Source organism: Caretta caretta, chromosome 10, assembly GCF_965140235.1.
Source record: "Caretta caretta isolate rCarCar2 chromosome 10, rCarCar1.hap1, whole genome shotgun sequence".
In the NCBI taxonomy this organism is placed as follows: domain Eukaryota; kingdom Metazoa; phylum Chordata; order Testudines; family Cheloniidae; genus Caretta; species Caretta caretta.
Genome location: NC_134215.1, coordinates 234,454 through 478,246, shown reverse-complemented (window position 1 = coordinate 478,246; position 243,793 = coordinate 234,454). Strand labels below are relative to the sequence as shown.

Sequence of the window (243,793 nt, the reverse complement as noted above, 5' to 3'; positions counted from 1 at the left end):
GACTCTCTCCAATTTATCCACATCCTTCTTGAAGTGTGGGGCCCAAAACTGGACACAGTACTCCAGATGAGGCCTCACCAATGTCGAATAGAGGGGAACGATCACGTCCCTCGATCTGCTCGCTATGCCCCTACTTATACATCCCAAAATGCCATTGGCCTTCTTGGCAACAAGGGCACACTGCTGACTCATATCCAGCTTCTCGTCCACTGTCACCCCTAGGTCCTTTTCCACAGAACTGCTGCCTAGCCATTCGGTCCCTAGTCTGTAGCGGTGCATTTGATTCTTCCGTCCTAAGTGCAGGACTCTGCACTTATCCTTGTTGAACCTCAGATTTCTTTTGGCCCAATCCTCCAATTTGTCTAGGGCCCTCTGTATCCTATCCCTGCCCTCCAGCGTATCTACCACTCCTCCCAGTTTAGTATCATCCGCAAATTTGCTGAGAGTGCAATCCACACCATCCTCCAGATCATTTATGAAGATATTGAACAAAACCGGCCCCAGGACCGACCCTTGGGGTACTCCACTTGATACTGGCTGCCAACTAGATATGGAGCCATTGATCACTACCCGTTGAGCCTGACAATCTAGCCAGCTTTCTACCCACCTTGTAGTGCATTCATCCAGCCCATACTTCCTTAACTTGCTGACAAGAATACTGTGGGAGACCGTGTCAAAAGCTTTGCTAAAGTCAAGAAACAATACATCCACTGCTTTCCCTTCATCCACAGAACCAGTAATCTCATCATAAAAGGCGATTAGATTAGTCAGGCATGACCTTCCCTTGGTGAATCCATGCTGGCTGTTCCTGATCACTTTCCTCTCATGCAAGTGCTTCAGGATTGATTCTTTGAGGACCTGCTCCATGACTGGCCTGTCTCCCAAGAGCTGTGAGAGTGATGGGTCGTCCTTCAGGGTAGGTTGTAGATCCTTGATGATGTGTTGGAGAGGTTTTAGTTGGGGGCTGAAGGTGATGGCTAGTGGCATTCTGTTATTTTCTTTGTTGGGCCTGTCCTGTAGTAGGTGACTTCTTGTGAAATAGTTATGGGTAAGGCCACTACGGATGTAGAAGCCCTCTACACCAACATTCCACACAGAGATGGACTACAAGCTGTCAGGAACAGTATCCCCGATAATGTCACGTCAAACCTGGTGGCTGAACTTTCTGACTTTGTCCTCACCCATAACTATTTCACATTTGGGGACAATGTATACCTTCAAATCAGCGGTACTGCTATGGGTACCTGCATGGCCCCACAGTATGCCAAAAGAAAAGGAGTACTTGTGGCACCTTAGAGACTAACCAATTTATTTGAGCATAAGCTTTCATGAGCTACAGCTCACTTCATTGGATGCATACTGTGGAAAGTGTAGATCTTTTTATACACACAAAGCATGAAAAAATACTTCCCCCCCACCCGACTCTCCTGCTGGTAATAGCTTATCTAAAGTGACCCCTCTCCTTACAATGTGTATGATAATCAAGGTGGGCCATTTCCAGCACAAATCCAGGGTTTAACAAGAACTCGGGGAGCTTGGCTGTAGACGATGGATCGTGTGGTGTGGTCAGGGTGAAAGCTGGAGGCATGCAGGTAGGAATAGCGGTCAGTAGGTTTCCGGTATAGGGTGGTGTTTATGTGGCCATTGTTTATTAGCACTGTAGTGTCCAGGAAGTGGATCTCTTGTGTGGACTGGACCAGGCTGAGGTTGGTGGTGGGATGGAAATTGTTGAAATCATGGTGGAATTCCTCAAGGGCTTCTTTTCCATGGGTCCAGATGATGAAGATGTCATCAATATAGCGCAAGTAGAGTAGGGGCTTTAGGGGACGAGAGCTGAGGAAGCGTTGTTCTAAAGCAATGCCATTGTCCCCCGGCCATGGCAGGGGCTGCAAGCATGGTCCTGAAGAGACTGTGCAGGAGGCCTGGACCGGGCGATTCCCCAGCTCTGGGGCAGTTAGGAAGCAGCCGTGCCAGTTGCCTTTGTGGGCCGCCTCCTCACACGAGACACGAAGAGCCTGGAACCCGCCAGAGGCAAGGCCCGCAGAGCCGGTGGGCCGCCCGGGGGGCAGCCGGGCCCCGGTGCACGCTGGGCCCGCAGAGCCGGTGGGCCGCCCGGGGCGCGCGAGGGGCGGCCGGCCCCGGGGCACGCTGGGCCCGCAGAGCCGGTGGGCCGCCCGGGGCGCGCGAGGGGCGGCCGGCCCCGGGGCACGCTGGGCCCGCAGAGCCGGTGGGCCGCCCGGGGCGCGCGAGGGGCGGCCGGCCCCGGGGCACGCTGGGCCCGCAGAGCCGGTGGGCCGCCCGGGGCGCACGAGGGGCGGCCGGCCCCGGTGCACGCTGGGCCCGCAGAGCCGGTGGGCCGCCGGGCCCCGGGGCACGCTGGGCCCGCAGAGCCGGTGGGCCGCCGGGCCCCGGGGCACGCTGGGCCCGCAGAGCCGGTGGGCCGCCGGGCCCCGGGGCACGCTGGGCCCGCAGAGCCGGTGGGCCGCCGGGCCCCGGGGCACGCTGGGCCCGCAGAGCCGGTGGGCCGCGCGAGGGGCGGCCGGGCCCCGGGGCACGCTGGGCCCGCAGAGCCGGTGGGCCGCGCGAGGGGCGGCCGGGCCCCGGGGCACGCTGGGCCCGCAGAGCCGGTGGGCCGCGCGAGGGGCGGCCGGGCCCCGGGGCACGCTGGGCCCGCAGAGCCGGTGGGCCGCGCGAGGGGCGGCCGGGCCCCGGGGCACGCTGGGCCCGCAGAGCCGGTGGGCCGCGCGAGGGGCGGCCGGCCCCGGGGCACGCTGGGCCCGCAGAGCCGGTGGGCCGCGCGAGGGGCGGCCGGCCCCGGGGCACGCTGGGCCCGCAGAGCCGGTGGGCCGCCGGGCCCCGGGGCACGCTGGGCCCGCAGAGCCGGTGGGCCGCGCGAGGGGCGGCCGGGCCCCGGGGCACGCTGGGCCCGCAGAGCCGGTGGGCCGCGCGAGGGGCGGCCGGGCCCCGGGGCACGCTGGGCCCGCAGAGCCGGTGGGCCGCGCGAGGGGCGGCCGGGCCCCGGGGCACGCTGGGCCCGCAGAGCCGGTGGGCCGCGCGAGGGGCGGCCGGGCCCCGGGGCACGCTGGGCCCGCAGAGCCGGTGGGCCGCGCGAGGGGCGGCCGGGCCCCGGGGCACGCTGGGCCCGCAGAGCCGGTGGGCCGCGAGGGGCGGCCGGGCCCCGGTGCACGCTGGGCCCGCAGGGCCGGTGGGCCGCGAGGGGCGCGCGAGGGGCGGCCGGCCCCGGGGCACGCTGGGCCCCCAGGGCGAGGGCTGGCGCAGCGCCCCCGCCGGCGCAGCCCCGGTGCCTGCTGGGCCCAGCCGCGGGGACAAGGGTGGCACTGCCCCGGTGCATGCTGGGCAGCCAGGCTGGGCGTGGGGGAAGGTGGGCTGGGCGGGCGTTGTACGTGGAGACCAGGTGCATTGTGGGTGGAGCTGGCCACTGCGGGACAGGTGAAGGGCGGGTGGCGATCCGCAGGCGGGGCTGAGGAAATCGGACAGGTGCATCATGGGTATCCGCGCGGGGGAGTCTGGGCTGAGAAGCTAAGGGGGGTGAGACTACGCCGAGCTGCTTCCCATGATCCTCTGCTGGCTCGGAGCCAACGCGGAAGTGGGTGTGAGAGGGGACTGGAGCCCAGCGCTGCTCAGGGCAGGGTCGGAGCGGCTCCCGAGGGCAGTGGCGTCGCCGTGTTAATTGAGCATGCGCAGAGCGTGCGCTCCCGTTTATGCGCTGCACGGAGCGGAATCGGCAAGAAGTAGAGTCTGACACTACACCTGGGCCTGCCAGTGAGTAGCAGGCCGCTGAGCCAATGGGAGTGTGGAAGCGTGGAAGTCCCGCCCTCGCCAGAGGTGGGGGCATTGTTGTGGGTGACGTCACGGGCGGAGGATGCGGGTGCCCCATTGGCCCGGGTTCCTCCGCCGTGAGCTGGGCTCTTAAAGGGCGACTCGAGGGGAGGCCGGCCGGCCGGGCGGGCCCATGGCCAGCACCAGCAGCCACCTCGTGAGTACGCGGCGTGCCGGGCCCCTGCGCAGGGGCTGCGTCGGGCCCGGCCGCTCGTGCGGCCCGCGGGCGCCCTCTGGGAGGAGGGGCTAGGCCGCAGCGGCGGGGCCGGCTGGCCCCAGGCCGCGAGGTGCGGGCGCCCCAGCAAGGCGCTCGAGGCTCTTCCGCGGACTCGGTGCGGTTCGCCCCTCACAGCAGCCCCCACGCGGAGGGCGCGAGCGGCTCTGAGGGGGCGCGAGGGCTCTGGGTGCGGTGGGGCTGTGCGGGGCCTTCCCTCAACTCCCGGGCGGGGCCGGGCGGGGCGGGGGTCTCGGCGCGGGGCGGGGCCCCCTGTCAGGCCTCGCTGGGCGGGGAGCTCTGGGTGCGATGGGCTCTGCGTGAACCCCAGGACAGGGGTCTGGGCACGATGGGCTCCGCAGGAACTCTCCCGAGCGGGACCAGAGAGGAATTGAGTGCATTGGGCTCTGTGGGAACCCCGCTGGTCAGGAGCGGGGTGTGTCTGGGTGCGATGGGGTCTGCGGCAGTGCTGTGAAACAGTGGCTCTGAACCTTTCCAGACTACGAGACCCCTTTCGGGAGTCCGACTTGCCTGGTGTACCCCCAAGTTTCACTTCACTAAAAAACTACTTGCTTACAAAATCAGACATAAAAATACAAAAGTGTCACAGAACACTGTTATTGAAAAATGCTTACTTTCTCATTTTTACCATATAATTAGAAAATCACTCAACTGACATATAAATATTGTACTTACATTTCAGCGTATAGTATAGAGCGCAGTATAAGTAGTCCACTGTCTGTATGAAATTTTATTTTGTACTGACTTTGCTAGTGCATTTTATGTACTCTGTTGTAAAGCTAGGCAAATAACTAGACGAGTTGATGTACTCCCTAGAAGACTGCTGCATACCCCTGGTTGATAACTACTGGTATAAAATACTTGTAATTGCCCTTAACTACTGCACAGTTTTTGTACACGAAAGAGGTTTTTTGTCTTTCTTTGTACAGAGTGAACCTGATTAAGATGGTCATTAGGTTAGGAAACTAAAATTTCCACTTTTCATCCAGAGAAGATGAAAAGCCCATCTTCTATGAATCATCTGGCTCCTCGAGTGTACAACATGTGCCCCCAAACTGAGCTTGTCTCCATAATTTTAATTCTGACACTGAAAGGAAAACAGCTGCTTCTTTGGGCTTGTGTTTTGGAGGAGCAAAGATTGAACCATGCTGTTGAAAGTAGACTTCTAGTTTCATTATGCTTGGGTGTTAAGGTTGCTTTTAATGGAAATTTCCACTGAAAGGATATTAGAACTTTCTTGTTCTGGAAGGGACCACCTGTTACTCTGTAACCTGCTTTTTTTTCATTAGCACCAATTGTCTGAACTCAAATCATAGGCAGTGGTAGTGAGGGAGATAGTCGTCACAGGTGATTGAACTAAAATAAGCCTTTCAGATATAGCTGCTGACTTACATTCTGATTGTGAACGCTGATTGATAGAAGGGAAGTAGCTGACTGAAGTGGTTCTTATAGTTTGCATTTATGGGATATGTAGCAAAATTTATTATAGTGCAGTTTTTAAGAATTAATAACTATCAACTATTATTGCTCAGGGATGTGGAAAAACACGCTGGGAACCCTCAGGCTAGGGGTGATGGCCCAGCCCCATTCCACAACATATCCTCTGCTCCTGTCTCCCTGCTTCTGTGTGCTACATTCAGCTTTTAGATTTTATACATAGTGACTTTTATAAACTTAATCAGCCCAGTGGGAAGTGATAGGGGTTGAGAGAGGAAGTGGGGATTCAGCCAGGAAGGGTTTTGGGGGAAGCGTGAAGTGGAGGGGAGAGGAACTCAAGCTTCACTTTTCCCCATGCTGTCCCCGCATGGTGTATCTTCACCTCCACGTTTCCCTTCCACTCCAAAGTGGTCCCTCAGCACAACTTCTCTCTGGAACACAGATAGTTTGTCAATGTAGCTCCTCTTTGGGCCCCTCTCAGTTGAAGCCCACTTTCACTTACATCCCTGTTCCCAACCCATGCTAATTCCCCCATCTTCCCAGGACCCCCTTCACGGCACCCTCCTCCTGTGTTTCATCTGTCCCCCAAAGCCCACTCCAGCAGCCATGCTGACCATTCTCACTGAGGAATATGTGCAGAGCAAGGCTGACGCCAGTCAGTGCTCATTTTCACTGAAAATGACGTTTCTACCTCCCCCAAAGATGTCTGTCTGTTTTTGTTTGTTTATTTAGTAATTGTTAGGGAATCGGATTGACAGTAAGAGAAGACTGATGTCATGAATGAATCTGTGAATTTCTGTAGGCTAATCTTAATATAACTTTCAGGTTATGCCAAATAAGGAAAAATAACGGTTTAATTTTTAAGTTCTTTTGAACTTAAATTTGATAGCACGTGAGATGTTATCAAAGTTTGTGTGAGAGAAATGTGGCATTTGTGGAAAGGGTGGCTGTTCAGCTATAGGAACCTAAAGAAATGTGAGAAAACTGGATAATTTTTTTAGAGGTCTATTTTAAAGCATTTCCTCTACAATTAGAGATAATATGTTTGGGAAACAACCCCTTCCCCACCTCCAAAAAAATAAAAAAATTGTCCTCTGAAGAGTTATAGTGCTGATGTTGGAGAATGAATTTAATTATTAAAATGTGAAAGCTATTTTAGTCCTGCTTTATATACCAATCTCAATACAACCTTAACTACAGTTACTGATAAATAAATGGGATCTCTGTTGATAATAATTAATTAGTAGCTGAAGGTCTGTTCTGTTGCACAAGTGTGATTTGTAAAACCATGTTTATATAAAAAAAAAAGAAAAAATATGGGACAGTAACAGGCTGCAAAACCCCATTGATGACTGACCTTGGTAATATTCAGATCAAACAGCTCTCAACCATGCTTGTAGCTGTTTCTATTGCTTTGCACTGACTCAGACATTCTAGGGTTCAGGGTAGTGCTTCAGTTGTGTGTGTGGTTGTGTTGATTTGTGTCTGACAAGGTTATGCTGGGAGATTTGTGCACGTGGTGGGTGTCGCCATTAGGCCAAGTAACCCACCATCTGTGCAGTCTCCCTCAAACAACCCATGAAATTGGTCCATGCAGATTAGCTGTAGAGTAAGGGTGGTGATCAGTGGTCTAGTACTGGTGACATGGGATACGTGCATGGCTATACACCACACAGGTATAATTAGTAAAGTCAGAATGTCTGAGAACTTAAAAATTGGATATCAGACCATCAGTCCCATTGATGATTCAACGATATGATTCAGTGATATTCCGAACAGTGAGCCCTCAGCCATGCTTATAGCTGTTTCTATCGCTTCACATCGACTCTACAGATGTAACTGGCTTCTGAGTGACACACAAAATGATAATCCTGGAATTTTATTATATATGTAAACTGGGAAAAAAATGATTTCGGTTAATTTTGTGTTAACATAAAAGTGCTTTTGCTGCATAGTTTTTTATTTGGGTATAAGCTATACCAGCAAAAGCACTTTTATATAACCGGAGTGGCCAAACAGCTGCATGTGGCTCACAGAGCACATCTCCTCCCCCCCCACTAGTTTCCTCTTACCAGATGGGGAGAGGGGATGGCGGCTAGGGCCTTCTACCCTAAGGAAGGCTGGTGGGGCTAGCAGCTTCAGCCCTGCAGGAGGCACCTGCCAGGGTTTGAGACTTCAGCCCCGCTCTTGCTGAAGCCGCAAGCACCTTCCATGAGGCTAAAGTCCCGAACCCCATCACCCAGCCGCAAGGTAGAAGCTCTGAGCTCTGGAAGGTGTGCCCGGCTCTCAACTTCTGAAGAGTATCATATGTGGCTCAGAGGATCTGTAAGTTTGGCCCCCCCTGCTATAAAATCTGCATCTACAGTAGAAGTGTTTACTAGTATAGCTATCCTGGCAATTTGTTTCTAGTGTAGACTAAGCTCTTGTAATCTTAAATACTTGTAACTGTTTTACATATAAAACTTTTCAGAAAAAGTGAGATTTCTTTGTTTTTTGTTTTTGAGTTCATAGTGTCTGTTTAAAATCCCTCACACTTCATTTATCCGTAGACCGCTTTGTCTGTATCACTGACACATAGGCTGTCAACTTCTTGATTGGTAAAAGATTTAGAGAAAACTGATCCCAAACCAGGCTAGGGTTGAAAGAGGGAATAAACTCATGAACACTGTTTTCAACATTCTAGGTTTACAAGGTCAGATAAGTAGTTTAATATGGCTAGGTACATACCCATATGTGTTAGAAATAACTGGTCAGAGAGTAGTGATACAGACAGTTGTGTGTGGCGTAGCTTTCAAACTAAATGTGCATCCACAGCATGGTCGGTTTTTTTTTTTAAGCAAACCCTATTCTTGAGTGGACATGGAAATTACTTCCCATGTCTTACAAGAAATAACACATTTTCTCACAGTTTTTATAACTGTGACTGGATCACTGTACTTGTTCCTCCCTCAACTCTATCTGTATAACAGACATTGATAAAGTATCCAAAGGAAGTAACAAAAACAGAATCCATAGGTATTAGGGGAGAGATTGCAGGAACTAGATAGTTATGTACCGCTTGGAAGATGTTAGCTCTGTCTAAATACTTAAAAAAATGTAGCACCCTTTTTATTAAACCCACTTAAGGTAATCAAAGGTTTTAAATTTCTACTTTTTTCACCTTAATAACTCAAAACTTTCTTGGAAGGACTCTCTGAATGACTCTAGAACTCATAGGTTTATGACATCAAAAGAACCATGCAAGTGAGACCTGATTTAAATGTGTTGTGTTTGCGTTAAACAGTCTGTATAGAAAAACAAACACTAAGAAGAAAAGCCCTCTGTTAAGGAGCTTATTCACAGGTATCCTCCACAAAGAACTTCCCTGGTTCTACTTTGGTAAAGTTCTGGTACTTCTGATATTTTGAAAGTTTAAAAACAGAAAACACTTTTTGAGGTGGGAATTTTGTTATTTTAGACATAAAAAGCAAAAACAGCACAACCAATTTTGTTTACCTTCACGTTCTCCTCTACATATCTTTTAGGCAAGTTGAAATCTTTTCAAATTTAGGCATTTGAAAAAGCTGAGACCCAATAGTTGGGTATGTGCAAAAGAACTGGATAAAACAGCATAATGTAGAGAAATGTTGAAGTTTGTGCTAAAGCCCGTTTCAGCCTTACTGACCAATGATTGCTGTAAGCAATAAATGGCTTTGGTGGGGGAAAGACAGACTTGCAGCATGGTTAAAAGACTAATACACTTATTTAACAGTATTTTCATGTATTCTTTATTGTTAGGCATTGCAAGGATTAACTTGCTTATCACATTCTTTTCCCAAGATTTTATTAAATTTGGTATTAAGATTATAAACAGGAATATAATGTAACAGCAATAGTTTAGATCTATCACAGATATTTTGGTTCTTTTCTGGTTTGCGTTGGATTGGATCAGTTTATAAAAGATCCAGATGAACAAGAGCGGAAGAAATGTTAGTGACTTATTTACGTATCTAGTTAATTGGGTTAGAGGCTGAATACAGGTGCTTGGAGATTCCTGTGGCTTCCTGCTTCAGATCAGTTTGACGGTTATTAAATAATAAAACAGGCCCTTTAAACATTGGCTCTGGCCCCTGAAGGTTCTAGAAACTGAAGTTCTTTGCTTAGTAATGGAAGAGGTTAGAGGGTAAGTAGTTGGTATACGTGTTCCTACAAGTTCCCTCATTAGCAAAAATCTTTACCTGAACTTGAATGTGGAATCCTAGAAATTAACAGAAAATAGCATACCAAGTATCAGAGAGGTTGCCGTGTTAGTCTGTATCCACAAAAATAACAAGGAGTCTGGTGGCGCCTTAAAGACTAACAGATTTATTTGGACATAAGCTTTTGTGGGTAAAAAACCCACTTCTCCATGCATCTGAAGAAGTGGGTTTTTTACCCATGAAAGCTTATCCCCAAATAAATCTGTTAGTCTTTAAGATGTCATCAGACTCCTTGATGGTTTTTTTAGAAAACAGCATAGCTATCTGTAATGTGGTTCAGTTCAGAAATATGCAGTTGTACTGTATGGTTTGGGTTTCATGACTTAAATGTTGTTGTACTCTCTTGATAAAGAACTAAATTAATTTTGGTAGGAACAAAACATCAGTCTTTAAAAATCAGTTTCTTCTAATCTGGCACCACAAGTGCTAATATGCAGTAATCCTAATTGTATGGATATTGCATGACATCACGGAAAGCTTAACTTTAACTCTGAATTTCCTGTTGTTAATGCTTGTTTTTGGAATAATTATTATACTTTGTAATGTGTGTTATCCAATATTACTGATATGTATACTAGTTTTTATCTAGTGTTGGGCATACCATACAAAACATATTCCATAAGCTATCTGGATGCAGAAAGATTTAGAGATAGAAAAACTAAAACAAAATGAAGATCCAGACTTGTAAGTAAAGCAGTGATGTTCACATTTCTGTGATGGTGAATGGATTTCATTTAAGTGCTTTTTAATACAGTTGCTTTCCCCCATCTTCCTACAAAGCTCCCAATTAATTTAATAATAGCAGTATCTGTTGGAAGTGTCTGCTTCAGATTTCCTATTTTCATTAATATTTCTAATCTTCAGGGTTAAAGTGCAATAGCATCAGAGCCTAAGAAGAAGTTACTAAGGCAATGTGTACACTGCCACTTACGTTGATATAACTTATGTCACTCGGGGGTGTGAACAAGCCATAAGTTATACCGAGCTAAGTGCTGGTTTGGACAGTGCTATCGCCACTCATTGGAGGTGGATTAATTAAATTGACAGGAGAACTCTCTCCTGTCATCTTAGAGCAGCTACACTAGAGAGCTTACAGCAGGTGCAGCTGCATCAATACAACTGTGCCATTTTAAGCTCTGTAGTAGTGTAGCCATATCCTTAGTGGAACATGCTCTGATCACTCTAAGTGATGCTTACTTTATCCCTATATTTTTGATAGGGATTGTGTGGGCTTGTGGCAAAGTGATTTACCTCCTGGTATGCTGCCTTTTAGCTAAGTGCAGCATTGCAGGGTTTTTTCTTTGTAGTCCTATGACCAGGTCCACTGGTGATCCCTGTCGCTTTGTGACTTGGCCCTACAGCTGGGTCATCTTTGGTCTCACCCCTTTCGGAATGAATCAGGGTTTTCACCCAGTAGTCCCAGGACATCACACAGGCAAACAGCCCTGGTCCAAGGCTAAAGTAGTCCTTGTGGACTCTTGGATCTTCACACTAGTCTTCCTGGTGAGGTTATAGAGGAACCCAGCCCTTCCATCTACCCTCGGTTCCAGCTCAGAGACCCGTGGAAGAAGTTGATAAGGTGTCTCTCGTCAGATCTCTTGCTGCTGCTGCTTCAGGGTTCCTTCCTGTATTGGCCCACCTTCCCCTCACGGGGCTTGGATGACTGCTTTGTTCCTTTCTGGGCGCTAAAGATAAGAGGCCTGTCTGCTTCCCTAGCCTGAGCCTTTTGAGCTGAGCTTCTCCCATTTGAAGGCTACTTCTCCAAGATTGGTGTGCCAGGTGCAGCAGGGTGGGACTGCCTGAATCCATAGCTGCTCTTTAACACATCACAGGGCCCCAATCCAACAAACGCTTCAGTATGTGCTTAACTTTGGAGCATGTGTGTCGCTTCAGTGAAATCAATGGGCCTGTTCACATGGCTGCATAACCTGCAGTGCTTTGCTGGGCTGGTGCCTGTGAGAATCCATTTTTACCAGTTGCCTATTGTGGCATTCTGTACAAATAAAATTTTGAATTTTATTTAATTAAGGTACTCAGAGGATCTCTAGTTTGTTTAGAGATTGGCTGAAGGATGACCATTCCATTTTGTGACCGCTTCCGAGGCTTCAAAATTTTGTTTTCCTAATGCATTGGAACAAAACCAAAATCTTTGAGATAGATAGGTTTATGAAGTGGAATTGTGTTGAAACAGCAGTTTTTTAGATCAAAAAGCTCAAGTTTTTATTTTCTCTCCCATCAAAAGTGACCACAGAGCCTTGGATTTCAAAAACTTTCCCAATGAAAACAAACTAGACAAGCCATTTACAACACACACTTTGCTTCTCTACAAAATAAAAAGGACACTGAACTATCTAAACTACTACATGCCACAAGGACCACAGCAATGGTTCCCTTAACCCACCCAGCAATATTGTTAATCTATTCAATTATACTCTTAGCCCAGCAGAAGAATCTGTCCTATCTCGGGTCCTCTCCTTCTGCCCCTCCACCCCCACGAACATGATAACGTTCTGTGGTGACCTAGAATCCTATTTTCGACGTCTCCGACTCAAGGAATATTTCCAACACACCTCTGAACAACATAATAATCCACAGAGACCTTAGTACCAACACTACAAAAAGAAGGATTCTAGGTGGACTCCTCCTGAAGGTCAAAACAACAGACAGGACTTCTACATAGAATGCTTCTGCCAACGTGCACGGGCTGATATTGTGGAAAAGCAGCATCACTTGCCCCATAACCTCAGCTGTGCAGAACACAATGCAATCCACAGCCTCAGAAACAACTCTGACATCATATTCAAAAAGGCTGATAAAGGAGGTGCTGTCGTCATCATGAATAGGTCGGAATATGAACAAGAGGCTGCTAGGCAGCTCTCCAACACCACTTTCTACAAGCCATTACCCTCTGATCCCACTGAGGGTTACTAAAAGAAACTACACCATTTGCTCAAGAAACTCCCTGAAAAAGCACAAGAACAAATCCGCACAGACACACCCCTGGAATCCCGACCTGGGGTATTCTATCTGCTACCCAAGATCTATAAACCTGGAAATCCTGGACGCCCCATCATCTCAGGCATTGGCACCCAGACAGCAGGATTGTCTGGCTGTGTAGACTCCCTCGTCAGGCCCTATGCTGCCGGCACTCCCAGCTATCTTCGAGACACCACTGACTTCCTGAGGAAACTACAGTCCATCGGTGATCTTCCTGAAAACATCATCCTAGCCACTGTGGATGTAGAAGCCGTCTACACCAACATTCCACACAAAGATGGACTACAAGCCGTCAGGAACAGTATGTCACGGCAAACCTGGTGGCTGAACTTTGTGACTTTGTCCCCAGATGTGAAATAGTTATGGGTGAGGACAATGTATACTTTCAAATCAGTGGCACTGCTATGGGTACCCGCATGGCCCCACAGTATGCCAACATTTTTATGGCTGACTTAGAACAGCGCTTCCTCAGCTCTCGTCCCCTAATGCCCTTACTCTACTTGCGCTACATTGATGACATCTTCATCATCTGGACCCATGGAAAAGAAGCCCTTGAGGAATTCCACCATGATGTCAACAATTTCCATCCCACCATCAACCTCAGTCTGGACCAGTTCACACAAGAGATCCACTTCCTGGACACTACGGTGCTAATAAGTGATGGTCACAAACACCACCCTATACCGGAAACCTACTGACCGCTATGCCTACCTACATGCCTCCAGCTTTCATCCAGACCACACCACACGATCCATTGTCTTCAGCCAAGCTCTAAGATACAACCGCATTTGCTCCAACCCCTCAGACAGAGACAAACACCTACAAGATCTCTATCAAGCGTTCTTACAACTACAATACCCACCTGCTGAAGTGAAGTGACAGAGCCAGAAGAGTACCCAGAAGTCACCTACTACAGGACAGGCCCAACAAAGAAAATAACAAAATGCCACTAGCCGTCACCTTCAGCCCCCAACTAAAACCTCTCCCAACGCATCATCAAGGATCTACAACCTACCCTGAAGGACGACCCATCACTCTCACAGCTCTTGGGAGACAGGCCAGTCCTTGCTTACAGACAGCCCCCCCAACCTGAAGCAAATACTCACCAGCAACCACACACCACACAACAAAACCACTAACCCAGGAACCTATCCTTGCAACAAAGCCCATTGCCAACTGTGTCCACATATATATTAAGGGGACCATCACAGGGCCTAATAACATCAGCCACACTATCAGAGGCTCGTTCACCTGCACATCTACCAATGTGATAGATGCCATCATGTGCCAGCAATGCCCCTCTGCCATATACATTGGTCAAACTGGACAGTCTCTACGGAAAAGAATAAATGGACACAAATCACGTCAAGAATTATAACATTCATAAAGCAGTCAGAGAACACTTCAGTCTCTCTGATCACTCGATTACAGACCTAAAAGACACAATATTACAACAAAAAAACTTCAAAACCAGACTCCAATGAGAGACTGTTGAATTGGAATTAATTTGCAAACTGGATACAGTTAACTTTAGGCTTGAATAGAGACTAGGAGTGGATGGGTCATTACACAAAGTAAAACTGTTTCCCTATGTTTATTCTGGTATTAGCTCATCTTAAGTGATCACTCTCCTTACAGTGTGTATAAGACCCATTGTTTCATGTTCTCTATGTATATAAATCTCCCCCCTGTATTTTCCACTGAATGCCTCCGATGAAGTGAGCTGTAGCTCATGAAAGCTTGTGCTCAAATAAATTTGTTAGTCTCTAAGGTGCCACAAGTACTCCTTTTTCTTTTTGCGAATACAGACTAATACGGCTGCTACTCTGAAATTTGTTGAAACAGATATTTCTGCAGAACATTTTGGTTTCACCTAAATTAATGTTATAACCAGCTCTGTTGTTCACACTTCTGTTAGCTTCCATTGTGTTGGGAAGTAAGTTCTTCAGTGACTGCCATATGGAATTAAACTGTTGATGTACCATCAGCTGATGTGGGACTTGACAAGACCACTCAAACACAATTCTATCTTACATAAATACAAACATTCATATCGTTTTCTGTAACCAGAGGCCACTTGCATAAATACTGTTTTTATATGCTTGATACAGAGTTCATATCTCAAACATATCAGAATGGATTTTGAATATATTAACTAAGATTGAGGAACTCTATTAAATAACTGAACTTGAACTTGAACCTTCATTAAACTTATGTCTGAAAACTAGGGTCACTTAATTCATTAACATTTCTTCTATGTTGCTTATGAAATTGAATGATGAAGTTAAGGGCAAATAGTTACTTGTGTAGGCTAATAGTTTGGTAAGCCAGATTCCTTCGTTCTGTGAAATGCTTGTCAATTTTATATTGTCATCTTTCTATGTTAATCATTTGTCAGGATTTTCTGCCTTCAGGAAATTAAGAGGTGCCTTCATTTCTAAACTTGACTCCTTGTAATAAGATGGACTGACTGCTCGATTAGATCAAATTCACATCTTTCAGAGGAGTCTTTTTTTTCATGTTTCCTTCTACCTGGATCCCTGATAAATGTTTGATCCATCAATTTTTGAGCCCTTTACTACACATACAGACAGATGGCTACTGTAAAAATGTACCTTCCCTTTTAAGAAAAATCCTAGTTTGTCAAAATGCACTACTCAATATATCAGTTGTTCAGATATTATTTCCTCTCCTAAAGCTATAAATGCTGACAAGGCGTATTTCATTAGGGCCTTTTGCCTTTGGAATTTTTTCACCATTTGTCTGAAATAACCAGAGTTTGCTGAACTTTAGGGCATTTCCACCCACCCTGCTTTTAGAGATGGGGAGATTGTGAGGGGTCTGTGAGACTGGAATTTAGAGGCTTACATTATGTTTTAAAATTTTGCAGCTACCAGTGTGTTTTGAATCCATTCAAATGCATAATTGAATATTTTGACAGGTTTCAGAGGAACAGCTGTGTTAGTCTGTATTCGCAAAAAGAAAAGGAGTACTTGTGTAGTCTCTAAGGTGCCACAAGTACTCCTTTTCTTTTTGTGAATATTTTGAGTGTCAAGAGTGCCCAGGGCCTGGAACAGATGATTTTTAGGTAACAGTACGAACCTAAATAAAGCATTGCTGCAGTTTAGCATGATCACTCATGGTTCTGTGATATTTCTCAGATGTTTAGGTTTACTCATAATCCCAAGATTCCAGGTCTGCAGTTGTTAATGACATCAAATGGAATAGAAGAATAATAATAGAGAAATAGGCCTGCATCCGAGAGTGCTAAAGGAATTGGCAGCTGTGATTGCAGAGCCATTGGCCATTATCTTTGAAAACTCGTGGCGAACGGGGGAAGTCCTGGATGACTGGAAAAAGGCTAATGTAGTGCCCATCTTTAAAAAAGGGAAGGAGGATGATCCTGGGAACTACAGGCCAGTCACCCTCACCTCAGTCCCCAGAAAAATCATGGAGCAGGTCCTCAAGGAATCAATCCTGAAGCACTTACACGAGAGGAAAGTGATCAGGAACAGTCAGCATGGATTCACCAAGGGAGGGTCATGCCTGACTAATCTAATCGCCTTCTATGATGAGATTACTGGTTCTGTGGATGAAGGGAAAGCAGTGGATGTATTGTTTCTTGACTTTAGCAAAGCTTTTGACACGGTCTCCCACAGTATTCTCGTCAGCAAGTTAAAGAAGTATGGGCTGGATGAATGCACTATAAGGTGGGTAGAAAGTTGGCTAGATTGTCGGGCTCAACAGGTAGTGATCAATGGCTCCATGTCTAATTGGCAGCTGGTATCAAATGGAGGGCCCCAAGGGTTGGTCCTGGGGCCGGTTTTGTTCAACGTCTTCATAAATGATCTGGAGGATGGTGTGGATTGCACTCTCAGCAAATTTGCGGATGATACTAAACTAGGAGGAGTGGTAGATACGCTGGAGGGCAGGGATAGGATACAGAGAGACCTAGACAAATTGGAGGATTGGGCCAAAAGAAATCTGAGGTTCAACAAGGATAAGTGCAGAGTCCTGCACTTAGGACGGAAGAATCAAATGCACCGCTACAGACTAGGGACCGAATGGCTAGGCAGCAGTTCTGCGGAAAAGAAGCTAGGGGTGACAGTGGACGAGAAGCTGGATATGAGTCAACAGTGTGCCCTTGTTGCCAAGAAGGCCAATGGCATTTTGGGATGTATAAGTAGGGGCATAGCGAGCAAATCGAGGGACGTGATCGTTCCCCTCTATTCGATACTGGTGAGGCCTCATCTGGAGTACTGTGTCCAGTTTTGGGCCCCGCACCACAAGAAGGATGTGGATAAATTGGAGAGAGTCCAGCGAAGGGCAACAAAAATGATTAGGGGTCTGGAACACATATGAGGAGAGGCTGAGGGAACTGGGATTGTTTAGTCAGCGGAAGAGAAGAATGAGGGGGGATTTGATAGCTGCTTTCAACTACCTGAGAGGTGGTTCCAAAGAGGATGGTTCTAGACTATTCTCAGTGGTAGAAGATGACAGGACAAGGAGTAATGATCTCAAGTTGCAGTGGGGGAGGTTTAGGTTGGATATTAGGAAAAACTTTTTCACTAGGAGGGTGGTGAAACACTGGAATGCGTTACCTAGGGAGGTGGTAGAATCTCCTTCCTTAGAAGTTTTTAAGGTCAGGCTTGACAAAGCCCTGGTTGGGATGATTTAATTGGTGATCAGTCCTGCTTTGAGCAGGGGGTTGGACTAGATGACCTTCTGAGGTCCCTTCCAACCCTGATATTCTATGATTCTAAGAATGTTGATAAATTGAAAAGGGTTCAGAAAAGAGCTACAAGAATGATTCAGGATCTGGAAAACAAGCCTTAGAGTGAGACATTTAAACTTAAGTAGATATACCTTCTTATCGGAGAAGGGTAAGAGGTGCTTTGATCATGGTTAAGGCTGCGTGTCCGTCATAGAGGTCAGATTCTGTGTCTGTCTTCTGGCTCAGGGTGGGCCAGTAGCAGCAGTTTGGGTGTAGGAGGGGACTCAGGGCTGGGGCAGGGGGTTTGGAGTGTGGGGCAGCGCTTACCTCGGGGGCGGCCTTCTCCAGCTCCCATGGGCATATCCCTGCAGTTCCTAAGCAGAAGGGACATGGGGCTCTGCACGCTGCCCGCACCTGCAGGCACTGCCCCTGCAGCTTCCATTCTGTGGTTCCTGGGCAATGGGAGCTGCGGAGCTGGCGCTTGTGGCAGGAGCAGTGTGCAGAGCCCCCCTGGCTGCCCTTCCCCCTAGGACCTGTGCGGACATGCCGGTTGGAGATGGGTAGGGAGCCTGCCAGCCCCGTCAACCCTCTCCTCCCCCACCACCAGCAGGGGTCCTGGCTGTGTGCCACCACCCACACCCCCAGCACGGCTGCATGCCCCCACCACCAGCACTAGCGGGAGTCCCAGGCTGCATGCTGCCGCCTCCCCTCACACCAGTAGGGGTCCTGGGCCACCCCTTGCAGCACTTCTGGCGCCACTGGATCACCCCCCTCCCAGGAGCACCCCCGGCCCAAGTTTTAGTGAGGGATATATAGTAAAAGTCATGGATAGGTCTTAGGCCATGAATTTTTGTTTTCTGCCTGTGACCTGTCCATGACTTTTACTAAAAATACCCGTGACTAAAATGTTGCTTTAATCATGGTCCACAAGTACTTGCATGGAGAAGAGATATCTGATAGACAGCTCTCTGAGAAAAAGCCACAAAGAGAGTCAGAAGCTGAAGCTTCACAAATTCAAACTAGAAAAAGTCAGCGTAACTATTCACTGGAACAACTTATTTAGGGATGGATTCTCCATCACTTGCTGTCTGTACATAAAGACTAGGATTCTTTATAAAAGAGATGCTATAGCTCAAACAGAAATCATGGTCTCTTGATGCAAGAACCACTGGGTGAGGTTCTGTAGCTTGTATTGTGCAGGAGCTCAGACTAGATGATTGTAATGGTCCCCTTCTGGCCTTAATAATCTGTGAAACAATGCTTTTTGTAGAGAGAATGTGAAGTGGCAGTCTTTTTCTACTATTACTATTGGATTAGATTTCAGAGTAACAGCCGTGTTAGTCTGTATTCGCAAAAAGAAAAGGAGTACTTGTGGCACCTTAGAGACTAACCAATTTATTTGAGCATGAGCTTTCGTGAGCTACAGCTCACTTCATCGGATGCATCCGATGAAGTGAGCTGTAGCTCACGAAAGCTCATGCTCAAATAAATTGGTTAGTCTCTAAGGTGCCACAAGTACTCCTTTTCTTATTGGATTAGAAACTCCTCTATTGACTTACTATAGTCCTATTTTGTTTAAATGGGGAAGTCACTCCCTTGCTTTCACCTGGCTCAACTGCATTGATTATGCTGTAGAGTGTCCCTTAAAAATCTTAACCTTCTTCTAAAGGATGGGTTTCCAAGATCTGGACTGCTCAAGTTAATGCTTAATGAACTTGTAGTATAATAATAATAAATTCACCTTTATTCTTTTTGATTAGCTGTTCTCTAAAATGCCACCCAACTATTAAATTTCCTAGTTCTTTGAGCACTAAAGGGTGTTTGTGTTTAGTGGACAGGTTTAAAATATTGTTAGTAAACTAAACTATGTAAGCCATGAAAGATTTTGCCGAGGACCAAATCACCCTAGCCATCCTGTTTAGGTGTGTATGGTGCATTGTGGCTACACATGTTCAGTGTTGCAGGACTGTTAGTTGTTGCCCCATCCTACAAGGCCTGGCAGGGCTCTGTGCTCTGTGGTGTTCATTTGTATTTGTTCACAATCTTAGTTTGTTCCAGCGGATGCTTAGGCTAGTTTTGCTCCTTTGAGCATGTGCTTGGATCCTGATGCAAAACATAGGATTCCTCTTGCTTCACCTCACATTACGCTTAGGTCTCCACAGCATGCTAACTGAGGGGTAAATAATCACAGGATTATGCAAACCATGGTAGTCTAACCTGTAAGAGAATGACCACACATGCTGTACTGTGCTGTCAGTCCCTGCATCCTCACTGGTGCTTTATCTGGCTATGACAAGCAGTACAGCTGTCTGGGAGCATATCCTAAGATTAATAGTACCACAACTCACTGCATCATTCTTAGCTCATATTTGCAGCATCTTGTGGGACAACTTGTCTGCCCGCTATGGGGACTGTGGAAAGTTTAATGGAGAGAACACTTAGTAAATTGCTTTGTTTGGCAATAACTATATACCCATAAAAAGGAACTGAAATGCTCTGAAATACAGAATAAAATGAGCCAAAAGAAAACAGTTATAAAATAACTATTCTCTTAATGATCTGTATGGTAAGAAAAAGTGGAGAGAAGAAAGTTCTTTTACAGCATTGCACTTCTGTCTTTACCTAGCTTTAAAAGCTTGAATGAGTCAAGGCTTTGAGATTAGGCTAGTAAGGTGATAAAGGTTCTTACCAAAACCTCAACTTTTGCAAGTTGGACAATAAAAGGGGTGAGTGGTTGAAGGAGAAAGGGAAGTTTTGACATGGAGGATTTTAAATCCATGTAAGAGTTTCACTATATCAGGGGGTTAGTGGGCATTATTCTGCTATAGCAAACACTGAAGATGCTTGAAGCAGGAAAAACTGCAAGCAGGATGCTGAACAGAGACAGATTTATAGTTCACTTCTGCTCAGGTCAAAGGCTAGGTAGATGGTGAGATAGTACACAGGAATTGGTGCCAAGGGGGCTTATGGGAAAGGATTGGAGGACCATCGCATCTCAACTGTTCTGATTGTTCATGGCTGCATGTTTTCACTGCTGTTACCTCAGGATAACCGTACATGTTAATAGCTACCACAGGATTTGCCTTATAGCTCATGGTGTGCTGCCTGTCTCACCACGTGGCACTGATAGTCATGTGGATGTGTGAACATGGAATGTGTGAAGGGGAAAACCCACAGCTGAGCCAGAGTTAATTCTGCAGTGATGGCATCTGCACTAGCAGAGTTTGTCATGGGAGTCACCAGTGTCCCAGCCAATCGCTGTCAGGCTCTGGACCTGGATGCCTGGACTGATAAGCACCACCACCACTGAGTGGCTCTGCTCCAGGAAGTAAGGAGCATGGCTTGATTTAGTTATTTTTAGTTACTATTGCCATAAGTTTTTTTTTCTGTTTTGTATTTAAAGTAAGTTTCCTTTTCTTGAATTTTCCCTGTAAGTGTTAGATGGGTTTGGTCTGGGCCCATATACATGGGGAGGACATCCGTCTTGAGCCCTGGTGAATGGCTTAACAAGTCCTTTCTTCTTCTGGAACATATTGAGGTCCCCAATAGCTGTATTGCTCCACAGCGCAGGGTGTGGTGATGGGGAGGTATTGAATCGCCTTGGGGAGGTATGTGCATTTGCCTTGTGGTAATGGGGACCAAGATGGTAGCCTTGCTGTGCCTCTATTAATTGATCCCTTTCTGTGTTCTCTTTCAGATATAAGTAGTGTAGAAGATGATTCTGAGGAAGCTTTTGGATTTTTGTGGCAACTCCCAGTGAAGTCCATGTGCTTTGGGAAGGAGTTGTCTCTGTTTGTCTGTAACCTTAGATCTTTCACCTTTTGTATTTTGCAAGTGAATACCTGTGGGATGAAAAAGTTAGAATGTTTCACTTATAAATAATGATGATAAAGTTTTTTTTTTCCACTTCATTTGCATCCATTGGGTGTAGGGATTAGAGTGTGGGGGATGGAAGTGACCAGATAGAATGGAGAACAGCAAAAGTACCTCTCAGGCCTACCCTCACTAGGAGTTTGGGGGCTTTGGAGCATTTGATTTCTGTTGAATATTACTTTAGCTATTGCTAGACCTATAATCTGGTAGGTTAGTGTCTTAACACATGACAGAACCAATGATCTGATCTGTCACAGCTGCCACTGAAATAGCATTCAGGAGAATTGTGGGATTGTACTGGAAGGGACTGCATGGGTTTTTTTTTTTTTTTTCCAGTATAGGATTATTTTGGTATATTTTAGCTCACTCTAAATGCCTTTATCATGCATTAAACTCAGTTGCATAATAAAAAACAGATCGCTTTTCACCCCAAACCAGAAAATAACTAATCAACAAAAACAAATACCCCTCCTCATCCTGAAATGGTATCCTTATCAGACCTTTCCCTTCCCAAGTGCATGGATAAATAGATGGGGCCTTACATTGTGCCCTGACAGTCAACAGATTGGACAAAGAAGAGGAGAAAAGCTCCAAAGTTTGAGTACACCTTATGGGGAAAGATCTACCAGCAGCTTCTCTTTTTTGTATTGACAGGACTTCAGCTCAAATACGTGTGCTGATGTTGTGGTGGAAACATAGCAGAGGGAGAAGAGCAGTCTCAAGTAGGCAAATCCCAAAATGTTTAGGATTGAATAGGTCCAAAACAGTACCTTAAACTCCACCTGGAAATGAAAAGGCAGCCAATGCAGATGCCAAAGCACTGATGTTCTGGGCTCCAAGTGAGCCACACCGCTTGGTAAACGAGCTGCCATGTTCTATACAGCTTCAGTTTCTGGGTTCATTTAACAAATTCATATATTCTATAGCCAGAAAGGACAAATCATTTTTCATTCTGACCTGCATAACACAGGCAATAAAATTTCATCTGTAAATCGTGTAAGCACAGTGATTTGTGGTTTAACTAAAGCATAATCCTGTAGTACCTTTGTTATATTAGAGCCCTGTACTATCAAATATATTCTTGTAAAGGTACATAGGTTATGATTTATAACCTTCTATTTGATAAGTTCAATAGATTGATCTCAAGCCTTGTTGTAAGACACGTTTTCCAGTTCTGATGTCTGTCTTGTGGTTTTGCTCTAAACCTTCTGTAGTTTACCTCCTTTTAGCAGTCAGGGCCAGTATTCCAGGAGTGATGTCCACAGTGCTATATACAGGTTTCAGAGGAACAGCCGTGTTAGTCTGTATTCGCAAAAAGAAAAGGAGTACTTGTGGCACCTTAGAGACTAACCAATTTATTTGAGCATGAGCTTTCGTGAGCTACAGCTCACTTCATCAGATGTGATGATCTGATGAAGTGAGCTGTAGCTCACGAAAGCTCATGCTCAAATAAATTGGTTAGTCTCTAAGGTGCCACAAGTACTCCTTTTCTTAGTGCTATATACAGTGGCAATAAACTTGCCTACTCCTACTTGATGATCCTCTGATCATACATCCAGAGATCTCACTAATTCACTTAGTCAGCCATGTTTCCACCATGACCCCTAAATTCTTTTCAGAGGCATGGCTTTGCAGGATACATTCCCTACATGTTTTGTAATGTGACATACATTCTTTGTTCATAGATATAGGACTTTACTTTTGGCCATATTAAACCATGTATTTGCACCCAGTTTACCAACCAATCCAGATTGCTCTATATAAGTGACCTTCCCGTATCATTATTAGCCATTCCACCAGTCTTTGTCCACAATGATCTTTTCTGCCAGTCACTGATAAAAGTTTTATAGCTTTTGATTGAGAATGAATCCCTGTGGGAGTCTGCTAGTAACATCCCCGTTTGATGATTTCCCTTTGAGATTTTAGCCATCTTATCTATGTAGTATGTGCTATATTGATTGATGTTAACTCTAATTAGAATTTCGTGCAGTACTAAGTCAAATACCTTGTAGATGTAACTGTATTAACATAATGTAGACTTTTAATAACCACATTTGTAATATCAAAAAATGATATCCAGTTCAATTGACAGGACCTGTTTCTCATAAAACTTGTTGATCAGCATTACATTCCCATCCTGCAGTATATTTATTGAATTTCATGTTGGCTGTTATACCATTTTGCCTGGGATCAATGTCAGGCTAAGATATAGCCCCATGGGAAGCTTCACTGCACTAGTCTAATCCTGAGATGTTTGACACTGATAATGATAGCAAAGGCGACCTTTGAAGGAGACTCCTCCTCCTAGTCCGATGGGGAGGGAGTAGGGGGGAAAGCTTCATGTTCATTGTTGCTGTATAGTTGTTTAACAAGATCTGGAATCAGTAATAGCAACAGATTGTGAACCCTGTTAACAAATGGTAGGCACCCTTTCCTTACCTGCTGCCCACCATTGCAGCTGCTAGGCTATAGTTTGCTGTTGCCACTGGTCCTGTAAGCTGAGGAATGACTGGACACTTGTCCATGTTAGTATTTTTTCTAAAATTTCTCACTGTTGCAATTGCTGGTACAGCTTTGGTGGTAGTATTGGTTTGAATTCTAGTTCAGATAAGTTGCCAGTGGCCACCAACACTTGTTACCATGTCATTTAGACCTTATCTGAGCCAGGTTAGACAACAGTAGTAAAAACACTGGCAGCCCCAAAAGGTCTGTCTATAATATTGCTCCTGCTGTCGTTACCACTGATAGAGCTGCACCAGTGAAATTTGGTGGGAAATTTGGCACCGAGAAAGGCTAATGTAGACACAACCACAATAGTTGGACTTGCTTTGAACAAGGCTGCACTAATGTAATCACTTGTGTGTGAACATGTGTTGCATACCAGATGTGACTGAGGGTTTAAGAGGTATTGGCGTGGCCAGAATGCTCTAGTATAGACAAGAGTCCAAAAAAAGGAGATGCCTAATTAGCCAGTTTTGCTCTCCTAGGAATTGGCCTTTATCTTCCAGTTCCACTTTTATTTGAATTGTCAGATTCCAGAAGCTATGGTGTTAACCATTCATATAACCTATGGGTGTAAAAGGAATAACAGGACAATACCTAGTGAGTCTTTATTTTGCATCGAGATAAGTTGTTTTTTTCCTGTTTGAGGTACTATTTCTGTTATTTTCAGCAATTGTTAGGGGGTAGTGCATGGAAGATGAAACAGAACCATGTAAACGCACGTTCCATACTGGATTTAAAAGAAAAATTTAAGGAAGCTTGTTAATAGTAATTTATGAGAGTGACACTGTCGTATACATTTGACATGTTGCCCCCAACTTTCCTTGCCTCTCAAATAGTTCCATTATTTTGAACAAAAAGAAAAGGAGTACTTGTGGCACTTTAGAGACTAACCAATTTATTTGAGCATAAGCTTTCTTGAGCTACAGCTCACTTCATCGGATGCATAAACTTTTGAACTTCAGTAGCTTTCAAACATACAATATACTGTATTGATGAACAAACCATTTCTCCTGTAGGGCAGTAGTTCAAAAAACCCTACCTTTAAACATAGAAAAATGATTCAATAATAGTAGTGATCAGTATGTGATACTCTGTGAACAAGATCAAATTTTAAAAAGAAAATTTAGAATAACTGAAGTGTTGTCAAGCCTCTGACTTGGAGTACTGTGGCACTGGTTAGTTATATCAGCACTGTTGACTCTAGCTGTCTCGATCCTCACTTTACTGTTGCAGTACCATATAGCATATATGCATATTAGCATAACAGCATAATAGCATATATGGTATTAGCAGATCTGAGAGTCTCACAGGAGCCAGAATCACTTTCTACCACTGACTCAAGTAGTACTGGGCCTATCTCTCACCTGCTACTGAGTACCTCTTCTCCCTCTTCCCCCGCCCCCTTCCTTCAGCAATTCACTGCCCCACCAATTGACATAACGTTGTTTTTGATGACTTCTAATGATGGTTGTGGGGCACTTGTGCATTTATTCCTTAAGGATGTTTCCTCTGGTATCTTCTGCCTTAGACAAAGAATCCAGAGACTCTTCCAGGGGCGGATTTTATGGAGACCATTGCTTTGGGCACAGACCATGGTTCCTTACTCCAGGGCTTCTAGGCTCTTACCTAACTATGCCCACATGGCTTTATTGGGGTTCAGAAGCCTCTTTTGGATGGAAGTGCTCCTGACAGACCTTGGACCCATAAGGACTCTCACTCTACAACATCAATTACCCAGTCTGCACCTGGTGACTTACCCAAGAAAATGCCACCTCACTGGATTTATTTCCTTGTCCTCCTTTGAGGCTATTGTTGTACCTGTTACAACTACATAACTTTAAGGAGTATCAGGACCTGCTTTAAGAATCTTGGACTCTTAACAGATCCCCTTGGAAGAGATCCAGGAACCTACCCACAGGCTGGTTGACATCTTACAATCTCTCACTTCTGGCAAAATAGTGTTTTGTTAACTTTTGCTTGGATCTGTAATAGCCTTGTTATTTGGCAGACCACAGGCCCAGCAGCCTCTATCCCCCAGAAGGCAGACAAGAAATACCAGGCTCCGTCAAGGGAGGCTTAATTCTTTTATATGCATCCTGTACCACATTTGTTAGTAGTGACAGCAGCTAATGAGAAGTTGTCAGCAAAATAAGACCACACAAAAGGAACATGAGCCTAAATGATTGGATATATTTGGCTGTAAATCGTATTCATTAGCTAGTTTGGAGTTTAGATCAGGTTCAAGATCAGTGGTTGCAGTGGGGTGATGAGAAGCTCTCATAACTTCAGGGCTCTGACTTCCTCAAGAGGCTCAATCCATGGTAAAGGACTTGCCATTTAAAAGGTCAGTGTTATTTAGCTCTAAGATAAATTATGCTCTTTTTACATTGAAGGATTGTGGAGCTACGCTTGGTCCTCAGTTTTGGACCCTATTATGATGGAATATTCTGTCCAGTTCCATACTCTCCACCCTACTTCCCTATTCCTTTTCAGGGACCCGTCTCACAGTAACCTATTACACCAAGAAGTCCTGTCATTTCATTCACTTGAAGAGATGGAAAGGATAGTTCCTCAATACCAATGGAAAAGGTTCTACAGAAAATACTACTTGGTTGAAGGGGGGGAAGATTAAAGGATGGCAGACCTCCTTGTGCATAAGAAGGCACAACACATTCATATGCAAGTTGAAGTTCAGAGTGTGTCTAGATGGACATCGAATTGTGTGACAGCCTGTTATGAAGTGGCGGAAGTGGACCTCTAGTTTCTCTCAGAGCTCATTCCACAAGAAATGTTTCCATAGTAGACGCATGTAAAGTAGCCCCCTGGAGACCTATTCACACATATACAAAGTATTTTGGTGTCCAGGAAGCTTCCAGATCAGATTCTACATTCAGGGAAGGATATGCTGAAAATGACTCCAAGCTCCCACCTCCATTATATTGGTCCACTTCTTCGAAGTCACCATACATGGAATATGCAGGTGGACAGACTCTCAAATGAGGGAGGAAATTTACTTAACTGTACAGTAACTGGGCTCTCTGAGGCCATGTCTACGCTACCACTCCACTGAGCGACATAAGTTACGCTGTTATAAGTGGTAAGTGCACAGTGCTACATCCCACTGACATAGCTACTGCTCATTGGGGGTGGATTAATTGTGTCAACGGGAGAGCTCTCTCCTGTCGGCATAGAGTGGCATCAGTACAGCTGTGCTGCTGTAAACTCTCTAGTGTAGACATAGCCTGAGATGTGTTGTCCAGATGCACATTCTACAACCTGCCTTCCATCCCCCTCTACCTTGGCATCCTACCAGAACTTTGTGGTGGAGACAAAACTAAGTGGTGATTGGCGCACTCTTCCCTTTTATGCCCTTATCGTAGGGTGAGGACATTTATGGTGCATGAGCAGCCAAAGGGGACACTGGTGACCAAAAGACTCATCTGGGGTGCATGCACCCCATACATTAAACAAGCATATAGACAATACATCTTGAAGAAATCCAGTTACTGTACAGTTAAGTAACTTTCCTTTCCTTTTGTAGCTCTTGGTTCACATTTGGAAGGTGGCTTAGAACTATAATGAATAAGCCTACTTAGTAAAAACAGGTTGTATTCTGCAGAAGTTGATGGGCCTCACACAAATGCCACCTATTTGCCATGAATGAGTAGAGCTTTTTTCAAGCCCTCGGATATGGGTGAGGCACAGCCTGCACTTCCTGAAAAACAGACATGGTATAGTCTCAGATGTTTTCTAGACTACAATGTTTATCATTCCTTTCCATAGTGCTGCTGCTTTGGTGAACAGACAAAGAATGTCTCTTAACTTTAGTTATATTTTGTGTGCTGAATATTTATCTCAAAAAGTGAACTTGTTTAACTGGGTGGGAGGTGGGGATGGGGGGAGAATTCCTGTACTTTGTAGAATACCAATTGGTGAATAGTTGTTTTAAAATCTACATTTTGGAATGGAACCTTTTAAACCCAAACATGTGGGTGAGTGCAGGTTGGATTCCCTTCCAAAGAGCCTTCCTACTTAAATCCAGAACATTTTGAACCCTGTAGAAATGGGGCATTTTCAGTGTAATCACAGACTGAAACCTGTGAAATGCAAAATAATTTTTAAGCTTCAACAGGAAAGACTGTGATATCAAATTTGTGAGGGGGGTGTGTGTGTGTGGGTGTGTGCCTGACTTTTGCTTCACAGTAAGTTGGCAAAACAGTGCATAACTGTCTTTTGAGGAACTCTAAACCTCTGAGTTTAAAACAATGTTTAAACCTAGGGCAGTGTTTGATTTTAGAAAAATAATTTCCCAATACAGTGCAGTCAGGTTTTAATTTCAGAAAGATTTGGCAATACTTTCATATTGCCTGCATTGCATTCTCTGCTTGGTTGCACAGCCACAAGCATCTACAGCAAACATGTGACAAACTAATGGCAGTATGTCACTGACAGGAAAGCCAGCTTGAGAATAGTCTGTGTTCACAGTTATGATTTTGGGGAATTGGATATCCAAGTAGCTAAAATGATCTAGCAGTTTTCTCTGATTATTTTTCCTATGGAGATTACAAAAGTCAGGGTTCAGTAGGCTTTTCTTGTCACTGCTCCTTTGAGTGCTATATTTGGCTATTGCTTTGGTTTGGCATTAGGATATCTCTTTGTGACCATATTTGGAATTTAAATATTGAAACCTTCCTTCTGGTGGGAAGAGACTACAAGGCAGGGCATGGATTAAAAAACAAAAAACCTGTCAAACATGGATGGGAGTGTAGAACTCTGCTCCTGCTGGTCTCATCTTTTTGTGACCCCTGCAACTCGCCCCCCCCCAGCCAAGAAATACCACTGAAAAGTTGGGGGTTCCATGAATATCTTAAAATGATAAAATAGTCACTCCTTTGTCGTCAGCAAATGTAGAAATTTGTCCCATGTGTATGACCACGGTTTTTACACTTCATTTAATTTTTCCTTGTATGTTTCATTGTAGTTTAGAAAATTAATCCGTGTGATTTACAAGCTTCAATTTATGTTTAGTACCCAGCTGTACAAGGCTACTGTTTGTTGAAAGTATACAACACTTATTCATTCACAAGATGGACTGATTTCTCTAAGGCTCTAGTAGTTTGCAGTAAGCTTAAAGTTCAGGTTAATTCATAGCAGATACCACTTTGACATTTTGATCCACAGGTATTAGGCGATTCTTAAAGGAGAGCCCTGAAAAGACTGCATTCTTGAGATGAATGCCTTCTGGTTATGTGTCTGAGTCTGTGCTGTTGTAGATGTCATTGAGGCATATTTCAGTCAGGCTAATGATTCATTTGACAAGTTAAGAGCTGCTATCTCTGGAATGAGTTCTCAAGCATTGACAGGCCAAAGGATTTCCAGTTTTGGGGAAAATTCAGGCTTGATTTGGCAATTTGCAGCGTAAAGGAGGGATCTTTAGAGCTAAACTGGGTAAAATTACTGTTTTTGAAGAGTGTGACTACATTAATGGTCCTTAAACCAATTTCCCAGCTTTTGTTTCTTTTTAATTAAACAATCGCTCTTAGTTGTAGGCTAAGTCTACACTATGGACCTTACAGCAGTAAACTGTACTACTGCAGCTGTGTCGCGGTAAGGTCTCCTGTGTAGCCACTCTATGCTGACGGGAGAGCTCTCCTGCCGGCATAATTAAACCACCCCCAACAAGCGGTGGTAGCTTTTGATGGGAGAGTGTCTCCCTCTAACATAGCGCTATCCACACTGGTTCTTTTGTCGATGAAACTTTTGTCGGTCAGGGATGTGTGGTTTTTTTGTTTGTTTGTTTTTCCCCACACCCCGACCAACAAAAGTGCCAGTGTAGACATAGCCTCATGTGAATATTCCACCCCTCTAAGTGACATAGGTTACACCCATCATAAGCGCTAGTGTGCACAGTGCTATGTTGGTGAGAGAGCTGCAACTGCAGATCATTGAGGGTGGATTAATTATGTTGACAGGAGAGCACTCTCCCATTGTTATAGAGTGGCTATACGAGACATCTTACACCAGTGCAGTCGTAGAGTCTATTCCTATAGTGAAGACATAGCCTTGGAAGTTCAGCTATATATTTTTAAGGAGATGGGGATTGTAAATAAGATGTTTAGGGATAGGTAAATGAAGTGTGTGTGTGTGTGGGGGGGGGTGTCCCAATTATTTGATTTGCTGGCCATGTGGTGATCTATGGAGAACAGATATTGTGATGATGGTGCAGGGGCATGTAAGTACTTAGATGTGGGGGGACTCACAAATCACTTTTTCAGCCTGACTTTTATTACCTTGCATATGGTAATATCTGTGCACTTACTGGGGCAGATCCCATGGTTATGGTGCTGAAAAACATACTGTCCATAGTGGTGGAGCACATTACTTCTAGACATGTGCACACTGTGTTTTTTTTGTTTTTGTTTTGTTTTTTGCTTTTTGCTAGCCATGCGATTGTAAAACATCTAATTTCCTTCATTGATAGGGTAACTGGCTTAGTGGGTGAGGGGAAGCAATAGACTTCATTGATCTTAACTTTAGTATGGCTCTTGATACAGTCCTACATGATATTTTTATAAACAAACTAGAAAAATATGGTCTAGATGAAATTACTATAAAATGAGTGCACAACTGGTTGAAAAAAGTACTCCAAAAGTAGTTATCAACAGTTTGCTGCCAAACTGGGAAGGACGTATCAAGTGGTGTCCCAAAGGGTTTTTTTCTTTGTCCAATACTAGTCAATATTTTTATTAATGACTTGGAAAAGGGAGTAGTGTGCTTGCAAAATTTGCAGATGACTTCAAGCTGGGAAAGATTGCAAGCACTTTGGAAGACAAGATTAGAATTCAAAATGATCTTGATAAATTGGACAAATGGTCTGAAATCAGTAAGATGACAATCAATAAAGATATGTGCAAAATACTATGTTAAGAAAAAATCAACTGCACAAATCAAAATAACTGGCTAGGCAGCATTACTACAATAAAAGCTCTAGGTGTTATAGTGGATCCCAAATTGAAACTGAGTCAAAAGACAGCTTTCAGAGTAGCAGCCGTGTTAGTCTGTATCCACAAAAAGAAAAGGAGGACTTGTGGCAAATTAGAGACTAACAAATTTATTTGAGCATAAGCTTTTGTGAGCGATAGCTCACTTCATCGGATGCATGCAGTGGAAAATACAGTGGGGAGATTTATATACACAGAGAACATGAAACAATGAGTGTTACCATACACACTGTAATGAGAGTGATCACTTAAGGTGAGCTATTACCAGTAGGAGAGCAGAGGAGAGGGGGAACCTTTTGTAGTGATAATCAAGGTGGGCCATTTCCAGCAGTTGACAAGAACATCTGAGGAACAGGGGCAGGGGGAATAAACATGGGGAAATAGTTTTACTTTGTGTAATGACCCATCCACTCCCAGTCTTTATTCAAGCCTAAGTTAATTGTATCCAGTTTCCAAATTCATTCCAATTCAGCAGTCTCTCGTTGGAGTCTGTTTTTGAAGGTTTTTTGTTGAAGAATTGCCACTTTTAGGTCTGTAATCGAGTGACCAGAGAGATTGAAGTGTTCTCCCACTGGTTTTTGAATGTTATAATTCTGACGTCTGGTTTGTGTCCATTTATTCTTTTACGTAGAGACAGTCCAGTTTGGCCAATGTACATGGCAGAGGGGCATTATTGGGACATGATGGAATCTATCACATTGGTAGATGTGCAGGTGAATGAGCCTCTGATAGTGTGGCTGATGTGATTAGGTCCTATGATGGTGTCCCCTCGATAGATATGTGGACACAGTTGGCAACGGGCTTTGTTGCAAGGATAGGTTCCTGGATTAGTGGTTTTGTTGTGTGGTGTGTAGTTGCTGGTGAGTATTTGCTTCAGGTTGGGGGGCTGTCTGTAAGCAAGGACTGGCCTGTCTCCCAAGAGCTGTGAGAGTGATGGGTCGTCCTTCAGGGTAGGTTGTAGATCCTTGATGATGCGTTGGGAGAGGTTTTAGTTGGGGGCTGAAGGTGACGGCTAGTGGCATTTTGTTATTTTCTTTGTTGGGCCTGTCCTGTAGTAGGTGACTTCTGGGTACTCTTCTGGCTCTGTCACTTCACTTCAGCAGGCGGGTATTGTAGTTGTAAGAACGCTTGATAGAGATCTTGTAGGTGTTTGTCTCTGTCTGAGGGGTTGGAGCAAATGCGGTTGTATCTTAGAGCTTGGCTGAAGACAATGGATCGTGTGGTGTGGTCTGGATGAAAGCTGGAGGCATGTAGGTAGGCATAGCGGTCAGTAGGTTTCCGGTATAGGGTGATGTTTATGTGACCATCGCTTATTAGAACCGTAGTGTCCAGGAAGTGGATCTCTTGTGTGAACTGGTCCAGGCTGAGGTTGATGGTGGGATGGAAATTGTTGACATCATGGTGGAATTCCTCAAGGGCTTCTTTTCCATGGGTCCAGATGATGCTGATGTCATCAATGTAGCGCAATTAGAGTAAGGGCATTAGGGGACGAGAGCTGCGGAATCGTTGTTCTAAGTCAGCCATAAAAATGTTGGCATACTGTGGGGCCATGCTGTACTCATAGCAGTGCCACTGATTTGAAGGTATACATTGTCCCCAAATGTGAAATAGTTATGGGTGGTTATCGGGGATACTGTTCCTGACGGCTTGTAATCCATCTTTGTGTGGAATGTTGGTGTAGAGGGCTTCCACATCCATAGTGGCCAGGATGGTGTTTTCAGGAAGATCACTGATGGATTGTAGTTTCCTCAGAAAGTCAATGGTGTCTCGAAAATAGCTGAGAGTGCTGGTAGCGTAGGGCCTGGGGGGGAGTCTATATAGCCAGACAATCCTGCTGTTAGGGTGCCAATGCCTGAGATGAAGGGGCGTCCAGGATTTCCAGATTTATGGATCTTGGGTAGCAGATAGGATACCTCTGGTTGGGGTTCCAGGGGTGTGTCTGTGCAGATTTGTTAATGACACTATTGTGTGAAAAAGGCAAATGTAATTTTGGGATGTGTTAACGGCCATATCCTGTGTAAGACATGAGTGGTAGTTGCTCCACTCACTGGTGAGGGCTCAGCTGGAGTACAGTGTCCAGTTTTGGACACCACACTTAAAGATTTGGACAGACTCGAGAGAGTCCAGAAGAGAGCAACAAAAATAAGAGATTTAGCAAACATGACCTGTGAGGAAAGGTTGAAAGAGTTGGGCATGTTTAGTCTAGACAAAAGAAGTTGGGGGTGGGGGGTGGTACACAGCATAGTCTTCAAATATGCAAAAGGTTGTTATAAAGAGGATGGTGACAGGATGTCAGTTATCAATTGTTCTCCACACCCACCAAGGCTGGGACAAGAATTATTTGGCTTAATTTGCAGCAAGGGAGATTTAGGTTAGCTACAAGGAAAAAGTTCTCCCATAGTTACCCCTGTCATTGGAGATGTCTAATAGGTTAGATGGACATCTGTCAGGGTTGGTTTGCTTGACCTCTTGAGGTCCATTCCATCCCTACACTTTCATGATTCTGTGATTTAGCTGTTGCAGCATAAAGTTACATTCCTACAATAGTTAAATTGCAAACCAAGAGGTTATACAAAAGTTGGATCAAATACAATTTCTAAGACCACCTGTCTGACATCAAGGTGTTCAGAATACTGTACCTTCCCTAAACATGGCTGGAGAGAATTCCCAGAGTCAGAGGGAATTACAGCAAAGCATTATCACTATGCACAGGCTTCGATAAATTACATTTGTAAGTGATTTTTAATATTGTAAAATTTCATTTAAATGTGCATCTATAGGATACTGCTGTTCTGGAGACTGTGGGATTGGCTCTCAGTAGAGTGCCACCGACTGACCTTGTAGTTCTACTTGGGGACTTCAACACTTATGTGGGGAATGATGGAGATACCTGGAGGGGAGTGATTGGGAGGAATGGCCTCCCTGGTCTGTGCTAGTCATGGATTGTCCATAACTAATACCATGTTCAAACACAAGGTTGCTCATAAACGTACTTGGTACCAGAGCATCTTGGGTCGAAGATCAATGATCGACTTCATGGTTGTCTAAGGCTGTACGCTCTGGAAAGTCAGGTGAAGAGAGAGGCAGAGTTGGCAACCTGATTGCCGCTTTGTGGTGAGTTGGATCCAATAAATTGGACCCCAGCTGGATAGACAGGAGGCCCAAATGATCAGTGAGAGTCTCCTGGGAACATCAGGTAGAGGACCCTGTGCAGAAAGACTTCAATTCCCACCTCTGGAAGAACTTCTGCTGCATTCTGGGTGAGATCTTGGACGTTGAGTTTGCGTGGACCATGTTCAGGGCCTCAATTGTTGAGGCAGCTACAAAAAGCTGTGGCCTGAAGGCATTTGATTCCTGTCATGGTGGCAACCCTAGGATCTGCTGGTGGACTTCAGTGGTGAGGGAGGCTGTCAAGGCAGTGAAGGACTCCTGATACAGCTCAGAGCTGCCTGCTGGCTAAGAGGGCTGCGATTGTGGTGGTTGTTGAAGTGAAAGCACTGGCTTGGGAGGCGTTTGGAGAGACCATGGAGAATGAGTACCAGACAGCCTCAAAGGTGTTCTGGTGAACCATTTGTTGCCTTAGGAGGATCAGCGAGATGTTGCCCAAGCTGTACTCAGTAAGGGTGGTGAAACGCTGACCTCGACTGAGGAGATTGTCGAGAGCTGGAAGGAGCACTTTGAGGAACTCCTCAACCTCGTGGACATGCCCCGCTTCCAGGAGGCAGCACCGGAAACCTCCATGAGATCAGATCTGTTTCTGCTGCTGAGATCAATAGGGTAGTAAGTGCCTCCATAGTGGTAAGGCAGCAGGGGTGGACGAGATTTGCCCAGAGATGTTGAAAGCACTAGACGATGTTGGGGTGTGGTGGTTAACGAGCATCTTCAATGTTGCATGGAAGGCGGGTGCAGTATCTGTGGACTGGCAAACCAAGGTGGTGGTCCCAATCTTTAAGAAAGGAGACCAGAGGATGCGTTCCAATTATAGGGGGGGGATCACATTCCTCAGCCTCCCCAGCAAAGCCTGTGCCAAGGTGCTGGAGAGGAGGTTACCCCCCTTAGTCGAACCTCAGATTCGGGAGAGACAATGTGGATTCCATCCCAGCCATTGAACAATGGACCATTTGTTCTCTCATAGATACTTGAGGGGTCGTGGGAGTTTGCTAATCCAGTCTACCTTTTTTTTTTGGAGACCTAGAGAAGGCATATGATCACTTCTTATGGGAAGTGCTGTGGGAGCATGAGGTGCTGGTGCCACTTTTGCATACTATCTAGTCCCTCTATTCTCAGCGTGAGAGTTGTGTTTTGTATTCTTGGTATTAAGTTGAGTTTGTTCAAGGTGGGCATTGGACTCTGCCAACTGTGTATCTTGCTCCCACTCCTGTTCGTGATTTTCAAGGACAGGATATCAAGGCACAGCTGAGCTGTGGAGTGCATCAAGTATGGGGACTCTCTGCTGTTTGCAGATGATGATGTCCTCCTTGCTTCTTCAGACTTTGATTTCCGACATGCACTCTAATGTTTCGCTGCAGAGCGTGAAGCGGCTGGGATGAGAATGGTATTTGCTTGGAAGAAAGTGGACTATTCTCTCCAGGTGAGGAGGAAGCAGCTGTCCTTAGTGGACAAGTTCAAGTATCTAGGGGTCTTGTTCACGAGTGATGGCAAGCGGGAACATGAGATCAATTGACAGATTGGTGCGGTGGTGATAGCGATGTGGGTGCTGTACTGATCCATGGTGGTGAAGCAGGAGCTGAGTTCTCTGACGAAGCTCTCCGTTTACAGGTAACGCTACGTCCCCATCCTCACCTATGGTCATGAATTTAGATAACGACCGAAGGATGAGATTGTGGGTACACATGGTGCAAATGAGGTTACTCTGCAGAGTGGCTGGGATTACTATTTGAGATAGGGTGAGGAGCTTAGCTATATGGGAGGGCCTCAGAGTAGAGCTGCTACTCCTCCAGATCAAGAGGAGCCAGTTGAGGTGGTTTGGGCACCTGATAAGGATGCCCCCAGGAGGCTTCCATTAGAACTATACTCGGCATGTCCCACTGGGTGGAGGCCCCGAGGCCAACCCGTGGCACAATGGAGAGATTATATCTCTGGGCTGGCCTGGGAACACTGAGGGGAATCCCCCAGGAGGAGCTGGAACCTGTTGTGGAGGAAATGGAGGTCTGGTCCTCCCTACTCTCTATCCTGCCGCCACAGCCCTCACCAGGAAAAGCGACATAAAGTAAAAAAAAAACCACCAGTCAAGCTGGAAAGTAAGGTTTTATGTAACATACATTCCACAAAACTCCAATAGTTTTCTTAGATTTTGGTGAGAATCTACGCTCTCAGCCAGGTTCGAAGGAAATTTTGTTTAGTAGCTTTCACATTTGAAACATTTTGAAATCCCACCCTGAGTGGAGGGTCCCCTAAACACAGTGTTCTTATCAAGAAAAAGAAAGGTACAAACAGTTTTTAGGCAGGGTGTCTCTTTGCTGTGCCCTGAAGGTGCTTGAGCAAGTGGTTTTCACATCAGTGTGACTTGAAGAATTTCTGTCTGTTTGTCAAAAAGTGTGTTACTGTGTCAGAACTGAAAATCTTTTAGATGCTAGGCAACGCTGCATAATCCCACTGGTTTTTCATATCTTCATCTTGATAATCCAGTCCCCTCTTTCTCTCAAATTTTGGATTTGAAGCTACATTAACTATAGTACTTCCTATTCAGAGGGTAAATAAAAACCTCTTTTGATACTTTAACTTGTGATTAAAAATCCCATAACCACCATTAATACCATAGCTTCACAACAGTATCGTATAGATGCTCATTTAAAATATCTTTTACAAGAGGTTATCACTTACAAATACAGTTTGTATAAACCTGTGCATGGTGGTGATTTGCTGTAATTCCTCTGACTCTAGCAATTCTCTCCAGCCATGTTTGGGGAAGGTACAGTTTTCTGAACACCTTGGTGTTAGATGGGTTGTCTTAGAAATTTTACTTGATCTGAGCTTTGTATAACCTCTTGGTTTGCAATCTAATTATTGTAGGAACGTAACTTTATGCTCTTTACAGCTAAGAAATACCATACTAATTAACACTAATTACCTGTATGATATAGTTCATGTGCAGAAAATAGAGAAGCATATTGGCTTCATATGACTTTTGTTCTGCTCTACTGAAACAGGATTTAAAAGTGGAAAACACTCTACATTATTAATGTTTTTTGTAATTTGGAAGCTGGCAGCTGAGCATGTGCAGTAAATAGCTGGTAAGTATAACTTTCCTGTCTAATACAATCCCTTTTCCCCACCCATCACTAGGTTAACTGTCTCATATGCTTCTGTGCTGCCATAAAAAATTTGACAATTGAATATTTAATTCAGTTCATACTACAAACCTCTCCTGAGCTTTCACATTGTCTTCTGCTTGCACAGTTGTACTCTTTCAGTGACAGTGGGCAGTAAGCATTCTGCTCCCTTGGTTAGGACAGAATACTTGGAGTTGGAATTCTTGGTTCTGTTCCTAGCTTTCTTTGCTGAATTGCATTGCTCTTTTTACTCTGTTATAAATTTGGAGTAATTTTGTTGAAGACAGCAGAGTTACTTCAGACTACATCAGTATAACAGTAGAATTTGGCACTTTGTGTGCTTGGGAAAATCACTTAAGTAAACTGTGGTGCAGAATTTATCTCCTTAATTGAGGACAGTACCTCACAAAGCTGTTTTTGAAGCTTAATGTTTATAAAGCACTTGGAGATCCACCAACAGGTGCTGTTCATAATAGCAGAAGGTATAAAATGGAGGACTTGCCTGGATAGAGGTGTCAGGCCATCAGCCTGTGGGGAAAATAACAGTGTTGACTGTCAGTGACAATTCAGTAATTTTTCTCTTTAGACATTAAAAATAGATGGGCAGCCATCTTTGGGAATGTTTAGTGTTTGTGATTGCCATTGTACTGGGGTGAGTGGATGAAAATGTGTCTGAGATGAATGTAATGGATGGCACCTGTTAATAAATGTAAATTAAATTGTTGTTTGCCTCTTAATCCTGTTTTGGGATTCAAGCAGGGCTCTGTCATTGCTCCAACACTCTTCTCTGTTTACCTAGTCATGATCCTAATCCTTATCTGTGACCATCTTCCTGAAGGAATCGGGATTGAGTATCCTATGGATGGTCAACTCCTCAATCTCCAACATCTCCAAACAAAATCAAAGATCATGAGAATTGGCATCACTGACCTTCAGTATGCAGATGGCTGCGTCATTCTCGCACATATAGAGGCTGACCTCCGGAGTACCTTAAATCTTTTTGCAGATGCCTATCACAGCCTTGGTCTTTCTCTCATCATTAGGAAAACCAAGATACTATACCAACCCTCACCTGCACAAACTACTCTTTATACTCCGCAAATCGCCATCAGTGGAGACCCCCTGGAAAATGTGGACCATTTTCCATACCTTGGCAGCCACCTCTCCCAAACAGCCGGCATTGACACATAAATTGAATACAGGATCCGCTGTGCCAGCACATCCTTTGAAGACTCGTTTGAGTAGCCTTCCAAGGATAGGGATCTGCAAACAGGCACCAAGATCTTGGTTTACAAGGCAGTTGTCATCCCCATCCTTCTCTGTGGATGTGACACCTGGGTAATCTATAGATGACATCTCAGACGACTGTAGTGGTTCCAACAGTGCTGCCTCAGGAGGATTCTCAGGATCAGCTAGGAAGACTAATGCACTAACATCAGCGTTCTCTCTGCAGCCAACATCAAAAGTATAGAAGCACAGGTCATGAAACGCCAACTCCGCTGGGCTGGTTACTGTGTAGGTATGCCTGACACTCGCCTCCTGAAGCAAGTACTCGTCTCTCTGTTAAATTAGGGAAGAAGGGTTCTCGGAGGGCAGCAGAAGTGCTTCAAAGATATACTGAAAGTACACCTTTAAAAGGGAGGCATCAATCCAGGAAACTGGGAGGACTATGGCGCGGAACAGAACACCGTGGCACCACACCATGCACCAAGCCGCAGCTCACTTTGAGGAGAACAGACATGCTCATAAGTAGTGCTCCCTCTAATTTTCCCTACGCATGTGCAGAATGAATTTTATGTGCACCAATATGGAGGGGATGTGTGACACATCACCTCCATATTGGTGCACATAACAAAATTCATGTGGTGGGGGTGGGGCCGAGGGGTTTGGAGTGTATGTGTGGGGGCGCAGGGCTGAGGCAGAGGATTGGGATGCAGGGAGGCAGGTGAGGGCTCTGAAGTAGGGCTGGGGATAAGGGGCTCAGGGTTGGGGTGCAGGGGTCTGAGGGCTCTGGCTGGGGGTTAGGGATTTGGGGAGCAGGCTGCTTGGGACTTGGGGGTGATGGTGGGTAGAGATGAGTATCTCTCTCTCTCCCCCCTCCTTCCAACAGCAACTGGGCTTGGGGCAGGGAGGTGCCTCTTCTCTGGCTGCAGCACATCCGTGCTGGGGCCAGTGGGGAGAGGAGTTTCTCCCCACTGCAGTCCTGAGCCCCTGTGTGGGGCTTAATAGGTAGCTGCACAGATGCGCAGCTTAGAGGGAATGTAGCTCATGAGAGAGAGAAGCGACAAAGGAGGAAAGAAAGGGCACAACAGTTCAGCCAACAACTGTCTCCTCCAAGATTACACCAGTCACTTCTGTGGGAAAATCTGCAGGGCACAAATTGGGTTCCTCAGCCACTTAAAAACCCACCAGTGAACCCCCTTGGCAGACGACATCCGCACACCGAGGGATAGCTGAAGAAGAAGAGTTTTGGGAGTAATGGCTACTCTCTGCTAGGTTGGGGCACTGTGGCAACCAAGCTGTAAATCACGAGGAGGAGTAGATGTTTAAATGGCAAGTTCTGATTTGACAGAGAAACTTAAGAGATTTGTCTCTGCTTCTAGAAGAGTAGATAAATGTTTTGACAGAGAGGGGGGATTTCTGCTAGCAAAACACATCCCTGCCGTAGTTCTAAAGTTGCAAAATGGGTTCCAGTTATATTCCTAGACATGTACACAAAAAACCTGTTAAGATTGAGAGTATGTATCAGTTATTAAAGGATAAAAAGCATAGTAAAATTATTCCAAAACGAAGCATTACAAATTCACAGAAATTCAGAGTTGAAAGAAACTTACACTTAACAGAAATCCCCACGTGTTAATGTGTGTAAATGCAGTTAAGGCAACCAAAAATCCTTAATTCTGTCCTGTAGTGACACCAAGCAATAACTGGATAAAACACTTTATGTTCATAAGCATGTTTCTATCGTAGATAATTATGGTGGCAACGGTCCATCTCAGAAGACAATGGTGTAAGTGCCAAAGCAGTTCACTTACTCAGTGTCAGGCTGCAGCATTGCAAGTGTCCAATGCTCAAATTACACAGAGCTCTTCTTCAGGTCTGGGAAATGTGTTTAGCTGTGGCACTCTGGGTATAAGGTGGAACAGATTGTTCAGCATGAATACACATTTCAAGAGACAATTCAAGATGAAGTGGCCCATTAATACCCCTCTGGTCAAAGGGAGGAAAGGAGGGCGGGAGGGGGAGATAGTTGAGAGTGAGTGTTAGTAGGTTAAAGATTGTTTTAATAAGCCATAAATCCAGTGTCTCTATTCAGTCCATGATTTTTAGAATTTAGCAAAGTTATGAATTTAAGCTCCCAGGCTCGTCTTTTGAAAATGTTGTGCGGGTTTCCTTTGAGGATGAGGACTGATAGGTCAGATATAGAGTGATCACTTTGTGAAAAGTGTTCACCCCCAGGTGATAGTGTTCTTTGTCTTGTCTTTTTTTCCTGTGTGAGTTCATTTGAGAGCATAGTGATTGTCTGGTTTCACTTTTCAGCCAGCACAGAGCAGTGCTGATCCATATTGGCATTCAATTCCCAGCTCTCTACTCAAAACCAGCACCATGCTGGAACTTCAAACAAAGCAGACTGGGCCACTTTCACTGACTGTGGACAAAAAGAAAAGGAGTACTTGTGGCACCTTAGAGACTAACCAATTTATTTGAGCATGAGCTTTCGTGAGCTCTCCTGCATACCCCCACTGCCAAAGACATTTGACCATTTTACTGCACTATTAATCTCTGCCACAAAGAAGAACGTCCCTGAGGCCTCAGGCCATTCTACACTCCTTGCTGGACTGCAAAGACCCAAGAGTGCCTTCACAATTATGGGGAGCATAGAGACCCAGAAATTGGAGAAGTCCTCCTGGCGTCATTGGATGCAACAAGGCAGAAATGGTCGCTTGAATGTGTAGAAGGTCTAAACTTCACACGCTTTAGCAGATCCTCCTGGAACCTGCTGAAACTGAAAGACTTAGGGGCTGCAAATCCCACGCATGTCACTAAGCCACAAGTGAAGGGCAGTGCCATCACTGCCAAATTTTTGTGGACATCAAAACAGCCAGGGGACAAATGGTATCACAAACAAATCCAGCATCCGTTCTGTCAGGTGATGTCCACATGAGCTCCAATGGTCTGGACCATTCACAAGTAAGAAGATTGATTGCAGCTATTGCAGTCATGAAATTGGGAAAAGTAGTGGGTGGAGAGACGCCAGTGTCTAAAGCCTGGAAAACCTGCAGATCACCCTTCTTAGTTATAGGCCAATCTCCCTCTTGAGCACCATCTACAAAGTGATGAAGCATATGATTCTGAATCAGATCAGTTCCAGTATGGATGCCAACCTACACAAAGATCAGGCTGGTTTTCAACTGAATGGAAATTGTTGCAGCCAGGTCCTGGCCCTCACTACAGACATGGAGGCTGGATTCCAGTGAAACTCAAGCTCAGTAGTGCTGCTTTCATCAGTCTGTCAGCAGCATATGTCAGTCTGGTCTGCCACTGAACCTAGCCAGCAGCCTGAGAATCAGCACACAGAGGATCACTTTGAACACCATGCTTAGTGGCCAAAGGATGCTCATATACCTCGAAGGTCAAACTAGCAACCCGCGTGCTTTGAATAATGGGCTACTGCAAGGCTCTGTCCTTGTTCTAACGCTCTTCAGTTTGTACACAAGCAATGTGATTGAAACAGTAACGCAGAAGTTGGCATATGCTGATGATTTGGCGCTTGCAGTTCAGGCCCATAGCTTTAAAGAACTTGAAGTGACCCTTGTATCTGACCTTAAAGATCATGGAGGAGTACTTCCAAAAGTGGCAGCTGAGACCAGATCTGAGCAAATTGGTGGTCTCTACTTTCCAACTTTGACAATAGAATCACACAAAACACACTGTCGAGTTTTGTGGTGAAACTGTTGTGACCCAAAGCCAACATATCTCAGTCTCAAGAATGACGTTCTTGACTGCACACTGAACTTTCATGATCGCCTCAAGGAAGTAGCCTCTAAAATGAAGACTCGCATAAGTGTTATTCAGAAGTTATCAGGAACAACTGCCCTGGTGCTACGAACATCAGTCTTGGCCCTGGTGTACTTAGTTGCAGAGTGTACTGTGCGTCGGTGTAAACAAGAAGCTGCCATACCCCACTTTTGGCTAGGCAGCTGAACCCAAGCATGCAAATAATCAAGGAACTTTAAAATCAACATATCTACCGTGACTTTCTGTATTAACAAACATAGAACCCCCAGCTATCTGTTGAGATATAGCAACAGCATGAAAACTTAAACGCACCAAAGACTACCCAGAACTTCCCATCCAGCAGGTTATGGATAACATACCCCAGCAACACCTGAAATCGCAAAAACCCTTATGGACCACATTTGAACACCTCATGTCTCTGGATCCAGCCAGGGAATGGCCAAGTGTCTGGACTTCCTCTAAAATTCCAAACAAGCACACTATACTGACCCAACAAGCTTCTCTCCTGTTTCCAATGTGCCATGCAGATTTTGGACCACACTGAGCTGCATCTGAGCACACCATGGCAGATGCGGCTACTTGGTGGACAAGCAGAAAATCAAAGACTCCCTTACATGCGACTGCAGTGAGGACATCCAAGTCATTGAACATATAACACAGTGCCATAAATATGGATTCAGAGGTGAGTGAGTGATATCCACCACGTCACAGAAGAGACATTGAAATGGTTTATGGACCTACTACTGCATCTGTAGAATGTCGCTCTGCAGATGCACTGTGTGTGTGTGTGTGAGAGAGAGCGCGCGCGAGACGGCACCAGAAAAAAGCAGTTGAAGTGTACTGATGGGTCTGGCCTCTAATTGAGGATTGATTTACTAGCTTAGAGGATTGTTGAGGTCTGGTATGATGTGAAAAAAGGGGCAAGAGAGAGCTCATCTCCCCCCCCCCCCCCCCCGTGCCCTTGTCTTTACTTCAAGGGTTCCTCTTATGCTCCTGTCTCTTTCCCAAGCAGTGGTGCTTAAGTACTCAGTGGAGCCAAGGCAGCAATGCGCTGGGGGGTCTTTCAAGCACTGTCTCTCTCGTCTTCCTCAGACCACTGATTCGTTGCAACCAGTAGTTTTGTTCCATACTAATTAGCTATGAAGAATGTTTGTAATTGGTTGTTTCATAGAATCATAGAATATAAGGGTTGGAAGGGACCCCAGAAGGTCATCTAGTCCAACCCCCTGCTCGAAGCAGGACCAATTCCCAGTTAAATCATCCCAGCCAGGGCTTTGTCAAGCCTGACCTTAAAAACCTCTAAGGAAGGAGATTCTACCACCTCCCTAGGTAACGCATTCCAGTGTTTCACCACCCTCTTAGTGAAGAAGTTTTTCCTAATATCCAATCTAAACCTCCCCCACTGCAGCTTGAGACCATTACTCCTCGTTCTGTCATCTGCTACCATTGAGAACAGTCTAGAGCCATCCTCTTTGGAACCCCCTTTCAGGTAGTTGAAAGCAGCTATCAAATCCCCCCTCATTCTTCTCTTCTGCAGGCTAAACAATCCCAGCTCCCTCAGCCTCTCCTCATAAGTCATGTGTTCCAGACCCCTAATCATTTTTGTTGCCCTCCGCTGGACTCTCTCCAATTTATCCACATCCTTCTTGTAGTGTGGGGCCCAAAACTGGACACAGTACTCCAGATGAGGCCTCACCAATGTCGAATAGAGGGGAACGATCACGTCCCTCGATCTGCTCGCTATGCCCCTACTTATACATCCCAAAATGCCATTGGCCTTCTTGGCAACAAGGGCACACTGCTGACTCATATCCAGCTTCTCGTCCACTGTCACCCCTAGGTCCTTTTCCGCAGAACTGCTGCCTAGCCATTCGGTCCCTAGTCTGTAGCTGTGCATTGGGTTCTTCCGTCCTAAGTGCAGGACCCTGCACTTATCCTTATTGAACCTCATCAGATTTCTTTTGGCCCAATCCTCCAATTTGTCTAGGTCCTTCTGTATCCTATCCCTCCCCTCCGGTGTATCTACCACTCCTCCCAGTTTAGTATCATCCGCAAATTTGCTGAGAGTGCAATCCACACCATCCTCCAGATCATTTATGAAGATATTGAACAAAACCGGCCCCAGGACCGACCCTTGGGGCACTCCACTTGATACCGGCTGCCAACTAGACATGGAGCCATTGATAACTACCCGTTGAGCCCGACAATCTAGCCAGCTTTCTACCCACCTTGTAGTGCATTCATCCAGCCCATACTTCCTTAACTTGCTGACAAGAATACTGTGGGAGACCGTGTCAAAAGCTTTGCTAAAGTCAAGAAACAATACATCCACTGCTTTCCCTTCATCCATAGAACCAGTAATCTCATCATAAAAGGCGATTAGATTAGTCAGGCATGACCTTCCCTTGGTGAATCCATGCTGGCTGTTCCTGATCACTTTCCTCTCATACAAGTGCTTCAGGATTGATTCTTTGAGGACCTGCTCCATGATTTTTCCAGGGACTGAGGTGAGGGTGACTGCAGTAGTTCCCAGGATCCTCCTTCTTCCCTTTTTTAAAGATTGGCACTACATTAGCCTTTTTCCAGTCATCCGGGACTTCCCCGGTTCGCCACGAGTTTTCAAAGATAATGGCCAATGGCTCTGCAATCACAGTCGCCAATTCCTTCAGCACTCTTGGATGCAACTTGTCCGGCCCCATGGACTTGTGCACGTCCAGCTTTTCTAAATAGTCCCTAACCACCTCTATCTCCACAGAGGGCTGGCCATCTCTTCCCCAGTTTGCGATGCCCAGTGCAGCAGTCTGGGAGCTGACCTTGTTAGTGAAAACAGAGGCAAAAAAAGCATTGAGTACATTAGCTTTTTCCACATCCTCTGTCACTAGGTTGCCTCCCCCATTCAGTAAGGGGCCCACACTTTCCTTGGCTTTCTTCTTGTTGCCAACATACCTGAAGAAACCCTTCTTGTTACTCTTAACATCTCTGGCTAGCTGCAGCTCTAGGTGCGATTTGGCCCTCCTGATATCATTCCTACATGCCCGAGCAATATTTTTATACTCTTCCCTGGTCATATGTCCAACCTTCCACTTCTTGTAAGCCTCTTTTTTATGTTTAAGATCTGCTAGGATTTCACCATTAAGCCAAGCTGGTCGCCTGCCATATTTACTATTCTTTCGACTCATCGGGATGGTTTGTCCCTGTAACCTCAACAGGGATTCTTTGAAATACAGCCAGCTCTCCTGGACTCCTTTCCCCTTCAGGTTAGTCCCCCAGGGGATCCTGGCCATCCGTTCCCTGAGGGAGTCGAAGTCTGCTTTCCTGAAGTCTAGGGTTCGTATCCTGCTGCTTACCTTTCTTCCCTGCGTCAGGATCCTGAACTCAACCAACTCATGGTCACTGCCTCCCAGATTCCCATCCACTTTTGCTTCCCCCACTAATTCTACCCGGTTTGTGAGCAGCAGGTCAAGAAAAGCTCCCCCCCCTAGTTGGCTCCTCTAGCACTTGCGCCAGGAAATTGTCCCCTACGCTTTCCAAAAACTTCCTGGATTATCTATGCACCGCTGTATTGCTCTCCCAGCAGATATCAGGAAAATTAAAGTCACCCATGAGAATCAGGGCATGCGATCTAGTAGCTTCCGTGAGCTGCCGGAAGAAAGCCTCATCTACCTCATCCCCCTGGTCCGGTGGTCTATAGCAGACTCCCACCACTACATCACTCTTGTTGCACACACTTCTAAACTTAATCCAGAGACACTCAGGTTTTTCTGCAGTTTCGTACCGGAGCTCTGAGCAGTCATACTGCTCCCTTACATACAGTGCTACTCCCCCACCTTTTCTGCCCTGCCTGTCCTTCCTGAACAGTTTCCTCTCTCAGTGGCCTCACTCATAGATTGCAAGGCTAGAAGGGACCATCTGTGACAGTCTAGTCTGAGCTCCCATATAACACAGACTATAGAACTTCCCTAAAATAATTCCTAAAGCAGATCTTTTTAGGAAAAAATCCAGTCTTGATTTTAAAATTGGTAGTGATGGAGAATCCACCATAACCCTTGGTAAATAGTTTCAGTGGTTAATTACCCTCATTTAAAAAAAACTTATGCACAACTTCCAGTATGAGTTTTGTCTAGCATCAACTTCCAATCATTGGATCGTGTTATACCTTTGTCTGCTTGATTGAAGAGCCCATTATCAAATATTTGTTCCCTGTGTAGGTATTTATAATCTGTGATCAAGTCACCCGTTAACCTTCAGTTCGTTAGATTCAAAGAGCTCAATCTATTTAGTTTATCACTATAAGGCATAAATTTCTAATCCTGTAATCCTTCTTGTGGCTGTTCTCTGAACTCTGCAATTTATCAACTTCTTGAAGTATGGACCCCAGAACTAGACATAGTATACCAGTAGCAGTTACACCAGTGTCAAATACAGAGGTAAAATAGTCTCAAATCGGAGTAGAGAGGTTTTCCTCTTTATACATCCAGGGATCACATTAGCCCTTTTGACCACCGCATCACACTGCAAGCTCGTGTACAGCTGATTATGTTCCACAACCCACAAATATTTTTGAGAGTCACTGCTTCTCAGGATAGAGTCCCCCATTCTGTAAGTATACTCTATGTTCTTTGTTCCTAGATGTTTATATTTACATTAGCCCTATTAAAATGCATATTTACATCTGCCCATCTTACCAGGCGGTCCAGATCATTCTTTATCAATGACCAGTCCCTTTTTTAGCACTTCCCCAATCTTTGTGTCATCTACAGACTTTATTGGTGATGATTTTATGTTTTATTGCTGGTCATTGATAAAACTGTTAAATGGTATAGGGCCAAGAACCAATCCCTTCAGGACCCCAAAAGAAATATACCTGTTTGATGACAATTCCCCATTTAAAGTTACATTTTGAGACCTATCAGTTGGCCAGTTTTTAATCCATTTAATGTTTGCCATGTTAGTTTTGTATCTTTCTAGGTTTTTAATCAAAATGTTATGTGGTACCAAGTCAATTGCCTTACAGAAATCTAAGTATATTACCTCAACACTATTACCTTCAACCCAAGCTTGTGATCTCATTTAAAAAAAAAAAAAAATCCAGTTTTTTTTGCAGGATCTATTTGATATAATCCGATGTTGATTGGCATTAATTATATTACCCTCCTTTTAATTCTTTGAGTCCCGCATCTAATTTAATTCTTTGAGTCCATTATCTTGCCTGGGATCGATGTTAGGCTGGCAGGACTATAATTACACAGGTCATCCGGTTAATTGTCAATATAAAGAAAGGTAAAATTACCTGAGCTATTGACTTGACCCTGTTTGCAACCTATATAATCATAGCAGGTCAGATTCAAGGATTGATAATTTAGGCTATATTTGAAGAAATTAGATTGTAATAAAGCTATGCACAAGAGTTTATTGAATATTACCAATATAAAAAGTTTGTGGTGGGCAGTTGTTAAGGTCATTTATGATAAAGAAAAGACTGATAGATACTAATTTTTTTTTTAATTTTTTTTAAGGACTCTGTTTTTAATTAACTCCTAAACCGATGGATTTACTTGTAAATAATTCTCAAAATACATTCTAGGCTCAAAATGTGTTCGATTTGGAGAAGATGCATTGTATTCTCATTCATAAGAGGTTGAATCTCTGCTCTAAGTGCAAAGCAAAACTAAAATTTCAAATTGAAACCATGATTGATACTTCCATATAATTAATATAATCCCATTTTCACATCTGAGTGACCTCCTGTCCCACTGTAGTGTGTATTCAGTATCTTAGATACCTTCTACATTTAGCAAATAACCGTAAAGGACACGCATACTGAAAGCAGTATCTGTCTTTTGAAAACCAGCAGCTCTGGGACTTTTGTGTGTGTGAAAAAGAGAGTGTGTGTAAAAACACTACATTTCAGCAAAAATGGCTAAAGTTTACTCAGTTCTCAGATAACTGTCTTAATCTCTCTCTCCATTTCCACTGTTTCACTGTTCCCTTTGTGTCTTCAGGTTGTATTCTATGCTGCTTTGTGTACGTGGGCCAGCCTCCCAACCAACATAGGCAGATTTCCCTTAGTTCTGCACTAAAGGATTCTGCAAGCCTTTCCCCCCATCTCCCCCCCCCTTGTTTTCTGATGCACTCTGTCTACATTTGGCTCCCTCATCACTGTCTCAGTATAGTTCTGTTTCAGTTTCTGCTCTTAGACTGTAATCCTGTAGTAGCAGAGGACCAGTTTTGCTCTTCTGTTATAGAGCTGTATAATAATGAAACATTTTAAATTTGGCCTGAACTTCTCTAACAAGTTCAGGGACAATGTAAAAATAAAGCTGGTTGATGTCTTCCTTGTGAACATCTGAGGCTTAGCAGAGTTTAATGCAGAGCCTGCTCTGACATGCCAGTTCTCCCTGCCCACTCTGACACGTCCAGGGGCTGCTATTCTTAAGCAGCTGCTGTGAGAGTAGTTGGTGAGGTAAGCTGTAGAAGTCTCATTGGAACTTGGAAGTAGAAATACTCAAAACAAAATAAAACATGTCTTAGCCTCCTGGACAGAAGAAAACCATGGGTGTATAATATCACGGCTATGTGACTTTTAGTGTGTCTGCTGCTTGGTTAGCTTTTGGAATTTGCAGAAAGCACTAGCATTTTTGTCCTTTGAGAAGACAATTGCAGCAGCAGTAAAGATGAGATCTAGCCCCTTCCTCATATAATTTAACTCTATAGGGTATGAATTTCAGTGTTGGTGGTGGAGAGTGTCATTCAAGAGGGAATGCATGGCCACAGGTGTGGTGATGAAATAAAATGCTGATAACTAATAAACCAAAATATGTCATTTGGCAAGCATTAAATGGGACTCTAGTCATCAATCTCTCTCATCTCTTAGACAATTTAAAGTGACATGACATATATATTGGAGACAAGGTGGTGGGTGAGGTAGTATCTTTTATTGGACTAACTTCTGTTGAGGAGAGAGACAAGCTTACACAGAACTCTTCTTCAGGTCAAAATGTTTCTGTAATATCCTGGGACCAACATGGCTACAACAACACTGCATATGAAAGAAATAGAGCATTTAAACTAAGCAAAGGTTATTATAAAACAAAACTTGATGGTTTGAGTCTGTTGGCTAGAGCAAACTAGGAAATGTGTGAACTCTTGTAAGAAATGAAGAGAACTGTTTTGAATGGTGAGTAGCAGGCATACTAATTATTTGAGGAAAAATTGGACGAGTCCAATGGTGAGTTTAAAAGGTTATTATTTTATGCTTGAGCTGTCAGTTGCCTTTTTGGAAGTCTGAAGAGAAACTTTCACTGATGCTTCCCTCATCCAGAGTGGTGACATTGTTTTTTGTGTGTGCAAGTTTGTACTGTTGTCCTCTGGCAAAAAGACAAAAACACACATACAAGAGCACAAGTTTTTTAACTGCTTGAAAAGGTCCTTTTTTTTTTTTTTTTAAAGACGTCCCATTGACTTCAGTGCAGTGGATCAGTTGAGTAAAGTTACATAAGTGTTTTCAGGATCTGGCCCTAATTACAGAGTAGGACCAAAGGACTTAGAACAGAGAAGGAATGAAGAAGAAGTGAGGAAGAGGAGGAAGACGATAAGATTAAGTGTTTACATGGGAGGCTAACATTCATGTCTTGTTTCAGAGTAACAGCCGTGTTAGTCTGTATTCGCAAAAAGAAAAGGAGTACTTGTGGCACCTTAGAGACTAACCAATTTATTTGAGCATGAGCTTTCGTGAGCTACAGCTCACTTCATCGGATGGAAACCACAGTATGCATCCGATGAAGTGAGCTGTAGCTCACGAAAGCTCATGCTCAAATAAATTGGTTAGTCTCTAAGGTGCCACAAGTACTCCTTTTCTTTATTCATGTCTTGGTAACCAGAGCTTTTGGGGTTTAGTTACTCGTAAAGCCTGTACACCCAGCTCAATAACTACTAGGAGGTGATTGGAAAATACTTATTGAAGTATTTGTATCATAACTTCTGTGTGAAGAATGCAACAAAGTATATAACTAAATATAATTTGGTAGCTTTTAAATTGTTATATTTCAGTCCAATTTTTTTGGTTCTTTGGAATAAAAAGACAGTGGATTTTTTATCTTTATAGTTGCTTGTTAAGTAAATACCTGGATGTGCCAACCTTGCTTTCAAATTTAATTTCTGAAATGAATTGAAAAATATAGACTCTCCATTACTTTCAGATGAGTGTGGTTGTTGCATGATATCACTACAGGGCAGAGTTAAAGTTTCTGCTAAAGGACAAACTTTTAGCCACAAAGAACGATGAGTTGGGTCTAAAAGACAATTCATCCTTTACATTTTTATTTTTTAAGTCTTCACAAGATTTCAGTGAATCCTTAACTATATGGGAAATTTGAAGAGTCTGACAAGGAACAGTTAAGGTTGTTTTGGCAGGACTGCACAGATTGTTTTTGGCACTTTGGGCAAAATCAGAAACTGAGGCCCTCTGCCTTTCCAAAAAAGTTACCAGTGAGGTGAGGCCCAGCAGGAGGGGATTGGAGATTGAGCCCACACTTAACCTGGTGCTGTGGCTTCTGTTTTGTGGAGCTGCTCCTGGCTCCCCACTCTGGGCATTGCGACCTAGCATGTGAGGTTGTAGCGGCACTCAGGTTTAGCCTGACCTCCCCTCCATAATGATGGGGTGCCCGGGCCAAATCTGAGTCAGTGGTGCTGCGACCTTGTGCATCGCTCTGTTTGGGGGCCCTCTCAAACAGAACCAGAGGAAACCTGCCCCTTTTACCCCACCCCAGATGGCTCTGTTGGTTGCCCTTACTATGCATTGACAAACTTTAACATACTTGGATTTTTAAAATTTGTTTGAAAAATACCTCCTGTTCTGCATCATGCCCTACATGTGACCAGGTACAGATCTGGAGTGACCTTCCTTAAGCTCAAGAGTAAAGGGTCTTCTACTGAGACTGTCCCTGCCGCCAGTTCCCCATGAGTTCAGCATTGGGAACTGGAGTGCCACAGCACACCGAAGCTACCAAGGTGAGGCATAGAGGACATCTCTTTGCATGGAGAATAACCACTTGACTTGTATCCAAAAGCAAATGGACAGCCAATGCAGAACGCTGAGAACAGAACTTACATACTCTGTCTGAGACAAGCAGCAACATTCTGCACTAGCTACAGCTTCTGAATAGTCTCCCAGAGTAGGCCCCTAGAGTACACTGCAGTACTCCATCCTGTGATTTCAAGAAAGTATGATGACTTTAGCAATGTCTGCATCAGGGAGAAAAGGTCTGTCTCCTGGCCAGCTGAAGATAGAAAAACGAGCTTTGCGTCACACTTATTAACTGGGAATACAGAACAGTGATAAGTCCAATAAGATACTGAAACTGCAGACACCCCAAACAGAGGTTGCAGACATCGTGCGCCTGTCAACAGCTAGAGATGCTTCCCTTAGTAAGATAACCTCACCAGAGTTTGGTTTGTACTGAGCCTCAGCTAAGTCACTGTTGTACTAGAACCAGGCAGAGTAGGTCATGAAGCTCTAAAAAAAAGTTAAGATTGGTCTGGTAATATTAACTCACCTGCATTGCACATCCTGTGCATTTGATGGAATTCAGTAACATGCAAGTAAAGCAGTTTTATTTAGCTTGGGAAATTGAGAAATTACAAAGGTAGCCACAGTAATATTGTTGGAACAAATTTAACATTTGGCTTTAATTCTTTCAACTGTAGCTTTGCATTAACTCCAGTAATTATTTTAATTTCCTAGTTTTGAAAAGGAAAAAGTAGGAGGGGAGGAAAAGAGAGAAACTGAAGGAAATTTGCTTGCAAATACAAACTCTGCCCTGGTGTCACTGGCAGATCTTAAATTCTCTTAATCAACCAGTTCAATTAGCTCTGCATCTGAGTATTGGGAGGGGAGGTGAAGAATAATCTTCCCTTAAAGTATGATTTGTAAAAAATGAGTGAGTGCAGATATTCTATCTGCATCTTCATTCCTTTTGTATAAATCTTTGTATTAAAGTACCAATTCATTGTGCTACGCTTCCAGTAGCTCTGACCCAACCTATACCTATTCTCAGTCTCCTACACTACTCCCACTTCCTGTGCTCTACCCTAGTTTGTTTTGACTGCTTCCTTTGCTCATTCCTGGCTCCTGCTTCCTTCCATGCAGCCCTCTACACTTCAAATAGTCTCTCGATAAATATTTACACTCCTGAAGACCCACCAGTTCTGTGAAGCATTGCAGATCTGTTTTTGTTGTGTACAGTTGTGTATTGTACCTTGTAAGTTTATACTGTAGTTCTTCAGAGGAAGGACTCTGCTATATGGCATTCTTACACTTTGTACATTTTCATGCATTTATGTTGCTTAGCCCCTCCAGTTATACGTTTAGATAAATGAATATGTTCGACCCTCTCTTTTCAGTATGATGCTGTTCCAATCCAGTCGAGTGTGGTTATATGTTCCTGCCCATCCCCATCAATGGTGAGGAACCAGACAGATTCCAGCACTCCATCTGTCATTACCACCTGTGGCAGCAGACAAGGGTCTAACATGGAGGGAACTGCAGCTGAATCAAGGTCTAGTTCAAACTCCCTACAGCAACATTCAGGACAACAGCCTCCACAGCCTCGAAAAAAACGACGTGAGGATTTCAAATTTGGGAAAATTCTGGGTGAAGGATCTTTCTCAACAGTGAGTAATACAGCTATTTTTCAGCTCCTTGCTATATTGGTTCAACAAAAACATAACTACAGAGTCATAGAAAGGAAGTGGTGGTGGAAGGGACCTCAAGAGGTCATCTAGTCCACCCCCCCCCCAAGGCAGAACCAACTGTACCATCCCCAACAGGTGTTTGTCTAACCTCCTCTTAAAAACCTGATGAGTGAGATTCTACCACCTCATCTGGTAACATATTCCACTACTAAACAATCCTTATAGTTAGTTTAGATATTAGGAAATACTTTCTAACTATCTCTTGCTGCAGATGACACTGATTATTTCTTGTCCTACCATCATGGACATGGAGAACAGTTGATCACTGTCCTCTTCATAACAGCCCTTAACCTATTTAAAGACTGCTTTCAGGTCCCCCACAACTCTTCTTTTCTCAAAATTCAAATGTACACAGTTTTTGTTTGTTTTTGTTAAACCTTTCCACAAAGGTCAGGTTTTGTAAATCTCTTACCATTTTTGTTGCTGTCCTCGGCACGCTCTCCAGTTTGTCCACATCTTTCTTAATATGTGGAATCCAAAACTGGACAGATTCCTCTAGCCGAGGCCTCACCGTTCCTGTGTAGAATGAAAGTTACTTCCCATGTCTTACATATAAAACTCATGTTAATACACACCAGAATATTGGCCTTTTTCACAACTGCTTCACATTGTTGGCTTATGTTAATATGTGTTCTGCTATATACCCTCAGATCCTCTTCTGCAGTACTACTGGTTAGCCAGTTATTCCCCATTTTGTATTTATACATTTACTTTTTCCTTCTAAAGTGTTGTACTTTTTACTTGTCTTCACTGAATTTCATCTTGTGATTTCAGACCAATTCTTCAGTTTGTCAAGATCCTTTTGAATTCTAATCCTGTTCTTCAAAGTCCTTATTACCCCTTCCAGCTTGGTGTCATTCAGATTTTATTAACTTACTCTCCTCTCCATTATCCAAGTCATCAATAAAAATGTTTAATAGTACCAGACCCAGGACAGGCCCCTACAGTGTCCCACTAGATATGTCCTCCCAGTTAGACTGTGAACCATAGAAAACTACTCTGAGTACACTTTTTTGACCAGTTTTGCACCCATGTTACAGCAATTTTGACCACATTTCCCTGGTTTGCTTTTCAGACTATCATATGGGACTGTGGCAAAATCCCTACTAAAATCAAGGTATATCCCGTCTACTGCTTCCTCCCAGTGCACTAGGCCAGTAACCCTGTCAGAGGAAATTAGGTTGGTCTGGCATGATTTGTTCTTGACAAATCATTGTTGGCTACTTCTTTATCTTCCTGTTATCCTCTTTGTGCTTACAAACTGATTAATAATTTTTTTCAGTATCTTTCCAAATAATGAAGTTAAGCTGACTGGTCTATAATTCTCTGGTCCTCATCCCCTATTTAAAGATAGATACTATGTTTGCCCTTTTTCAGTCTTCTGGAACCTCATGTATTCTCAAAGATAATGGTTCTGAGATTGTTTGTTTGTTTGTTTCAGCTAGTTCCTTTTCGTACCCAAGAGTGAATTTTGTCAGATTCTGCCAACTTGAATACATTTAACTTAGCTAAATATTCTTTAACCTGTTCTTTTCCTAGTGGCTTGTTTTTTCTTCCCCCTTGTTGTCAATAGTAATTGTATTAAGCAGCGGGTCACAACTGACTTTTTTTAATGAAGACTAATGGATATTTTGTGTCAAACACCTAGTATGACTTCCTAGATCTGGACTCTCTTTCTACATTAGTAATGATAATGAGTAACATTTTGTTCTTTGATTTTTTTTTCCTTTTATATTTGAATAAAGATCACTTCTGACAGCATTTGAGTTACTGAGCAATTTGCTTAATTATTGCAGGAGCCTAGTACTGGCTGTTACAATGGAAATAGGCTGTCAAACTATCGACTTACATTCTTATACTGCACCCATCACTGCCTTCAGCACTCTGGTCAGGCCACGCGTGCAGACCAGTAGATATTCATATGCTCATAATTTCAGTTTTGTGAAACTGAAGCAACACTTTGTCCATTTTTGGTTTTTGTAAAGTTACTATCCTTTAGTTCCCACAGAAACTCCTTGGGTGAGTTTTGAAACTTCAAATTTGGCATGTGAATAAAGTCATTGAGAAATTTATCCTCAACCAAGTTTGGAAAAAACAATGGTTGAATAATTGTTGGGTGTTAACGAGTGCCAGTTTTCAGTGTGCAGTACAAAATGTCATTAAGTTTACACTTCAAGAGGTGATGTTTATGCCTGCTGCATCCACTTTTCAACTCCCATAAAAAGCACCCTTCTGCCTTTAAAAGACTTGAATTTTAAGTTTTCAGAAGACATTGTATCCCAATGTGTGTTTTTAGTGGCTTAAGCACTTATAGTGCCATAAGGTGGTGGAGTGTCTCATGCTCTTTAAAATATTCAAGATTTACTTTAATCTGGTCTGAAGGATTTGAACTGGGTTAGAGGTTCATGCCATTGTAAGAACTTAATGCACCTCAGAGCATGATGCCACTGTAAGGATTTCAGTTAAAGTTCTTGTTCTACCTTAATTTTATTTTTTAAAACCAAGTGCACCTACACAGGAAATGAATGGTTGCATAGATGCTCACTAAAATCTGGAAATCCTAATATAAGAGTTCAACAGTAAATTAACTTGGCAGGATTACACACAACAATTTGTTTCCTGATTTTAAATGCGTAGTTTAATATATTACTGACTGACTTCTAGTAAAATGTGTAGGAAGTGCAATGTGGCAGAATTACTGTTGCAGTTGGGACCTTAACTTTGTGACATGTTTTCCAGTGTTAAAGTTCCATTAAAGTGGCTTTTTCATTATATAGATCTAATATTACTATAAGTGAGTAAGTGTCAATTTGGCTACACAAAGCTAAAGTTTTTTAAATTGTTTTGATTTATGGCAATCTGTTGGCTTTTCTCAGTCATTGTAAACTTCTCATATTTTTGTTATCAAGGTGGAATTGGCTGCAATGTGGAGATTGAGAGTTCAATGTAAATCCCCAATTCTGCAAGCATTTATGCATGTGTGAGTAGTTCCAGTGATCTCAGTGGGACTATTCACATGTGTAAAGTTATTAAAGTGCATTTTTGCAAGATCGAGGCTTATGTTTTATATTGTTTCTTGACTATTAGCTAACTTGACTATTCTAATACAAATATAAATATTTGCACTCCCCAAAATGCAAAAAGCTAGCTCTATATATCTGGGCATGTTGATATTTAAGTATTAAGTAATAGATCTTGAAAAGAGCTGGTTTAGTAGATTTCAGAAATGTTGAAATTATGATAGAGCTGGGGTAGGGGAAGAAATTTTGCAAAAAAAAGAAACAAAACACCCCACTTTCTGACCAAATCTGTAGTCTGAGGGATACATGTTTTAAAGATTGATTGTTGTATGTTAATCCTATACACAGAAATAATCTCTTTGAATTTTTTTATTATAAATGCATAACTTTTAAACCTTGAGTGTTTCTAATCTGACTTCTCACTGATCTGCTTCTGTCAACTTCAGACCTCTTACACTCAGAAAATAAAAAAGTGAACAACCCTCCTACAGTTTTATTGAGAAGTAAACTTTCAACAAAATGCCCACTTCTGGAGCAGTGTAACTCTGTTTGCATAAACCTATTCAGGGGGTGTAAGATGGCTAGCCTTAAAAAAAAGTATAATACTTTTACTTAATAGCATGTATTTGAAATAAGTTAAGATGTTGGAGTATTCTACTCTAACTAAAAAAAATTTGGCATATGAACAAGCATGATATGATGGTAGAAAATTTGGTGTAGATTATGTAAGAACTAGATATAGATTATATTCCTCCTAATGCATTGTTAGAAACCTAATATGAAAACTAGTTACTGGAACATTCTAGGTATTCTGATGTAGCAGAGACGTTCTTGCTTGTATTCAGGCAAGGAGACACTGTGCATTCTAGCTGTTGTGTTTTGTGTGTGTATCTGATCAAAACTCTATTAGGATTCCATACAGACTGTAAATTCACTTGCATTTCACTAACACATTCCTCTGAAACTTTTTTCTTTTCAAAAATTTGGAACCATTGTCTTGAAGGCCTCTTCCCCCCCTCCCCACCCTTCACCTCTGCTGTTTGGAACTCTTCCACTCTTCATCAGTGAACTGTTTTATCTTGTCAAATTGTAGGCTACACTGAAAGCCTTTCTGTTGCTTTTAACTCTTAATCTTATGGATAAATTGATTAAAGTGCTCAAGGACACCATGCAGGACATGGAAACATACTATGGCAGTCTTTTTATATACTTAAAAATAAATAAATATAAATAACTTCAGGAAATATTTTTGCTAAATTTGCCTGAAACACACATCGGGGACGCATGTCTTCTTGTAGAAAGATCATCAATGATTTAGTGTAGCATATTATGTCGTAACCCATATGATTCCCTGAAAAGGAGAATAAAATCTAGTTTATTGATTACCCGATGGTGTTTGTCAGCCCCTGGTTCAGCAAAACACTTAAGTGTGTAATGAACTTTAAACACATTGACTTCAGTTAAGCATGTTCTTGAGTCCCATTGATTTGCTGATTTAGGGCCATGTTGTGGAGTGTATATGGAAAGGGGTGCATTAAACATCTATGGGCATAGGGATTGAGGTTAATACAAAAGTCAAACTGTGACTGGGAATGAAGAGCAAGCTGGCATCCTTGTATATCTTTTTAATGAACCAGTTACATTGTGGGTTTTTTTCCCCCTAAACCAGGTTGTCTTGGCTCGAGAATTGGCAACTTCCAGAGAATATGCCAGTAAGTAATGATTCCTTCAAGCTAAATGTTTTAGGCATAACTTTGAAATAGGTATCTTTAACTATATTCACTTTTTAAAATATTCTGTTACCTCCTTCCCCTCTAATGATGGGGGAGAGAGAGTGGGAGCAACTGTTAATCAGGGAAGTTTGGCATTTTTTAGAGCATCACTGTTATCTAACTAGTCAGTTTGCAAAACTGCTTCGTTTACAACATGCCTTGTTTGGGCTCGAGTCCTCTGAATTTTCATTGTTCTTCTTCGTCTTCAAGTTAAAATTCTAGAAAAACGTCATATCATAAAAGAAAATAAGGTCCCCTATGTGACCAGAGAGAGAGATGTAATGTCCCGTCTGGATCACCCTTTCTTTGTGAAACTCTACTTCACGTTTCAGGATGATGAAAAGCTGTGTATCCTTTTGAATTAAATATTTATTGCAAAGTGTTTGAAAGTAGCAAGTGAATTATTTCATTCAAACCTATAGAACTTTACTGGAATAAGAGAAACATGGAAAGAAACTGAGCAGCACTTTCTGCGGTGTGATAAACTCTTTAGCATCTAATCATTATCGAAATAGCTACTTGAATTCTTGAGTAAATATTAAACCACAAATATGCCAAGTATTTTCGAACAGGAGGTCTCATGCGTTTACGTAACACTATTTATACATGTCAGTTTAAATAGACCTAGTAATATAGTCTACACCCAAAATTTCATGTCCCTTTAAATTAACACCACATGGCAGAAACTGTATATTTTAAAGCCAGCAGCGTTTTTCCAAGAAACTATTTTTGTGGTCACTTTTTTATATAGGAGCTACCATATTGTGTTCTGCTGCAAAACTATCAAGAGGCAGAACAGAAATAACAAACGTAGGGTTGCCAACTTCCTATTGGCTGAAAACCGGACCCTGAGGCCCTGCTCTACCTCTTTCCTGCCTAAAGGTCCCGTCCCCTACTCTGCCTCTTCTCCCAAGGCCCTGCACCCTCTCTCTCCCGGCTGGATCATCTCCACCTCACTCCCCCCACCAGGTCCAGGACTAGGACAGGAGCTGCCGCAGTCTGATGCAAAGTCTGCCTGCGGGTGGGAGGCAGCCCTGGCTGTGCAGGGGCAGGCGTGAGTTGATGACACTCCTCCCCCACGTTAACGGGACTTTTGGAGACTGCCCAGTCTCCTTTTCAACCTGACTTTCTGGTCGAAAACCAGGCACCTGGCAACTCTATCCTGAACTCTACTAACATCATTAACGCTAGAATACAAATTAAAAAATTAAACTGACTATATCTGTACTTTAGAAGAGATGAACAGGGAAAACTCAGTATTAACCGTATTGGCAGTGTCAAAATTAGTGGGAGAAAATGTTTTTAAGTTGATCTGTTTAAAATTTGTTTTCTTACAATGTTTTACTTTCAATACAGCAGGTAAAACAAAAACTGAACTTTTAAAAAAAAGCTTGGCCATGTTCCTTTCTTATATTCAGTAATTTGTGTCCATTAAATCATCAGAGTTGTTAAGCTTCTCTCATCTAAAATGGCACGTAGAGTAATCTGAATAATGGGGCTAAGGCATTGAAAAGGTTCTGGTTGGGCCTTTTAATAGCAGTTCTTAGAATTACTGTACAAGAGACCTGGCTGGTCGTTGGTTACAGTATGAAGAGGAGACCCTCAGTGTCCCAACAGGAACGTGTAGTCTCCTCCATGGCATCTCTCTCCAACCATTCTTAAAAGTTTGTTTATTTCAAGTTCATTTTATATTGGTAAGTATTCTCTCTTCAGAGCTCTGGAGTCTGAGGTCGCCCTTTTTATTCATAGAACAGGTACAAGACCAAGCTATGGCAAACTTCCCTTTGAGCTTTCTGCTCTGTAGTGGTGCTTTCTAGGGGTGAAAGGATAGATTTAGTCTCCTTTCAGGGCTCATTTAATCATTCATGATATACTTGCTGAGGCTGCCAACGATAGGCAGGATGTAGTAGTCTCTTTTTGTAATGTAAACACCTGCTCACTACAAACTGGGCTGAGACCAGTGCATTTTGTATAACTCTCCAAACGGCAGTCAGACAGTTTCAGCCTGGCCATAACTGGGTCTCTATTTTTGCAGGAGCTAATAACTGTAGGTGAAGTTTTAATCAATTATTTAAGTGATTTATTCAGGTCATTAACTATGTCTCAAAACAGAGGATTTAAGCATCTAAATTACCTTAATTGTGTGCCATAAAAATGGAGAGCAGTGTCAGAAAATGTTGCCTTGGATTAGTACCAAAACAGTTTTGGAATTAGGCTCCACATTCTTCCATAGTTCTTATTCAATCTTATTTTTATTTTAGTCCTCAAAATAAGTTTGAGTTTGATGTTTTAAAATGTCCTAGTGATAATCCTTAACTTTATATTCAGATTTTGGACTTAGCTATGCCAAAAATGGAGAGCTTTTAAAATATATTCGCAAAATTGGCTCATTTGATGAGACCTGTACCAGGTTTTATGCTGCTGAAATTGTATCAGCATTAGAGTACTTGCATGGAAAGGGAATAATTCACAGGTAAGGTACTTAATTGGGATCAACATATTTGCAATGGTATTTAATAAAAGAATAATTTTTTAAAGGCTCACTTGTGATATAGTTTAAATATGACTAAATATGTAGCTTTTGTAAAAAACTAATATAAATGTTTTTTGTAAATATAAGTATTTGCTTGCTGTATTATGAATCAAAATCAAACTGGTGCTTGTGAATAGAGCCCTTCTGCGGGACTGGGATTCTGCGGGTCCTGCAATACCTGCTGCCATAATAGCAGGAGTGGATAAAATGTACTTTGGTATTTTTGCCCACTCAATCCTCCCTGCAACAGATTGTAGTAATTTGCAGGAAAACATTAAATCTGTTGTCAGTTTGTCATAAATAGAATTTCAGCAATGTAAAGCAAGTCTTTCTTTTTTTAAATAAAGGTTTTAATACTTAAATTTAAGCAAGGGATAGAAAGAAGTTTGATTTCCATAACAGGAGTTAAAGTATTTTTTACATGGTTTAAGCAAGATTAGTTTTATTCTTTTAGCAGTAAAAATTGTCTGAATTCCCTTTATATTGTATATACATAAATAAAAAAAATTAAAAAATGGAATTCAGTCTCTCTCATATTTATATAAATAAAATATAAGAGAGAGGCTGAATATATAGTTAACATGCAGGAATCTCTGTCTTGCGGGATTTGTGGGATCCAAGGTTTTTGTGGGTGGGATAAAAATGCAAAAAACAATGGGAATGGGAGTAGATATTGCAGGGCAGGAGCGGGATTTAAGGAACTGTCCTGAGCAGGGATCTGCTTGTGAAGTACAGTGTGCAGGAGACTATATAAACAAAAGTAAAACTGACTTAGTCCAGATTTTATATTTTGTGTTACTACTCAGCTTGGACAAAGAGCAGAAATGGTGAAAAGACAATTTAGGGTATGTCTACACAGCAACTGGACACCCACGACTGGCCTGTGCCAACCAACTCAGGTTTGCAGGGTTCGGGCTGCGGGGCTGTTTCATTGATGTGTAGACTTCTAGGCTTGGGCTGGAGCCCAAGCTTCGGGGGACACAGACAGAGAAAGAGACACCCCCAGAGGGCTCTAGAGCCCGGGGCTCCAGCTCAAGCCCAGAAGTCTACACAGCAACGAAGCAGCCTTGCAGCCCGAACCCTGTGAGCCCAAGTCATTTGATGCAGGCCAGCTGTTGGTTTTTCTTTGCTGTGTAGACATACCCTTAAAGTCTAGTTTAGATAATCTAAAGTGGTGATGAGAACACAGCTAAGGGTGCACTTAATATTTATCTTGAGTTCCTTTTTAAAACTAATTTTGGTTATTATAGGAAAATGTTGAAACTTTCTAAAAGCTTTTAATTGGGTCTCTAAGAGCCCCAAGAGAAGAATTACAATCTTGTTGTTTGGATGAGAATATTCTGTCATGTATATAAAATTGGTTTGCTAACTATAGATAGATTTTACCCCTATTTGACACAATAGCCAAATGGGTAGGGGTGGCTGGGAGTAGAGATTGTACCGTAGAATCTAAAGTTGAGAAGAGACCTATTAGGTCATGTATTCCAAAAGTTCCCGAAACACTTGCTCAGAGTCTTGGAGAGCTGTCTGATCATGTGCTGCTGGCTCTTCTTGTTTCCTGTTATGTTGAACGCTAAAAATACATTTTCTAATATTTTTGCATAGAAACAGTTGTGAATGGGAAGAGGGAGGAAATTGATCCATCCATTCTGACAGAGAGAAGGTGTCCATGAAACACTAGGATGGAATAAACACTATAAAAGAGTTCAGGGGTTCAGTTTCCCAGCCAGTAATATATGTTGTATGGGAGGGAGATTCCAGAAAGGTCAAAAAACAATGCTATTTAATATTTTAATTATGTATAGGGAAGAGGGGCACTGTTTCCTGTATTGTTTTCTTTGTCTTTTATGTAATCACAAGAGTTTTTAAAACGTGTATAAATTTACCTTTATTTATGTATTTCTTTTAGTAGGGCTTTATTAGAAATCTGGCATTATAGGAGAATTGCTTGTAGATATCTTAAGTTTAGAATGCTATGGAGGTAATTATGGACAGCTCAGTACTGGGTGGTGAGATCGAGTTTCTGCTGATGTCACAATCGTACAGTTGACTTTTTTACGAAACCATATTCTATTAAAATGCTTCGAACTCTCTTGGGGTTTTCTTGAACACTTAGAAATATGACCGCAGATAACCAGACATCTTAAAGTGGTTCTACTTTGAAAAATAACTCTGTAGAAATGGCACTTTCTGTTCTTTGAGCTTTTGTCCACATGGGTTCCACTGTAGGTGTCCACACCCCTTGCCTGAGAGTCTGGAATCTTTTAACCAGCAGTGACCATAAAAGTCTTCCCCACCCTGAGTGTGTAAAGGGCAGAACAGCCCCAAGTACCACTCAGTTTCCTTCTCCGTGCCTATGGCAGTGAATTAGAGCAGCACAGAGTCCTTCTGCTTCTCCACTACATCACAGGTACTTGTAGTTTGATAGGTAGTTAGGATTATTCTTAGTACCCTCTGTAGTTCTAAAAGTTCAAGTTGTTGGAGCCCATTGGCCAAAAGAACCCCCCCACCCCAAAACACACACAAAAATAACTTTTTTGTTTTTCCCTTGATACCGTGATTCACACACTGCTGAGTCTTGGTCCCTGGGTTTTAAAATCTGCCTAGCTTGTGACTCGCCCATGCCTGCAAGAGATACTCATGCAAAATGTTTATTCTGCTTGAGGGAGTCTCACATAACTGACAAATATGCACTTTGCACATCATTTTCAAAGCATACTCAAAGAGTTTATGATGCCTGTCTGAAAGTTTTCTTCGCAGAGAAATCTACAAGGAACATATCGGACTCTGAAGCTCCCTTTCTAGAGAATGCTATTCCATTAAAGCCATTGTCTAGCAGTTCTCTGGCTACCAGGGATACCATTCTAGGTGTTAACAGGTCTTCTGCATCCAAGGCTATGCCTTCACTGCATGCTAAGCATGGGGGTAAGCAATTACTGCGTAAGTTAACCAGTGATAGCTTAACCCAGAATAGCATGACCACATTTCCGTGTTGTCATCACTTGCATCCATACTGGTACTGTGTCTGGCTGCACCAAGCAATACAGCTGTCTGGTTACTTCTCCTAAGATTTATAGCACCACTATTTACTATGCCTCTGTTTGCATTCACAGATGTTGTAAGACAACTTGTCTGCCTGCTCTGGTGGTTATACATTGGTACAAGGGCTTGTTAATGGGCCTTGTTGTGTTGTATGAAACACAAGAGAAGTGTGAAGCTGGAGAAATTGTCAGCAGGCAAACTGCAAGATGAATGCTGAGCAGAGGCAGATTAATAGTCTACTTCCAGTTGGGGGTTTATGGGAAGGGATTGGAGGACCATTGTGTCCCAACTGTTGTGACCACTCATCTGCACTGCGGTTACCTCAAGATAAAGGAACACATTAAAACCTACCTCTTTGTCTCCTCTGTAGCTCAGGGAGTGGTGGCTATTATGCTGTGTAGCACTGATAGAAGTGTGTGGCTGTGTGCACTTGGAGAATGCTATGGGAAAAACTCACTGTTGAGCTCAAGTTAAGTCTTCAGTGAAGACAAGCCCCCAAAGACCTCATGCTGCTCTGAAACATTCTGGACTTATCCTTTTTTTCCTTCTCAGGCCAAAGGCAGAGAGACCTTGTATTGGTCAAAGTCTCCAGTACCAACAAAGAAAAAAAAATCCAAATTATATTACACGGAGGCTTTCAAGTTGATTTCCTTCAAATCAGACTGGCACAGTGTACCGCCAGACCCTTCAAGGGTTTGTTCCTCTACCTCACAATTACACTAGCAATCTTCTACTGTCCCTACCAGCTCATTGGTACTAATGGCTGTAGAACCATCTATCACTGATTCCTCGGAACTGTGCTTACAGCTGTGTCAGCCACTTCAGTACCAGCAAGCTTGGTGCTGATTACATTGGTACCAGTCCCTATTATTTTGCAGTGATCTTTTATAGCTCCAGTGGACTTAATGGTCACTCCAGATCTGGAGACTCCTCTAATGGACTTTCCTCTGTTTTCTATGGGTTCGAAGATAGTTTCTGTACTGGAACCAAAGGTTCTAGACATGAAGATATCCCTTGACCTTCACCACTGGTACCAATGGCTGTCTCTTAGGAGATACAGGGATTCTGTGGAGAAGTTCTACTATTCTGACTCCTCCTCTCTGTTTTATCCTCATTCTCCAAATATGATCCTAGAAAGGGAGGTGAGGAGGAAACTTTCTCATCGGAGGTACCATCTTCTGACAGGTCTCAAACTCCATTGTTTCCACTACTTTGGTATCCCAGGCCTTATTATGGGACACAGTTCTGGTCTTACTGGCCAGGATTGAACCCGCAGCAATTTCCAGGTCCTGACTCTTCTATGTTAAGGTGAAGGAATCAATCACTTCATAAGGAACCATCCTGTACATTCTGCAGGTCAACCTATCATGCAAGAGGTTGAACAGGGTCCTCATTTTGGAGAGGATGAAGGGGAGCCTTTGCAGGAATATGACTTTCAGCCCTTTCTGCTTGCAGTATCCTCTTAATCTCTGGATGACGCAGTTGTTCTGTCATCATCTGCTACAATAGATTTCAGTGCTTTTCAAGACTTGCTTAAGAGGAAGGCCAAGGCTTTTTAGAAATTCCTCTTGAGATGGTTCAAGAGGATTCTCAATCTCAGGGCCATTTGGCCATGCCATTCAATAAGGTAATACTCACTGCAGCTAAAGAACTGTGGCAAACCCCTGCCTCAATTGTTTCAACATCTAAGAAAGCAGATCATAAATGTCAAGTACTTCCAAAAAGGCTTGAATATTTCTTTGCACATCTAATCCCACGGTCGCTTATGGTTACAGGTACCCACAAATGTCCAAGCACTGTGGGCCCCCCCAAGTTGACTCCCAGGAAGAAAGAACCCAAGAAAATGGAGCTGCTTGTTAGGAAAGTATATTCTTCAGCTAGGCCTCGGATGCAGATAAGCAGTTATCAAGCTCTGTTGGCCAAATACAACTTTCTCCAGAAGAACAGGGTTATGCAGGTGAACAAAAAACTCCTACATGATATTAAGAAAGAGCTAAGTAATGTGGCCGTAGGAGGGTGCACTTTGTGGCAAAGACAGCTCTTCAAGCATCATTAGATGATTCTGATCCTAGTGCTATAGCTTCAGCGGTATTAACTATCCACAGATCACTGTTACAATTGCCTGGATTCCCAAAAGAAGTCCAAACTGTGATCAGGAACTTACCTTTTGAAGGTCCTGACCTTTTCAGTTTAAGGACAGATGAGATCTAATCGCCTTCTATGATGAGATTACTGGTTCTGTGGATGAAGGGAAAGCAGTGGATGTATTGTTTCTTGACTTTAGCAAAGCTTTTGACACGGTCTCCCACAGTATTCTTGTCAGCAAGTTAAGGAAGTATGGGCTGGATGAATGCACTACAAGGTGGGTAGAAAGCTGGCTAGATTGTCGGGCTCAACGGGTAGTGATCAATGGCTCCATGTCTAGTTGGCAGCCGGTATCAAGTGGTGTGCCCCAAGGGTCGGTCCTGCGGCCGGTTTTGTTCAATATCTTCATAAATGATCTGGAGGATGGTGTGGATTGCACTCTCAGCAAATTTGCGGATGATACTAAACTGGGAGGAGTGGTAGATACGCTGGAGGGGAGGGATAGGATACAGAGGGACCTAGACAAATTGGAGGATTGGGCCAAAAGAAATCTGATGAGGTTCAATAAGGATAAGTGCAGGACCCTGCACTTAGGACGGAAGAACCCAATGCACAGCTACAGACTAGGGACCGAATGGCTAGGCAGCAGTTCTGCGGAAAAGGACCTAGGGGTGACAGTGGACGAGAAGCTGGATATGAGTCAGCAGTGTGCCCTTGTTGCCAAGAAGGCCAATGGCATTTTGGGATGTATAAGTAGGGGCATAGCGAGCAGATCGAGGGACGTGATCGTTCCCCTCTATTCGACATTGGTGAGGCCTCATCTGGAGTACTGTGTCCAGTTTTGGGCCCCACACTTCAAGAAGGATGTGGATAAATTGGAGAGAGTCCAGCGAAGGGCAACAAAAATGATTAGGGGTCTGGAACATATGAGTTATGAGGAGAGGCTGAGGGAGCTGGGATTGTTTAGCCTGCAGAAGAGAAGAATGAGGGGGGATTTGATAGCTGTTTTCAACTACCTGAAAGGGGGTTCCAAAGAGGATGGCTCTAGACTGTTCTCAATGGTATCAGATGACAGAACGAGGAGTAATGGTCTCAAGCTGCAGTGGGGGAGGTTTAGATTGGATATTAGGAAAAACTTTTTCACTATGAGGGTGGTGAAACACTGGAATGCGTTACCTAGGGAGGTGGTAGAATCTCCTTCCTTAGAAGTTTTTAAGGTCAGGCTTGACAAAGCCCTGGCTGGGATGATTAAATTGGGGATTGATCCTGCTTTTGAGCAGGGGGTTGGACTAGATGACCTCCTGAGGTCCCTTCCAACCCTGATATTCTATGATTCTATGAGGCACTTCATACTTGAAGGACTCGAGAGGCCCTCCATTCTTTAGAGCTCTGTGCACTTACGAGAAGAGGAAGCAGAGTCTGAGCCACTATATTTTTCTAGACAAAGGCCTGAGATGCCCTCACTGTTATCAGAGACTTTTTGGATGCTTGTAAGAGCCTTGTTATCTGAAAAAGAGAGGCCCTACCCTAAGTTCCCTCTAAGCTGCATGGCCAGGCGGCCACCCAGCAAGCTATCAAGTGCTGTGCACTTCAGGTGTGCCTCTGCCCACTGTCGCACTGCTCCTGCCCTCTGCCTTGGAGCTGCTCCCGGGAGCCTCTCACTTGTTATGCAGAGCGGTGGGGAAGGAGGGTGCTGATGTCGGGGTGTCCCTCTCCTCCTGCCCCATACCCCATCTCTGCTGAGCCAGGGAGGGAGGAGCGACAGGGCTCAGGAGTGGGACTGAGGGAGCCTGCTGGTGTCTGCTGCTGCTGTGTCTGCTTTGAGTGCCTATCTACTTAAAAGGGAAACATACAACAGCAAATCATAGGGCTGAAAAGAAACAGTAGCACTCGGGATTTTAGTGAGGCTCCACCATTTGGGCTGCATTTTGCCATCATCTGAAATTCTGCACGTTAATTAAAACAATCCCTGAGTTTCTGTCTTTTTCCATTGTGAATATAGTCATAACACTGTAAATTGATGTGTAAACACTAAAGTGACAGTAACTTCCACAGAGGCGCTGCCTCTGGTGGAGAGAGATGGCTGGGTCCTCTGTAGAAAAAAATGGGGGAGGTCTTTCAATGAGGAATGTGGTCTGGGAGATAAACCCAGGGTTGTGAGCTCAATGCTTGAGAGGGCCATTTAGGGATCTGGGGCAAAAACTGGGGATTGGTCCTGGTTTGAGCAGCGGGTTGGACTAGATGACCTCCTGAGGTCCCTTCCAACCCTGAGATTCTATGACTATATCATCTTGGATCCATGTTGCCCAGGACTGGGGCAGTGGCCTGACTTCTCTATCGGTGCACAGCTCCATGTCAGAGCTGTCAGCCAGGACTCCACACTTCGGGTGTACAGATACTTTAAGTTTTTTAGTCCTCTGACTATAACTTAGCATGGGAGGAAGCCGCTCCACTTCTCCCAGAACTCAAGGGCATGCTGTTACACATACTTCTGTGCCAGTGTATACACACTGGGGCTTTAAGGAAAAGCACCATATAGCGTGAGAGTAAGCAATATTGATTACCTGAAGGATTCCCCAGAGCAGCTGCTGTCTTGGAGTCTTGCCAGGCTGTGAACGTGCACATATTCTCTGTAATTTTATTCTTTCAACGTGCTGTTTGAGTTTTTTGATTGGTCTATGCATTTCATAATTTTTATTTCTCTTATGCTTAAATTTAATTCTTTGAGTAGTGAGTTCTAAAATGCCTAACCTGTCCTGGCTGAAGTAATTATATTTTTAAAAGTTACCATAGGGATATTATATCTAGGTTTTTTGTTTCTACTGGTGGTGCACATCCACACCTTACCTCAATAATTGGTGCACATAACAAAATTCATTCTGGTCATGGATGGAAAAAATTAGAGGGAACATTGCAATTGACTAGTCAGTTTTAGAAATGATTCAACATAAGTACTTTGTCTAATTTTGGTCTATGCCAATTCCCTTTTCAGGGACCCCTGTCACAACAAACTACTGCTGGGTGAAATAGGTAGTCATCTTCACTGATGTGTGATTGAGTGTGTGTGTGTGCGCCAACGGGTTCTACTTCCATTTTTCTTAAAGAAAAAGGTGTGTGTGGGGGGGGGGGAAGGTTGGCATCCTTTTTGGATCTGACGTCTCTACAGGGTCATCCATTTATTGGTCAGACACACACTGGAACTGCCAGTGCAAGTCCCTGAAAATTCTGGAGTCTCTGAATTGGTGGATAAAGACCCCCTTCAAGTCTGTCAGAGTCCCCATTCTACCAAACCTTCCCACAAGACTATTGTAAGAGATGCATCTAAGCAGGGATTGGTGGTCCCAAGCGGAGTGGCATTTACATATAAATGCATTAGAGTAGACTGCCCATTCATCTAGTTTGCAAAATATTCCTGCCCATGCTTCAGAACTCCACCATCCAAATCGTGATGGACAATATGGTGGTGATGTATTGTATAAACAGGACTGTGGGGTGCAAGATGATCTGTCTATCAGGAAGCAATCCTCTTATAAAAATGATGCATTTGTCATCACATCCAGCTCTACGTCTTTCAGGCATTCAAAATGCTGATTTCCTCATCTGGAAAGGCTCCATCTCCAACAAATGGGAGGTAAAAGTCTTAGTTCTGAGTCTTCTATTTCAGGACTGCGGGAGTGGGGGGGTCTGTTGATATTTATAGCCAATAGGTTCACCAAGAAATTACCTATATTTTGCTCCTGGAGAGGAATGAGTCCAGGATCTCTAGCAGTGGGATCAATAACTGCTGCACGCTTTTCCATCTGTCCTCTTAATCCCCATAGTGCTCAGGAAAATGTCTGGACAAAGCTCAAAAATGCTAATAGCCCCTACTTGGGCTTGTCAGTTTTGGTTTCAGATGTTGTTCATCTTTCACTCCAGCTGACTCCTCAGCTCCTGATCATTCCTGACATCAGTTCTTAGACTGCAGTCCAGTCTTCCACCCAAACCCAGAGACTTTAAGCTTGCCAGCATAGACACTCGCTGGTTAACCTTGCTTGAGAAGAATTGTTCATTAGCTGTTCAAGAGGTCTTGTCGTAGTAGAAGAGTCTCTACTAGGCTCGGATGCTTAACTAAATGGAGACTTTTTCAATATGTTCTGACCAGAGACTTATCCAACCACAGGACTCTTCTGTCCCATTTATTCTGAGCTATCAGTTTTCTTTGAAGCACTCTGGACTGTCTGTCAATTCTGTCAAAGTACGTTTACAACTATATCTGCATTTCACCCTCAGATAAAGGGTTATATAAGCTTTTTTTGTCACCCGTTTCCAGATTTTTAAGGGGTCTGACTGTTTCCACCAGTTAGCGATCCCTTTCTGGTTTGGGATTTGTATGTAGTTTTGAGGTCATCAGTGGATCTTCCTTTTGAGCCTTGATAAACCTATTCTTTGTATCCTCTTTCCATAAAAACTTCATTTTTAGTGAAGTGTCACTTCAGTTCATAGTAAAAAGAAAAGGAGTACTTGTGGCACCTTAGAGACTAACCAATTTATTTGAGCATGAGCTTTCGTGAGCTACAGCTCACTTCATCAGATGTATACCGTGGAAACTGCAGCAGACTTTATATACACACAGAGAATATGAAACAATACCTCCTCCCACCCCACTGTCCTGCTGGTAATAGCTTATCTAAAGTGATCAACAGGTGGGCCATTTCCAGCACAAATCCAGGTTTTCTCACCCTCCACCCCCCCACACAAATTCACTCTCCTGCTGGTGCTAGCCCATCCAAAGTGACAACTCTTTACATAATCAAGTCGGGCTATTTCCTGCATAGATCCAGGTTTTCTCACATCCCCCTCACTCCCATACACACGCAAACTCGCTCTCCTGCTGGTAATAGCTCATCTAAACTGACCACTCTCCAAGTTTAAATCCAAGTTAAACCAGAACATCTGGGGGGGGGGGGGGGTAGGAAAAAACAAGAGGAAACAGGCTACCTTGCATAATGACTTAGCCACTCCCAGTCTCTATTTAAGCCTAAATTAATAGTATCCAATTTGCAAATGAATTCCAATTCAGCAGTTTCTCGCTGGAGTCTGGATTTGAAGTTTTTTTGTTTTAAGATAGCGACCTTCATGCCTGTGATTGCGTGACCAGAGAGATTGAAGTGTTCTCCGACTGGTTTATGAATGTTATAATTCTTGACATCTGATTTGTGTCCATTTATTCTTTTACGTAGAGACTGTCCAGTTTGACCAATGTACATGGCAGAGGGGCATTGCTGGCACATGATGGCATATATCACATTAGTGGATGTGCAGGTGAACGAGCCTCTGATAGTGTGGCTGATGTTATTAGGCCCTGTGATGGTGTCCCCTGAATAGATATGTGGGCACAATTGGCAACGGGCTTTGTTGCAAGGATAAGTTCCTGGGTTAGTGGTTCTGTTGTGTGGTATGTGGTTGTTGGTGAGTATTTGCTTCAGGTTGCGGGGCTGTCTGTAGGCAAGGACTGGCCTGTCTCCCAAGACTTGTGAGAGTGTTGGGTCATCCTTTAGGATAGGTTGTAGATCCTTAATAATGCGTTGGAGGGGTTTTAGTTGGGGGCTGAAGGTGACCGCTAGTGGCGTTCTGTTATTTTCTTTGTTAGGCCTGTCCTGTAGTAGGTAACTTCTGGGAACTCTTCTGGCTCTATCAATCTGTTTCTTTACTTCTGCAGGTGGGTATTGTAGTTGTAAGAAAGCTTGACAGAGATCTTGTAGGTGTTTGTCTCTGTCTGAGGGGTTGGAGCAAATGCAGTTGTATCGCAGAGCTTGGCTGTAGACGATGGATCGTGTGGTGTGGTCAGGGTGAAAGCTGGAGGCATGCAGGTAGGAATAGCGGTCAGTAGGTTTCCGGTATAGGGTGGTGTTTATGTGGCCATTGTTTATTAGCACTGTAGTGTCCAGGAAGTGGATCTCTTGTGTGGACTGGACCAGGCTGAGGTTGGTGGTGGGATGGAAATTGTTGAAATCATGGTGGAATTCCTCAAGGGCTTCTTTTCCATGGGTCCAGATGATGAAGATGTCATCAATATAGCGCAAGTAGAGTAGGGGCTTTAGGGGACGAGAGCTGAGGAAGCGTTGTTCTAAATCAGCCATAAAAATGTTGGCATACTGTGGGGCCATGCGGGTACCCATAGCAGTGCCGCTGATCTGAAGGTATACATTGTCCCCAAGTGTGAAATAGTTATGGGTAAGGACAAAGTCACAAAGTTCAGCCACCAGGTTAGCCGTGACATTATCGGGGATAGTGTTCTTGACGGCTTGTAGTCCATCTTTGTGTGGAATGTTGGTGTAGAGGGCTTCTACATCCATAGTAGCCAGGATGGTGTTATCAGGAAGATCACCGATGGATTGAAGTTTCCTCAGGAAGTCAGTGGTGTCTCGAAGGTAGCTGGGAGTGCTGGTAGCGTAGGGCCTGAGGAGGGAGTCTACATAGCCAGACAATCCTGCTGTCAGGGTGCCAATGCCTGAGATGATGGGGCGCCCAGGATTTCCAGGTTTATGGATCTTGGGTAGTAGATAGAATATCCCAGGTCGGGGTTCCAGGGGTGTGTCTGTGCGGATTTGATCTTGTGCTTTTTCAGGAAGTTTCTTGAGCAAATGCTGTAGTTGCTTTTGGTAACTCTCAGTGGGATCATAGGGTAATGGCTTGTAGAAACTCGTGTTGGAGAGCTGCCGAGCAGCCTCTTGTTCATTTTCCGACCTATTCATGATGACAACAGCCCCCAACTAAAACCCCTCCAACGCATTATTAAGGATCTACAACCTATCCTAAAGGATGACCCAACACTCTCACAAGTCTTGGGAGACAGGCCAGTCCTTGCCTACAGACAGCCCCGCAACCTGAAGCAAATACTCACCAACAACCACATACCACACAACAGAACCACTAACCCAGGAACTTATCCTTGCAACAAAGCCCGTTGCCAATTGTGCCCACATATCTATTCAGGAGACACCATCACAGGGCCTAATAACATCAGCCACACTATCAGAGGCTCGTTCACCTGCACATCCACCAATGTGATATATGCCATCATGTGCCAGCAATGCCCCTCTGCCATGTACATTGGTCAAACTGGGCAGTCTCTACGTAAAAGAATAAATGGACACAAATCAGATGTCAAGAATTATAACATTCATAAACCAGTCGGAGAACACTTCAATCTCTCTGGTCACGCAATCACAGGCATGAAGGTCGCTATCTTAAAACAAAAAAACTTCAAATCCAGACTCCAGCGAGAAACTGCTGAATTGGAATTCATTTGCAAATTGGATACTATTAATTTAGGCTTAAATAGAGACTGGGAGTGGCTAAGTCATTATGCAAGGTAGCCTGTTTCCTCTTGTTTTTTCCTACCCCCCCCCCAGATGTTCTGGTTTAACTTGGATTTAAACTTGGAGAGTGGTCAGTTTAGATGAGCTATTACCAGCAGGAGAGTGAGTTTGTGTGTGTATGGGAGTGAGGGGGATGTGAGAAAACCTGGATCTATGCAGGAAATAGCCCGACTTGATTATGTAAAGAGTTGTCACTTTGGATGGGCTAGCACCAGCAGGAGAGTGAATTTGTGTGGGGGGGTGGAGGGTGAGAAAACCTGGATTTGTGCTGGAAATGGCCCACCTGTTGATCACTTTAGATAAGCTATTACCAGCAGGACAGTGGGGTGGGAGGAGGTATTGTTTCATATTCTCTGTGTGTATATAAAGTCTGCTGCAGTTTCCACGGTATACATCTGATGAAGTGAGCTGTAGCTCACGAAAGCTCATGCTCAAATAAATTGGTTAGTCTCTAAGGTGCCACAAGTACTCCTTTTCTTTTTGCGAATACAGACTAACACGGCTGTTCCTCTGAAACCTGTCATTATTCAGTTCATAGTGAGTGTGTTGCGGACTTCAATGGCTGGACCCCCTTACACAATATTCCATAAGCATAAAGCTACACTCAGGCCAGGTCACACAGTTCTGCTGAAAGTGGTTTCGGATGATCATTTTAACTGTTTTATACGTTTACCTGTACTTCTTTTTTTCCCCTAAGCCTCATGGCACCCCAGCTGAAATTAAGCTCCATATTGTATATTAATTTAGAGCCATATCTTTTTATCTCTCTAGAATGAAGGCCTTTAGGACGTCTCTCAGACTTTTCATAGCTTTTGGCAGTAAATCTAAAGGACAGGCAGTTTCTATAGAGACTTGCAAAATGGATTCTTGATTGTGTTAAGATTTCTTGTACTATAAATAAGTTTCCCTTTCTGCATTCAGTTAGGGCACTTTCTACCAGGGCTCAGGCTCCTCAGTAGCATGTCTTAGGAGAGTTCATATCGGAAATTTGTAGGGCAACTACATGGTGTTCAGCTCATACATTTACTAAACACTTTTCTATTGTGGCAACTTTTAAGTCAAATACTCAATTTTGCAGAGCTACCTTGCAGACGTTATTTAGGTAGGACTCGTATTCTCTATGTCCTTGAGAGGTAACTGCTAGTCAGTCATCTACAGTGAGATCCATGTGGACAAATGCTGAAAAAAGAGAGGTTACTTACAGTAACTGGAGTTCTTTGAATAGTGGCCCTATGGGTGCTCCACTGTAGGTGTGCTTGCGTCCCTGTGCTGCTAATTGGAGAACTTGGGTATCGGTGTCCGTTAGGCCTTCACATGCACTGTCTCTCCTTGTGCTGTGCCACGAGGCTAGTCAGTGCAAGCAGGCTAACACCCCTCAGTTCCTTCTCTACTGCCCCTGGCTACAGACCGCGCTATTTGCAGTCTATTAGGACCATCATTTTAAGCTGCATTTCTATAGTTAATTAGCCTCATAGTTCGTAGTTGTAATTCTAGCTATTTCTCCTTCTTATACGCTTTTAAAAAAAGACTACTTCAGTTTCTTTCCTGCCTTTTTCCTCTTTGGGGACTCCTTCCCCAGCAGGGTATGCCAGGCTCACCGGGCTTCAAGAAATGCCTCTCTTGCAAAGAGGCAATCCTTCTAGCAGATAAGCACTTCAGATGCCTTTAGACCACTCTCTCTCCCCTGATTGACACAGCTGACCATCATTCCACAACCATTTGGCCACCGATCTGGCAACATTCCAAAGTGCCTGGGAATGCATAACAGATCAATGGGTCCTACAGATCCTTCAAACTGGGTACTTCGATCCATTTTACCTCCCTACACTCTCCACAACACCTTCCACATCCCTCTTCAGGGACCCGTCTCATGAGAGTTTACTACGACTAAACATAGATTGCCTCCTCCAGTTAGGAGCCATAGAACCAGTACCTTGACATCTACGAGGCAAAAAGTTCTACTCTCGTTATTTCCTAATACCCAAAAGGAAGGGAGGCTGGAAACCCATATTAATCCTCTGGGCTCTCAAAATTTTTTCAAGGCTCAAAAATTCAAGATGGTCACTCTATCAACAATCATTACAAGGTTGGAACAGGGAGACTGTTTGGTTGTTGGCACTCGACCGCCAGGACACCTATTTTAATATCTTAGTCCTACTGGCTCAGAGATGTTTTCTCCAGTTGACTCTGGGACATGACCATTACCAGTATAGAGTGCTAACCTTTGGGCTATAATCGACCCCAAAAGTATTTTAAATGTTCTCTCAGTGGTTGCTTGTTTACGTTCTCAAGGGATAATGATCTACTCTTAACTGGACAATTGCCTCCTCAGAGCCTGATGTCTCCAAGAGGCTCACCAAGTCAATGAAGCTACAGTACACTTGTTTACGGAACTGGGTCTACAGATCAACACCAAAAGTCAACAGTCACTCCACCTCAACACCTGAAATTCATAGGGGCTGACAGTAATTCGTTAAAGGCCAAAGCCCTCTTCCTTCAACACAGGTTCCTATCCTTAGTAACTCTCATAGACGCTGTTCAAACAGCCCACAAATACCAGCCAGGCTCTGCCTCCAACTCTTGGGGCATATGGCAGCATGCATGGCGGTAATACTACATGCCATGCTTCACATGTGATGCCTCCAAATGTGAGTCAGCTTGGTTTACAGATCAAACAAGGACAGGCTGGACAAATCCCTGTCACCACCCACCAGGGTCAAAAACTGCTTAGACTGGTGGAAGGACCCAGCCAACATTTGCAAAGGGGTTCCCTTCTACCAGACGTCACCATCATTGTTCCTCACTGTTGGTGCCTCATTCATAGGGTGGGGTGCACATCTAAAGAGCCTCACAACACAAGGCAAATGGTCGCTGGCGGAGATATCCCTTCATGTCAATCTCCTCGAGCTAAGAGCAGTCAGGAACGCCTGCGCCCATTTCCTCCTGCTGATCACAGGATCTCGCACAAAGATTCTAACAGGCAACATAGCCTATATGTACTACATCAATTGGTGAGGGAAACCAGTCACCCTCCCTATGCGCAGAAGTGATGGTGCATCTCCCACAATGTTACACTGTGTATGGCTTACCTCCCAGGTGCACAAAACTCAGTAGCGAACAATCTCAGTTGCAAATTCCCACACGACCATGAGAGGGAGATACATCTGACAATGCTTCACAGCCTATTCAGACGATGGGGGACGCCATCCACAGACCTTTTGCCACTTGCCTGAACAAGAAATGTCCACGCTACTGCTCCAGAACGGGGATGGGACAGCACTCCCTGGGTGATGCTCTCCTCCTCCCCTGGAACAAGGACCTTCTCTCTGCCTTTCCTCTATTTCCCCTGCCTTTGAAGGTCCTGCTGAAAATAAAAAAGGGATGGTGTCATTTTGATTACTCCTACTTGGCCGAGACAGACCTGGTACAGCTCATGGTGTTCCTGCTGATTCCTCTTATGGCCATCCCACACCTCCTCTTGCAGAATGGAGGATGTACCCAACATCCAAACTTGGGGATTCTCTGCATCAAGGCATGGCTTCTGCTTGGTTCCAACACCGAGAAAGCTTCTGTTCAAGGGAGGTACAAGAGGTACTGTTACACAATAGGAAGTCCTCGACATGACATACTTACCTGCAGAAATGGTCCAGGTTTCAGGTTTGGTGCAAGTACTAATAAATCTCCCCAACATTTACAACTCTTCCGCATATCCTAGACTATGCTTTGACCCTAAAATGGTCAGGACTATCTCTAAGCCCTCTTCGGGGTCACTTAGTGGCTATAACAACTTTCTACCAACCTGTAGAGGGCTACTCAGTGCTGTCAGACTTAACTACTAAAGGGTTTCTTAGAGGTATAGTAAATCTTGTCCCACAGCCTCCGCTTCCTATCCCTATGTGGGACCTAAACCTGGTGTTGAAAGAACTGACTAGGCCTCCTTTTGAACCCATGGCCATCTGTTTGTTGATGCACCTATCAATGAAAATGGCCTTCCTGGTAGCAATTATCTCAGTCAAGAGAATGGGAGAGAGAGCAGCTCTGACGGCTCAACCCCCCACACAGTGTTTGTTTTTTTTTCTGAACAAGGTTACACTCAGGCCACATCCAAAATTCATCCCAAAGGTAATATCTCTGTTTCACATAAATCAATTGATTCACCTTCCAGTCTTCTACTTCAAGGCTCACCAGGACAGGAGGGAGGCTATATTACATGCTCTAGATGTCAGGAGAGCCCTGGCCTTCTACTTGCATAGGATGAAGGCCTTCAAGACGTCCCCTAGGCTTTTCCTCTCCATCGTGAAAAGATCCACGGTCTCCGCAATATTAGCCCAAAGGCGCTCCAAGTGAGTCTTGAATTGCATCAGACAGTGTTACCAAGTTCGCATTGTGACCCCTCCAGACTATTCATGCACACTCCACCAAGTCTATCTCAGAGATATGTAGAGTGGCAACATGGGCGTCAGTCCACACTTTCGCAGAACACTATGCAATTACTGGGGACTCCACCTTCAGTGCCATCTTCAGCTAGACGTCGCTGTCACTGACAGTAGAGCACCCATAGGGACACTACTCGAAGCATAAGAGGAAGTTACTCACTTTGTGCAGTGTGGCAGGGTGCTGGGCAGGAACACCTGAGCCAGCCCTATGTCACGCCAGGTCCAGTTAAGGAAATTGGAGCTGACTAGAGAAACCTGAACCTGATTGACAAAAGGGAAGTGGCTGCCAGCCTAATTAGTCTGGGGCTCCATAAAAGCCTCAGAGGAAGGAAGCCGGGGGGCAGACAAAGGGGGAAGGCAGAGAGTAGAAGGAGAGTGGTAGCTCTTCTCTCCTGGCTGCAGAGGCTGGAAAGTCCTTCAGACTGAAACCCCCAAGCTGTATGTGTTGAGAAGGTGGTGGGAATTGCACCCTGTAAATAAACTGCACTGGTGATTGCTGAGCCAGAAGGTCTCTGAGTGGTTTTTGGAACAGAGCAGAGGCAGGAGCAAAGGGGGCCCTATTACATGCAGTAACGGTGGCTCTTTGAGATGCATGCCCCTATAGGTGCTCCACAACTCACCCTCCTACCCTCTACTTTAGAGTTCTTGCGGTAGAGAAGGAACAGACAGGGGTTAGCCCACGCATGCTGACAAGCCTCATGGCACAGCACAAGGAGAGAGAGTGCATATTCAGGTAGATATGCTGGAGGGTAGGGATAGGATACAGAGGGACCTAGACAAATTAGAGGATTGGGCCAATAGAAATCTGATGAGGTTCAACAAGGACAAGTGCAGAGTCCTGCACTTAAGACGGAAGAATCCCATGCACCGCTACAGACTAGGGACCGAATGGCTAGGCAGCAGTTCTGCAGAAATGGACCTAGGGGTTACAGTGGACGAGAAGCTGGATATGAGTCAACAGTGTGCCCTTGTTGCCAAGAAGGCCAATGGCATTTTGGGATGTATAAGTAGGGGCATTGCCAGCAGATCGAGGGACATGACCGTTCCCCTCTATTCGACATTGGTGAGGCCTCATCTGGAGTACTGTGTCCAGTTTTGGGCCCCACACTACAAGAAGGATGTGGGAAAAATCGGAAAACATCGAGCGGAGGGCAACAAAAATATTAGGGGACTGGAACACATGACTTATGAGGAGAGGCTGAGGGAACTGGGATTGTTTAGTCTGCGGAAGAGAAGAATGAGGGGGGATTTGATAGCTGCTTTCAACTACCTGAAAGGGGGTTTCCAAAGAGGATGGATCTAGACTGTTCTCAGTGGTAGCAGATGACGGAACAAGGAGTAATAGTCTCAAGTTGCAGTGGAGGAGGTTTAGGTTGGAAAAGGTTTAGGAAAAGCTTTTTTTTATTAGGAAAAATTAGGAGGGTGGTGAAACACTGGAATGCGTTACCTAGGGAGGTGGGGAATCTCCCTCCTTAAGTTTTTAAGGTCAGGCTTGACAAAGCCCTGGCTGGGATGATTTAGTTGGGGATTGGCCCTGCTTTGAGCAGGGGGTTGGACTAGATGAACTCCTGAGGTCCCTTCCAACCCTGATATTCTATGATTCTAATGGACACTGTTACTGAAGTTCTCCGATCAGCAGTGCAGGGATGCACACACACCTATGGTGGTGCCCCCATAGGGGGACACATCTTGAAGAACCATCATTATTGCACAAGGTGAGAAATTTCTTCAAGATGCTTTCGTCCATATGGATCCTATGACCTGCCATCCTTCCCTACTAACAGAGTTGTCCTCCTAGATATCAATATTACTGAAGGAACTGAGTGGTAGTTGGGACTGCTCCACCCTTTATGCACTTGTAAGTGGGGGAAAAGACGTACATGTGCCCTGCACACCCTAATGCCAATCTTCCAGTGGCCACTGCTAGCTAAAAGATTCTGGACTTGCATGTATGGAGAGGCCTACACAAACAGTGGGATTTGTATGGACAAAGACATCTCGAATAACTTGAGTTGCTGTAACATAAGTAACCTTACTTTTTCAGCAGATCTGTTTCCTGTGTGTATTCAATCAGTTTTCACTGCTGTCAGCTCTGCAGAGTTGAAATGGCTGTGCGGGAATGAACTGGCCTACCTTCTGGTTTATGCGTCATTAACAGAATTACGCAGTTGCATTGCCACCAAATTCTGCTCTTTGGTTGAAATCTGCCATTAAAAATCATTTTGTTGCACAGACCTAACTGGCACATGATCTGAGGAAAATCATATTGCACAAGGGTTACTGAAAGCAGCATTGAACTTGCAAAGTTTTTACTGATGAAGCACGAGCCAGAAAGACCCCAGCTTGACTTTCAGATCTCAGTCTTAGTTTTCAGGGCTAGCACTTAGAAGAACGCTTGCTTTTTAAAAAAAAACAAAAACTCTTGTAAACTGGGAAAATTTTGATACAACAATGACACAATAAGTGTGAAACCCTACAGTGCTGTTTTTCATGTTCACTCTTAAGTAGAACCACTTTAAGTTTTAACTACAGAATCCTGCAGCAGCTAGGTGTTGGTTGGTTGACATGGTCTTGTTTTTTATCACAACTGGAGGCCTGCAGAAGTCCATGTGTGAAGTTTGCACAATTATGGCCTTAGTATAGTTTTCATTTGTCCCATTCATTCAGTTTTGTGGGATGATCATTCTTGGGCCAATGATATTTCATACTTAGTGATGTTTTGTGTTCTAGTCAAGTAGTGTAAATTTCACATCTGTATTACCATATCAGTCTCATATGTTCTTTAAATGTAAGATTTACAATTGTCCTACTCTTTTTGGTAGATTTTTTTGAACAAGTGAGATGCATGTTGACCTCCATTTTGTGATTAACTCCTTTTAACTTTTAGAAGGATTGGAAAAATTCGTGGGCTTTATGAAATCTGCTATCCCCACTCTAAATGTTGATTCCCCCAGGTCAAATAAAAATTGCCACAATAGTATTTACACAATTCCTGTGGTTTCTTGATGGATTAATTTATATGTACAAAGCTTTGTATATATAGTGCTATGACCTGCAGAATTCATGTTAAGGATATTGTTAGCTTCAGAATTGAAATGTGATATCTGGTTTTCACATGTTTAATTTTAAATTTGAGACTCCACCTTTTTCAGGGACCTTAAGCCAGAGAACATTTTGCTAAATGAAGAGATGCACATTCAAATAACAGACTTTGGAACAGCAAAAGTATTATCTGCAGATAGTAGACAAGGTATGCAATTGTTCATATCTCTGATCCTGTATCCCAGTGAACTACTCAAGAAAAAGTAGTTCCCTAAAATGTAAATCTCTTGAATTTCAGTTAAACTATCCTTGACTTTGAACACTGCATGTGACTATACCATAGTCGAGATATAGTTTTGTTGTCCTAAAACAATTCTGACTTTAAACTTCTGCTTGGGTGGATCGGCTCATAAAGTGTGGATTTAGAACTGGTAGAGTTTGTTTTGAATAAAGCCAATTTTCTCTCCAGTTTAAAATATAGGAAAGGGAGCTTAATTATTTATTCTGTGTTTCTGAAGAAAAGAAACAGTATATCCTTCTGGCTGTCTGACAAGAAAAACCTCTTGTCTTTTCTGATTATATATGCTAGGATGTCTCCCATGGCAGTGACTTAAATTAAAATGTGAGAGAGAGGCAGATATTTTGGTGCAATTGATGGTAGATTATTACTGAAAACACAGGGTATTTAAACTTCCTGAGGTCTTGTTTTGGTATTTTTAAAACAATATAACTAGCATTAAGCTGGCTTTTGCTGATGACTACTGTGATACTGAGATAACATACTGGGAAACGTCCACCATTTGGGGATTTAATTTGTAATAGTTTTTCTTAAAAACAATCTTCTGTGTAATGGCAGGGCCTGTGAGATTGTACTGTAGTGTGTTTTTAAACATTTCAGACAAGGAAATGTTGACCAATTTATGGTGGCTGGCGTGTGTGTGTGTAGTGTAGTGTAGTGTATATATAGTTACCTATATAACTCTATACTTTTTATACCCTATCTGTTACAAGTACAAGGTACCATGTACATTGTTACAAACTACATTTAACCAATCAGCTTTCTGCCTTGTTTTTCTGGTAGTATGGTGTACCTCCTGTCTTGTTTGTCCTGATCCTGACAACTTTCCTATGATTTTTTTTTTTTTACCGAGCAGGTACAGAGTTACTCTCACAGGCCAGTATTGGAATGTCCCAAAGGAAGAGGATAAGATATAGGATTGTTGTATCCTAGTACAAACCTAGGAGGTGCTGTCACACTCTTGGTATTTCAAATGCCTGTGTTTAGAACAGAAAGATAAGAGGTACACCATACTACCAGAAAAATCAGGTAGAAAGCTGATTGGTTAAATTTAGTTTGTGATGTACATAATACCTTGTATTTGTAAATAAGTAGGGTATAAAAAGATGGTTTTAGGGGCGTAACTTTGGGAGCACACCTTCTGTTTAAGGTGAACGTAACAACGCTGTATGAGACTGCTTCCTGGAGACTGGTATCATATAAAACTTTTTACTATACTATATTTTTATTGTGTCACAGCAAAAAACCTGACTGACATTAATTATTTGGTCTCTTGAATATATTTCATAATAAACTAAAATGTGGTCAAGCAATTGACTATACAATTTATCAACAAAAAGAAAGACTTGGATAAGAGTTATTAATAAATAACCATCTTAAAGGTTGCCTTGAAACTGCTGTGCATTGTAACAACTTGCTGATTTGCCTTGCTCTTCAATAAACTGAAAAGTAAGAATAGCATGAGGTGAACACAAAGCCATCATGTGTCTTTTTATGCAATATACATCCTTAATTTAGGTAAAGGAACATAGAATATAGTCTCTAAGGTGCCACAAGTACTCCTTTTCTTTTTATAGAATATAGTACTGACTATAACAAGGCACTGTCCTGAGGAAGAATTTTGAGTAACTATTTGAACTTATGCTCATGGCTTGTTTAGTACTCCTCAGAGAGGAGGGGGCAGAAAGGAGTAATTCCCAAGTATTGTATGTTCAGGGCCAAGATTCTCCAAATTACTGTCAAGAGTTGCTAAATGTAAATGGAATGGGGTTCTTTGCTTCCTGTAGCACTTTCTCTTCCTCCCTCAATGCAAATCTTGGTGGCCTGATGCCACCACAATATATGCCCTCCAGTGACACCAGACAGTCTTGCCGTTCATCCAACAGGTTTGTTTTCTGGCGAGTGATGTATGTGCTACGAGTGAAGCAATGGATTAGGTGCAGCACAAGCTAGCAACATCAGAGGAGCCCAGCAGGTGTGCTGTATACTATGCTGGGTGCCAGGAGTGTAGCTTATAAAGTGCTAGGCACTGGGAAGAGGCAGGAAACACAAAGTAACAGAACACAAGCTGAATGAGCTCCTTTTTAAGAGATGTGATAACTCCAACATATTTGAACTGTAATATCCTGTAGCACAGTCTGGCAAAACTGTTAAAATCTGCTAGCCCAGTCAAAATGCCTATTTGCCTACCCTCTACCAAGAATAAAAGTGGAGGGAAAAATTTTTGTAATTGCCTATCCAAAAAAAAGTATTTACTGTAGACACAGAATTTGGGTGGGTTCTGTAGCCTTACATACTATTCAATAGATAAAATTTTGGTTTATCTAACTAAGGGTTTACTTATCTCTTTCCCTTTTCTCCCAGCACGAGCAAACTCATTTGTAGGGACAGCGCAATACGTTTCTCCGGAATTATTGACAGAAAAATCTGCCTGCAAAAGGTAAGTAGTCTTTGTGTTTGTAGAGAATTTTATGGACTTAGCTTACAATTTTTTCCTCTTTTAAAATATTTATTTAAAATATCTTCTACTTTTACAAAATGTTGCTTTAGCATCTCTTGGTTATTTTAAATCAAAATACATTTCCTTTTTGGCAAATGTTATTCCATGTGTGAGCACTGGCTTACTGGATTGCTCATGAGTTCTGGGTTCTACAGACATAGTGACTTATGACACAACCTCAGTACTGTAGTGAGAAGGAAGTTGATGGTGAAAAGGCTATACGTCCTGAAAATATAATAATAAACCAAAAAGTTTTAGACATGGTCTTGCATCCAAAGAGCCACCACCCTTTCTCAGTCCATTTTGAACATAAGTCAGCTCCAACATGAGCAACTTCTGTTGTAAATTCAACAAAATGTTTTGCCTTTTCTATAGGTAGGAGAGTCATGACTCCCCACCCCCCCCTTGCAGTTAAGTTATTTAGTCCACAGGTCTGGTCCTTCAGTCCACTTGTGTTTTCACTGAGCTCCACATGAGCTCTTGTATAGTCCAGGAGATAGCTTTGCGTCTCTCACAGCTTCACCCTTAAGATCTTTTTCACATAGGAATCCCATGCAGCTTGGTCTCTGTCCACCCTGCATAGTCAGTTTTAGCCTGTGATATGTGGCTATTCTCTCACCACAACAGAAAATTAGTGATTAGAAATAGGTATATATTACAGCTTTAAAATAATGCAGCTAAGTATTATACCTTCTGTATTTACTGCTTTAGAGAGTTTGGTTAGTGAAGGACTTTTTAGAAGGTTACCCATCTCCTTTTAGAAGTGACATTATCCAGCTTAGTTCACAAAAGCTTATGCTCAAATAAATTGGTTAGTCTCTAAGGTGCCACAAGTACTCCTTTTCATTATCCTCTCTGTCTTTACAAGGAGCTTGTATTTTCTGAGTTGGGGTAGGCTCTTTAGATAACTTTTCTTTTTCAGGATAGGGCTAATGCTAAGTCTTTCACCAAAGTAGGCGCAATGTATGTTGCGGTAAAGTGATTAATCAGCTTTTCAAGCCAGCATATCAAAAAGATCTTGCTACAGAGTGATTCTTCTAAAAAGTGCCTCAAATGCTGTTTAGTCTCATTAACCTTTTGGACATAAATGAAAGTCTTCAATGAAAGATTTGTTTTGTGATTGTAGGAGTTTTGTCTAAAGACATGGGGAAGCGGGAAGTAGTTCTTGAGGAGCACACACAGCTGTATCCAAATCAGTGCCTTAGATTGTAACAGTAGTTGCTTTCCTGTTCCTTTGGTTGATCTGTCAGGTATGCTGTCTGGCAGTGTTTTAGGAACAAGCAAGCTTAGATGTATACTTGGGTTATGTACTATGAAGTGGTTACTGTTTTCCTTTGTCATATATATTCCTTTGTCAGAGTATAGCTACAACTTTTCTTTATAGCCAGTTTTGTTAGCTGCTTTTCTTGCCAAATAATGTAGTAAGAAGAGTGTGTGGATCGTGCTGAATTCAAGTCTGTTCCATTGGCTGTATGTGTTACTGGTATCCTGACTGGTAGAAGTTGAGAATAAGAAATGCTGTCTAACTTAAATTATACAGGCTTACTGTACGAGGACAGTAACTAGTATGTGGTTTTTTGGTTTGTTTTTTTTTTCCTCTTTTTCCCCCTTCCTTTAAAGTTCTGACCTCTGGGCTCTTGGATGTATAATATACCAGCTTGTAGCCGGATTGCCACCATTTAGAGCTGGGTAAGAGACTTCAAATCATATCTTGTATGTAAACTACAGTTTTGTTTTTTGTTTCAGTTTTCACTAAATTGCAGTTTTCAAGGGAAATTAACTACAGTATTCCCTGAATGTTTTCATTAATGATTTCAACCATTGTTCAATATATCTACTACTTTAATGATTTTGGGCTAGATTGTGCTCTTGCTGCAGCCAGGAGTCCCCAGGAGCTAGTCAAAATTCTCCAGGGGCTCCCATGCAGTTCGCATCACCATGGTGGCTACCAAATCCATGAAGAAGATATAGCACACTCCCATCTCTATACTGAGTCAGTTGTGCTCACTTCTGCATTCCTGCCCCCATTCAGGCATCTAGTACCCAAATGGGTATAAAAAGTAGGGAATTATTCTCCCTTTATGAATTTTGTCTATCCCTTGCTCAGGGCTGTTAAGGTGAGAGAAAGCTTCTTGTGCTCTCCCTCTGGTCGTCTTTGAGCATCCTCACAGGGGCAGGCTGGAATCTGGCCCTAAACATTTAAAGAATAATGGATTTAAAAAAAAAAAAATCTTTATACTATTTGGCTTGTGTAATGCCAGGATAAAAGTATCCTAGGTAACATCTGATGACTAAATATTATACTTGTTTTCTTGCAGCAATGAATATCTTATATTTCAGAAGATAATTAAGTTGGAATATGACTTCCCAGAAAAATTCTTCCCCAAGGCAAAAGACCTTGTGGAAAAGCTTTTGGTAAATATTCATTATATTGTCAGATGAATAAATTACATAGGAACTGCATAACGTGCTGAATGTATGAAGTTTTCCTACATTTGTATCCAAACTAACTATAAACTCTCAAACCCCCTTTAAACTAACAAGAAACCTAAAGTTCTTGGCCATATAGGGAGAAAACTTGTCATATTGAAAGTAAGCATCGGTTACTAAACAGCATTTTAAATTTACTTTCTTCTGAATTGTGAAGAAAGTGTGTGTACGGGGAACACATCTATTAGTCAAGTTGAAACAAATTATTCTAGATAATCACACAAAACAATACATCAGACTTATAGCACAAATTTACAGACTTTTTATACTCTTAATGCATCATACAATTTGCCAAGAGAGAAACTATTTGTCTGAAAACATCTCTCTTTAGTTATTAGACAGAACTAGCTTCGTTATTGGTAAAATTAGAGTTAATTTGCATTGCATTTCAGAGTACTTAACCCATATCGCACACCATTGTAAGTATACCTGCTATAGAATTATGGTAAGATGTTTAAAGTGTGAGGATTAAAAAAGTGCAGTCTTATCAATGAGGATTAGAAGCAAGAGTGAAATGAACCTGCAGAAAATATTTACCATTTTAGTCGGTGCATATTTGTTAAAGCTGGCCAGACTAACAGTCACAGGGTTCAGCATGTTAATGTGCCTGTTAAAACACAGAAGGGATTGCCATTGTGCTGTTATAAAGTTAAAATTTGTTTTTAAACTACTTTCTATTATTTTAAAGAAGTACTAACTTCATTTTAACTTGTCCAGGTTCTGGATGCTACAAAGAGATTAGGCTGTGAAGAAATGGGAGGGTATGGACCTCTTAAGGCTCATCCATTCTTTGAATCCATTACATGGGAGAATCTGCATCATCAGATACCCCCAAAGCTCACAGCATATTTACCCGCTATGTCCGAAGACGATGAGGATTGTTATGGAAATGTAAGTGTCAGTTGTGCTATATTGCAACTTGAGACCTTTACATACAGCAGATTAATTCTTGCCAAGATAATATTTTTATTAAAACTATTCTGTCATGAGGCCATCCCCGTGAGTGACGGTCACTCACGGTGCATATACTGTCTCATGAGAGATACATCTCGCAAAAGTGTACTCACTGCTTCAAATTGAAGGCTCAGTCCAGAGGCTAAAACTTTTTTACTAATGGAGAGCTCTCTCTGGCCAACCTCAGACCCTGGCCCCGATGCCTCTCACGTGGCAATCGCCATCAGCATGATCATCAGCCAACCCTCATTCGCCACATACCACCAAGAGAAAGTCTATTCTTTTTCACCCAGATGAAAAGAAATGGGCCACTAGTTCACCCTCTAAGGAGCTGCCTCAGAGAAAGGCATCCCCTGCAAGGTCAGTAGACTCAACATCTTCAGGGGTGAGACTTCGCTCCAACATCCATCAGCGCACCTCCAGTATCGGTGCTAAGGGGAGGTCCAAGGACCACAGACAGAAACGCTGTCGTTTGGACCCAAGAAGGACAGTGCAAGAATTTTGAAATCGGTGCTGACCACCTCAACTAAAATAACTGAGTGCTTTGGCATCGACCAAGCCCTCAGCACTGATGAAGTCCTCTGCACCAACATGACCTTCGGCACCATCTGCTGGCCACTTAAGAGAATACACTTGGCAACGACAGTGCCCCCAGTTTCTACGCAGCCACTGATGCTGAGGATGCTCCTGCAGCTACCACAGGAGTTTTGATACCCACGGGACCTGTTTATCTCTCACACCTGAGTTGCCTCTTCTCCATAACAAGCTTCCTGCAGCTCATGCCTCTTCTCTGGAGACACAACACTACTCCCCTTCACCACTGAGGACTGCACCGCTCTTCTCTAGCGAGGAGGAAGAAGAGGAGTACTCCATTGCATTGCACACTCCACCGTCATATCAAGGGCATCCACACAGAGAATCATCTTCTCATCCTCGATACCTGGAATCATAGAATATCAGGGTTGGAAGGGACCTCAGGAGGTCATCTAGTCCAACCCCCTGCTCAAAGCAGGACGAATCCCCAACTAAATCATCCCAGCCAGGGCTTTGTCAAGCCTGACCTTAAAAATATCTAAGGAAGGAGAATCCACCACCTCCCTAGGTAACGCATTCCAGTGTTTCACCACCCTCCTAGTGAAAAAGTTTTTCCTAATATCCAATCTAAACCTCCCCCACTGCAACTTGAGACCATTACTCCTCGTTCTGTCATCTGCTACCACTGAGAACAGTCTAGATCCATCCTCTTTGGAACCCCCTTTCAGGTAGTTGAAAGCAGCTATCAAATCCCCCCCTCATTCTTCTCTTCCGCAGACTAAACAATCCCAGTTCCCTCAGCCTCTCCTCATAAGTCATGTGTTCCAGTCCCCTAATCATTTTTGTTGCCCTCCGCTGGACACTTTCCAATTTTTCCACATCCTTCCTGTAGTGTGGGGCCCAAAACTGGACACAGTACTCCAGATGAGGCCTCACCAATGTCGAATAGAGGGGAACGATCACGTCCCTCCATCTGCTGGCAATGCCCCTACGTATACATCCCAAAATGCCATTGGCCTTCTTGGCAACAAGGGTACACTGTTGACTCATATCCAGCTTCTCGTCCACTGTAACCCCTAGGTCCTATTCTGCAGAACTGCTGCCGAGCCATTCGGTCCCTAGTCTGCAGCGGTGCATGGGATTCTTCCATCCTAAGTGCAGGACTCTGCACTTGTCCTTGTTGAACCTCATCAGATTTCTTTTGGCCCAATCCTCCAATTTGTCTAGGTCCCTCTGTATTCTATCCCTACCCTCCAGCGTATCTACCTCTCCTTCCAGTTTAGTGTCATCTGCAAACTTGCTGAGGGTGCAATCCACACCATCCTCCAGATCATTTATTTTAAGATATTGAACAAAACCGGCCCGAGGACCGACCCTTGGGGCACTCCACTTGATACAGGCTGCCAGCTAGACATGGAGCCATTGATCACTACCCGTTGAGCCCGACAATCTAGCCAGCTTTCTATCCACCTTATTGTCCATTCATCCAACCCATACTTCTTTAACTTGTTAGCAAGAATACTATGGGAGACCATGTCAAAAGGAGTCTAGCAGCGAACCAGGTTTCTGGTATGAGCCTCCATGGATGAAACCCTATATGCCAGTTTCCTCACATTTGCCCTGTTGGGCCCTCTGGGCTGCATGTATGGTGCATTTTCCCAAATTGTCAACAGACCAGAGACAGAGACGACTACATTCTCCATCTTCATCAGTCTCTAGACTGCCTGACTCTGAACCAGAAGCAGTAGAGGTGCAGGAGTAAGAAACTGAGGAAGAGGTTACACCACCAATCCACTTCTCATTGTCCCCCAATGAAGGCATCATGCCACCACCTCCAGCATCGGTGGATGATTTTAAACTGTTCCAAGAACTGTTCCACAGGATTGTGGATTTTCTTCAGATCCCTCTGAAGAAGTTGTCAAGCAACTTGTGCTGTTGCTCTCAAAGATAGCACTCCCGATCAATGAGTCCCCATTGGACCCCGCCAAAACGATCTGGCAGACCCCAGTGTCAATATCCAACTACAAGCAAGTGGACAAGAAATACTGTGTCCTCACTAAGGACATGGAATTTTTTTCCCCCACCCTACTCCAAACTCCCTTGTTGTCAATTCGGTACGAAAGAAGGGGTGACGACATCACTCTAGAATAACCCCCTGTAACAGGGCCTGGAAGAGGTTAGGCCTCTTTTTGGTTGTAAAGCATATTCTTCAGATATACTCTAGTTCAGTATCACTAACTATGAGGCACTTCTAGCCGAATATAATCGCAAACTATTCCAAATTCCAGGAATTCTGTCCACACCTCCCAGACGACGAAAAGGAGCAGTTCCAGGCACTGGTGTGACAGGACAACTTCTGGCTTGTATGCACTGCAAACCTCTCTGGACTCTGCAGACACAGCTGCTCGCACTATTGCAACATCGGTTGTGATGAGATGAGAATCATGGCTTCATCTCTCCGGGCTCTCCAGAGAGGTGCAGACCACTGTCAAGGATCTACCCTTTGAAGGATATAAACTCTTCGCTGAGCTCACGGACGAGTCCCTACGTTTTGTAAAGGACTCCAGAGCTACACTCCATTCACTCCACATATATAAGCCAGCACCAAAGAGAAGACTGGGTAGATACCAGCCTACCCAAGGTTTTGCACTCCACACATTTCACTCCTCAGCGGCGGTTGTGACACAAAATGCAGGTGACAGAGGCATCCTCCTAAGAGCAGGCAGATACCAGCACAAGGGGCTACGCCTGACACATCCACCTCAAAACAACAATTTTTAAACTTTGGTTGAAGTCCCGAGGTGCCTCCCTTTGGTCCAGTTGGTGCAACCATCTTTAATAGCACATCAATTTGGCAACCACTTGGCCCCTTTCTACCCATCATGGCAACAAATCACCTCAGACAAGTGGGTCTTAAAAATCTTCAACAAAAAGTACTCTATTCCATTCCCTCTCTCTCCCATTCACCTAGCCCCCTCCCGTCCCTCTTCTTACAAACACCTTCTACAAGAAGAAACAAACCACCTTTTGTGACTGGGATCTGTAGAACTGGTCCCTTTCCAGCACAGAGAGAGAGGTTTTTATTCCCACTATTTTCTTATCCAAAAGAAATCCGGCAAGTGGAGATATATCCTAGACTTGAGGAACCTCAACAAGTTCGTCAAACTACAACACTTCGGGATGGTCATACTATGAACAATTATCCCAGCACTGGAACAGGATGGTTTCTTGGCCCTCGACCTCCAAGATGTGTGCTTCCATATCACCATAAACACTTCCCCCAGGTGATTCCTCAGATTCGTCCTGGGGTCCTACCATTGCCAATGCAAGGTTCTACCCTTTGGCCTTTCTACAGTGTCCAAACTATTTTCCAAAGTCCTTGAGGTGGTGACAGCACACGTGGGCAAACAAGGAATTGTAATATTCTCATACATGGATGGCTGCCTCCTCAAAGCTCTGACCAGAATTGACTCTGTTGAAGCCATAAGAAAAATTATGGACCTGTTCTCGAACCTAGACCACCAGATAAACATACAAAAATCAGTATTGACGCCAATACAGCATCTGAAATTTATTGGGGCCCAGCTGGATGCTAAACGAGCCCGAGCCTTCCTCCCAGCTCACAGATTTTCAGCCATAGTCTCATCTCCACCATGAAAACCAGCCTACAGATCTTTGCCAGAATGTGCTTACAACTGCTTGGCCATATGGCAGCAGCCATGTTTGTGGTAAAACACACCAGATTACACATGCACGGTCTCCAGGCATGCTACGGACAGCGTACATACCCCACAGACACAGCCTAAACAAACTCCTATCTATACCAGTCAAGATCAAGTCCTCATTAGACTGGTGTACACAACCCCAAAATGTGTGGATGGGCGGGGTACCCTTTCTCCAACCCACACCGTTCTTGATACTGCCAACCGATGCCTCCCTAATTGGTTGGGGAGCACATCTACAGACCCACATGGTGCAGAGCAGATGGTCCCCATCAGAATCCACATTGCACATCAACCTGCTAGAACTATGGGCAGTCTGCAACACGTGCCAACTCTTTCTATCATTGATCAGACGAAGGACCATGAGAGTAATGACGGACAACATCGCCTGCATGTTTCCCATCAACAGACACGGGGGAGTGAGGTCACAATGCCTATGCTCAAAAGCACTAAACTTGTGCTGGATTGTACACCAGTTATCCAACACAACGATGACATCTCAACCACATACCCACCTGGAGACCAGAACACCACGGCAGACTCATTGCACAGGAGATTCTCAGAAGACCACCGTGCTAGTTAGACAAGAGTCCTACAGCACACATTCAACCACTGGGGATTCCCAAACATAGATCACAAGAATAGTCATAATGGGTCAAAACAAAAGTCCATCTAGCCCAGTATCTTGTCTTCCAACAGTGGCCAATGCCGGGTGCCCCAGAAGGAATGAACAGAACAGATAATCACCAAGTGATCCATCCCCTGTTGCCCATTCCCAGCTTCTGGCAAAAAGTCTAGGAGCACCATCCCTGCACATCCTGGCTAATAGCCATTGATGGACCTATCCTCCATGAATTTATCTAGTTCTTTTTTGAACCCTGTTATAATCTTGGCCTTCACAACATCCTCTGGCAAAGAGTTCCACAGGTTGACTGTGCATTCTGTGAAGAAATGCTATTCAGGGGTAAAAAACTCAGCTACATGTGTAGCTTCAGAGGAATGAGTAGTACTTTTCCAAAAGGGCCAGGAGTGTGAGGAAAAAGTTAGAATGGAGTCAGCCTTATGCACAGGGCTCAGGCGAGAAAACTTGCTGTTGGCAGGAGTGACTGGCTGCCAGCCTAAGATCGCTGGACAGCTATAAATCAAACCATGGTAAGTTGGTGGATCGAACCAGGGAGTTGGATTTGCAGTGTGTTAGAGATAAGGCAAATTGGCACACAGCAACAGCGCTGAAGTATAAGAGGGCTACAGAAATGCCCGCTGCTAAGAACTCCTTGAGAGAGAGAGCAAATAAAGAGCTGCAGATGGTGACAAAGATTGTCAGAGATAGGAGACAGCATCGGTTCCCATCCCCATTGGTATGGTTGAACCATAGGAGATAGACCCACCTGCAGGGCCAATTACTAGAAGTAGGAGGAGAGAATTAGCTCGGGCTGACATAGTATCTTCAGGAGCAGAGTCAGAGACTGAGACTTTTAGGGCGAGTCAAAAGAGAAAGTTATCAGGAAAGTCGCTACAAGCAGTCTGCAAACAGAAGAGAGAGGTCCCAGAGTGGCAGAGCAGGAGGTTGAGTCAAGCGTGCTCTTAGAGGAGGTGACTGGGGGGAAGAGACCCTCTCCTCCATCAGAGTCCGCCTTAGATAGAGAAGAGGAAGTGCCTTTGGAGACTGTGATTGTACAAAAATAACGAGGAGTCCTTATGGCACCTTAGAGTAACACATTTATTTGGGCATAAGCTTTCATGGGCTAGAACCCACTTCAGATGCATTTTCCATTCCATGCATCTGATGATGAAGTGGGTTCTAGCCCATGAAAGCTTATGCCCAAATAAATGTGTTACTCTAATGTGCCACAAGGACTCCTTGTTGTTTTTGCTGATGTAGACTAACATGGCTATCCCTCTGAAACCTGTGATTGTACAGGGACTAGAAGATGTTGTGTCACAAATGATATAGGTAATCTCTAGACACAGAGAGAGAGAGAACAGCCCAGAGATGCCAGAAATACTCTAGTACAAATCTATATATCTTATAATAAAACAAACAGATCCATAAGAAAAGATATGTAAGCAAGCAAGCTAGCCCTATGGGCTACAGTACCCTTCATCTCCCCATTGATGCCTAAAAATGATTGTAAAAACAAGGACTTTGTAATACATTACTTTGGGATTGTAATTAATTATGTTATGTAACTGTGCATACTGTTTGTGCATGGATTCTAGTAATTTCTGACTAGATGCTGATGTCTTAACCAGTGCTGCATTACAACCCTTTTGGTATAATAAACAAAGCTAATGATCAATACCACTGAACTGCGTTTTTGACAATGATAGCAAATGGACTGGAAGCACTCCTTCCATTTATAGTAATCTGTAACATTAAACAAATTACTCGGGTGTCCTGTTCTGAGCTTAACCTGATATCGCATTACAGTCAGTTGAGGGCTAGAATTTAACTTGGTGAGGGCTGCATGTTTGTCATGCCGGTGTTAAAGTATAATTGGAAAAAATGTTGATATTTAAGTGTTCTCTGAAATATATGTCTACATGATTCTTCTAGGTTTGTCATGTTTGGTACTATTGTGTTTGTGGGAGGAAAGGGCTTTTGAATTATACCCAACTCGACCCATTTCCAATGACGTATTATCAACATTTCCACGAGATAGAGCAGAGGCGTGCGCAAGAGATGGGGGCAAGCCAGGCACGGCCCCCCCAATCAGTGCGGGTGCAGGGCTCCTCTGGGGGTGGGGAGAGTGAGCTCCTCCAGCCATTGAGGGCACAGAAAGTGCCTCTCCAAAGCAGCCAAATCTTTATTCCATGCCCCTGAGCCAGAAGACCTGGAGCTGAGAGGGCAGAGAGTCCCCCCCCGGCATGCTGCAGAGGGTGACATAATTGAAATCATGATTTTGTAGATATTTTACAAATCAGATGACATCTGTGTTCCCTCTAAGCTGTGCGGTCAGGTGGACTCCCAAGACAGCACTTGATCAGCAGAGCCACACAGCATGTGTTCAGGTGCCCCTCCCTCCTGCAGCTGCTCCCAGGACCCTCCTGCAAGCTGTGCAGAGTGGGGGTGCTGATGTCAGTGTCCCCCTCCCCCAGCCCCTGTACCTGATCTCCACAGAGCAGGTGAGAGAGGACAGGGCTCAGGACTCAAGCAGCTCTGAGGTCTGAACCAGCCTTCTGGTTAGTGAGAGCCTTAAAGAGACAGCGCATGGCGTCTCTCTCAAACTTCACAGACAGACAGACATACTTGTGGTGGTGGTACTTCTTGGTACTTCCTGCAAGGCACAAATATTCTCTGTGATTTTATTCTTTCAAAGTGCTGTTGTTTGAGGTTTTTGGACTGGTCTATGCATTTCATAATTTTTATTGCTCTCTTGCACTTAAATTTAATTCTTTGAGTAGTGAGTTCTACAATGCCTAACCTGTCCTGTCTGAAGTTATTATCCCTATTGGTAACTTTATTTAAAAAATATAAAAATAAAAAATAAAAAAGTTTTCTGTTCTACTGGTGGCGCACAGCCGCACATTACCTCAGAGCACATAACAAAATGTATTCTGTACATGGGTGGAAAAAATTAGAGGGAACATTGGATGATACCTCTTTTACTTTTCTATCATTAACTTGATTACGGAATTATATGTGCTCCCAGACTGTACCTGTTTTAGTTCCTTGCTTTGTATGCAAAGAAACCAAACTATTCTAGCAACATCATTATCTCAGCAATAAGTTAAGTCTTCCAATCTAAAACTAAACCAGGTGAGATAGTAACTCTTCAGGGTGCCTTGTTTAGAGGAAGTTCAATAAACAGTTCTATCAGGGGACAGAGTAATATCTATACCTACTTGCAAGATTTTACTAAGATAACAGTAGATTATCTACATATAACAATTTTTTTAGTCAAAAACACACCAAAATGTAAAATCAGTTCCCTTTCACTTGCTGTGAAGATATCCCTGATAACACCAGGGCAACTGACTTAATAAAGAAAAGACCCCAGAAACAAGAATAGGCTGAAGTTTGTCACACTGCAGAGAGACCACTTTTTGCAAGAGATAACAGGAAATCAGCATTAAAAAGATTCACTACCAATTAAGGGGTGTTCAGAGTTCACCAGGAAAAAAAATGGGATTTTTGCTTCTTTAAGAATGGTACCTGTTTACTTGAGAAACTGTATTCTAAGACAAGGAGAAAGGTCAGTAAGATTAACCCTTCTACTCCTAGGATTAATAGTTTCTCTAATTAGTGTAACCTCCAATTTTCACATGAACTCACCTATTTCTGTTAAACAAGTGCAAACCTTGCCTGCAATCATTAGGAGTTGAGGAACTAATGCAATTTCCATATATTGGTGACATTTGCTTATAAACAGCAATTCAAATGCATTCAGTTGAGTCCTCAGAAATGTGCAGGAGTTAGTAGCAATCAGTAAAAGCACATTAATCTTTCTTGAGGTTTTATGCTGTGTTGTTGTAGCCCTGTTGGCCCCAGGATAGTAGAGACAAGGCGGGTGAGGTAGTATCTTTTATTGGGCTCACTTCTGTTGGTGAGAGAGAGACCTGCTTTTGAGCTACACAGAGCCCAGACCTGAGGAGGAGCTCTCCCGTCCCTTGAAAGTTAAGCTTTTCTCTCTCACCAACAGAAGTTGGTCTAATAAAAGGTATTACCTCACCCAGCTTGTCTCTCTTGAGAAGTTTATGGCATTGAATGGGTGGGTCCCTTTATTTCTAAGATGTTATCATAGTTTCCTTGTTCCTTCTGAATCTCCAAACAGAAGTTATTGATTGATCCATTGTGTCATTGGAATTCCTTCCAAAGCTTTCTCATTGTGCTCCCCACTTGTGGAACTTTTGACCTTTTACTAGTAGACAGGGTGTGAGATGTTTACTGAAAGCAGATTGGATTGAAATTACAGGCTTAGACATGCCACTGTATGAGGAGTGGTGTGGACGCTGCGCAGCAGGCGCATCAAAAGACAGTGGGTGAAATCCACAAAGGGATTTAGGCATTACTATGATGAGCATCATGGTGCCTAATAATTGGGCTCTTAGAAAATCACAGAAACAACACTCTGATCCACACAGTAGAGTTAGGTGCCTAAATTCCCTATACAATGAACGGGGAGAGGGAGACACCTTGAAATGGAATCGACAAAAATCAGCGCACTAGGCAGCTCCTTGCCTGGTCTAGCCAGTGGGAGAGGCCGTTGTTCTAAGCGCCTTCCCTTTCTCAGAGACAGGCACTTGCATCCAGGCTTCAGGGAGACACCTAGATCTGCTAGAGATCTATGAACAGGAATCTGATTCCTGGTTTAGGCACCTGCCTCATTCCGTGCAACCACTGCCATCAGCCGTTTTGCAGGTGCTGGCGCAACTGCCTACCTTATAATGTTTAGCCCATTGGTTAGAGTACCTCCGTCTCTCCTGTTTAAGATGGTCCACAGTGGATAAAGAGCATTTGGGCCAGAGAGAGAGAGTGTAGGAAGGGTTTTGTAGTCCAGTGGTCAGAGCACTTGTTCAGGGGTCAGGAGACCCTGGTTCAAGTCTCCCTGCTCCAATCACTTTCTTTATCCACAGTGGCAAAGCTTCAACAAGAGAGACTGAGAGAGCCCCCACATTAGAATATCCCATAGTTTAAATCCTTTCCTGCTCTGGCAGAGAGCCAAATTGAAGCTGGGTCTCCCACATCCCAGGCAAGTGCTGTAATCACTGGGCTAAAAGTTACGAGGTGGGCCATGGCAGCAACAGCAGCCAACCGCCTCCTCAATCTTTTTTTTTTTTTTTTAGGGGACGTGATCCAGCAGGCACCCTCTGAGTGTGGCTATCAAATTGGGCATGTTAGGCATCTGAGGGCCTGTCTTCCCCTGGGGCTCAGGTGGGAGATGGGTGTCCAACGCCTAGAGTGAGGCAGCAGTGCATATGCCTAAAGACACAAACTTAGGCGCCAAGTGAGTTTAGGTACCAACAGAATTCAGTAGGAGTTTTGTGGATCACAGTGGGGAATCTAGGCACCTAAAAATGGGATTTAGGTACCTAAATCTGTGTAAGCACCTAAGTAGTGTTGTGGATTCTACTCTTTGAACCTCCAAGAGTTCCAGGGTATGCAAGAGAACATAACTGTTGTTACACATCTTATGGGGTGTTCTTAGCTCATCTCTTATGGTGCATGCTGCCTAACCAATAATAAGACCAAATAACTAGGAGTAGTGAGATGAAACTGGCAAATGAAAATTCCTAATAAGATGTGTTTGGATATGGATATAGTTTTAGAGATTATGGAAGAATCATTCCTGGAGACAAATCAAAATTGAAGTGGATGACCTCATATTTATTCTGCTTTGTAAAGTACTTTGAGATCTATGGATGAAAATCTATACAAGAGTTAAATATTATTATTTGTATTAGATTGTGACAAACAGAACACAACCATAAAAGCTAGTGGTGGGAAAAACAATGTATGACATCGAAATGTGACTGGCTTTCTGTCGTGTGTGTATGCAAGTAATAAATTACCTGATTTGTTTTACAGCTTTTGCTTAACATGCTGGTATCTCTAACTCAACTTTGTGACAGTGATGTGTTCGCTGTTACAAACCAAGTAATTTATTGGTTATATTTTTTTAGAGCATGTCATTGTAGCTAATCAGCAGTAAAACTTTAGAATTAAAAGCAGCTTTTCAGTGTTTTATATAAAAATGTTGAATATAGCTTTTTATTAAAAATAGTGACTAAAATTTGTTTTAATAATTTTTCCTTCTGTAGTACGACAATCTCCTGAGTCAGTTTGGTTGCATGCAAGTTTCTGGTTCGGCATCCTCCCATTCACTGTCTGCCCCAGAGACAAGTCACCCACAAATATCAGGGAACATAGAACAGTACATTCACGATCTTGACAATAATTCCTTTGAGTTGGACTTGCAGTTTTCTGAAGATGAGAAGAGGCTACTACTGGCAAAACAGGCTGGTGGAAATCCATGGTAAGATGTTTAAAGTGATTGATCTGTGATTTTTGTGCTGTAATAAGGAATCTACAAAACAGTAAACCATCCATTCTTGCCTTGGTTCATATTCATCTTTATCAGAATCCTAGTAGCTGAACAGTTAATGATTTCATTAGTAATTATGCTTTTCTTGACTAAAGATTTTTGCTAGTACCACTTTAAGAATAATGTGCAATGATAATCTGGAAAATGACGTGTGTGTCATACATACTGGCAGTGGGGTTGTGTTTTCTCTCGGACTCCGTATCAAATGAACTCAGGTAACCAATAAAGAGAGGCTTTTTTTATCTGCTTCTCCTGTAAAATCAATCTGGGGTCTGAAAAACAGTAGGATTCTTTGCTTCTCATATATAGGCACCAATAATAGAAGCTCTTCAAGCCAAATTAAGCTCAGTTACACCTCCATAACCCCACTGTCTTCAGATTATACCATCAATAACAGTTAGGTGCAATCCATCAATCTTGTCACAGCAGGAATTAAGTTGCAAATAAATTATAACCTACTGATATCTAGCAAATAGTTTTGGGGTAGGAAAGAAGAGGTTGAAATTCATCTAATAATTAAAGTTATAGCCATGGCTCATGGAACAGAGAGGGGAGACCTATAGAGAGAGATGGGAACTTTTTAAAGATTCCAAAGCAATGGATCTTTAGATATATCCCAGATAGATTTGAAAGAAAAAGAAGAAAACAACAAGGGTAGTTGTGGTTACTGGGGGAGGGGTGCTTCTGTAATGACAATTCTTTTTTTCTTTCTTTCTTGTTAGGCACCAGTTTGTAGAAAACAACTTAATACTAAAAATGGGTCCAGTAGATAAAAGAAAGGTAAGTCTCATTATCCTATCTAACACGATGTAAAATGTCTTTGTTCTTATAGTTGCACCTCTGAGAGCTGTATTGCTAAGGAATCTGTCTTTGGAGTTCCCTGATTTGTATAGATTTGTTAGTTCTGTCCCAAATCTATCGTTCCTTTTATAAAAGATGTCATAACATTTCCTAGCAAACAGCTTTGCACAAATTTAATATCCTTTCTTTTTTAAAACAAAAATTATGGTACAGTCTTGGTTGGACGAAAGTTGCAGTCAGATTAGCTGATGGTGCTTCCAATTTGTAATCAGCTGTGAATGGAGATGTCTTCTCTCCTCCTTTATCAATCTGATTAGTCCAGCATGACACTCGGTTTTCAGTTGTTCTTGATATGGATGTTTGCTGTGCGTGTTGTTGGGCTGCTAATGTCTGAAACTAGAATACAGGCCATTATTGTCCTAAATGTAGTATTTAATCCTTCTGAGGTAGAATGAAACAGTCTCTCATTCTAAGAGCAACTCCACTTTCCTTTCCTCTATCCTCCCAACTTAGGGCTACTCTGTAGAGGGTTCCCTTTACACTGTACTGCTGTGACCAGCCTGCACTTTCACCAGCACACATACAGGTAGGGACACACCCAGCTGCAGTTATATGCAGATGCTGTGATCAGCCCTGCATGGGAAGGCTCCAGCTAGGGAATTTCCTATCTACACAAAGCAGATTACTTAGCAAATAAACAAAACACACAAACTAAGCTTAATATACTACACAGATTGGATATGAATAGCAAATTCTCACCCTGGGTGATGATACAAGCAGGCTGCAGATTCTTAAGGGGCAAGCTACGCTTGGATTGCAGCTTGGAATCCCCAGGTGTTCCATTCACAAGCTAAAAATCCCTTTAGCCTGGATCCAGCACTTTCCTCAGTTCAGTCTTTGTTCCTCAGGTGTTTCCAGGAGTCTCTTTGGGTGGGGAGTCAGTGAAGAGCCAAGATGTCACTCCCCTGCCTTGTATAGCTTTTGCATATGGGGGGAACCCTTTGTTTCAATGCTTTGGTTCCCATGCCAGTCAGTGGAAAAAATACTGATATCCCAAGATGGAGTCCAGCACCAAGAGACCTGGTCACATGTCCCTGTAGTGTGTCAGCAGCCATGACTTGGAGGCTGTCTGCAGTATCCTCAGGAAGGCCCCCAGGTGGGAGATAAGCTTTTTTTTTTTTTTAAGGCCTATTGTTTTCTCTAATGCCCTTCCCCACCTAGCTTTTCAGAATGAAACCATCTCGTCTAGTGCGCGTTCCCCAGGTGCAAACACATTTGTAATACAGATACATAGTCAATATTCTTAACTTCAGATACAAAAATGGTACATGCACACAAATATGATGATCTTATTCAGTAAATCATAACCTTTCCAATGACACCTCACATGACTTATCTTGCATAATTATAATGTATTTTATGCCATAATCATATCCTAATAATATCACTGTGAAGAACACGGGATACAGTGTCACAAGGTTAACTATTTAAAATGCTGGTTATATTGACACTACAGCAGAAATGCACTGAGACGCATTCAAGAATATAGTCAAGAAGCAGAAATTGTTTATACAGTGCTATGTGAGCTTCACAGACAGACTCAGTCCCTGCCCAAATTACTTACAATGCAAATTACATATGATGTAGGCAAAGACAAAGTGGAGAGTGGAAAAGAAGGGGAACAGGTGAGGAAGGGGCAAACTTTTCATGTAAAGTTAGTGATGTTTTAGTCTAGTTATTTTTAACTTATTTTAAAACCTTTATATTCACTTGTACAGGACTTAGTCTCAGTCCCACAAAGAAACTTCTAAGTGTCTTGTCAGTATTACCTTCCAAATGTTAGTTTAAAAAGGGTGTGTGTGTAATATTTAAAAAAAAAAAAAAAAAAAAAAACCATACAAACCAAACAAGGGTAAGTAATGTAACGCTGAGTTTTTTTTATAAAAGGCTCCAAAGGCGAGCCTGGCAATTACAGGCCTAACTTCAGTATGAGGCAAATTAGTTGAAACTATAGTAAAAAAAAAATACATAATTATCTCACACACATGAACACAATATGTTGGGGAAGAGTCAACAGGGCTTTTGTAAAGGGAAATCATGCCTCACCAATCTGTTAGAATTCTTTGAGAGAGTCAGCAAGCACGTGGGCTAGGGTGATGATATAACACAACGACTAGGGGTCACCTGATAAAATTAATAGGCAGCAGGTTTAAAAGAAACATAAGAAAGTGCTTCTTCACACAACACACAGTCAACTTGTGGAACTCGTTGCCGGGGAGGTTGTGAAGCCCAAAAGTATAAATTGGTTCAAAAGAGAATTAGATAAATTTGTGGAGAACAGGTCCATCAACAGCTATTGGCCAAGATGGTCAGGGGTGCAGCCCCATGCTCCACATGTCCCTAAACTTTCAACTGCCCAAAGCAACTGGCACTGACCACGTCACAGACAGAATATTTGGCTAGATGGATCATTAGTCTGACCCTGTATGGCCATTCTTATGTTCTAACACTTTGAAACTGTAGTAAATTCAGAAACTTACTAGAAGGCCAACTGTGAAATTAGTCAATCTATATTAACTCTGTTTCCATAACAGTGCCCTGAGAGAATAAGCATCCCATATTACTTTATCCATCTATAGTACAAATATTAGTTTTATTAGCACAAATACTAGAATGTATACATTATATAGTGATTGTGCTGCCTGCCAGTACACGTACAAGGATTTGACAGCTTCCTGATAAGACAGATAAATACTGAAGGCAGTTGTTCGCTGCTCTTTATTAAGGCTGTGATTCAGGAAAGCATATAAGCAAGTGCTGGAGCCCACTGACATCACTGTGACTTAAGCACATGCTTTAAGAGGGTTTTCAGGCAGGGGGAAGTGAGAAAAAAAACACACAGCTCTGAGAGAATAGATCTAATAGTAATATTCAGTTCTTCCTTTGCCTTGATACACTTTGTTGCTGCTACTGTTCTCTTTGTCAGGGATTGTTTGCTCGTCGGCGCCAATTATTGCTCACTGAAGGGCCCCATCTCTATTATGTGGATCCTGTCAACAAAGTTCTGAAAGGAGAAATTCCATGGTCACTAGAGCTACGACCAGAAGCCAAGAATTTTAAGACCTTTTTTGTTCATACAGTAAGTGACTATCTTTAGGCTTTTTCCCAAAAGTCTTAATATAATTTTAATCAATTTTCTTTCAAATTAATTTCCAATAATTTGTTAAACTTTTTGTTGATAGAAATGTTTTCATTGCCTGGGTACTACAAAGATTTGAACAGTTATTCATGAATGCTAGTCTGCTGGTATTATTATATTTTTACAAAGAGGATTGAATTTTTTTTTAATACAAAGAAATATAAACTTTAAATGGATTGTGTGATATAGAAAGAAATGCTTCAAGAGTTTGATTTTCATCTTCGTCTCTTCAAAATAGAGTCAAAGCACTCTTGCATATTGCAGCTGACTAAAATTGTGCCAATGACTTACTGTATCAGTTAATCAGTCTACATATTTTAAATGGAAAAATGTCATTTACTAACTGTACAGTTATCCAGAAATAATGTACATTGCTCTGTTACTACAATTGATATTAATTAATAGGTTCCTGAACAGATTTTTAATCATTTAATTCTGAATTAGTTTTCTTGCTACCAGTAGAATATTTATTGGTCTTTTTTCTGATTCTTGTCTTTTATATGTTCTTGAAAGTGTCATTAAACTATTATTTACTTGTAGCCTAACAGGACATATTACCTGATGGACCCAAGTGGGAATGCTCACAAATGGTGCAAAAAGATACATGAAGTTTGGCGGCACAGATACCATCAGAATGCTGCTAAATAGTAAAGCTCATCCAAAATGTCCCAGTCTCCCTACTTGCTGCTAGAACTCCATGTGCAGCCAATCAGAGGAATCTTCCCAACCCACCTATTATCCATCTCAAGGGGAAGCATATGTCTGAAATATTTTGTTTTTTTTTAAAAAAACAACAAACATAAATGGAATTCAGGGTCGCTTTGCTTGCTCTTTGTGCTTCTGTTGAGGCTTCCACATGCATATCGTTGAAGTGAGGATCTTGCTTTTGTGCACTTCAGCTCTATTTCTGCTGCAAACTAATGGATAGACCTTGCATTACCAGCTTCACTTAAGATCAGTTAAAACTGATCTACACGCACACACCCCAGATCATGTACCGGTCCTGCACTTTATGGGGCTGGGATTATTTCTGTGACTCTCAGATTATCATTAAACTGTATTTCATCAGGGAGCTTTTAAATGCTTCTGCTGAGGTGTAACCAGCACCTCCTCTCTTTACTTTACTTCCCCCCCCCCCCCCTTTTTTTTTTCTAACTGGTATCTGGCATTTGCAGTCAGGCCAGTTGCACCCTTGCATAATTCCTAATATATAGTTCTGGTTGCAGGATTTCCATGGTACTTATTATAATTATGTGAGTAAATCAGATGTATGTGTCTGGCAGTCAGACGCTGATGTTACAGGTTGTAAGAAAGTAAAATGCTGAACGTGGCACTGAAAATTTTCTAAAATTGAAATTTTGGCTTTTGAAGTTCATAAAGTTTTAAACATGGAATTTTAATTTGATGCATTTACAAGTTTAATCAAGGGACAATAAATTACCAGCATGCTTTTAATTAATACTAACTAAATTTAAATTAACCAGTTAGTATAAAATGTTACTATTGAGGTAGTAATTAGACTCTTCAGCTTTTCAGGAGATGAGGACAAGTAGCTTTCTTTCCAGGGTATGCATGTATTGTGCATTTTAGCGGGGCCAACCTATTTACTTGGGTAGAGAAGGAAGAATGAAAACTTTGATGTACAATTGATGACTTGATTTGTCTTTGTATAATGAGATGTACAAATATTGTTGTCCTGGTCATTGGCCAAACAACTTGCAGACCTTTTAGCAATTCTGAAAATATTTTAAATGATTGAAATATAATAAGCTTATACACTAATCTGAATAGTTGAAAGTTCAAATGAAAATGTTTGATACAAAGGAGAAAATGTATGGTACTTTAGTCATATCTATAAATGTTTGTTTCATATCGGTCTGCTTCATCCTTTTCAAATTAAATTGTTAAATTTCCTGTGACACAGCAAAGACTTTGCTTTGTACATGTTAAAAGTAACTTCTCTAATAGTGTTTTCCATATATCTGTGCTTCTGGGTAACCAGATCCCCTGGAAAGAGCACGCCCGTGCCTGGACAAAGACATTCCTCCCTCATGTTTAAAGCAGTATAAATACCACACCTATTCACTCATTCATTTTCAGAAATATCTCATATTTGCCCCTTTGCCCTTGAATTGTTTCTGTACAAAGTACTTCTTCCCCCTGGAAGTAACCAAGCAGTGCTAGATTTTCCATATGCACCTAAAGAAGCCTGTTGTGTAACAGTTCAATATGTCAGTATTTTCAGATCCTTAAAAGAGAGTCTGATTAAGTTGCTACTCTCCTCCTAATTCATTTTGAAGAAGTACCAGTGTGCAGTTAGATTCTGTAGTAAAGAATCCACACCAAATCCACACTCTACAACAAAATCGCTGACGTGCATGGTCATATTTTGTGGGTGAGGATGCGGGGGTTCAGTGCCTAATAGGCTCCTGGCATAAAGGGAAAAGTAGAGGATATTCCTCCTGTTAAAATCAGATGCTCGTCTGAAAGTGACTTCACCCCTACTCCAAAGGCAAACCACTTGGCACTAAGTTCTTAGAGTAACACAGGACTCCTGCAGCTATATTAACTCCATAGCCAACATCACAGCCAAGATAACCTGCTGTTGTGTTTTGTTTTGTTTTTAGTTTGTGGCAATGGATACCTGTTAGTACCAAAGCTATCCACTTCACCTGTATGTCAACTCTATCTGAGGCAGTGCAGCAGGTTCTGGATTACAAGTCTGTACCACTCTGCTATAGGCAGGTACTATTCTTGCCTTCTGTAGAAGAGCCTGGTTGTAGTGGAGCTGTACAGCAGCTCAAACATATTTACTGCTGTTACTTTAAGTGCAGCATCTCCAAGCATAACACACAGTTTTGCAAAGTGGTGGCTTGTTATGGGGTCTAGCAATGACTTCACTAATTTGAACAGAGGCTAGAGTAGCATCAATAAACCTGTTCATTTCAGCAGATTACATGCTTTCTCTAAACACATTTTCTGTAACATCAAATAGTTTAGCAACCCCCTCTTGTCATTCAGAAATATCTTCTCCTTTCTGCCCACTGCTTTTTTTAAAAACTGTCCCTGTAACATGTGATCCTGCATACACACTACTTTCACCCAAAGATGGTCTCTTGAGAAAGAAAGCAAGAATGATTGCAGTCATTGCTGTGTAGATAGTAAATGTGAGGGCCTGAAAAGTTGGGTGTTTGCATTGTCGGGTACTTTGCAAAATGACAGTATTGCAATTAGAAACTTCTCCAGGTGGACTCCTGCACTAAGCTCCCTCTCCTCTGCATATTCATGTTCTTCGTTAAGCCATGCTCGGCAGGTAGGGTTATGGCCCATGAAAAAAGTTGAGTAGTTTTAGCTACCATTCTCTATCTAGAACAAGTTACAATATTGAGCACTACCGTCTATAGTAGGTGAAACTTCACAAATAACAATCAGCTTCCAAAAAATGTTTTTTTCATTCTACTTTTTTTCCCCTCAGATTACTTGGACTCAGTCCAAAATGTAATTCACAAACCTTCACTGAGGAATGGACTCTTTCTGCAGTGGAAGGGGGCAAAAGCTGAGCCAGAGGCTTGCCATCCTTCATCTCTGCTTTATTGGAGGAGGGCAAGTCAAGTGAAACTACTTCTCACCCCTATATTTCCCCTCCAGTGCAGAGGAGAATAGGCTAGAAAAGGCTGCTCCTTGCTGTTGCACTTACAGTAGCGGGCCAAAACTATTCTGGGAGAGGCTTCCCCGAGTCACTTCCTGTGGATGGGGGTATAGTAGTGGAAGATTCAGACTATGGGAGGATAAGGCAAAGGCTGTCACGTGGAATGGGTAGAGTCCACATGTTTGTAGCCTGCTTAGGGACATATCATGCTCTGTACTATGGTGGAGGGTTCCTGCATTGGATAGGAATATCTCAGTGTAGGGATGTCCTTATGGACAAAGCAGTTGAGTGCTTTGTGCAGGAGCATGCTCAGTCGTTCATGAGAATGCACGGAGAAAAGTACTAGAGAAGTGCTAAATGGCCTGCTCTAGGGCTGAGAGCAGGTCATTTAGAACTTTCCATACTGTAATCATACGATTTCCAGAGGGGAGAGTGTAGCTGGCCACAAGCAGCCTCTTTGTTCTTGAAGATATTTGGGAAAAGGAGTACAGAGCCTGATTCATTCACTTTCCTTTCCCAGCTACAATTACCAAGATTTCCAGAAAGACTGTGAATCAGTGTGGCTGTGATTCAGATTAGGAGACATTTAGTTTGAGATCAGACTCCCAAAAGGGTACTCAACTCTGGTGATGGGCCTGCTTTCTATTGAATGAAATCTTTTTGAAGAAAAGGCAGTGGGATTGGTGCTAGAAGGCATACTTAACCCACCTTCCTCTCCCCTGGGGACATTGACCCACTCTTGTCTATTGTACAGCTTAAAAAATATCAGGACATGTTCAAGATTCCTGGGCTAGGCTGAGAGTTTGCTGTATCACCATTTGCCTCAATGTTCTAAGCCCTCTTCTGAGCAGGGTTTATTTTAAGGACAGTTAAGTTGTAGCTCACATAAGCATTGTTTTTCAGCTTTAGACGATCTGTTGTATCTGTCACGAGCAGTGTAACACAACAGTCTTAAGAGGTGCTGTACTATCAAAGTTGGAGTCTCTAAGGCATCTTCAGAACTATGCAGCATTGCTCTTGTCCCATAATGCTGTTGAACTGTGTAGCAAATTCTGCTAGATCCAGCCCCAGAAAACTTCCTGGGGGATGGGTAAAAGTATCATATCCATGCTTCAGCTTTTGTGATGTGATATATGAGGGACGGTATGTTGGACACTGACGCCTTCCGTATTGGGCATTTTCAAAGGATCCTGTGGACTTAACCCTCATAAACTGAAGAGAAATCATTTTTTCTATGTGTTAGGTTGACTTTGGAAATCCAAGTTTAATAAATTTCCCCAATTTTAAAATAATATAGACAATAGATGTAAGTCTTCTGCAACTAGACAACAAACACTGAAAATGTGTGTGCATGTGTGTTTGTATGTATGTGTGAAGTAGGGGGATATTACATGACGCAAATGTTATGAACTGTGGCTGGATGGGCAATATTATACTCAACCACTTCCAACTTTTTACTATTCATGCTGGACTGAGGAGTGTCTTTGTGAAGGGCCATATAAATATTTTGGAGATCTAGGTACTGTTGGCTCAAAAACGTGTCCATAAAGAAGGCAGTGGCTTAAATAATGAAGTTCTTTCACCCCAGATCCTGACTGAGAGCTGAGTATTCCAGCTGGACCGTATAGCTGTAATTCTTCCTATCTATGATGAGATTCTTTGTTAGTCTGGGTAGTTTCCTGTGGGAATAAGACATTCATTAATAATGTCTTAGCTGGGGAAAGGAGGTACATGATTTACTAAAGCTGGGCTTTGTGGATGCTGCACACAACTCTCTCTTTCTCAACCTAGTGTTTTAAAAAGAACTGATGTGTGTACAAATGGGTGTGGTATTTATACTACTTGAAGCATTTGGTGAATACTTCAACCATGTTGTCTTTAGGCCACTATTTTACTAATTAAACTATGAATCACTTCTGCAATGCCTCATGGCCCAGAAAATGTCTGTCCATAGATACTTCCTTCAGTCATCTTGCAGGTAAGTAGTTCTCTTTGACCCAGAGCAGTGTATTTTCAGCTAAAATGAGAAATTTATAATCAAACTGGTAAACTGCATTTCCCCATAACGTGTTTGCACTGTCTTGGAAGAAACACAGCTATAAACAGTGAACAATTTAGAAATGGAAAACCATTTCTTAAACTGTCTGAAGCATGCAGTCCAGTCCATCTGAATGAGCGTGAATGGGGATAGTTGCTCTTTGAAAAGCTTATGTACTGAGTTTGATTGGTTATGGCAAAGTCTCCTATATTGTGGCAGAACTCACAACTGCTGTATCTAACAAAAAAACCAAACAAACTAGGAACTATAATCAATTTTGATAGATGTTAGCTGTCTTTCAGGTTGGTGGCAGTCACTTATGATGTGTGTAATATTCTCTACCTGGTTTGTAGCTGTAACTGTGATGTACAGGAAAAGCAAAAAATAAAGAAGCAAACAAAAACAGAAGCAAATAATGCAGTGATATTAGGATAAACATTTTTGTATTTTTATTCTTCTAAGGTTATTTGCTGGTGCGCATTGGCCTCTAGTTCAGTCTGTGTTATTTAAATTCTAATATATGAATTATTTGGATTGAATTCATGTTCGGGGCCATGGTGTTGTATGTATTGATGTACAGCCTTGAATGTGAATAATTATTGTAAACTATATTTTACACCTTTCTCTGGCTTTATTATATAAATTTTCTATTGGTCGATGATTTAATCATATCTCATAATTTAATGACTGTTTGTTCTCCGCCCGACAGCTCTCTGTGCTGTAGATGTAGCTAGTGACTGGATGATGACGTTTCACTTATGCTCGATAGTCTTGTAATAAAAGCATGTAGGGTCCTAGGCCCTAGGCTCCCGCCTCTTTTTCTGCGCCGCTCGGCAGCGGGCCTGCCGCAGCCTGAGGCGGCTAGCGCCCGCCGTCGCCTGAGGAGCCGCGCCGCGTGGAGGACAAACGTGCCCGCGGCGGGTACTTCCGGCGGATGTCACGTCAGCGTGCAAGACGGGGGGGAAAGAAATCCGAGCGGACACTTCCTGTCTCGAGGAGCCGTGGCGGGGGGGGGAGTATGTGACGTGGCTGCGTCGCCCGGCGGGGGTCGGTGCTCGCCGGGAGGGGGGCGTGGGAACGGTGAGTCTCCGGGTTGTGCACGTCCAGCTGCGGCGTTATGGGTCCTGCAAAGGCCGGGGCATGGGGATTGGTATCGGCCGGACCGCTTCCGGCAGGAAGGGCCTGGGGGATCGGTATTGCGAACGGACACTTCCGGTAGGAGGGTGCGCGCGGGAGGGCGTCGGGCGACCGATATCCGGGTTGGACCTTTCCGGCGCTGGCGTGAGGATGGCGGCGGAGAATCACTGCGAGTTCCCGGTTCCCTCCATGGGCGTCCTTGGGCTGGCGGGGACCGGCGGGCCCTGCCGCCGCTGCAGCTCGGGGGCCTCCCCCAGTGGGGTCCCAGGTAAATGGGTCCGGCTGAACGTGGGGGGCACCTGCTTCCTCACCACCCGGCAGACGCTCTGCAGGGACCCCAAGTCCTTCCTCTTCCGCCTCTGCCAAGCCGACCCCGACCTGGACTCGGACAAGGTGAGGCCGACGCAGGGACCCCCGCGATCTGGGCCAACCCGCGCGGGCCGTGGAGGTCCCTCTCTTCTCGCCGCACGGGCTCTGCTTCCAGCCGCATTCGGGTAGGGTTAGGCCAGGGCCCCTCCCTAGACGAGCCAAAGGGGGCTGGGACCTGCTTGTGCTGCGGGGAATCCGGCCTACATCTTCTTTTTACCACTACCGCCGCGTCCTGGGCCCAGGGCGAGAGCGGCACCTAAGATCCCAGCCTGCCCTGGAGTCCAGTCAGGGGAGAGAATGGTCCCCCCTTGTCTCCCTGTGCTAGCGCTCTGAGCCATCTCTGTTCTCTCTGTCTCACGACCCCAATTAAAATCCTCTAAGGAGAAACCGCAGACTTTGAACACGGGAAATCTGAGGTAAAGGTGTCTAGGGGGTGTGGGCCAGGAGGGGTAGGCAGGGCTGGGGATAACCCTGGCAACCTAGAAACATGCCAGGCTTTTTTAGTGGTATTTACTAGTTGTATTCAGAGAAGCTCTGTGTTAATTTTGCTTTGTAATTTACCAATCGAGCCTTTAGTATCCTAAGAGTAAATTAACAATGGGGGACAAAACTCCTTTTTTTTTTCTTTGCTGTATAATACTTTAAATTGAAGAGAATCCCATATAGGTTAGAAGGAAGTGTGAAGTTTCATTTCTTGGGAACAGATATACATTTATTTTCTTTTTTCCCCCCCCTTTTCTTTGTTAGTCTTAAAAATGGTAATAGAACATTCAGGGGTGTTTGCAGTACCATAATCCAAGGAGTCCTTTAAGATTATGTAATATGAATATACTGTTATGAAGCTGTTCAATTGATCAAGTTGATCGTGGGGGCTGGAACAGGCCAATTCCTACAGACTACCCATATAGTTAATTGGTGTTTGGTTCTTGTATCACACCCATGACCATTTGAAGTGCCCTACAAATCTCTTAAAAGGAGCACAAGGTCTGTGTGAATTTCTAGGTCACTTTTATTTATTGAGTAAGCTTTTATTTGTCATGGTGCATAGATGTTTTATTTAAATCCTGTCAGGTCAATTTTGCATTGTCGTGATCCCATAGTTTACAATTTGTGAATTCTGAAACTGAGCGACACCATTGCTATACAAAAGATTACATTAAATACAGAAGAAAAGAAAAGCATATTGGAGGCAAAATCCAAAAGGCTAAGGCACTGAATGAGTAAGGGGAAAAAAAGGCAAGAAGAGGTTGTATAAGTATATTAGGAGAAAAATAGGGAAAGAACAAGTTTAAAGAATATTTAGATAAGTTAAATGTATGTAAATTGACAGAGCCAGATGAAATTCACCTTTGAGTACTTAAGAAACTAGCCAAAGCAATCTCTGAACTTTTAGCAATTGTCTTTGGGAGCTAATGGAGGAAGGGTGAGGTACCAGAGGGCCGGAGAACGGCAAACATAGTAGATAACTTCAAAAAGGGGGGAAAACCAGAACTGGGCAATTATAGACACATCAGCTTAACTTTGATACCCAGAAAGATACTGGGACAATCAGTTTATTGTAACCTAAAGGGTAATAAGGAGATGAGTAGTAGTCAACATGGATTTATCAAGAACAAATAATGTCAAACGAAACTTATTTTCTTCTTTGATAAATTAACTGACCTAGTGCATGGAGAGGAAGCAATAAATAGGACATATACAGTCTTTAGTAAGGCATTTGACCCTGTCCCATATGACAGTCTCATAAACAAATTAGGGAAATTAAATTTAGATGGAAATATTATAAGATAGGTGCATAACTGGTTCAAAGGCTATTTCCAAGGAGTAGATATCAATGGCTTTCTGTCAAACTGGGGGATATACGTTTCTCTTGGGTCCACACTGTTCAGTATTTTCATTAACAATTTTGATAGAGTGGAGAGTATGCTTATGAATCTGTTGTGGTGATGTTTAAACCATTTCTTTGCCTGAAATGATGCAAATTAGTAATTGGTGTGTAGTTCATAACAAGATGACAGAGTGCTGCTAATCAAACTATTATGTAAGAGCACAGGCTATCAGACGTCGGTGTGTTAATCTCTAATAACAAACACGTGTTATCTCATTGCTGTATATGTTGGTACCACTCACCATTCCTGGGGGAATTCTGCACCACTGCGCACGTGCATAATTAATGAGCCAGACATTTTTAATTTTTTGCGTACAAAAAAAGCTTCTGCCAGAAAGTTGCTTCAGTCCTGTCTCTTGCCCACCAGAGAGTGCTAAGACGCTAGAACAGGGGGAAGGGATAGCTCAGTGGTTTGAGCATTGGCCTGCTAAACCCAGGGTTATGAGTTCAATCCTTGAAGGGGCCATAAAGGGATCTGGGGCAAAAATTGGGGATTGGTCCTGCTTTGAGCAGGGGGTTGAACTAGATGACCTCCTGAGGTCCCTTCCAACCCCGATATTCTATGGACAGAGCAGCCTCAGCAGAAAATAACTTGGGCTGGAAAGTTGCTGCAGTTCTGCCTTTTGTCCACCAGAGGGCACTATGGTGATAAAACAGAGCAGCAGCAGCTTTCGGGGAAGAGAAAGAGCCTGCCTTCTTCACAGCGATTGTTAGGCGCAGGCCGGGAGACAGACATTTTGTGGTGCTGCTGGGGGCTCAGATGGGGCTCGTAAGGGCTAGTGGGGGAGGACAGACTGGGGAAGGAGCTGAATGGGAGTGGAGGTGCAGGGTTACATGGGGATGCCTGACTGAATGAGAAAAGCTAAGAGTCAGCCAGGGTCTGCATGGGGGAAGCTTCCTAACAATTTCCCGTCCAAAAAACCCTGTTCCACACTTCTCCCATCCCATCCCACTTTTACCAACACCATCCAAGTTCACACTCAGGCTGCTTCCTAGCAATTACTTCCCTCTCCCTCAGCTCCTCTGTTACCCCTGACTCCCCCAAGTCTTTGCATTGCTTCTCAGGGATGTGGGAAATACAGTTATGTATTGTACTTTAAATGAATTATTAATATGCCTCGTAAGGAATCTATTTGTCAAAAAAACATTGCCTGAATCTTTTTTGTTTTCTGTATGGTTACAGATATACTTACTTACAGGTATTTTGAAATAAATGACCAAAAATAATTGAAACTGGTGTGATTTGTATTGTGTTATTTTGACAAATAAAATAGGCAGAATTTTGCAGAATTTGAAAATACTGTGTACAGAATTTATTTTTTGTTTTGCTTTTTGGCACAGAATTCTCCCAGGAGTAACTCACTAGTAGTGACTCAACTAGAAGGTTGAAGTCAGGCTGAAATTGAAGATGAGAATGTAGGTCTGGCAGGCCTTTTGCTGTGACTGGGCAGTTGGTAAAATGCACGTAAAATAGACATTAGTTATCTTGTAGTTAGCATTAAATTGTACACTCAAATATGACATTCTCAAAATCAGAAAAATTTAGAGTATTTTGTACATATGTAAGGGATGAACATTTTTAGTAAAGGACGGGAAATATGGGGAAAATTACAGTAGTGAAAATCCATCTTTGAAAAGATTCTGCTCTTAGGATATGCTTGTAGATAGCACCACAGCCCAGAAATCTATGGAAATTGATTATAAGTCTCTACAAATCTATAAGTATTTACATGGGGAACAAATATTTAGTAATGGGCTCTTCAATCTAGCAGACAAAAGGTATAGCATAATCCAGTAGCTGAAACTTGAAGCTAGACAAATTCAGATGGGAAATAAGGTGTAAATTTTTAATGATGAGAGTAATTACTGAAACAGTTTACCAAGGGTCACAGTGGATTCTCCATCACTGGCAATTTTAAAATCAGGATTGGATGTTTTTGTAAAAGATCTGGTCTGGGAATTATTTTGGGGAAATTCTATGGCCTGTGTCATACAGGAGATCAGACTAGATGGTCACAGTCATCCCTTCTTACCTTGGAATCTGTGACTGTGGGTGGGGGTGGATTTCATCTTACTTTGGAACAGTTTATATGTGTGTGTCAGAAGGATGGGCCCATGTACCTTCACAACAGTGAGGCAGCACATCTTCTGATTCATCTGCTTCCAGTTGGTCAGAAATGTCTTTTCAGTACTACCAATAGAGTGATTGAGAGCAAATAGTTTTTTATACAGTGATAGCTAAAGTTAGTATTTTACATATATACATTTTTATGCAGTGAAGAGTTGGTTACATGGGCTGATATTTAACCAGTTGATATGCAAGTAGTTAAAGGCAGCCATTATTACCATTTTATTAAACTTAGTTGTGTCTTTGGTCTCCTGCTGCATAAACAGTCCATATCCTTTCCAGACAAGGAGGCCATTAGTACAACTGGAGGACTCTATTTTGCTCTCTCCATTTCTGGATCCATCTCCAGGTTAGCCGAACCCAAGACCAATATGATCTCTCCCCCGCTTCCCCATGCTGAGGATCCCTGTAGTGAAGTGATGACTCACCGGTGCGGTGCCTCCTGCAGGTCATCTGGGAATTAGCTCTTTTCCAGCGTACGGAGCATCCTCTGCAGGCTGGTGTCTCACCTGCTACTAGTGCCCGTGTCCCTCCCAGACCCCGGTGCCTCTTTACCTCGGGGTTCTGCTACCAGCAGTAACCCCTTACTCTGGGTTTTCCCTCCCAGGGGAATCCCCAACCCTCTAAACCCACCTTGCCTCAGTGGCTACTGACAGGCATCATCTAGCCCCCTTTCACTGGGGTGGACTGCAGTCTATAATGGCCACTCATCATTGGCAAGGGAGTTGGACCAGCTGCCTCTGCCTATCCCCAGGCTGGACCTCTGTAGCCCCAGTACCTCTGTAGGCCTTCAACATGGCCTGCAGCCTGGGGTTTTACCATGCTGGAACTCCCCAGCACTGCTCCAGTTCAGGTACCTTCATCTCAGGCAGCTAGCCCTTCTCCCTCTAGGGCTAGAGTGAGACTCCTCCATCTCCTGGCCCCACAGCCCTCTTGTCAAGGCCAGATGGGCCCTAATTGAGCTGGCCACAGCCGTGGCTGCTTCCCCAATCAGCCTAGTTTGGCTGCTTTCAATCCCTGTTCTCCAGGAGTGGGGCAGCTGCCCCACTACAATCCCCCTGGAGCACAGAATTCCCCTCTGAATGCTACAGAGTTGTAGGCTCTGGAGGGTCCTCAGTTCACTACTCCTAAAACTATGCCTTCCTTTGTTCCCCTTCAACACAGATTACTTTCGTATAACCCTTTTTGTCAGGGTTTCAAGCTCCACCTTCTTTGTATTCTTAATGGGAACCATTGATATCCACTTTGTCCTTTCAGCACCTGTCCTCTATAGCCAACTAACCTTCCTGGGCAAGTTTCAGAGTGGTATCCATGTTGTTCTTCCTGGGCAACACAGCCCCGGGGTCTGCAATCTAAGAGGCAAGTTTTTAGTGTTTCCCCACCATATTGTACTAACCCCAGTGAGATCAGTTTCTAAGCCTACCAAAGCACATCTGCCCCTTAGAAGTTGATTCCAAATTCTCAGGTAATTAAGAGCATGTTCCTGAGGAAGAGGCTATAAGCTACAATCCAAACAACTCCTCTTTTTCCCCAGAGGATGTGGTAACACACATCATTGATGTCACCCTGGAAAAGCTAAATCCTTCCCAGACTTGCTCACTAGAGTTGTGAATGCACTCAGTTTGATGCTTCCAGATGTCAAGAAAAGACTTGTAGATTAGTTGGCATCTTGGAACTGAATTTATTAGTCAGAGTGGCTGAAGTCTGTGGCTGCAGTGCTAAACAACCAGTGGGGCCCCTGGATGATCGAGATACAAAAGGAGCACTTAAAGACGATAAAGTAATCGTGGAGAAACTAAATGAATTCTTTGCTTCCGTCTTCACGGCTGAGGATGTTAGGGAGATTCCCAAACCTGAGCCGTCTGTTGTAAGTGACAAATCTGAGGAATTGTCACCGATTGAAGTGACAGTAGAGGAGGTTTTGAAATTAATTGAGAAACTTAACAGGAACAAGTCACCGGGACCAGACAGCATTCACCCAAGAGTTCTGAAAGAACTCCAATGTGAAATTGCAGAACTATTAACTATGGTTTGTAACCTGTCCTTTAAATCAGCTACTGCACCCAATGACTGGAAGATAGCTAATGTAAGGCCAATATTTAAGAAGGGCTCTAGAGGTGATTCTGGCAATTACAGACCGGTAAGTCTAACGTCAGTACTGGGCAAATTAGTTGAAACAATAGTAAAGAATAAAATTGTCAGACACATAGAAGAGCATAAATTGTTGTGTGTCAACGTGGTTTCTGTAAAGGGAGATTATGTCTTACCAATCTATTAGAGTTCTTTGCGAGGGGTCAACAAATATGTGGACAAGGGGGATCCAGTGGACATAGTGTACTTAGATTTCCAGAAAGTCTTTGACAAGGCCCCTCATCACAGGCTCTTATATAAATTAAGTTGTTATGGGATAAGAGGGAAGATTTCATGGATTGAGAACTGGTTAAATGACAGGGAACAAAGGGTAGGAATAAATGGTAAATTTTCAGAATGGAGAGGGTTTATTAGTGGTGTTCCCCGAGGGTCAGTCCTAGGACCAATCCTATTAAACTTATTCATAAATGATCTGGAGAAAGGGGTAAACAGTGAGGTGGCAAAGTTTGCAGATGATACTAAACTGCTCAAGATAGTTAAGACCAAAGCAGACTGTGAAGAACTTCAAAAAGATCTCACAAAACTAAGTGATTGGGCAACAAAATGGCAAATGAAATTTCATGTGGATAAATGTAAAGTAATGCACGCTGGAAAAAATACCCCCAACTATACAAACAATATGATGGGGGCTAAGTTAGCTACAACTAATCAGGAGAAAGATCTTGGGGTCATCATGGATAGTTCTCTGAAGACGTCCATGCAGTGTGCAGCGGCAGTCAAAAAAGCAAACGGGATGTTAGGAATCATTAAAAAAGGGATAGAGAATAAGACAGAGAATATCTTATTGTCCTTATATAAATCCATGGTACGCCCACATCTTGAATACTGCATACAGATGTGGACCCCTTATTTCAAAAAAGATATACTGGCATTAGAAAAGGTTCAGAAAAGGGCAACTAAAATGATTAGGGGTTTGGAACGGGTCCCATATGAGGAGAGATTAAAGAGGCTAGGACTTTTCAGCTGGGAAAAGAGGAGACTAAGGGGGGATATGATAGAGGTCTATAAAATCATGAGTGGTGTGGAGAAAGTGAATAAGGAAAAGTTATTTACTTGTTCCCATAATATAAGAACTAGGGGCCACCAAATTAAATTAATGGGTAGCAGGTTTAAAACAAATAAAAGGAAGTTCTTCTTCACTCAGTGCATAGTCAACCTGTGGAACTCCTTGCCTGAGGAGGTGTGAAGGCTAGGACTATAACAGAGTTTAAAAGAGAACTGGATAAATTCATGGATGTTAAGTCCATTAATGCTATTATCCAGGATGGGTAAGGAATGGTGTCCCTAGCCTCTGTTTGTCAGAGGGTGGAGATGGATGGCAGAAGAGAGATCACTTGATCATTACCTGTTAAGTTCACTCCCTCTGGGGCACCTGGCATTGGCCACTGTCGGTATACAGGATGCTGGGATGGGTGGATCTTTGGTCTGACCCAGTATGGCCATTCTTATGTTCTTAGTCATTAGCGAAGGCTTTATGGACATTGGACAAGGATTTACAAGTAGCACTAGTCTCAATCACGACAGCTTGTTAGAAGGCAGATGGATTACACTAAATCTCTCCTGAAAGGCTTGCTTTTCTTTTCTGCAACAAATGAAAAACTGGCGGTTGGAAAATTGTATAAAACGACCCCAAGCAATAGATGAATCATAGTGAAAAACCACCCTGGGAAGATGGATCTTCTGCACCAGACATCAGATTCCTTTGTCACCTCTGCTGGCTCTATATGACTATAGTGAACCCCTATTTTACTAACCAGTTGGAGACAGAGGAGTTCATAAAATCAAAAAGTTCATGAAATTGAACATTTCAAAATTACAGGAGGTAGAATGCATAAGTTGCAGTATGGTGCCCTGCATCACTTTCTTCTTCTTCAAACTAGTGCAAATTTATTTCCAGTGCATTGAAGATATTGGATGAGAAATAAAGGTCAATTTTTTCTTCTTCACTTTTGTTATGTGATTTTCCCAAACCCCTGATGAAGGATATTTGTATAACTGATTGTTTGTAAGATTGGTGTCCATCATATCGAGGTTGGACTGTAATATTCTGAAGACAAGATCCCCTTTTATTGAATCATCTTCCTGAGGAGCTTAAGGAAGTGGGTGGAAGACTTGATGCCTGATTTATAAAAAGCAGAAGTATTCATTAAAATCTGCTTGTGATGCCTCAGGCACAGCCACTTGGGGACAGTAGTGACTGCAGACCAACAGATGAGCTGGCTGTCTAAAGTATTCTGGTTTGTCCATAAAAGGTGCAAGATAACCCATTTGAAGTGGCCTAGATCTCTTTAGTGTCTGCACAGATGAGACACAGGAGAAATTAAAGAATTCTAAGTCAATGTTGAGATCCCAGGCTCTTTATCAACAGCCCTTCAAAAGAAAAGCACCATTCAAATACCAGAAGTTATCTCAGCCTTCTTATTTCAGTAAGCAGACATTCAGATCCTGTAGGAAGAAGCACAGATCATCATCTATGACCTCATGGCCCTCTTTCTTTTCCAAACAGAATGTTTAAAGGTGAAGTTGATACCTGAACCAATTATTGGTTGGTTTTTTTCCTCAACTCCCACTTCCCTATTTGGAGACCACTGTTCGTCTTTGAGGTGACGTGGAGTTGATAGTTTCTCCAGTACGGTATCACTCCGTGCCTCCAAACCACCAACTTTCCTGTCCATCCCACAGGATCAGTAAAAGGTGTTTTCATCCTTTTGCAGTTTGGATCAATAGAATAGGTTTCTCAGTACGTTGGGATTCGATTTCCATTAATTTTTTATCCCAGAGATGACAAGGGTTTTACCACCTTTCTTGACTTGAGAGCACTCAACATATTTATCCATGAATTCATTTTCAGCTTGAGGATCTTAGCCCCAGTAACTGCATTTTTAAAGCCGTGGGGTTGGTTCGTATCTCTAAACCTCAGTTTTTACTCCCATATATCTATCAGGCCAGCCTGCAGGAAGAATCTTTGCTTCTCTGTCAAAGGATCAGCAGCAGCGCAAAGTTCTACTAATTGGCTTTTCTATTGCATACTATGCCCAGGGCATTTATCAAGTGCAGCTCACTTGAGAGAACAGGGAAAATGCAAGTGTCATCAAGGTGCAGTCCTCTCTGTAATCCAATCCTTATGTCTTAGGATAAACTCCATTTGCTTTCACTCCATTTGCGGTTTGGGGGGTGGTTATTTGTAATGTGGTAACCAGTGTGCTAAGTGCAATACAAACACACATGAGGACACGGTTCCTTTCCTGAGGAGCCATAAGATCCCAGTTATATAGGGCAGCTGTTGTACAACTTCAAAAATACTGAGTGCTAGCAATTCCCAGGGAGGTCATTGACTTCAAAAGGAACTGCTGGGTAACCAGGCCACTCATTTAGCCCCTGTAATAGAAAATCTTCATATGCAAAGCAACCTTATGAATATAGCTGTTATCTTAAACTCTTGCATTTCCTGAGTTTCATTTTACTCCACAACTTTGTTGCATTAAGCTTTTTATTATCATTAATAATTGATCTCTTTTGGCACTAGTACAGTACAGTCAAGATCAGAACCCCATTGTGCTGGGCAGTGTATAAACTCATAGGGAAGGTTAAGAGGTGATTTGATCATAATCTAAAAATATGTACGTGAGGAACAAAATTTAGAAATGAAATTCCTTCAATCTATCAGAGAACGGTATAACACGATCCAGTGGCTGAAAGCTGAAGCTAGGCAAATTCAGACTGGAAATAAGGCATACATTTTTGACAGCGAGGGTAATTAAGCATTAGAACAATTTATCAAGGGTTATGGTGGATTATCCATCACTGACAGTTTTTAAATCAACACTGTATATTTTCCTAAAAGATGTGCTCTAATTCAGACAGGAATAACTGGAGAGACTAGACATCACAATGATCCCTTTTGGCTTTTTAGTTCATGAAGAATGACTGTCATCAATTTTAATCATTATTTAAATCAGTAAGCAGAAAACCTTTATGTTAAATCACTGATTTTAAACATGTTCTGCATTTATACCTTTTAGTTATTTTCCTAACGAAAAGTTGAGCATCATAACCATTAAAACAAGCTGTTTTGAAATAAATATAGCTTTTACACTGATTTTGGTGCATCTTTTTGCAAACCAGGAAGATACAGTATATTTATACATATTTATTTAAGCACTTATATAGTTTAACTTAAATTTATTCAGATTCTTAGTTTTTATAGCTATACCTCTTAATTTTTTTTAGTTTAATTTAAAAGATTTTAATAGACTAAAGTGAGTTTAGGCCTTAAAATAAATTTCAAATTGACAATCTAATTTTAAATAGGTTTACTTTTAACAATAAACCTGTATTCAAATTAAATTCAACAAATTTAAAAAAAAAAATTTAAATCAATTTTTTGATCCACCCTGAGTGAGGATGACAACAATTGGAACAAACTTTGTAGATCAGAAACCTGAGGAATTATAGATGCTGTAAAAGTCATGGCTGATGTACAGTAGAAAGGCCTACAAACAGTAAATCTTGCTGTATTGTACTAGTTAACATGTAAAGTTCATTTTAATTCATTTTAATACCTTCATTTTTGCTATTAGTTTAACCACTCTCCTGACTATTCTTGCCAGCCTGTCCCCAAGGAGTTTGTCCCTCTTAGAATCATAGAATATCAGGGTTGGAAGGGACCTCAGGAGGTCATCTAGTCCAACCCCCTGCTCAAAGCAGGACCAATCCCCAACTAAATCATCCCAGCCAGGGCTTTGTCAAGCCTGACCTTAAAAACTTCTAAGGAAGGAGATTCCACCACCTCCCTAGGTAACACATTCCAGTGCTTCACCACCCTTCTAGTGAAAAAGTTTTTCCTAATATCCAACCTAAACCTCCCCCACTGCAACTTGAGACCATTCCTCCTCGTTCTGTCATCTGCTACCACTGAGAACAGTCTAGATCCATCCTCTTTGGAACCCCCTTTCAGGTTGTTGAAAGCAACTATCAAATCCCCCCTCATTCTTCTCTTCTGCAGACTAAACAATCCCAGTTCCCTCAGCCTCTCCTCATAAGTCATGTGTTCCAGTCCCCTAATCATTTTTGTTGCGCTCCGCTGGACTCTTTCCAATTTTTCCACATCCTTCTTGTAGTGTGGGGCCCAAAACTGGACACAGTACTCCAGATGAGGCCTCACCAGTGTTGAATAGAGGGGAACGATCACATCCCTCGATGTGCTGGCAATGCCCCTACATATACATCCCAAAATGCCATTGGCCTTCTTGGCAACAAGGGCACACTGTTGACTCATATCCAGCTTCTTGTCCACTGTAACCCCTAGGTCCTTTTCTGCAGAACTGCTGCCAAGCCATTCGGTCCCTAGTCTGTAGCAGTGCATGGGATTCTTCCGTCCTAAGTGCAGGACTCTGCACTTGTCCTTGTTGAACCTCATCAGATTTCTTTTGGCCCAATCCTCCAATTTGTCTAGGGCCCTCTGTACCCTATCCCTACCCTCCAGCATATCTACCTCTCCTCCCAGTTTAGTGTCATCTGCAAACTTGCTGAGGGTGAAATCCACACCATCCTCCAGATCATTTATGAAAATATTGAACAAAACCGGCCCAAGGACCGACCCTTGGGGCACTCCACTTGATACCGGCTGCCAACTAGACATGGAGCCATTGATCACTACCTGTTGAGCCCGACAATCTAGCCAGCTTTCTATCCACCTTATCGTCCATTCATCCAGCCCATACTTCTTTAACTTGCTGGCAAGAATACAGTGGGAGACCGTGTCAAAAGCTTTGCTAAAGTCAAGGAACAACACGTCCACTGCTTTCCCCTCATCCACAGAGCCAGTTATCTCGTCATAGAAGGCAATTAGATTAGTCAGGCATGACTTGCCCTTGGTGAATCCATGCTGACTGTCCCTGATCACTTTCGTCTCCTCTAAGTGCTTCAGAATTGATTCCTTGATGACCTGCTCCATGATTTTTCCAGGGACTGAGGTGAGGCTGACTGGCTTGTAGTTCCCAGGATCCTCCTCCTTCCCTTTTTTTAAAGATGGGCACTACATTAGCCTTTTTCCAGTCGTCCGGGACCTCCCCCGATCGCCATGAGTTTTCAAAGATAATGGCCAATTGCTCTGCAGTCACATCCGCCAACTCCTTTAGCACTCTCGCATGCAGATTTGGTGTGATTTGGCCATCCTGATTTCACTCCTGCATGCCCGAGCAATATTTTTATGCTCTTCCCTGGTCCTTTTTCCAATCTTCCACTTCTTGTAAGCTTCTTTTTTGTGTTTAAGATCAGCAAGGATTTCACTGTGAAGCCAAGCTGGTCTCCTGCCATATTTACTATTCTTTCTACACATCGGAATGGGTTGTCCCTGTAATCTCAATAAGGATTCTTTAAAATACAGCCAGCTCTCCTGGACTCCTTTTCCCCTCATGTTATTCTCCCAGGAGATCCTGCCCATCAGTTCCCTGAGGGAGTCAAAGTCTGCTTTTCTGAAGTCCAGGGTCCGTATTCTCCTGCTCTCCTTTCTTCCCTGTGTCAGGATCCTGAACTCGACCAGGATCAAGCAGAGCTCTGCCCCTAGTTGGTTCCTCCAGCACTTCCATCAGGAAATTGTCCCCAACGCTTTCCAAAAACTTCCTGGATTGTCTGTGCACCGCTGTATTGCTCTCCCAGCAGATATCAGGGTGATTGAAGTCTCCCATGAGAACCAGGGCCTGCGATCTCATAACTTCCGTGAGTTGCCGGAAGAAAGCACCTTCCACCTCATCCCCCTGGTCCGGTGGTCTATAGCAGACTTCTCCCACGACATCACCCTTGTTGCTCACACTTCTAAACTTAATCCAGAGACTCTCAGGTTTTTCTGCAGTTTCATACCAGAGCTCTGAGCAGTCATACTGCTCCCTTACATGCAATTCAACTCCCCCACCTTTTCTGCCCTGCCTGTCCTTCCTGAACAGTTTATATCCATCCATGACAGTACTCCAGTCATGTGAGTTATCCCACCAAGTCTCTGTTGTTCCAATCACATCATAATTCCTTGCCTGTGGCAGGACTTCCAGTTCTCCCTGCTTGTTTCCCAGGCTTCTCTTCTGCTGACGTGGAGGCCATCCAAGCTATACAGCACCCTAGTTAGTGATGTATTATGGCAATGAGTTCTAAAGACTGTGCATTGCGTGGGTTTTTTTTTTTAAAGTGCTCCCTCTTATCATTTTAAAACTTTCTCCCTGTTGGTTTCATGCCCCCCCTCCACCATCCCATATTGAATGAGAGTGAATGTTTACCTGCTCTGCCTTCTATATACCATCTATAATACATGCCATGATCATGTCCTCTTTTAGTCAATTTAATTTGTATTGGGCATGTTTATAGCTTGCTGTTACTCACTCATCAGATGTTTCTCTTGGATTTTATTAGTATGGATAAGTTTTATCTAAATGCATATATTTTATAAATGTGCTATTTTTGACATACCTATCCATAATATATCTTTAACTATATAGAATTTTTAACCCAAAAAAAAAAATCTTACTTATGAGCTTGGCTCATAGAGGTGAGTATGGCTAGAGCTTATCAAACATTGCCTGGTCTCTGCATGGCTTAACTACGGTTCATTGACAGCATAGTTATTTTCTGTAATGTAGTAATGGTCATATCCTGAGCAATTTTACAGTGTATGGTATTTTAAAAAAAAAAAAAAATCAGATATTTTGTACAAAATAGTTATCCCTTCACTTAATTCCTTTTTGAAGACCGAATACATTTTTTCCATCATGTATAATCATTTGTTCTCAGTTTCATTATGAGAGCTGTTGTCATTTTTTGTAGTCAAGGTTGTGTCTAGTTTTCCATTAAACCCAAAGTACACCTGCAGCTTCACCAGAACAAAATCAGTCTGCCTGAAAATTCACCTGCATAAACTTCTGCCTTGTGAGACTCCTTTTTTTAAAAAAGCTTAGGTGTAATTAGGGAAGGTGTTCATCATATGTTAGTTTGAATAATCAGAGCTTTACAAGCCTACAAGGAGTGTATGCTTGGATTCTTATGAGGGTTGCCTGCCCTTGACCCTAGTTGGAGGCTTCATCTTCCATATCGTGCTGGACTGTAAACAGTTTGGGGCAGTTACTGTTGTTTTATTGTGTGTGTGTGTGGAACACCTACTACAATAGGGTCCTTTCCCATATTGAGGCCCCCAGGCATTACAAATAATAAATAAAAATAGTCTATTTGGTGTCTTGATAGCTCCATCTTAGCCCTTCCTTTGTGCCTGCGTTCCCCTCCCTTAGTCTCTTGCTGGCTTCAAGAAGGAGAGGTCGGTATATGGTATTTTAGATCTTTGTCAGGGCCTGGGTGGTTATGGAGAAAGGTGTCTGCTAATCTATTCCGTCCTCCATCCTCTTCCCCCCCCCCCTTTTTTTTTGGCAAGGTCCTACCCTACAAATAGCTCTAGTGCCTATCTGTTCTGCAGTTTACAGCATTCCCGAGCAGAAGAATGAAATTCACTTGATTCTTGAATTTCTTGCAGCCTGCAAAGTACTGAATAGCATTAGTGAAACTGACCAGTTTTGTAAACTTTACCATGCTGCTTAAAACATTGGAGCTGTCTGCTGTCTTGGGAAAGCAACACTGCATTGATCACATGGATTCACATTTGAAATGCTATCTTTTAAAATGGAAACTTAAATTCTGGAAGTATTGATTCAGGTCTCCTTAGTCCTCTGACTGGGAGTAAGAACGACCATACTGGGTCAGATCAAAGGTCCATCTAGCCCAGTATCCTGTCTTCCAACAGTGGCCAACGCCAGGTACCCCAGAGGGAATGAACAGAACCGGTAATCATCAAGTGATCCATTCTCTGCTGCCCATTCCCAGCTTCTGGCAAACAGGCTAGAGACGCCATCCCTGCCCATCCTGGCTAATAGTCATTGATGGACCTGTCCTCCATGAATTTATTTAGTTCTTTTTTGAACCCTATTATAGTCAATGTTTCCTAATGTCTCTTCAAGTGAAATTCTCAAGCTTTGTTCGCTATCCCACAGAACACTACAGGCCATATTGTAAACATTTAATCCAAACATTAATACCTGATCCTCATGTGTCTACATGGATCATAGGCCACATCTTTCAGATTGCTCTCTGAATGTAGTTCACAAGCAACCTTTCCTCAGTCCACTACCATACTCCACCCCATGATGTCCCCTTGTACCTGAAACAGGCTGGAAGGAGGGGTTTTAGGTATATCAACCTACAACAAAAGATTAAACTACTGTATTGTAAATTATATATGCAGTTGAAGGCCTTGGGAGTGGGGGGTTGTTTCTTTTTGTTTTTCATTCCCACTGTACTCCTGGGGGAATTCTGCACCTAAAAATTATGTGCACAATATTTTAAAATTCTGCATTTTTATTTGTCAAAATAACACAATATAATCATGCCATTTTCAATTATTTTGGTAATTTATTACAAAATATTGTCAGCAAGTATGTCTGTGACAATACAGATGAAAAAAAGATTCAGGAAATGTTTCTTGACAAATAGAGTCCTTACTAGGCATATTAACACAGAACTCTGAGTAATAATTTATTTAAATTACAAAACAAAAATGTATTTCCGGCACCCCCTCAGAAGTAGTGCAAAGGCTTGTGGGAGAGTCAGGGGTAACAGAGGAGCTGAGAAACAGGGAAATAATTGCTGGGAAGGAGCCTGAGAATGAACCGGAGGGTTGTTGGGGGTGGATTGGAGAAGTATGGAAGAGTTCTTTGGGACGGTGGCGCGGGGGAAGTGTTAGGGAATTGGAGAGCCTCCCCCATGCAGACCCTGGCTGACCCTAAGCCTCTCCCTTTCAGTCAGGCGCATCTGTCCCTGTCCCCTTTTGTCCCTTCATCCTCCTCCCTTTCAACTCCTGGCCCAAAGTTGTCAGCTACTTTGCCCCTACCCTAGTCTGTCGTCCCCCTCCCCCACCCCCAGCACTAGTCCTGAACCCCAGACTCTAGTCGTGGGGCCACGTGATCCAGCCCCAGTGACTACTGGCCCCAACCTCACCTCCCTCTGTCCCCACACACACATTGCCCCAGCCCCACTGTGTCCTTCAGGCCCAGTCCCTGGCTTCACAACTGCAGGGCTCTGGTCTCCAGACTTACCCCCCCTCACCCTCCCCATCACCTCTGGCTCCCAGCTGCCTCCATACCCACCTCCCCATCCAGGGCTTAATTTGTCCCCCAGCTTGCAAGGGCTGAGTAAGTCTGTTGTGAAAAGTGATATATGTATGTTTGTTAATATCACTTTTTACTGCCTCCCTGCTAGCTAGCAACTCTGCTGCTGTGAAAAGTAATATTAACAAAATACAAATATTACCTTTCACAGAAATACACTTACTAACTAGCAAGTCTTTAAAAAAAAAAAAAAAAACAGAAAAAAAGCAAGAGACGACGACAAAAAGGGACAAGAACATGCAAAACACATTATTTGTTTCAATTCTGTTTAAGTCCAGTAGGGAACAGAGAAAACTGTACATTATTTTTATTATTAAGTCTGTGAAAAAACCCTACATATATAAATTACAATGATATGGACATGTGTATGTGCATATTTATTTGTTTTTCCTTAAGTAATTGAGTATTTTAGGAAAAATTGTCAGAGCAGCCAACAGCACTAGTTGGTGGCCACACTCTGAGGCCATGAAAACATTTCTTGTGAGAACCTGTGCCCTAATGTAATTTAACTGGTTAACTGTAGATTTTTAACTGTGTGTGTGTGTGTGTATATATATATATATATATATATATCTCTGTGTGTGTGTGTATAACTGAGCACACCAGTCTATTGGGCATTTAATCCACTGAGTTTTCTTGGCTGTTGTGGGTTTGTTTTTGTTTTGTTTTTTTAACAGGATGAAACAGGTGCCTATTTAATAGACAGAGACCCGACCTACTTTGGGCCAGTGCTGAACTATCTCAGACATGGAAAACTCGTTATTAACAAGGACCTAGCAGAGGAAGGTAGGACTTAAACCAAATCCCTTGTTTACTTTACTCTTTCGCAGTATTGTAATTGCTGTGAAAACCACAAAAGAGAAGTGGGCTTGCCTGTAGAAGGAAGGTCTTATTAAATCAATTTCCATTTTCATTTTTGAGTTACACTGCAGACAAATCTCTACAGCATTCTACCATGCCTCAGACAAAACTGAGTAGCATAAGACTGGTTAGTGCTGTCCATAGACCTGAGTTTGATTCTTGACCTTGCTCCATGAGCTGGAAACACTGTTAGGAGGCACGCATTCAGTCATGGTAATTAGGTGCCTTGTATCATTTAACGTTGACAGCCCTACCTCTTTCTTACAGTACTGATGGTCTTAAAAGAAAGACCCTTCCAGTATTCTTAAGGATAGCTGTGAAATGAGGTGTTGAAGATGTAAAGCAAGAAAAAGCAAGTGAGGGCTGGGATCTTCTGAGATGCAGACTACACCAATTAGGGGACACACTTTCTGAATCCACTCCTTCATGGGCCCCAATTCATATCCATGTGATGGGGTGCAACCTGGACTGTGGCACCGCTGAGCCCTCTGTCCCCCCAACTTGAGGTATTCCTCTCACACTGATGCTGTGTCAAACCACAAACCTCTGATTGGCCCTGCAATTACACAGACATCCACAGGCAGGGGCACTCCCAACTGTGTTACATCAATGATCTCCCCGCCACTAATGTACCATCAATACGGAGGCTCCAGTCAATTCTCCCCAGTCTTGCACACCAGAACTGTATGGTTTTGCACTTGTCAGAAATAGTCACAAAAGTTAGAAAATGTATATCTTCTGTCTATCCCCAAGAGGGGGCCACTGCAGAATTATTCTGTCTCCCTTCTAGGAATTTGTCCCAGTCTAATGTTAAGTATCCTAAGCAATGGGATTCCCATCACCTCCTTTGAAAGACTATTCTACTTTTTATCCCATTACTTTTAATTACCTGATGATAGTATTTGCACTTGTCAGAAATTACGTCCTTGACCAACAGGGGCAATTCTAGGCTTCCCTGTAAATTTTCTGATATCATCCAGATTAACCATTTGTTTGTGCATTGATTGAATCTTATGTTGTTGAAACTAAATTGAGAGGAGATAGAAGGACTGAGAGATGATACAAAAGGGAACTAGAGAGGTTAGAAACATGAGTAGGAAACCAAATTTAAATTTAAAATTGGGAAAATATTGTGAAACACACACGCTCAATATGAGGCAGAAAGCAGGGAATGCTGAAAGTGAGAATGGACAGCACTCTGTACATGAGACTGCAATGTGGTGTTGGCAGCCAAGAAAAAAGGCCTCTGTGAGCAACGTTGGGGCATAAGACAATCTCTAACTAATGGCGGTTAGGAAGAAGCTTTTCCTGTGGCCTGGTTATTCCATAGCTGCCTTCTGCAGAATGTTTTGGACCTTTCTCTGAAGCAACTGGGACTGTTCACAGACTGAATTTAGATGAACCCTGGTCTGATCTGGAATGACATTTATTGTGTTTCTGTGTTTAAGGGATACTCTATTAGAAAATCAATTTTTTTTATTGGGCCATTTCTAAAAGTATGTGTGTCCCTTTAAAAACACTTCATTAATTGTGTTTGTACTTCGAGCCTAGAATAAGTTTCCTGAAATGGCCTTGTAAAGTTTTTTCTGGGTTTGGTTCTAGGACAGTTCTTCAGAATGAACTAAACGATGAATTACATGTGAGTGAAGGAAGTCAGACCTATTCATCTTGTTCAAGCAGCTGCTCATGAGGCAAACTGTTTCCCATGTAATGAAAGAGATCCTCCAAGAAACTGGCTAGGAGTCCTTGGCTTGCACTCTTTGTTTACACTGTCTTTTCAAACATAATTGTTTCTTCTCATAGGTGTACTAGAAGAAGCTGAATTCTACAACATCACATCACTTATAAAATTGGTAAAGGACAAAATAAGAGAGAGAGACAGCAAAATCTCACAGGTGAGGCCATTTCCTAACGCACCTTCCTAATTCTGACATAAGAGTTCTCATTTGTCATACCCCTGCTGATGTTGAGTAGGTGCTTTTTTCACTCACCATTTCCCTAACAAGATTTGGGATTGTGGCTTCAGCTCTGCTGACTAAGGACAGAAAACTGAATGTAGAAAACTGTAGTGCCCTGCAGTACCCGGTGACCTGCATGATGCCAAAGGGCATGACCAAATGTTACCAAACTCTTGTTCATTAGAATGCTTTCAGATTTTGAGTAACTGAAAACATGACTGGATATTGGTGTGTGAGAAACCTGCTTGTCATGGTATTTAAACTCTGGAGGGATAGTTAGTGTAGAAGATACAGAGAGCTGTGACAGCAAATTCTCTCTGCTTTTGGATTTAAATCTTTTACATATGAGGTGATGGGAGACCCTCTCCCTATGGGATAATTACTGTTTAAATTCTTATCCTGGGTAGGACTGGATAAGCACAATGACCAGAGCATTCTCATCTAATCTAAAATAATCTGCTTTCTATTAAAGGAAGAAGCCTTTGTGATTGAACCATATCCTAGTGGCTTCCCAAGAGAAGCAAGTATATTTTAAAGTGTGAGGCCACATCTACACTGCACTTTTGTTGGTAAAACTTTTGTCAGCCACGGGTATGAAAAAACACACCCCATGATTGACAAACATTTTACTGACAAAAAGTGCCAGTGTGGACAGTGCTTTGTTAGCGGGAGATGCTCTCCCGTCGACAAAGCTACTGCCGCTTGTTAGGGGTGGTTTTATTTTGCCAGCAGAAGAGCTCTCTCCTGCCAGCAGAGAGCAGCTAGACAGAAGACCTTACAGTGTCCCAGCTGTAGCAGCACAGCTGTTCCACTGGAAGATATGCAGTATAGACATAGCCTTAGACTGTCATTGAGCCAGAAGCTGATTAAAGGTTGAAACATAATTGATAAGTTCCTGTGTGACTGGTTCAGTCCCTATTTTTTGTAAGGGTGATGCTGAATACATTGTCACAAACCAAAGCTTTACATCTCTAACAGTTTATTTCCTTAAGCCACTCCTGTTAGAGTATGAACAGTTTCCCTTCTAATCCTTCCTTGCAGCCTATTCATTGCATCCTCTAGCTCCTGTCATATACTTCTGTAGCCGGGTTACCTTCCGCATCTTCAGCGCTGTGAATATTCAGGAAAGGATTCTAGTTTTTCTCAGATCAATCTATGACTCTTTCTTCATAAAAATGAACATGCAGTAAATGTGGCAGAGAAACTCTATTAAGTGGGGAAAATATGTTCAAGATTTGTTGTTAGTGTGATATATCCCTGGAGCTGGTATTAGGATATGCTCTGATAGCTGGGTTTCCTTGCAGCTAGTCAAAGAGCGGCAGGGTTCTTCTGTTGATGCACTCTTAGCTGGAACCCTTCAGGGAAATGCTGATAGATTCCTGCTGATTTGTTGCAGTAGATAAGGCCTGCCCTGGATGTAAAGGTGGTAAGAGGGGCTCTCTGGGCAGAGAGGGTCTAGGATCTGGTTTGAACATTCCTTAGAGTGAAAGCCTAGGTGCAGATAGGCCTGGGGAGAAACCTTGGCCTCTATTATATTTTATTTATGTATTTAAAAACTAAACCTTGGGAAAAGGATGGGATATGATCCTGTACAGACAGTATGTATGTACTGTTTGGGGCAATGTGGAAAAGCCAGCTTCTCACAGCCTAGTATTAGGATTTTCCTAGGATTACAGCCAGATTTCCAGAGGGCTATGTCATACTCCTGGGGGAATTCTGTGCCAAAAAATTAAAAAGTCTGCGCACAATATTTTAAAATTCTGCAAATTTTATTTGTCAAAATAACACTACATAATCACACCAGTTTCAATTATTTTGGTAATTGATTTCAAAATACCTGTCAGCAAATATAGCTGTAACAGTACAAACACACACAAAAATTCCCCCAGGAGTACAGAGTTAAAGAAACCCCTATGACAACCCAGTTCCTGTTTCTCTACCCCCTCACCCTCCAGAGCCCAGCCTGGGGGCCAGACACTCACACCCTCTCCCACTCAGAGCCTAGCCATGGGCCCCACCCAGCCCAGGCACTCGCCCCCTCCCCTCCAGAGCCCAGCCACAGCCCCCCTCCCCCAGCTCAGGCACTCACATCCCTTCTCCCCCCCTGTCCCCCGTCCCCCCCGTCGGTCCCCCTCCTGCCAGTCCCCGGCCCAGACACTCTCACCCTTTACTCCCCAGAGGCCAGCTGCAGGGCTCCGCGCGGCTCAGACGCTCACACTCTCTGCCCTCCAGAGCCCAGGGATCCAAAGGGAGAAACAGCCTGATGCTGAGTCCTGGGCTTGCACGGAGATTTCTGCACGCCTCCACCTCCTTCCTTCAGGGTGTGCTGGGAACTCTCCAGTTCCTTCCCTCTTCTCCCCAGCCTTGTCTTCTACTTGTGAGCTGGGCTCTGCCGGGTCCAGCAACATCTCTGCAGCCCATTACTGGGGTGAGGGAGGAAATTCTGTACACACAAGATTAATTTCTGCAAAATTCTGCATTACACAGTGGTACAGTATTCCCCCAGGAGTAGTTACTTTCAAAGGGGTATCATTCTGTAGGATACCCACTGATTTGTGTAGTGTCAGGAGTTTTAATGCCTGAAATGTTTCAAGTCTTAAGATTATTCTGAAAGGGTAATGAATGGACAGAATCTGAACAAGCAAAAGAAAAACAAGAAAATGCATCACTTCCAAAAAGTGTTCCTGTACGTACGTTATGTTGGGCCATGTAACTGGAATGCTGTTGGCTGGAGACTCTGGTCCCAGTTAAGAACTGAGAGGAAGAGCATTCCAAACACTTCATTAGATGCCAAAAGTACCAAACCCAGTGACTTAGCTAGAGCCTCCCACTGATCCTCTGATGTTCAGAATGTCTTTGTTGTTTAATATCTTTTTAAAGGAATGAGGAAATCCCAGCAATAGTATACACTGTTGAATACTCCATGCTGTATTGAGTGTCTGATGTTTCTTCCTTAAGGTGCCAGTCAAACACGTGTACAGGGTGCTGCAGTGTCAGGAGGAGGAGCTCACTCAAATGGTCTCCACTATGTCCGATGGCTGGAAATTTGAACAGGTAACAAGATAAACAGAGGACTTCATTGATTGTCCTGATATAAACTGCCGAGTCACGTTCATGATGAGAAATTTTAAAGTTTTATGTATTAGAAACTATTTTCTGTATACAGGCCTTAAACAAATTTAATGATTATTGAGAAGTGAATGGCTCAAGAGATTGGGAATGGAATTCATATTGACATCTGTGTGCCAATTTGTAACTGAAAATTAATGTTCTAGTTCTACAGTCATCTCAATCCAATTCTTGTCTATGTAGATATCTTCATCACACAGCTCTTATGAGTTTATACTGTGGTACAAAGGCTTCTGGTGAAAGGGATTAGATGTTTCTTGTGCCCTACAGATGGCCCTTCCAGAACAGGGCTGAGACACACTTGAGGGAACAATATGGGGGAACCTTTTAATGCAGCTGCCTTGGCAGTGTTAACTTCTATGGATAAAATGACAGCTTTGGAGACCAGAGTTCTAATACTGCACTTTTCATAAGTATTAAAACAATCTACCTAGTTAATCTGCTAAAAATTATTAGTACTGTACATTGTAGGAACAGTTCTGGACATCAAAATACCAGATAAGGTATGAGTCTGTTACTTGCTTTGAAATCTGAACTGCTTCTATGTTTGTACTAAGCACACTGTTAGCACCTAATAAATCAAAACAGTTGTGCAAAGGAATGCAGGTGAACTCCATGAATGTTTTCTGTTCTTGTTCTGCTTCGGACAAATAAGCTTAATTTGCACAGCCTACAAATAACTTTCTGTAGTGCACTTTAGATTCAGTAACACATTTTAAAGGTTGCAGTGACCTTTCTCTGAGGAAACTTGGCAATTAAGAAATTACCTGAGGAACCGCCTCACCCTGCAAGACAATAACTGGTCACTACATCTACCAGCAGCAGAGTAATGTAACTCAACCCCAGAGAGAGACTTGTGTGCTTAAGAAACCGCTTTCTTGGTGACTGGTCTACAGTTCTGGGAATTCGCTTCTGGAAGAGATCCAGATGACGACAAAGCTTAGTGCCATTTAAGTAAATGTAAAACCTACTTTAACTCAGCCTTCCCTCAATAACAATCATATTTAAAAAACAAAATGAGCCCTAAAAACAGTAGGAAGATGAGAGGGGACATTTTGTGTTCACTCCTAGAAATTTGCAAGGTGTTCAGATCACCCAGTTTGGTGGCCATGGTGAAAGAAATCTAGGTGCACAGATGACTTCTCATTATTCAGTTCTCCAGTTCAAGTGATAAGGATCCTCTCTGCAGCCCAGATATTGACGATATCTGTTTTGGGCAGATTCCTGAGAATACCTGCTAGATTTCGCTTGATCCATGTGACAATTGAATGAGTTCCCTGGACGTTCTTCTTTGTAGGAAGTTGGTTTCTGGTTTCTTGCAGAAAGAGTTTTTCCTATTTGAAGGAGACGAGGATATTAGAGCTTCCACTTTACCTGCCCATTCTTTGGGACTAGTATGCTTGAACGCTGGGGAACTTTGCAGTTACGTAGTCAAAGAATTAATATTGCTTTCCGAATTAGGCGTTCTTTGGGAAATGCTGTTGGTTTTAAATTTTTTGCTTTTTTAATTCATTTTTTCTCTTCTCCACGATGCTCTGTTTTGGATGTATGGTTTAAGGTTGATTGACACAACAGGTGTGCAATCTGTCATCCAGTTTCCCACCAGCACATAGTTGGCCCCTGGCAGGATTCTCTGTTGTTTGCATTGCAGATTTTCTGTTAGCAGATACCCTCCAGTTGCAGTGTGATTCTAACATTCTCTGAGTCTCCCTTTGAGCTTTTTTTATCTCCAAGAGGGAATGCAGTGGTGACAGTGTGATCTTTTTCTGAGAAATCCCTTTGCCCCTTCAGTGCAATCTCTCTCTCCTCTGAGATGGTACCCAGCCCAATATGGAGTATGCCCTGTGGTGTATAGTAAAAACCATGCACAGTTAGTTATCTACTTCTCCAGGGCCATACTCTTCCTGTGGGTTGACATCCCAGCTAGCCCTGCACCTGGCTTAACATGGTTTAAAGGGCTGTACTTGATCAATAGGTCAAAGATGTTTCCTCTTCACTTAACATGCTTGAAAAGGTATCTTAAAATAACATCCTAATGGTGATAATCGAAGGGGGAGAGAGAATGATCAGACTTCTGGGCCTGTTGCAGGGTCTGGTGGATCTAAAGAAGCTCATCAGCTATTGAGCGAAAGCAGTGTTAGCAAACCACATTTCTACATTAGTTCACATTCCACAAACTACCTCTAGGAATTGTTTTCCAGTAAAGTACTTGGAAATATCTGTTGGTGCATTTCTTTGTGACCTGTCCTTTGATGGAGATTCATTCTCCATGCTGAAATTTTTATCCATCAGACAAGCTGTGAATTTGTCCCAGTCTGTTGGGTTTTAAAAGATCTCTCTGAATGTTGAGTTTTTCTTGTGACTTGTACTACTGAAGGATCAGTTTCTTTAAAAGTGAAATACACATATTAATTAACTTCCAACCCTTTCTCTCGCAAGGAAATAATGTGGTTTTGTACTGCTGAATTACCATACTGTTTCTTTAAACATACCAGTGGAGAGAATGATTTGGAGAGAATGATTTAATTACCACCTCTGGAAGAACACAGAAACCAAATATTTATCATCCAGTGCAAAATGAGAAACTTGATAAATAATTTTGCATTATCCATACCCTTTCTGTTTAAACTGTGTCCATCATACAAATTAGCAATGAATATAGTCTGAAATCTGGTCCAACAATGCCTTCTTAAGTAGAGTGATTATACAAAGTCAGTACTTAACTGTTGCCCTCAAAATTATTCACATAATATGAACTGTAAATTACATCCTCTATCATTGCTTTGGACCAGCACCTCTCATTGGTATTATCTTAAATGAGTATGTAATCTGAATAGTCAGCTGCTTGTCCCACAGTAGCTTGTATATCTAGCTCTTCAAATTTAATCTAAAGCCATAATCCTTGTCAGGTGCACTGGCATGCATATGCTTTCGCGTGGATTAGGTGTTGAACATAATTAGAACATTATGAAGACAATTCATCCAACGAGAACCTACAAAATTTAACTGAAAACATCCTGAACTTTAGCATTATTAAATTCTTGCTATGTATGGGCCTAGTATTTTGAGAGACTTAATGGAAGCAAGCTTGGCCCCACTGTGTAAGAGAGTTCCTTCTTGGTGCTTTGTAAAATTAACCTTTTAAAAATTGACTCATATTCTTATATATATATACTCTCTTTCCTTTTAACTTATTTTATATATTTCCTCGGGAATATATATTGGGTTACCAATGCTGTTCCCTTGTAATAAGAAGAATTTCTCCCATAACTTTTCCATCCCCTGATCCAGTAAGTATTTACTGACTTATTACAATCAGACTTTGATAAGAAATTGGCATTTGCCTTCAAATCGTAACTGGCTTTGTAACCATCTGCAAGAATTTTAAATATATTAGATAGGATTCTTTTCTGGGGAATACAAAAAACTGTAGCTTTCATTTTTACACAGTAGAAATAATTACACTCTGTTTGAGTAGCAAGTGAATACACAGGAGCCAATCTGTTGTTTGTACAGTTCAGATGATAGTTATATGCTCCAGCATTACAAAGGTTTTGTTTTGTTTTTTGCTCTGATTGATTGTTGCAGCTTGTCAGTATAGGTTCCCCGTATGGCTATGGCCGGGTCCAGCAGTCAGAGTTTCTGCTGATAGTGTCACGGGAAGTGAAAGGGGAGGAGAGACGCTTCCAGAAATGCTGCAGTGAGGTGTGTCATACCATTCCTTTCACCCTCACACCAATATGCATGGCCACCTTGCATTTCTGCTGCTTTCAGATCATTCTGCTTTCTTCCTGGGTGTGCAGCACTTGGTAGTTCTGTGTGTGTAGTTGTGGTGACTAGCTTTTATTGTATACTCATGACACTTCATTACACATTATAAATGTTCATCTTGTAAAAAGCTGTAAATACTGCTTAACTGTCCAGACTTCTGATTCAGAGAATTTTCTTGGCAAACATTTTAGGGACAGATATCACTTAGATTTTCTTCTCTTCCTCCAAGTTAACAGCCCCTCTCCTGTAATTGCATTTTTATATATTTAGGTCAAAGAATCATGTAAACTTTGAACACCATGAACTCTATCAGAACACAGTTTCATTAAAGTGTTCGCAGGGACACTTTTATGTTGATTTGTTCTTAGTCTTCCAGCTTGAATTTATCACCCATGAAATAACCAGCTGAGTTTTGACTCGAGAACCTCATATTGGTGGTTGATATACAAACCAGAAAAAATATTGCTTGTTTTTCAAGTGAGTAGATAAGCATTCAGTGCCAGGAGCTGGAAATGTCTTTTTTTATGTTGATGATTTTATATATGTGTGTATATGTATATATAGTCTACATAGAATATCAGGGTTGGAAGGGACCTCGGGAGGTCATCTAGTCCAACCCCCTGCTCAAATTAGGACCAATCCCCAATTTTTGCCCCAGATCCCTAAATGGCCCCCTCAGGGATTGAACTCACAACCCTGGGTTTAGCAGGCCAATGGTCAAACCACTGAGCTATCTGCCCCTCCTCGCTGCCCCCCGATGTATTAGATGGAGATAATACAGAATAATAATCAATAATTTCACTCTTCTAAATTCCCTCTGCTTTTCTTTATGCAAAACACATCCCCCCAGAATGTAGCTTCATTTTACAACATTTCCTCACAAGTAAGCAGTTGAGAAGGGTTTGGTTCTTTACCCTAGTACACAACCATTCATTGCTAATTATGCTACAATGTAACTGTTTTTAGGTAAAAATGACAAACTACTTCATTTGCTATGACCAGAACCTTGCATATCAGATTACATGGCTGCATAAATTGCCACACAATTTCAGGTAATTTTGAAATTGCCATATAACTGGGCTCTTAAGTCTAGGCCTTGAGTTTGTAAAGATAACCCTCAGAATTTGAAATGAATGTAAACTAATGCATTGGTGTCTGTCTGAAACAACTTTGAGAGGATCTGTGATTTATTATTTGCAATGATGGCCAAAGGTATGCTAGATGGAACTTACAAATCAGTATTTAACATGATATAATAATGGAGTAACGAGATAGTAAGAGAACAAGGGAAGGGGTAACATCCATAAGATTATGGAGAGGTGTGAATTTCCTGTTCTTCTTTACACTGACTTCTGACAGTTTAATTGTTATCATCAGAAACCTCAGACTAATGTGCTTACAATCCCACTGTTAATCAGAGGTTAAGCCCTGGTCTACACTAGGACTTTAGATCGAATTTAGCAGCGTTAAATCGATTTAAACCTGCACCCGTCCACACAATGAAGCCCTTTATTTCGACTTAAAGGGCTCTTAAAATCGATTTCCTTACTCCACCCCTGACAAGTGGATTAGCGCTTAAATCGACCTTGCCGGCTCGAATTTGGGGTACTGTGGACACAATTCGATGGTATTGGCCTCCGGGAGCTATCCCAGAGTGCTCCATTCTGACCGCTCTGGACAGCGCTCTCAACTCAGATGCACTGGCCAGGTAGACAGGAAAAGAACCGCGAACTTTTGAATCTCATTTCCTGTTTGGCCAGCGTGGCAAGCTGCAGGTGACCATGCAGAGCTCATCAGCAGAGGTGACCATGATGGAGTCCCAGAATCGCAAAAGAGCTCCAGCATGGACTGAACGGGAGGTACGGGATCTGATCGCTGTTTGGGGAGAGGAATCCGTGCTATCAGAACTCCGTTCCAGTTTTCGAAATGCCAAAACCTTTCTGAAAATCTCCCAGGGCATGAAGGACAGAGGCCATAACAGGGACCCGAAGCAGTGCCGCGTGAAACTGAAGGAGCTGAGGCAAGCCTACCAGAAAACCAGAGAGGCGAACGGCCGCTCTGGGTCAGAGCCCCAAACATGCCGCTTCTATGATGAGCTGCATGCCATTTTAGGGGGTTCAGCCACCACTACCCCAGCCGTGTTGTTTGACTCCTTCAATGGAGATGGAGGCAATACAGAAGTAGGTTTTGGGGACGAAGAAGATGATGAGGAGGAGGTTGTAGATAGCTCACAGCAAGCAAGCGGAGAAACCGGTTTTCCCGACAGCCAGGAACTGTTTCTCACCCTAGACCTGGAGCCAGTACCCCCCGAACCCACCCAAGGCTGCCTCCTGGACTCAGCAGGCGGAGAAGGGACCTCTGGTGAGTGTACCTTTTAAAATGCTATACATGGTTTAAAAGCAAGCATGTGAAAGGATTACTTTGCCCTGGCATTTGCGGTTCTGCCTTTGCAAAAGGTTTCTGGGGAGGGCAGCCTTATTTCGTCCTTCATGGTAGGACACTTTACCACTCCAGGCCAGCAACACGTACTGGGGAATCACTGTAGAACAAAGCATTGCAGTGTATGTTTGCTGGCATTCAACCAAAATCCGTTCACGCGGTGGGAGGAGGCAAAATGCGACCTTGTAACGAAAGCACATGTGCTATGTATGTAATGTTAACTTTCAAGGTTTACCCTGAAAGAGTGTAGCCACTGTTTTATAAAATGTGTCTTTTTAAATACCGCTGTCCCTTTTTTTTTCTCCACCAGCTGCATGTGTTTCAATGATCACAGGATCTTCTCCTTCCCAGAGGCTAGTGAAGCTTAGAAAGAAAAAAAAACGCACTCGCGATGAAATGTTCTCCGAGCTCATGCTGTCCTCCCACACTGACAGAGCACAGACGAATGCGTGGAGGCAAATAATGTCAGAGTGCAGGAAAGCACAAAATGACCGGGAGGAGAGGTGGAGGGCTGAAGAGAGTAAGTGGCGGGCTGAAGAGAGTAAGTGGCGGGCTGAAGACAGGGCTGAAGCTCAAAGGTGGCGGCAGCGTGATGAGAGGAGGCAGGATTCAATGCTGAGGCTGCTGCAGGACCAAACCAGTATGCTCCAGTGTATGGTTGAGCTGCAGCAAAGGCAGCTGGAGCACAGACTGCCACTGCAGCCCCTCTGTAACCAACCGCCCTCCTCCCCAAGTTCCATAGCCTCCACACCCAGACGCCCAAGAACACGGTGGGGAGGCCTCCGGCCAACCAGCCACTCCCCCACAGAGGATTGCCCAAAAAAAAGAAGGCTGTCATTCAATAAATTTTAAAGTTGTAAACTTTTAAAGTGCTGTGCTTAAAGTGCTGTGTGGCATTTTCCTTCCCTCCTCCACCACCCCTCCTGGGATACCTTGGTAGTCATCCCCCTGTTTGTGTGATGAATGAATAACGAATGCATGACTGTGAAGCAGCAATGACTTTATTGGCTCTGCAAGCAATGATTAAAGGGAGGAGGGGAGGGTGGTTAGCTTACAGGGAAGTAGAGTGAACCAAGGGGCGGGGGGGTTCATCAAGGAGAAACAAACAGAACTTTTACACCGTAGCCTGGCCAGTCATGAAACTGTTTTTCAAAGCTTCTCTGATGCGTACCGCGCCCTCCTGTGCTCTTCTAACCGCCCTGGTGTCTGGCTGCGCGTAACCAGCAGCCAGGCGATTTGCCTCAACCTCCCACCCCGCCATAAACGTCTCCCCCTTACTCTCACAGATATTGTGGAGCACACAGCAAGCAGTAATAACAGTGGGAATATTGGTTTCGCTGAGGTCTAAGCGAGTCAATAAACTGCGCCAGCGCGCCTTTAAACGTCCAAATGCACATTCTACCACCATTCTGCACTTGCTCAGCCTGTAGTTGAACAGCTCCTGACCACTGTCCAGGCTGCCTGTGTACGGCTTCATGAGCCATGGCATTAAGGGGTAGGCTGGGTCCCCAAGGATACATATAGGCATTTCAACATCCCCAACAGTTATTTTCTGGTCTGGGAATAAAGTCCCTTCCTGCAGCTTTTGAAACAGACCAGAGTTCCTGAAGATGCGAGCATCATGCACCTTTCCCGGCCATCCCACGTTGATGTTGGTGAAACGTCCCTTGTGATCCACCAGAGCTTGCAGCACTATTGAAAAGTACCCCTTGCGGTTTATGTACTCGGCGGCTTGGTGCTCCGGTGCCAAGATAGGGATATGGGTTCCATCTATAGCCCCACCACAGTTAGGGAATCCCATTGCAGCAAAGCCATCCACTATGACCTGCACATTTCCCAGGGTCACTACCCTTGATATCAGCAGATCTTTGATTGCGTGGGCTACTTGCATCACAGCAGCCCCCACAGTAGATTTGCCCACTCCAAATTGATTCCCAACTGACCGGTAGCTGTCTGGCGTTGCAAGCTTCCACAGGGCTATCGCCACTCGCTTCTCAACTGTGAGGGCTGCTCTCATCTTGGTATTCATGCGCTTCAGGACAGGGGAAAGCAAGTCACAAAGTTCCATGAAAGTGCCCTTACGCATGCGAAAGTTTCGTAGCCACTGGGAATCGTCCCAGACCTGCAACACTATGCGGTCCCACCAGTCTGTGCTTGTTTCCCGAGCCCAGAATCGGCGTTCCACAGCATGAACCTGCCCCATTAGCACCATGATGCATGCATTGGCAGGGCCCATGCTTTCAGAGAAATCTGTGTCCATGTCCTGATCACTCACGGGACCGCGCTGACGTCGCCTCCTCGCCCGGTATCGCGTTGCCAGGTTCTGGTGCTGCATATACTGCTGAATAATGCGTGTGGTGGTTAATGTGCTCCTAATTGCCAAAGTGAGCTGAGCGGGCTCCATGCTTGCCGTGGTATGGCGTCCGCACAGAAAAAAGGCGCGGAACGATTGTCTGCCGTTGCTCTGACGGAGGGAGGGGCGACTGACGACACGGCTTACAGGGTTGGCTTCAGGGAGCTAAAATCAACAAAGGGGGTGCCTGTACATCAAGGAGTATTTCAGGCAGGACTGCACGGAGGGTTCCAATAAGAAATGGTGCACCTAAGTTATCGTTGTTATTGGAACAAGGAGGTTAGCCTGGCCTCTGATTGATACATGGCTAGATTTACCTCGCTGCACCTTCTCTGTGAGTGACTGCAGTGTGACCTAGAGGAATGAGTCCCCTAGACAGGGGAGGAGGCAAATGAGTACAAAACAAATCTGGTCTATTTCTTGTTTTGACCCACTCCATCTATCTTTTACATCTTTGGCTGGCAGCAGACGGTGCAGAAGGACTGCATGCCATCCACATCTCATGGCTGCTTGGCAGAAGATGGTACAGTACGCCTGCTAGCCATCCCCATCTCTTGCCTGCCTGGCAGAAGATGGTGCAATACGACTGCTAGCAATCCTCATCTCTTGCCTGCCTGGCAGAAGATGGTACAGTACGACTGCTAGCAGTCCGTATCGCCTGCCTGCTCACCATAAGATGGTTCAATAGGACTGACTGCAGGACTAAAGAGAATGACCTGGTCAAGTCACTCCAAATTTAGTCCCTGCGCCCATGTCTGCCCAGGCGCTCCCAGCCGACGCGGCCAGGAGCACCTCGGACACGATGAGGACGACTACCAGTCGTATTGCACCGTCTGCTGCCAGAAGGCAAGGGGTTGCTGCTACTGTGCAGCAAAGCCGTACCGCGTCTGCCAGCACCCAGGAGACATAGGGTGACGGTTACCTGAGCGGGCTCCATGCTTGCTGTGGTATGGCGTCTGCACAGGTAACTCAGGAAAAAAGGCGCGAAATGATTGTCTGCCCTTGCTTTCACGGAGGGAGGGAGGGAACGGGGGCCTGACGACACGTACCCAGAACCACCCGCGACAATGTTTTAGCCCCATCAGAGCGCTCCATTGTGACTGCTCTGGACAGCACTCTCAGATGCCCGATTGTTTGCCATTGCTCTGACGCTGGGAGGGGCGCTTACAGGGTTGGCTTCAGGGAGCTAAAATCAACAAAGGGGGTGGCTTTACATCAAGGAGTATTTCAGGCAGGACTTCACAGAGGGTTCCAATAAGAAATGGTGCACCTAAGTTATTGTCCTTATTGGAGCAAGAAGGTTAGCCTGGCCTCTGATTGATACATGGCTAGATTTACCTCGCTGCACCTTGACTGCAGTGTGATCTAGAAGAATGAGTCCCCTAGACAGGGGAGGGGGGGGAAGCAAATGAGTACAAAACAAATCTGGTCTATTTCTTGTTTTGACCCACTCCATCTATCTTTTACATCTTTGGCTGGCAGCAGACGGACTGCATGCCATCCACATCTCATGACTGCTCGGCAGAAGATGGTACAGCACGACTGCTAGCAGTCCGTATCGCCTGCCCGCTCACCATAAGACGGTTCAATAGGACTGACTGCAGGACTAAAGAGAATGACCTGGTCAAGTCACTCCAAATTTAGTCCCTGTGCCCATGTCTGCCCAGGCGCTCCTGATCGACCTCACAGAGGCGACCAGGAGCACCTCAGACATGACGATGACGGCTACCAGTCGTACTGTACCGTCTGCTGCCACAAGGCAAGGGGTTGCTGCTACTGTGTAGCAATGCCGTACCGCGTCTGCCAGCACCCAGGAGACATAGGGTGACGGTTACCTGAGCGGGCTCCATGCTTGCCATGGTATGGCGTCTGCACAGGTAACTCAGGAAAAAAGGCGCGAAATGATTGTCTGCCCTTGCTTTCACGGGGGGAGGGAGGGAACGGGAGGCTGACGATATGTACCCAGAACCACCCGCGACAATGTTTTAGCCCCATCAGGCATTGGGATCTCAACCCAGAATTCCAATGGGCAGCGGAGACTGCGGGAACTGTGGGATAGCTACCCACAGTGCAACGCTCCGGAAGTCGACGCTTGCCTCGGTACTGTGGAAGCGCTCCGCCGAGTTAATGCACTTAATGCACTTAGAGCATTTACTGTGGGGACACACACACTCGAATTTATAAAACCGATTTCTAAAAAACCGACTTCTATAAATTCGACCTTATTCCGTAGTGTAGACATACCCTAAGATTCTAATCAGTTTGTTTCTTTTACTTTCCTGAGAACTTGTCTGGACATGGCTTTTGTACTCCACAACAATAGCTGTGTAGAAACCGGTTTCAGAGTAACAGCCATGTTAGTCTGTATTCGCAAAAAGAAAAGGAGTACTTGTGGCACCTTAGAGACTAACCAATTTATTTGAGCATAAGCTTTCGTGACCTACATCTGATGAAGTGAGCTGTAGCTCACGAAAGCTTATGCTCAAATAAATTGGCTAGTCTCTAAGGTGCCACAAGTACTCCTTTTCTTTTTGTGTAGAAACCAATATAATTAAAGCAGTACAACCCCCTAATGTGGACGGATCTAGTTATACCAGTATAAAGGTATTTCTATCAATACAGTTTATAGCTATACATTTACTATGTCGATTTCTAAAATTATGTAGCAGTACAAAAACTAGACTAGCTCTTAAAATCCATTTGGACTTCTGAATTAGGCATTCAGATGGGAATAGGATTTGTTTATCTTGAAAATAATATGGCTCATGAAAGTGAAGGACTGATAACACTGTCTAGGGGTATCCCACAGACAATTTCACACATTCATATTCATAGAGTTTTAAGGCCAGAGAAGAGCAATATGATCATCTAGTCTAACCTCCTAATAACAAGACCATAAAATTTCACCCACTGATGAGGATTCCTGTATCAAGTCCAACAACTTGCTGTTGAGCTACAGCTTATCTTTGAGGCACATCCAACCTTGATTTAAAGACACTGTGATGAGAAATTTCCCACATCCCGACCAGTGGTTAATCAAAAACAAACTATTCATCTTTGTTTTTAAGGTCCTGCCTATCTCCTCTTATGTATTATTGGACATCTATCTCCACCTTTCCTCTGTCAACAGTACTGGACTTCATCAGTCATTTGTTAACATTTTCAGATGACCACCTTTGTACTTTCTCCTTGCCTCCTTCAGGAATGGGGAAAGCTTCCCATAAATATTCTCAAAGCTATCTCATTGTTGTCCTTAAATTCTCTTCTTAACTGTCCTCTACCATGATGCCTACAAGAAAATTGATAATGATTAAGCATCTGGTGTGCTATGACTGCTGCTTTCCATGCTGAACAGTTTTGTTTCATTGTTAGCTTGTTCTCCCCCCATCTGTATCTTCTGTCTGTTGGCCTTTGTTGTATACTTCGATGTTAAGCCCCTTGAGGCATGGACTATCTGTGATTTGTTTGTAAAGTGCCCCAGCCACTGAAGCCCTGCTCTGTGACTGGGGCTCCTGCACACTACAGCAATGTAAATAATAATCATCTGTTTAAACATTTGCAAATTATTTCCATTTTGACCTTGGCTAACTTCAGCTTCTAGCCATTGGGGATCTTGTGTTTGTCTGCTCCTATTAGATCTCTTCTCTCCAAGCAGGTGCTTAATGAAGCCTGATCAAGTCATCTCTTTTTAAAAGCTAAATAGATTGAACTCCTTTGTCATTGGAACACATTTTTTCCAGACTTTAAATAGTTCTTATAGCTTTTTTCTGAACTTCTCCAATTTTTCAGCATCCTTTTTAAGTGTAGATACCAGAACTGGGCACAGCATTCTAGTCGTAGTTTCAGCAGTGTTGTAATATTACTTTTCTGCTCTGGCTTGATATGTTCTGCCATCACATCTCAATTCTGACCTTGTACCTGGTTCCCACTGTTCCTGTTTTGAGCGCTCCACATGTTACTGTTGATGCACCTCAATCTTGACCTGTATTTTTCCACTCCAGGGTCTCTCTTAAGCAAGAGATCTGCACAAGTGCACCTTATCGGTGCTGGAAAACACAGCTGCACTGGTTCAGTGTAGTGCTACTGTAGTCCAGTGTCTGGGGCACTCCAGCAATTACAATATTAGTGGAGAAAGTGCACTGTAGAGCTAGGTGGAAAATGCGATGCATTTTCAGTGACATTTTTTGAATTAATAAAAATGAATTTTTTTCTTGGAATTTTTGAGGGGTTGTTTTTCATTCCCATGCCACTTTTCTCTCACTTTTATTTCCATAGGGAGAAATGCAGAAAGGCAGGGTGTCAAGCTTCCTTCCCCACTCTGAACTCTAGGGCACAGATGTGGGGACCTGCATGAAAGACCCCCTAAGCTTATTCTTACCAGCTTAGGTTAAAAACTTCCCCAAGGTACAAACTTTGCCTTGTCCTTGAACTGTATGCTGCCACCACCAAGCGTTTTAAACAAAGAACAGGGAAAGAGCCCACTTGGAAATGTCTTCCCCCCCCCCCCCCCCCAAAAAAAAACCCCAAGCTCTACACCCCCTTTCCTGGGGAAGGCTTGATAAGAATCCTCACCAATTTGTACAGGTGAACACAGACCCAAACCCTTGGATCTTAAGAACAATGAAAAATCAATCGGGTTCTTAGAAGAAGAATTTTAATTAAAGAAAAGATAAAAGAATCACCTCTGTAAAATCAGGATGGTAAATACCTTGCAGGGTAATCCAATTCAAAACATAGAGAATCCCTCTAGGCAAAACCTTAAGTTACAAAAAGACACAAAAACAGGAATATACATTCCATTCAGGACAGCTTATTTTACCAGCCATTAAACAAAAGGAAATCTAACGCATTTCTAGCTAGAATACTTACTAACGTAACAGGAGTTGTAAGGCTGCATTCCTGATCTGCAAAAGCATCACACAGACAGACAAACCCTTTGTTTCCCCCCCTCCAGCTTTGAAAGTATCTTGTCCCCACATTGGTCATTTTGGGTCAGGTGCCAGCGAGGTTATCTTAGCTTCTTAACCCTTTACAGGTGAAAGGGTTTTGCCTCTGGCCAGGAGGGATTTTATAGCACTGTATACAGAAAGGTGGTTACCCTTCCCTTTATATTTATGACACGCCCCTAAATCACAGATAGGGTGAAACACTGGCTGTGATTTCTTCCTGGAGCTCCTGGAGAAAACAGAGTTAATAAGACACATGCACTTCTAAATATACTACTAACTGTATAAAGACTAACAATATTTTCCACATCTCAAGGATGATTTTAACCAGTTGATTCTGGGAAACTTTCACGGGAGAGTGCATCAGCCACTTCGTTAGAAGCTCCTGAGTTGTGTTGGATGTCGAAATCAAAATCTTGGAGACCTAAACTCCACCGAATAAGTTTTTTGTTATTTCCCATGGCGGTATGAAGCCACTGTTGTGCAGCATGGTTGGTTTGCAGGTGGAAATGCCGTCCCCAAACATATGGGCGTAGTGTCAAAGTTTGACTCAGACTCACAATCTATCAGACCACTCTGTTTTATTAGCAAAGCTGCTCTGCTAATACATTTAGAAGTGAGCCCCCCGAGCGGGGCTTGTGTCTCTTAATTTATACAGTTTTTGGAGAACAAGTTACAGAGAAGTTACAGACAAAAGAAGAAAAAAGATTTTAGTCACCACCCTTCGAGATCCACCTGCCACCCTTAACAATCTCCTTTAACAGCTTCCAGTTAACTTAACTAATTGCCCTTCACACCTTCCATTCTGCTTCTCCATTCAAAAGCTAACTGTCCCTACATGTGCTCCCTCAGATACTTTGTAACCTGTTTTGGCATGCCCTCTCATATACAATGTATCCAGCATGTCCCCTTATACAAGGCTATACTTATACAATGTTATACTTCCACAATCCCCCCTTTTGGTCAAGGCTACGCCCATGACCAATGACTTACTGGATTCCATACATCAATCGTTCTTTTTCATTACTTTTTCATTACTTTCACTGGTGACATTTAATAACATTAGATTAGCACTCTGGATTCCCCAGACCCTCAGGACACAGTAGCTGAGGATTAAGCTTCTCAAAGGACACATGTTGGAAGCAGGACCCTTTCTGGTTCCGATAACCCCTTTCGAGGGAACCGCTGTCATGGTTTTACGTCCACCAGGCGGCAGGCGCTAGGCTCACTACTGCTTCTTGTTTGTTGGGTCCTGCTGTCTGCTTACCCTCTGCTTCTGGCAACCCTTACGAGAGCGCAGATTGTAAGGTATTGCAGGCTGTTCCTCTTTGTCTTCTGGGGTTGAAGCTGATTCTGCGTGGTCTTGCAGAGGTGCTTGGTCCCCTTGAGGTGGCGCTGGCTTACACTGTGAGGCGTGGATCCATGCAGCGATGCCGGATAATTTCACTGCTGTCTGGGTGGTGAGCAGTACCTGGTATGGACCCTTCCACCGGGGTTCCAAGGCGTGCTTCCGAAGGTGGTGCCGCAGGTAGACCCACTCACCAGGCTCAAGAGTGTGACAGGCAGCAGAGGTGGGTTCCGTCGGCCAAGCTGCTCGCACCTGCGAATGGAAGGAGCTCACAGCTTGCATTAACCCTTTGCAGTACTGAAGGAGCGTGCTGTGAGTTAGGTTTAGGTCTGGGGCTGGGGTAATAGTAGCCATTGTTCGCATAGGGCGTCCCATGATGATTTCAAATGGACTCAATTTGTGTCTCTGGGATGGGGATGACCGAATTTCCATAAGGGCCAGTGGTAAAGCAGCTGGCCAGTTTAACCCTGTGGAACTACAGATTTTTGCACACCATTTCGCCTTTCAACTGCCCCTGCACTCTGTGGATGGTAAAGGCAGTGCAACAGGTGGGTGACATGTAATACCTGGTTTAGATGTTGAACAATTTTTCCAGTAAAATGTGTTCCCCGGTCACTAGACAAAGTGGCAGGAATTCCCTTGGTAGGGATAATGTGGTTTAACAGACATTTTGCAACGGACAATGAATCAGCTTTGCGACAGGGAAAGGCTTCAGTCCAACCCGAAAACAGACATATTATAACTAAAATGAATTCATATTTCTGACACTTTGGCATTTGTACAAAATCAAGTTGCCAGTGTAGGAAAGGTGCTTGAGGCAAACCCCGGAACCCTTGTGTTACTTTTACAGATTTGCCTACATTGTGGCTTTGACAAGTAACACAAGCGGCACAGTGGCGGGTTGAAATGGAGAGCCCACCACCCCACCTTACTCATAGCAGAGACCATCCCCTCCTTGCCGACATGCGAAACACCATGTAGCAGGGCTGCTAGAGACGGGTAGAGTGAGAGGGGGGATACAAAGGTACCGGTGGGCGATCGCCAAAGGGAATCAGAATGCACAGAGCAACCCAAAGCACTCCAGGAGTCTTTCTCTGTTTCTGGGGCAGAATCCTGGAGCTGAGCGAGATGAGACAGGGATGGTGGCATTACAGAGAGGGGACCAAGAAACGCTTCTGGTGAAGGTTTTATAGTGGCGGCATGTTTTGCAGTAGCATCAGCAAGTGCATTACCTTTTGCCACCTCGGTGTCTGCCGCTGAGTGGCCAGTACACTTAACAATTGCCAAGGCAGACGGTAGTAAAACTGCATACAGAAGGGCGGCAATGTAGGGGCCATTCTTGATAGGGGTACCAGTAGAGGTAAGAAAACCTCGAGCCTGCCAGTGGGTGCCAAAGTCATGCACAACCCCAAAGGCATACCGAGAATCAGTAAAAATAGTGGCAGAGAGCCCCTCGGCTAGAAAGCAGGCACGGGTTAGAGCAATCAGTTCAGCCACCTAGGCAGAGGTCACAGAGGGTAAGGGCGCAGCTTCTATGGTCTCAGAGAGAGAGACCACAGCTTACCCTGCAAGAAGGTGGCCTTGGTCATTTCTATAACAGGACCCATCAGTGAATAATACCAGGTCAGAGTTAGGGAGAGGTACATCTGAAAGGTCGGGGGGCGGGACAGTGATAGCGGAGACAGTTGCAAGGCAGTCATGGGGTTCACCATCACTAGGTAAAGGAAGGAGGGTAGCAGGGTTTAACCGGGAGCAGCGCTTAATAGTGATATGTGAGGCTGAAAGCAGCAAAAGTTCATACCTAGTGAGGTGAGCAGAGGAGAGGTGAGCAGTAAATAGAACAGCCAAGTTTGCATAGCAAGTCCCGTCCCAGAAGGTTTGCAGGGGTGGAATCAGAGAGGAGGAATGCATGCTCCTCAGAGAGGGGACCGACCTGAACAGACAAAGGTTTTGAGAGGGGAAAAGAGGTAGGGATCCCTGTAATGCCAACAGCAGACACAGATTTTCCGGATCGGGGAACCTCAGGCAATTCAGTAGTGCGGATTGTAGAAAGAGAAGCTCCAGTATCAACAAGAAAAGGGAGAGAGAGATCATTTACAGTCAGGACACATTCTCCAGTAGGGGACAGAGGTAATAAGGGAGCTAAAACTTTGTGAGGTTCCCCAGCATCCCGTCATTGTTGGGGTGAAAAATAGGGTTGGGGATCAACTGGAGGAACCAGCGGGGGTTCACTTGATTTCCCATACAATTATTAGGTCGTCTTGGACACTCTTTTTTCCAGTGTCCAGGCTGTTTACAGTAGTTACAAACCACAGTTAATCCAGCCCCCTGCCCCCTTCCGCAACCCTGTCCCTGTCCCCGGTGTGGTCTGCTTAGTCCTGAATAATGCTGTATCTGCAGAGCCATTAACTTTTGGGAGGACTGTTCCTCTTTTCCTTTTAAAGTGCGGTGGCAATGCTCTGCTACTGCCAGCAATTTGTCCGTGGTTTCAGTCTCCCATCCCACACTTATTCGTTTTAACATGCTGCCTGTGGCAAGGAGAAGACCATCAACAAATGCATGTGCCAAGGCCCCCTGCCCATTTACATCAGGCTCTTGTATTCCTGAATGTTGTAGGAAAAATATCAGTTAGCCGGGACCTATAGTCACCTGGGCTTACTCCTTGCCCTTGCTTACAGCAACGTATTGCTGTCCAGTTTGTTTTAGGAGACCACACTTTGGGAATGGTTTGATGCAGGCACTTCCAAAGAGCCATACACCAGTCTCTGTATGCCGAATCTGGGCCAGTACTTTTTATGGTTGAGTGGCGTGCCTCAGCTGGCCAGTCTGCGGCAGCCAACCATTTTTCATAATAACTGTCAGGAGCTAACAATTTACACAGTTGGAGGAGATCTGTCTCAGAGGGTTCATAGGTTTCACAGATTAACAGAAACTCCTCAGCAAATTTGACAGCGTTTTCCTGTGGTTTGGGAAAACTTTTAACTATAGATAAAAGTTCCGTACGAGTCCAGGGCTTATAATCCCATATGGACTCACTTTCTCCCATCTGAAGGACTCGTAAGGGTGCCACAACAGTTTGATCAGAGTCTCCCATCAGGTTCTCTTTTCCAAGAAGAGATGTCAAGAGAATCTTTGCAGTCTGCTTTGGATTTCTTCTTCATAATATTTTGCAGAGCTGCGAGGCCAATGAGGGTATCTTCTTCACTTTCATTATCTGTAGTCACTGAAGATTTTTCCTTTTCTGATTTCTTATTTGCGCAGGAGTATGGTGGGGGTCGGGTTTGATCCGGATCATTGCACAGGACTGGGCAAAGGGGAGCGCTCGGACTAGTGGTGGGAGAGACTGCATCCAATTGAACTGTTAATTTTTTGATAGGATTTTTAAGAGAGGTGAGTTTTGACTCAGTATATCTACGATTTGCCTCTTCCCACCACTTCATGAAGCAGTCTACTTCTCCTCTCTCCAATTTGGTTTTTGGGAGGACGAGTTTGCATTTTAAAGCGTCCACTCAATCCTTGTCCCAAGAACCTAACAGTGGCCACTGTAATTTGGGGTTCTCTAGAGCTAATTTGGACCATTTTTCAAGAAACCTACAAGAGTCCGGACTCCTCCTAAAATATATAAAATAAGCTGGAGTTCCCTTAGGGAACTGTTCTACCTTAGACTTCTGATTACCCATCCAGGAGGACTTCACACAGCACTCACACAAGAAGGAAATTCGGGCTCAGGAGAGCGGTACCCGGTGCAACACACAGAAAGGAGCCCACAGGCTACTGCCTCAACTGCCCTTGCTTTCACACCAGGGGTTATACCCAAGGCGTGGTGCGGCTGCAGCTGTGCAGATTCCACTTATTCAGACCGTGGGGACGGGGACCCCTTGGTCAGCCAGTCTCCGGACAGAGATGGCTCCCAGATTCACACACCACGGGGAAGATGGATAGACACAAAGACAAGACAGTCCTCAAACCGGTTAAAGCACAAAAATAATAATTACCTGAGACGTCTGATTCCAGAAGCTGGATCCAAGGACCCCTACCCGAACAGAGTGGGAACCAACAAGTTCAATGGCGTAGACTGCGCTGCTGCTGTGTACCTTTCGTTCTTGTGGAGGATCGCTTGGACTAAGCGTCCAGGCGCCGGCTGCCACGATCGTCCTGCAAGGCAGTCAGGGATCACACAGCCTCAGTGAAGACGCTTGCCATCTCGGTGGAACCTCCAAATTGTCAAAGTTTGACTCAGACTCACAATTTATCAGACCACTCTGTTTTATTAGCAAAGCTGCTCTGCTAATACATTTAGAAGTGAGCCCCCCGAGCGGGGCTTGTGTCTCTTAATTTATACAGTTTTTGGAGTACAAGTTACAGAGAAGTTACAGACAAAAGAAGAAAAAAGATTTTAGTCACCACCCTTGGAGATCCCTGAGACCAGTCACTTATCTTCAATTACCTGCCACCCTTAACAATCTCCTTTAACAGCTTCCAGTTAACTAATTGCCCTTCACACCTTCCGTTCTGATGCCTGCTTCTTAGACGTGCTGGCTCTATCTTAATTGCTTCTGAGCTGTAGCTCACGAAAGCTCATGCTCAAATAAATTGGTTAGTCTCTAAGGTGCCACAAGTACTCCTTTTCTTTTTGCGAATACAGACTAACACGGCTGTTCCTCTGAAACCTGTCCCTATATGTGCTCCCTCAGATACTTTGTAACATGTTTTGGCATGCCCTCTCATATACAATGTATCCAGCATGTCCCCTTATACAACGCTATACTTATACAATGTTATACTTCCACAGTAGTTTTTCCAGAGCGTAGACAATGGTGTAACATTCCTTTTCACTGATTGACCAGTGGCTTTCCCTCTCAGATAGCTTCTTGCTGAGAAACACAACAGGATGGAACTCTTGATCCAGTCCTTCCTGCATTAAAACTGCTCCCACACCACGCTCAGACGCATCTGTGGTTACTAGGAACGGTTTGTCAAAGTCTGGGGCACTTAGCACAGGGTCAGACATGAGTGTCGCTTTAAGCTGGTTAAAGGCCTTCTGACACTCTTCGGTCCACTGAACGCCATTTGGCTGTTTCTTTTTGGTTAGGTCTGTCAGTGGGGCGGCGATTTGGCTGTATTGCGGTACAAATTGCCTGTAATAACCGGCCAAGCCTAAGAAGGATTGCACCTGTTTCTTTGACTTTGGGACAGGCCACTTTTGGATAGCATCCACTTTGGCCTATAGGGGGTTGATAGTTTCTTGACCACCTGGTGTCCAAGGTAAGTCACTCTGTTTAGGCCTATTTGACACTTCTTAGCCTTCATAGTTAGTCCTGCGTCCCTTATGCGCTCAAAGACTTTTTGTAGATGTTCCAGGTGTTCTGCCCAGGAATCCGAAAATATGGCCACATCATCAAGGTAGGCGACTGCATATTCTCCTAATCCCGCTAGGAGACCACCTACAAGTTTTTGGAAGGTGGCGGGTCCATTCCACAGCCCAAAATGGAACACATTAAATTCATACAGCCTGACGTGTGATGAAGGCTGACCTTTCCTTGGCGGATTCATCTAGTGGTACCTGCCAGTACCGCTTGGTTAAGTCCAAGGTAGAGATGAACTGGGCCTGTCCCACTTTCTCCAATAGTTCATCTGTGCGTGGCATTGGATAGTTGTCTGGGCGAGTTACAGCATTTAGTTTATGGTAGTCCATGCAAAAACATAGTTCCCCATCTGGTTTGGGAACTAGAACCACTGGAGATGCCCAGGCACTGCGGGAGGGGCGGATTACACCCATCTGTAGCATATCCTGGATCTCCCGTTCTATAGCCATTTTAGCTTGAGGAGACACCTGGTAAGGTTGGGCTCTAATTGGATGAGCATTACCTGTGTCAATAGAGTGGTATGCCCGTTCAGTCAGTCCTGGGGTGGCTGAGAACATCAGCGCATAGCTAGTGCACAGCTCCTGGATCTGCTGTCGCTGCATACGCCCAAGGGTCATGGAGAGGTTTACCTCTTCCACGCCACCATCACTTTTCCCTTCGTAGTAGACGCCTTCAGGACACTCAGCATCATCTCCTCCCTGGGCTAGAGTAAAAGGGCTTTAGAGAATTAATATGGTACACCTTAGGCTTTTGGTTGGAGGTGGGAAATGTTATGAGATAATTAACAGCTCCCAGATGCTCTGAAACCGTGAATGGCCCTTCCCACAACGCTTCCATTTTATGTGCCTGGAGCGCCTTTAAGACCATGACCTGGTCTCCTACTTTGAAGGAACGCTCTCTGGCATGTTTATCATAGCAGGCTTTTTGCTCTTTTTGAGCATCCTTTAGATTTTCTTTAGCAAGGGCTAAAGAGGTTCGGAGGGTGTTTTGTTGGTGGGTTACAAAGTTCAGAATGTTAGTTCCTGGAGAAAGTGTAAACCCCTCCCATTGCTGCTTCACCAGCTGTACTGGCCCCTTAACCTCGTGGCCATATACAAGTTCAAATGGTGAAAATCCTAAACTAGGATGTGGTACAACTCTGTAGGCAAAGAGCAACTGCTGCAACACTAGGTCCCAATGGAGTGCTCATTTATGAATTTACGTATCATGGCCCCCAAAGTTCCATTACATTTCTCCACCAGGCCATTTGTTTGATGATGGTAAGGGGTGGCAACTAAGTGGTTCACCCCATGAGCTTCCCAAAGGCTTTTCATAGTTCCTGCTGGGAAATTAGTTCCTGCATGGTAGTATTTAATTTCATAAAGGGGATCTACACAAAAATGAGGGAGTTAGTTAAACAGAAATTAAAAAGTATAGTGCCAAAAGTGAAATCTCTGCAAGCTGCATGGAAACTTTTTAAAGACACCATAATAGAGGCTCAATTTAAACGTATACCCCAAATTAAAAAACATAGTAAGAGGACCAAAAAAGTGCCACTGTGGCTGAACAGCAAAGTAAGAAGCAGCTAGAGGCAAAAAGGCATCCTTACAAAATGAAAGTTAAATCCTATTGAGGAAAACAGAAGCATAAACTCTGGCAAGTGAAGTGTAAAAATATAATTAGGAAGGCCAAAAAAGAATTTGAAGAACAGTTAGCCAAAGACTCAAAAAGTAACAGCAAAAAAATTAAGCACATCAGAAGCAGGAAGCCTGCTAAGCAACCAGTGGGGCCACTAGGCGATTGAGATGCTGAAGGAGCATTCAAGGATGATAAGGCCATTGTAGAGAAACTAAATTAATTCTTTGCATTGGCCTTCATGGCTAAGGATGTGAAGGAGATTCCCAAACCTAAGCCATTCTTTTTAGGTGACAGATCTGAGGAACTGTCCCAGATTGAGGTGGTGTTAGAGGAGGTTTTGGAATAAATTGATAAATTAAATTGTAATAAGTCACCAGGATCGGATGGTATTCACCCAAGAGTTGTGAAGGAACTCATGTGAAATTACAGAACTACCAACTGTGGTATGTAAGCTATCATTTAAATCAGCTTCTGTACCCAATGACTGGAGGATAGCTAATGTGACACCAATTTTTAAAAAAGACTCTAGAGGCGATCCCGGCAATTACAGGCCATTAAGCCTACTTCAGTACCAGGCAAATTGGTTGAAACTACAGTAAAGAACAGAATTGTCAGACACACAGATGAACATGTTTTGTTGTGGAAGTGTCAACATGGTTTTTGTAAAGGGAAATCATGCCTCACCAATCTACTAGAATTCTTTGATGGGGTCAGCCAGCATGTGGACAAGGGGGAGCCAGTGGATATAGTGTACTTAGATTTTCAGAAAGCCTTTGACAAGGTCCCTTACCAAAAGCTCTTAAGCAAAGTAAGCTGTCATGGGATAAGAGGGAAGGTCCACTCATGGATCAGTAGCTGGTTAAAAGATAGGAAACAAAAGGTAGGAATAAATGGTCAGTTTTCAGAATGGAGAGAAGTAAATAGTGGTCTTTCCCAGGGGTCTGTACTGGGACCAGTGCTGTTCAACATATTCATAAATTATCTGGAAAAAGGCGTAAACAGTGAGGAGGCAAAATTTGAAGTCATTATGGATAGTTCTCTGAAAACGTCCACTCAGTGTGCAATGGCAGTCAAAAAAGCTAACTGAATGTTGGGACTCATTAGGAAAGGGATAGATAATAAGACAGAAAATATCATATTGCCTCTGTATAAATCCATGGTACGTCCACATCTTGAATACTGTGTGTGGATCTGGTTGCCCCATCTCAAAAAAGATATATTGGAATTGGAAAAGGTTCAGAAAAGGGCAACAAAAATTATAAGGGGTATGGAATGGCTTCCATATGAGGAGAGATTAATAAGACTTGGACTTTTCATCTTAGAAAAGAGATAATGAAGGGGTGATATGATAGAGGTCTATGAAATCATGACTGGTGTGGAGAAAGTAAAGAAGTGTTATTTACTCCTTCTCGTAACACAAGAATGAAATGAATAGTCAGCAGGTTTAAAACAAACAAAAGGAAGTATTTCTTCACACAAACACAGTCAACCTGTGGAATTCTTTTCCAGAGGAGGTTGTGAAGGCCAAGACCATGACAGGGTTCAAAAAAGAACTAGATAAATTCACGGAGGATAGGTCCATCAGTGGCTATTAGCCAGGATGGGCAGGGACGCAAAACCATGCTCTGAATTGTCCCTAGTCTCTGTTTGACAGAAGGTGGGAATCGGCAACAGGGGATGGATCACTTGGTGATTCCCTGTTCTGTTCATTCCCTCTAAAGCACCTGGCAATGGCCACTGTCAGAAGATAGGATACTGGGCTAGATGGACCATTGCTCTGACCCAGTATAGCCATTCTTATGTTCTTTTTTTAAATAGTCCTAATACAAACACTTGTGAGATAGCAACAGCTATGAATTTTCAGTTTTCATGCTTCTTTCCATAGAAGATTTTAGTGTCATAGTCTTGTCTTAGAATCATAGAATATCAGAGTTGGAAGGGACCCTAGGAGGTCATCTAGTCCAACCCCCTGCTCAAAGCAGGACCGATCCGCAACTAAATCTTGCACTGTCAGAAATCCATTTTATTTTAATCCCAAATGTTGTCATTTTAACAATTGTCATTGAACAACTTGCTAAGGGATGCTGGGGATTCTCCATTACTTGAAATCTTTAAATCCAGATTGGATGTCTTTCTAAAGTATATGCTGTAGCTCAGACAAAAAGTTATGGGCTTAATTCAGGAACCAATTGGTAAATAGTCCATGTCCTGTGTAATGCAGGGTGTCAGACTAGATGATCATTTTAGTCTTTTCTGCCCTTAAAATCCATTAATCAGCTCTCCCCTTAACTGATTTCCCAGAATCACAATTGTGCCACAGTGCATGGGCATATCGAATCTACCCTAATGTCTACTGTTTAAATGTTGATAGGCAGAACCCTGGGGAGCTTTCTCCTATAAATTAATCTTGGTGTATACAACAATTCATGAGCTACCCTGATAGTTTGGGGAGCAACCTATGCAATGCAACTTTCTAGGGCCACTGTAGATCAATCTGACTGAAAAGAGTTGGTTAAAACATGGGTGGGCAAACTACAGGCCGCATGTGGCCCATCAGATGTTTTAATCCGGCCCTCGAGCTCCCGCTGAGGAGTGGAGTCTGGGGCTTGCTCTGCTCTGGCTCTCCAGCCATGGAGCGGGGTCAGGGGCTTGCCCCAACCGCTCCCGGAAGCAGTGGCATGTCCCCCTTCTGCCTCCTACGCGTAGGGACAGCCAGGGGGCTCTGCACGCTGCCCCGGCCCCAAGTGCTGCCCCAGCAGCTCCCATGGCAGGGAACCACGGCCAGTGGGAGCTGCAGACAGGGCAGCATGCAGAGCCACCTGGCTGTGCCTCCACATAGGAGCCGAAGCCGGGACATACCTCTGCTTCTGGGAACTGCTTGAGGTAAATGCCGCCCGGAGGTGGCACCCCCGACCACCTCCCATGCCCCAACTCCCTGCCCTGATTCCCCTCCCACCCTCCGAACCCCTTGGTCCAAGCCCAGAGCCCCCTTCTGCACCCCCAGCTGGAGCCTGGCTCAACTCCCTGGCCCAGCGCAGAGCCCCCTCCTGCACCTTGAGCTCCTCATTTCTGGACCCACCCCGGAGCCCGCACCCCAACCCAAATTTCGTGAGCATTCATGGCCCGCCATACAATTTCCATACACAGATGTGGCCCTCGGGCCAAAAAGTTTGCCCACCCCTGGGTTAACGGTTGTATATATGGGCAGTGAATGCAGCTATTCAATGCAATAAAAGAGTATGACTTTAAAACGGTAAGTACTGACAGAGATTAAAGGATTGGTGGGGGGAAGCATCTTTCCCTACTGCATGTGTGCACATGTACAGTCTGAGCCCTGCTTTGAAACTATAAATAGGAGTCAGAGGTTCTTGCTCTCAGTTGAAGATGTTTGTGTACCTACCTAGTATCTAATCAAAAGGTCTCTTGTGATGGCAGTGCTTTGGGATTGAGCTATTCTAACAATGGTTGGAAACCTCTCATTAATACAAGTTCATGTCCATAAGCAGCACAGTGCATAAGTCTACACCAGAAAAGGCACAAGCAGAAGGAAAATTCCTTTTGAGAAGGATAGGGCTTTGAAATCAGTGAGTTCCCAAGACCAAACAACTCCTTGTGGAGTTAAGTTTTTAGCACACTCTTGGTACTATACAAACAACACATTCTCAGCAGCAGACATATGCACAGGTTTTCTTGTATAAGCACTTTACAAGGATTTAACACAGGCCAGCTTCAAAGAATCCATGTTTAATAAACATTACAAACAGCATGTATCTTGAAGCTCTAGAAATATACAAACTAATCAGTAATATGATGATTCCCATCCAGACTTACCACAACCAACAAAATAAAAACTACTGGCCTGCTGGTTAATACCCCCCTGACCAACCATCAGCCTACCTTCTCACTAAAAGCAGCATGCCCAGAAGGTCAGCAAATTTAGGCTGTTTCAAAGCATGAGGGGAAGCAAAACTGACTTAAAAGCCCTCCTAGAGAACTCACTGTCACCATTCCATATTAAACCAGGGGCCTGGTGGTTGAGGCACCTCTGATAATTGGCACATCTATTTTCAGAGAGTACCTTTATTTTTGCTGACCCTCAGTGAGCAATGAGGTATTTCTCCCTTTACTGGCAGAATAATTGCTGCAGTTGTAAACCTAGTTGATCTGACAGCTGGCCCTTCTTATTCTGGGGATTGTGAAGTCTTTTTGCAAGAAAACAATTGGCTGGCTATAGGACTAAATAGAATACTTGGATTTTATTTTTTTAAATCCTTTGGGAAGTTGGGATATCTCTAATCTTCTTTTAATGTGCAGCAAGCCACTTAATGCTTTTGTGCTTTCAAAGTAAAGTTGTTTAAGTTAATTTAAAATAAAGGGTTTTTTAAATATTCTTTCTGGTTTGAGAAAGTGGTTACTCTGTGTGTGTTATACGGTATTCATTTTGCATCAGTTTACCTGTTCTTATTGCTCAGTTTTGAGGTTTGGGCCAAAAACTCTTTACAATTCAAAGACTCGTGCACAGTGCCTTCTTTTGACTGGAAACAGAGTTAACTGGTCACTAATGTATATGGAATTCTTTCCTCTCCTTAATGCTCAATTGTCTTGCGAGTGGACTATAATTTCATCTCTTAATCTTGGCAGCCTCTTTCCAAGGCAAGGTAGGGCAGACTTTTTTAGTTCATTCTATATGGCTGAAAAATCAAAGTGCCTTATGTTTTACTATGTGATTCCCTGTCAGTCACTTAGACATTCTTAAAAAGAAAAGGAGTACTTGTGGCACCTTAGAGACTAACCAATTTATTTGAGCATAAGCTTTCGTGAGCTACAGCTCACTTCATCGGATGCATACTGTGGACATTCTTGATATAAGTAGCAGAGTATTCATTGGGGAAAGCTGGCGTGCCTGGACATGTGGAGATAAATTAACACTGTTAAATCTTCCAGGAATGTGTTTATATTACTTGTTTTCTGTAACTTCATTAGAAATGTTTTGGTGGAAAAGGTAACACCGTATTTTTAGCAGGTTTAATTTTATTCATGTTCTGGTCAACTGGATATTCTCTGACTATATATGCATAGTTGAGATGTATGAAGGCACCAGGAGTGTGTGGTGGCGGGGTGGTTACTGACAAGCACTCCTGGCAAGTGACAGTTATAAAAGGGTTAATTTTGGGGCAGTGGTGAATCCATATCTGATAACTTTGCTGTTTAAATGTAGTTGACCTTTGGCAAACAGTGTCCCAGGTAAAAGATTTTGCAAGCCCTGGTTATGTTTGTCTGTCTAGGTACCTACACAGCCCCTTTACCATAGTATCATAGCTCATGGATATTTCAGTTCTGCCACTCCACATGGGTACAAGGAAGCTTTGTTTTTTAGCATTAATACTGTGTTGGGGCTGCTTTCAGCTCAGTTATATCCTTCTCCTACCTGTACGGGTAAACAGCCTAATTCCTGATGCCCTGACCATGTTCTAGCCCAAAATTCCATTGTTACGTATCTCCAACTGGGTGCAGGAGCATCCATCAGGTCCTTTAATATCTCTGTGGCTCCCCTGAGCTAATGGAAATAAACTGTTTGTTTTTAACCCAATAGTTTTTTGGCTGTTTCAAATGATGTTACTCTGAACAGCAAGAAATCTGAACCTTTGCTCCTGGTCATATACCAGGAGCACTTTAATAATGAAATGGAAATTGATCAATGGTACCTTATAGCTAAACTACTGGCATATTGGGATTGAAAATAGGGATATTGCAAACTGGGGACAGAGGGCTGTTAGTACATGTCTGTGGCAGTTTGGCTGATGAATTTGGTGAAATGTATGACTGCACAGGGTGGATATAGAGCAGGGGTGAGCAAACTACAGCCCGGGGGCTGTTGTCGGTAGCTACTGGTGTGGTGCTCTGCTCTTGTTCGATGTTGATAACAGTCGGCTGCGTGCGTGTTCCCTCTATGTGCTGCACCAGCGCTGCGCAGATAGCTGACTCAGCAGACCCCGAGAGAACCCCCAAAGACCACAGACTCTAGTAAGGTACGAAGGCAACCGGCCAGCTTTATTGTCAAACGAAGCACAGTAATGGTTTCCTATAGACTCTACAGGACATACTACGAAAATGTGCCCCCTGGCAATGGACACAGCTCAGTCAGTGGCGGGACACTCCACTGCCCCTTAGGCTGGACAAAGATATGTGCTCCGGGACCTGTTTTTATACAGTTGCAAGACAGATTACTCATCACCACTGATGTATTGAGGTACAGCCCCTTGACTCATTAGGGTGTTGTCTCCCCCTTTGATCATGTTGGTTCAAACAAACAGATCTGTCCATCATGTTGTCCTTTTGACCCTGACTTTGGGATGCACCTGGCTGTTCCTTATTTCTGTGAAGTGTCCTCATATCGGGATGTCCAGGTGCCATCTTGGCACACATTCCTCATATTACTACTTATATCATTAGCACGTGCTTTCCAGGGGCCCTTTTCTTGCCAAGTTCTGCAATTAGGGCCTGCCTTTGGCTCACAGACTTAGCAATGCCTAGAAGTACTTTGGTTCAGGCTTTAGGCCTCAGACCAGGCCTCTGATACAAGGGTTTATGTTTCAGGGCCTCTTACTACAGGGACCACATCCGGTCCTTCAGATGTTTTAATCCAGCCCTCAAGCTCCCGGCAGGGAGCAGGGCCTGGGGTTTGCCCCACTCTGGTGCTACAGCTGGGGAGCAGGGTCAGAGGTTTGCCCCATTCTACGCGTGCTGTGGCTCCACACGGCTCCCGGAAGCAGCAGCATGTCCCCCCTCTGGCTCCTACGCATAGGGGCAGCCAGGGGGCTCCGCACGCAGCACCCACAGCTCCCATTGGCTGGGACCTGCAGCCAATGGGAGCTGCAGGGGCAGCACCTGTGGATGGGGCAGTGCGCAGAGCCTCCTGGCCGTACCTCCGGTAAGGAGCCAGAGGGGGGGACATGCCACTGCTTCCAGGAGCTGCTTGAGGTGAGCACTGCCTAGAGCCTGTCCCTCTGACCCCCTCCCCTGCCCCAGCCTTGATCCCCCTCCCGCCCTCCAAACCCCTCGGTCCCAGCCTGGAGCACCCTCCTGCACTCCCAATCCCCAGCCCCACCCCAGAGCCCACATGCCCAGCCAGAGCCTGCACCCCAGCCCAGAGTTCCCTCCCACACCCTGAACTCCTCATTTCTGGCCCCACCCCAGAGCCCACACTTCCAGTCGGAGCCCTCACCCCCTCCCACACCCCAACCCCCAATTTCATGAGCATTCATGGCCTGCCATACAATTTCCCTACCCATATGTGGCCCTCGTGCCAAAAAGTTTGCCCACCCCTAATATAGAGGGTCTGTGCACCAGACGGCTTTGCTCATCTTATTTTTGTCAGCAGTAGCTGCATAACAGTACCACACATGTCATTTTATCTGTAATTTAGAAATGTATTTTACAAAAAAAAATACCTGGATCTGATTTCATTCAACAGCTGGTTAAGGCTTGTTGAGTAAATCCTTTTACCTTAGGTAGTTCCAAAGCGCAGAAGAAAATGTCACCAGCAGAGCAGACTGCACTTTGAGATAAATTGTCCTCATTCAGTTTTAAGGCTTCTAGCAGTTTGTAAATAAGCAACATTTCATTTCAAGCATATAACTTCCACTTGTAATGCTACCTTAACCAACTTCCCTGTAACAATACATATGAATTTGGAAAGTTGGTCCTTGAGTCCCACCATACTGTTTGTCTTGTTTTTTCAGTCAAATGCTAACTTTTGCCTCCTGCTCTAAATATCTTTGTAAATTCCAAATAGAAGCATAGGGTCATTCTGTGAGTAAAATAGCAGGTGTCTCTTCAGGGCAGAGTGTTCTCTGCATGCGTTCCTTGCTTGTCTAAATCCCACCCACACTATCACGCCACATGCAGATTTTTTTTAAATAACTTTTGGAGGAAAGGGGGTAGTGTTCAGGTGTCTGAGATGCAGTGGGAACAGGCGGCTTCTCCCCACTGACTGCCTCTGTAGGATTTTGCCTAAGCACTCAGGGTGCTATTGGCAATGCTACCCTTACACTAGTAGACTCAGAGACCTTTAAATGGAACAGCTGCATTAACCCTGACATCAGAAGTTGGCATCTATTTGCATTAAAGTGGGAGCTCATGCTCAAAATACAGCCAACGCCTTAAGGAATGTTAAAGCCAAAGTTGCGGAAAAATTATACCAACTGTTTTGTGCGGAAATACCGCTAAGCCTTTCTCTCCTCTTTCAGTTGGTCAGTATTGGTTCTTCCTATAACTATGGAAATGAAGATCAGGCTGAATTTCTGTGTGTTGTCTCGAAGGAGCTACATAATACCCCCTACGGCACAACCAGCGAGCCCAGTGAAAAAGCAAAGGTAAGATGCTGGGCATGGGAGGGAGGAAATGAAAGATGTTAGTCAAAGCAATTAGACTTGGATATTATTCAAAAGAAGGTTGAGCATAGCGTGTAATCTGCTTGCCATCTCTCCTCAAGGTCGGTAATGGTTCCCTTTTCGTTGTGCATGAGAATATAAACTGTACCAGTTAAAGTAACTCTAATTGTCAGTATGACTCTCACACATTACAAAACAAGAACTTTAAATGTGCTACTTAGTATTCTCCGTGTCTTCCATACTGTTATCTGACTTCTTAGTGAGTGCTTCCTTTTGAGAATATGCATATTTGGGTTATCAGACAGTAGATAGACTTTGATTCTGCCACCAGTGTAGATGATGGATGTTTTCCGTGCTTATCTGAGTCAGGATACAGAATTCTCAACAGCCAGGAATGTGAATGACATATTCTGTCTGAAAAGTATTGTCATATGCAATAAGCTATAAAAGTCTTCCCATTAGATTAAGTCCCTTACTTGCAATGTATTGTGCAAGCTCGCAGCTTTCAGGGTTCCTTGTAATTCTCGCTCTTCTGCATGACCTAATTGACAGAGACGTTATAGGCATGAGATCTTGCTTGTGTGATCTGTTTACTTTTAGGGATAATAGTTAGGGAAGACAGTGTGTGACATGACTGAATCATAGTTGGCCCTGACCAAATGGAAAATGAATTGCACTGTTCCTCCACTCAGCGTGCACTGTACATTTTACACTATGGTTGGTGGGGAAATGGAAACACTAATAATTGGTTAGTAGTAAAACTAGTCATCTTTATACAAAAAGGTTTACCACTCATTTATCATTTTTATTGGTTTAAATTGAAAACAACCAAAGTAAAACTTAGCACAGCTTTTCAAGAGTCAGCTTTAAAAAATAAACACTGAAAAAAGCCCCTTAAGACTGATCTGGAACTTCCAATGTCAATTGTATCCTGCTCACGTTGTTTACAGTAAACTACTGTCTGCTGCTGGTTACTACTGCTTTTCATGCTGTCCACAACTCATTTCTTGGTTGGGCACAGCAGCAGTTTGGAAAGCAGCATTTTTGTGTATGGATACCCACAGTAGGTACGTAAGGTACAAGTAATCAGACTTATTTCATAAAGCTTTAGAGTATTTTAAAACTTTTTTTGTTTCATCGCTAGTGAAATGGCTAATTTCTGCTGAAATGTATTTTATCGCAATTCAGAGAATCATATTTTAAACCCTATAAGAAGTTAATGCAGCCAAAAATAAAAAGTGAACATGTAAAACTATAAAATCCTACATATGGATCACTGTTCCTGAACGCATGTGTAAGCCCACTGCCCTCCCCTCTTCAAAACTCACTTTTGCCATGCTGCCTGAAAGAAATGGAAAAGCTGATAAGTTATATGTTGGTGTGGTATTTAAGCAATAAGTGTGTGTGTGGTATCTAAGCAGTGTGTGTGTATTTTAATTGCATCCTTATCCCTCATTGTACATCATTTGCTTGTTGTCTTAGTTTGTAAGCTCCTCAGGGCTGGGATATGTGCACCACCAAGATAAAAATAATAAAGCAAAAACTGGAATTACTGACCATAATGCATATCTTTACAAGGGACTTCAGTGACCCTTCTGCAATAACATGCTTCAGAAGGGCCCAGAGTTTGACTGGATACTAGGCTAATAGAAAATGTGTAGAATACCAAACCAAACAGTGTGGGCGTCTAAAGAGGAGGGACTAGTCCAGAACAAGTACAGTGCAACTCTTGGTTATTCAGACATTTGAGAGATGCCAGCATTTATACTCTCTGCAGTGAAATTCACAGGCTTGGTAGAGGGACTCTGAAGAACGCTGCTGTGTCTCAAATGCTCACCCGGAGTCTTGATGCACAGAAGGGAGTTGTGTACTAGAAAGAATGAGCACAGTGGGAAGTAGCATGAGATTAGAACAGTAAGAGTTAGTTAAAAACCAAGAACAAGTATAGTCCTGTTGCGTGGCTGAAAATGCACAGTTGGAAGCTCTCTCTGATGTCAAGTAAAGTCATTTTAAAAGGAAAGTGAGTGAAAGAATCCCCAGAAATTAAGAGTTTTGTTCCACTGTGCATTGGCCAGTGGAGGTTTGGGATGGGAGAGTTGTCTTTACCAGACTTGAGCTAACCTCAAAATGCAGGTATAAGGCCTGGTCTACACTTGGGGGGGGGGAGATCGATCTAAGTTACGCAGCTTCAGCTACGTAAATAACATAGCTGAAGTCGACGTACTTAGATCTACTTACCACGGTGTCGTCACTGCAGTAAGTCGATGGCTGACGCTCTCCCGTCAACTCTGCCTGCGCCTCTCGCCCTGGTGGAGTACCAGAGTCGAGGGAGAGTGCTTGGTCGTCTATTTATCACGTCTAGACTAAATGCGATAAATCAACCCCCGCTGGATCGATCGCTGCCCATTGATCCAGCGGGCAATGTAGACAAGCCCTTAGTTTTGGGAGAGGATTTATTCGAATCATAACTACATAAACTTGCCTGTTGGTGCAACTGTTGGAGAGGGATGTTCTAAACTAAAGAGCATGTCAGAAAAGAGGATGTGAGTAGTGGGGTAGGGACTGTGGACAGGTGCAACAGGAGAGATTTTTGAAGTTTCCATTTAATATACATACTGTTAACAGAGTATTGGGGACGTGAGGGTTGTGGGTTGTTGTTTTTTTAATCCTTTTGGGTTGAAAAGTACTTGAATGTTGAGTCAGAACTGTTTCTTGGGGTCTGTCCTCTCGACAGATGGATTTTTCAAGCCAGTTTAGCCTCAAATCCATAATCTGCTAAACTGTGTCTGATTTAACCTTCAACATCTTGTTGTTCCATTGAAACGATAATGAAGGTCACCCAGAATTACATATTGACAAATATTTAGGTGGCTCTGATCCATGCTGCTGTGAAGGGGAAAGCACAAGAATCGTTGTCATGACATCTTAAAAAAAAAACAAAAAAACTTCTATCAGTACAGTTATGTAAGGGCCATTGTATTTAATTCTGCATTACCCACCAGATTACCAGAATCTTTATTAATAGTGGGGGTTTACAAACCAGAAAAAAACATGTGTTGGGAGCAGCCCCAGCTGATCTGACTTTTCCAGTTTTTCTTTCTTTTCTGGTGGGTTTTTTTATCTAGTATCCTCTTCATGGAGGACGCAATTTGCCTAAATAGGATAGAACAAGAAACAATAGCAACTAAAACTTGAAAGTAGTTTTTCCAAAGGTACTAAAATCTTCCCCAGTGACAGGTATTCTACATTATTGACTTTCTCCAAAAGTGACATGCTAGTAATACTGAGCTATGGCAGTAAAGTTTGATAAATGAAGATTTTGCTGCCATGTATCACAGCTGTAAAATAGCATAAAATGTGCTCCTCTATGAGCCAGCATTACACAGTGATAAGTATATAGACTGACTCTTGAATCTCACACTATGAGATATTTCCCATGAAGTGAACTTAGCATATACCCTGCTTTGTAATTATTTCCTACTTTGGAAGAAACAACTCTGAGCATTCTGAAAGGCCATCTGTTTCAGAACACCCCTCAAATGCAACTAACCTATCACCCTTGTGTTTGCAAAGTCCATACAGGAACCTTCCCAAAATAAGGCCTACAATGAATGTACATAGCCCAGGACTTGGACTACATCTTGAGGAATTAGTAAGGAAAACAGCCTTACCTTAGGCTTCCAAGGGCTGTGTGCATGAGTGTTACGTAAAGTATTTAGATTCCTTTCTGAACAGTTCATTCATTTTTTGCCATTTCGTTGCTGATTTGGATTTCTGTTCAAGCTCATTTCCATTCTGGCTTCTGTAGATTCTAATTGTAGTTTACTAAACTCTTCAACTTTTGTTTTAAATAAAACTTAAAATGGGCTAAGTTCAGTAGAACAATAACAGTCACAACCTGAAGAAGAGCTCTGTGTAAACTCGGAAGCTTATCTCTCTCACCAACAGAAGTAGGTCCATTAAAGATATTACCACACCCATCTTGTCTCTCTAGTATCCTGGGACGAACATAGCTACATCACCACTGCATAGGCACAACCTAAACAGTATACCTACCAGCTTGCCCAAAAGTTGGATGTCTTGTGGCATTTGAGGAAGCAATGCCACTCAGCCATTGCCTTTCCCTGAGTCCTATTATTGATAGCTGGAATGGATGTGTAACTTTCTAATGTAGCTGGGAGGAGTAAACTAACCCCTTTGAGCCAAATTACTTAAGCTATTTCAATGGTGCTTGTGGGGCAGCTTGTGATTCTCTGAGCTCTCCATTCCCAAATCCACTTGGTTTCCCTGCCCACTTCCTTGAGTTGCTGTATTAGGAGGGGATGACCCAATGTTCCTCCTGATGTCTGCCTCCAAAGCTAAGTTTCCGAGTGTTAAGAGTCCACAGACACATGGAGCCAGTTGCAGAGCTCACAAGTTTCAGGTAGCATATGTAACATTAGCTGTCTCATTACACAGTGTTCCCTTTCATTGTGTCAAGTGAATGCTGAACTGAATGGAACCATTAGCAGTAATCTGCTGATACTTGGGACAGTGGGGAAAACTAGTTTTCCTGCTATTTATAATGTTCCCTGCTTTTAAATTGTGTGGTATCTTATTGCCTTATGAAGAATTGGATTAAAGTAAAATAACCTCACATACCTCAAGTGTAAGTGGATTGTACTTTGCTTTGGCTCTGACTCACTTTCAATCTTTTCTTTTCCCTCCCTTTCTTTACACTTGCTGCATGCCATTCAGAGCGAGGATGAAGAGACGGATTACGATATGAATGACTCAGATTAAGTGTAAATGTCATGGTGAGCATTAGCTGCCCTAGGACTTCACCCACATGCTTTCCTCTGCCCCATCTGCCACCTACCCCTCACCAGTACCATCTTCTGGCTAGTCCTAGTGGTGTATTTGTTCTGTAGTCATAGTTACCTTTATTCCTAGTGTCAGGTGAAAATCACAGTGGTAGAAATGGTAATAGACTTTATAGTATGATCTGTTGCACAGATGATGATGACATGACAAGACCTGTACTGGCTCTTGTGCTTTTTTACATAAGTAACGCTGGCATTATCAGTCCTTTTAAAGCTATGCTGGGAGAGGGGAAATTCTTTATACAGATTCTAGGGGAAAATATTTTTAGACAGAAATGGTTCTATTTTTTTGTTGTTGTTACATGGCCTGTTTTTTCTCTTGTCATATATTTTGTGTATAATGGCAGCTAATAAAAATCTTCAGTAAATGTCTGATTTGGCAACCTATTAAGAGGCTTGTCCATCTGAAGTATGTTAGCCAAGGATGGTCCTATTAAAGCACAATATAGGGAGTCCGCAGGTCTGCATTCTTTTCTCCACTCTGCCTCAGTCCCTCTGTATGAATATAGACAAGTCACTTAACTTCTGTGCTCCAGTTTCCACAGGTCTAAAATGGAAAAAACCTCACTGGGGAGAGGCCAAGTCCTAATTTACTGAGTGTAAAGTGCTTTGAGGTCCCTAAATGGACAGTGCAACTGAAATTCAAATTATTATGATGAATTACCAAGAAGTGGCCTTACAATGCTTGAAGCAGTGCATGGAGAATAAGTTTTTGTTGACAATCATTTCTATTTTAAGTCTGCTGTTGCTTATATCTGTTACTTACTGCTCATCAGGACTCCTCAATACTGCAAAGCCCAGGTGAAATCACTGGAATCTGGTGGTATTCAGCATCTTATGGGATCATACTCCAAATCCTTTCTTACCTGTACCTTTGGAAAGGCAGCTTTTTTACAAGCAACTTCAGTGCTGCTTGCATATGGGTTAAAAAAGATACATTTATCTTGCAGTAATAAAATGTTTGAAAAGCATGCATGGGGAAGGTTGCCTACTTTTGCAAAATCTAAGCTTTCATTTTTTTTTAAATTAAATGATTAGTCCTTATGGTCAGTATGAAACTTTCATTTATCACATGAGTATAAACTCAGGGACTCTACAAACAGGCAGCTCAGAGTTTCCCTAAGTGACACAGTGACTACTGACCAGCATCTGTCAGTTCTTACTCCTGTTCAGAATCCTGTGGGCAGCAATGAAAATAAGAACCAAATATATTTTACTACCCAGCCATGGTTAGGGACAGGAGGCATTCATATGTGTCGGCAGCTACTAGCCAGAGGCTAGTATGAAAATAAAGCCACTGAGCAGAGTCCAGGGACAGCATCCCTATCCCAACACCTTCCTCTAGCCCAGGGGTCAGCAACTTTTCAGAAGTGGTGTGCCAGGTCTTCATTTATTCACTCTCTAATTTTAAGGTTTTGCGTGCCAGTAATACATTTTAATGTTTTTAGAAGGTCTCTTTCTATAAGTCTATAATATATAACTAAATTATTGTTGTATGTAAAGTATATAAGGTTTTTAAAATGTTTAAGAAATTTCATTAAAAATTAAATTAAAATGCAGAGCCCCCCGGACCGGTGGCCAGGACTTGGGCAGTGTGAGTACCACTTAAAATCAGCTCACATGCCGCAGGTTGCCTACCCCTGCTCTAGTCAAACAGATTGGCATGGGAGAAGCAGTTGCTTTCTCACCAGGTTGTTGCCCTGGACCGTTCCGCCTATATCCCCCGCCCGTTATCTCGTATAGGTCTGTGGAATTAATTCTGTAGGTAATGGCCATCTTGTAAAATTTCAATACCATTTTTGTGAGGGGGTATGGGATGTGGTCAAGCAAATGAATGACATAGGGAAAGAGTGTGAGATTGATGGGATAAGCTAGGAAAGAGAATTACAGGGTGTGCATATAAAATATGAGAGAGAAACAGATTTGTGGGGTATATGGAAGAAAAGAAACCAAAATGTTCAGGGCAGGAGGTAGAGCTCACAGTGAAGAGAAAGAGAGGTTAGGAGATGGAGAATGAGAGAAGGTAAAGAGGAAACACTTTGAAAATGACTTGAGAAACATCACCATGATCTGTTACAGAAAAGAGAAAGTAAAGTGAAGCCACGTAGGAAAATGCCTAACCAAAAGCAAGAAAAGGGTTGGGGAGTATGCATGTGCTGTTGACTGTGATCCGCTTTACACAGAATTAAATGTTGTGCTAAAGTTACAAGTGACATGCAACTCACTCACTCCTATTATCTCCCTGTGGCACATCATAATAGCTTCGTTTCCTGTGGGATGTGATACTTAAATCTGGGTTTGAGTTTAGCGTGCAGGAGCTAGGTGCTGTCAGTGGTCTGACTAGATTATCTGGTTATCCCTTCTTCCCTGAACTCTAGGAGTCTACAGGTGCAAGCTAAAGCAAGATGAGCCATGTTGAATCTGATATGAGTGTCTGCATATGCTGGTTTAACTAAATGTGTGATGTTAAACTCAATTAGTTAATCAGTTCAGCATCACATCTTTAAGTGAATTGGTATAACTTCTTTGTGTAGCCTGTAGCTCACAAAAGCTTATGCTCTAATAAATTTGTTAGTTTCTAAGGTGCCATAAATACTCCTTTTCTTTTTACGGATACAGACTAACACGGCTGCTACTCTGTAACCCACTGGAGTTCATCAACTAACTTATTCAACTGATAGTTTTCTTTGTGGTATTCAGTCATGCTGGTCACATTCTGCTTGGTGACTATCATATGGTGGAATGTATTGAATAACATAGCCAATGTCTTTTTCCTGCCAGTTGACCAGCCCTAGTAGTAAGATGTGTGCTTTTAAAGTTTGATAGTTAACTGGATTGTATTCTGCTTGGGGTAGGGAGTGCCCTCTTCTGTGTTTTGGAAAACACTATACACGGGTGCTGTTGCAATATATATAATAAATGTTGGTGGATAATATTACAATTACAGTACCTAACTGTTCCTCTAACTTTAAGTTGCAGGGGGCACAGTAGCATGTATTTTTCACCATGGCAAATCTCTTTACTTGCAGTTGTCAAGTAAATTTTCAAGGCCTGACTTTTACTCACTGAAATCACTTGTGTTTGCCATGCAGTTTCTTATAGAATACTTTTAATTAACTAGAAGCACAGGTGATAAATTTTCTTAATGCTGAAATATGTAGCATTTGCTTTTGATACATAATTTGAAACTTTTCATACTCCATCTAGAAACCTTTCATAGGAACTTCGTAGCAATACAAGTTGTGATCTCATCTGCTCTCAAACCTAAGCAGGAACAGTATACAGTGTGAATAGGAACCCTCCAACCACAAAGTAAAATCCAGGTGCTGCAGGAAGTACTGTTGGTGAGTCAATAGATGGCACTTTTCCCTCCAAGATATGTCTACACTGCATTTAGATACCTGCAGCTGATGTGGGCTAAGGGGCTGTTTAATTGTGATGTAGACATTCGGGCTCCTAGCAGAGTCCTAGAGCCTGGGCTCCAGCCCAAACGGCTACATCGCAGTTAAACAGCCCCTTAGCCTGAGTCAGCTGGCACGGGCCAGCCATAGGTTTTTAATTGTAGCGTAGACAGACCCTAAGTCATTACGTAACCAAGATCTGCACTGTAGTGCTAGACAGCAGTCTGCTCTGAAGTTACCTTTTTTAGGAGAAATCATACAACTGAGGGGTCTCACTAATTGTAATCCTTGAAGATCCTAAAGCATTATATATATCAGGAAAGACTATCCTAATTGGCTGTAATTGATGTGAAAGGCTTATCCACTGTTGGCCGATTTTGAAACTAGAAAAGTTAGTTACTTGCCATATGAAATTCAACTGTAAGTTTAAATGTCAAGTTTTTTGGTGTATTCATTAAAATGGAGCTTCTGTGCCCTATTAAGTAGCTGCCATGTTCCTCCCTGCAAGTACGGAGGGACAGGTGTATTTGTATGTGTATTGTAAAGGCCTGTGAAATCCTTTGGGAGGGAAGGTGCTACTCGGTAATCAGTGTAAGATGTTCATGGTTTTAACATTCTGTTCCACTGCAAGTACCAGAGAAGGAAATTCTGCATGACACCAGTGGCTGCCTCTGCCAGGGAATGTGCCTGGCCTGTCATATACCTTCTCCTCGTGGTTGGATCAGAAAGCCTTTTCAGCACCATGAAGGCAGCCACATGCCAGTGCTCTGTACTTGTCGCTGGCATATTCAAAGCTTTGCTTAGTTTGTCTGACTACTATCAAGACTTGCTCCTTAGTTTATTTGTAGGCTTCCCTGTGGTGCTAATCACCATCATAACTGAGCTGCTCATTACTAGTCACCTGTTACATGAAAAAACTGAGGCTAGTAATGTGAGATGCTAATCTAAGGTGCTTGGATACCATCATGCAAGAATTTAGAGCCCATACTATGGGGTTGAGATGAAGCGGGTGGTGACAGGAAAGCCAAAACCACCAGAGGGAGCAGAGGAAAAGTGGTGAGCAGATGCCAAGAAGAGACCCTGGATACTTCAGAGGCAAATACTTAAACTCAATTATCTTCAGAAAATATTTTAAAGTCCCAATTTTCAGAATGTGATTTCTGCAGTGAATATTGTAGCAAACGGGCTGTTCTTGGCAAAATGAGTACATCCTCTTCCCCCACGCCAGGAGAGGCTCTGCTCACTCTTCACTGCAGGAGAGTGGAATCCTTCAAACAGGATTTCTGTCTTTTGAGATGCGTGCTACAAAATGGTAGCGTTTTAATGTGAATTTAGGGTTTGTGTGCACAAGTTTGGGCCACTTTATGTGGGTTATAGGCTGGTTTTTGAATGGTGTCTTAAGGGCAGAGGAGGTCTCCAATTCAGTGTAGTCTCCTCTTACAAACCTAAGGTCACACAACTGCAGTGGGGTGGGCAACATTAATCCTGTCAAAGTGTGATTCTTAACATCTCCTCTCTATCCCCTGAATTAAACTCACTTCTCATAAAACGTAACCAATATGCTTCAAAAACCATTGTATCTCTTAATTGTCCGTCTTCCGCTTCACAAAGCATAACAGTGTTGGGCAAGATAGTACTTGGAAAAGTGAACTCCACAAAGTGTCCCATCCCACCAAAAGAAAGGTTTGCATATGAACTGTGACTCTTCACGTATGCAAGAGAAATTGTGCAAGGCAATATATTGCATGAAATTCTATTAAATACTATTGATCAAACATGAAGATATATGTAAAACATTAACTTAATACATCAAGCTAATAGCTTTCACATATTAGTAGCCTAACAAATAGTCCCATCGGGTCAAGAATCTGGCTGTTTGTATTTACCATATAACGAATACTGAGGACTGCTTTAGGAGGTCAGGGCAGATACTGTAGGGTTAATGGATCAGCCTACTCTGTATAGGAGTTGATCTGGCCCATGTAAGCTTTTATACTCCTGACTTTCAAACGCTGCTTGTTTTTTCAGACTATAATTGTGTCCCTGCCAAGGTTTCGTTGGCACATCTTATTGCTACTTATGCACATTTCATTGCTACTCTAAGTGACACAGGTCATAAATAAAACAAGGGAGAGCACAGGAGATGTTACTAAAGCAAGTACAATTTAAAAAATCCCAAGTTTGAAAAAGGCAATTGTTCTCCATTTTCCCTGGTAACCCACAAACTACACAGCCTTGCTTCTAGGATCAGAGAAACTGGCCTAGCCCTACTATCCTTGCAGCTCTCTCTACCGTCTTGTGACTTTTAGGAACTCTGTGTTTGCTCTGTGTGCTGTGAACTTCATCGATGACCAATTGTGCTCATTTGTCTGATTGATCTCTACTTTTACTGCCCCCTTACAATATTAAATGCTCTATCTTTCCTCTTATTAGTCTGACTCAAATACACTAATGGTGATCTATTGTACAGGTGTGTTAATGATAGTTCGTAAGTGACGTATAGCCTATTCTCTGTTTTTCTATATTAAGGCATCAGTTTCAGGAAAGTCCTTAAGCCAGCCATTTGGGCTTTATCACATGGTTGAAATACAGTGATTTCTTTTTGCTCTCCCCCGCCCGCCCCCCGGCTTTGGGTCTGATATTGGGAAATTTTAATGTGTGTAATTTTTAACTGTCTCTTTCAGATTTTGCAAGAGCGAGGTTCCAGGATGTGAAGAACATATTGAGCACTGAAGAATATTTCTTTTATTCCAAGATGCAGTGAATTGTCACATTGAAGAGGCTTAGCTGTGAGAGGAAGAAATCTGCTTTAGAAAATTTTCTATTGATCTGGGTTGAACCATTTTTGCCTATAAGCTGGTATAGACTGAATTTGCTGGCTGAAAACATCACAAGATTATTGAATGGGAATAGATGATGTGAGAGAGTGTGTTAATCTTGGTTCTAGTGCACGATTGTAGTCTCTCATGGGCTGAATTATATTGGTCACATAGAAAGAAACAATCATACACTCATATTTTCCTCTGAGACATGTAGCACTTACACCTGGTGCTGGATGATCCAATGTTGATCAGTTTGAAATGATTTTGGTATTAATAATTGCAAACAGTTAAAGGACACTGTATTTGGTGCTACATATATATTACAGCCCATAAATGCAAATATTTGGGCCTACGTAGTTGGTTTTTGAATCAATGACAGCCCCAGTTTACTGTCTTATACTGCACATTCCTTATGGCTCAGTGACACATTTTCTATTAGGTAAGAATGGTGTAGGAGATGAAGTGAAACTACCTTGTAAAAAGTTACACCCCAGACAAAAGATTCCCATAAAGAATGGGTGTAAAATACTGACTGGGTTGATGGCTTATTTTAATAGTCAAAGGGAATACTAAACTTGGAGAAAATGTCTTTTTGTCTGAGTCATCTCTGATGTTTCTCCTGTCAAAATAACTTCCTCCTGCAGAAGATAAGCTCCAGTCTTAGCCAAATGTTTGAAAGGAAAATCAAAATTTCTTAAATTGTCACAACTGAACATCTTGTCTCTTTTGAAATGTTTGTTGCTAACCAAATGTTTAGTTGTACATTTTAGAAATGCCTACAAGTGTCAAGCTCCTCTTGGATTTTGTTGGGTATTTTTAAGAGCTGGAGTTTGTGAAGCTACGTGGCTGGATAGTGTTAGATTCTGATCTCAGTGAATGGGTTTAAAGTTACCCTAAGAGCGAACACAAGCTCACCCAATTAAAAATCTGAATTAATTGCTTTGAATTTTCAGGATGTTTACAGTCCATCTCTCTACATTGTTTCAACTATGCAGTTCTTTATGATGATTATAAGAATGCTGCCTGAAAACATTTTCACACAGCTGTATTAGGACAGGCCTGTGGTACATGTTAACACAAGACTGGAGCTTTTTAGTGCATTGTGTTTTAAACAAAACCAGTAGCATGACTTTTTTTGAAACAGATGTAACTAAATTGATTGCGTAAAACTCTCAATTCTTGCAGCTTCATTGGCTTGCGTAGCTCTAGGTGGAGCAGTGGATGGGAGTTTAAACAGGATTATCCAAGATGGTCTGGAATTCTAAAAGCCTTTTAAACTGTTTCATTAAATAACTTGAGAATTTTTGCATATACCATATCCTCTACCAGTAAAATGTGTAATCCTCCACATGAAAACCAGTTTCTCAAGCATCTTGGGTCTATCTATATTTTTTAAGACTTATTGTACAATGATAAGTTTGGCATAAACAGTTTGTAAAACCATTTCTACAAAGCAGGTTATGCAGTGGGCTAAACGTTTTGTCCGTGCATCTACTGCTTGACAGGGTTTGTAAAGCATTTTGCCATTTGGATGCGGTCTGCTGGCCCCTCCACAATACCACGTTAATATGTTTGTCTTTTTTTAAGATGTTAGGACCTAACTGAATTTACTAAAATGTAATTATTCTGTAGGGAAAAATGTTTATACTTTTATACTTTTTTTTTTTAGGCATCCATATTTTATCAGCCTGAAGTTAATGCCTAAATTTCCTCTAAATAGTAACAGATAATCTTGTGTATCTAAAGATAAGCATAGCGGTTGTTTGTCTTAAAATGCATACCATAGCATTTCCTCTGCTGAAAAAGTCACTGTGTTTAAGCAGCTTGACATGACCCATGTTCTTCAGGTTCCGGGGCTCATGGAATTGTGGCCTTTAAGGCTTCCTATTTTCCTGCTGTGCTCTACAGAGTAAATTCAGCATTGGATTAAATGGCTTTTAATGCCTTATAATTATTAAAAATGTATATTGATATCATTCCAAAATCTGCATTTTTGTGTGTTGTCTTCTGTTGTTAAAAGAAGGCAGAAGACTGGATTTTCATAAACTACCTGAGATCCTTAAGGATTGCAGAAGCAAAACATGAGTAAGAAACTGAGCAAATTGAAACAACTTGGAGGATATATATGAAAAGGGCCACTTTTAGAGAGTGGCATTTTCACTGGAATACTTTATGGTTTAATAAATTTGCTTTTTATTTTTTTTGATGGGATTATCTGCACCCTGGTTTACATTGTCCCTTGTAGTAGCAAAAATGATTTTGGGGAAATGTTTGAATCATTAACATTTTGCACTTTCTCTGTCTCATACCTCACAGAGCTATTGTCTCTCACTTCAGCAAAAAAAATTATAAATTATTAGGCTAATATCTGGTAAATGATTTTGCAAGCTGCTGTAACAGACTTTGTCAACTAATCTTCTGTTCTTGCTGTTACCCTTATTAATTTCATATTTCTTTAACATCTGAGACATTCACTTAGGTGCATGTACAGTAGAACCTCAGAGTTAAGAAAACCTTGGGAATGGAGGTTGTTCATAACTCTGAAATGTTCGTAACTCTGAACAAAACATAATGGTTGTTCTTTCAAAAGTTTACAACTGAACATTGACTTAATACGGCTTTGAAACTTTACTATGCAGAAGAAAAATGCTATTTTCAACCATCTTAATTTAAATTAAACAAGCACAGAGACAGTTTCTTTACGTTGTCAAATCTTTTTTTTAAACCTTCCCTTTATTTTTTTTAATAGTTTACATTTAACACAGTACTGTACTGTCTTGTTTTTGCTTTGTTTTTTGTCTCTGCTGTTGCCTTTGCCTGATTGCATGCTTCCGGTTCCAAATGAGGAGCGTGGTTGACTGATCAGTTTGTAACTCTGGTATTCATAGCTCTGAGGTTCTACTGTACTATCGAATTCTTTTCCTAAAGCCCCAGGAGTTTCCCTCTACTAAAATTTGGTTTCTTTTTGTATTGAAATCTGGTAACTTAGAATAAGGTTAGCTACACTAGCAAGAGGTAGACAGGATGGTCAGGTCAGACTCTTTGAATTAGTAAGCTACTTTATCAATTGATGAAAACAGTATTACAGCCTAAGATTTTAAATCATAAGCATGGGTAGGTTATAGCAGAAGAGAATGAGGGTACGCTAGATCAAGGCAGACAAACAATTAAAGTGGCTTTTCATACAAGAGATAATTTGTCTGTCTTGAGTCTGTTAATTACAGTCTTGTGAAACAGTCTGGTGTTTGGGGGCATAGCTTCCTGAGGAGTGGGGGAGAATGTTAGTACGGTTGTGTATTCACTAGCGACGTTAAAGCGCTTCCACGGTAGTGCAACAGCACCAGTTGCACTGTGTAGTTGCAGCACCAGTGAGGGGAGTAGCCCCCAGCGCTGGTGCGCGGTCTACACTGCCACTTTACAGCACTCGGGAGGTGTTTTTTCAAACCCCTGAGCGAGAAAGTTGGAACGCTGTAAAATGGCAGTGTAGACAAGGCCTATGAGATGGGCCTTTTCCTGCAAGTAGAAACCCATCAAAAGAGCCAGCAGTTTGGGTGGCATTCATGGAGGGTGGGGTGGAGAGAATCTCTTTGAATTTCATTTGCACCTATTTGATTTACTCCCTCCATATCACAAACCTTCCCCTTCCCAGGAGATGTGAATGCAGCTCTTTCAAATTACTGCTGTTCTTCAGTCCGCCCTTGCATCTGGGGTCTTAGGAAAGAGGGTTTCTTTTCTTGAGCAGCATCCCTGTTGGCTCAGCAACCTGGGACTAGAACTGCTGATGAGCAGCAGCTGAAAGTGTCCAATTGCTTAGCAGAAAGCGATTTTGAAATATGTAAGTCCCTAAGTTGCTCCGTTTGTTTTTGTGTATTTTAATTTGCATCTGTTTCCTGTTTTAGGGACCATCTCAGGATCCCAGTTAGATCTATGTGTGTAAAATAGGGGACTCAGGAACAGAGTGAATCCCATCAGTATTCACTTAAATGTGCAGGAGACTCTTCAAACTCCCTTCGAAGGTAACTGGTAGTATCTTGTGGCTCACCGCAAAAGGCAACTGTCTTTAAAGGCTTATTGCCAAATAGACACTTTAAAGGGCTAAATCTTCCACGCTTTATTGTTCAGTTTGCCTAAGGTAACTATCCCAGACAGAAAATATGTCTGAATTCAAAGCATTGAGAATTCCAAGGGCTAATACACCTCCCAGGGCTAATTTGAAGTTCCAGATAAACATGCATAAATATTTTTAAAGACCAGCTATTGCATTTTTCTTACATCTTACAAACTCTGAACATCCATATTAGAAACATTATGAGCCAATCACAAATAGCAGATCTTTGATTTTTGTTACACTCCAGCCTCCATCTGGGTAGGACTGCAAGTGCAGAAGACAGCACAATCGTCTGTCACTCTCTTGTGTAAATATTGAAACCTAACAGCTTCTGTTAATAGAACTGGGAATAAGGAGACTTTGGGAACGTTCTCCTTCCTCAGGAAATAGTCATAGGTTATTCCATTGCAAATTAGCTTCCCTTTACTTTAGCTAAGTCTAACAAGGAATACACTCTTGTAAAACTCAGCTAGTAACACTGTTGCAAATGCAGCTGTCAATGAATATTCAAAGGGCTCTTATTAGGATATTAGTGATAGTTACATTGACTGCCATGGAGAGAGAGAAATCTACATTATAGTGTAGAAAGCTACCTTATTACTTCTGGGTGATGTCACGCTTTTACTGTAACACTTCTGTAGACAGTGCTCTCCCTCAGAAGTTAAAGGACTAAAGGCTATTGATCTTAAATTTTGACCCACCTTAACAATGGTCTCATCTCCAAGGCTTGGTCTTCTGGAATCTAGTGGCTGATGTATTTGTGTGCCTGGCTCATGCTCCATTTGCAGATTTTTTTTTTTTTTCCAAAATCTTATGCTCAGTTAACCTAAAGTAAACTTGGCCCACGTGTGTTTGCCAGGAAAGAGCAAGTGCCTATGCACTATAGGCCAAATAGTGCCAACCTGACTACTAGGAACTGAATCAAGACCACAGAACCATTTTCTTTATCACTGAACAGATATCAGAGGGCAACTACTTTCAGCCACTGCTGACTTGAGCCCGATTTGAACCTGGGTTTGAAAATCTTCATTTCCAATGGGCTGTCCAGGTCTCCTTTACCCAATTCACCAGTTTTATTGGTGGTCTGACAGTAAGTTGTGCATCAGCTGTTTGTGTTAGGGCCCAGGAGGACATACTTGCAATGTTTTATTTCCTGGATAGTGGATTAGCAATAACAGTTTCCTTTTGTGCCAGTTCATTATCTCTGAAGTGTTCTTATTGCAGCAAAGTTTGAATTCTGACATGGCTTTAATGCTTTTGCATGAGCCAAGATGATTAGCATAGAAATTGACATGGAGCTGAATCCAGAAAGTTCCCTGGATAAACCTCTAGTAGGGCTTCCCAACTTGTTTTAAGGTAGATGCAGTTACCCATAATTTTTAGATCAAATATACAACTAAAACATGAATGGGTATTTTTAACCTCCTTTTCGTAACACTAGTTTATTGTAAAATGCATGAAATAAACCTGTTTTTCCCTTTTAAGATATTGTCTGATGTTTGAAATCTTTTTCCCAAACCCCTGTGACTGCTGACAGTTTTTGTGTATCATAGCTAATAAGCCCAGAGTTTAATACTACTGACCCAGTTTTCTATGCTTTCTACACTGCCTTGAAAATTCTTGGTCACTAAAGGCTACCAATACACTTTTAGTAGTCATTGGGGACATAAGAAACTCACGTTTTATTCACTGTCAGATTAAAAAATGCTTGCTGCTAACTGGTATAGTGGGTATAATCTTCTCCTCTAATGTGTGTACTATCGGAAAGTGCTCGACCGTATACCAAGACGGGGGTAAAGTGGGAGGGTGAACACAGTCCAAGATCCAAAAAGGGATGGAGCTGTTGCACCAGGGATGTCACTGCCTAATTTTTAGGTGCTTGGAAAAACCCTGCAATCCACAAGGCTTAGTTAGGTGCCCTAGGCTCCTATACAATGAATGGGGAGAGATAAGCACCTTAGAATGTAATCCACGGAAGCCAGCATCCTAGGTGGGAACCACCTAAAATAGCCAATGGGAGAGGCTGACAGGAGGGGTGTGTGCAGAGCCCTACCCCTGGAGATCGGTGCCTCAATCCAGGTTGCAGGGAGGGGGCCTAGCTCTCCTCAGCAATCCTCAAATGGGAACCACACATCTGATGTCAGGCAGTGGCGTAGCCAGGTGGAAAAAACAGGGGGAGCAGAGATTAAAAAAGGCACCTCCCGCTATACTCACCTGGCGGCGCTCCGGGTCTTCGGCGGCAGGTCAGGCGGCTGCCCCACTCCCCCCAGCTTCGCTACTGATGTCAGGGAGACGAAGCACCCAAGGAGTCTCTGGTGGGAATTGTTAGACTCCTTCCTTGCTTAGAGGAGGAAGTGCTGCTGCCGCCACCCTCACCACTTTGGCCAGTGGTTAGACGCTTGTTTGGGCGTGACAGACCCAGACTCCACGCTTCCCTCTGCCGGGGGCAGGGGAGAGCAGAGAGGGTTTGCACAGGGGTCTCCCATCCCTCCGGAGAGTGCGCTAACCACTGAGCTATGGAATAATCTGATGTGGACTCCCTCAGTTTCTCCTCTTGAAGCTGTTTCATTCTAGAGAAATAATGAAAGAGGGACTGAAGCAAGGAGACTGGACCCAGGGTGTCTCACTTCCTGTGACATTTTAGGGATCAGTGAGACTAATACGGGGTTCTCACACTGCCTGCCGTATAACTTCGGGTGCCTTAATGCTATGCTGCTATGAGCCTTACCACCAGTAGCCAGCCTGTGAGCATAAAGGTCTCACCCTGGTTTCCTCCAGCCTAGTTACTCCTTACTCTGGCCCCGAGTCACCCCAAATCCATCTACCCTGAGCTCTTTACTACCAGACACTCTGACAGTTCTCCTTGCCTTTGAGACTGTCCCTCAGCTCTGGACAGCATTCACTTAAACCCCTTTCCTTGTAACAGGGATATGGTGCAGAGTGGTGATTTGTGGTGGGGAAAATTCTCTCCTTTCAAGACTGGAGTTTTTCTTTTCAATTTCAGATTGTTTCAGTGGTTTCCCATTAACTTTAATGGCTCATCACTTGTCTTTTCCTAGGTTGTACAATGCTAGGTGCTTGGAGATAATCCATGATGCAACCTATTTCTCTGGTGGAGTGTCCTTGTTTGGTGAATGTGGTTTTGAGTATGTTATGGTGTATATCCTGGACTGTCTCCTCAGAGTACATTCTGTGGAATCTGCATGCCTGGCTGTAGATAACAAATTTCTTGGTATGTTTGGGGTGGTTGCTGGATCTGTGAAAAGAAAAGGAGTACTTGTGGCACCTTTTCCTTTTGCAAACACAGACTAACATGGCTGTTACGCTGGATCTGTGAAGGTAGGTATGGTGATCCAATGGTTTCTTGTATATGTTTGTCTGTAAGGTTCCATTGTTAAAGTTAATCGTAGTGTCCAGGAAGTTGATGCTAATGTGGGAGTGTTCCAGGGAGAAATTAATGGAGGCGGGGGGGGGGGGGCGCGTTGTGGTGGAAATCGATGAGCATTTGAGCTGTCTGTCCAGAGGATGAAAATATCATTGATGTATCTCAAGAATATCACTGGTTTTGTGGTGCATTTGTCCAAAAAATTTTCAAGTTGGCACATAAAGAGGTTGGAATACTGGGGAGCCATCCTAGTAGCCATGGCTATTCCCATGGTTTGGACAAAGTGTTTGTTGTTGAATGTAAAATTGTTATGGGTGAGGATGAAATGGGTGAGTTTGGTAAGTTACAGGTAAGTAACTTCCTCTTGGAACTTGCTGCAGCAAGATGTTAGTAATGTAAATAGCCTTGAATAGGTTTTAATAAAGGATTAGATGTTTAGGAACAAACATTAGTAACGAGCATCTGCAGTGTCACCAACAAGGACAAAATTTTTAAAAGGTCTGTGTTATAGAATATAAATCTGATGCCCTGCTAGTGTGACGGTTCCCCCCGGAGTGCCACCTGGAACTGGGGTACCACTGAGCCCTCTGACCCACCAGCCTGGGCTCCCTCTCTCACTGTGCTGCTGTGACAAGCTGCAGACCTAGTCCTACAGTTCCTCCAGCATTCACACAGGTAGGGGGACACCCAGCTGCAGTTACATGCAGGCTCTCTGACCAGCTACTGCATGATCCAACAACAGAGAGGCTACAGCCAAGATAACCACCAGCTCCCCAGGCATGCATCTCCCTCCCAGTGGAGTATAAACCCAAAATTATACCTTCTTGCGCTGCACAGGGAACTGTACAGTGTAAGCTCATAGAGTTCACGCCTCCCTCAGTGTGGAGAGGAAATGCAACAGCCTCTCTGAGCTAAAATTCCCACACACTTCACTCCAAACTCACTGGTTTAGATTAAAACATAAACTAAATTTATTAACTACAAAAGATAGATTTTAAGTGATAGCAAACAGATCAAAGCGGATTACCTAGCAAATAAACAAAAATGCAAACTAAGCTTAACATACTAGAAAGATAGGATTTGAATTAACAATCTCTCACCCTGACAGATGATACAAGCAGGCTGCGGATTCTTAAGGCACAAACTACACTTGCTTTGCGGCTTGGAAGCCCCAGGTTTTTCATACACAGGCTAGAAATACCTTTAGCCTGGGTCCAGCACTTCCCCCAGTTCACTCCTTATTCCTCAGGTGTTTTCAGGAGTCTTCTTTTGTGGGGAGTGAAAAACAAGCAATGACATCACTCCCTGCCTTATATAGCTTTAGCATATGGTGGGAACCCTTTGTCCCAAACTCAGTTTGTGGAAAAACACTGACATCCCAAGATGGAGTCCAGGGTCATGTTGCCTGGTCACATGCCCTTGCATACTTTGCTGAGTCATAGCAGCCATTACTTACAGGCTGTCTGGGTTCACAGGAAGGTTAAGTTCTTCCAGGGTACATTGTCTTTGCTGACGGGGCATCAGCACTGTCTGGCTTCTTCATTGTTGTACCAGAAAGGCTATTTGTGGGTGTCACCCGGAGTAAGCACATTTGAAATAGATACATATTCAATATTCCTAACTTCAGATACAAAAATGATGCATGCATACAAATAGGATAATCATGTTCAGCAAATCATAACTTTTCCAGTGACGCCTCACATGACCCATCTTGTACAAAATGCTTCATAATTATGCCATAAGCATATCATTATATAATATCACTGTGAAGAATATGGGGTGCGGTGTCACAGCTAGGAAGAAAGCATCCATCTCAACTTGTAAATATTATTAGCTACATGAGTATGGAGGGTTTACACCTCCTGAAACATCCAACATTGACCATATAATGGAGAAAGGATACTAGACTACATGGGCTTTTGGTCTGGGCTAATACAACAGTTTGTGTGTTCTGAAGATCACAGAGTCAAAAACAAAACAATCCAAACTTCAAGAGGGTTAGGGGGCTTATTCCTTCACCCACTTACTTCCCTGGTCCTTCTCGCATGAACAGAGAGCAACAATACCCGAAGTCCAAAGGTGCAAACAATTCAATGTTTATTGGGGTGAACTTCCAGCAAGCATGATTCCAGTTTCCTTCCTTAGTGTCCCCCTTCCCAGCTCTGACACCACAGAGCCTTACACCTGTGTCCCTGTTCCCATTCCTGCCCTTAGCCAAACATGATTCCAATTTTCCCACCCCCATTCTCTGTTCCCATTTCCCCCTTTAGCAAAACATGATTCCAATTTCCCCATTCCCTGTTCCCATCCCCCCACACACCCACCCACCCACTCACTTCCTGATTGACTGCAGACTATATAGTAAAACTTGAGTTCTGCTTAGCTATACCTTAACCAATCATTTTACTGAAATTTAACTAACCAATTCTAACATATTGTAACATGATTATGTAACCAATTATATTCCACCACCTTAATTAGTTTACACCCAGCAAAATTAATTATACAGCAGACAGGAACAATCACAGAACCAGACAGAGATTATAAAGACAAACAATAGCAAATGGGAACTATAATGACAAAACAATACAGAAGTGAGGATTTCACATCCCAGCTATTGATGAGTGAGTTCTTGCCAGACAGGATGCTATCAAACTAAGTTTCCTTTTACTTCTTCTAGGCACTTCCCTTTCTCGGAGGTGATAGGCATTATCAGGACAGGATTGTATCCTAACAGCCCAATAGCACCTTATTTCAATGTGACTAGTCTGGAATTTGAGGAGGTGACCGGTCGCTTCCCAGCTTATGGCTGCCTCTGCTGCTTAGCCAAAGGCCTTAGCCTAAGAACAGAGCCTCAGACTGTCACAGTGAGAGAAGGCCCTTTCACCAGCAGACAGTGATTTTGATTCTTTCTTTTATACCTCTATAACTAGCCAAGTGACAAGAATACACCTAAATTCTTAGAGTACAGGCCTTTACAGACAGGCCTGAATATCTATATCCTAACAAAGAGCATATCCCAAATCATGAAGTCTTGGTCTTGATTTTCATAGGTGTTGAGCATTCACAGCTTCCACTGGTGGACTTCTGGGTGCTCAGCACTTCTGAAAATCAGGCCCATCATATCACAGTATTTTCCAAATCCCATTAAAGTTAGTCATATGGCTTAAAACCACATACAGCCCATCATGCAAGAAATTATTGTAATAGTCACCCTCAGTTTAATGGGAGCTTATGGAACTACTTTGATGCATTGTTTGCCCTATTGGACCTCTTAAGTTTTAGCATGAATTTCATGGCTCATTATCACAAAATAATCCATTCTGCTTTCCCATATGGAGAACCTGTGACTATCTACATCCTACAGCCGTAACTGCTTATTTAGGTGGCTGATAAGCACATTGGAAGCAATCTGTAGCACAAACAAGAATTTGATTTGTTTACATCAGTGCAGACTGATGTTTCATCCCTGCAGTCTGCTCCAGTTGCAACTGTTCTTGTCACCCAGTGGCTAATATAGTGGAAATTTGTAACTACTGCCTGTTTGAATGCTAATCTGCACTGAGAGGGTTACCATCCTACCAAAAATACTGAGTAGTTTCACACAAGAGGTTCCTATATTTAGGTGGCTTAGATTTTCCTATTTTGCTAGGACTGTGCCCAAATTACCAGGCTGCTGGGACTGATGAAATTCACAACTGTGGAGAGCAGGTCTCCACGACATTGTTAAAAACGTTCCTCGCATATGCTAATGCTCATATTTACTGTTAGTGTAAAATAACGTGATATTAAGAGTCGTATTTTCCCTCATTGGTTCTGTGTAAGCAAGCTCCTGGTGCTTGTAACCTGATTGTTTGCTTCTGCACCCTAATAACTACCCACTGGATCTGTAGGCTCTTTCCTTCAGTTATGACTCCCAGAATTTGGAATTTTCCCCTTCAGCATTGAGGCAAACTGATATCCAGCCTCCCATCCCCATAGTCAGTGGTCCCCAAACTGTGGAGAGTCTCTTCCACCCCCCACCCCCCCGCAAGGGGGTGGGGAGGAACATTCAGGGGGGCGTGATGGGGCCTCAGCCAGCCCCTACGGGTGGTGGGGAGGGAGCACCGCCCCGCCCGCAGCTGTGGTCTTCGCTCCAAGACCCAGGCCTCAGCCACGGCTCTGCTCCCAACCCTAGCTTCACCCCCAGCCTCAGCCCCCAGCTACGGCTCTGCTTTCAGCCCCCAAACACCTCTCTGCACCCCTACCCCCCAGCCACACCACCGATCCTGGCCCAGCTCCCGGGCTGGAGGGGCACAACCATGAAAAGTTTGGGGACCATTGCCCTAAGTAAAACAACCCTTTTTTCCATATTTGACATAAGTTCACTTCATTAGCTCTCCTGTGATTGTTTTCTCACAATTTTGACAGTAATGCCATGGTAAATAGCTGCTATAATTATTTTTTACTTTCACGATCCTTTTGACAGTTCAAATGCATTTCCCTGAATCCTGATTTGTTCTCACAATTAGAAAGGTCTGAATTTTACACCTTTTCCACTGAGCAGATAATTTGTGGGAGTCTCATTTTAAAAATGTGCCCAACACTTAGCTCTGGGCCATGCTACATAATATATAAACAAAATTAACCAATGTCAAGCTGACCATAACACTCCATCCCTAGAATTCAAGTTGTAACGATAAGTGTGCCCCATGTTCACCCCTTCACACGAAAGCCTGAACAGACAGATGGACAGGTTGCATATAGGGCCTGGCTACACTTGCAAATGTAGAGCGCTGTGAGTTAAACGAGCCCTCGAAGATCACAGTAGGGAAAGCGCTGCAGTCTGTCCATACTGTCAGCTTCAAGCACACTGGCGTGGCCACATTTGCAGCAGTTGCAGCAGCATTGGGAGCGGTGCATTATGGGCAGCTATCCCACAGAGCACCTCTTCCCATTCTGGTGCTGTGGTTTGTGGGAAGGGGGCGGGGGATGCAGGTCATTCTGGGTCCTAGCCCAACGCCCCGTGATGCATCGCTTGGCATCCTAGCAATCCCTGTGCTTCCGTCCACATTTGGAGCCATATTTCAGTGGTTTCTGAACTGCGCGCTCTGTCTTCCCTTTCAGTCCATGGGAATGGATCCCGAACTGCTGAGGAATATGCTGATGGGTCTCACCAGCATGTCACAAATTACAGTCGAGTTACTTCTTGAAGTACTAACTGACAGTGAGGGCTCCGACGATGATGTCGACTCGCATAATGCATACGACACGAGATTGCTTGTGGCATTCACGGACATGCTCACCACCATGGAACGGCGCTTTTGGGCTCGGGAAACAAGCACTGAGTGGTGGGATCACATTGTCATGCAAGTCTGGGATGACGAGCAGTGGCTGAGAACTTTTCGGATGAGAAAAGCCACTTTCATGGGACTGTGTGAGGAGCTCTCCCCCACGCTGCGGCACAAGGACACGAGCTTGAGAGCTGCCCTGATGGAGAAGCAGGTGGCTATTGCAGTCTGGAAGCTGGCAACTCCAGACAGCTACCGATCGGTCGCTAACCAGTTTGGAGTGGGAAAGTCAACAGTTGGAATCGTGTTGATGCAAGTTTGCAGGGCCATTAATCGCATCTTGCTCAGAAGAACCATGATTCTGGGTAACGTGCATGACATTGTGGCTGGCTTTGCACAAATGGGTTTCCCTAACTGAGATGGGGCAATAGATGGGACGCATATTCCAATTCTGGCACCAGCCCACTTAGCCTCCGAGTACGTTAATCAAAAGGGGTATTTCTCTGTGGTTCTCCAGGCATTCGTGGATCACCGTGGGCATTTCACTGACATTAACACAGGCTGGTCCAGAAAGGTGCATGATGCACGCATCTTTCGGAACACTGGCCTGTTCAGGAAGCTGCAAGCTGGGACTTTCTTCCCAGACCAGAAGATCACCGTAGGGGAAGTCAAAATGCCCATTGTGATCCTTGGAGACCCCATTTACCCCATAATGCCGTGGCTCATGAAACCCTACACATGGAGCCTTGACAGCAGCAAGGAGCGGTTCAACAACAGGCTGAGTCAGTGCACAATGACTGTGGAGTGTGCTTTTGGCCATTCAAAGGGCCGCTGGCACTGTCTGTATGGGAAGCTGGACCTGGCCAATGACAGCATCCCCGCGGTTATATCTGCGTGCTGTACCCTCCATAACATTTGTGAAGGGAAGGATGAAAGATTCACTCAGGCATGGACTGCAGAGGTTCAACACCTGGAGGCTAAATTTGAACAGCCAGAGAGCAGGGCTATTAGAGGGGCCCAGCGCAGGGCTGCAAGGATTAGGGATGCCTTGGGGGAGCAATTTAAGGCTGAAAGCCCCCAGTAATGTTTGGTGCCCTGGATGGGAGTGAAGTGCAGTGGTTCCAATGTTGGTAGGAATCTGTGCTTGCTACGCTGACTTGCAGTGCCTGTTTCTTTCCTGGGCTAAGGCATCTTTTACTTTATGCAATAATAAAGAATGTTTTCAAAGACAAAAAATCAGTTTATTGAAAAGAAAAACAACTGCTTGGGAAACAGAAAGGGCAAGGGGGTGGGGTGGGGAACGGTACAATAACAGATTTGCATATGTCCTGTTCTCATACTCAGTCTTCCTGTCTGGAGTGCTGTGCAATGAGCGCTGCACTTCAGGATGGCTATACTGAATGGTGATGGGGGTTGAATGCAGTGGGTAAGGGTCGTAGTTTGCAGGGCTGGGTGGTGAAGCCACAGGTGTTGGAGGCAGCTGGTGGTGATAAGAACCCGGATGTTGGGGAAAGTGAGTTGGAGGTGACATGGGGGCACAAGGGAAAGAGTTTTGGGACAAGGGCTGCAGGGGGGAGGCGGGCGCGCAAGTGCTCCACCTGCATTGCTATGAGCGCCTGGATCAAGTCCACTTGGTGCTCCATGATGCTTATCAGCCGCTCTGTGCTTTGGTGCTGGCGATCCGCATTCTGCCGGCGGACCCTCCTTTCACTCTCCTGCCACTCCTGCGCTTTTTGATTTTTATTAAGGGACTGCTGCATTACTTCATGCAGCATGTCCTCTTTGCTTCTACGTGGCCGCTTCCTAATTCTTTGGAGTCTTTCAGTCGGTGATAACACAGACGGCTGAGATCTCAAGGTTGCATCTGTAAAGCCAAAATGCAACACTTAACAGAGGCAGCTTTGTTCACACCAGCCAGAGCAATGATTCCCCCGTGCATAAGGGCAAGCACAGTCTACACAACAGCATAATTTGTCAGTCCCAAAGCAAGTGCACGTAACCCATGGGAGCCCCAAAATGGTGAGTAAGCACAGGGGCAAGGGGACCGATTGTTTCACGGCCGTACTGTCCTGTGCCTTGGGGAGAGCCAACAGCAGTGGGGCCCCTATACTGAACACTCTCCCCACGTTTTCCACAGGAGTTCGTCCTGGAAGAGATCTCGCTGCTGAGGCAGTAGCGTAGCTGGGGGGGGAGTGGGGCAGCGGCCACTCCCCCACTGAGCACAAGTGGCGCCTTGTCAATGTCTTGGCGCCTTTTAAATTTTCCCTCGTTGAGGGAACAGGGGAAGCAATCCCAAACAAAGGCGCCACCTGCTGCGGTGCTTTTACTCACCCAGCGGCGCTCCGGGTCTTCGGCGGCACCTCGGTGGCAGGACCTACAGTGCCGCTGGAGACACCCGGAGCGAGGGAGGGCCGGCCGCCGGAGCGCCGCCGGGTGAGTAAAAGCGCCGCAGCGGGTGGCACTTTTTTTTTTTTTTTGGATCGCTCCCCCTTTTCCCTCCACCTGGCTACGCGACTGTGCTGAGGGTGACCTGGGAAGCAAGGGAGGGTCTTCTACAATGTGGCTTCCACCCTGGCCCATATGCAGCTTGCCTGTGTGCAGCAATGGTCCCCCCACCCATCACGGCACAGTGGCGCAGACATGTTAGCCTTACTGGGACGAGGACAACAGTGGCTCTGCCAAGGAACCTGCGCAAGCGGATTCCCCAGCTTCTGCATGAGACCTTTGAAGAGATCACTGAGGCCGATTACCACAATGTGAGAGAGCACATCAATGCCCTATTCCGCATCTAGGCATGCATGCAGCCCTAACCCTCCTTGCCCCAAGAGCCCGCACCAAATAACTTTCTTCCCAAAATACAAGCCACTTACCAGGCACCTCCTCTGGTGTTTGTTCTTCCTCAAGCACCGGCCACAGCAACTGGCTACCTTCCTCTTGGCTTGAGAACAGCTCCTGGCTGCATGCATCTAGGGATTGTGCTCCTTCACTTTAACCCTGTACTGCAGTGCATCTCGGTCATGGCCCCTGTCATAAATATAAAGGGAAGGGTAAACACTTTTAAATCCCTCCTGGCCAGGGGAAAAACCCTTTCACCTGCAAAGGGTTAAGAAGCTAGGATAACCTCGCTGGCACCTGACCAACGTGACCAATGAGGAGACAAGATACTTTCAAAGCTGGAGGGGGCGGGAGAAACAAAGGTTCTCTCTGTCTGTGTTGCCTTTGCTGGGACCGGAGCAGGAATGCAGGTCAGAACTCCTGTAAAGAGTTAATAAGTAATATAGCTAGGTATGTGTTAGGTTCTGTTTTGTTTAAATGGCTGATAAAATAAGCTGTGCTGGAGGGAATGTATATTCCTGTTTGTGTCTTTTTGTAACTTAAGGTTTTGCCTAGAGGGATTCTCTGTGTTTTGAATCTGATTACCCTGTAAGGTATTTACCATCCTGATTTTACAGAGGTGATTCTTTTACTTTTTCTTCAATTAAAATTCTTCTTTTAGGAACCTGATTGCTTTTTCATTGTTCTTAAGATCCAAGGGTTTGGGTCTGTGTTCACCTATGCAAATTGGTGAGGATTTTTATCAAGCTTTCCCCAGGAAAGGGGGTGTAGGGTTTGGGAGGATTTTGTGGCGGGGAAAGACATTTCCAAGCGGGCTCTTTCCCTCTTATATATCTGTTAGACGCTTGGTGGTGGCAGCAACAAAGTCCAGGGGCAAAAGGTAAAATAGTATGTACCTTGGGGAAGTTTTAACCTAAGCTGGTAAAAATAAGCTTAGGGGTTTTTCATGCAGGTCCCCACATCTGTACCCTAGAGTTCAGAGTGGGGAAGGAACCTTGACATGGTGGCAGAGCGGTGGGATTAACTTGAAATCATTTTGAAATCAATTTGAGATTTTTTCAACCAGAAGCACAGATTTTTTTAAAAGGAAATATTTTTTTCCTTTGGGCTGCTGGAAAGCAGGTTTTAAGCTGAAAGCAGTTAGTTTTTTTGTCTCTGCTTGGGGGCCAGAGCAACAACAAAAGGTAATTGTCTTTTGTGAGCTGGAGTTTTCTATACCTAAAGGCAGGGTAGTTAACCTCCTGCAGGAAAATTCACAAGTCTTCACAGACCTGAAGTAGTTTTTTACCTAAGAGCAATTAGAGGGGTTTTCTGTCTATTTGCCTGGAGACAAAGGTGTTAGGTTTTTTTTTAAAGGATTTGTCTGTAGGCTTACAGTCACTATCAGAGAACATCGGTATCCGGTTACAGCACAACCTATTATTGTTTTGACAAGCCAAGTTTTTTTGTTTTTGTTTGTTTTAGTTCTAACTCTCGGATGTAAAGTCAATTAAAAACAGAGAGGCAAACATGACAGAAACCAAGGAAACAGCCAAAGAGGCTGCCCACAGGAGCGCTATGGAGACAAAGGAAAAAGAATGGAAGCATGCTGAGGAGGAAAGGGAGGCTGCCCACAGGAGGGCTATGGAGGTAGAAAAAAAACAAGAGGCTGCCCACACCAGGGCTATGGGGGTAGAAAAAAAACAAGAGGCTGCCCACAGGAGAGCTATGGAGGCTGGGGGAAAAGAAATGGAGGAAAAGGAAAAAGAGAGGAAGCATGCTGAGGAGGAGAGGAAGCATGTTGAGGCGGAGAAGGAAAAAGAGAGGAAGCATGCACTGGAGATGGAGAAGGCAAAGGCTGAGCGGAATCTACTGGATAACCCTAACCATCCTTCCCCAACAATCCACAAATGGGAACGACTATGTCCACAGTATGATGAATCCAGTGATATTGCTGAATATTTTCTCACCTTTGAGAGACTGTGCACTCTCCATCAAATTCCTGAAGCTCACAAGATGACCACATTGGTCTCAAAATTAACTGAAAGAGCTCTGGACTGTGGCGGTTCAGTGATGAGACAGAACACAGCTTTATGCAAGCAAGCAGGCTGGTCAGCGGAGATGGGCTGTTCTGCCCCCCCGCCTTCCACCTTCTCCTTTTATTATATTTCTCCCCCTAAGCATTACACACTGCTACCCAAAGGAATGTATGACGTTGATTAATATACTTAGTTACCATCCTTTATCTACTACAATCCTGGTTCTCAGGCCTTGAGCCCAGGCTAAGAAAGCCTCCCACAGTTGCTGTCCAAACAATCAAGTTCTCATGGTTCATATCTAGCCCTTGTCCTTGGATAGAGCAATGTGTGCATTGCTTCTACAGAACAGTCAGGGTGTGCCCTGCCTGCTTCCAGGTGGAATAGCTAAACATGAACTCTTCACTGGACATATTCAATAAGATGCCTATTGATGAGGCTTCTGACTATAATAAGTTCAAGGATTTGGTTGTAAAGCAATTTCAAATTACATCTGAAACGTACAGAGTAAAATTTTGAACCCTTAAGAGAGGGCCTGGACTAAGTAATGTGGCTTATCTAAACCAGATGAAGGATCTGTTAGATAAATGGGACCAAGGAAGGGGTGTCACTAGCTTTGACGGAATGTGTGATTTGATAGCTCAGGAGCAATTCCTGAATATGTCCAAGGACGAAATAAAACCTTATTTATAGGATAAGGAAATGGACTCAGCAGAAAGTCTTGCTTTTTATGCTGATCGATACGAGCAGTCCCAGACCACCAGAGAGGCAGGGCAAGCTGGAACAAAACAGGTGGAGGGAGGAGAGAGGAACAAGCCTGGTTGGAGCAGATACCAGAAGGGACACCCTCAGACCACACCCTACTACCAAGGCCCCAACTGCACACCAAGGAATACTCCAGACACCTTATTGTCCTGCCACACAGTTCTCCAGCAACCCACCTCGCCCCAGTGACCCATCAGCTGGATGATGTTTTAAATGTAATGAGCCGGGGCATGTGAAGGCCAACTGCCCCAAGAACCCCAACAGATTACAGTTCATTGCACTGGAATCACAACAGAGGTCCTCAGGCCCAGATACCTTCCAGATACCCTTGGAGCGGAGGGAAAAGTGAGTGTGGGCGGGAAGAAGGTCACCACGTGGAGGGACACTGGCGCACAAGTGTCGGCTATCCATGCTTCCTTAGTGGACCCCAATTTAATCAACCCAGAGATCCAAGTGACAATTCAACCCTTCAAGTCCAACTCTTGCAATTTGCCTACAGCCAAGTTGCCTGTCCAGTACAAGGGCTGGTAAGGAACATGGACTTTTGCAGTATATGATGATTATCCCATCCCCATGCTGTTGGGGGAAGACTTAGCCAATCATGTGAAGGTAGCCAAAAGGGTGGGAATGGTCACCCGCAGCCAGGCTAAGCAAGCAGTCCTGCCTAGCTCTGTTCCAGAAACTTCTACCAGGACCCGGTCAGAGGTGATGGACCCAGACCCCATGCCAACGTCTGCAACAGCAGTAGTGGATCCAGTCCCAGAGACCCAGACAGAGCCAGTCCCAGAACCGGAACCGGCAGCAGCCAATAACCCTACACAAGAGGCTCAGCTGGAGCCTGAACCCCAACACAGTGAACCAGTGGAGAGCGGTTCACAGTCAACGGAAACAGCCCCATCCCTGACATCGCTTCCAGAGGGACCAAGCCTAGGTCCACAATCCAATGAGGAACTGATGTCCCCAGCATCAAGGGAACAGTTCCAGACCAAACAGGAAGGAGATGAAAGCCTCCAGAGAGCTTGGACGGCAGCCCGGAGCAACCCACCGCCTCTCAGTTCTTCTAATTGATCCAGGTTTGTTGTAGAAAAAGGACTTTTATTCAAGGAAACTCTTTCTGGTGGACACCAGGAAGACTGGCATCCTCAGAGACAGTTGGTAGTGCCAACTAAGTACTGGGTAAAGCTCTTGAGCTTGGCCCACAATCATCCTAATGGCCATGCTGGGGTGAACAGGACCAAAGACCAGTTGGGGAGGTCATTCCAATGGGAGGGAATGGGCAAGGATGTTTCTACCTATGTCCGGTCTTGTGAGGTATGCCAAAAAGTGGGAGAACCCCAAGACCAGGTCAAAGCCCCTGTCCAGCCACTCCCCATCATTGAAGTTCCATTTCAGCGAGTAGCTGTAGATATTCTGGGTCCTTTTTTGAAAAAGACACCCAGAGGAAAGCAGTACATACTGACTTTCATGGATTTTGCCACCCGATGGCCGGAAGCAGTAGCCCTAAGCAACAACAGGGCTAAAAGTGTGTACCAGGCACTAGCAGACATTTTTGTCAGGGTAGGTTGGCCCTCCGACATCCTCACGGATGCAGGAACTAATTTCCTGGCTGGTACTGTGGAAAGCCTTTGGGAAGATCATGGGGTGAATCACTTGGTTGCCATCCCTTCCCATCATCAAACAAATGGCCTGGTGGAGAAATGTAATGGGACTTTGGGGGCCATGATACGTAAATTCGTAAATGGGCACTCCAATGATTGGGACCTAGTGTTGCAGCAGTTGCTCTTTGCCTACAGAGCTGTACCACATCCCAGTTTAGGTTTTTCACCATTTGAACTTGTATATGGCCGTGAGGTTAAGGGGCCATTACAGTTGAAGAAGCAGCAATGGGAAGGGTTTACACCTTCTCCAGGAACTAACATTCTGGACTTTGTAACCAATCTACAAAATACCCACCGAACCTCTTTGGCCCTTGCTAAAGAAAACCTAAAGGATGCTCAAAAAGAGCAAAAAGCCTGCTATGATAAACATGCCAGAGAGCTTTCCTTCGAAGTAGGGGACTAGGTCATGGTCTTAAAGGTGCTCCAGGCCCATAAAATGGAAGCGTCGTGGGAAGGGCCATTCACGGTCCAGGAGCGCCTGTTAATTATCTCATAGCATTCCCCACGTTCAACCGAAAGCCTAAGGTGTACTATATTAATTCTCTAAAGCCCTTTTATTCCAGAGGATTAAAGGTTTGTCAGTTTACAGCCCAGGGAGGAGATGACGCTGAGTGGCCTGAAGGTGTCTGCTACGAAAGGAAAAGTGATGGTGGCGTGGAAGAGGTGAACCTCTCCATGATCTTTGGGCGTATGCAGTGACAGCAAATCAAGGAGCTGTGCACTAGCTATGCGCTGACGTTCTCAGCCACCTCAGGGCTGACTGAACGGGCATACCACTCCATTGACACAGGTAATGCTCACCCAATTAAAGTCCAACCTTACTGGGTGTCTCCTCAAGCTAAAATGGCTATAGAACAGGAGATCCAGGATATGCTACAGATGGGTGTAATCTGCCCCTGTGGCAATGCATGGGCATCTCCAGTGGTTCTAGCTCCCAACCAGATGGGGAGATACGTTTTTGCATGGACTACCGTAAGCCAAATGCTGTAACTCGCCCAGACAATTATCCAATGCCAAGCACAGATGAACTATTAGACAAACTGGGATGGGCCCAGTTCATCTCTACCTTGGACTTAACCAAGGGGTACTGGCAGGTACCTTTAGATGAATCTGCCAAGGAAAGGTCAGCCTTCACCACACATGTCAGGCTGTATGAATTTAATGTACTCCCTTTCGCCACCTTCCAAAGACTTGTAGATGGTCTCCTAGCGGGATTAGGAGAATATGCAGTCGCCTACCTTGACGATGTGGCCATATGTTTGGATTCCTGGGCAGAATACCTGGAACATCTACAAAAAGTCTTCGAGCGCATAAGGGAGGCAGGACTAACTGTTAAGGCTAAGAAGTGTCAAATAGGCCTAAACAGAGTGACTTACCTTGGACACCAGGTGGGTCAAGGAACTATCAACCCCCTACAGGCCAAAGTGGATGCTATCCAAAAGTGGCCTGTCCCAAAGTCAAAGAAACAGGTGCAATCCTTCTTAGGCTTGGCCGGTTATTACAGGCGATTTGTACCGCAATACAACCAAATCGCCGCCCCACTGACAGACCTAACCAAAAAGAAACAGCCAAATGCCGTTCAGTGGACCAAAGAGCATCAGAAGGCCTTTAACCAGCTTAAAGCGACACTCATGTCTGACCCTGTGCTAAGGGCCCCAGACTTTGACAAACCATTCCTAGTAACCACAGATGCGATGGGGGAGAAACAAAGGTTCTCTCTGTCTGTGTTGCCTTTGCCGGGACCAGAGCAGGAATGCAGGTCAGAACTCCTGTAAAGAGTTAATAAGTAATATAGCTAGGTATGTGTTAGATTCTGTTTTGTTTAAATGGCTGGTAAAATAAGTTGTGCTGAATGGAATGGATATTCCTGGTTTTGTGTCTTTTTGTAACTTAAGGTTTTGCCTAGAGGGATTCTCTATGTTTTGAATCTGATTACCCTGTAAGGTATTTACCATCCTGATTTTACAGAGGTGATTCTTTTACTTTTTCTTCAATTAAAATTCTTCTTTTAAGAACCTGATTGCTTTTTCATTGTTCTGAAGATCCAAGGGTTTGGGTCTGTGTTCACCTATGCAAATTGGTGAGGATTTTTATCAAGCCTTCCCCAGAAAAGGGGGTGTAGGGTTTGGGAGGATTTTGTGGGGGGGGGGGAAGACATTTCCAAGCGGGCTCTTTCCCTGTTATATATTTGTTAGACACTTGGTGATGGCAGCAATAAAGTCCAGGGGCAAAAGATAAAATAGTTTGTACCTTGGGGAAGTTTTAACCTAAGCTGGTAAAAATAAGCTTAGGAGGTTTTTCATGCAGGTCTCCACATCTGTACCCTAGAGTTCAGAGTGGGGAAGGAACCTTGACAGCCCTTTTCCAAAATGTCCCTTGATATCTGCCCGAAGGTATCGTAATTCCTATGGCTGGAGTGCAGCTGGGACTGGACACCTTTCTCCCCCCAAACACTGATGAGGTCCAGCACCTCACCGTTGCTCCATACTGGGGATTGCCTGGCGCGTGGAGGCATGGTCACCTGGAAAGATTCACTGAGAGCACTCCATGCCTTGCTGAGCAAACAGGAAGGGGATTTTCAAAATTCCCAGAGAATTTAAAGGGAGGGACTGACGGTTGGTCACCTGAGGGCAGGACAGTAGATTTCAAAGTGATGACCAAAGTGCCAAGAACAGACATTGTGGGATGCTTCGGAGGGCCGATCAGAGCACTTTAACAGGCCAGGGCGTCCACACTGGTGCCGCGGCGCTCCAGCCAGGGCACATCAAGAGTTATGCTTCTAGTCAAGATGGATTACCAGGAGTGCTCCAACTGCAGAGTCCGGGCGCTCTACGTGCCTTGCCAGTGTGGATGCATCATGAGTTAGGGCACCCGGGGCTGCTTTAATGTGCTCTAAATCACAAATGTAGCCAAACCCTTAGTGAGCAAGAGCAGTCTTAGGACCAAAGAAAAAAAATCACTGCCTTTCAAAACAAGCACAGCCCATTTCAGAGGGTGTTTATACAAATTAATTTTTTTTAGTAGTTCTGGTTTTGCTGAATACAACATTAAGTGACACATTAATTAAACATTTATTATTTTAATATTTTTACTTTATTTAAAAAGGTCATCCTTGCTCTCTACACAGCCTTCATGGTTTCTGTTGCCTCAATGTGGCACATGCCCATGCTGAACCATTGAAGCTTATCCTGGTGTGGGCAAAAAGTTGGAACAGAAGATGTGTTAATTGGGTGGGCCAGAAAGTTCATGAATTTGGATGTGTTCTCTTAACTGAACAGGAGTGGGGATAAGAGGATTCTAAAATTCTAATGAAGTGCATCTACACAGACACCAGTCAATCACCGAAGCCACTCCAACAACCAGCTTTGTGTTGACGTCACCTATTACAAAATAGCTCAAATAAGCGACCTCCGTAAAACAAGCCCAAACCTGCAACACTCTAGGGATTAAAAAAAATAAATAAAAGCAAGCCCAATTCTGCTGATTATAAGTGGAGTTGCTGAATGAGTTGATGGGAACTGGACAGGCTAGTGCCAGGAACAGGGCTGTTTATCTGAAGGTGCAATTGGACTTGGTGTTCTTACAGTCATTCCTTTGATAAGCCACTGCCAGTCTTCTGCCCAACCCTTTGTAACTCACTGGAGTAACCAGTCAGACCCTTCACCTCTCTGGGGAGGCATCCAGCATAAAGTCAGACCTACAAGGAATGGATGGGGGGCATCCTGGCAGAGTTAAACCTGGTGACTGGGATTTGAGCTTTGGGTCAGACCCTTCTGCAGTGGGGAAGGAAACCAAGCATAGAGACAGAACCGTCCCATGGCAAGAGATTCATTAGCTCCTACCTCTCTGGTTGCTTCTTCAGCGTGTCCTTAAGAGGATCCTCCTTATCCCTCTTCCAGCTTCCTGTGGGGGTGCCAGAAAGCTCTGAACTTGCTCCCCTTCTCTTTTCTCTCTGCATCTTATTGCTGTGCAATCTCAGGCACAAACAAATTCAGTTACCAACTCTATGCTAACAACTCACAGATCCACCTCTACATTCCAGATCCGTTGTCTTCTGTCCAAACTAAAATCTCAGCTTGTGTTTCTTGTTATCTCTGTTCCCGTAAAAACCAACCCAGGGTCACACTTGTATTAGTTTTATTACAATGCCGCTGTTGGGTCAGACAGAAAAGGGATGGAGCTTATTCATACACACACACACACTCACGGCATTCATACCCTCCTGCACCCGCACACTTTCACAGGCAGAGAGTTACCATGGGAAGCTGAGAAGCCGAAGCATGGTAGATCTGGAGTGTCCGCCTGCAGTCACAGATCCAGGCCAGTGAGCAGGTCAAGAAGAAGTAGGGGGCTTGTGTGCATGCGTATCTCCATGCTGGAATTGAATGGCTCCTGTCACGTACACTGAGTTTTCCTTCTGTGTATATCACCGAGAAGCATTCCCAGACCAGTTCCTTTCATGCATACCAGGTTCTTCTTTTCTTTACAGCACCCCACGATTGCCTTCTCAGGGCAGATTACATCAGACACACCTGTCTCCTGGCTCTTTTCTCCTTGCAGTTCCTCTCCGCCCAGTCCCACATTAACTCCCTTATCTCCCGCACACACTCCCTTGTTCATGCTCTCTCTGAATATTGCAAACCTTGGAGGTTCATACAAGTGGTAACTGAAAAGGTTACAAAGCTTGTAAAGGTTACAACACTTAAAAAGAAAAGGAGTACTTGTGGCACCTTAGAGACTAACCAATTTATTTGAGCATAAGCTTTCGTGAGCTACAGCTCACTTCATCGGATGCATAGAAACAGTATGCATCCGATGAAGTGAGCTGTAGCTCACGAAAGCTTATGCTCAAATAAATTGGTTAGGCTCTAAGATGCCACAAGTACTCCTTTCCTTGTTGCGAATACAGACTAACACAGCTGTTACTCTGAAACACTTAAAAGGCTATGCTCACGCTAACTGAAGTTACAAAGTCTGCAAAAAGATTGCAGAACTTAACGATACAAGTTACAGATCTTACAATTGCATTTGAGTGGAGGCTTTACATAACATTTCTGACCTTTCTTTTTGGCTGTCTAGCCATAAGCTTGGCTTTACATAGCTAAAGCAGAGCTTTTAATCTTCCCCTACTCCCAAGCCTCCCTCCTTTCTCAGCCACCATCATAACTCAAAAAGTGTTGTAGCCAACACAGGGAAACTGTATATTAGACCATGTCTTAACAGATAAAGAGGAACTGATCATAGAACTAAAACTTAATGGTAGCTTAGGTACAAGTGATCATGACCTGATCACATTTATAATGTGCAAACAGAATAAAGACCAGACCCATAATATATATATATACCTGGTTCTTTAAAAGGGCCAATTTCAGAAAACTGAAAACAACTATGAGCCAAATCAGCTGGGAGTAAGACATTAATCAGCACAAGCTAAATGATCATTTGATCAATGAGACATTTCTTGAAGAAAACCAAACATTACAATAAAGACCTCTAACTAGCCCTGTTAGATATTAGACATACATCAACAGGAGGACTGGCTTCCATAGTTGAGATGGTTAATAGAGAAATAAGGATTTTACTTCCCACAAAACCTGTTACTCAAACCTATGGATTTACCAGGCTTATAATTGGAAGAAAGTCAAAAATATTAAAATGTTATGGTGCTAAACAAACAAAACGATTGTGACAGCTGGCCAGAAAGAATAGTTACCTCCCATAGAGAGTCAGAATCATTTACTAGGGAAAATGAAGAGGCATACTTGCCACAGAAATGGGCAAGAATTTAAATACATGAGACATTTGATACCCGTTGATTTAGGAAGAAAAGGTGAAAACTCTATTTTTCATAAAACAGATGAGGGAATGACCTAATGTTTATCCATATCAGCAGACGTATTGCAGCTAGCAGCATTAGGGTAGTAACCAGGTCCAAGTAGGACCTTCTTAAGTCACAACATAATCAGCCTGCAGTGAGTTGTGATAGCCATATGTGGAGAGAATCGGTCAGTACAGGCAGGCTTGAAATAAACAGTAATTGGCTGACTACATATGAAAAGTTTTAGAGTAGCAGCCATGTTAGTCTGTATCCGTAAAAAGAAAAGGAGGACTTGTGGCATCTTAGAGACTAACAAATTTATTAGAGCATAAGCTTTCATGAGCTACAGCTCACTTCATTGGATGCATAGAATGGAACATATAGTAAGAAGATATATATATATATATATATACACATACAGAGAACATGAAAAAGTGGAGTAAGAGGCTAATTAATTAAGATGAGCTATTATCAGCAGGAGAAAAAAACGTTTGTAGTGATAATCAAGATGGCCCATTTAGACAGTTGACAAGAAGGTGTGAGGATACTTAACATGGGGAAATAGATTCAATATGTGTAATGACCCAGCCACTACCAGTCTCTATTCAAACCCAAGTTAATGGTATCATATGGCAGTCTATCCAGGCCTCTAATAATTTTTGTTGCCGGTCTCTGAACCCTCTCTAAAACAGTCATGTATTTTCTGGAATGAAGTGACATGAATTGAACACAGCCTTTCAAGTGAAGATGTCCCACTGATTTATACAACAGCATTATAATGCTTTCAGTATTATTTTCTAATCCCCTTCCTTATGAATCCTACCATTTGCTTGTTTTATTGGCCACCAATGCACATTTAGGACAGGTTGTCTTTGAGCTTCCCATGTGGTCCAGGTCTTTTTCTTGAATTGTTACACTATATTTAGAACCCAGTAAGGAGTATGTGACACAGCACTCAGCATCCCTGGGCGGGGCCCAGTCACATCTGTGTGCGGGGGTGGAGCAGGCTGATGGTGAGGACGGGCAGTGACACAGACCGAGTGGGATCCCTTGGCAGGCCGGGCCCGGACACATTGGTATGGGGGTGTCATAAATATAAAGAGAAGGGTAACCACCTTTCTGTATACAGTGCTATAAAATCCCTCTGGGCCAGAGGCAACATCCTGTTACCTGTAAAGGGTTAAGAAGCTCAGCTAAGCTGGTTGGCACCTGACCCAAAGGACCAATAAGGGGACAAGATACTTTCAAATCTGGGGGGGGGGGGTTATTTGTGCTCTTTGTTTACGTGGTTGTTCTCTTTTGGGACTGAGAGAGACCAGACAGAAATCCATTTTCTCTAGCCCATCCTAATCCAAGTCTCCAATATGGCAACCAGTAGAGGTAAGCCAGGCAAGGTGGATTAGTTTATCTTTTGTTTTATGTGAATTTTCCCTGTGTTAAGAGGGAGGTTTATTCCTGTTTTCTGTAACTTTAAGGTTTTGCCCAGAGGGGGATCCTCTGTGTTTTGAATCTGAATACCCTGTAAAGTATTTTCCATTCTGATTTCACTGAGATGATTTTTACCTTTCTTCTTTTTTAATAAAGTCCTTCTCTTAAGAACCTGACTGATTTTTCCATTGTTCCAAGATCCAGGGGTTTGGGTCTTTGATGATTTTGTAACAAATTGGTTAGACTATTATTCTCAAGCCTCCCCAGGAAAGGGTGTGTGTAGGGCTTGGGGGGATATTTTGAGGGAAGACATCTCCAAGTGGTCTCTTTCCTTGTTCTTTGTTTAAAACGCTTGGTGGTGGCAGCATACAGTTCAAGGACAAGGCAAAGTTTGTACCTTGGGGAAGTTTTTAACCTAAGCTGGTAAGAATAAACTTAGGGGGTCTTTCATGTGGGTCCCCACATCTGTACCCTAGAGTTCAGAGTGGGGAAGGAACCCTGACAGGGGATAGGTGGGAGGGGATGATAGTGAGGATGAGGCAGTCACATGGAGCGATGCGGGGGTGACGGTAAGGATGAGGCGGTGACACAGAGCAAGCAGGATCCCTTGTCAGTAGAGTTGTCAACCTTCTAATCACACAAAACTGAACACTCCTTTACAGAGGCACTGACCCTTCATCGAGGCTCCCACCCCTGCTTGCTCCATCCTCCCTCCCTCTGTTGCTTGCTCTCCTCACACCCTCACTTTCACCAGACTGAGGCGGGGGTTGGGGTGTGTGGGAAGGGTACGGGCTCTGGGCTGGGTGTGCTGGATCCGAGTGGGGCCAGAAACTAGGGGTTCAGGGTGTGGGAGAGGGCTCCGGGCTGGGGCAGGAGTGTGGGGGGAGTGGGGGGAGGGGTCCAGCAGGAGGTGGGCCCTGGGGTGGGACCAGGGATGAGGGGTTTGGGATGCAGGAGGGGACTTAGGGCTGGGGCAGGGTGTGGGGGTGCAGGCTCCGGGAAGAAGTTTGGGTGCAGGAGGGGACTCCAGGCTGGGGCAGGGGGTTGTGGTGCAGGAGGGGGTTCAGGGTGAACGGTCCCAGCAGTGCTTACCGTGGTTCCTAGGAAGTGGCCGCCAGGTCCCTGCAGTGCAGCCCCTAGGCGCATGGGTGGCCACGGAGGCTCTGAGTGCTTCCCTTGCACCTGCAGGTGCTGCCCACGCAGGTACCATTGGTTGCAGTTCCCGGCCATTGGGAGCTGCTGAGTTGGCACTGGGGCACTGCCCATGTGCCTAGGGGCTGCAGGGATCTGGTGACCACTTTCGGAAGCCACGTGGAGCCAAGGCAGGTAGGGAGCCTGCCTTAGCCCCTACTATGCTGCTGACCTGACTTTTAACAGCCTGGTTGGTGGTGCCGACCAGACCCCCTTTTCGACCGGGCATTCTGGTAAAAAATTGGGTGCCTGGAAACCATACTTGGCAGGCCGGGCCTGGTCACATCTGCAGGGTGTGTGTGTGGGGGGATGATAGTGAGGACGAGGCGGTGACCCAGAGTGATGGGGGGGGGGTGAGGATGAGGCAGTGACACAGAGCGATGGGGGGGAGACGGTGACACAGAGCGATGGGGGGGGTGATGGGGAGGTCGCAGCGGTGACACAGAGTGATGGGGGGGCTAATGGTGAGGACGAGGCAGTGACACAGAGCAATGGGGAGGTCGAGGTGGTGACACAGCGATGGGGGGGGACGGTGACACATAGCGATGGGGGGGTTGATGGTGAGGACGATGCGGTAACACAGAGCGATGGGTGGTGATGGGGATGTCGAGGCAGTGACACAGAGCAATGGGGGGGCGACAGTGAGGACAAGGCAGTGACAGTGAGCGATGGGGGGTAATGATGGGGGGTGGTGACGAAGAGCGATGGGGGGTGATGGTGAAACAGAGGAATGGGGGGTGACAGTGACACAGAGCAATGGGAGTGACGGTGATGACGACGCTGTGACACAGAGTGATGGGGGTGATAGTGTCGGTGACAGTGAGCGGGGGGTGACGGTGACACAGAGTGATACGGGGTGATAGTGAGCGATGGGGGTGATCGTGACACACAGTGATGGGGGAGTGACGGTGACACAGAGCGATGGCGGGTGATGGTGACACAGAGTGATGGTTGGTGACAGTGACCGTGACACAGGGGGATGGCGGGTGACGGTGACACAGAGCGATGGGGGTGACGGTGACACAGAGTGATGGCGGGTGATGGTGACACAGAGCGATGGTGGGTGACAGTGAGCGATGGGGGGGGTGACAGTGACACAGAGTGATGGGGGTGATGGTGACACAGAGTGATGGCGGGTGACAGTGACGGTGACACAGAGCCATGGCGGGTGACGGTGAGTGATGGCGGGTGATGGTGACACAGAGCGATGGCGGGTGACGGTGACACAGAGCGATGGCGGGTGACGATGAGCGGTGGTGGGTGACAGTGACGGTGACACAGAGCGATGGTGGGTGAGTGACACAGAGCGATGGCGGGTGATGGTGACGCAGAGTGATGGTTGGTGACAGTGACAGTGACACAGAGCCATGGCGGGTGATGGAGACAGTGAGCGATGGCGGGTGACAGTGACGGTGACACAGAGCGATGGCGGATGACAGTGACACAGAGTGATGGTGACACAGTGATGGTTGGTGACAGTGACGGTGACACAGAGCGATGGCGGGTGACGGTGACACAGGGCGATGGCGGGTGACGGTGATGGCGGGTGAGACAGAGCGATGGCGGGTGACGGTGACACAGGGCGATGGCGGGTGACACAGAGCGATGGCGGGTGATGGCGGGTGACACAGAGCGATGCGGGTGACGGTGACACAGGGCGATGGCGGGTGATGGCGGGTGACACAGAGCGATGGCGGGTGACGGTGATGGCGGGTGACACAGAGCGATGGCGGGTGACGGTGACACAGGGCGATGGCGGGTGACGGTGATGGCGGGTGACACAGAGCGATGGCGGGTGATGGTGACACAGGGCGATGGCGGGTGATGGCGGGTGACACAGAGCGATGGCGGGTGACGGTGACACAGGGCGATGGCGGGTGACACAGAGCGATGGCGGGTGACGGTGACACAGGGCGATGGCGGGTGACAGTGATGGTGGGTGACGGTGACACAGGGCGATGGCGGGTGACAGAGGGCGATGGCGGGTGACGGTGACACAGGGCGATGGCGGGTGACAGTGATGGTGGGTGACGGTGACACAGGGCGATGGCGGGTGACACAGGGTGATGGCGGGTGACGGTGACACAGGGCGATGGCGGGTGACGGTGAGTGATGGCGGGTTACACAGAGCGATGGCGGGTGACGGTGATTGTGGGTGACGGTGACACAGGGCGATGGCGGGTGACAGAGGGCGATGGCGGGTGACGGTGACACAGGGCGATGGCGGGTGACACAGGGCGATGGCGGGTGACGGTGACACAGGGCGATGGCGGGTGACGGTGACACAGAGCGATGGCGGGTGACAGAGGGCGATGGCGGGTGACGGTGACACAGGGCGATGGCGGGTGACAGAGGGCGATGGCGGGTGACGGTGACACAGGGGGATGGCGGGTGACAGAGGGCGATGGCGGGTGACGGTGACACAGGGCGATGGCGGGTGACACAGGGCGATGGCGGGTGACGGTGACACCGGGCGATGGCGGGTGACGGTGACACAGGGCGATGGCGGGTGACACAGAGCGATGGCGGGTGACACAGGGCGATGGCGGGTGACACAGAGCGATGGCGGGTGACGGTGATGGCGGGTGACACAGAGCGATGGCGGGTGACGGTGACACAGGGCGATGGCGGGTGACACAGGGCGATGGCGGGTGACGGTGACACAGGGCGATGGCGGGTGACGGTGATGGCGGGTGACACAGAGCGATGGCGGGTGACGGTGACACCGGGCGATGGCGGGTGACGGTGACACAGAGCGATGGGGGTGACGGTGACACAGAGTGATGGCGGGTGATGGTGACACAGAGCGATGGTGGGTGACAGTGAGCGATGGGGGGGGTGACAGTGACACAGAGTGATGGGGGTGATGGTGACACAGAGTGATGGCGGGTGACAGTGACGGTGACACAGAGCCATGGCGGGTGACGGTGAGTGATGGCGGGTGATGGTGACACAGAGCGATGGCGGGTGACGGTGACACAGAGCGATGGCGGGTGACGATGAGCGGTGGTGGGTGACAGTGACGGTGACACAGAGCGATGGTGGGTGAGTGACACAGAGCGATGGCGGGTGATGGTGATGCAGAGTGATGGTTGGTGACAGTGACAGTGACACAGAGCCATGGCGGGTGATGGAGACAGTGAGCGATGGCGGGTGACAGTGACGGTGACACAGAGCGATGGCGGATGACAGTGACACAGAGTGATGGTGACACAGTGATGGTTGGTGACAGTGACGGTGACACAGAGCCATGGCGGGTGACGGTGAGCTATGGCGGGTGACGATGAGCGATGGTGGGTGACAGTGACGGTGACACAGAGCGATGGCCGGTGACGGTGACACAAGGCGATGGCGGGTGACGATGAGTGATGGTGGGTGACATAGAGCGATGGCGGGTGATGGTGACACAAGGCGATGGCGGGTGACGGTGAGTGATGGCGGGTGACAGTGACACAGAGCGATGGGGGGGTGACGGTGACACAGGGCGATGGCGGGTGACGGTGACACAGGGCGTTGGCGGGTGATGGTGGGTGACACAGAGCGATGGAAGGTGACGGTGACACAGGGCGATGGCGGGTGACGGTGAGTGATGGTGGGTGACACAGGGCGATGGCGGGTGACGGTGAGTGATGGTGGGTGACACAGGGCGAAGGCGGGTGATGGTGACACAGAGCGATGGCGGGTGACGGTGACACAGGGCGATGGCCGGTGATGGTGACACAAGGCGATGGCCGGTGACGGTGAGTGATGGTGGGTGACACAGAGCGATGGCGGGTGACACAGGGCAATGGCGAGTGACGGTGACACAGGACGATGGCGGGTGACGGTGAGTGATGGCGGGTGACACAGGGCGATGGCGGGTGACGGTGACACAGGGCGATGGCGGGTGACGGTGATGGCGGGTGACACAGAGCGATGGCGGGTGACGGTGACACAGGGCGATGGCGGGTGACACAGGGCGATGGCGGGTGACGGTGACACAGGGCGATGGCGGGTGATGGCGGGTGACACAGAGCGATGGCGGGTGACGGTGACACAGGGCGATGGCGGGTGACGGTGATGGCGGGTGAGACAGAGCGATGGCGGGTGACGGTGACACAGGGCGATGGCGGGTGACACAGAGCGATGGCGGGTGATGGCGGGTGACACAGAGCGATGCGGGTGACGGTGACACAGGGCGATGGCGGGTGATGGCGGGTGACACAGAGCGATGGCGGGTGACGGTGATGGCGGGTGACACAGAGCGATGGCGGGTGACGGTGACACAGAGCGATGGCGGGTGACGGTGATGGCGGGTGACACAGAGCGATGGCGGGTGATGGTGACACAGGGCGATGGCGGGTGATGGCGGGTGACACAGAGCGATGGCGGGTGACGGTGACACAGGGCGATGGCGGGTGACACAGAGCGATGGCGGGTGACGGTGACACAGGGCGATGGCGGGTGACAGTGATGGTGGGTGACGGTGACACAGGGCGATGGCGGGTGACAGAGGGCGATGGCGGGTGACGGTGACACAGGGCGATGGCGGGTGACAGTGATGGTGGGTGACGGTGACACAGGGCGATGGCGGGTGACACAGGGCGATGGCGGGTGACGGTGACACAGGGCGATGGCGGGTGACGGTGAGTGATGGCGGGTTACACAGAGCGATGGCGGGTGACGGTGATTGTGGGTGACGGTGACACAGGGCGATGGCGGGTGACAGAGGGCGATGGCGGGTGACGGTGACACAGGGCGATGGCGGGTGACACAGGGCGATGGCGGGTGACGGTGACACAGGGCGATGGCGGGTGACGGTGACACAGAGCGATGGCGGGTGACAGAGGGCGATGGCGGGTGACGGTGACACAGGGGGATGGCGGGTGACAGAGGGCGATGGCGGGTGACGGTGACACAGGGCGATGGCGGGTGACACAGGGCGATGGCGGGTGACGGTGACACCGGGCGATGGCGGGTGACGGTGACACAGGGCGATGGCGGGTGACACAGAGCGATGGCGGGTGACACAGGGCGATGGCGGGTGACACAGAGCGATGGCGGGTGACGGTGATGGCGGGTGACACAGAGCGATGGCGGGTGACGGTGACACAGGGCGATGGCGGGTGACACAGGGCGATGGCGGGTGACGGTGACACAGGGCGATGGCGGGTGACGGTGATGGCGGGTGACACAGAGCGATGGCGGGTGACGGTGACACCGGGCGATGGCGGGTGACGGTGACACAGGGCGATGGCGGGTGACACAGGGCGATGGCGGGTGACGGTGACACAGGGCGATGGCGGGTGACGGTGATTGTGGGTGACGGTGACACAGGGCGATGGCGGGTGACAGAGGGCGATGGCGGGTGACGGTGACACAGGGCGATGGCGGGTGACACAGGGCAATGGCGGGTGACGGTGACAGAGGGCGATGGCGGGTGACAGAGGGCGATGGCGGGTGACGGTGACACAGGGCGATGGCGGGTGACACCGGGCGATGGCGGGTGACGGTGACACCGGGCGATGGCGGGTGACGGTGATTGTGGGTGACGGTGACACAGGGCGATGGCGGGTGACACAGGGCGATGGCGGGTGACGGTGACACAGGGCGATGGCGGGTGACAGAGGGCGATGGCGGGTGACGGTGACACAGGGCGATGGCGGGTGACACAGGGCGATGGCGGGTGACGGTGATTGTGGGTGACGGTGACACAGGGCGATGGCGGGTGACAGAGGGCGATGGTGGGTGACGGTGACACAGGGCGATGGCGGGTGACACAGGGCAATGGCGGGTGACGGTGACAGAGGGCGATGGCGGGTGACAGAGGGCGATGGCGGGTGACGGTGACACAGGGCGATGGCGGGTGACACAGGGCGATGGCGGGTGACGGTGACACAGGGCGATGGCGGGTGACGGTGATTGTGGGTGACGGTGACAGAGGGCGGTGGCGGGTGACAGAGGGCGATGGCGGGTGACGGTGACACAGGGCGATGGCGGGTGACACAGGGCAATGGCGGGTGACGGTGACACAGGGCGATGGCGGGTGACAGAGGGCGATGGCGGGTGACGGTGACACAGGGCGATGGCGGGTGACACAGGGCGATGGCGGGTGACGGTGACACCGGGCGATGGTGGGTGACAGTGACACAGGGCGATGGCGGGTGACACAGGGCAATGGCGGGTGACGGTGACAGAGGGCGATGGCGGGTGACAGAGGGCGATGGCGGGTGACGGTGACACCGGGCGATGGCGGGTGACACCGGGCGATGGCGGGTGACGGTGACACCGGGCGATGGCGGGTGACGGTGATTGTGGGTGACGGTGACACAGGGCGATGGTGGGTGACACAGGGCGATGGCGGGTGACGGTGACACAGGGCGATGGCGGGTGACAGAGGGCGATGGCGGGTGACGGTGACACAGGGCGATGGCGGGTGACACAGGGCGATGGCGGGTGACGGTGACACAGGGCGATGGCGGGTGACGGTGATGGCGGGTGACACAGAGCGATGGCGGGTGACGGTGACACCGGGCGATGGCGGGTGACGGTGACACAGGGCGATGGCGGGTGACACAGGGCGATGGCGGGTGACGGTGATTGTGGGTGACGGTGACACAGGGCGATGGCGGGTGACAGAGGGCGATGGTGGGTGACGGTGACACAGGGCGATGGCGGGTGACACAGGGCAATGGCGGGTGACGGTGACAGAGGGCGATGGCGGGTGACAGAGGGCGATGGCGGGTGACGGTGACACAGGGCGATGGCGGGTGACACAGGGCGATGGCGGGTGACGGTGACACAGGGCGATGGCGGGTGACGGTGATTGTGGGTGACGGTGACAGAGGGCGGTGGCGGGTGACAGAGGGCGATGGCGGGTGACGGTGACACAGGGCGATGGCGGGTGACACAGGGCAATGGCGGGTGACGGTGACACAGGGCGATGGCGGGTGACAGAGGGCGATGGCGGGTGACGGTGACACAGGGCGATGGCGGGTGACACAGGGCGATGGCGGGTGACGGTGACACCGGGCGATGGTGGGTGACAGTGACACAGGGCGATGGCGGGTGACACAGGGCAATGGCGGGTGACGGTGACAGAGGGCGATGGCGGGTGACAGAGGGCGATGGCGGGTGACGGTGACACAGGGCGATGGCGGGTGACACAGGGCGATGGCGGGTGACGGTGACACAGGGCGATGGCGGGTGACGGTGATTGTGGGTGACGGTGACACAGGGCGATGGCGGGTGACAGAGGGCGATGGCGGGTGACGGTGACACAGGGCGATGGCGGGTGACACAGGGCAATGGCGGGTGACGGTGACACAGGGCGATGGCGGGTGACAGAGGGCGATGGCGGGTGACGGTGACACAGGGCGATGGCGGGTGACACCGGGCGATGGCGGGTGACGGTGACACCGGGCGATGGCGGGTGACGGTGACACAGAGCGATGGCGGGTGACACCGGGCGATGGCGGGTGACGGTGACACCGGGCGATGGCGGGTGACGGTGACACAGAGCGATGGCGGGTGACGGTGACACAGAGCGATGGCGGGTGACGGTGACACAGAGCGATGGCGGGTGACACAGAGCGATGGCGGGTGACGGTGATGGCGGGTGACAGTGACGGTGAGACAGACCCATGGCGGGTGATGACGACGGGTCGGCCCAGGGCCGTGCGGTCAGGCGGACACGTGTTCCGTTCAGCCCCGTGTCCGCCCCCCGTGGGGAGCGCGGCGGCCCGGGCCCGGGGGCTCGCCCCGGCAGCGCACGCTCTGCGGAGGCCCGCGGGCTCGCAGTCGACGGAGCCCACTGGGGAGCACGCGGCCGCCGCTGGGCCGGGCGAACGGCTCGTGTGAGGCCACGTGATTCCGAGGCGGGCGCTCCCCGCCCCCCCGCAGCTGTGCAGGGGCCTCGTGGGAGCCAAGGGGTCCTGATTGAGTGGCGTCTTGCGAGTCCCTGTGGGCGGGTCCTGGTCCCGCCCTTTCCAGTCTGGCCCATCGACACCGCCGCCGTTTCCTTTGAAAGACACAGGTGACTAACTCAGTGCCTATAGGAAAAATCCGCTCAGGCGCGGCGGCTGTCACGGAAGGCGAAGCACAAAGAGACTGGAGTGAGGTAGGGAGACTGCCACACGGAGCTTCCCGTATGGCCTCCGTTCTGGCGCTGTATTGGCCACCTCACGGCCCTGTGTCAGGAAGATGCGTGTAGTGTGCCGGACGGGTCCTATTGAGGGTAACACTGCGGCGGCGCAGTGGGACGGACGGGTCGGACTGAGGGACATTCCACGCCGCTGCGCTCCGCACCGAGCAAGGAGGGAGGGAAAGTCCGGACCAGAGACAAAGGGGGGGAGCCGAGTCGGGAACATCCGGGTCATTCGCCGCTGCCTCAATCCGGGACACGCGCGGGTGCTGCGGCCGCTCACGGTGAGGCCTGGCCGGGCGAGGGCCTGAGGGCGGCGGGGCCAGAGGTTGCAATGGTGACGGAGCCTGGGGCAGGGAAGTGGGTCTTGGGGGTGCTCGGGCTCCGGTTTCTCCTGATCCCTGAGCCGCCTTCTCTGGGCCCGGTCGCTCCCCCCCGCGGTGTGAGGGGGGAGCTGCTGCAGGGCCCGAGTACCGACGTACCCCGGCCGGCCCCCATTCCCCCTGCGCACGGTGCGGGCCGGGCCTTGGCCTGCGAGCCTTGGGTGGGGACGGGCCAGCGGCCTGTGCCCCCGCCCGCCCCGGCGGCACTTGCGCGCGGCGGGCCTTGGGGAGCCCGCCTTTCCCCACCTGCGGGTCCGGAGCTCGGGCTCTCCCTGTCGGAACTCGGAGTGGCAGGGTCTGGGCAGCTAACCAGGCTGGGACGGGCCGAGTCCCTGCCCGGAGGAGCTCCTGGCCGCAAGTGCCTGTGGTCTGTACAGCAGCTCTCCCCGGAGTATCTTCGCTCTCGCGCCTGTGTAGGGTAGCCCCTGCCCCCAGCGATTTCTGACAGGGAGACGGCCCCTCTCAGCCCCACTTAGGGACTTACACTGGGTCCCTCCCTACTGTGAAGCATAAACTATGAGGGCCTATTGAGACACCCGCACCACTTACGGAGTGTAGGGACCGCAACGCTGGCAGGCGTTTCTGAGCACTGCCTTGAAAACTGTTTTACAGACCTAGTAAAGTTATGGAGCTGAAGAAGGTAATAGGGCTAATATCTGTGAGTTGCCTTTTGCTGTTCCACTGTGGATAAACCTCAGGGCTTCTGTATGTAGGCAAAGCCAAACACACGCTTTTTCTGCTCCCATCCTGTTAGTAGGGCGTCAGTCCAGCATTTCGTCAGTCCAGCATTATTCTGATTGGATCCCATGCTTAGGCGCTCTCTACTCTTCACAGAAGCAGAAGGTTTTCACTCTTTGGACAAATTATTCATACGTGTATTTTCCTTGTGTGCTAATATTTAGCTTCTCAAATAGGAAGTGTAGGTGTGTAAGACTAGCTGTGTTAGACACTTTCATACTAGTGTTCTGCTGTGGGCTAAATAAGAATTGTTAAAGGTAACCAGGATGTAAAACAAAATGGTGATCCTGTAATTATTCCAGGCACCTGTGAGCCCTCATTTGGAATACTGTATGCAAATCTATTTCCACAGGAAAGATACTGCTTTGGAGACATTGCATCACAGGGCAACAAACGGATTCTTTGGACCGGACAAGCTGGGTAGCCAGGGAGATCAGTAATGGGATATATTGAGCAATTCATCTTTTGGATGTAGGGTTTGGCTTCAGCCAAAATAGTTAATGACAGACAGATCTTACCTGTTGTTTTTTGATGTCTTATGTGAAATGAGTTTGGGCATTTCAGTTCAGTTCCTAGTGGGCAAATACCAGCATAACAAAAAATCATCACCATGGTTGGTGCTCTGAGGCAAAGAACTGAATAGGAAGTGGAGGCTGACCTCTTTATTATGTTTTCAAGTGGCTGTTGCAGGCCTCTTCAGTCTTCATGGCTGCTAGCTCAGTTCCATTCAGCACTAGTAAACTCACCAAGTTTAGAAAAAAAAATATCAAATTTAACAGCACTTACTTCTCATGGGGAAAAGAGAAGACTCCAGATGTTAAGAAATGTGAGATGGAATTGCTAGAAACTTCTTATGCAGCTAATGGTCTCAAAAGCTAGTAGCTATAACTGAAAAATCAGGCATTTCAGGTAAAACTGCTACTCTGAAAGAAAACACACAAGAAACAGATTTATTTTTGAGGAGTGGTTTAGTGGAAAAGGAGATGGGATTCGGAGATGCTGGAGTGGTTCTTCCTGGTGCTAAAGTGTATTCCATGTAGTGGTTAGTTACCAGAAAGTATAGTAGCTGCCAAAGGCCTACCTCAAACAAACATGATTTCCTAGATTTCTAAATACCCTGAGGAAGAAAATGGCAAGTTTCCTTACTCATCTGCTTTATTTTTTTTTCATGTTTGCACTCTAAATACCTAGAGTATTTCATGGGGAAGTTGCTAAACTTCAAAAGGGAGGCTGCTGGAGAATAAGGAGAATGAGATCTCTAATACAATTCTTGACTTGCCTGTGAATCTGGAACAAAGGGTTAAAAATTAGATGCGACAATTCCCCACAATGCATATAATACTTTATACATCTGTGGCAGTTTCTGTCTGTGGATTTCAATGTGTTTTTAGTTAATTTTACATTTTTTCATATCCCAGTTTTTCAGAAGAGTAAACAAAGGCAGAGATTAAAATGAAATGGTCAATTTCAATTGCATTATAAGTTTTTAACCTATATTACTGATAGGTTAAATTACTGAAACTGAAATGAATTAAAATCTCCAGTTTTACTTTCTGTGTTTACAAGTGCTTGTCGAAGTGGAAAGAAATACTTGAAGTACACAATGAAAATCAATTAAGTATGAAAACATTTTGCCATTTTCACAGGGCTTGGTGGTTAGGATACTTGAGCTCTGAACACTGTAGAGGAATGTTTAAAATTTTAAATTTGCTATTGGAGTTTAAAGAGACAACATGGAAACATTCTCTTGGGCATACATTTTATAAAAGTTTTCCCCCATCAATTTAAATTGTGTGCCAAACTTGGGTTGAGTCTCTTTAAGTAAGTAATTTGCCCAAAGTCATCCATTGTTATGGCACACCTGAGAATAAAACTCAGATCTAAAGACTCCATACTTGCACCTTAATCACTAGACAAGAATTCTTTGATTTTGTGCAACAAATATTGTTGTACTTTACTATTTTTCTGATGAAAGGTGGAGAGGAAATACTAACTTGTCTAAAGTCACATTTGGCAGATTTTTGTCTTGATTGGGTTTAATTTTTTTCTGCAAAATCTTCTCAATTTCTTGTTTCTGCATATTTCCAGCTAATTACTTTGAAAATCTGCAGACCATATACATTAACCTGTAAATAAGGAGGTCCGTTTTCTATCTAGGAGTGTATAATAGCACCATAGTATTTGTAGATCCATTTGTAGTATTTTTCTGAGCTAATTTTTAATGGATTTTAAGGTAGAAAACTTGCTACGTGCCATGAAATCCATGTTCAGGTTTTCAAACTCTGATTATTCTCTAGCCCAAGCGATATGTATAGATTGAAATGAATTCTAGAGCTTAAAAGTAAATTCACAGCATGAGGGACTTCATGCTTTCTTGTAAAATAATTAGTCAACTAATAATTAGCCTCATTCGATCTATTAGTACATTAGTAAAATTTTCAAAAGCACCTATATTGCATTTTTTACAAGTGACTTAAGAGCCTAAATCCCAGTGACTTTCAGTGGAACTTTTACTTCTAAGTGCTTATGTCCTATTTGAAAATGGGACTTAAGCTTCTACGTCGCTTAGGTGCTTTTGAAAATGTTACCACTTGACTACTAGACTAAACTGCTGAAATAGCTTGGTGAGAATCCTGTACTATTTAAGGGCTGTGATTTATCTTTTTCATGTAACACTGATCTGATATTATAGTAATGTGAAAGGAAACATTTTTCTGTATAGTAATGTGAAAGGAAACTGATTTTTCTGTAATTATACTTAGCATTTAGAGCTTTACAAATATTAATTTAATTCCCCATGCTTCTGTGAGAGAGGTCTGAGTTATTTCCATACCCCACATGGAGTGTGGGGGATAGGTAGATATACTTATACAACCTAATATATTTGACTTTTTTCATGTAAATAGGATTTTGGAGCCCTTCCCAAGACTTAGTTTAATTTTAATCTTGAGGTATAAACACTTAAACCACTAATATAGACAATATTGTGTAGAAACCCTCTGAAAGTAGTCTGAATTTGTCTTGATTAATATGCTAAACTGATGAGTCAAATTTCTGTTCCAGTGAAATCTGAAGAGAACTTTCTACAGTTTCTTCTTACACTGTAAACTTGCTAGCCCATTGCACAGTGCTGCTGGAACAGGCAGGTAGCCTGCAGAAAGATGCACGAGACTTTACCTTAAACCAAAGATAGTAGCTCAAGGTCCAGTAAGTCGTTTTGTTGAGAACCTTGTTTGGTGATAGCTTGTAGGTACTCTGTAGGCTACAGCAGTCTGAAAAGCCAGAATCTTTGCTCACATATACATGTGCAATTTAGGACTAGTCTACACTTAAAATGCTACAGGGGCACAGCTGCAGTACTTCAGTGTAGATGCTACCTATGCTGACAGGAAGGTTTCTCCTATCAGCATAGGTAATCCACCTCCCTGAGAGGCAGTAGCTAGGTCGACGGAAGAGTTCTACATGGGGACTTAGGTTGGCTTAAGTGTGCCATTCAGGGGTGTGGGATTTTTTCACAACCCTGACTGATGTAGTTAAATTGACCTAATTTTCTAGTGTAGACCAGGCCTTAATCTGTTAACTTCATGGATCTGCATTTGTATAGCTGAGAGCAAAATCTGGCCCTTAATGTTTCCTAATGTTTATTATGCTTTTCGATAATAAACTTAGACTGTAGAATTTGAAATGTTCACATTGATCAGTTACCTCTTTTCTGCATCTGATAACTTGGGATATTCGATTAGGTTGTAAACACAATTTGCTTTCTCAGTTTGTATAGTGATGGTATTAGTGTGGACCAGCAGCTACTTGCTGTATCTGTCTGGTAATGAGTCTACAAGTTCTTCAGTGGTTGAAGGGAAAGAGAGGCTGACTGCACAATTAAAATGCAAGGGCTTAAAAATGGCCACATGTGGTCAGACATATGGACCATCTAGCCCAATATCCTGTCTTCTGACAGTGGCCACTGTCAGATGCTTCAGAGGGAGAGAACAGAACAGGGCAGTTTATTGAGTGATCCATCTCCTATTGTCCAATCCCAGCTTCTAGCAGTCTGAGTTTTAGGGAGACTCAGAGCATAGGGTTGCGCCCCTGACCCCCTTGGCTAATAGCCATTGGTGGACATATCCTCCATGAACTTGTTTAATTCTTTTTTTTTTTTTTTTTTTTAAACCCAGTTATACTTCTGACCTTCACAACATCCCCTGGCAACGAGTTACACTGGGAATTGAGTGAAGAAGTAGTTCCTTATGTTTGTTTTAAGTTAATTTAGTTAGGTGACCCCTAGCTTGTGTGTCATGTGAATGGGTAAATAAAACTTCCTTATTCATTTTCTCCACACCATTCATGATTTTCTAGACCTCTATAATATTCCCTCCTCAGTCATCTCTTTTCTATGATGAATAGACCCAGTCTTTTTAATCTGTCCTCATATGGATGTTGTTTCATACTGCTAATAATTTTTGTTGCCCTTCTCTGTACTTTTTCCAGTTCTAATATATCTTTTTTGAGATGGGGCAAGCAGAATTGCATACAATACTCGAGGTGTGGCTGTATCATGGATTTATGTAGTGGCGTTATATATTCTGTCGTCTTATCTCTTTCTTTCCTAATGGTTCCTAACATTCTGTTAGCTTTTTTCACTGCTGCTGGACATTGAGCAGGTGTTTTCAGAGAACTATCCATGATGACTACAATGTCTTTCTTGAGTGGTAACAGCTAATTTAGACCCCCCACATTTTTTATGTAATGTTGGGATTATGTTTTCCAATGTGCATTGCTTTGCACTTGTCAGCATTGAATTTCTTCTGCTATTTTGTTGCCCAGTCACCCAGTTTTGTGAGATCCCTTTGTAATTCTTCCCAGTCTGCCTAGGACTTAACTATCTTGAGTGATTTTGTGTCCTTTGCAACCGATACAAAACTTTCACCATCATTCTCTTTAATGAACTACTGAATATGAATATATATGTCAGGGTTCTACTGCACATATTTCCTGATTCTTGCTCTGGGATTGATGAGTGTTCATCTATAAATGACACTGAATAAATTATTCCTTTCATAACATGATAGAAAATGTTTTGAAACAAAGTATTGGTCTCATAACGTGACTTGTATCCTATTCTCACAGCATCCTTTCCATGAAATCTGCTTTTGCTTCCACAAGCAGAACAAATGATTAGAGGCTCATACAGTATTCTTTGGGCACAGTATTTAACTAGCCCCACAAATGTTCTGGCATAGCAAAGAGCCAAATACATATCTCTACCATATTCATTTAACTTAATCTGTGTATGAGTGATTAGTTTCTAATTCTAGGGAAAGTTAGACCAACTGCAGAATTCTGGAAGCAGTATTATTACTTTATCTATTCACCCTATCCAGATCTCACTTTTTCTAATGAAATTTAGCTTTGTATAAACATGAATTTAATTGTTAGCTTTCAAGTTGTATTTGTGGCATTTCTGGAATATATGCATTCAAGCAAAACTAACTCTGAAACTCAGAAGTAGGACTGGATGGAAAGTTGTTGTGAAATATCATTGAATGCATTAATGTGTGAGTGTGTGTTTCTTCAAGATCTAATTTGATGCTGTTATTCAAGACTTGTATGAAGTAGGTGTCAGATCTCTTTGGACCTTCTTTGTGTTGCTCAAGGGAAAATATTAAAATTTTGAAGGTGACAAATTTCCAATTTATAGATGATATGGCAAAGTAGTATGAACCAGTGTGAAGTTCAAAATGAGGATTTCTATAAACTGGAATTAAAATGCTTTTCGATAATAAACTTAGACTGTAGAATTTGAAATATTCACATTGATTAAATTAATACCCAGACTGTTAATGTAACAGGAGGAAAGTAGTTGTAAACCCCTTTATAGATTCCTTCATCTATTTAGATAGATGGCAGTTAGTAATAGAAGACTAATGAGATGCTGTGTACTGAAAGAGGAACTGTTGAGAGCCCTCTGGCTGTCATACAGGTTTATGTATTTACACAAATGAAATTAAACAAGTTGGCCTGATTTTCTGAGGTGCTGAGTACCTGCAACTGTTCATGAAGCTGGGGGAATGAAAACTTTTTGTGAGGAGATTCTATGAGCTGCTTCTTACTGCCCATTTAATAAATTAACTCCTGGGCTTTTGGGTACCAATTTAATTGTCTAAATAAACCACCTTCTCTTGTTTATCACTGCTTTAGTTTCATAAAATCGCAGGACTGGAAGGGACCTCAAGAGGTCATCTAATCCAGTCCCCTGCACTCATGGCAGGACTAAGTATTATCTAATATTTTCCTTCTTGGATTTTGTGTGAAGCTTTCTTCTTTTTCCATTGTCTTAATGTGCGTCACTCCTCCCTCTTGTAATAATAGATCTCTGCTTTGCTTTTCTTTTTTTCTGGGCTTGAGATCTGAAATTTTTTTGGCACATTTTGTTTGTGACCCTGATTCCACAGTATTGTCCTGCTTCTAGTAGTCTGTATTGCTTCCAGAAAGACAGGATTAAGTGTGGTCCTCAAGTCCAGTGTCCTGAAATGACACCTTGGGCCAACTATCTTGTGTATCTGCCAGCTTCTTTCTCTACAGGCTCACATCTGTACTCCTGTTTCTGCCCACCATTAATTGGTGGTTACTACTGCAGTATCATCAGATTGAAACTGATATGATCTTGATAGGATTGACATCTTAGTTGCTCCTGCGCAGAATAGTTTGTGTCCCAGCCAGGCAGCAGTTTACAGGCTACTTTCTACTGCTTTCTGGATTGCTGGTAGGGAAGCTCAGTAAGCATGATCAGCAGCATAGATGTCCTCCTCTGCAAGTGAATGCCACATCGGTCTCCTTAGGGAGACAGAATATTTGCACGCTCTCTCAAAATTTAAACCCCTATTGTTCCTGAACCTTTATCTTACTACTGGCAGTGTGGTATATGTTGTATCCTATTCTGACAGCATCAGAATGTAGTTGTTAAACTACTACTGAATTCCCTTTGCCAATGTAATGCAACTGTGAAACACAAGATGGAGGTAGTGTTCTTGAACTTAGTTCAAGTCTAGTACTTTAAGGCTTGTTGATACGGGGAAATTTAGTGGCATAACCTATACTGTTAGAGATTAGGCCAGTAAACATCCCTGTGTAGAGAAGTTGATCTTAGATCAGCATTTTTCAGATGTGGCCACATGCAGCCACTGTGGACTTTTCTTGTGGCCACAGCCTTCTGGGCTGTTATGGGGTGGGGTGGGAGGAGGGGAGTAGCGAGTGGCCCCTCCCTGTTGCTCCTGGATGTACTGTTTTGGTGTTGATTGCTGGTGTGCCAGCAGGGGCTGGGTCCTGTCCTCCCTTTGGAGACACCTGGGGCACAATGCTGGAGAATCAGGCAGCCGGTGAGTTCCCCACCTTCCCAGGGGTGGTGGGGGTCAGGCTTCTGGCTTCAGCCCTGGAGTGGCAGGGTAGCAGGCTCTGGCCACAGGACTTTGGGCTCCAGCCCCCCACTGCCTCCCTTCCACTCACCCCATGGCCCCTGCTGCCTCCCCCGATGCCTCCCTTCCAGGGCTTAATTTGTCCCGAGGCTTGACAGGGCTGAGTAAATGTGCTGTAAAAAGCAATACTTGTATGTTTGTTACTATCACTTTTCACAACAGACTTACTAGCTAGCAATAAAAAAAATTACAATGATTTGGACATATATATGTGCATATTTATTTTTCCTAAAGCTAATTAAGTATTTTAGGAAAAAGTGTGAGAGCGGCCACCAAAAAATTTGTCCTGAGAACCCCTCACATAGATGCTCTGCTATTTCTAACAGAACTTCTATGCTGTGTAGAGCCTTAAAAAGTAATTGTTTGCCAGTCCATCTAATAAATGTTAAAAAAGAAAATCTGTGGAGTTTGAAGAGTATTTATTCATCACTGCATGACTAACTTGAGGAGTTCTATTTGCTCTAACGGGCAACTGTTTGTTTTAGAGGGATTTTGAACATGTCTGGGATCGCCCTCAGCAGACTTGCACAGGAGAGGAAAGCTTGGAGAAAAGACCATCCATTTGTAAGTAGAACAGTACTCTCAAGTGGTTAACTTCTGCAACTTCACACTGAACTTGTGTTGTTCTGGTGTCCTTTTTTAATGTGAAATGAAACTATAAAGCAGCTGTTGAAAACTCCTCCTCTGATACATGAAGAAATGTCAAGCAAGTTGGTGTAGGTAGAGAGGGACTGCATTGTACAAATATATGTTTTGATGCTGCATCAGCGTTAAATGTACTTTCAGAAGTCTTACTTTGGGTTTCTGTTTTAATTCAGGGATTTGTAGCAGTACCTACAAAAAATCCAGATGGCACGATGAATCTCATGAATTGGGAATGTGCTATTCCAGGAAAGAAAGGGGTAAGACTTACTGTTAATTTAGTTTTCAGCATGGGAGATAAATGTTAACAAATTTTTAACAGATATAAATCATGAATAACTTTTAGTGCAGTTTATGAAATACACTTTAACATAAGCGTTCAGTTTTAATCAAATTCCAGAACTACTTTGGAAGCCACATGGAATAGGCACATAGGAACTGCCATATTGGATCAGACCCAATGTCCATCTAGTTCAGTGTCCTGTCTGTGACAGTGGCCAGTACCAGATGCGTCAGAGGAAGGTGTAAATAGTCTACAGTAATCATATATGGGATAATCTTCCCCTCTTCCTCCTGCGTTGTCTCAACATAGCCTTTAATACTTAAGCCCTGAAGCATGAGGATTAACACCCCTTTCAAAATATTGTCGTTAATTATAACCTATATAATTAATTATAACCTCTTACCTATATAAATGTCCAAACCCTTTTTGAATCTTGCTAAAATTTTCACCTCAGTGACATCCTGTGGCATGACTTCCACAGTTTATTACATGTTATATGAAAAAGTTTCTCTTTTTCACCTTTTTAATTTGAGTGTCCCCTTGTACTTGTGTAATGAGAGAGAGAGCAGAAGCTCGCTATTTGCCTTCTCTATATGTTGTTTTATTTGATGTTTTTATTATGTCCCTCTTATTCATCTCCTTTTTAAGGTAAATAATCCCAGTCTTTTCAGTCTCTCTCCATAGTTTTTCCTTGTTCTTGATCATTCTCATCACTCTTCTCTGAACCTCCTTTAATTCTACAGTATGGTTTTTGAGACAGAGTGATCAGTACTTTACAAAGTATTCCAGGTGAGACTGCACCATTGGTTTATATTCCATGGCAAAAAACTATGCTAATGTAGAGTTAAGGTTGCTTGGTAGTATGCTATCCCCTTAAAGAACAATGAGTTGAGCAAATTCAAAACTTGTGAAAACCAGGAAATGCACTGTTAAGGTAGCCTATGGAACTTTAACTCTGTTCCCTTTAACAATGCCCCATTATGCCCTTATAGTTTACTGTGCCAACCCTACAGTTGCTTCATCTCCTTTTACAGTTCTTCACCTCCTTTTACAACCCATTCACTCTCACCCACAGAATTCCATCTAATACTGCTAAAGGACAAAAAAGGAGGGGGAGTGCTTGCCCACCCCACCTTGCTTCTATTCCTTTGGGGCTGGTAGCCTATAGGAATTTGGATATGCTTCAGGTGTAGCCAGTGTATTAGGTGGTATGTACGCTAACAGTAATAGGGCCACTTGATAGAGCTGTGTTTGTGTTCTGAGGACTTGTGAGGGTTACTTTGAGGTGTGTGAGATCTATATTTTGCACCCTCAGATGTGTGTGAGCAAAAGGAAGAGGTGCATGTGTACCTTTTAGGATCCAATATGCATAATTTCAGTGTAAAATTGTGTACATTATATAATTAGCAAGGCATGTGGTTTTATTACAAGGGTATTGTCAGTAGCAAGCTGGGATATGAGAGTAGTTAAGCATTTATTATCTGCTTGCATACCCTGTGGTCAGTGTCCGGTGTAGCTGTGATGAAAAATGGCTCTGCTTGGTAGAGGTATGTTTGTGAGAACTGTGGATTACTTTGAGGTTTGTGACCTAATTGTGATCTGTTTTGCACCCTCTTGTGTGTGAGGAAAGGGAAGAGTACATATGTACCTTCAGGATGCAATATGCATCATTTCTAGGTGGAATTGTTGGTTATCTCAGTAGCAGGGCATAAAGTCGTTATTACAAAGGATATTGTCAGTAGGGTGGTGGAATATGAGAGGATTCTAATGCTTTAGTGATGGTTAAATGAAAGTGTATGTTGAGATGGTATCCTGAGAGTAAGTGTAAGTAAGTTGTAAAACGCTGTGAAATGGTTCTTAAATTGTACCTGAGTGGTATTCTTTCTAGGGAGTTGGCCAAGTGTCTGAGTGTACAATCAGATCTGGAACCTTTGGAATCTTACAGTGTCAATGGCCAGTGTGTACAATGCCTCAATGTGTGCATACTCAAAGAGGGTAGAAGAAAGGTGGCATGGGCAACCTTTCCCCCCCACCGTTTGTCTTTTAACCGTGTTAGATGGAACCCTGTGGGTGAGAATGATTGGGTTGTGAAAAGAGTTGAAGAGCTTGTATATTTCAGCAACTGTGGGCTTGGCAGAGTATAGGTATGTATGTTAAGGGGGGGTCTATTGGGCCAGTGCTGAAAGAGAGCAGAGTTAAGGTTGCATGGGCAACCTTTGCTCAACTCGGCTTTCTGCAAGGGAATGACTTACCACAAAACTACTGTAACTCTGCGATAATATCATTTTTTGCCATTGACTTTCCTAGCTTTTTTTAAACAGGAAAAGATCTGTTGGTAGGAGTTAATAGTCATTTAAACAGTTGTACATATGTCCTGCAATTCACATAATACTGAGCCAGCCAGCCGCCCTTTCCCTCCCACCGCAACAAACACACCTCCCTATCCATGCCCCTGACTCAGTCACTGTGGTCCCCCAGCCCATAAGCAGGGAATGCATCTCCCTGGAGTCCGTTACCTGATAAACAGATTTTCTGTTGCTATTATTTCCTCCCCACCTATAACTTGATTTCTGGGTAGTTCGTGTAGCGAAGGACAACTATGTTACGGTGGAGTGTTGTTTCAGAATGGTTGGAGGGTGGAGTTTGTGGCTGGGCCAGTGAGAGAAACCACAGATAGGGTGGTTGTTCCAAACTACTGATAATCTTATGTCAGAGAGAGATCCTCTGATCCCTGTCCAATCGATGTGCCCCATCTTGAGAAACAGTGAGGTGTCAGAGTTTGAAATGTTTCTGTGCCAGACAGCATATGTTTTCTGGTCAGCCATGAACCCTCCAATTTCCTGATTTATTGTTTTTCCAATGCTTATCAATAGCTTTTATATCATCACTGTAACAATTACTCACATGCTCAGCCAAATCCGAGTAAACTATCACGGCTCCTGGACACAAATCTCTGAGTTGTCCAAATCTGCTCTGGTACATTCTGTGAGATGCATGACAGTAATAAGGCCCCAGTGAATCACCACAATGTTGGGTAGAGCACAACCTCTAAAATCAATGGGTAGATGCTGCAGAGTGGGCAAAACATGATGCCATCAAAGGCCACCTCTTTCCATGCCAATCAGCCTGTAGTCAGCAATCCCCATGTCGTGGCGCACGCCTTGATCTTCTGCAGACTTCTGCCATTTTATGAATCAGGAATCACACAGAATCCACACTGGCAACAGCACATTCTCCCCCCACCCGCCCTCGTGGTCAAGGTACCTGCACTGTCCCTTCCAAACCCCCACACTGCATGTATTTGGAAACACCTCATGAATCTGCTCCCAGACCAGGAAGTAGCCACTTCCACTCCCTGCCATCTGTCCCCCAGTGGCTAGTAAAATAGACTTTTTTTCTCAAACAGCCAATCCAAGTCTTGCCTCTCCCTCCCCCCAAAGTCCTTTGTCTCTGGCTCCTTCCGACTTGATAGAACAAAGATTATGGTTTGACTGACTGCTGACTATTCTGCTGTGTTCACTGGAAACCTCTCAATAAAATAAAAATGTTATGTTGTAACAGCTTGTAGTAAGCAACAAAGATTTAATAATTCATTGTACAGATGTACAAAGGTTGGGACTAGAAACCTCAGTGGTAGGGTATTCACTGTGAGCAATGGTGTTGGCACAGTCCCTTGAGCAACCTAGGCAAGCATAAGGTGGATGCATGGAAATCCTAATATTTTTTTTCTTTATTATCAGACACACAACATAATTCTTCCAAAATGCACATCTACGAAAGCAATGAATGTTTTTTCTTAAATACTATTCACAGTTTGGGTCCCCCAAAGACTTAGTGGGTGCCATGCAGTACCTTGGGTAAAAATTGACTGAGACTATTTTGACCCACATCACAGCAATAGTCTGAGCTCTAGATCTGTGCCAAAAAAATAATAATCTAGAAACATTTTGAAAAAACAGCTGATTTTTTTTAGGGCTTGTGTCTCTGGAACCTCTGGTTTAAATGACCCCAAATTTGGCTCATTCACCCTGCACAGAACTCCCATGAGGTTCAGAAAAATCCAGTAAAGCATGTGCATTTTAGAGCACTTAAAAATATGATTCTCTAAACAAGAAGGATACAGGGATGATGGAGGGAAAGGGTTCCTCTACACATCCTCTCCAGTGCAGGAGGCTCTGAAAGGTGTGAAGCATTAATTTCAATGTGATGTTGCCAGCTGAATGGCAACACCCCATATAGATGAATACAATCTGAAACAATAGCTGTGAGGCCCGCTGTACTCATACCAATGTACATTTGTAAACTATATTGCTCAGGGGTGTGAAATCCACTATACTGAATATCCAGCACTGTGTCAATGGGAGGACTTCGCCCTTTGGCATAGCTACCACCTCTCACGAAGGTGGATTAACTGTGCTGATGGGAGAAACTCTCTCCTGTAGTAGTCTTCACTGAAGCGGTGCAGCTGCGCTGGTGCAGCATTTTAAGTGTAGACCTTAAACTGTTCCATTCATCTCCATTGGTCTTCCTATTCCCCTCCTGAGTGCTTTAGAACTTATGAAATGCATGAAGGATTCCTGTTTTCAGCCCCTCATCCAAAGGAGCAGGACTTCCCCAGATTCTGGCTCACATAGGGAACAGGGAGGGGGCCTGAGACTCTCCCAAAAGGGCAGACACCCCAGAATCCAACTTAAATGGGGGAGGGTTGAACCACTGTAGGTGGGCACCGGCCCCCCCAGATCCTGGCGCACACAAGGAGACAGGTAGTAAGGGGCTCACACACTGTTGGGGGAGAGGGGGGGGTCAAGGCCCACCACAATCCAGCTCATGGGGGGGCAAGGAGGAGGTCTCTGACCTCACTAAAGCTGCAAGAGTTCACCAGATCTGGGCACACACATGGGAGGGGAGAATGTGGAGCTGACAGATGCCGCCTGTCCCTGTTTCCCCCCAGTTTTCTTGCCACTCACCCCCATGCAGCCTTCCCAGAGCCCCACACTTCCACTCCCCTGAGCCCCTAACAGCTCTCCCCTTTTCTACCACCCATCCCCATTTATCCCCTTCCACATCACCCTTCTCCCTTTGCTGCAGGCCCAAACCTCACTTGTCTGCTCCCTAATACCTCATCTTTCCTAGGAAGCATTCACATGTTTAATTTTTCATCCCAAAATTCTTTGATTACATTCCATCCAAAACAAAATTGTCACTCAAGACTCTCAAATTGTAGCAACCTCCAGCCACTCAGTCCAAAACTTTTTTTTCCTCAGATGGGGGTTTATGCTTATTTTACCCACAATTATATTAATTAAAGGGTGAATCCATAGCCATCAATGTCAATAAAGTCTGTAATTCATCCAGTCATTAGTACCTGTCAGTTTAATGGTACAAAGCAACAGAAGGAAACTGTTTTTTGGAGGGTTAACTCAGAAACCCTTTGGTCAAATGACCCCAAGCTTGGATCACTAACACTACCCTGTATCCCCATAAGACACACCAAATTTCAAAGCAATCTGAGTAAATGTTCAGATTTTAGTGCACTTACAAGAGTCAAATTTAAAGCATATAAAATAGTAGGAATGGAAACCTTCAAGCTTTTTTCCCCCCTGTATCTGCATGCATAACATAAAAATGTATGGGCATGTCTTCACTAGCAATGTTTAAGCACTCCCGCAGCAGCACTTTAATGTGGCTGTGTAGTCACGGCTGAAAAAAAACAAAACAAAACCCTACCTCCACGAGTAGCTCCCAGCGCTGGGAGCACAGCCTACACTGCCACGTTGCAGCGCTCAGGGAGGTGTTTTCATACCCCTGAGCAAGAAAGTTGCAGTGCTGTAAGGTGCTAATGTAGATAAGCCTTTAGTTTGCTTAACTACTTTTCCTGGTTTGAGTCCCCTAAAGGTTTAGTGGGTGCCATGCACAACTTTTGGTAAAACTTCACTGGTTGAGACCATTTTGACCTACAGTATATCAATAGTTTGCTCTCTAGCTCTGGACAAAACAAGACCACATAGAAACTTTTTAAAAAGTGGCTGTTTCTTTTTTCAGGTCTTATATCACTGCAGCCCCTACCTCAAATGACCACGAATTTGGGTCACTAACACCCCCAGAAGCACACCAAATTTCAGAGGAATGCGACTTAGCATGTTGTTTTTAGGGGATTTAGGTTGAACTTTAAACAGAAGCTGTGAAGCAACCTTAACTATAATGCTGACATAATAAAGGCATTATAATATCTGTGTATTATTCTCCATCCCATTCCTTACACATCCTAGTATCACTTTTTTTCTTTTTTTGACTATAGGTGCACATTGTGCAGAGGTCTTCATTATCTGTAGTGATGCACAGGACTCTTTCCTGAGTTAATAGTTAATTTAGAATCCTGTAAGGTGTATGAGTAATTTAGTCTCTTCTCGCCGAAAGGGGTATTACTTCATATTTATTGACATAGAAGTTCATTTGCCATCATGTTGCCCATTCACCTACTTGTTTAGGTATCTCTGAAGTTCTTCATAGTTCTCTGATCCTAACTAACCAAAATAAATTTGTCACCTGCAAATTTTGCTACCTCATTATTACTCATCCTCTTTCAGGTAATTAATAAATATATTTAAACTTTAGATCTAGTATGGAATCCTGAAGCACCCTGCTGTTAATGATAAATATCTCTTCTGAGTAACCTGAGTATTTGGACAACTTGCTCAACGTTACTTTGCAATCAAATTGACATCTGGTTTTACTTGGTATGAATTTCCAAACTTGCAAACCTAAAATTAGTTCTTGATGCTTGTATAAAAATATACAAACTAGAAGGAAGATCTCTCAGTGAATGAGATTTGCCAACTTAATACGTAAATCAGTTATCCAAAATAAGAGAATCACCTATAATAGCAGATAAAGGCCTGGTCTATACTCAAAAGTTAAGTTGATCCAGCTATGTTGCTCAAGTGTGTGGGAAGAATCTACACCTCCTGAGCGACATGGTTAAGGCAATCTAACCCTCAGTGTAGACAGTGCTAGGTTGATGGAGGAATTTTTCTCTTAACCTAGCTACCGACTCTGAGAGTTGAATTAACTGCTGATAAGGAGAACCCCTCCCGTCTTGTGCTGCTGCAGCGTTTCAAGTGTGGACAAGCCCAATGCACCTTCTCAAGTATAATTATGCCCTCACTAGATTGAGTAATATCAGAATGCCTTCCTAGCTTTTACCGTTTGTTCTAGAATTTTTCTTGATAATCTTTCCCTTTTAGATCAGATTTCACAATGGAAACAAAATATTGTTTCTTTTACCATTTCCTTCCACCCTCTGTCAGATATTTGTCTTTTGAGTGCAAGCTCTTGAGGACAGGGATTGGGTTGCCTTATGTTTGTATGACGTACAGCATCATGAGATTTTGAACCTTATTGGTGGCCAGAGGCACGTTAGCATTTAAATAATAAAGTATGTCCCCTGTTGAGTTCAGATGTGTTCATACTAGATGTCTTAATTGACTTATTAGCAAACTGAAGTGTTTATAAATCATGCTTACGTGGCAGAGCAAGTTTTAGGTTTTTTCAGTCCGTGCCTTCTCTACATGTAAGGTAACTTCTTGACCTTATCTGTATACCACTACTTGCCTTGTTCATACACATGAACCCAATAGGTACACCGATGCAGCTGTGAGATATTATTGCAATGCTAAAAACTGACTTGTACTCTTAAACATCTCATATGATTTGCTGACTCTTAAAATATAAATTCCCAATCGTAGCTCACCATATGAACTCAATTAAATAAATTGCTGCTAGTAGCAGGAAAGATGCCTTTCTGACAAATGATTAGAGTTCCGTGTTGGCTACATTTCTTTATGGTAATGTACATCGCCAACCACAGACAAACTTTGGGATTTCTTGTAAAATAGGTACAGAAATCTCACTTCAATGCTTAGATATCATGGTGGGTGATCTGTTCAGCAAATGGCAGAACTTTGGCAATGAGAGAGGTCAGAAACTGAAGAGTACTGTACCTGAATCTGTAGGAAGGAGGTAGAGTACATGCACCCAAACTACAACTCACCCAGGATGATGCAGCTCCCTTACTGGTGCCAGAGGTACTGGGGGATTGTAAGTGACCAAGTATTTAGGGCCACTGTCTTGCATCTTACATGGTGTTCCCTAATGCAACACAGTGCATTGGTACAGGACTGGCATGATGGGGAGACAACCCCTACTGAAGCAGTGACCCCACTTTTTGCAGCACCTGAGTACTCCTTTAGTAATCCCCCATTGTGAAATTTAGTGAGAAGTGGTATGACTAGTCTGTATCTAATTCATCATCCTTAAGGGGTATACCTAAGTAACTTCCTACCTAAATGACAAGAGGCCACACTGACCCAGGTGCAGTGGCAGCAGATAGAAAACCGGTGGCCCGGTACCCTATTACCACAGGAATGTGACTCAGGTAGCTCAACCAACTTCTTCATAGGGGGATGGCCTGTAAAGATTCCAACACCCTAGAGAGACATAAGGAGACAGCCTCTAAAGATACCTTCACTGTTCCATCAGTGACTGATATAATCGGCACCAACCTTCTTGGAACTTTCCATGTGTGCCCATGCTGGTCTTCGGGATGAGAGCAGCTTCATCTTTTGTGGTTTTTCCTCACGGGAGGGCATGCAGTGAAGGTTGGATTGCAACATTCTTACTGTCATTAAAAGCATGGGTGGGTGGGGTATTCTTAGTGAGAAACTGAAGATTTATCAGTGATCGATAATAGTGTTAGTTAGGATTGGGATATTAATAATAGCACAGTAACAATACTGAGGGAGAAATGTGAGACTTTTGAAGAACAGTTGCTTAAAACAAAGTCCAGGAAACAGTTAATTGAAATTAACTTAGTGCCTTAAAACACAAAATACATTTTAAAGAAGGAAATTAAAAAGTTTTTTAAAAAAACCTAACAATAGGTAGGCAGAGAGGCAAGTATCCTATAAAAAATATTAAAATAAATATATATAGTGTAGCGGATAGTCATGTAATAACCCTATTTGTTGTGCTTGAATGGTTTTTTTTCCCCTGGCATGCACCTTTAATTTCTGTGTCTGTTCTCTTTAGACTATAAACTCCCCATCTATTTTGAAAGTGCTTGGCATACTTTGGGTGTTACCATAATCTAACTAACTTTGCTGAAATTTCCTGACAGACACCATGGGAAGGAGGCTTATTTAAACTACGGATGCTTTTCAAGGATGACTATCCCTCCTCACCCCCAAAATGTAAGTAAAGTGACAGAATACCAGTTTCTAATAGAATGGTGTTGAATCTGAGTGCTTATTGCTGTATGAAAAACTAACTACCTGCTTTCTGCTGACAAATTGGAGGACAAATTGGAGGATTGGGCCAAAAGAAATCTGATGAGGTTCAATAAGGATAAGTGCAGGGTCCTGCACTTAGGACGGAAGAACCCAATGCACAGCTACAGACTAGGGACCGAATGGCTAGGCAGCAGTTCTGCGGAAAAGGACCTAGGGGTGACAGTGGACGAGAAGCTGGATATGAGTCAGCAGTGTGCCCTTGTTGCCAAGAAGGCCAATGGCATTTTGGGATGTATAAGTAGGGGCATAGCGAGCAGATCGAGGGACATGATCGTTCCCCTCTATTCGACATTGGTGAGGCCTCATCTGGAGTACTGTGTCCAGTTTTGGGCCCCACACTACAAGAAGGATGTGGATAAATTGGAGAGAGTCCAGCGAAGGGCAACAAAAATGATTAGGGATCTGGAACACATGACGTATGAGGAGAGGCTGAGGGAACTGGGATTGTTTAGTCTGCAGAAGAGAAGAATGAGGGGGGATTTGATAGCTGCTTTCAACTACCTGAGAGGTGGTTCCAGAGAGGATGGTTCTAGACTATTCTCAGTGGTAGAAGATGACAGGACAAGGAGTGATGGTCTCAAGTTGCAGTGGGGGAGGTTTAGGTTGGATATTAGGAAAAACTTTTTCACTAGGAGGGTGGTGAAACACTGGAATGCGTTACCTAGGGAGGTGGTAGAATCTCCTTCATTAGAAGTTTTTAAGGTCAGGCTTGACAAAGCCCTGGCTGGGATGATTTAATTGGGGATTGGTCCTGCTTTGAGCAGGGGGTTGGACTAGATGACCTCCTGAGGTCCCTTCCAACCCTGATATTCAATGATTCTATGATGGTAGGGTGGAAGTTTTATAACACTTCATTAATTATCCTGGATGTTTAATGCCTATTATAGTTAAAACTGAAATGGTTATAATCCTTATTTTCATGTGCGTTTACATACCCATCTTTAGAATAAAATTTTCCCTGGCTTGCCTCTTTAGAAAGTTTAAGAAAGCTGTTCAGCTGCTTAAATTCAGGGAGATAGGAAAAATCTGTGGGTTTTTTTTTGGTTTTGTTTGCGTTTTTTTGGCTTGAGGTTTTTTAGGGGGAAAGGGATTGGTTTTTTTAATTAATGATCACTTTTTTCTAATATGGTTCCAGTAAATATGGCTCAATTTTGAAACTTGGCATAGTTGTCACTGACAACTGTTGCATCTGCTAAGTTTTGTACTGAAAATTGTGTATTGTGCATTCTTGATAGAAAAGTACCTTAAGTTAAGAGGATAGCACGTAAGTGGAAGCAGTGTGAATGTGTGTGTAGCGAGTGCATACTTGTTTTGAAAGACCTCCATAAGCTGAATAGACATACAGCAACAGCTCTCAGGCTACCTAGCTCCAGATTTTTCTTCATTCTGTGTTTTAAAAATCTAGTTTTAATTAAATATTAAAGATGGGAGATCAAATTTTCAAAAGTTAGGATTATTCTATCAATTTTTAACTTAGCAAAGTTGTCTACCTCATATTTTTCTGTTCCTTTCCCTTAAATGTTCCCATGTACTATAAGATACTCAGGTGGTGCAGTGTTGAAGTAGTAATAATTTTTGGAGTGTTTTCACTTTAACATTTGATATCATAATCATAACATTACATTAACATTAATTTGGCATTTTTTTGCATGTGATATGTGTACAAGACACGTATTACATAAATAATTTTTTCTTTGCAATTTTTTATCCTACTGCAAGCTGTAGAAACCATTTGTATTTATGATTATCTTTGGTGTTCGTAATACTGGTATTCTGGCTGTAGAGTCAATACATTCTGCTTTATGATAGCTATATAGCTACTACTGATCATAATGTTCCAGTATCCATTAGGGAAACCTTTAGGAAAACTGTCTTTTAAAATTCATGGATATTCTCTGTCTATGGAGTTCTGTTGCCCTAGCTAATCACTGGCTTTCTTGAACAAATTATTTTTCAAATCTATTATTTAAGTTACCATACAGCTTTTTAAAAACAAGGCTGTTGCTTTTTGATGTCTTTAGCATCATCTGGGGCAGGAATGTGTTATCTCACATTGATGTCAAGATTTAAGTTTTTCCAATTCAAACATAAGAATGGCCATACTGGGTCAGACCAGTGGTTCATCTAGCCCAACATCCTGTCCGACAGTGGCTGGTACCAGGTACTTCAGGAGGAATTAACAGAACAGGGCAATTATCAAGTGGTCCAATCCCAGCTTCTAGCAGTCAGAGGTGTAGAGACATCCCAGAGCATGAGATTGCATCCTGACCTTCTTGGCTAGTAGCCATTGATTGGCTTATCCTCCATGAATTTGTCCAGTTCTTTGTGGAATCCAGTTATGCGTTTGGCCTTCACAGCATCCCTTGGCAATGAGTTCCACAGGTTGACTGAGTGGTTGCATGAAGGAAGTACTTCCTTATGTTTGTTTTAAACCTAGTGCCTATTCATTTAATTGGATCACCCCTGGTTTTTGTGTTATATGAGAAGGAAAATAACTCTTCCATATTCACTTCTTCCACAGCATTCATGATTTTTAGATATCTATTATACCTCCCCTCCAATCGTCTTTTTCCTAAGATGAACAGTCCTTGTCTATTTAATCTCTCCTCATATGGAAGTTGTTTTTTGTTGACATTCTCTGTTCTTTGCAATTCTAATCCCTTTTTTGAGATGGGCGCTCAGAAGTGTATGCAGTATTCCAAGTGTAGGCATACCATGGACTTATATAGAGGCATTATGATATTTTCTGTCTTATCTATCCCTTTCCTAATGGTTACCAACATTCTGTTAGCTTTTTTCACTGCTGCTGCACAGTGAACAGATGTTTTCAGAGAAATATTCATGACGACTCCAAGATCTTTTTTGTGACTGGCAACAGCTAATTTGGACCCCATCATTTTGTATGTCTAGTTAGGATAATGGATTGAATGTGATGCTCCCTGAGAGAGTACAATATGCCACCTAAAGGTTTCTGTCCTGTTTCTTCAGGACCTTGGAAATTTATCTGATGTGTTTAGGCTCTTTCTTCAGTTGATCTCGAATTTAATGCTGGTGACATAACAGAGAGCCTTTCTTTTCACTTGTAAAAGTATACAGCAGGCATTTGGAGAAATATCAGCTGGCTTGAAAAATTCTGCCAGTATTAATGGAATTCCTCATTTTAAAGCGAGGTAATATTTCTGAAACTGTCTTGCTACAGAATCAGTCATCTTCCACTTTGTTTTTAAGTCCTTACAGAGGCAACAGAGATATTAAACACAATTTAATTTTAGGGACAAAATTGATTGTACAACCTAAATGGAATAGAAATGTCCTGATTTAAATGTAATTTAAGCTTAATTTAAAATTCACTGTTGTATTCTGAATGCAGTTATTGGTCTTGTACATAGATAAAATGAAACAAAAAAAAAGATGGAAACTTAAAATAGACAAACTTTTAGTAAGGAGACTTTTTAAAGGTATTATAAATGTCTCTTTAATGTAACACTTGCAAAGAATGGGGGGAGTAGGTGGTGAAAATGTATAGATGTGGTCATCCGAGTGGATGTGCTTCATTATTTTATGAAGGAGTGTGGAGTGTTGATATAAGTAGTATTACTTTTTGGGCCCAGACCATCACAAAACTACTCTGAATAGAGCTTGGTGAAATAGCAAGAGAAACTGTCCTCTGGTGTAAGAGCTGTTGCTTGTGGCAGTGCTTGTTTTGGGAACTGTATTTCAAAGCAGGATGTTTGTTGTGCTCCTCCTCATGTCAGTGCCTATTAATGTTCATACAGCAATTTAAACATATAAAGAGTGTTGTGTGTTAAATACTATCCAGGATACTCTTTCAGTCCACCGTATTTCATAGCAGTGGTGGGATCTGAGCTCTGGGAGGAAGCAGTAAAGGTTTGGGTGAGCTGCTCTGTACAGAGTTCTTTTAAGTAATAAGTGATCCCCTGTACATTTTCACTGCACTTAGTGTCATTTAGCATTAATGAAATCCTCCTATCTTAGCATGAATAATAGGTAATATTGTTCATTCAGAACATATTTTGGCCTGGATTGATTAACATAATCAGTAATGTGACTGAGATCTGGTGTGGAGATACAAGTAGACCCATCGAAGGAGGGAGAACTAAAGGTAACTGCACTGCAGAAAAACTTCATGGATTTTCTGAATGGGATTGTGACAATGGGAGATTGGTTGCCTTGTGGTATAGGGGAAATGGCCAGCTTTACTAGAAGTCGCCTTTTATATGTTCTGATTTAATGAAACTTGGTTCAAAATCTTAGATTTGCACATAAAGAACTCTTTTCTTCCTTAGGTAAATTTGAACCACCATTATTCCACCCAAATGTGTATCCTTCAGGCACAGTGTGCCTCTCCATCTTAGAGGAGGATAAGGATTGGAGGCCAGCAATCACAATTAAACAGGTCAAAACATTCTTCTGCTAAAACTGTACACCTTTGCTTGCTTTGTCAGCTTAACTTTTGTGTGATTCTCAAATGTCTTGTGCACAATTCTACATTTTATTTATAGAAGTTCTGAATTGTATACGTTTCATAGTAATATTTACATAAATTATTTTTTTCCATGTTTTCTTATACAGATCTTGTTAGGAATACAAGAACTTCTAAATGAACCAAATATTCAAGACCCAGCTCAAGCAGAGGCTTACACAATTTACTGGTTAGTAGCTGGATTTTTATTTATTTATGTAACAAACACCTTGACTGGCCTATAGCTGTTTGTAAACCCTGGGTCTCCATTTGTGTGATTGATGGTGAGACAGGTAAAGCAGCTTCTAGAAAATAATTTCTGGGTTTGCTTTATGTAGAGATGTTTAGTTCTATGCTGTAACCTCAACAAAACAACCAACTAACTTCAAAGTTAAGGTTGAAGGTCCAGTGATAGCAAGGCAAGTTAATACAGTAGCATATATAGAGGCCCTAATGAGGAATCAAAGTCCCATTGTGCTGTACAGATATGTAAAGAGTCCTTGCCCCTAAAGAGTTCACAATTCTAGGTTAACAAGACATAACAGTTGGGTGAAATTAATGTGTAGAGGCAAGGGAGAGGACGGATGAGTTAACAAGTCCTGTACAGTAGCTACATGCACAATCATTCCTCATTACATTCCTAACTGTAATGAACTGGGGGGTTCTGTAGCCATTTTGGTCTTAAATTAGTGGGTTTACAGTTATTTTGGGGGAGTTTGTGCAGTGTATATGGGGCAGCATAGGAAAGAGTATGGAGATCTTAGTGAGAAGTGGGCTTATGGGTGGTGACAGCTGGAACTTTGTCAGAATGACATGGCATTGGATGCAATGAGGTTATCCATTTGAAAAGTAGTGTAGGGCTAAGCTGTGAAATCTTAAAGATAAGAAAGAACATCTCTGATTGTCTAAGCAATCTTCTCTGAGATCCTTCCTGTCCCATAAGCAAAGAAACACAGAGGGCAGAAGATTCTGAAAGTGAATTGCTGGCTAGTAAGTGGTGCAGGATGGAGAGCTTTCTTTGCAGAACATTGTTCCACCTTCTGTGGGAAGAGGCGGCTGCATAGCTTGGATGGCTTCCACCTCAGTAGAGGAGGGACCAATCTCCTTGGGGACAGACTAGCTAGAATAGTCAGGAGGGGGTTAAACTGATAGCAAAAGGAGATGGTAGAAAAAGGAAGACATGAGCACTCAGGTGGCAGAAAATTGAGATGTTGAGAACAAAATGAATCGAGGAACCAAAAGACATGAGGGGAAGAAATTTTTTAATTGCCTATAGACTAATGCTAAGAGCCTGGGTAACAAACAAGAGGAATTGGAATTGCTCATTTATTAAACTGGTACCCAAATGCATGGTGCTTCATAAACAGGTGTCCTTTTTATATGAACTGTTAAATGTCCCTGTTCAAGAATAAATTTCCTTCACATGCCAATGCTTTGTTTAGATTTCTGCTGTACTGTGTTATTTCACTACTGGCTAGTTGTTCTGCAGTAGTAGCCATGTGGTAAACTACCAGTACCAGTTCCACGAATTATCTTGTCTTTTTCTTCCTTTTAGCTATAGGAAAGTAAGTTAAACTGCACATCTATACACAGCCTTCTAAGCCCAGCATCTTCTCTTGCCCGACTTTTAGGGTGGGAAGAAAGGGCTGTGAGACCCTGAGGAGAAACCCTGTAATTTACCAAATCTTCAGTGAGATATAACATGTGTAAGAGAAACTTTGGAAGAAATGACATTACTTTAGTATACAGTGTAGTGTAGTGGTAACCGTGTTGATCCCAGGATATTAGAGACACGGGTGGGTGAGGTAACATGATATACGTTAGTATATGAAGAGCACTTAATGAAATAATAGAAATGTCATGGTATTTTCACAGACATCTATTCTGTGGCGAATCTAACAGAGTAACTCTGTAAATGTCTTGTCTCCTTCCACAAAATGCTTTTGCTTCTGAGATACAATCTTCTTATTTCCTGCAGCATACCCTACTGGACAGATGTTAGTGAGCTCTGTCTTAACCGGGCTACCAACCTGTTTAGACTAGTCACTTCTTTCCAAACAAAATGGGTCCTGCAGTGCAAATGACCCTCTCATTAATTAAATGAGCAGTGTTTGGACAGTGAGCTGCTGGTATAGCCAAGATTTTTTTTCTGTTTACCCTTTGGACAGTTCAGTCATGGGTTTTCCTACTGTCATGAGTACATAAGATACTTCATCTTTTCCTAATCTCTCTTGCCTTAAGGAATAATTTGAGGGTCTCATATTCATTGTGCAGCTTGACATAATTGACATCTGAAATGTCTAATAACTTTTTTTTTATATCCAGCCAAAACAGAGTGGAATATGAAAAGAGGGTTCGAGCACAAGCCAAGAAGTTTGCGCCATCATAAGCACCTGTCATACAGCATCTTAAAAAGGAAGGGATTGGTTTGGCAAGAACTTGTTTACAAAATTTTTGCAAAATCTAATGTTGCTATGTACAATTAATATTCACTTAGGGGAGGGGGTCGTATGTGTGCCATTTTCCATATTCGCCACTTGTATACAGTTCTGAATTCGCTGAATTGCCCCCAGTTTTTTCATACAGGGTCTCTTCCTTCAGTCTTTTGTATTTTTGATTGTTATGTAAAACTTGCTTTTATTTTAATATTGATGTCAGTATTTCAACTGCTGTAAAATTATAAACTTTTATACTTCTATAAATTCACTAGTATCTCTAGTTACTTTGCTATCTGATGCAGGCATGCTTTAAAATGTTTAGAACTATATTTAGACTCTAGCTGGCTGTATGAAAAAATCATACCCTCCACCCCCTTCCCTTCCCTTAATTTGTTTTTCTATCTTTCAGAAACTAGGTTGTTATTGCTTAAGAGCCTCAGAGATCCAAAGTCAGCCAGCATCTTGATTCTGCATCACTTCCTTTTGTGTTTATATGGCGTTTTGTCTGTGTTGCTGTTTAGAGTAAATAAACTGTTTATATAAAGGTTTTTGTTTCATTATCTTCATTGAAATGATAAAAGGAGAAAAGCCTTCCAGTTAAATATAGTCTCAGAAAGCAAAATTAAATGACCCTTCCTTTTTATAAAGGCTTCTAATATTGTACGCCTGTTTCATTGTTAGCATTCCCACCCTGCACTCTCTTATTGTAGAAGTGACCCTTCTCTAACTCTTTATTCTTGAATGATAGTCTCTCAGACTTGGTTAATCTAAATTAATTTCTCAGGTCTTTTAAGGAAAGTCCACTCTGACTAGCACATTGGCCATTACCAAAGCTGATGATTGTTTACAGTGGTGCTGATTGGACACTATTGTGACTAGACTACAAATTTATCAATAGGCCAATGCCAAGAAGCATAATTGATTATCTTTATCTTCATCTTTGGGATCTGATGTTTTAGGGTAACCTGTTTAGAGTGACTGGTTCACAAATCAAAACTTTTTGAACCCCAGGCATATACTAGGATGCTTGACATCCACAAAGAAGAGTGAACTGTAAACAATGTAAGAAATGTTATCTAAGCAGGAGTGCATGTGATCTGTAGTATTTGAATATTTAAAATTATTTTGCTTAAAAAAAAAAAAAAGTGCCTTATGAAAGCCAGTGTATGTAATGTTTAGGGAAAGGGCAAAGTTCTTGTCTGTAAAATGCAAAAGGCCACAGTTAACCTATATGAGGAATTCAAATATGCAAGTCCCTTTTCCCTCTTCCCCTTCCCCCCACAACTCTGAAATGTAACAGCATTTCTCTAGGTTTAAAAAACAAAACAAAAAAACCCATATCACTGGTGATGAAATGCTGAAAGCTTCAACCTGTCTGTGGTATAAAATTAGTGCTATAGTTAGACTTTCTTTGAACTCTAACTTGTCTGTTGTAGCATAATCAGTTGTCCTGTGATTCCATTTTTATTACATTTTTACAGAAGTATAGTAAGTAAGGCTGAGTGCTGTATCTGATTATGGTGGTTGCCTTCCAAGTGTGGAAATGTTCCCTTGAATCTGTGAGACTAACTGCCTCACTTTCTCTCTCATTTGATCCCACACACTGCTACTATGCTTTCCTCAAATCTTGCCATATTTTTTAAAGATAGCTAATTGGGAAACCAGCCTTTGAACCAATGGACAAAAAAGAAAATGTTAAGTTAGAAAGAAACTTCCCTCCATTTTGTTTGAGGGAGTTTTTTGCTACCTGAAGTCTCTAATCTAGTTTTTCAAAACCAGTGTGAAATCCTGACCCACTGAAGTCAATGGCAAAACTGCCATTAGCTTTAATGGGGTCAGGATTTCACACAGTGATAGTTTACCACAAAAAGGGAGGGGGAGCTGATTTAGAGGAAAATCCCTGCTAGGGTATAATATATCAGAGATTATTATTCATATCTTATCTCTGATTTTACTGCAGGACCTTCAGAGGTTTTTTTACTCTACAAAATCTAAAATGAATGGAAATGTTTTCATGGCAAAACACAGTGGAGGGAACTTTGCTTGTTTTTTATCACTTCTTACGGTGCTGGAAACTCACAGCATTTTGTTGCTGCATGAGAAGCATAAAGCCCCCCCAAAAAGGAGTCTAATTTCACTGTCCTGGCTGAAAGAAATGCAAAAAATAACCAACATACTATTAAGTGAACTAGTGGTTTAAGTGTTGTTACTAATAAAACAGATTAGGAGTTTTCCTGACAGTGTTCCTTTCCTTGGGATATAAAATGGAATTCCTTTTCTGGTAACTGTTAAATGTAAACACAGCCTTAGAGTTTAATAATAATAATAATAATTAATAAAAAAAGCTATGACTGACCTGTTTCTTGTGTTTCCAGAAACTTATGCTCCAGGTGTACAATAACCTCTGCATCACATGCTGATTTATTAAAGAAAAAATAAATGTATGTTAGGAAAATATTTAACTTTGAATCTTTTAAAGGTTGGTTGAATTAACTGATACTTGAAATCTCTTATTGAATTATTGTGAAACTATATGATTGTGTCTGAGGCAAGAGTGCCTTGTTTAGCAGGATGATTCTATAGTTAGCATGTTCCTCAGTTTGGGGGTGGAGGGTTTATAATACAAAGGAGATCAGATACACAGTTCAGCTGGATTTTCTACCTATAGGGTGCTCCCCAGAAAGCCTTTTTTGTAATTACTACTTTAAATCTAGCTTTTTATTGAGTAGTAATTAAACATCCATTTTCATATGCATATATCTTTTAGATGTCAATATGCTAATGTTTGCGTGAAATGGTAGCAGTTTAAGGCCAATGGTAGAATTATTGTACCTTGATACTTGACCTTAATATGTGACTCTTGTAATACATTGAAGGTAATACATACAAGATCACTGAATTTGATAGTGTTTAAATTTAAATGAAAAACATCCTTCGTATGAGAAATCTGTAGAAAGGAATTGTTGGGGAAAATAGGTGGTAGAGGGGATGCCATTGGCTAATGGTGTTCTGTAACATACTGTTGAATTTTCTCCTGTACATGCAGTACCTTACTCTTGCATCCTTCTTGTTCTCTGTTGGGTAGACATATGGTGAAAAGGAGTGATATGCAGCCATCTTTCCAAGGAGATGCATTAAGACTCCCTTCCGATTGGGAGAATGTCAATTTTCATACCTTGTGCCTCAGTCATTACAAGCAGTTGGTGCAGAAAGTATCCTGATAAGTTCAGCAAATAGACAGTTTTATCGTAAGTAGATGTATCCCAATGGTCATGATGGTAGATAAATCTTAAAATACTAAGTATTTTAGCAGTAATGGTCTTTGTATAACTTTATTATGTGCCATGCAAGAGCCTGTTAAATGCAACTCTAGTTATTTCTAATGTTTGTAAACATGGTATTTGTATGTCTCCACAAATTAGGTTTCCTGTAACTGCTGCACAAAAGAATAGCGAATTGCAGTAAGAGCAAGGAGCAAGTTACATATATTCTCTTTTCTACCTGTACAAGTTATTGGCTCAAAATGATAGGTTTGCCTTGCTGTCGTCTTTAAAATAAAACTAGTGGGTTGTCGGACATGAAGCAGAAGTTCTACATGCAAGAACTAGTCTGACTGCTTATCTTAGTTCAAATTAATAATTCTTGCTTTTAGCTCTGTATAAAGATTTCAATATCCCTTGCCTGTATAATTTGTCTCCAGCTGTAATAAATGAGCCTTTCTTGTGAGATCACAGCAATCCTTTCATAAAACTGAATGGAGTTCTATTATATAGGTATAAACTAAAATTCTGGGTTTATCAAGTATATGTGTACAATACAACAGCAAAATAGTTACATACAGATATAGTTCAGCTATGCCTGAACTTAGGCAACAACTGTCTAACACTCACTATGCAGCAATTTAGAAAGGAAAATTAAGTGTCATCCAATTGAAACTGAAAATAATATTATGTAGGATGAATTGCAATTCACCAAGCTGGAATTTAACTATGACAGAGGGTTTATTCCACCACTTTGGACGTTTGGCTCTCTAATCATAAATGGTGAAGGCGTAAGTTTTAACTGTTCTCTGAAAGCTGTAATCTCCATCAAAACAACACTCTGTAGCACTCTTCTGGGTCCTGGCTTAAAATTCTGTACTCCTTCCTAGTGAAATGCTGCTACTGTATTAGTAGCATTGGTCCCTCCTGCAAAAGGTGGCTTTTTCAACCTCTTCATTCTGGGTAACATTTTCTCCTTTATGGCTGGACCAGGCAAACTTACGATTTCGAAGAAGCATATTCTTTCAAAACTTCCATCAAGAAGGCAGATTCACTGCCAATATGATACAACTTAGTCACCAACACCTTAGGCCGAGTCTTGGCAAAAAAAACTGTCAGTGTAAAGTTTTGCTGGCTATCAAAAAATGCTAAAAGAAAATTACTGCATGTTCACGCTGTCTTTTTCTATCTGAAGAGAACGTCCGCACTTGGGGCAGTAGCATCGACAGTGAGACTAATGCGCTATGGGTAGCTATCCCACAGTTCAGCTCTCCATGTTTTGCCACTAGGTCTTGTGGGAAGGCGGAGTAGATTACAGCGCATCATGGGTCCAGGCTCAATGTACCATGATGCACTGCTTTGTGTCTTAGCATTCCATGTGCTTCTGTCTTCAGTTTGTGGCATTTTTCAGCATCCCTTGTTTTCTGCTCACCCCACCATCTCTGCCTGAAAGAATGGATCCTGCACTGCTCTCCAATGCTCTGCTAGCTATCAGTAGCACATTGCGAAAGGCAGGAACTTCACGATTAACTACACTAACTCAAAAAGAAAAGGAGTACTTGTGGCACCTTAGAGACTAACCAATTTATTTCAGCATAAGCTTTCGTGAGCTACAGCTCACTTCATTGGATGCATACTGTGGAAAGTGTAGAAGATGTTTTTATACACACAAACCATGAAAAAATGGGTGTTTATCGCTCCAAAAGGTTTTCTCTCCCCCCACACTTCTCTCCTGCTGGTAATAGCGTATCTAAAGTGATCACTCTCCTTACAATGTGTATGATAATCAAGGTGGGCCATTTCCAGCACAAATCCAGGGTTTAACAAGAACGTCTGAGGAACAGTGGGGGAGGGAAGGAATAAACAAGGGGAAATAGGTTACTTTTTATAATAACTCAACCATTCGCAGTCTCTATTCAAGCCTAAGTTAATTGTATCCAATTTGCAAATTAATTCCAATTCAGCAGTCTCTCGTAGGAGTCTGTTTTCAAAGTTTTTTGTTGAAGGATAGTCACTTTGAGATCAGAAATCGAGTGACCAGAGAGATTGAAGTGTTCTCTGACTGGTTTTTGAATATTATAATTCTTGACATCTGATTTGTGTCCATTTATTGTTTTACGTAGAGACTGTCCAGTTTGCCCAATGTACATGGCAGAGGGGCATTGCTGGCACATGATGGCATATATCACATCGGTGGATGTGCAGGTGAACGAGCCTTTGATAGTGTGGCTGATGTTATTAGGCCCTATGATGGTGTCCTCTGAATAGATATGTTGGCACAGTTGGCAACGGGCTTTGTTGCAAGGATAGGTTCCTGGGTTAGTGGTTCTGTTGTGTGGTATGTGGTTGCTGGTGAGTATTTGCTTCAGGTTGGGGGGCTGTCTGTAGGCAAGGACTGGCCTGTCTCCCAAGATTTGTGAGAGTGTTGGGTTATCCTTCAGGATAGGTTGTAGATCCTTGATAATGCGTTGGAGGGGTTTTAGTTGGGGGCTGAAGGTGACGGCTAGTAGCGTGCTGTTGTTTTCTTTGTTAGGCCTGTCCTGTAGTAGTAACAGAACTTCCCAGAAGTCATCTCTGAAACCTGTCATTACACTAACTCAGATTCACAGTTGCCTGATGTGCTGTCTGACGTGGATAAGAGCAACATTAAATCGCTTTTGGCATTCACGGAAGAGCTGCACATGGTGGACCGTCGCTTTTGAGCTCAGGAAACTAGCACTGAGTGGTGGGATTGCATTGTTATGCAGGTCTGGGATGATAAGCAGTGGCTGCAGAACTTTTGGATGAGGAAAGCCATCTTCCTGGAATTGAGTGTTGAGCTCATCCTTACCCACAGGGCTAGGGCACCCAAATGAATGCTGCTCTCTCAGTAGAGAAGCGTGTGGCGATCGCAGTGTGGAAGCTGATGACTCCAGACTGCTACCAGTCAGTCGCAAATCAGATTGGAGTCGGGAAGTCAATGTTGGGACTTAAAACAAGTGTGCGGGGCCATTAATCGCATCCTGCTATGAAGAACCGTGACTCTTGCTAATGTGTGTGAAATAGTTGATGGCTTTGCATAAAATGGGTTTCCCTAACTGGGCAGGGGCTATAGATAGCACGCATATTCCAATTTTGGCACTGGACGATCTTGTGACTGAGTACATCACTAGGAAGGGGTACTTCTCCATAGTGTTGCAGGCACTTGTGGATCACCATGGGCATTTCACTGACATCAACACGGTGGGGTCTGGAAAGGTGCATGACGCATGTATCTTCAGGAACACTGGCCTGTATAGAAAGCTGCAAGTGGGGGCTTTCTTTCCAGACCAGAAGATTACAGTAGGGAATGTTGAAATCCCCATAGTGATCCTGGGAGGCCTGGCGTATCCTTAATGCCATAGCTCATGAAGCCTTACACGGGAAACCTGGATAGCAGTAAGGAGCGGTTCAACAATAGGCTGAGTAGGTGCAGGATGACCGTGAAATGTGCGTTTAGCAGATTAAAGGCACTCTGGGGGTGCCTTTATGGCAGGTTAGATGTCAATGAGGATAATATTCCCATGGTCATAGCTGCATGTTGTACATTGCATGATATTTATGAAGATAAGAGTGAAAAGTTTGCTCAGAAGTATGCTCCTGAGGTGCAGAACACCTGGCTGCAGCTTTTGAGCAGCCAGATACCAGGGCTATTAGCAGGGCACAAAGGGGGGCAGTTTGAATCAGAGAGGCTTTGCAGAAACACTTTGAAGATGAGAACCAGTAACATATGTTATACTCAGGACTGCAATGCTTAGAATCATAGAAGATTGGGATTGGAAGAGACCTCAAGAGGTCATGGAGTCCAACTCCCTGCTCAAAGCAGGACCCATCCCCAACTAAATCATCCCAGCCAGGGCTTTGTCAAGACAGGCCTTAAAAACCTCTAAGGATGGAAATTCCAACACCTCCCTAGGTAACCCATTCCAGTGCTTCACCACCCTCCTAGTGAAATAGTGTTTCCTCAAATCCAACCTAGACCTCCCCCACTGCAACTTGAGACCATTGCTCCTTGTTCTGTCATCTGCCACCACTGAGAACAGCCTAGCTCCATCCTCTTTGGAACTCCCCTTCAGGTAGTTGAAAGCTGTTATCAAATCCCCCTTCACTCTTCTCTTCTGCAGACTAAACGAGCCTAGTTCCCTCAGCCTCTCCTCGTAAGTCATGTACCTCAGCCATGATAATTTTCGTTGCCCTCCGTTGGACTCTCTCAAATTTGTCCACATCCTTTCTGTAGTGGGGGGCCCGAAACTGGACACAATACTCCAGATGTGGCCTCACCAGTGCTGAATAGAGGGGGAATAATCACTTCCCTTGATCTGCTGGCAGTGCTCCTACTAATGCAGCCCAATATGCTGTTAGCCTTCTTGGTAACAAGGGCACACTGCTGACTCTCATCCAGCTTCTCATCCACTGTAATCCCCAGGTCCTTTTCCGCAGAACTGCTGCTTAGCCAGTTGGTCCCCAGCCTGTAGTGGTGCGTGGGATTCTTCGGTCCTAAGTGCAGGACTCTGCACTTCTCCTTGTTGAACCTCATCAGATTTCTTTTGGCGCAATCCTCCAATTTGTCTAGGTCACTCTAGACCCTATCTCTACCCTCCAGCATATCTACCTCTCCCCCCAGCTTAGTGTCACCCGCGAACTTGCTGAGGATGCAATCTATCCCATCATCCAGATCATTAATAAAGATGTTGAACAAAACCGGCCCCAGAACCGACCCCTGGGGCACTCTGCTTGATACCGGCTGCCAACTAGACATTGAGCCGTTGATCATTACCTGTTGAGTCTGACAATCTAGCCAGTTTTCTATCCACCTTTATAGTTCGTTCATCCAATCCATACTTTAACTTGCTGGCAAGAATACTGTGGGAGACTGAATCGAAAGCTTTGCTGAAGTCAAGATATATCACGTCCACTGCTTTCCCCATATCCACCGAGCCAGTTATCTCATCATAGAAGGCAATCAGGTTGGTCAGGCATGACTTGCTCTTGGTGAATCCATGTTGACTATTCCGGATCACCTTCCTCTCCTACAAGTGCTTAAGAATGGTTTCCTTGAGGACCTGTTCCATGATGTTTCCAGGGACTGAGGTGAGGCTCACCAGTCTAGTTCCCTAGGTTCTCCTTCTTCCCTTTTTTAAAGATAGGCACTATATTTGCCTTTTTCCAGTCGTCCGGGACCTCCCCTGATCACCACAAGTTTTCAAAGATAGTGGCCAATGGCTCTGCAATCACATCAGCCAATTCCCAACTCAATGAAATTTGAGTTTTGCAAGGAAGCACTTGTGATTTTTGTGGCCTAGGATTCCATGTAAGCAAGTGATTAAACTGCTTGTTTATTTGTTGCTGCTATCTGCTATCACAATTTGCAAGAAACAAAGATTGCTTATCATTAAGAAAAACTTTGTTGTTATTGCACAAAAAACAATAGTATATTGATATCCACACACACACGGTTGGGGAGAGAGGAGGTAGCAGGGGAGGGCTGACTTTCAGAGCTGTGTGTAAGTCCAGCTATCATTTGAAAAGGTGTCTGAGGGGATGGAGTGAATGGGAAAGTGAAGTCCCAG

General features: G+C 43.9%; 2 protein-coding genes and 2 long non-coding RNA genes across 8 annotated transcripts in view; 2 read left to right on the top strand and 2 right to left on the bottom strand.

Moving 5' to 3' along the window:
• Positions 1-3,855: 3,855 nt before the first annotated feature.
• Positions 3,856-178,156, top strand: PDPK1 (3-phosphoinositide dependent protein kinase 1). 4 transcript variants are annotated; one of them, XM_075133342.1, is made up of 19 exons: positions 3,856-3,997; positions 52,554-52,823; positions 57,594-57,636; positions 57,907-58,044; positions 60,025-60,169; positions 80,309-80,406; positions 82,861-82,936; positions 84,617-84,685; positions 85,315-85,411; positions 86,204-86,377; positions 97,459-97,673; positions 98,465-98,522; positions 101,530-101,682; positions 125,976-126,084; positions 127,963-128,054; positions 131,076-131,171; positions 161,336-161,461; positions 166,217-166,275; positions 172,427-178,156. In XM_075133342.1, exons 1-18 carry the CDS (start codon positions 3,974-3,976, stop codon positions 166,259-166,261), a joined length of 2,028 nt encoding a protein of 675 aa, XP_074989443.1. In that variant the 5' UTR covers positions 3,856-3,973; the 3' UTR covers positions 166,262-166,275; positions 172,427-178,156. The 4 variants fall into 4 exon arrangements, with proteins under 4 accessions (XP_074989443.1, XP_048722375.1, XP_048722377.2 ...); XM_048866418.2 differs by lacking the exons at positions 125,976-126,084; positions 127,963-128,054; positions 131,076-131,171; ... (1 more) ...; positions 166,217-166,275; positions 172,427-178,156 and adding an exon at positions 102,283-108,226; XM_048866420.2 differs by lacking the exons at positions 3,856-3,997; positions 52,554-52,823; positions 57,594-57,636; ... (8 more) ...; positions 98,465-98,522; positions 101,530-101,682 and adding an exon at positions 108,648-108,959.
• Positions 164,258-165,513, bottom strand: LOC125643579 (uncharacterized). Its single transcript, XR_007358753.2, has 3 exons — positions 165,151-165,513; positions 164,520-164,632; positions 164,258-164,403 (listed from the first exon to the last, which is right to left on the bottom strand). It is a non-coding gene; the product is annotated as an uncharacterized LOC125643579 (long non-coding RNA).
• Positions 178,157-208,990: 30,834 nt separating the features above from the next.
• UBE2I (ubiquitin conjugating enzyme E2 I) lies at positions 208,991-235,489 on the top strand. 2 transcript variants are annotated; one of them, XM_048866731.2, is made up of 7 exons: positions 208,991-209,135; positions 218,238-218,316; positions 218,571-218,654; positions 227,853-227,925; positions 232,332-232,441; positions 232,618-232,697; positions 234,833-235,489. In XM_048866731.2, the coding sequence occupies exons 2-7, from the start codon at positions 218,251-218,253 to the stop codon at positions 234,894-234,896; spliced, it is 477 nt and encodes a 158-aa protein (XP_048722688.1). In that variant the 5' UTR covers positions 208,991-209,135; positions 218,238-218,250; the 3' UTR covers positions 234,897-235,489. The 2 variants fall into 2 exon arrangements, with proteins under 2 accessions (XP_048722688.1, XP_048722686.1); XM_048866729.2 differs by lacking the exon at positions 208,991-209,135 and adding an exon at positions 209,177-209,443.
• Positions 235,490-238,261: 2,772 nt separating this feature from the next.
• LOC142073514 (uncharacterized) overlaps positions 238,262-243,793 on the bottom strand; it is an 8,976-nt gene continuing 3,444 nt past the window's right edge. The window contains exon 2 of the long non-coding RNA XR_012670404.1: positions 238,262-243,793. This exon is cut by the window's right edge and continues 343 nt beyond it. This is a non-coding gene — a long non-coding RNA (uncharacterized LOC142073514).

Excerpts from the sequence above, each read along its gene's own strand:
- PDPK1 (XM_075133342.1), top strand. The coding sequence starts at position 3,974 with ATGGCCAGCACCAGCAGCCACCTC. Across the intron at positions 58,045-60,024 it reads TCAGGATGATGAAAAGCTGT|ATTTTGGACTTAGCTATGCC; the intron begins GTATCCTTTTGA and ends CTTTATATTCAG. Across the intron at positions 80,407-82,860 it reads ATCTGCAGATAGTAGACAAG|CACGAGCAAACTCATTTGTA; the intron begins GTATGCAATTGT and ends CTTTTCTCCCAG.
- UBE2I (XM_048866731.2), top strand. The coding sequence starts at position 218,251 with ATGTCTGGGATCGCCCTCAGCAGACTTGCACAGGAGAGGAAAGCTTGG. Across the intron at positions 232,442-232,617 it reads CAGCAATCACAATTAAACAG|ATCTTGTTAGGAATACAAGA; the intron begins GTCAAAACATTC and ends TTTCTTATACAG. Across the intron at positions 232,698-234,832 it reads GAGGCTTACACAATTTACTG|CCAAAACAGAGTGGAATATG; the intron begins GTTAGTAGCTGG and ends TTTTATATCCAG.